This window comes from Hippocampus bargibanti, linkage group LG06, assembly GCF_051943395.1.
Source record: "Hippocampus bargibanti isolate YZ-2025 linkage group LG06, ASM5194339v1, whole genome shotgun sequence".
Lineage (NCBI taxonomy): Eukaryota > Metazoa > Chordata > Actinopteri > Syngnathiformes > Syngnathidae > Hippocampus > Hippocampus bargibanti.
Genome location: NC_142739.1, coordinates 13,826,456 through 14,041,146, shown reverse-complemented (window position 1 = coordinate 14,041,146; position 214,691 = coordinate 13,826,456). Strand labels below are relative to the sequence as shown.

The 214,691-nt window shown below is 42.4% G+C and overlaps 6 protein-coding genes and 1 long non-coding RNA gene across 15 annotated transcripts; 4 read left to right on the top strand and 3 right to left on the bottom strand.

Moving 5' to 3' along the window:
* Positions 1-14,537: 14,537 nt before the first annotated feature.
* Positions 14,538-17,038, top strand: LOC148896574 (uncharacterized). Its single transcript, XR_016115302.1, has 5 exons — positions 14,538-14,733; positions 15,465-15,540; positions 15,645-15,681; positions 16,090-16,176; positions 16,279-17,038. It is a non-coding gene; the product is annotated as an uncharacterized LOC148896574 (long non-coding RNA).
* A 9,040-nt stretch (positions 17,039-26,078) lies between these two features.
* Positions 26,079-36,148, top strand: LOC148896573 (CCN family member 3-like). The gene is made up of 5 exons (XM_088999267.1): positions 26,079-26,273; positions 26,665-26,893; positions 26,999-27,253; positions 33,721-33,935; positions 34,178-36,148. Exons 1-5 carry the CDS (start codon positions 26,223-26,225, stop codon positions 34,469-34,471), a joined length of 1,044 nt encoding a protein of 347 aa, XP_088855393.1. The 5' UTR covers positions 26,079-26,222; the 3' UTR covers positions 34,472-36,148.
* Positions 36,149-37,096: 948 nt separating this feature from the next.
* sntb1 (syntrophin, basic 1) lies at positions 37,097-83,588 on the top strand. The gene is made up of 8 exons (XM_088998124.1): positions 37,097-37,988; positions 53,662-53,911; positions 56,549-56,666; positions 56,771-56,860; positions 65,642-65,781; positions 67,899-68,095; positions 79,076-79,305; positions 82,144-83,588. The coding sequence occupies exons 1-8, from the start codon at positions 37,505-37,507 to the stop codon at positions 82,234-82,236; spliced, it is 1,602 nt and encodes a 533-aa protein (XP_088854250.1). The 5' UTR covers positions 37,097-37,504; the 3' UTR covers positions 82,237-83,588.
* Positions 83,589-110,143: 26,555 nt separating this feature from the next.
* Positions 110,144-152,216, bottom strand: mtbp (MDM2 binding protein). 2 transcript variants are annotated; one of them, XM_088998586.1, is made up of 22 exons: positions 152,071-152,216; positions 151,406-151,489; positions 148,506-148,579; positions 148,092-148,240; positions 143,362-143,420; positions 143,095-143,239; positions 142,815-142,929; positions 131,795-131,902; positions 129,451-129,545; positions 128,902-128,968; positions 128,655-128,772; positions 121,897-122,067; positions 120,440-120,550; positions 119,259-119,352; positions 118,980-119,138; positions 118,543-118,638; positions 118,162-118,422; positions 117,932-118,083; positions 113,365-113,474; positions 112,298-112,411; positions 110,624-110,689; positions 110,145-110,541 (listed from the first exon to the last, which is right to left on the bottom strand). In XM_088998586.1, the coding sequence occupies exons 1-22, from the start codon at positions 152,135-152,137 to the stop codon at positions 110,503-110,505; spliced, it is 2,454 nt and encodes an 817-aa protein (XP_088854712.1). In that variant the 5' UTR covers positions 152,138-152,216; the 3' UTR covers positions 110,145-110,502. The 2 variants fall into 2 exon arrangements, with proteins under 2 accessions (XP_088854713.1, XP_088854712.1); XM_088998587.1 differs by lacking the exon at positions 151,406-151,489 and having other exon boundaries at positions 110,144-110,541.
* A 4,524-nt stretch (positions 152,217-156,740) lies between these two features.
* On the bottom strand, positions 156,741-172,786 carry zfat (zinc finger and AT hook domain containing). Of its 5 annotated transcripts, none has more exons than XM_088998853.1 (24): positions 170,025-172,786; positions 167,720-167,878; positions 165,830-165,979; positions 165,612-165,743; positions 165,353-165,457; positions 165,134-165,274; positions 164,967-165,040; positions 163,501-163,589; positions 163,326-163,394; positions 162,709-162,857; positions 162,458-162,549; positions 161,959-162,107; positions 161,032-161,878; positions 160,812-160,929; positions 159,804-160,036; positions 159,385-159,466; positions 159,083-159,196; positions 158,595-158,768; positions 158,327-158,415; positions 157,922-158,060; positions 157,665-157,765; positions 157,388-157,475; positions 157,204-157,310; positions 156,741-157,123 (listed from the first exon to the last, which is right to left on the bottom strand). In XM_088998853.1, the coding sequence occupies exons 1-24, from the start codon at positions 170,041-170,043 to the stop codon at positions 156,935-156,937; spliced, it is 3,609 nt and encodes a 1,202-aa protein (XP_088854979.1). In that variant the 5' UTR covers positions 170,044-172,786; the 3' UTR covers positions 156,741-156,934. The 5 variants fall into 5 exon arrangements, 4 of the variants coding, with proteins under 4 accessions (XP_088854979.1, XP_088854980.1, XP_088854982.1 ...); XM_088998854.1 differs by having other exon boundaries at positions 157,683-157,765; XM_088998856.1 differs by lacking the exon at positions 170,025-172,786 and adding an exon at positions 167,951-169,999.
* Positions 172,787-178,918: 6,132 nt separating this feature from the next.
* Positions 178,919-190,776, bottom strand: LOC148896569 (protein tyrosine phosphatase type IVA 3-like). 4 transcript variants are annotated; one of them, XM_088998464.1, is made up of 9 exons: positions 190,450-190,776; positions 187,712-188,069; positions 184,037-184,452; positions 183,717-183,748; positions 182,658-182,798; positions 182,328-182,420; positions 181,883-182,013; positions 180,779-180,853; positions 178,919-180,452 (listed from the first exon to the last, which is right to left on the bottom strand). In XM_088998464.1, the coding sequence occupies exons 4-9, from the start codon at positions 183,729-183,731 to the stop codon at positions 180,332-180,334; spliced, it is 576 nt and encodes a 191-aa protein (XP_088854590.1). In that variant the 5' UTR covers positions 183,732-183,748; positions 184,037-184,452; positions 187,712-188,069; positions 190,450-190,776; the 3' UTR covers positions 178,919-180,331. The 4 variants fall into 4 exon arrangements, with proteins under 4 accessions (XP_088854590.1, XP_088854589.1, XP_088854592.1 ...); XM_088998463.1 differs by lacking the exon at positions 187,712-188,069; XM_088998466.1 differs by lacking the exons at positions 183,717-183,748; positions 187,712-188,069 and having other exon boundaries at positions 182,658-182,859; positions 190,450-190,775.
* An 18,110-nt stretch (positions 190,777-208,886) lies between these two features.
* Positions 208,887-213,460, top strand: LOC148896568 (protein NDRG1-like). Its single transcript, XM_088998506.1, has 12 exons — positions 208,887-209,028; positions 209,177-209,282; positions 209,621-209,741; positions 209,833-209,895; positions 209,986-210,046; positions 210,886-210,972; positions 211,106-211,162; positions 211,258-211,424; positions 212,289-212,388; positions 212,500-212,535; positions 212,638-212,689; positions 212,827-213,460. Exons 1-12 carry the CDS (start codon positions 208,978-208,980, stop codon positions 213,015-213,017), a joined length of 1,092 nt encoding a protein of 363 aa, XP_088854632.1. The 5' UTR covers positions 208,887-208,977; the 3' UTR covers positions 213,018-213,460.
* Positions 213,461-214,691: the final 1,231 nt, after the last annotated feature.

The following is a 214,691-nucleotide window of genomic DNA, read 5'->3' as shown; positions in this document are numbered from 1 at the left end:
CAGTTTATTTATTTAATTACAATACAATAGCACATTTATCACACATAAAATAAGGTATATTTTGTGTAGCTTTTAAGGCTTATTTAGTCGAAAATTATGTTTTATGGCAGTGGTGTCCAAACTACGGCCCGCGGGCCAACTGCGGCCTGCAATCCATTTTTAATTGGCCCTCAAGAAATTTTATAAACAGAATGGAATATGGCCCGCACTTCAAAATTTACCCGTTACTAAACATGGCAGAACCAAAGAAGGGAAAGGTAGAAGGTGAGTGCAGAAAATTTCAGACACGGTGGGAGAGTGAATATTTCTTCAAAGAATTCAAGGGAAGTGTGTCTGTTTGATCTGCACTGAAACTGTGGCAGTTACAATAGAGTATAATGTACGACAAATCTACAGTGTATATTTTGCTGCAGTAGTACTTGGTCATCAAGGTGCACAATGCAACGTTTGCATTGCTTGCTACAAGCCACTAAGCCCCTTTCATAAGTCTCACGTACAGTTTACAGTCACGGTTTAATGTAAATTTACGTTTTGTAGTGCCACATGTGTTGTTAGCTTCTTTTGAATCTTTCTTCTGGGCTGAGGTTCTGTGCATCTATTTTCGAAAATGATATGCAAATGGGGGCTGCCCGGTAGCCGAGTGGTTAGCACACCGGCTTCACAGTGCAGAGATCGCCGGTTCGCGTGCCGGTCCGGCCTCCCTGTGTGGAGTTTGCATGTTTTCCCCGGACCCACGTGGGTTTTCTCTGGGTCCTCCGGTTTCCTCACACACTCCAAAAACATGCATGGCAGGCAGATTGACCACTCCAAATTGTCCCTAGGTGTGAGTGTGAGAGTGACTGTTGTATGTCTTTGTGTGCCCTGCGATTGGCTGGCAACCAATTCAGGGTGTCCCCCGCCTCGTGCCCGAAGACAGCTGAGATAGGCTCCAGCAACCCCCGCGACCCTAATGAGGAATAAGCAGTACGGAAAATGAGATGAGATGAGAGATGAGATATGCAAATGCACGACCTTAGAACGCTTGCGAAAGTCCGGAAGAAAGAAGCAGGCTTCTGATTGGCTGCCGTGCCGAGTATGCAAATATCAACTATGTCTGTGTGCTCGGCGACGGTACACGTGTATTGTTTGCGCGTGAAGGCGAAGGCGTCAGTGGAGAGTTTGGAGAGCGCGCGGTCAGGACAAACCATCCATGATTTTGCGGAATTTAACACAAGTATGTATTATTGAGCTTGAATATTTCGTTGTGTAATAATATGTTTTGAATGTTGAAAGTAATTCAATTTTTCAATAAATGTTGATTTCTTTAACTTTGCCCCTTCAATGGAAACTTATTAAAAACAGACGCAATCTTGATAAATCACAGTGCATGTTATTTTAATCTATTTCCATTTCCTCCTCCCAGTATCTGCGAAATAGTATGTAAACGCCATATCTTGCATATTCCTTGAGACAAATTTATTAACTGATCAGGGATATTTTTCACATTTGAAAGAGAGTTAATAAATTGGGTTGTAGTGTACTTACTGTGCTATGAGGTTTGTACACACTACATTTAAAGGACGACCGGCACCATTTTTTTTGTTTCCCACTGACATCAGAAAAATGTTTTATAGCATCTAAAATACCCAAAACATATAAAACATACCCAACAATATCAAAAAGTTGTCTTGGTGCAACACACAACGATTCACCATCGCGTTATTTATGTGTTTTCCTTCTAATTTCTCCATCAACACGGATCAACACAAAGTCTTCAGACTAAACAAAGTACCGCAAAATGCATTGTGTGTCGCTTTCTCGGTCAGGGGCGGTCCAAACGTGACGTCACATGGGGATCGTCATCAACTCGAAAACAAGACTTCATGAATATTCAGCGCAAGTCTTAAAACGTAAACTATAGCTATATGCTGTGGAATCTTTGTAAAATACGCTCAGTCGAAGTCATTTGAAATGATTTTACAAATTATGGACATAACTTGTCCGGAGGCGTCGGTTGTCCTTTAATGCTTTAGGTTTAGTATTTCCGGCCCAAACACTCCCTCCAAATGCTCCTGGCCCGGCCCCTCTGTCAAATCTTAGAACCCTATGCGGCCCGCGAGTCAAAAAGTTTGCCCACCCCTGTTTTATGGGGACCTGGGAACGGATTATTATCATTTTAATGGTTTCCTATGGGAATTAATGTTTGGAAGACACACTTTTCGCCTTACACACACTTTCTGGGAACCAATTAAGTTTGTAAGCTGAGGTATCACTGTACTCTATAAATAACATTTACTTTAGTTGAGAAAAAATAACCATTAACGTTCACAGTCACACGTCAAGACAAGACTGGATTCCAATAGCGTGTTCAATTAACCTTCTATGCATGTTGTTGGAATATGGGAGGAAACTGGAGTACCCATGCAGCCACATGGGAGAACTCTGCATGGGGAAGCCGGAGCCCAGGATTGAAGCCATGACCTCTGCATTGTGATGTGAAAGTGCAAACCAGTAAAGTCTCAACATTACAAATGGCCATATTTTTCTTTTTCCTGTAGACGATCTTTATAGTCGCAACCTGTATGTTCCTTGCCAAATATTGTGCAATGTGCCGCAGCCAAAAATAAGAAGAGGATTGATTGGGATGATGAGGCTGCATCTTATTCACTTGGAATGGACCCATACATTATCTCTCAGTCTGAGAAGATTTTGCGCATTGAACAATCAATTCTAAGTGATCATCCATCATGAGTCCAACCGGCTAATTTGTTTGTCCAGAGCTCCTACTGTCCCTAAAAGGAGGTAATGGGGCGGATGTAAAACCCTGAGTGCGCTCTTTTACTCCAGAGAATGGCACCTGTGTTGTTCATATACAGCAGGGTTCGGGAACCTTTTTGACTAAGCGAGCCATAAAAGTAAAATATTTAGATGTTTTTTCAGTGAGAGTGGCACGCACACACACACACACACACACACACACACACACACACACACACACGCATGCACACGCGGCCACTTTTCAAGACAATGTCAGAATGTCTTCTCATCTTTCGGCTTGCCACAGCGAATCAGTGTCCTCCATTGATTTGCATGTCAGAATGTCTCCCATCTCATCTCATCTCATTTTCCGTACCGCTTATTCCTCATTAGGGTCGCGGGGGTTGCTGGAGCCTATCTCAGCTGTCTTCGGGCACGAGGCAGGGGACACCCTGAATTGGTTGCCAGCCAATCGCAGGGCACACAAAGACATACAACAGTCACTCTCACACTCACACCTAGGGACAATTTGGAGTGGTCAATCTGCCTGCCATGCATGTTTTTGGGAGGAAACCGGAGGACCCGGAGAAAACCCACGCGGGTCCGGGTAGAACATGCAAACTCCACACAGGGGGGTCGGACCGGGACACGAACCGGCGACCTCTGCACTGTGAAGCCGGTGTGCTAACCACTCGACTACCGGGCCGCCCTATGTCAGAATGTATAATTTAAAATAACTTTGTGACCATTAACATGAATGGTTTTCCGTTCCACATGATTGGTAAAAATACAAGGTGACTGCGAGCGAGCCTGCACATGACTCATTAGCTTCCACACTTGCTTTCTGCTGTCTCTCGCAGAAGTATATTGATGCTAAAGTTAGCATGGGGCTTGTCAAAGTGCCACTCACATTCGACTGTTTCATCGATGGTATTGTTTTGTTGCAAATTAGAATCCGAACTTTTTCCCTCCACAAAGGCGAATCTTTTGTCCATTCAACCAGAAGTGTACTATACTCGTCATTTTTTTACTTGTCGGGTTTATTTAAAAGGGGTGTTTACCTGTTTCAAATGAACGGCCAGTATCATCCAAACAAATTGCGCTTTTTGCCAACTTAAGTCAGTATCGTCCAATCAAAATTGCGCTTTCTGCCAACTGCAGTCCCAACAGGAAATGAACTGTGAAAAAGCGAGAATATGTATTTGGTTTTATCGGCGAGCCAAATGCAATCATCAAAAGAGCCATATATGGCTCGCGAGACGTAGGTTCCCGACCCTTAATATACAATATATATCGGTGTGTGTGTGCACATGCGTGGTTGAGAATACTTATCATGAGATACCCCGTTGGCTCCATTTTTCTTATCTATCGCATAGAGCTCATTTATAGTTGATTGCAGGGACATAGAGAAGTGAGGTAGATATCAGAAACAGACATTGCATATGATTGGTTTGTGTACACGTGGTGTCATATTGTCTGTGTGTGTGTGTGTGTGTGTGTGTGTGTGTGTGTGTGTGTGTGTGTGTGTGTGTGTGTGTGTGTGTGTGTGTGTGTGTGTGTGTGTGTGTGTGTGTGTGTGTGCGTGCGTGCGTGCGCGTGTGTGTGCGCGTGTGTGCATTCGAGAGGGATAAGTAGGTGCCTAACAGCTGCTCCAGAACAAACACGTTCCCATTGAGAGAGCTTCGGTTTTTGTTGGACCATAATCCTCATGTCCACTTGCTGTTCAACACGTCTAGTGGAACACAAAGAAATCCCAAAGGAAGTGGGTTGAATGCTCAGCCTCGGTCTGTCAATAGTCATAGAGATTGTTTTGATTATGCTTGTTATGATTTTGCGAAGAACCCCCCTACCCCCAAAAATGCTTCTATCTTGCCACTCTACTCACAGATCAGAGAATTTTGTCCCATCGTTGACGTTGTAAAGATCCAGTGCATGCTGTCAATTCTCTCGTTTCATCAATTTTAGAGGGATCGACAATACTCGATAAAGTCACTGTTGCGCCAAGTTTTGCCACTTGAAGAAGCGCGTGTTGTGTTCCATTGTAAATTGTATTTTTGATAAACTGTATTTGATAACTTCCCTACCCTTTTTTGAAGTACCTCTCAACAATGAGATCTCTGAGTCCCTGGAAGTCCTCCTCGGACCATGGTTTGTGCTTTGAAATGGGACTGGGGGGAATAGTGAGTGGGGATGGGGTGAGAAAGTCTACTAGATCACCAAAACGTTATTGGAGTTGCTAATTAGAGGCATTTGTGTTGTTATGTTATTTGTTATTTAGTGTTTTGGTTATTTTGCCTTTCCAGCAGCTCCTGTATTTTGTTTTTCTACTTTCATTCCTTTCATAACTTTGCTGATGTGAAATGTAAATTTCTCCACTACGATACTAATAAAGGCAAATCCAATCCAATCTAATTTTAAAAGGCAGTAGTCACGTTGCCTAGCAAAAAAACCTTCAAAGGTTTTCCTCAGTAACAAAAGTAATAATAACCATAGTAATAGGGCGGGCATGAATGGTTCTTTTTCTATGTGCAATTGGCTGACAACCAGTTCCGGGTGTCCCCGCCTAGTGCCCGAAGACAGCTGGGATAGGCTCTCGCATGCCTCACGATCGTTGTGAAAATGAGCTGATCAAATAATGGGTGAATTTATGGACAACAATCATTATAAAAATAGAGGCAGGTTGACCCGCCCCCAGTCGCACTACAATTAGGTGAAGGTAAACGTCAGATTCTAATGCTATCCAGTGTTTGTCCTGCTCCTTGTAAAGACCAGCTTTTGTCGAAGTACAGCTTAATGTCTGAAGATGTAATGAATGAGCCTGTGGAAAACATTTCTTGACAGATAGCCGACAACAAACCAAGAGAAATGCTTGTTGCTTTAGAAATAAACATCTCGAGATTTTATAACCAGTACAATACGGACTTTAAAATGACACCATGGACTCCATTTCTCCAACCTTGCAAAACGCTGCCTTCTAGTGGTGGAAATAAAATAATGCAGTGCTTTCAGAGTCATTGATTTTCTGAAAATCCTCAGTACGGACAGTATGCGCCAAAATATCAACTCTTCAATCCCATTGTGTTGTTTAAGACTACACACATTTATGATATCAGCTCCAGACTAGAAAACGAATGGGCTAAGTAACAATGTTATGCGGCGTGACAACAAGCAGGTGGAAAGAGGATAACAGTTCACTCAGCCAGATCCAGGAAGGATATTTTGAGGTTTCTTTATTTGAAGTTGCAATGGATGTAGGTTTTCGGCAGACCACGGGTAACACTGCTCTCCAGGCTGTCCTTTCTCCCTCTTTTTCTTTCCCAAAGTTTGGTTTTAAAGGTGCTTCACCTGAGCTTCTGGCCAATCAGGTCCCAGCAGCAATTGGCCATTCCCAGGTGGTTGCAATCACCTTCTCAGAGTCAATTAGTGGTCGCCCAACTCTACTGTTTTGGATGGGAAGAAATGCCCACCTTTCTCCCATCCAAACTCCAGAACACACAAAATTATTTAACATTTCTTTTGGTATCATGACAAACAACTTGTACACTGCAATGAAAGTAAATGTACTATTACGTACTCTAAGTCAGGGGTGTCAAAGTAATTTTTGCCACGTGCCACATTGTAGTTATAGTTTCCTCTCGAGGCCGTTATTAATTTGGGGAAGCCATTAGAATGTTTAGTCCCCTGCACATATTACATATAGAGCGCACAACAAATTAATGTATAACTAGTTTTGAAATCTGAAGTCCAGAATGATTGTTATTGTGGTTTACATCAAAAAAGATGAAATTTTGTTTAGGATTTTAGCAAACATCATGGAATTTCACAAGTTTGATTTGCTTTTGCGGGCCGAAAAAAAAAATGATGTGGCGGGCCGGATTTGGCCCCGGGCCTTGACTTTGACATAAGTGCTCTAACTGATTCATCAAAAAATGTCCATGTCATATTTGATTCACTTACTTTTCAAATGCACATTAAGAATATAACTTTTTTTTATCCACCTAAGCAATATTATCTTCTGGTGAAGCATAAATCATAATTCATGCACTTGGTGCATCTCAGCATGATTATTACAGCATATTGCATCCTGGTCTTCCCCTGTCCAGCGTTAAAATGCTGCAGCTAGACTCTTGACGAGGACCAGAAAATTTGATCCTATAACCCCGACATTAATGTACTGGCATTGGCTTCCTGTCCTTTTGATATGAGATCTCAACAATTTGTTACTTACCATATTTCTCTGCACTATAAGGCACACCTAAAAGACTTTAACATATTTCAAAAGCAGACCGTGCGCCTTATAATTCGGTGTGCCTTATAAAAATATGGTACTTATAAAATGCTACACGACTTCACATATTCCTAATTCATTGACTTTGTGGTACTACACACTCCGCCACAAAATCTTTGTTCACAACACGCTCATCTTTTAACCAAACTGTTTTAGAGTGTTTTCTGTAAGGGTTTCAGCACCCAGGAACACCCTCTCCAATGAAATTACAGCAGCTAACTCAGTTGAAATTGTTAAAATCCAATGCTAACATTACCACTGGGAGGCGCTGTTATGAAGATTTTTTTTCTTTCTTTGTTGACCAACTTGGCCGGTCCAGGGGGGCTCACACTTCACATGCATTTTCATCTTCCTAAATAGACTTGATGTACTTTGTTTGGTCTGAAAACTTCGTGTTGATCCGTGTTGATGGCGAAATAAGAAGGAAAACACATAAATAACGCAATGGTGAATCGTTGTGTGTTGCACCAAGACTTCTATTTGATTCTAGTTGACACAAATTCCCAGCAGACAAATCAGCCCATTTCCAACGGATCTTGGGCGCCAACGTGCATTTTCTGGGACGCTACATTGGAGTCAAGACGCCTCAAAATGCTACGGACCTGTTTGATTGATTGCAAACATTTATGCTTTCCTCTTCAGAACTATTTGAATCATATTCATAACTGGATGAGTAACAAGAAAGCATCTTCTCTGAATCTGAACTCCGTGAGACCATTGTTTTGATTCTAGAGCAGGGGTGTCAAAATCATTTCGCATCGCGGGCCACATACGGCCTAGCCCTAGGGAGATGTCAAGTGGGCCGGACCATTAAAATTATACCATACTCTGCTAAAAATAGCAAAAATATCATGTATTTCCTTTGTTTTGGTGTAAAGAAGCACAACAACATTCGGAAAATATTGACATTTCATGAAACACCTCATATTTCCTTAGACAAATGTGCAATTTACTTTTATCATTCACAAATATGCATTGCAACTGATCCCACTGATTGTACAAAGGCACAAAACTTTAATTGGTACTGAAAAATATAGTAATTCACTTTAAAATGCTATTTTAGATGCTATTACACGTTTTTCTGATGTTAGTTAGGAAACAAAAAGATGGTGTCGGTTGTCCTTTAAATCTTAAAGGACAACCAACACCACTTTTCTAAAAGCATTTCCAAAATACAAATACAGTAAAGTCTCGTTATATCGATACTCAAGGGAGTCCGAAAAAATATTGATATAACCGGGACTATCGATATATCCGATCCTGCGCCGAACTGCATTAAACAAAAGCCGCCAAAATAGATCAGCCAAGCGCCATATAAGAAACGGAGCTGGCCATTAGCTCCGTTTTTTTTTTTTGGGTGAGAGATGTTCCCCCAATGTTGCCTCAAAATGGCACATATAATTCTTTAATGATTGTAAACATGTATGCTTTAATCTTCAGAACTACAGTGTATTTGAAACATATTCATAACTGGATGTGTAACAAGAAAGCATATTATCCGAATCTGAAGCCATTGTTTGGATTCACAAGCAATGCAAGACGTCTTGGCGTGAAGTCATTTTTATTTGCATTTGAATAAAAAGTGACATCGGCTGTCCTTTAATACACAGTATGGAATGTTAATAATTTTCAAAATCATCGCGCTTCAGCAGACAAAACAAGAAACATTGTTGCAAAAAACGATTGCATTCATATACAGTACAGTGGGCATGTACATAACACAACAGGGAAACTGCAACGCTTACATCTTACTGTATTATGTATACAATTTAAAAAAGTCATCAATCTTCTTCTGCTTCCCATTTTTACCTTTTAACACAAACACTTCAATCTCGTCTGCTACACACGAGCTAGCGTCTGAAAATGAAAATGGCTCTGCTACACGGGTGCTGGGCACGTAACCAAGTCACCTGACCAAATCGACCAATGGCGCGACTGATGGCGTGACGCGTAACCAAGACACGTGACCAAGTTGACCAATGGCGCGACTGATGGCGTGACACGTGACGAAGTCACACGGCCAAGTCGACCAATAGCGCGACCGATGGTGGCTCATGTGACCAAGTCCACCAATGGCGCGACCGATGGCGGCTCACGTAACAAGACACGTGACCAAGTTGACCAATGGCGCGACGGATATATCGATATAAACAACAAAAATGGCCGGCGGGGGATCAAAAGGAGCACCGTAATAACCGGATTATTGTAATAACCGGGTATCGTACTAAACGGTACTAATTATACATAAAAAGACTAGAAATGTGCAAGGGAAATGAAAATAGTATCGTAATAAGCGATACTATCGATATAACCGATATCGATATAACGAGACTTTACTGTATCTTAAAGTTTAAGATATTTGTATTTTGGAAATTCTTTTAGATTTTATTTTTGAAACTCATTTTAGCGATTGCATATGATAGCAAGAAAAAAAAAGAAAAGTTAGGTCGAAATTGGCCTTTTGAAATAGGTGTTGCTATGTATTTAATGAATCTCAAATATATATGAACTTTACATTTTGAACTTCATTACAATATTAAAATAAATATTTATTCATTGAAATGCACTTTTATATTCTGACACTATAAAATGAAAAAGGTCACAGTGCCAAGACTCTTATAGACACACATCTCCTCTGAATTCCTTTGTTGTATCTTTTCCCTCTTTTATTTACTTTTTGTCTTTTCCTCCAAAGGTTGTTGGCTAAGTAAACAACAAATAAGACATATGCAGTAAATTGTAACCCTCAAAGTCTCGCTGTGACGCAGCTTAGGTCTGCGTTTCTGTGCCTTCTCCTAGGTGAAACCCAACACAAATGCTCTGGAAATGCCAGGGGGCTAGATGGCGTTAGGAGAAACCCGTGAGTGTCGTCAACATAAACGACAATGTATGGATCTGCCGGATTGCACGTTACCACAGTGACATCCGAGCAATGCTACGATGAGCCTGCAACTGGTCAAGTAAAGGGGAAATAGTTGTGAGTCAAAGCTATAATTTGTCACATGCGTTTTTTTTTTAATTTACAACTTTGGTGAATACTACAAACTTTTAAGGCACTTATGTAATATGGAATGCACGAACAGGAAATGAATGCAAAAACAAAAATGCAAGAACTTTACTTGATGTTTGTAAGCATTCAGCAATTTTGTACCACTTATTCCAGGTAAGGTTTGGGGGACAATAGGTTAAGCAGGGAAGCCCAGACTACCCCAACCACTTACTTTTTCAGCACTTCCTGTTTCAGCACTTCCTGGGAGATTCCAAGGTATTCCCTGGCCAGCCAGGGGTCATAGTCCTGCCAGCATGTCCTGTGTTGTCCCCATGGCCTTCTGCCAGTGGGACAAGCCCGTTTGACCTCATTTGGGAATTATCTTGGAGGCATACTGCCCAAGATGCCCAAGCTACCTGATCTGAGCCTATTCCGGATGATGCAGTTTCTCACATTATCTCTCATTTCGGAATATTATCTGGAATGCCGTCGCGACCAATGGTTCGTGAGTCAAGGTGAGGACACTAACTGAGATTAACTCGTACATTCAGCGCTTTTCCTTATGGCTCATTTATTTCTTCACCAAGACAGACCGATACAAAGTCCGTATCTAACCCCAATAACCAAGTAATGTTGCAGAGGCGTGTCAACCAGAATATCTTAAGTCTAGAGGAACTCCAGGCGGCTATCATCTGCCTACAGGGCTTTCTCACTAAGGAGCTTTTTAAAAACTTGAGGGACTCGAACCCCAGATATAGGAGAGCTGACTTCAGACTCTGCTTCTTCTAAGGAAGTTGAGGATGTTTTCGGAGTATTATGCACACCAAGTCTCAATGTCCCAAAGGAGCTCAGCAGCGCCCCATGCCCACTACACACGGTGTTGGTGGAGCACTGCTTCTTCTTCCTGAGTGGTTGGGTGGTGTACCAGAATTTCCTCAAAGCCTTCAGGAAGTCAGCTCCATCCCTTCCTCGAATTCTTCCCACACCAGTTTTTCCGGCTGAGCCAGCGAGCACCACTTCCAGTCTTGGCTCCAGAGGGGGGCCCAGGTGACCCACGTCCGGGTAAGGGAAATCGCTGCCTACTGTTTTTGTTCATCAAGAGTCGATGAGCCATGCTCTGTCTGGTCCCTCACCGCGGATTTGTGACATTTCATTTCATGTACTCACACAGATACCTTGTGGACTGTCTGTCATGTGATCCAATCCAAGATTAAATGTCAATGTTCATGGCTCTACAAGCAGCTACTGTTCATTCTCTTTCTTTGTGCCATTCTAACATTTTTTTCTTTTTAGGATGTATCCATAAATTGCGATACATTACATTTACTTTTATATGGAGTGCCCCCACATGGTAACCATATGTTGGGCAGGTCTTTCATTGGAGAAAGTGAACACAAACAGCTTCATGGCAGGGAAGCCGTCCAACCATGGCTACTGCCGGACACCCTGCACATCCTCAACAGGGTGTCCTTTCTCAGCCGCAGGGGGAAAACATGACAGATTGGTGGTTCACTTTTTCAAAGAGGGCGCTTAAATTTAAAACCTCATGGCTGACTTTGTAAATAATAAAAGAAGGAGTATATTAGGTCCAGTTATATTAGTTAGATTGTTTGGAGTCCAATTACTTGGTGAGTACAGGTCATTTACTTGTATGTTAAAAAGTAAAAAGTGCTTCAAAGCTTGGCATTTTGTTCACAATACTTCTGTGGGGTAAATTTGTATTGCCTTTTTTGAAATGTATTACCAATTTATATTTTAATATCCACATCAATAATTCGGATGCTGTTGACAAATTGTTTTATGGACCACTGGCCCAGAATTGCACATGGGAGTTTGCTGACCCGAAACTGCTTGATCCACACACAGCGACAAGATGAATGAGTAGTCATATATCACATCCTAGATTGACAAAACTATTGTCAGACAGAGTATTTTGCTTTCCTTGAGTTGTACTTAATCTTCTTTTGCTTGTCTGCCAGTTTCTCTGAGTTTGATGGACTCCTACATTTAGATCAACTGTTCACGTACATCAACAATTTCTTGCAATTCAAGTGATGACAACGTTGATCTCAGTGACATCATCCGAATGAAATGTTCTAAATCCATCAATATCTCAACAGGTTTAACACATTTGCGTGAAGGTAGATCTCGTGTTGATGTAGACCTTTTATTAAGAGAGATTCTTCCGATGTGTTGATCAGACTTTCCTTGTTGGGGTAAATTTGTATTGCCTTTTTTGAAATGTATTACCAATTTATATTTTAATATCCACATCAATAATTCGGATGCTGTTGACAAATTGTTTTATGGACCACTGGCCCAGAATTGCACATGGGAGTTTGCTGACCCGAAACTGCTTGATCCACACACAGCGACAAGATGAATGAGTAGTCATATATCACATCCTAGATTGACAAAACTATTGTCAGACAGAGTATTTTGCTTTCCTTGAGTTGTACTTAATCTTCTTTTGCTTGTCTGCCAGTTTCTCTGAGTTTGATGGACTCCTACATTTAGATCAACTGTTCACGTACATCAACAATTTCTTGCAATTCAAGTGATGACAACGTTGATCTCAGTGACATCATCCGAATGAAATGTTCTAAATCCATCAATATCTCAACAGGTTTAACACATTTGCATGAAGGTAGATCTCGTGTTGATGTAGACCTTTTATTAAGAGAGATTCTTCCGATGTGTTGATCAGACTTTCCTTGTTACTTTGGCTTACAAACTTAATTGCTTCCCAGAAAGTGTGTGTAAGGCGAAAAGTGTGTATTCCAAATTTTCCATAGGAAACAATGAAAATGCGAATAATCCGTTCCATGGTCCCATAAAACATAATTTTCTACTAAATAAGCCTTAAAACTACACAAAATATACCATATTTTATGTATAATAAATGTGCTATTGTATTGTAATTAAAGAAATGAACTGTACTATATAATGAAGTCATTTTATTTACCATTGTCCATTATCATACGCATACGCATACATACATGTCCATTCTGATACGCATACCCGTCCTTTGTAATAGAAAATGGCTGAATTTCACACAATGACCAAGTCAATTATTTTGTGATGAAATTTGGGAAAGAGACGCCCATTTCACAGCAAGATCAGAGCATTGTCATCAAATGGTGAGTATAGTTTTGCTTTTTTTGAATGTTGCTGTGCCGAAGACCATTTTGTGTTTGGGAGCCTTTTACTGAGCGTCTTCATCTTTAAATCCATAGAGTAGCTTGTACTGTAGCCACAAGGGGACATAAGTTTTATCCTAGTCATATGTCTTCTTGTGCCGGTCCCTAGCCCGGAGGCTTGTGTCAGGAAGGGCATCTGACGTAAAAGCTTGGCCAAAAAAAACGTACGAATTAAGGGAAAAGCCCAAAGAAAAGAAGTTTTATTTACCTTTGTGATGGTAGTTGTCAATGGATGACGAACAGAAACACCCTTAGCCACAGGTAGCAATGGTCGGCGTAGCGTACTGGTAGTGGGACACTAAGTCACACAAATGCACTCCTCGTATGTGTTTTTCGATGATCTCATTCTTCAGCTAGACCGTAATTTTCTTTTGTGTCTTCTTCGGCTTAACACCAGCCTGTGGTGGGGTCTTATTCGGTCTCATAATAGCAAAACTATCCGTGATAACAAATCCTTGAAGACAAACGTTGTATGCACTCAGACAAAGGGGGTGAGGAAAAGTAGGCCGGCAGTGGGGCTGTTTGGCTGGGTGGTTTGGTGTTCTTCCGCCGAAAATTAGTCCGCCAGCCATTGTGGCGCTCCTCGTGTTTCCCGAAAAATCGCTCGTATGCCAAGGTTATATTCTTGCGAATTTAACGTTCGTAAAGCGAAAAATTCATTAGCTAAAGCATTCGTAAGCCGAGGTATCACTGTACTGAGCTGGTAATCAGAGCAGTTTTCGCAAACTAGCCAATCATAGTTTGCAAAAACTCTGACATTGACGAGCACCTTCAAGAAGGTACGCCTTTTGGGTTGCCGACTCGAAATCTGATTGGTTAGAGCAGGGGTGTCAAAGTCATTTTTTGCCGCGGGCCACATTGTAGTTATGGTTTCCTCTCGAGGGCCGTTATGAATTTGGGGAAACCATTAGAATGTTTAAATCCCTTCAAATATTAGATATAGAGCACACAGCAAATTAATGAATAACTCGTTTTCAAATCTGAAGTCAAGAATAATGACTTTTATTGTGGTCGACATCCAAAAATATGAAATTTTGGCTCTGATTTTAGCAATCATCATGGAATTTAACAAGTTTGATTTGCTTATGCAGGCCAAAAAAAATGATGTGGCGGGCCAGATTTGGCCCGCGGGCCTTGACTTTGACACCCGTGGGTTAGAGCAACAGTTTGATCGACACATTTAATGCAACAGGGCCCGCAGAATTGATTGTGAAGGCATATGGGTACACTGTAAACCCGAACAGTACTACTGACTCAAAGTCATTGAGGTCAGTCAACTCAAAAGCCGATTTTTTGTTTCAAAAACGCAAACGTTTTGAGTTTTCTGAATAGTCATGCGTTTTTAATTTGCAGTAAATCAATACTTTTGAGTTCATGGCTGTCGTATACTTATATATTTTGAGTAAACGGCAGAACGCTGCGTGATGACGTCACCGCAGGCGTGGTCTCACCGGGCGCGGTCTCACCGGGGCCATTTTTACTTCTCGACGGCTGAAGCGTGCAGAGACCCACGAATTCAGGTGAGAAGACAAACAACATTATTTAATATTACGAGGACCCAGTGTATCAATGCTGTAGTCGGTGCACAGAAAAAGGATATTTTGTTGTGTCGACGGCAAAATTTGAAAGTCAGTTTGTGGAACTTGCCGCCTTTCACAAGTTAGCAAAGATGCTAGTCCGTGTTCGTGCTTGCGACTGAGGCCTTCTCATCCACTCTTTCAGCTGCGTTGTCTTGAGCCCGGGACTTCTCCTATGTTAAGCGCTGTGGCGATATATGTATGAATTTTTCTTAAACGTCTCTTGTCTGTTGAAAGACACAGAAGTGTTATTTAGAGAATAGTACCGCGCAGGTTTAGTTGGGCGGTGGCCGAGTAATATCTGTTGCAGGTTATGTTTGTGTCCGCGAAGGTCCGAGAGTAATCGTCAAATGGGTGTAAAATTAAGGTTTATATAAAAGGGTCACACGAAATCCTCCACGCCGTGGCTGCAACGCCCAGCAGGTTAATGCTTTGAGTTAACTTTGTTTGCAAACGACAGGACCGCGTGTCAGTGTCCAGCACAAGCTATAGGCTTAAGATATCTATACACGTGCAGCGGTAGTGCTGCAGTTTTAAGAATGCACTAAGTAAATATAATGATAGCCAAAAAATGTACAGTGGATTGGAATATGTACAATTGATGCAGTTTAAATGGTTATGCATGTGTAAATTAAACATGAACTTTTTTTAAAATGTATTTTGGGCATTTTAAGGATACCGAGAGAGCTGCTGGAGGCCAAGTCATCAAACTGCAAACGCCTGACTGGTTTGATTGCATCATTTAATCTGGTACATTAGATTTATTAAACTTAAAAAGTTAACATGGATAAATGTGTTTTATTAAATTAAAGGATTACATTCATTGTCATGTTTTTTTCTCTTCAACCTTTCAGCCCCCGGGTGCAAATTGAACAACACCCATTATCGAAGGTATGTTTACATTTTTATTTATGCTATATTCTTAATTACCTGATGAATATCATACTACATGTAGGTATTTTTTATATTGAACAGAATTTTACCTTTTTAACATATATTGGAGTATTTTACACCATTAGTTGAGACTTCATTGATTGTTCTTTCTTTAAAACAATCTCAAGTCTCACATTCTCCTCTGCTCTTACCAGCAACTGATGTTCATTAATCATTACAGTGATGCAGTTGTTAAATTGCAATAAGGATAGTGCGGAGGTTCCAAACTATTACGAAGGATATGCTTGGATTTGAGCTATAATAATCCGTAACTGTCTTTAATTTGGACCCACTAGAATCACACCAACTTTACTTTGCTTATCCAAACACGTACTCATTCTTGAAAAATGTTTAATGTAATTGCAGGCCTAACATGGACTGGAGATGCAAACTGTGTTCTACATCCCTGGATACTCGGGCGAAGATGACTCCGAGTTCTTCAAGACATGCAATGCATGTATTACCTGACTTAACACAAATGTCTATCTATGGCCACAATATATGCTATAACCTTTTACTTTATTCTGTATGTGTACGTTTGTGTGTATTTTGCAGTGGGAAGAGGATCCAGACATTGAAAACACTCCTGTCGCACTTCTCTCCGTAACAACTGACAACCTCACTGGTGCCATCTTGTTTAACCCCGACAGCATTTCTGTTGTGATAGAAGATGGCATTATTGTGAGATGTCTCCCCAGGTTGGCTGATGCACACCTCCTCTTGTTTGGTTTAATGTATGCATTGCATTTAGATTATCCAAGAAAATTAATCCTCACATTCACCTTCATTCAGAAAATACTGCTGTGTCTTCATGATAACAGACCACTCAAACCATGCTTGCTAAGTTTGAAAAATGCTTTGTTCCGCAATATTGAAGGCCTCCAATATTACGGAACAAAGCAACACTCGATAAGTAACTTTAGTCTTACTCTGCTTTGTATACCTGTTTGTGACTGATTTTCTATTAATACTTTGATATGTAAACTTGGATTCCACCAGAATGTCTTTTTTCGTTTCAGGAATACTGTGTTTGTTTTTAGTAAGTTTTACCTTGATTTGTACCTTATAACGAGTACATAGTACATTGAAATGTATTTGGTTGTATTTATTCAAGTATATGCTTTTCAAAGAATTTATTTTTTTAACAGAACAGCAGAGTATAATTTGTTGTTTTTTTCTGTTTTGTTGTGTTTATTTCACATCTTCTGCTCAGGGGTTTATTTGTTGTTTTGGTACGTGGACATGCTGTGCATTTTGGTACTGTTATCATTTGTTTTATCAAAGGTTGTTTTAAACCTTAATAAAAAAATGTGAACTCAAACAGACGTGAGGTGTGTTTTTGTTTTTAGACATAGAAGGCAAATGTAAGTACAGTATACATGAATATATGTTTTCATGGAACATTATAAATTTGAGTTGGTTAAGCTTAAATATGAAACCTAATTTTAATTTAAAAATTAAGTAAACATTAGAGTAAACTGAAAGTACATCTTTTAAGTTCAGACAAACTCATAAAATTTATTTACACTACTCAAACATTTTGAGTAAACTACTTGAACATTTTGAGTTAACTGTACTCAAACATTTTGAGTTAACTCTACTCAAACATTTTGAGTTAACTACTCAAAAATTTTGACGTAATCAGTTGCCATATAAATTTTGAGTACTTTCAACTTGTTGGGTTTTACAGTGTAGATTTCTGACCCTGGTAACAAATGATGGCTTAAATGTGAATTGTGGAATGCTTAAATCTGGAAACACATCTGGAAGCAGCACAACAGGGGAAAAGCAATGAAAGGAAGCTGAAAGACAATTTAGAATTTTTTCATAAGAATTCATGGGCAAACTATAATTAACATCAGTCTGTGATTCCGATATTTGAAGGCCAGCAGAGAAGGCTTTGCAGGCCTTGACGGTCCGCCACTGCTCATTTCATATGACATTTTTTTATGGTTGCAGACTGATATTGCAAACCGAGCGTTGTCATTGAAGATTGTACAGGATCAAGTATAAATGACAGAACTGTCAAGGTAGACATTGTGGTCTTCCTTTGAAAGGAGAATAATTGTCATTCCGTTCGGAATGTATATTTTAGTCTTTCACACAAAAATTTCCTGTCCCCATCAGCTTTCAATACACCCGGCGTGCCACAGAACCATTTTATTTTTTTCAAAGAGTCTGAATATATTTCCCTTTTTCATTTCACTTTGTCAGAGTCTTCCGTCCTCTTTGACAGTTCTGGTTATTGTCTGCATAAGTGTTGTGCTCACCATGTGGTGATCGAAACTATAAAAAGCAATGAAGCAGGTCGACAGGCGCAGATGGATTCATCAATGTCTCTTCACAGACAAGAAGTCAGTGCATTCAAGACATAATTTCACAACAGTCACATCCATGAAGGTGAAGGTGCACTTAAATTAGAACTGTTTGGAATCTCAATGTTATGCAGTAAGACACATGGTTGTCAGATGTTAGGTCTGCAAGCAGTTTGTACAGACAGATCTTCGAGTCGGTGAATGCATGTGCATATGTGCAGTTTTATTGCTAATCAGCTTGACAAAACAAAACCAAAAACGTATAATTTAAAAAGACAACAACAAAAAAACACAAGTACACAGTGGCGGGCCGTACATGTCACTCCAGGCCTTCAGTAGTGCTACGTCTGATTGACAATCCACAGCTTTGAGTGTGGCATGATTTACTACAGGTTCACTGAAGGGTGCCGTTAGCCAGGAAACAAATTGTGACTTGAGAAACTTAAGAAATACTGTCATTAAACTGTTCGAAGTTTTACTACGAACATGCAAATTCATGATAATCTCATAAAATTGATATATTATTTGCTTCGACGAACAGGTTTCTTCAGCCGTCATCTGTACTTCTTTGAAGGTGTCGGACTTTTCGCTTCTTATCCAAGATGCTTCTTCAGCGAACTAAAGTCTTACTGGTAGTTTTGGCCCTATATATTGTGATGTCACGAGAGGCTGTGTCCTGGAGGGCAAATACATCCCCCTAAGATGGCTCCACCCAGAGAGAGTCTTGGCCCCATCTGGTAGAAGGCAGTAATTCAAACCACAGACCTGCGGCTGATCACGGTTTTATTGGCAAGCAAGGCTCTTAAGGCAGAGAGCCTTTGAGTGTGGAAGCCGGGGAAGACAAGCTGGATTGCTGTGCTCTGTGGAGAAACTGATTGCTGCATGAAACTCATCGCCAGTTGCGACCATACGACAGACACTGGATTTGGACTGTTGCTAAAGGTGGCTAGGCTACCGAGGAAGGACATCAAGAGGGGTGAGGCCTAGAAACACTTGGAAAAGAACTCTGTCTTCAGTTTCACCTCAGAAGAGACTTTATCTTGATTTAAGTATTGGAAGAGACTATTCAAACCATTGTTGCTTGTGAATTCCCCCTGAAACCCTTCATTAAAACCTTTGTTTGTATTCAAACCTGTCGCCCATTGCACTCCTTGTCCTGTCCCGCTGAGAGCTAGCCTCTCATGATATCACAATATATATCCCTACTGTCCAGACATGGCGGTGCCAGACTCAGCTATGATAGGTCCCTGCTCTCAGGTTGGGGGGGAGCAGAGGACTACTCCCTGCGGTTCCACTGATTGCTTCTATTGTCCTGACTAACGACTGGCCTGATTGCCCTCTTTGCTGTGGTATCACCTCATCAGCATTACTAATCCTATGTTGCATAAGCAGGCTGTTGTACGAACGATCCAAATTGAACCTCACACCACCACCTCTGTGAAGGATTTAGATGTTTTATGAAAATGGCTACTTGTACTCCCCTTTCAAACCATCTATTTTCTTTCGCTAATATTTTAACCTAATTGTCGTCAAATGAGTGGTTGCTAGCTTTTAGGTGCATATGTACTGCCGATTGAGGCCCACTAGTATTATCCCTGCGATGTTGATAAAGTCTTTTTTTGAGAATTTGTTTAGTCTCACCAATGTATTGCTCTTTACAATTTTCATTCTTACAATGTATTGAACAAACTACATTACTTTGTTTTTCATTTGGCGGCCTTTCTTTTGGATGCACTAATTTTTGCCTTAAAGTGTTTATCGGTTTGAAATAAGTAGGAATTTTGTGTTGCCAAAGGACTCTTTGTAATTTTTCAGAAACTCCTGCAATGTAAGGTACTGCTACTCCTCTCCTTTTTGTATCTTCAGAATTTTTGGTTTCATTCCCTATTTTTTCCTTTTGACATTTGTTAAAAGACCATTGAGGGTACCCACAGTTTGTGAGTGCGCTCCTGATATGTTTTGACTACTTTTCTCTACCTTCGACGCTTGTTGGTATTAGTTTAGCCCTAAGCTGGAGGGTTCTGATAACTCCTAGTTTGTGTTGTAGAGGGGGGTTAGACTCGAAAAGTAAGTATTGGTCAGTGTGCGTAGCTTTCCTAAAGACTTCTGTTTTTAGCGCTCTGTCCTCCTTTATAATTACTTTACAATCCAAAAAGGCTAGTTGGTTCTCTTTCATGTCCTCACGAGTAAATTTAATGTTGATGTCTACCAAGTTGAGGTGATCTGTGAAGGATTGAATTTCTTGTTTTTTAATTATGACGAAAGTATCGTCCACATATCTAAACCAGCGTCAAGGTTTTGTCCCCGGGAAGGATGTGAGGGCCTGTTTCTCCATATCTTCCATGTACAGATTAGCCACTATGGGTGAAACTGGTGAGCCCATAGCACAACCATGAATGTGTTTGTAAAAATTCTCCTTAAATTGAAAATACATAGTATTAAGGCAGATTTCCAATAATTGGCAGATGTGGTCGGGTTTAAGTTTGGTTCTTTCATGCAGAGAAGCGTCCGCCAGCAGTCTCATCCTCACCACTGAGACTGCTGCTGGGGTTGGGACAGATGTAAAGAGAGAAGTCACATGGACCACTCCTGTACGACTGAGAGCTTACACAGACGTATATTATTTGCTATTTTTGCTAGCTTTGGAGCTGTCCAACCTTAATGATGTCCATCTATTCTTGAAAAGTTGTTCTTCAAATCGGCTTGAACAGTATATCTGCCACCAAATCCATTTCTTCTCCATTGTGAGTTGACAAAACCGCTACTAAATCAACACGTACAGTAAAGTCTCGTTATATCGATGTCGGTTATATCGATAGTACCGCTTATTACGATACTATTTTCATTTCCCTTGCACATTTCTAGTCTTTTTATGTATAATTAGTACCATTTAGTACGATACTCGGTTATTACGATAATCCGGTTATTACGGTGCTCCTTTTCATCCCCGCCGGCCATTTTTGTTGTTTATATCGATATATCCGTCGCGCCATTGGTCAACTTGGTCACGTGTCTTGTTACGTGAGCCGCCATCGGTCGCGCCATTGGTCGACTTGGTCACATGAGCCGCCATCGGTCGCGCTATTGGTCGACTTGGCCGTGTGACTTTGTCACGTGACACGCCATCGGTCGCGCCGTTGGTCAACTTGGTCTCGTGTCTTGGTTACGTGTCACGCCATCAGTCGCGCCATTGGTCGACTTGGTCAGGTGACTTGGTTACGTGCCCAGCACCCGTGTAGCAGAGCCATTTTCATTTTCAGACGCTAGCTCGTGTGTAGCAGACGAGATTGAAGTGTTTGTGTTAAAAGGTAAAAATGGGAAGCAGAAGAAGATTGATGACTTTTTTAAATTGTATACATAATACAGTAAGATGTAAGCGTTGCAGTTTCCCTGTTGTGTTATGTACATGCCCACTGTACTGTATATGAATGCAATCGTTTTTTGCAACAATGTTTCTTGTTTTGTCTGCTGAAGCGCGATGATTTTGAAAATTATTAACATTCCATACTGTGTATTAAAGGACAGCCGATGTCACTTTTTATTCAAATGCAAATAAAAATGACTTCACGCCAAGACGTCTTGCATTGCTTGTGAATCCAAACAATGGCTTCAGATTCGGATAATATGCTTTCTTGTTACACATCCAGTTATGAATATGTTTCAAATACACTGTAGTTCTGAAGATTAAAGCATACATGTTTACAATCATTAAAGAATTATATGTGCCATTTTGAGGCAACATTGGGGGAACATCTCTCACCCAAAAAAAAGGGAGCTAATGGCCAGCTCCGTTTCTTATATGGCGCTTGGCTGCCCTCTTTTGGCGGCTTTTGTTTAATGCAGTTCGGCGCAGGATCGGACATATCGATAGTCCCGGTTATATCGATACTATTTCTATGCACGCACGGAGAAAATTACATGCAAACAGGGTCGGATATATCGATAGTCCCGGTTATATCGATATTTTTTCGGACTCCCTTGAATATCGATATAACGAGACTTTACTGTAATTGTGTTTTCTTATGCAGCTCGCTACTGATAGTGTGCTGGCTCCTGGCAGTATGGGCTTATCACTCGCGGGTAGTGATACTATGATTGGCTAGTCACTAGCCAATCATAGTTTGCAAAAACTCTGACGTTGCCAGCGCTTTCAAGCAGGCCTTGGGTTGCCAACTCACACTCTGATATGTTAAAGCAGGGGTCGGGAACCTTTTTGACTAAGAGAGCCATAAAAGTAAAATATATAGAAATGTTTTTCAGTGAGAGCCACACACCCGCGCGCACGCAAACACGCACGCACGCGCGGCACTTTTCAACAAAATGTCAGAATGTATTATTTAAAATAACTTTGTGATAGTACTCACCGTTAACATGAATGATTTTCCGTTCCTCGTGATAGGTAAAAATCCAGGCAAACGATCGGAATGAAAGTCAACTTGCCGGGTCCATAGGCAAAGTTACTGCTAGCTTGCCTGCACACGGCTCATTAGCTTCCACACTTGCTATCTGCAATATACTTCTCGCAGAAGTATATTGATGCTAAACGTTAACATGGGGCTTGTTAAAATATCACTGACATTTGACTGTTTCATCGATGGTATTGTTTCATTGCAAATTAGAATCGCAAATCCTCCGATGCATTCAAGCTGGAGCGTATTCGTCTTGTTTTTTTTTTTTTTACTGTCGGAATGATTTAAAGGGGCGTTTACCTGTTTACTGACGGCCAGTATCATCCAATCAAACCTGCGCTTTCCGCCAACCTAGGTCAGTGTCATCCAATCAAAATTGCGCTTTCCGCCAACTGCAGCCCCAACAGGAAATGAACGGCAAAAAAGCGAGAATATGTATTTAGTTTTATCGGCGAGCCATATGCAATCATCAAAAGAGCCATATATGGCTCGTGAGCCATCGGTTCCCGACTACTGTGTTAAAGCAACAGTTTCAGCGACATTTTTTTATGCTCCAGAGCCTGAAGAACTGATTGTGAAGGCGTCAAGGTGGATTTCTGACAGGGGGAACAAATGATGGCTGAAATGTGATTGGTTAAATGCTTAAATACAAAACATACATCAGAATCAGAATCATCAGTATGTAGAACACACAAGGAATTTGTCTCAGGTAGAACACGCTGCACTAGTATCATCAAAAAATGGAGGCACTGTATGGTTCTCTGGAAGCAGCACAACTGGGAACAAGCAATGAAAGGAAATTGAAAGACAATTTGGAATTATTTAACAAGAATTCATGGACAAAATATAATTCACATTCGTCTGTGATTCTGATATTTTTAGGCCAGGAGAGAGGCCTTGCAGGCCCTGACGGCTCACCACTGCAAGTTCAGCAAATTGATATTCAAATTATTTATTGTCTCGGTAAAAAGATCTGAAAAGTACTTTGGAACACACGGAATGTGAACAAACAAGGCATCTGACAGCATGTGTATCAACCAAAGAGGCATTTTCAACATTTCACCTGAACCAAAATTTGATACTTGAGAGGTTTACAAATTTCAAAACACTTGCAGGTGTAGTTTTGTGGCCTGTTTGTTTTGTGGCCAGCCAACTAGTTTGCTGTCCCACACAGTCATCCGAATGACATCAAACTTCAACCTCTCCTGGGCGGTATTTTCTTGTGTGGGCCAACCGCAATAAATGTTAGGATCATTGGGGATGTGTCTTTGTTTAGAAAAGACAATGTCAAACCCCATTTCAAACTGTCAGCTAAACATTTCCTAGGACTGAACAAAGTGTATTTTGTCCAGTTGGCGTGACTGTCGTCACTGGGGCAGTATTTCCTCTCATCCTTCTCTCAATATGACATCTTTGCTTTCGTCTTTCCTCTCTCCATCTCCTTCATGTCTTCACTCCAGCTATTTCACAGATAGCATGAATGTGCGTCTGCAGACTTCCCACCTCATTCTGATATCACACGTACTGTGCCAGGCCATTCCACTGTAAATGGGCCGCAATATATTCCGTTTCTGCACAGATGCTGGCCTATTGGCTTTTGGAGGAAAATTATCACACATATTTACAGATAAAAGATCTTAAATAAAATATGCACAAGATATCATTTCCATGTACATCATTTACTGTACGTCAATGGCCCAACAGCCAGGGCATGTTTTTGATAGCTGTCTTTTCTAACCCGCCATCACTTACTCAGAAAAGAAATAAATTTGACATTTGATGATCATTTGTAAGCAGAAATATCAAAGAGCGGGAAAAAAAATCTTGAGGTGTTTCGCATCATATACTACACTTGAATTGTGTGTTTTCAAAAACAAAGTCAGGGGAACAACGCGGCACTGCTGGCAGCGCCCGTTTGTGTATGTTGAGCTTGAAGGAAACCAATGAAAGAGGCATGAGGCGGCAAAGTCCGCACACACAGGCGCAAGGTGAAGTTCAACATTCTTTTGCGCGCATGGTATGCGCGCATGGCTATTTGAGTAGAAAGCCCTCGTCCACTCACTGCCAGAATATACTGTACAGTCTACGTGGTATACTATACATTCAAAGAAACCGTCTTGAGTGGATGATCGCGTGAAATATTATCGATAAAAGGGTTGTTCGTTATGTTTCTAGGTCCCTTACTAAAAATTATTTAGCATGGGTAGGCCGTACATACCACTCACACACAGGACACAAGCCAATACTAAAACCCACGTGTTTTACATTTAAAAATCTGACTGCATCCCTCCAAGTAAAAAATATTACAAAAAGTACAGTAATAATAATAAGCTCTTCTTGTTTAACTCACAAAAATTCCCTTATTCTTCCGTAAACTTGGATTTTTAGAGGCTGTATTTCCGTTAAATAGAAGCAGGTCAACTGTACCCCAGCCATCCTGTGGAAGGACATTAATTATTCCGCTTTTGTATGTCACCGGCATGTATTTAAATGATAAGTTTATAGAAGATACATATTTTTTTCTGTCCGGTAAATAAATTGGTTATTTTCAAACTAAATGACACTGTTTAATTAAGTGGGGGAGACAGCTCGGTGCATGAGTGGTTAGCATGTCCGCCTCATGTACAAAGCTCATTTTTTTCATCTGGTACTCTGGTTTCCTCCCACATTCCAAAACCATTGATGGTAAATTAATGGAACACTCTAATTTGGGCCTAGGTGTGAGTATGAGCGTGAATGGTCTCAGTGTGCCCTGAGATTGGCTGCCAACCGGTTCAGGGTGTCCCCTGCCTACTACCTGAAATTACCTGGGATTAGGTTCCAGCATGCCCACAGACTGGTGGACAGATGGACATCAAGTAAAAGGCAGACTACAATGATGTAAAAAGGACAATGAAATGACAGTACAGCCATCATGTATGGGGGAGTCTGATCCTTGAGAACTCTGTGAATGACAAAACGGTAAAATCGTGTATAGAATCCTAAAGTGAAAGAATGTTCCCACCGATCCATGCTGTTGAACATCCAAAACATTCCGGACATATCCATTTTTTGGAAACAGTCAAGATCCCTGTGGGTATTGCGGGCTTTTCCATGTGCGCCCTCCCAAGAAGAGCCCAAAGAAAGGAGTCAAAGGCTCATCATGCCTTGTGGCAGATGGACCAAAGGGAATCCCCACATGACGACACAAACATCCACAAACTAGGAAATGGAATCTTCCAATCATTTTGTCCAAAGGGAAAAGGAAAGGAAAGGAAACTGTTTTGTTATTTTTGACTATTCGCTATCCATTGTGAGAGGAAAAGCGCACAAAATTAATGGATCTTTCCCGCCGCCACTTAAATTCATTATCTATGTCTACATTCTGTCTATTTGTTTTTAGCTAGAATGTCTTGATGAGTACGCATTAAAGTGTTCAAGTTTTCATTTGATGCAATAAATTAAAACAGTATTCCTGCTCTTATTTGGATTTTAAGGTATAAATTGTCCGTTGGGGAATCTCTTTTGGCAGAAGGTCCTCCTCAAACACTTTGGGCATGACATTCCTCGCGATTGGTCGTCATGGTGGCCACGGTACAACTCCTCTATATAAGGTCCTCCCCACCTCAATCCTGAGACACAACGACAAAGAGTGTGCAACCTTCTGCTTTGACCCAAGTTAGAGACAGGGAGTGGAGGGAAACGTCAACCCTCAATTCTCGGACTCAAGCCAGCTTCAGCATAGAAATTTTTGACACTGATTTTTGTTTTTCCCTCAGCACTGCATGCTGAAACTATGACTTCTGTGCGTCATAGAGCTCTTTTTGTCATATGCTTGACTGCTCAGGTAGGAATCACGTTTTTCAGAAAATCTTGGTATTCTTTTTTTTTTTTTTTTTAACTGTGAGCGGCCTTTAAATTTTTTTTTAAATATCACAATTATTTTGACCTGGTAAATTCTTACTGCCTTTTTTTAAATGGATTGTTTCAATAAATATGACACTTATTAACGATGTCCTTCTAATAAGCATTGCTCCCGAATGGCTAAAAGAAATGGCATGTATCATGAAGGACATTTCAACTTAAAATTACTCACCTGGCTTCCTTTACTTCACAGTTTGCAAAATTGTTCAATGTTTTACTTTGTCTTCTTCACATTGCTGACAAAATGTTCTGCATGTTACATTTGGACAATGTGTACACATTAAAAAAGCATTGCTTTTGTTTACCCCAATCAGGTGTTTACATTCGCCCGCTCGCAAGAGTGTCCACAAAGATGCCAGTGCTCGGAGGAGCCCCCAATCTGTTTTCCCGGGGTGCCCCTTATCCTGGACGACTGCGCCTGCTGCCTTGTGTGCGCTCGCCAGAGAGGTCAGGCTTGTTCTGAAACGAATCCCTGCGACTCACGGAAAGGCCTACACTGTGACTACACCATTGGAGAACAAAAAAAGACGGGCATATGCGTTGGTGAGTCAGACTGCGCGATGCGCTGTTATTGAGATTGTTATTGTTATTGTTATTGAAAATAAATACAACACGATTCCTGGTTGTGTGATGGTCTTGGCCTCCCAGCTCATGAAGGAGACATCTGTCTTCTGGATGGTGTGGTCTACCAGAACGGACAGACCTTCTTCCCCAGCTGCAAGCACCAGTGCATATGTCACCAGGGGCAGATCGGCTGCGTATCGCGCTGTAACGTTGACGTCATGCTGCCGGGACCCGACTGCCCCATGCCACGCCGGGTCCACATCCCTGGGGAATGCTGCGAGAAGTGGGTGTGCGACTCCCCGGCTGAAGCCAGTGCACTGGGAGGATTTGCTATGGCAGGTAGGAAAGCTTTTTATTCTGTGCACTCTGGAAACATCCATCCAGATGCAAAAGTTGGTCTGCCTCGACAAAGATAATACTCCTGATATCTGATTGAGAAAGTTGGAGATTTGTTTCTAAATCTGGTTTGGGACATTTTTTTTAATGAGGGATACCGTATTTTCCAGTGTGTAAGGCGCACCCAAAAGCCTTGATTTTCTTGAAAAGATGACCCTGTGCCTTATACACAGGTGCACCTTATATGTAAAGTAATATTTGGCACTGATTCATGCCAAGGGTGTGTCCACTTTGCTACGCAACATTGAAATCATACAGTATATATTAAACAAAAAAAACACAGGTGTTATTTATTTTTTTCATTTCATCAATGACGCAAGTGAACTGTGCAGATTTTTTTCCTGTGATCTTCCAGACCAAGATTATTATTATTATTTTTAGGTTTTTTTTTGCACCTAATAATAATATAATGTGGGCGGCCCGGTAGTCCGGTGGTTAGACTCTACAGTGCAGAAGTCGTAAGTTCAAATCCCTCTCCGCCCTCCCTGTGTGGAGTTGGCATGTTCTCCCCGGATTTTTTTCGAGTCCTTCAGTTTCCTCCCACATTTCAAAAATATGCATGGCAGGCTGATTGAACACTTCAAATTGTCCCTCGGTTGTTTGTCTCTGTGTGCCCTGCGATTGGCTGGCAACCAATTCATGGTGTCCCCCACCTAGTGTACGAAGACGGCTGTGATAGGCTCCAGTAGCCCTACATATGACAAGGCGCTTCGGAGCATAACGCGCACTTTCAATGAATTGCCTACCAGTATTTTAAAACTGTTTTCACGTATAAGGTGCATAGAATAGAAGCTACAATCATGGCTGCAGTACCGCTATGTATCCACTAGATGGAGGGACACTATAGAGAATTCAATAGCTTTATTTATGTAGAGCTTTCACAACAACGGCAGCTAGAACATCATGCTTTATAGAACAATTAAAATATTACACCCAAGAAATCTGAAATCAGAATATTAATCCATATACAAGTCACATTGGATTATAACATCTACTGTTGACTTTTGAGAAAATGGATATGACGATCGCTCGAGTGCTAGGAGGCAGACCTCGAGCGACGGACTCTTGGTGTTAGGGAAGGACCCGAAATACACGGCGTGACAGGCTTGGATGGATAAAGAGTCTTTACTGGACAAAGCATCAAATAATAACAAACAGGGATGAGTGAAGGAAGATAACTGAATGATAGCAGACCTGGCAACACGGAAGTGGAAACGGCAATGACCAAAAATACTCCGACGGAGACGGTAGTGAGCGCGAGACAGATATAGTCAGAAGGCACCATCAGTGAAACGACAATCAGCTGTGGGAACCCAGGTGTACGATGATTGGAGGGGCCGTCTCCCAGGATTGGCGGAGGAGGTGACAGGAGGGGCGGGGCGCGCCCCGGATGGCAACGAGATGTGACAGTGCCCCCCCCTCAAGGGACGCCTCTCGGCGGCCCCCCAGGCTTGGATGGGTGAGCCGCATGGAACGCCCGGGTGAGGGATGGGTCGAGGATCCAGGCACGTGGGACCCATTGACGTTCCTCAGGTCCATAGCCCTCCCAGTCGACCAGGTACTGCACTCCTCTGCCCCTGCGCCTGGAGTCCAGTATCTCCCGCACGGTGTAGACTGGTCCGTCGTCCAATATCCGGGGGGGAGGTGGGGGGGCGGGCGTGGGGGCTAAGGGGCTGGTCTCCACTGGCTTGAGGAGGGAAACATGAAACACGGGGTGGATCCGCATGGTGGGTGGTAGCCGGAGCCTCACCGAGACCGGGCTGAGGATGGCCTCGATGGGGAAGGGACCCGTGAAGCGTGGGCCCAGCTTGGCCGAGGACCCTGCCAGCCGAAGGTCCTTCGTGGATAGCCAGACCTCCTGCCCGACCTGGTAGCTGGGTGCTTGCCGTCGATGGCGGTCTGCCACCCGCCGGTTCCGGGATGCGGTGCGTGACAGGGCGTCCCTGGTCTCCTTCCAGACTCTGTGGGCCCGTCTGAGGTGATGATCGATAGACGGGACCTCCACCTGGCCTTCCTGTGTGGGAAATAAGGGCGGCTGATAGCCACAGGCGGACATGAATGGGGACCGACCTGTGGCTGCGGAGACCAGGGAGTTGTGGGCGTACTCCACCCAGGGTAGGTGCAGGGCCCACGACGCCGGGTTGTGGAGGCACACGCACTGGAGGGCCGCCTCCAGGTCCTGGTTCTTCCTCTCCGTCTGTCCGTTGGTCTGGGGGTGGTACCCAGACGACAGGCTCGCCGATGCCCCTAGGGACCGACAGAAACGCTTCCATACCTTGGACACGAACTGCGGTCCCCGATCCGACACGATGTTCGTCGGAATCCCGTGGAGACGGACGACATGGTTAACCAGGAGTTGAGCCGTCTCGGTGGCGGACGGCAACCTGGTTAACGGAACGAAGTGGGCCGACTTGGAGAATCGGTCCACTACGGTGAGGACGACCGTCTTGCCACGGGAGGGGGGAAGGCCTGTCACGAAGTCGACGGAGATGTGGGACCAGGGTCTGGACGGAACCGGTAGGGGCTGGAGGAGTCCGGCCGGGGGCTGGTGGGAGGCCTTTCCACGGGCGCAGGTCGGGCAGGCCTTCACGAAGAGGGTGATGTCCCTCCTAAACCCCGGCCACCAGAACCGTTGGGCGATGAGTTGGATCGTCCTGTTGACCCCCGGGTGGCAAGCTATCTTAGATGTGTGCCCCCAGATGAGCACCTCGGTGCGTAGAGGGGGGGGGACGAACAGGCGATCCTTGGGACAGCCCCTGGGGATGGTGGTGGTTCCCTGGACTTGTTGGACTTTTCTCTCAACCTCCCACCTCAGGGCGCCCAGGATGCGCTGGGCCGGCAGGATGTTGGCGGTGGTCTCCTCCCTTTCTGCCGGCTCATGTATACGGGATAGGGCGTCGGGCTTGGTGTTCTGTGACCCTGGGCAGTAGGTGAGAGAAAAGTCAAAACGGGTGAGGAAGAGTGACCATCGGGCCTGCCGTGAGTTAAGTCTCTTGGCCGACCGGATGGCCGCCAGGTTCTTGTGATCCGTGTAGACGGTGAAGGGGTGTTTAGCTCCCTCAAGCCAGTGTCTCCATTCCTGCAGGGCCAGGACGACCGCCAGCAGTTCCCGATTGCCGACGTCGTAATTGGCTTCGGCGGGGCTGAGCCGGCGGGAGAAGAAGGCGCATGGGCGTAGCTTCTGGTCGGTGGGAGAGCGCTGGGAAAGGACGGCCCCTACTCCGGACTCGGATGCGTCAACCTCGACCGTGAACGGAAGATCCGGGTCGGGATGACGCAGAACGGGGGGGTTGGTGAAGGCACGACGGAGGCGGTTGAAAGCCCCCTCAGCATCGGGAGTCCACCTGAAAGGGAGCTTGGTGGACGTGAGGTTAGTGAGGGGGAGTGCCTTCTGACTATACCCGCGAATGAAGCGGCGGTAGAAGTTGGCAAACCCCAAAAACCGCTGAAGCTGCTTGCGCGTCTTTGGGATCGGCCATTCCACCACCGCCTTGGTTTTGGCGGGGTCGGCCCTGAGCTGCCCCTGCTCCACCACAAACCCCAGGAACGACAGAGAGCGGACATGGAAGTCACACTTCTCTGCCTTCACATAGAGCCGGTTTTGCAGGAGCCGCGCCAGGACCCGTCGGACGTGTTGCCGGTGTTCTTCTGCAGAGCGAGAAAAAATAAGAATGTCATCGAGGTAAACAAAAACAAAAACATTGAGGAAGTCCCTGAGCACATCATTAATTAAATTCTGGAATACGGCAGGCGCGTTCGTGAGCCCGAACGGCATCACCAGGTATTCAAAGTGCCCTAAAGGCGTCTTGAAGGCTGTTTTCCATTCATCCCCCTCACGGATTCGGACCAAATGGTAGGCGCTGCGAAGATCTAATTTAGAAAAAATGGTGGCGGACTGAAGGGGCGCAAAGGCCGAATCCATGAGGGGGAGAGGGTATTTGTTGCGGATGGTGATGTCGTTCAGGCCCCGGTAGTCAACGCATGGGCGCAGGGATCCGTCCTTCTTGTCGATAAAGAAAAACCCTGCGCCCAGCGGGGAACGCGACGGCCGAATGAGTCCTGCCGCTAGAGAGGAGTCTATGTAAGTGCTCAGGGCTTCCCGTTCCGGTTGAGAAATATGGTAAAGTCTGGAGTCCGGTAATGGAGCCCCTGGCTGCAAGTCTATAGCACAGTCATACGGTCGGTGGGGCGGCAGGGATTGGGCGTTGTCTTTGCTGAACACCTCCCGCAGGTCGTGGTAGCAATGTGGCACGCCTTTGAGGCAGATGGCCTCGGGCGGGCCACCGCGGGAGGGGTTACGCCCTGCCGTAGCGGACCGCAGGCAGTTAGCGTAGCAGTAGGGGCTCCAGCCCTGAATGGTGGGGCCCTCCCAAGAAATGGATGGGTCATGGGCCTTGAGCCAGGGGAGACCCAAGACCAATGGCGCGTTCCGGGAGGGCATAACAAGAAATTGGCGGTGCTCCACATGGTTGCCTGCCACTCGGAGCTTAAGTGGGGCCGTGAGGTGGGTGACCCGGGCTAATAATCGGCCATCCAGGTCGACGATCTCCTTAGGGGGAAGGAGATCTAAAAGTCGGCAGCCCAGCAGGTCGGCCAGGTGGGGGTCGATAATGCACCCGTCGGCCCCCGAGTCCACTAGTGCCCGCACTCTTTGGGAGCTGGAGGGGCCAAATAGTTCACTCTCCAGCTCCAACCGTGTGACTCGTGTAGTGGACTTAGCCCCCAACGGATTCCGTTTCGGCGGGGACTTACATTGGCCGTGGGTCCTAGGCTGGGGGCCTCGGGTGCGACGAGCCCTCGGGTTGGCGCGGTCGTCTCCCCCCCCTATCACCATCGGTTCAAAGAGTCCCTCCTGGGGCTGCGCGCGGTCGCTGCCGGGTGTGGTCGACCGGGGTCGGCTTCGGGGTACCTCGGGCCGTCGGTCGCTCAGCTCCTTTCGCCGCTCTCGAAGACGCTGATCCAAGCCGATGACAATCCCGACGAGGTCGTCGAAGGTGGTGCCGGCGTCGCGGGTAGCCAACTCATCCTTTAGGTCGGAATTCAAGCCGCGACGAAACACCCCCCTCAACGCTCGGTCGCCGTAGCCGCTGCCAGCGGCCTGGATCCGGAAAGCGACGGAGTATTCTGCGGCCGAACGGGCCCCTTGGACGCAGTCGAGGATTCTCCCTTCCGCCTCGACCTCCGTCACTGGATGGTGAAACACCCGGCGAATCTCGGCTAAGAAGTCCGGATACGAGGCGCACAGCTCCGGTTGGGACTCTCGTACCGCCAGCACCCATGATTCGGCTTCACCCGCGAGCAGGCTGGTGATGAAGGCTACCTTAGCCTCATCGCTAACGTAGGCGTCAGGATGTTGTTCAAACACGAGCGCACACTGCATTAGGAATTGAGCGCAGCGCTCGGTTTCGCCTGCGTAGCGTGAGGGTTGGGGTAGCGGGGGCGTGCGCCTGCCCACGGGCGGGGGGGAAGGAACAGAGAGGGTGGCGATGCACTTTTCCATCTCCTTGAGGCGTTGAGCCAGCGAGGTAGTGGCGTGGCGCATTTCCTCAATCGCCTGGGCCAGCTGGCTCGAACGCTCCGCCTCTTGTACAAGGGCGGTAAAATACCTGTCAACGCCGGCGGGGTCCATGGGTGGTCGGAGTATTGTGTGAGGATCGCTCGAGTGCTAGGAGGCAGACCTCGAGCGACGGACTCTTGGTGTTAGGGAAGGACCCGAAATACACGGCGTGACAGGCTTGGATGGATAAAGAGTCTTTACTGGACAAAGCATCAAATAATAACAAACAGGGATGAGTGAAGGAAGATAACTGAATGATAGCAGACCTGGCAACACGGAAGTGGAAACGGCAATGACCAAAAATACTCCGACGGAGACGGTAGTGAGCGCGAGACAGATATAGTCAGAAGGCACCATCAGTGAAACGACAATCAGCTGTGGGAACCCAGGTGTACGATGATTGGAGGGGCCGTCTCCCAGGATTGGCGGAGGAGGTGACAGGAGGGGCGGGGCGCGCCCCGGATGGCAACGAGATGTGACAATGGAATGCTTTGAGATGTGCCTTATAGTGCGTAAAATACTGTACAGTTATTGGCTGGTAACCATTTTCATCTTGGATTTGATGAATGTGCCACATGCAGAGACACACAGTCATCCTCAGACTTGAAATATACACTCCTGACGTCACACCAGTGTGAGACACTCAGAGTTGAAAGGTTATTTACTTAGCTCTGACCTGTCAGGAGAAGAGGCCAGAATGATGCACAACACAGGAAAGAGAGTGTTATCACCTCAATCACAAATGTGTAGCACTCATGTGATTCTATGATTTATTTTTATTTTTTTCCTTTTTTTTAGTTGAAAGTCTAATTTGAATGTTTTTAACCTGCCTTGCTTACACGTGTTCCTGTAGCCTTTCGTCAAGAGGAAACGGTGAGCTTTGACTCCTGGGATCCCAGTTTGAACTGCATCGAGCAGACCACAGAGTGGGGGGCCTGCTCTCGGACATGCGGCATGGGGGTCTCCACCAGGGTCACCAACAAGAATCGCCGTTGTGAGCTGGTGAAGCAGAGCCGGTGGTGCATGATCAGATCCTGTCATGACCAACGGGACCAGACACAGCCAAAGGTAACCTTGAAATTGCGCTTATTTTGGGATGGGTGCCAAACAAAAACTAATAGCATAATGTATAAGATTAAAGATTACCCCATGATATTTTTTGAAAGATCTGTTGATTAAGACAAGTTTTGTGAATGTTTCAAATTGGCCTGAGGAGAACATACTGCACATGGTGTGTGGAAAATTAACTATATATTGTGGGACTTAATATAGAGCTAAAATACTGTTTGCCTTTCACATTATGACCTCAGATAAGTAGTAAATGCCAAAGAATGGTAAGGAGCGATGCAGCCGTCCAATTCTCCCAGAAGAACTGCACCAGCGTCCAGGCCTACAAACCTCGCTACTGCGGCTCCTGCACAGACGGCCGTTGCTGCACCCCACACAGAACCAAGACAGCCCTGGTTGAGGTCACGTGCGCCGGCGGTAAAACCAGCAAGAGGCCAATCATGGTGATCCTGAGTTGCGTCTGCCACAGAAACTGCCCGCGGGACAACGCAGTGTGGCAGCCTTCGGAGCTGGGCTACAGTGGGATGACGGTATAGGTCTAAGCTTTTATCATAACGGCCAATTAGTGAATTCATGATTTGGAATTCCTTTGTGTTGGACAAATTCTTGTGCAAAATTTTAAATATGAGTTGTATCAACTCTTCTTTCGTCCAAAATATGCAAGCAACAAATTTGACTCTTCTGTGTATAAACAAAAGTTAGTTTTCATTTAAAGTGAAAGCACAGGTGACATAATGAGTCTCTCCTCTTTTGGAGATCAGATTTATAATTCAAAGATTCACAATGTATCATGAGAGCATTTATGGGATAACACAAGACAGAGTCTTTGCTGTGTGAGTGTCACTTGGCAAATTGGATGGCTTCAGTTAGCCCTGCGGGCATTTTAGTGTAAAACAAAAACTGAAATCAAAATGTAAGCCCTTTCCTGAGAGTCTAAAGTGTTATGTAAAAATCTTAACCAAACATTATTACCTTATAATTCCTACAGAAGTGTTTAGTTGACAGTTTCCGAGTATGGGATGCCTTGTTGAAAATTGCTGGACCCTGCTCCGTGACCTGGCCCTAAACAAAGGGCTCAACCTTTGATCAGAGGTCATTATTGGGACTTTGTGTCATTTCTGACATCTGCCTGATTCCCCCTTTCCTCCTTGTTGTGTCTGGCTTATAACACAAGAATAGCTGCACATTTAAGTCCGCGTATTAATGACAAAGATTTTTGTTAAAACTTGCTATAACAGTTGTATTTTCTGTGTGTGTGTGTGTGTGTGTGTGTGTGTGTGTGTGTGCGTGTGTGTGTGTGTGTGTGTGTGCGTGCGTGCGTGCGTGCGTGCGTGCGTGCGTGCGTGTGTGTGTGTGTGTGTGTGTGTGTGTGTGTGTGTGTGTGTGTGTGTGTGTGTGTGTGTGTGTGCATGCGCTTCTCATGTTTGCCTCAAAATCTCATGTTTTGTTTGGTAAAAGCTTTCTAACCCCTCTCTGCTTATTGTCCATAGAGTCCTTTAAAAATAAATGTATTTTTGTATCAAATATGTTTTGTGTTTTTGCCCCTAGCTATTTTATGTGAGGGGTGGGCGGCTTAGTAGGCGAGTGTCACTTTGTCACTGCAGAGGTTATGAGTTCGAACCAATTCAAGGGTGTCCCCCGCCTAGTGTACGAAAATGGCTGGTATCGCAGCCATCTTCGGATACGATCGTGTGAAAAAAATAACAATAATAAATAAAAAAACAATCGATAATTCGTGTTCACATTAACACTAACATATTTTTCAAATAATAGACATTCTCAACCTAGTAATGTCTAAATACAGTATATGTACTGTAATAACGATAAAACTCGAGCGTATCTTTCATTTCTGTCTGCATTTTCTTCTCTGTCCAGCAGCGGACGCTAACGGTTCATTGAACGTGGTATTTCCTTCCACTACGATGCGGATTACCATGTCTATAACTATGTCCTCCTGAGCAGAAAAAGACGCTTACTTTTTGAGACCACTTTTATCCTGTCTGGAAAAAAATAAGATGGCACAAAATGTCTTGAGTTTCAATGAAAATAAGACAGAAGTGATGGTATTTGGTCACAGACACCCAATCCCATAGAATTGGCCCTCCTGGCTAATAACCTTAAACTATTAAACTTGACAGTGTGTTGAAATTGGACCGGGAAATCAACTTTATCCAGTCCTTGCTTGTTTCACTTCTAATGAAGAACTTTTATTTTAAAAAAAGTCTCCTGAACTTTTCTGTGCAGTTTTGTGCATTAATTCGGGTGCGTCAAACAGTATTTTGACTGTTCATCGGATTTAACCAACCATTTTCCGTCTTTATATTGAAAACTTTTTAAAGTCACTAAGTCCACACCATTTTCTCAAGAGAACATAAGAAACAGAACTAATTTCATTTTTTGTGACATTTATTGTGATATGGTCCCTTGAACAAAATATGTAGCAGTGGCAGCCAGCATCATATTTTTTAAGTAAGGTTAATAAGGTGACGATATATGGCACAATACCAGTGATTTTCAACCACTGTGCCGCGGCAAACTAGTGTGTCGTGAGAGACCGTCGGGTGTGCCGTGAGAAACTATCCAATGCCCCTTTTTCAAATATTTTTTTAACAAACATTTATTAATCATTTTCTGCCAATGTTACGTCATTGCCCTGTGTCCGTTCTGAAAAGACTGGGAGGGTAATTTAAGATTCGTCCGTGTGGCAACACGCCACACGCCTCTTTCCTGCGAGATGGTTCGTGGTGTGCCGCAAAAAAAATACAATGTAAAAAAAAACGTGCCCTGGTTCAAAAAAGGTTGAAAAACACTGCACTATATGGTTAATTTCGTAAGAGTAAGTATTCTATCACACCAGTAGGTGTCATAGCAACATCACTCACCTTATAGCTCCTTTTTTAGAAAGTTCCCACACACTTGCTATTGTGGTGTTCAACTGTATATGTGCATCCAATGCATAAAATCTTAATTTTTAATTGCGATGTTAATGGTGAGATTGATGATGACGACGATGGTTAAGAATGATATTTCTTTATGCCGTTCTTTCTTTCTTTCTAAATGTCAAAAAACCGGAGAGGGCGCATTCCTGGGCGCGCGCAACCGACCCCACACCTCCATCTGTGCTCGCACACGAACCCAACGGATAGACAGCAAAGGATTGTGGACTTCAATTCGACTGATTTCCGTTTTAAACCAAAATACGTAGTATATAAATTTTGAAATTATCAAATCATGGTAAATTGATAATGCCAAATCGAATGTCGTACTTTAGATAGCACGGTGGTATATACTGTAAATGTGTCGCCACATTGACGATTTTGGACAGTGCAAAGGAGAAAGCGCACATTTTGGGGATTCTTTATTCTCGTGTAGTTCCATCTGAGGTAGTATGATCGCCTGATAGCAGGGAGCAAACTCCACCCAACACACGCATACGCACGCACGCACGCACACGCACACCTCCGCAACCTGTGGCAGAGTGCTACTCGCTCAGGGTCGCGCGGAGAAAAGTTGTGCGGGTCAAAGTCCGGCACCTCTGGATCAAGCTGTTCTGAAGACATGCTTCAAACATGGCCGTAGTTCCGGCGAGAGTGCAGGAAAGTGGATTTTTGGAGGTTTTGGTGCGGGCTCGCTGGCACGAAGTTTGGGTGCACTTAAACGAGGAGGCGCTGACGTTGAGCTGCGAGGACGACGCCGTCAAGTCCAACGGAGTGGTCACCAATGGATCCTACCTCGACAACAACAATTCCAACAACGGTGCAAGGCTGCCGGACCCGCTCGCGGCTGTGCCGGAGATCATCGCCAACCGGAAACGGTGCGTTCAGGTGACCAAGCAGGACGTCGGCGGACTGGGGATCAGCATTAAAGGCGGCAGGGAGAATAAGATGCCGATCCTGATCAGCAAGATCTTCAAAGGGTTGGCTGCAGACCAGGCGCAGGCTCTGTACGTTGGAGACGCCATCCTGTCCGTGAACGGGGTCAACTTGAGGGACGCGAGCCACGACGAAGCGGTGCAAGCGCTCAAACGGGCAGGCAAGGACGTGACCCTGGAAGGTAAGCGTCAGCATCATCGTGGTGATGGGCACACTCAACGTGGATGACTTGTGACAACAATCATCACAGTTGTAGAAAACGCAAGATATTACTGGCGTGGTAGTACTTATGGGCACATTCCAGCTGTATTTGTAGACGATGGCGTGCTGTCAGGGCCAGCGAGGCTCATCTGTTGCACTACCCTCCACCATTTTCCACCTAAATTCCATTTGTCATCCATGAATGTTATTGCTTTATTCAGAATATTCTATTCTTTACACTTGGCTGTACTGTTTTGAGTCAGTACATGTAGATTGTAGATTTATTTATTTTTGTCCGATCATATTTCAGCACTCCAGACTACAATGTCATTCTAATCTGCTTCACCCTCTCGAATCAGTAGCGCTAGTTGATGTAATGATGATAACAATGGGACTGTTCCATCAACCAAAGAGATTTCAAATCCGCTCTCCTGATGCCCTTGTTGACTTTAGCAGTTTTCCATGATTAGCTGTCTAGAGGAAAAACACGTTTTACAGCCAATTTAAACAAAGTACAAACATTCATCCATCCATCCATTTTCCGTACTGCTTATTAGGGTCGCTGGAGCCTATCTCAGCTGTCTTCGGGCACGAGGCGGGGGACACCCTGAATTGGTTGCCAGCCAATTGCAGGGCATACAAAGACATAACATAGTCACTCACACCTAGGGACAATTTGGAGTGGTCAATCTGCCTGCTATGCATGTTTTTGGAGTGTGGGAGAAAACCCACGCAGGCCCGGGGAGAACATGCAAATTCCACACAGGGAGGCCGGACCGGGACACGAACCGGCGTCCTCTGCACTGTGATGCCGGTGTGCTAACCACTCGACTACCGGGTCGCCTCAGTACAAACACTATTATTATTATTATTATTAATAATAAGAATAAGAATAAGAATATTCTTCTTTTCCTTTCGGCTTTTCCCTTCAAGGGGTTGCCACAGCAAATCAGTGTCCTCCATATTTAGAGGTTTGATCCACATGTATGTTTTGGCCAAGCTTTTACCTCGGATGCCCTTCCTGACACAACCCTCTGTATTTATCCGGACTTGGGACCGGCACAAGAAGACTTATGTCCCTTTGTGGCTACAGAACAAGCAACTCACTCAGTAAAAGGCTCCCAAACACAAAATGGTCATCGGCACAGCAACATTCAAAAAAGCAAAAACTATACTCACTTATTATTATTATTACAGTAAAGTCTCGTTATATCGATATCGGTTATATCGATAGTACCGCTTATTACGATATTATTTTCGTTTCCCTTGCACATTTCTAGTCTTTTTATGTATAATTAGTACCGTTTAGTACGATACCCGGTTGTTACGATAATCCGGTTATTACGGTGCTCCTTTTCATCCCCCGCCGGCCATTTTTGTTGTTTACATCGATATATCCGTCGCGCCATTGGTCAACTTGGTCACGTGTCTTGTTACGTGAGCCGCCATCGGTCGCGCCATTGGTTCACTTGGTCACATGAGCTGCCATCGGTCGCGCTATTGGTCGACTTGGCCGTGTGACTTTGTCACGTGACACGCCATCGGTCGCGCCATTGGTCAACTTGGTCACGTGTCTTGGTTACGTGTCACGCCATCAGTCGCGCCATTGGTCGACTTGGTCAGGTGACTTGGTTACGTGCCCAGCACTCGTGTAGCAGAGCCATTTTCATTTTCAGACGCTAGCTCGTGTGTAGCAGACGAGATTGAAGTGTTTGTGTTAAAAGGTAAAAATGGGAAGCAGAAGATTGATGACTTTTTTAAATTGTATACATAATACAGTAAGATGTAAGCGTTGCAGTTTCCCTGTTGTGTTATGTACATGCCCACTGTACTGTATATGAATGCAATCGTTTTTTGCAACAATGTTTCTTGTTTTGTCTGCTGAAGCGCGATGATTTTGAAAATTATTAACATTCCATACTGTGTATTAAAGGACAGCCGATGTCACTTTTTATTCAAATGCAAATAAAAATGACTTCACGCCAAGACGTCTTGCATTGCTTGTGAATCCAAACAATGGCTTCAGATTCGGCTAATATGCTTTCTTGTTACACATCCAGTTATGAATATGTTTCAAATACACTGTAGTTCTGAAGATTAAAGCATACATGTTTACAATCATTAAAGAATTATATGTGCCATTTTGAGGCAACATTGGGGGAACATCTCCCAAAAAAAAGGGAGCTAATGGCCAGCTCCGTTTCTTATATGGCGCTTGGCTGCCCTCTTTTGGCGGCTTTTGTTTAATGCAGTTCGGCGCAGGATCGGATATATCGATAGTCCCGGTTATATCGATATTTTTTCGGACTCCCTTGAGTATCGATATAACGAGACTTTACTGTATTATATAATATAATATAATAATAATAATAGCTGTCTGATTAGTATTATTATTAGTGGTAGTATTGTTATTAATAATATTATTGTTGTTGTTACACTTTCATAAAAACATTGATAAATATTGATTATGTATTAGTACAAGTGGTGTTACATTGTATGCTTATGTAGTATTGCTGGTTTCTATTGTTAGAATGTGAGTGGTGGCAATAAAAAGTGGATGAGGGCCATATTCCAAATGCGTGGTTTGCCAATGCCTTTCCAGTCACAACTGCATTTTTTTGTTTGTTTTACGACCGATGTTACCTGTACTTGGTGGGTCCAATACGAGACAAAAAATGTTTAGACTCAAGAACTGCCCTTCAATGGTTCTTAAAATGGTTCTTAAAATACTGCTTTTCAAGTTATTAAAATTTAAAACTGGTAACCTATCAAGTTTTCAATACCTCAGACCGGGAGGACAAATTTAGTGAGGGCCCTTGCGGGTGCCCGCACCTTGTGTGAATCTCGTGAGGCATCAGCAAGAGTCATACCGGGTACGGGACGCGGGGGGGGGGGGGGGGGGGGGGGGGGGGGGGGGGGGGGGCAAGTCCCTATCAGGGGGCGATTGCCCAGGAAGAGGTGGAGGATTTCAGGAGGTTTTCAGAAATAAACACACATGTTCGGATTTGGTATCTGGCCGGAATGACATCAGCTCTGCTGATTTGGGAAAGACAATCGTTTCCTTACAGTAAATGTTCTCAGAAAAATTGATGAAAAAAAAATAACACACCGGAACAAAATAACGCAGTGATATACGTCACGGAGGCTGTGGTGTGACATCATAGGAAAAATATCTATTATTTGCCTTTCGATCTGGCACTTTACTTGACAAAAAATGTCCTCTATTTCTAGAAATACTCTTCCTTAACCAGGCCTTCTCTGAGAGACACATTTGCGTTTGAATTCCTTTTGCTGCTTTTTTCTTCCCTATGCAAGGTGCATATCTGGTGAGATTCCTGCTTTCTCGCTCACTCAAGCACACACACGAGTTCACCAACATAAACGGTTGCTTTTAGAAGAAGAAAATTGGGCTGATAGAAGATGACTCTGAAAGCAGAACAGCCTCTGCACATCCACTCAGACACAGGAAAATGTATCATGTAAGTGCCCACTTCTGAGTGTATTCCTGTTCCCATGAGGACTCTTGAATGACGAGTTTCTCCCTCACTCACTCAGTAGCGTGTGTGCAATACACTCCCGGGGCTGATCCTTCTGGAGAAAACAAGGGGAACACACTGCACAGAGGAAACGCAGAATTGATAAGAAAAATAGGCAAAGGGAGCTGAGCAGCGGAAGTGGGGAGAGCACGGAGTAGAATTGTGATTTTCATGGAGAAATGTGGAGAGGGAAAGCAAAGCCGCAGGAGAGCTAATGAGAGAGGTGAAGAGACTGATGCCAAGATGCAGAGGTAAACTTCAGGGTACATGAGTGCCAGGAGGTTGTGGTGCACTCATTTGGGAAAAGGGGTGGATGTGCAGTCAGTGATGGACCTCTGTGAACTTTGAAGGCACAGATCCATCCACCCGAGCGTGTATGTTTCATTCCCAGTGAAACGTGTGATATGTGATATTCCCAAATTTCCAGTTAGTCCTGACTGTAAGTCACTTTCTGAAACTGGAGAGAAGCAGATTGGATGGAAAGAGAGAGAGAGAGAGAGAGAGAGAGAGAGAGAGAGAGATCAAGAAGAAACTGATTGGAAAGGTGAGACATGTGTCTTGTGTACAATTTATGCAGACATACATCTCCACGGGAGCGTTTCTCTGAGTATAAATTGGCATTGACTGACACGTTGAGTAAATGAAGTGAAAGTTAACTCACATAGATATATACCATATTTTCCAGGGTATAAGGTGCACCCAAAAGCCTTGATTTTCTCCAAAACATGACCATGTGCTTTATATGCAGGTGCGACTTATATGTGAAGTAATATTGAGCCACAACAGGTCTCGCAACTACTGTCAGCAGCCACTGACTCTATTTCCCCCTGTACATGAAGTAGCGCATAATAATGCACATTATAATGTGGTGTGCCTTATATTTGGAAACTTTTAGATATTTATGTATTATATGCTGGCAACCAATTCAGGGTGCCCCCCGCCTCGTGCCCGAAGACAGCTGAGATAGGCTCCAGCAACCCCCGCGACCCTAATGAGGAATAAGCGGTACGGAAAATGAGATGAGATGAGATGAGATATTTGGAAAACCTTTGTCATTCACTGAAGCTGCGCCTTATACTCGGTGCGGCTTATGCAGTATATGAAAACGGTTTGAAAATGTATTATACACCATTTCTTTATACACCATTAATTGAAGGTGAACCTTACACTCCAGTGTGCCTTAAAATCCTTCCTAGGGGAACAAGGAGAACACACTGCACAGAGGGAACGCCAAATTGTTAAGAATAATAGGTGTGTGGGTTTGTGTGTGTGTATATATATATATATATATATATATATATATATATATAGGAGGCCAGGAAGCTTGAGGGTTCTGCTTGGGGGTCACTGCCGCGAGTGCTCCGACCACCACAGGCACGACTGTCACTTTTACCTTCCAGGCTCTCTCCAGCTCCTCTCTGAGCCCTTGGTATCTCTCGATTTTCTCATGTTCCTTCTTTCTGATGTTTCCATCACTCGGGAACGCTACATCCACGACAACGGCTTTCGTCTGCCCTTTATCTATGACCATGATATCTGGTTGGTTGGCCATTACCATCTTGTCAGTCTGTATCTGGAAGTCCCACAGGATCTTTGCTCGGTCATTCTCGACTACCCTGGGAGGTGTTTCCCATTTTGACCTTGGGGTTTCCAGACCATACTCTGCACAGATGTTTCGGTAGACTATGCCAGCCACCTGGTTATGGCGCTCCATGTAGGCTTTCCCTGCCAGCATCTTACACCCTGCAGTTATGTGTTGAATTGTCTCAGGTATATATATATATATATATATATATATATATATATATATATATATATATATATATATATATATATATATATATATATATATATATATATATATATATATATATATATATATATATATATACACACACACACATGAGTGTGTGTGTGTAGTGGGCTCAAGAATATTGTGTCAGCAAATGTTTGCGTTGGAAATATGATGCACACTATAAGGACAAATGTTTGCGGACACTCCTCATAGTTTAGCTTTAGTAAATAATGTTTTTTGAAAAGGTCCTCTGCATGTGCCCCACACGTTAAGTACATTCATAATGTCATGTTTGGATGACTTATCCCTACAGGATCATTGTGATGTCACCCCCATGAAAGACTTTTGAGATGACTGTCACGATATACAGGGTGGTGGTGTAGGTGGACCCCCAAAAAGCAGGCAGAAGGGGGGAGCAGGGTATATTTGACAAACTGTGTTAAATAAAGCCAGATGGAACAAAATCTCAAACAACAAAGTCACAAGAACAAAAAGGTCAAAAGTAGCAAACAAAACTATGACTGAAACATGACAAGATAAAACAAACATGACAGGGTGACACAAACAATGACCCGACACTGAATGATCATGCCGGGAGTCCTTGTAACTGCCATTGATTAAAACGGCCACCGCCTGTGAAACTGCAGGCTGGGCCCTACAGTGCCACTCGTTGGTCGCAAACCGAAACGTGAAAGACTGGAGCTATTTTCTTTTCTTGAAGGTGAAATGTGGCAAATCTATAAAGCAAGGGTGTCAAATTCAGAGAGCCGTTTTGACTGTAAAAATCATGTAAATCTTAAAATTTCACTGTTGCTGTCAACTGGAATTCTTGGCCCTCAAAAAAAAGGTTGGTTGCTAAACCGGGCTGCTTGTTCATGCTGCTATTTTACCTTATATTGCTATCTTGACATCACAAAAAAAGGCTTCTTCACAAAAAGCATATGACTCACATTGTCTTCCCAATTTCATTTTCAGACTTGTCGGGTTAGTGATACAAGAAATCAAACAATGAGCTCTGAAAGCAGGGTCTATTATCAAGTGGAAATGAATATTTCATTTTGGAATGACACTCTCTGTTCTGCACTAAATAAAAACAAAATGAGTTTGAAATTAGGTGTGATTATGTTAAGAAGGGGCTTTGGAATGTCTCTTTAAAGTAAAGACAAATCTCAATTGGGTTTATTCCCAAATCTATGAACATAGAGCAAGATACAGGGAGACAATTTTTAGTTTAGGGGCATCATCATGCGACGTGAAGGGTGTGAGACATATTGACAACCATTTAGGACAGGGGTAGGCAAACTTTTTGACTCGTGGGCCACATTGAGTTGAAAAATTTGACAGAGTGGCAGGACCATTTGGAGGGAGTGTTTGGGCCAGATATACTAAACCTAAAGTATTAAATGTAGTGTGTGCAAACCTCACAGCACAGTAAGAACACTACAGCCCAATGTATTAACTCTCTTTCAAGCGTGAAAAAAGGCCCTTATCAGTTAATACATTTGTCTCAAGGAATATGCAAGATATGGCATTTACATACTATTTCGTGGATACCTGGAATATGGGGCAGGTTGTCTGCCCTGCTGTCCGCTAACATTTTTGTCATGAGTTTCAGACACTGTTTTAACGATAATTTGGACAAGTTCGGCGGGCCGGAATAAAAGCCTAATGGGGCGTATGTCGGGCCGTAGATTGCCCATGTCTGATTTAGGAGGAACTTCAGTGTATCCAATGAACCAAACATGCATGTTTTTGGAATCGAGAAAAAGGTTTCTTCAGCCGTCATCTGTACTTCTTTGAAGATGTCGGACATTTCGCTGCGCATCCGAAGAGCTTCGTCAGCAAACTAAAGTTGTGCTGGTCACTCTGGCCCTACATACTGTATATCTATGTATATGTATATTCCTAATGGACAGAGGTGGTGGTTCCAGACCTCTGCTCTAATAGGTCCTTGCTCTGAGGTTGGGGGAGCAGTAGACTACTCGCTGAAGCCAATCCGATGACCTCGTTGGTCCTGTCTGATTACCTTTAATGTCCTCTCCTGACTCCGATTGCCTCATTAGCACTGGTATCACCTCATTAGCATGACTAAGCCTCCGTGGTAATGACCTAAGATGTCTATTGTAAGCACGGTCTAAATCAGGGGTCTCCAAAGTCGGTCCTCGAGCAGCTGCACAGGTATTGGTCATTGTCATCAGTGGCAGTTAAAACAACCATTCCATGTCGGGTCATTGTTTGTTTCATTATGTGGCCTTTTAAAGACTACTGTTTTAACTATCTGTCCTCTTCTATAATTACTTTGCAGTCCAAAAAGGCTAGTTGGTTCTCTTTAATGTACTCACGAATAAACACTTTTGTGTTTATGAGATAAACACAGCAGTAAAGTTATGAAAGCTTTGTTTTCAGTCATTTTTTAGTCATAGATTTCTTTGTTACTTTAGACTGTTTTTGTTCTTGTTATTTTTAGTTCCTACCAACTCTAATATGTGTCATGTATATCCTGCTCCTCCTTCCCGCCTGCTTTTTGGGGGTCCACCACCATCTCGCACCTGTGACAAGTGAACCATGCTAGGCGGTGCAGCGTATTTGATTGCACGCCCCTGGCATAGCTGGCAATTTGGTGACCAAAATAGACAATATTTTAGACCTAAAAGCAAGCCTCAGGCGTGGCACTTGGTATTATGGCACTTTTGGTGTACAATATTTAAACAAGGCACAAACACATTCTGGGCTCCAAGGATGGATGCGATCATTTATAAGTATAACGGCAGCAGGCATGGAACACTTTGAATTACTACATATATATCTATTAATTGGACGATTTATTGTAATTTTTATCTTGCACTGTCTTCCACCTGTACAAGTGTAGGAAAAAAATACCAAAACAACGTTATCCATGAACATCGAGTGCACTTTGCGCTAGACTTGTTCTCAGTATGAACAATAGGGCCACAAAGGTTAGTCACGTTTAAAGCGTGCCATGTTTTCCAAACAGCTGTCTATGGAATTCACCGTGTCTCATAAAAACTCAACAATCGGAAATTAGGGCCTCCTTGAGACTTCATTGAATCATGCCTCTTTGGTGATTGCGAACAAATTTCAGGTACATGCGGGGGTTGGTGTCTCAGAAGTCTGGATGGAAATGTCACCGAAACTTAAAAGTATGTGAGCCAGGCTTATAAGGAAATGACTTTGGCGGCGATGGGAGAATACTGGATGTGCAGCACCAAATCTCTTACCTGTGAAAACAAACACTTTCAAACAAATGCTCAAACTGCTTTTATTAAGTTAATGACTCACAAGATCTTACTGAACATCGATGTTTCAGACTCGTGACTTGTTTTGCCAATTTAAAGCTGTATTACTCCCATAATGTCGCACACTTCATTGTCTGCACATGAAGGCAGACTAAAAAAAAGCAACATAATCAAACTCTCCGTCCTGCTTGAGCAGGAAGAATATGAGTCAGTGGCCTCCAAGCTGTTTCATTTCGCCACCTAGCAAACCCAAGCCTGTCATCACCTTACAACTGATGAGGCAGTGATAGTGTTCGTGTGCATTTAGTCATTGCCACTGTCGTCTAGACCCATGTTCCAGTCTGTGTGTGTGTGTGTGTGTGTGTGTGTGTGTGTGTGTGTGTGTGTGTGTGTGTGTGTGTGTGTGTGTGTGTGTGTGTGTGTGTGTGTGTGTGTGTGTCATGTACCATCATCTGTTCGCACGCTGACATAAAGTGGATGATAACGGTAATGACAATAGTGTTGTTGTGCTGAAGATTCTCAGTGCAATTATTCATCCCCACGCTTCGTATACAGTACGCTTACACAAAACATAACAAAAGCAGAGACGCTTCCTCCAAGCTTTGTGAGAGGAAAACATCTTCCGCCTCCAGGTGTAATTATTGTTCCTCTGTCTTTTATGAGTTGACCCAATTTTCTTTCAATGGTCGCTACAAAACGTGAGGACTCATTCTTATCCTAAGGCCTTGATGCTTTGGTGGAATGAATACTCGAAGAGAAAAAGTGAAGCCAAATCCAGTGGACGATCAGTACTAATAACATGACTGACACATGAGTCCACTTGCCTCTTTGTAATGTGTTGATGTTCACAGGTCATCAGCTCACTGAGAGAATAAGCGCTGCAATTGTGGTTCAGAGAAATGTTTGATGAGTTAGGTGGTTGCCGATGGGAATGCAACAGTTGTATTACTCTTGCTTATTCCTCAGGCCTTTACACAGCGGTTCACTGAAGATGACACAATAGAGTTTTCCAGCATTGCTAGTGAGAGCTAAACATCACAATATTTTAGGGTGGATGGCCTTTCTTGATACTTGCACTATGTACAGTTTTTTATGAAACGGTTTTGCACATTTACAGTACACAGTTGACATTTTTATTTTACTATGCTTAGAATATCTTGTGTTTCTATCCTTTCACCCCCCCCCCCCTCCCCTTTCAAATTGCTGCTATGAACTGCAAATTTCCCCATTGTGGGACAAATAAAGGTTTTCTTATTCTGAGGTCCACCCCACAGTCTATTCTGCAGTTAGTGGACATAGTCATTGAAAGAAGGGAAGAATTCATGAGCATATGAACCTGTGGGGTTCAGTGCCTCCAACCAGATTAAGACCCACTGCTTTAGAGGTTCACTGACAGTTGTTCAAGTTAGCCTCCTTAGGGAGATCCACTTGGAAGCGCTTAGATTCCCGTGTGTAATCCTCTGGAGGAATCAGGAACTAGGTTAAAATAAGCACTGTCTTTTTTTTCACACGAGAACGATTTTTACTTTGGTTCATTTTTAACCCGTATAATGTAGAACAGGGGTCAGGAATCTATGGCTTGTGAGCCATATGTGTCTCTTTTGATTATTGCATCTGGCTCGTTCAAGTAATTTTCACTGCTCATTTACTGTTCAGGGCAACAATTGACTCCAGGAGCAATTTTGATTGGATGATGCTGGCCTACGTTGGCCATTTCTGCGTAATCAAATAAACACCCCCTTTTGAATCAGTCTGCATAGTTATTAGCTCAAAGCTAATCCTCTGACAAATAAACGCTACATTCACAGCAAAATACCTTGTGAGAGACAACACAAAGATATATATATATATATATATATATATATATATATATATATGTATTTATATATTTGCGTAAGAGACTTTGTCGTCATGGTAGTCATTGTCGCTGCAAATATTGTGGGTCCTAAGTCCTTAAGCTCCATCCTGCACTCCAAGATACATTTACTTCATAGAGATGACATGTCACTCTTCATTCACTCTCAGTTCTTGTGGTTGCGTGCGTGTGTGTGCGTGCGTGTGTGCGTGTGTGTGTCTGTGTGTGTGTGTGTGTGTGTGTGTGTGTGTGTGTGTGTGTGTGTGTGTGTGTGTGTGTGTGTGCGTGCATGCGTGTGTGTGTGCGTGTGTGTGTGTGTGTGTGTGCTTGCGTATGTGCTTTCATTATGTTCTTGTTCAAGGTGAAGGAAAAGTTGCATCATGTTCAAAATCAGACGTAACATTCCTTGAATTTGGGCGAATATTCGAAAAAAAGTTGTCGCGAGAGTCTCGTGAAGGCTTTGTACTGCTGTAAACATACCCAGCTTCCAGCTCAGGAAGCTTTCATTTTGCAATCACAGGAGCCTTTTCTTACTTTTCTGACTCCAGTCTGTTCTCCTTTCAACTACTACCTTACTCGTCACAGGCCTAATGTGTAGAGAGGTAGTTACTCCTACTTTATCCCCTACATGTGCTCACCAATTAAGAGTTCCATTCAGAGCATATGGAAAGTCCCCTCAACCTCCGGTGAGCATTGCCCAAAAAAATAATCAATGGGCAGGAAAACAATTTAATGAGACTGAAGCCATTGCACAACTGCCAATACTGTCAACACTCTTCAGCTTCTGAAGAAGTAAACTGTCATATTTACAAAATGTGTAATTGGTTGGGGTTGAGTAGAGTTGTTCAAGTGAAGTGTTTTTTGATGAGCAAATGGGGTTTTTAAAGGGGGCCGTGCAGCTGGTCGCTGTTGGTAGGTTGTCATTCATCAACAGAATTGTAACAGTGAGCTCGAAATGAGATGCAGAGAAGTTATAAGAGTTACAATTTGGCAGAGTTCATTTGCCCAGGCGATCTCCAGAAGCAGATGGAAAGCTAGTAAAAATTGGAGCTCGGACAACATTTGAAGGAAACTTCCTGCTGTGAAATGTCATCCAAATTTTGAACGTCAACTTTGCACAAAGCGTGATGATCACACAAGACTTTCTTTAAATCAGCATAAGAGCATCAACAATGTGTGTTTGTTTGATGATATCTGAAATCTGGACAGGATTGAAGAGAAGAAAAAGAACAGAAAGAAAACAAACAAAAAAACCCATTGTGTTCCAATTGAGTGTTAAAAACAAAAAATGAAACTTCTCACTGAAAATACGAGTCTTTAAAAAGTGTGTCACTGCTTTTCAGTGCGTCTCCATGACGAATCATTGGAATTCAAGGCCATGTTCCAAGCACGAAATATACCATGGGCAAAAACCTTTACAATGGAGCGTTGCCCACCCTAGATCCATTGGGACAAATTACTTTGTCGTCAATGTACAAGCCCTGGAAATTGCCCATGGCCAACTTCCCGTTGCATTTTGAGAATGGGTCCTTCAGTCTTTTCAATGCATTGTCTAATGATGATGATGATGATGATCATCATCATGATCTGTCCACAGTGCATTGTTCCCAATGGAAAGCACCAATAATAATAATAATACTTTTCATTTATAAGCGGCTTTCAAAACTCTCAAGGTCACTTTACAGCAGGGGTGTCAAAGTCATTTTTTGCCGCGGGCCACATTGTAGTTATGGTTTCCTCTCGAGGGCCGTTATGAATTTGGGGAACCCATTAGAATGTTTAAATCCCTTTAAATATTACATATAGAGCACACAGCAAATTAATGGATAACTCGTTTTCAAATCTGAAGTCAAGAATAATGACTTTTATTGTGGTTGACATCCAAAAATATGACATTTTGGCTCAGATTTTAGCTATCATCATGGAATTTAACAGGTTTGATTTGCTTTCGCGGGCCGAAAAAAATGATGTGGCGGGCCGGATTTGGCCCGCGGGCCTTGACTTTGACACCTGTGCTTTACAGTCACCGAATGAACTTTGAGGGGTTGTATCAGTACTCCTAAAATTCATAAATATCTTTCAACCTGGATACATTTTTATGTCCAAAAAGTTTTTGGGGCCATGTTGAAGCCCCACCCCCGCCCCAAAAGGCGAATCATTTGCAGGATATTAAGATTAATAAAATAATAAATAATAAAAGTAGCAATTCCAGGAGGGCCTAATGACCTAATTAGATGAATTGCTGATATTGTTAAAAAGTGACATTGCTAGTACTGTATTTATATGAAAGATTTACTGTATGATGGCATTTTTTTTTACAAATACTGTATATACCTACTAGTAATCGTAATCGGGTGATTAGTTTTGAAGTCTAAACAATATACTAGACCTGATTAAAATCACCCAGTGTTGATTGTAAGGCTACTTTGTATTTTCTTTTCACTGTCCTTCATTTATAGGGTCGGCGCATAGTTGGTGTAGAATTGGGATCCGTGGGAATAACACACACACACATTCCTGTTTCAATGGTTTTTGTGAGGTCCGGATAACTCCAGATAAGGAGTGACGACCACCATTGCTGATAAGTTTAGAGAAGAACTTGTGTTACATTTGAACACTAAATGTCACCCCATTTCCCACTTAAACTTCTTTAAAAACAAAGAAATAAAAAAGTGGACTTGAAACTGAAATAAGGTTTCTGAATGGGTGCATTCAAAGTCCTCACCCCTGTAGTGAATTTGGTTAAAATATCGTTTTACTTTTTGTGGTGTGAACTTTTTCCTCTCATTAACCACGCACACACACACATAAACACACACAGTGAGGAAAAAGTGTGTGTATCCAAGTAAAATGAAAATACCAAAAAAATCATTTTGGGTGAATTTGTGAGGACCTCTCTGAAACTTTAACAGATACATAACGAGAAGCCTTTATAATGAAAAACTTGAGGACCGGCCAAAAGGTCCTCACTTGTCAAAAATGTCCTCACTACGTATGGTGTAAAATGTTAGTGGTCCTCACAAGACTAGTGATACAAACACACACACACACACACACACACACACACACACACACACACACACACACACACACACACACACACACACACACACACACACACACACACACACACACACATTTACTTTGTAACCAATTTTCCCAATGAGGAAAACTCTTTCAACCTGTTTGGTGTGCATGAGATTATGTCAGATCCTTCTGGTGATTTAAAAAAAACATTTTTTTGTAATATTTGGTACCGCAGCAAACTGGGTTGGATTTGAACTGTACATTTTGGCCTCAACACAGAAAATGATCTATTTTTTTTCCTTCCTCCCCCTAAGCCGAACATTGTTGCTTGTGATTATGAATGAAGACACAGACGAGACACGGTCATCCCATCTCGGCTGGAGCAGATTACTGGAGGTCTTCATCATGTATCATCTTTGCATGTTCTTTGATGCCATGCGGTAGAAGAAACTGTCAGCCCTTATTTGGCTCGCTAATCTGATTTTGCGGATGTGACTCAGTGGGTTATTCTGGTTTTGCAAATACGGTTTTTGGAGGGCCATTGAGGGCAGTCGCTTGAAGCCCCAGTTCCATTCGCCAAAGCTTGTCTGTTCTTGTTCATAGGTTAGCGGCTAAGCTCGTTACCGTTTCACGATGCCTCTCTTGAGATACTTTATATGCTGAATCCCAAATGCCATCGGCCATCTGTTAATTATACACACTGCCTTCAGTGGAATATTCTGTTCAACATAACAAGGGAAGCATACTCAAAACATGTTTTAGTTCTTGTGGTTGCGTGCGTGTGTGTGTGCGTGCGTGCGCATGTGTGTGTGTGTGTGCGTGCGTGCGTGCGTGTGCGTGTGTGTGTGTGTGTGTGTGTGTGTGTGTGTGTGTGTGTGTGTGTGTGTGTGTGTGTGTGTGCGTGTGTGTGTGTGTGTGCATGAATGTGTGCTTTCATTATGTTCTTGTTCAAGGTGAAGGTAAAGTTGCATCATGTTCAAAATCAGATGTAACATTCCTTGAATTTGGGCGAATATTCAAAAAAAAGTTGTCGCGAGAGTCTCGTGAAGGCTTTGTACTGCTGTAAATATACCCAGCTTCCAGCTCAGGAAGCTTTCTTTTTTGCAACTTTGCAATTTTGCAGCCCGGATTTGAGATTTGCATGTCTGTGTCACTTTCGACATGTGCTGTCTGTCTTCTGCTCTTCCGGTTAACTTTGTGATAGCAAATCAATTAAAAGTGAGCATTGATTCTTTACGGAACTTGCACTGTACTGTCCTGTACTACATGTAGTTATCGTTAGATGAGGCGACCCCTTGTTCCCATTTAAAAACTCATAAAAATCTTGTTTTTTCACTTTTTAATCATTTCAACGCTTCTACAAGATATTTGAGACATTGATTTGATTGACACAATGTTTGTCGCTCACACCTCCTTGCATGCTAGAACGGAGTAGTTTTTTTACTGCCATTGGGTACATTTTTATTTACAGTTCATGCACTCATTGGGAAAATGTCATCTTTGTCAATATTGCAGCATCATTGTGATAATTACTGTTCCTTGTTGAGGCTCATGAATGAGATGGAGCATATTTTCTGCAGCCTCTTGTCTTCAGTGAGCTGCAATGGTCTTAATCAGGACAACTACAAGAAAATGGATGGATGGATGAAAGTAAGGTTGATTGGAATACATGGTGTACCCCTGCTTTTAACAGCGGATGAGGAACAAACCCAAATGTGATAAGCGCACGCGCACACACACACACACACTCACACACACAGTAGCCGAGCGGTAATGAGTAGCGACGTGTCATTTCTATGAAGTAAATGTATCTTGCAGTGCAGGAAGGAACAAAAGGTAATGGCTTGAAATAATCTCTTCATTTTTGCCATTCCCCTGACATCTTTTCCAAACATTGAATTGAAAAATATTAGAAAGACATTTCTTGATATGATGTTCTTTCATAAACACAGCTGACATTTCCTTCCAACATAAGGCGACTTTCACAATCAGTAACTTCGCTCTCTATGCGTAAAAGGTGGCAACTCAGAGTTCATTCTACATATTTACCACTTTATAAAACAATAGCGAGGCCATTGCCTTGGGAACCTAGAGTAACCACAAACCATTTCATGTACAAATGATTCGCTTTAGTCACGTTTTCAGTTGAACACTGACAGTCTTACTGTTTCTTGTCTGTCCAGTCAAGTACATGCGAGAGGCTACACCGTACGTCAAAAAGGGTTCACCCGTGTCAGAGATCGGATGGGAAACCCCCCCACCTGAGTCGCCGCGTTTCAGCGGCTCTCCTGTCATCACCTCTTCTTCTTCCACGGAGACTCAAAGCCCTCCTCCTCTTCAGCCTTCCCTGTCCCTGCAGGGCAACAGAAGATGCATTCCACTTAAAATGTGTTATGTAACCCGAGCCATGACCACAGCCGATCCAGAAACCAGGTAGTTGACTAATCTATCCTTTCTGCTCTGTGTACCATTTATTGTACCCAGTTAACTCATTCAGTGCAATTCTCAAATTTATTCAGGAATTGAAAATATGACGGAGGGTGCGATTCCCGAATTTTTTCGGGTTTAGATTTTTTCTTGTTTGGGTGCTGGTCGAGCGCTGGCCTTGGCCTTTGGGAATGTTTTTTTTTTCCTTTCCACCAGGAGGCAGCATTTCCCTTTTTTTCCATGATAGCGCTTTGTTCCAGCTTCAGCTGTAATCAACATGTATGTATTGCATTGTATTTTGGACAGCCATCCTCATTTCAAGCTCATATAACTCCAGACCCATCTCATTTAGGAATTAACTCTTTTTTTCTGATGAAAGAAGAGAGTCTAAGGTTTCTTACGTTCCATTGAATGTTTATGTCGTCCTAAAACTCAATATTATGTCGGTCCTGGGATTTGAGTAAAAATGACAAAAACCGTTGCACTGGAGTGGACACATTTTTGCATATGTGAATGAGTTAATTATGAAAAATTCTTACAATTTTGATGGAAAGTTTCCATAAGTCAACAATTTGCTTCCCTAACTTCCCATGGAAATTTACCGGGCATTTAAGACACTATTGCTCTCAGTCCCATTTGGGACCGTGATATGTCCACAGTGATATCAGATTGCAGTGCATATGATATTCAGTATGGCTGCAAAATTCTGCATGATGTACTCTTGTGGTTTAAAACAACAGGATTATGAACATCGTTAGTGAGCTGTTATATGGAGTCACTTCGTTTTCACTTGCTTTATGACAAATTACTTTATCTGTATTTCATGTTTTTTCCAAAATATATGAAAAAGATGTTCAACGTTTGGACCAGATGTCACATTCACTGTTACGGCCCAGTGAAAGCTTGATGACACTCTTAGCTGCGCTTGAGCAAAGCTCACACTTGACTTACACAGTTTGAGAGCATAATAGTGGTTGAACATTCACTCGGTTGGCATGACTCTCCACTTTACCGCTCTCTTTCTTATACAAGAATTTGGGGTCAACATCCCAACTCGTAATCTTGTTTGCCAACGTGACTACGGTATTTGTCCAGTAACAGAACTGTTGGTTTTGCAGTTTGGTGAATCAAGGACACATTGACAGAGTACATGATAACAGCAAGACACAAAATCATTGGGAATGTCACAGAAGTGCAATTGGTGAGGCACTTTGCAATTCGCAGGGGTGGGCCAAACGAGATATACAGTACCAACACACAAAAAAACTAATAAACAATGCACTGTATGTATACGAAATCCGCGTATTCATTTTATTATGGTAGTGATGTGATTATTTACTGTACAGTCAGGGATTACACATATTTTCTTTTAAAAATTAAACATAGAGAAACATATAGAGTTTGTGTGATAGATGCTGCACATGCATGTGCCTTAAAGAAACCCACCTTGACTATGTGTGACATTAGGTGTGAGAGTGTCTGGGTAAAGGCTGTGGCACATTTGAAAGCATTATAATTAGTATAACAAAGATCAGTTTCACTAAGGTGTGAACTATTTATGAATATCTATTTTTTACCTCAACCAACACCACCTGGAGTGGATGTACTATACAGTACAAGTGGTGTTCCACTTTCCGCGCCTTGCAGAGTCATGACATTCACTTGGGATTTTCCAGGTGTCCTGTGTCAGGTGTGTATGTAGAAAAGGGAAAGGAATGAAAGCCTGTTTGCGCAAACCACACGTGGTTGGGAGTAGTTCACTCCACCACCCATGGGAGCACCTCAACAGATGACTATTGAGTCAGGACGTAGTTTGGTGGTAAACACTCGCGAAAAGGAATGCGGTAGTGTTTATTCCACGGAGTGTTGAGGATAAAACTGTTCATTTCCTCCCCATTTTCTTCCATCTGACCATCTGGTCATTGTTGCTCTCGGCACAACATTTTCATAACGTTTAGTTTGGATTCCTTTCCTTTCATGGCTGGGGGTTTATTGCTCAACATACATGTTGGACTGGCATAGGTAGGGTTGTGATCTAATCAGTTTTTCTCACTTTAACTCAACAATCACACATTTTTTGCTTCATACGTTCCATGTCTTGTCTTGTCGTCAACTAGGGGCTGTGTATTGTCGTTGCACTAATCATCACTTGTACATAGAGAAATAGCTTTAATCTCCTCCGCTTCTTGAGATAATTCGTCAACAGGATTTAACGGGCATGATGTTAACATCAATCTCAAATGGCAGCGTGTTATATGATGTACCATGAAACTCGGAAACAGAATCCCTTTTTAAAATTCACATTCACTCCGCACACGATCAAAGAGCTGCTCGCTGAGGCCCAGGAGCATTCTATAGATATGTGACTATGGAGGATAGAAATATTCCCTTATGGTAAAAGGAGATTAGTTAAGGAAATTTAGAGGGAAACGCCTATTTGTTTGAAAGGGCCAGCAGAGTACGGCAACTTCACTGCCTTTTTTAACCAGTATCAGAGAAATTAAGACTGAAACTTAAAACAAGAATTTTTTGGGCCTGTGGCTTTCAGCGACAAAATAAAAAAGGGTTAGAGGACGAGAGAAAGAATCATACACTCTCTGTGATTTCACTTCCTTATCTTTTTGCTCCAATTGTTTTGTCCAGACAAGTGGAGCTGCACTCCCCCGATGCCAGGCACACCGTGGTACTGCGTTGTCCAGACCAGTCATCCGCCCTCACTTGGTTCTCTGCGATGCATGCGATCACATCCACACTGACGCAGGTCTGTTGCACAGTTGCACATTAGTCTTAGCATACCCTATGCGGTCCCTTTTCATACAACATTTGGATGTACGCAAAAGAAATAATGGCATCATCTCTTGACAGCATGCACTAGCTGAGGTGATTCATCACACAACCAGGTCAGGGGTTGCTGGCAGCAAGGAGATTCGACACCTGGGATGGCTGGCAGGCAAGGTGATGCACAAATGGGTATCCTGATTACAGTAGGAATGAAAATCATCAGTGACACCGCATTTGATGACCCAATTGCCTCATGTTGCACTCTCTCTCAGGGTTGTGTTGGAGAGTTTATGGTACAAACCTACAAGTGGGTACATGAAAATGTACACATGTGTTTTGTGTGGTGTTTGTTTTGTCTTGTTGTCTGCTCTCACGCACTGACATCATTCATTCATTCATTCATTCAATTATTGTCCGATCCGCTTTATCTTCACGCGGTGGGTGCTGGAGCCTATCCCAGCTGTCTTTGGGTAGTAGGCGGGGGGGTGGTTGCCAGCACACAGCGACAAACAACCATCCGCACACACACTCACACTGAGGGACAATTTAGTGTTCAATCAGCCTGGAATGTGGGATGGAACCGGAGTACCCACGGAGAAACGCCACACAGGCCCAGTGAAAACAAGCAAACTCCACACCGGGAGACCGGAGTGCAAACCCAAGACCTCTGCATTGTGAGGTTGATGCGCTAACCAAACATCATGTTAGAATCACTCGGAAAATCCTTGTGTGTCCAGCAAGCTTCCGGTCAGGTGAAACACATCTAAATGACTCTGCATCTATTGAATTGACAATATTCTCTGATGAAATTCTACCCATTATTCTTAATTAGTGACAAATTGTCACCATGTGACCCTTGATCCTCTAAAATCCTCTCTTATGGCTCAGAGAGATCTTCAAAAGGCAGCTTAGGATTCCCTAGCTGGGTTGCAGATCAAGTCTTTCTATGGGAATATTTAATATGGACGTGAAAGACCAAGCTACATATGGTATGGATATGGGCGCTCTGAATGTAAAGGATTAACTCTGTGGCTTGTGAAGGAAAAGCAAGAAGGGTTTCTTTGAGGGGTGGGGCATGTGCGGGTAAAGCAAATATCTCAATCATGTACCTATGCACCAGCACCAGAAATAAATTAGCATTTCGATCACACTTCCCGAATGGACCACATTTCTCTGGCATTCTGATTCGGTGATTGACTTGCGAAAGAAGGGAAAAACAAAACATGCTAGGTCTGCATACAAACGCGGTTATGCAGCTTTATGTATTCCATACATTACTGCTCAGTTTGTTGGAGTTTGTGCTTGAGCAACTTTGGTAAGAAATATTTTCGGTACTTTGCGCATTGACATTTTCAAAATCCACATTAGCTTTAGTGGATGGCTGCACAGATAAAAAGACAATTTTCCAGTGTTTAAAATTCATGAAAGAAGCACTTTTTAAAGTTTCATTGTTTGTTTGTTTTTACGTCAGATAACCAAAGAGCTATAAGAATTAAATGCATTGGGTACAAAACACATTTCCCGTGTAGGGTCACGGTGCGCTAGAGTTCATCAAAAGTGACCCTGGGCAAAAAGTAAACTACACACTGGGCTTGTCACCAATCATTCAGGACACTATGGGAGAGACAAACTTTCACTCACATTTACCTCATCAGTGGTTGCAAACCGAACCACTATCATGGGTGTCAAACTCCGGTCCTCGAGACATGATTTCCAAGTCTCCCTGTTGCGTCACACCTGATTTGGATTTTAATTGGATGTACATTTATTCATCTTCAGCGGAGAAATTGACTTTTCACAGCAGCAAAGTTATGAAACCAATAGGAAAGGAAAGAAATAGAAAAACAAAATACAGGAGCGTCATCTTGAAGTAAAAAAAAAAAACTTAAAAAATGATTTGATCATCAGCAAGTCTGCGGAAGTCTGACATTAAGCCTGTTCCCTTGCGTTGCAACAGGGAGACTTGGAAAACATGTAGGACAGAGGCCCTAGAGGAGCGGAGTTTGACACCTGTGCATTTTTGTGGAATTGACCTAATAACAAATCAAGTGAAATCTTGTCCAGCAACATCAGTGCGTGTATTGCAAAGCTCCTATCTTAAAATTTAATGGAGGGTAGGGGTGCATTTGGAGGAATTTACATGGCTCTCCATAAGCTAATATCCCAAAGTCTAGTATCTATGACCAAGAAATGATTGATTGGACAATTTACACAAGAATGGGGCACGAGTTCACCAACAACACATTCACATTAATTCATTCACTGCCATTTCCGAATTAATTTGGGAATTGATAATATGACGTAGAGTGACATTCCTGAATTTGTTCGGGTTTTTTTTTCTTGCGGTGCCGAGAGCACTGGTCAGAGCTATGGCAATGTTTTTCCCTGCCTCGGGGGGGGGGGGGCAGCATTGGCCTTTTGTACAGTCATCCCCATTTCAAGCTAAGATGACTCTCCAGACCCATATAACTTAGGTATTAACTATTTGTTTCTGATGAACGAAGGTAGTATAAGGTTTCTTACGCTGCATTCAATGTTTAGAGTTTTTAGTCCTAAAACTCAATATTCTGTGGTTCCTGGAATTTGAGTGAAAATGACAAAAATCCTGACATGGGAGTGGACACATTTTTCTCGCTGTGAATGAGTTTATATCTTGACATTCTGTTTAGCATATTTTCCACAAAGAAAGGCACTTCGGAGTGTGAGGCGAACCATCCGTGAAGGGCCTGTTTTAAAACTATTTTCATGTAAAATCATTTTCGTGCATATACAGTAAAGTCTCGTTATATCGATATTCTCGGGAGTTAGAAAAAATGTTGATATAACCATACTGTCGATATATCCGTCCTGCGCCGAACTGCATTAACAAAAGCCGCCAAAAGAGGGCATCCAAGCGCCATATAAGAAACAGAGCTGGCCATGAGCTCGCCATTTTGTACCTCTTTTTTTTGGGTGAGAGATGTTCCCTGAATGTTGCCTCAAAATGGCACATATAATTCTTTAATCGATTGCAAACATGTATGCTTTCCTCTTCAGTGCTTTCCTCTACAGTGTATTTGAATCATATTCATAACTGGATGTCAGTGACATGCGGTGAGGTTCATGGCTGGTGAGGCACTGACGTCATCATAGTCAGATTTACAAACATATGAACTCTACAGAGTAGTTTATTCACCATTTGATTGGCAACAGTTAACGTATTTTGTTTACAATTTCATGTCAGCATTCTTTATATATACAAACTGTAGTATAGAAAAAAATAATTAAAAAAAAAACGTTTTTATCGTGTTACCTTTAGTCCATGCGCCGCTCCTTCTGAAGAAAGGCATCGATAACTTCTTTGTCGAAGCCTTCCTTATCTTTCTTCAGTTTTAAAAGTCTCTCTGTCTCAACGGAGATCACTGCCAGTGAAGAAAGTCGTCCTTGATCGGTCCTGTTCCGACTGTATGTTTTCAGTCTTTTCAGTGCTGAGAATGACAATCTCGTCTACTTCTACAGCAACAAATGGGGCTGCACCGATCTCCTTTTTAATGTCATTTCTACTGAAATTAATTTGTTAAATTGTTCTGTATTCTGTTTCACAGGCCAGAATATACAGTGGATGTCCCAAAATGACTCGCTAGCCTGTCATCTTTCTCAGCGAAAGCATGTAATAGTTCAACATAGTTGTCACGATTAGCAGAGCCTTTACTTTCGTCATTTCCACGAAATGCCAGCTGTTGTTTGGCAAGGAAGCAGGTGGCATTGATGAGATCTTTTAAAATCTCCCGGTTCTCCTTTACCTTAGCATTGTGGATGCTGATGTTGAGTCTTCGCTCATGTTCGATGAGGCTCTGTTGTAAATTTTTTAGGTTGCAATATCCCATTTGAGTCCAGACATTGTCACAAGTTGAGAACAGAAGGCAGCAAAAGCAGAAAAGGCGGTTTCTTGCTGGACATCCACACAGCCAGCCTTTTCGTGTGTACCAGTCCGCCTGAAAAGAGCAAGTATTGTGTCCCGTTGTCTGAAGCAAACCTTTTAGCTCCGGTGTTGGTCTTCCTTTAATTTTTACCTCCTGCTTCGATTGAAAGTCCAGTTTAGAATATGCTTTCAATTTAGATATGTAATCCTCCATTCTGAAAGTGAGGCCAAGCAACACGAAAAAAATGACTGCAGGGTTGCACTTTACTTGCTAACTGTTTACTGTAGCTTTCTGTCTCTAATTCTATTAATCTGCAGACGTGGAGTAAGAAGTATCTCTGGAATCACAAGCGCCCCCTGCCTGTCATGAGGCGGGAGAACTGTTTGCCTCACCTACGCACAGCGTTTTGATAAAAATAAAACAAAACTGTAGTGCAGTGTTTATAATGTACAATGACTCTACATTATATACACCAGCTAAACTCAAGAAATTTAGTTCATATACTAAACGTGTTTGAACGCTTTAATAGCGATATGCAGACGGACAGCAATGCGGTCTACTGCAGAGCAAGACAGCACAGTAAGCATAGTGATTGCGCAATCCATGGTGAGGATCAGCCGGCTGGTGCCTCACTGCTCGTCTCTACTTAGTATTTGAACGGTAAATGTGAAAATTCAGCGATTTTGAAAAAAATCCGAAAACGGTGAAGTTAAATGGACAAGAACTTTAAAGTACAAATCACTAAATACATATAACTGTTTAATTTATTTTTTCATTTGATATTTCCATGACAGCTTTCCATGATGACAGGTGAGGCACTGCCTCCCCTGCCTCCACTGACTGCACGTCACTGCTGGATGTGTAACAAGAAAGCATATTATCCGAATCTGAAGCCATTGTTTGGATTCACAAGCAATGCAAGACGTCTTGGCGTGAAGTCAATTTTATTGGTGTTTTGCATTTGAATAAAAAGTGACATCGGTTGTCCTTTAATACACAGTATGGCAGGGGTCGGGAACCTTTTTGACTAAGAGAGCCATAAAAGTAAAATATTTAGAAATGTCCTTCAGCGAGAGCCACGCGCGCGCGTACACACACACGGGCGCGCGCACACACACACACACACACACACACACACACACACACACACACACACACACACACACACGGGCGCACACACACACACACACACGGGCGCACACACACACACACACACACGGGCGCGCGCGCGCACACACGCAAACACCCGCGGTCACTTTTCAACAAAATATCAGAATGGATTATTTAAACTAACTTTGGGATAGTACTCACCGTCAGAATGGATTATTTAAACTAACTTTGGGATAGTACTCACCGTTAACATGAATGTTTTTCCGTTCCTCGTGATGAGTAAAAATCCAGGCAAACGATCGGAATGAAATTCAACTTGCTGGTCGGGAGGCGGAGTTACTGCTAGCTAGCCTGCGCACGGCTCATAAGCTTCCACGCTTGCTATCTGCAATCTACTTCTCGCAGCAGTATGTTGATGCTAACGTTAACACGGGGCTTGTTAAAATGTCACTGACATTCGACTGTTTCATCGATGGTGTTGTTTCATTGCAAATTCGAATCCGAACATTTTCTCTCCTCAAAGGCTAATGAATCCTTCGGTGAATTCAAGCTGAAGTGCACTCGTGGGGCTCATTTAAAGGGGCGTTTACCTGTTTCGACTGACGGCCAGTGTCATCCAATCAAAATTGCGCTTTCCGCCAACTGCAGCCCCAACGGGAAATCAACGGCGAAAAAAACGAGAATATGTATATAGTTTTATCGGCGAGCCATATGCAATCATCAAAAGAGCCATATATGGCTCGCGAGCCATAGGTTCCCGTTCCCTGCAGTATGGAATGTATGCTAATTTTCTAAATCATCACGCTTAAGTAGACAAAACAAGAAACATTGTTGCAAAAAACGATTGCATTCATATACAGTACAGTGTGCATAACATACATAACACAACAGGGAAACAGCAACGCTTACATCTTACTGTATTATGTATGCAATTTAAAAAAGTCATCAATCTTCTTCTGCTTCCCATTTTTACCTTTTAACACAAACACTTCAATCTCGTCTGCTCCACACGAGCTAGCGTCTGAAAATGGAAATGGCTCTGCTACACGGGAGCTGGACACGTAACAAACTCACGTGACCAAGTCGACCAATGGCGAGGCCGATGGCGCGACCGATGGCGTGTATCGATGTAAATATAGCAAAATGTAAATGCAAAATGGCTGGCGGGAGATGTAACCCGATTATCGTCAAAACCACGAATCGTACTAAACGGAACTAATTATACATAAAAAGACTAGAAATGTGCACGGGAAATGAAAATAGTGTCGTAATAAGGAGTATTATCAATATAAACGATATCGATATAACGAGACTTTACTGTAGATTAGAAGCTACAATAGTGGTTGTGGTTGCATTAAGTATCCAGTGGGTGGCGCTATACTAAAGACAATACAACACAATACAGTTTTCGTAACAGCTGCAGCTTTATAGAATATTTAAAATACTATTTCTTAGAATTCTGAATGTTGATCCGTGTATAAGACGCATCAGATTATCAGGCACATTATCACCTTTTGAGAAGATTTCATGCTTTTAGGTGGGCCTTATAGTGTGGAAAATACGGTAACCCAAGCCGATGAAAAAGTTGATATTTAAAGGACAACCGACACCTCCGGACAAGTTGTGTCCATAATTTGTAAAATGACTTCAAATGACTTCTACTGAGCGCATTTTCCACCGCATATACTGTAGCTATATTTTACGTTTTAAGACTTCAGGAAGTATTGTTTTCGAGTTGATGATGATGCCTGACGTGATGTCACGTCAGGAACGCCCCTGACCGAGAAAGCGACACACAATGCATTTTGGGTACTTTGTTTGGTCTGAAAACATCGTGTTGATCCGTGTTGATGGCGAAATTACCGTATTTTCACGACCAAAGGGCGCACCGTGTGAAAAGACGCAGTCTCATTTATTTGTGCCATTTCTGTATTTAATATACACATTAGGCGCACCGGATGAAAGGACGCAAGTTTTATATACCGGTACATATCCTCTACTGCCATACGTACGTCCGCCTCACAACAACACACAGGCATACAAGTGTGCATATTTATAAAAACAGATCGGGAGCAAAACTGAGTTTGGTAGTGCTTTATTTATTAATTACAAAGTAAGAAGGGCGGCCTGGTAGTCGAGTGGTTAGCACACCGGCTTCACAGTGCAGAGGTTGTCGGTTCGCGTCCCGGTCCGGCCTCCCTGTGTGGAGTTTGCATGTTCTCCCCGGACCCACGTGGCTTTTCTCCGGGTCCTCCGGATTCCTCCCACACTCCAAAAACATGCATGGCAGTCAGATTGACCACTCCAAATTGTCCCTAGGTGTGAGTGTGAGAGTGACTGTTGCATGTCTTTGTGTGCCCTGCGATTGGCTGGCAACCAATTCAGGGTCTCCCCCGCCTCGTGTCCGAAGACAGCTGAGATAGGCTCCAGCAACCCCCGCGACCCTAATGAGGAATAAGCGGTATGGAAAATGAGAGATGAGACAAAGTAAGAACATTTTGTAATCATCACTCAATAGGCGTTGGCATGGTAAAAACAAGCACATTACCGATAACAGTCAGTAATAAAACCCATCAAAGTCGTCATCCTCTGTCTCAGAATCGAACAGCTGCGCTAAACCAACGTGGCAGGTTCGCTTTCCTCACGGTCAGTCACTTTCTGTGCTGTGCGGCGCCTCGGAAATCATGCCGGTTTTTCCGAAAACTTGAACCACCGTGCCAACAGACACGTTACCCCGAGCATCCACAATCCATTGGCGAACTGTGGTGTAACATCCATCCCTTTTCGTTTGCCTTAATAATGACGCCTGCTGGAAATGTCTCTCTAAGCAAAGTCTTTCTATTAAAAATCACCATCGGCGGGAGTTTCTCTCCGTTAGCATGGCAGCCAAGTACAACAGGAAACAAAGCCTTTTCGCCAGCTTTTCAGAATAATTCGCCAGACGTTGCTGCGCTGCCGTAGTCCTGGCCCGGATGGGAAAATGGCACAGTTTCATAAAACGCCAGCACCAAGACGGACCTCCTTGGAAAGCCTTCAGTTTAAACTGAGCTTCATAACCATGTCTCTTTGCCATTTTCCGAGTTGTTAAAACAGCAATGTTCTGCATAAAGCACATACCTGTTCTTGTATACACAAACCACGCCCACACATCCCCCCTCATGTTCTCTACCACGTCCGCCTCATGGTGGCCTCTAATACGTCCGCACTACGGGGCGCACCGCACATTTTCAAAAAAATCTGAGACGTTTATATGCGCCTTATGGTCGTGAAAATACGGTAGAAGGAAAACATAAATAACGCGACGGTGAATCGTTGTGTGTTGCACCAAGACTACCAATTGCGGTGACACCATACAAAAGTTGACACAAATTCCCAACAGACAAATCAGCCAATTTCCAACGGAGCTCGGTCGCCAACCTGTGCATTTTCTGGGCGCTACATTGGACTCCAGACGGCTCGAATTGATACGGAAGAACTTCTTTAATCGATTTCAAACATTTATGCTTGCCTCTTCAGAACTATTTGAATCATATTCATAACTGGATGAGTAGCAAGAAAGCATCTCCTCCGAATCTGAACTGAAGCCATTGTTTTGATTCTGGAGCAAGGCAAGACGTCCTGGCATGACGTCACGAACTGGGGGCGGGACTTTCTGAAAATCCTCAATTCGCAGCTCATTTTGGTGCAGTTTTAGCACACTTAAACTCATTTTTATTGGTGTTTTGCATTCGACTAAAAATAGCAGCTTGCGTGTTTTGGGTATTTTAGATGCTATAAAACGTTTTTCTGACGTCAGTTAGATGACGTCAGATGTCAGTTAGGAAACAAAAAAAATTGTGTCGGTTGTCCTTTAAGAACATGCGCTATTTACTGTTGATCCCTTCTTCAGACTGTTGGAATGTCAACACTCTCAACCGAGTTCCGTTTTTGTGTGTTTGCATAGCAAAGCGAAAGCGAGAAGCAGTGCTGGAAGCCCGTTCTAGTGGCGATGACAGAGAAAGACCTTCTGCTCTATGACAGCCTGCCTCGGAGCAAGGAGGCCTGGCACAGTCCAGCACACACTTATCCTCTTCTTGCAACACGGTGGGTCCATCCTCACAGCAATGAAACATGTTCATGAGATTCTACTGCATAAAAACTAACAGTTGTAGATTCATATTTTTATAATATTCATATATTTATAATATACAAAATTGAATGCTCAAACGATGCTTGAGTTTTTGATACATTCTGTGTATGGTATTCTTCAAACCTTGCTCCTCTTGTTTGTGTCAAACAATATATTTTTGTAATATTTAAAATGCCACATCTGTTTGGGTTGAAAATATGACCTTTAGGAATCACATTTTTGCGGGGCCAAAGAAGCTTTTTCAGGCTCTTAACATTTAGCCGTCTTCCCATGAATGTGTGTGGCATATAACAAGATGATAATGACACTTATTTATAAAGCTTTCACTTTGAGGCTCATTTTTATCTGTTGTCATATAAAATAACCTCAAGGAAGACTCTGTCAATGTCATGTAAACGAAATGTAAAAACATGTATCCCCAACTTTGTTAAAAATAAAAAAAAAGGTCCACTCACTCAGTTAACTCATTCACTGCCTCTCCCAAATTTGTTCGGGAATTAAAAATATGATGTGGAGCGCCATTCCCAAATTTGTTCTGGTTTTAGTTTTCTTGCGGCGATGCCCAGAAAGCACTGGTCAGACCTCTGGCAATGTATTTTTGTACAGCCGCCCCCACTTGCACGTCATATTAATCTGCACCCATATAATTTAAGAATTAACTCTTTTTTTTCTGATGAAAGAAGAGAGTCAAAAGTTTCTTACGATGCATTGAATGTTTATGTAGTCCTAATACTCAATACAGTGGAACCTCGGTTCTCGACCATAATTCGTTCCTGGACCTTGTTCGAAAAGCGATTTTTTTCGAACACCGAAACCACCTCTTTTCTCCTGTCACTTGCGAGTTGACAGCGGGGGGGGCTGCCTCTCCCGGCCGTTCTCCACCCGCTGTCATTCTCTAATCACGGACACGGGGCATTTATATGGTTCGCGATCACCTCGCCAATGCCGGATGATTGCCTCAACTCGCCACCATACCTGGACTCTTCCTTCGGTGCACGAGTGTATCCGGTCCGAGGTATTTTCCCAGCGTCCCGTAAATTTATGTCATCTTCCGGGATTGCGTAATTTTGCACCCTCGTGTGCCATTTGCTTTTTGGCATAGTAAGCGGGTCGGATCACCCCCTGCCTTCTTACTCGCTGTTTTCTTTTCTTTGTGAATAAACATCCTGCTTGGGTAGTACGTCTCTGCCGTCTGCTTTGGAGTCCCAAACATTCCACTAGGTTCCGACGAGTCAGCTGCCGTCACTCTCGCTCGGAACGCGACAGCTACGGATGACTCGGCTACAGGATGTTCTTTTCTCTTAAAATATCTATCCAATGACACTTGCTCTCACTCCCACGCCACATCACTAGATTTCACAGCCTCCTTATTCTTTAATATCGTACTGATCGTAGATTTCGCCAAGCTGTATTCGCTAGCCAGATCAGACACTCGCACACCTCCTTCATATTTTGCGATTATTTCTTTCTTAAATGCAATAGTTGTATGCACTACTTTTCTTTTGTCACTTTAAGCAGCACTTACTTTCTTTGGCATGATTAAGGGCTAAAAGTCTTCGTACACCTATATTAAACGCTAGAGCAAAACGCACCACGTCCGCAACCGACAACAGTTGGTCACGGAGAGAGCGATACACCCGTACGGCGCTCAGCACCCCACCCTCGCGTACGCACTCACGCGTCGTATAGGCGTTCGAACACCGATTGTTGTTCGAACGCCGAAGCAAGAATATCTCAAATATTTTGTTCGAACTCCGATTTGTTCGAACTGTGAGGCGTTCACTGTACTCTGTGGGTCCTGCAATTTCAGTGAAAATGAAAAAAACGTTTGGCCCGGGAGTGGACACATTTTTGCACGTCTGGCAGTGAATGCGTTAAGTAAGGGATGTTACAATGTCACCAGGAACATTCTAATGACTATGATCATTTGAGCTTGGAAATTCTTTTGTCACTTGACATTATTTCTAGTGAGAAATCGGACTGAAATGAGAACAACTTGTAAGTCAGCTCATGTTTGTCTTTGCAGATCATCCCACAATGTATTCAAATGTGAGTTTTTGTGTTCCTCCAGTCTGGTGCACTCTGGGCCTGACATGAGTTCTCCTTACTCGGGCACAGAGCTCTTTTTTGCCACTCGAACCGGCACTCGCCTCGGAATCGAGACGCACCTTTTCCGGGCTGAAACTAGCAAGGATTTATCCCTGTGGACTCGACAAATAGTCAACGGCTGTCACGCATCCGCCGAGATGATCAAGGAAGTCAGTACCAGTGAGTACACCTACATCATACTGACACTGACATAAATGTTGATAAAGAGTGCTACCTTGACTTGAAGCTTAGTTCATTCCATGATTAATCGCATAGCTTGCGTGATTTAACTGTAAATCAAGTCCATTTTCCGCATTGAGAATATTTCAAATGGCACAAATACAAATGATAAAACGTTACAAAATGCCTTTTGTTAAAAAATGCATTGTGCTATCAAATAGAACTCTCCATCCATCAATTTTCTGAATCGTTTATACTTACTAAAGGTGCATCTGTATATGAAAATGTTGCACGAAACGTAACTGTATTTTCAGTAAATGAAGAGAAAAATGCATGAGGCTGTCGAATGTAGATGTATGAGGATGAAATAAATCATGCTGCACAGGTCACTGTGCTAGATCTTGTGAGGCTTCTTTGGTGTACAGTGCACAGCCTGAAGTGGTGCGAGATTAAAATAACATCTTAAACCAAGCTCATGAAGCAGAATGTCAACACAAACGTCCACTGAAGGGAGAAGGGAGCCACATGGGAGACGTTTGCAGGCTATTTATAGGCAAGAGCGGCATTTTTCTGTGTTTTTGTAATTGCGTATTCACTGTCAAAGGAATTCCAACAGAACCCCCACCCCTCTCATTTTCTCTCCCTGTACAAAATGTCCTGGGAGCTACACGTCTCCCGTGGGTGACCATGACCCCCCTCAATCCATCCCCTCACCAGATCTAACTCATCACACAGTGCCAAGTTTCACTTTGGTCCCTCTTGTATCCATCCAGCAGCGAAGTCTGCCTGATGCCAACTTCACATCCCGTTACTGTCATCAATTGTCACTGCCAAGCTTTTCAACATTGTCTTTGCAGTCACTTATAAAACAGGAAGTGCAGATCATCTTTTTTGCATGGGGGAAATTGCTACAGAGCAAACAGCTGCCTATTCGAGCTTATTCAAATGGACAGATTGAAAAGCTGAATGGCTAATAGTTCATTTAGAGTGAAAGTTAAGAATTAGCAGAATTGCAGTGCAGTTGTTTCGAAAATCATTTGTGCTAGTGTCATTTTCAAGTTTAAAGAAAGCAGAAAAGGCTGCATATCTATGCATTACATTCATTACATCTCAATAATCATCGACCTCTTTAATTTCACCGTTGCTCTCATTCTTTTTAGTGTAGCAAAGGTCTCTGGTCGATGGATAGAGTTTCTTTGTTAATCTGCAACCACAATATAATGATCATGATGTCATACTGCTTTGGGTTTTCACTTTCTCTTGTGGTTGCATTGCATTGTTTTGTAGTTCCAACGTTGCCACAAAAAAAAAAAAACATCAATCCATCATCCTGAAACCCTTTTATCCTGGCGAGAGTCGCGTGTTTACTGAAGTCTGTCCCAGCTGTCTTTGAGCAGTAGATGGGGGACACCCGGAACTGGTTTCCAGATAAATGGCAACGTTGTTTAATAGACAAACCACCAGCCACGCTCACCTTGTCACCTAAGGAAAATTTAGAGTGTGCCATTAACCTGCCATTCATGTTTTTGCAATGTGGGTAAAAAAACATGCAGCCACACTGTGGGAGCCAAGAATCCAATTCATACCCTCTGCACTGCTCACCATGCTGCCCGCAATTAAAAAAATAAAAAATAGACCTTTAAATTGACTTAAATAGAAAATGTTCCTCATTTCAATCATTTGAAACACATTTATATGCTCAAAATAATTACTGGCAATTCTAAGGAAGTATTTATTCATTTTAATTATGTAATTTAGAAGGAAAAATGTTGTTTATATTCCAAAGTGCACCTGGCACATGCCACACATATTATATGTTGTGGTCCGAACACTGCACTTTGGAAATTATACAGAAACATTTTACAATTTCTTTAATGGTTGTTCCTCAACCTTTTCAAGGCACCTTCTTTGACCTTCTTATCATCATATAAATATGGGTGCTTTAATTTTGCACTACTTTGATGGATTTGATTCAAAGATACAATTGTGTGCCCACATCTGCATCAGAAATGCTAACTTTGTCAATCATTTTCATGTAACATGTTAACTTTTCATAAGTATTTTAAGATTCAGTTAAGCAATGCAAATGTGAAAAAAATAAATCACAGGAGGTGCATTGTAACAAAATGTGCTCAGGTCGCACAGGATTAGATTTTGACTCCATCAAACAAATCTTTTTGAAATTGATTCTCCCATTGATTATTCCACTGAGTCACCGGGAAATGGAGCACCACCCAACCTTCCTGTTTTTTTGTTTGTTTGTTTTTTTTTTACCTGGGGTAAATGTCCTTGAGGTCTGAACATTTTTGCACGTACCAAATACAGGGTGACCCAAAAAGATGCATACCTATGAAAATGTCAATTGTGGCTTTGATTAAAAAGCTATTCATTTCAAATTACAACCATACATTATTCAGTTTATGGAAGACAATTCACCAGAGTTTCAGCTATTTCTGTCAACTTCTAGTCAATTTATGGCTTTCCCAGGATGTGTTCCAAATGTCTGACAAAGTTGTCAATCACTTTTACACACTCCTCTTTCGGGAAAAAAACATTGCTGCAGTCAGGGACTCAGTAAGATGCATCTTTTTGGGTCACCCTCCCGAAAGAAAGAAATTAATTGACTAAAAATTGACAGAAATGGCTGAAACTCTGGTGAATGGTCTTCCACAAACTGAGTAATGTGTGGTTGTAATTTGAAATAAATAACTTTTTAATCAAAGCCACAATCGAATTTTTTATGGGTACGCATCTTTTTGGGTCACCTGTATGTAGCATTTGCCAAACTTGATATTTCAACATAATACCAACTTCAACGTAAATATTTACATTCTTTCACCATGGAAGAGTATATGTAAGCATGAAGCGTTGCCTGTTTGAAAGTGCTCTATAAATACAGTTGAGTTGTTCTTTCTTTTTTTGTTGTTGATTTATTTTCCTAATCCAGAACATAATCCAAGTTTCAACAAACCAATTGCAAAATGAGGACCAAATATTTACATTTGTAGGCATCCACGATTAGACTTTCATCCTGTTGGTCTTTGATTAGTTGTTCAATTCTTTTGGTATCTACTCCACCTGTTCGTTGAGTACAAGCCGATATAACATCTATAATTTGACCATTTGTCATCTGTACTGCATTTACCTAAACTGTAAAACCACAAAAGCAGATTTTCTCAACAGAGCAACCTGCCGAATATTAAACAAATGATGGAAACGTTTGAGATCGAGCAAGGCAGAGTTGGGGCAGCAAATCTGTTTGCTGGTATCTAAGCTATACTGATGAATTAGCCACTGATGCTTATGACAAAAAAAAATAAGGCAGTGGTAGTCAGAAACAAGTGCAGTTTGCCTCTCTTGAGTGGGCTCTCTTTTATACTCATAGTGACGTGCAAATTGCCATAGCTGAATAAAAGGGTATGATTGGCTGTGAAATGAAGTTAAGTTGTGACTACAATTCTGAGCCAATTCGTTTTGGGTGTTTTTTGAAGTGCCTTTGGGGTTTTTTGCTAGTTTGTTTGTTTGTTTTAAAGAAGAACTAAGAAAATTATGTTTTTACTCAGGCTGTTGCATGTTTAACTCATTAACTGCCAGACAATGTGCCGAAACTCCAGTGCTAGGGTTTCACTCAAATTTTAGCACCCACAGAATATTGAGTTTTAGGACTGCGTAAACATTAAAAGCAGCGTAAGAAACCTTTGACTCTCTTCTTTCATCAGAAAAAAACTGTTATTTCCTTAATTATATGGGTCTAGAGCAGACATGGGCAAACTACGGCCCGCGGGCCACATACGGCCCGTTAGGCTTTTCAATCCGGCCCGCCGAACTTGCCCAAATTATAGTACAAACAGTGTCTATTACTCATGACAAAAAGCTAGCGAACAACAGGGCAGATAACTGAAAAGTTGCCTGCCCCATTTTTCCCAACTTGAAGCAAAATGAGACCAATCCCATTAAGAAACATTGTCACAAAGTATAAAGTTTTTTTTTAAATCAAGAATGCACCAACTACAAATGCTACCTTGCTTAATTTACGGCAAATGCACATGGCTGTAAATTTTGCTACAGTAGTCGATTGTCACGGTGGTGCACAATGCAACGTTTGCATTGATTCCTACGAGCCACTAAGCCCCTTTCATAAGTCTCACGTACACTTTACAGTCACGGTTTAATGTAAATTTACATTTTGTAGCGTCACATATGTTGTTAGCTTCTTTTGAATCTTTCTTCTAGTTTGAGGTTCTGTACATCTATTTTGGAAAATGACATGCAATTGCACGACTTTGTAACGCTTGCGAAAGTCCGGAAGAAAGAAGCAGGCTTCTGATTGGCTGCCAAGCCGAGTATGCAAATTTCAACTGCAGGTAGTCTATGTTTGTGTGCTCGGCGACGGTACACGTGTATTGTGAGCGCGTGAAGGCGAGAGCGTCAGTGAGGAGTTTGTTGAGCGCGCGGTCAGGACAAACCATCTATGATTTGGCGGAATTTAACACAAGTAGGTATTATTAAGCTTGAATATTTCGTTGTGTAGTATGTTTTGAATGTTGAAAGTGATTCCATTTTTCAATAAATGTTGATTTCTTTAACTTTGCCCCTTCGATGGAAACTTAAAAACAGACGCAATCTTGATAAATCACAGTGCATATGTTATTTTAATCTATTTCCATTTCCTCCTCCAAGTATCTGCGAAATAGTCTGTAAATGCCATATCTTGCATATTCCTTGAGACAAATTTATTAACTGATCAGGGATATTTTTCACATTTGAAAGACAGTTAATAAATTGGGTTGTAGTGTTCTTACTGTGCTATGAGGTTTGTACATACTACATTTAAAGGACAACCGGCACCATTTTTTGTTTTTGTTTCCCACTGACATCAGAAAAACGTTTTATAGCATCTAAAATACCCAAATCAGGCAGGCTGATATTTTTAGTTAAATGAAAAATACCAATAAAAATGACTTCAAAATGAATCCGGAAATGGTCAGTTTCAGAAGGTCCCACCCCTCTGTTCGTGACGTCACACCAAGACGTCTTGCCTTGCTCGAGAATCAAAACAATGGCTTCAGATTCGGAGAAGATGTTTTCTTGTTCTTGTTCTTCTGAAGAGGAAAGCATAAATGTTTGCAATTGATTCTAGGAGTCCTCCCATATCAATTCGAGCCGTCAATGACAGCAATGTAGCACCCAGAAAAAGCAGAAGATGGCGCCCAAGCGCCGTTGGAAATGGGCTGATTTGTCAGCTGGGAATTTGTGTCAGCGAATATCAAATACAGTAAAGTCTCGTTATATCGATATTCAAGGGAGTCCGAAAAAATATCGATATAACCGGGACTATCGATATATCCGACCCTGTTTGCATGTAATTTTCTCCGTGCGTGCATAGAAATAGTATCGATATAACCGGGACTATCGATATATCCGATATCGATATAACGAGACTTTACTGTAGTTGTCTTGGTGCAACACACAACGATTCACCATGGCGTTATTTATGTGTTTTCCTTCTAATTTCGCCATCAACACGGATCAACACGGATTAACACAAAGTTTTCAGACCAAACAAAGTACCCAAAATGCATTGTATGTCGCTTTCTCGGTCAGGGGCGGTCCAAACGTGACGTCACATGGGGATCGTCATCAACTCGAAAACAAGACTTCATATATTCAGCGCAAGTCTTAAAACGTAAACTATAGCTATGTGCTGTAGAATCTTTGGAAAATACGCTCAGTCGAAGTCATTTGAAGTGATTTTATAAATTATGGACATAACTTGTTCGGAGTATTTCCGGCCCAAACACTCCCTCCAAATGCTCCTGGCCCGGCCCCTCTGTCAAATTTTAGAACCCAATGCGGCCCGCGAGTCAAAAAGTTTGCCCACCCCTGGTCTAGAGCATGTGTTCTTAATCTTGTTGGACGCCCCGAACCCATCAGTTTCATATGCTCATTCATCGAACCCTTCATTCAAAAAATAACAATACACTGTCTTTAAGATAAGAATCTGTTTTAAATTAGATATCAAGTAGACAGGATGAACTTAATGCAACTATTAATAAATAACACTATTTATGAAATAAATAATAACTAAATAACTCTCTGGGTTCTTCATAGAAAAAAGCTATGAAACATTAACTTTCTGTTGTGCCATGCACAATCTTAACAGATAGGCTTGTAGACACCGCTGTTTGCAGCTCTCTCTCATCAACCTCCCTGTGAAAACCACAAAGGAAGCAGGTTGACAAAGTGAACTAAGTGATACAGCACCTACAGAGCACAATACATTTCACTACCAGTATGGCTGTAAAGATGGATTTTATCCCAGTCGATTTTATTATGATTATATTTGTTTATGCTCAGAATGATTCATTCAAGTCAGAAAAGTGAGCTTGCCTATGTATGTTCATCAGTGTGAACTGTGGGTCTGCATCTGGCTGGTGAGAAGTTGAATATCAGGTTCCATTCTAGTTACAGCCAGTCTCAAGCACTGATGCAAATGTTCATCTGTCAATCTTGATCTCATCAGAGATTTCAGCAGTTTCATGCAAAAAAAGATTTTCTCGCAGATATATGTGCTGCCAAAAACTGTGGACATTTTCATTGCGTGTTTTTTGATGTTTGGATATGTGTCGTTTGGGAGGGCGGCATAGAAGTCAATGAGACTGTTGGGCTTGAATGCGTCTTTCAGAACATCACAGTTCTGTAACTCAGGTCCAACTTCTTCATGGTTTGGTACACTTGGTCAAAAATAATAATAACAAATATATTCTGCTGAGGTAGTAGTCCACTTTTCGCTTTAAGAGTTTGTCTGCTCGTATTTGGCCTTGCAAGCTATCGTACTTGTCTTTGTGACGGGATTCATAGTGTTGGTGAAGATTCTATTCTTTGACCACCGCCTCTTGACAGATGAGACAAACAGCCTTTTCTTTGCATTGAACATAAAAATAATCGTTTGTCCACTGCAGGTTAAATACCCTGAATTCTGAATCAATGTTTCTCTTACCTAACCTTTTCGCCATTATTCCGTTCTCTCTTTGACAGGAAGGTTTACAAAAGAAAACAGGTATCGGACCAAATAGAGCACAAAACTGAGCGCACCTGAATGTACGACCAGACTCCCCTCCACTTCCTCATACGTCACTTTCTTGTGTCGCTTCGCATTGTGACCGACTCCTTTAGCGTTCTATTGTGAGCAGGTGTGTTTCTATTGTTCAATCACGATTATAAACAACATACATTAATTAAAATAGGGACAGATAATGATCGAAAACCGACCTTTGACTTGTAAAAGGATTTTTTATTTTTCTGGAAGCCAAATTGGAAAAACATCTGATAGCACGTCTGGTATTGTTCAGGGGGCTGGGCCAAATGTGCTGACGGGCCGGATACGGCCCGCGGGCCGTAGTTTGGTGACGAATGGTCTAGAGCAGGGGTGTCAAAGTCATTTTTTTGCTGCGGGCCACATTGTGGTTATGGTTTCCTCTCGAGGGCCGTTATGAATTTATTTGGAGAACCCATTAGAATGTTTAAATCCCTTCAAATAACATTATAGAGCACACAGCAAATTAATGAATAACTCGTTTTCAAATCTGAAGTCAAGAATAATGACTTTTATTGTGGTTGACATCCAAAAATATGAAATTTTGGCTCAGATTTTAGCAATCATCATGGAATTTAACAAGTTTGATTTGCTTTCGCGGGCCGAAAAAAATGATGTGGCGGGCCGGATTTGGCCCGCGGGCCTTGACTTTGACACCTGTGGTCTAGAGTAATATGCGCTTGAAATGAAGATGGCTGTTCAAAATACAATGCTATACATACATATTGGTTTATATAGCGCTTTAACAACAGCTGAAGCTGGAACAAAGCGCTAACATGGAAAAAAGGGAAATGCTGCCCCGTCGTGGAAGGGAAACCCATGACCAAAGGTCTGACCGGCGCTTTATCAGCACCCCCCAAAATGGCAGCGAATAAGTTTAGAGGATGTTCCAAAACAATGACACTTTTTTATTCTGTGAAATTATTTGTTGTAAATTATTGTATAGAGTAAGTCAACAATCTGCTGTTCTGCACAAGTTAAAGAATTTCCAAATTAATCAAAATAAAAATGTAATGCACATGATTGGTGAGCAGATTAGAAGCTTTGCACCTCACTTCATGAGCTTTGACTGTCAACAAAAAACATTCTTGTCAACAAAAGATGCTTAGACAGGCTACAGGAAGAAGTAGCACACATACCTGAATGAGCACACACTTCCATGTAAATATGATGCCCCTGTACACACACACAAGCACATGCAAACACACATGTGAGTGGATACACGTCCTTTTCAAGCTATCAGTAAACAATGGCAAGATAATAACTAGCCTCTGGCTTCTGCCCCTTCTTCGCCCAAACATGCAGAGGAAATGATACCAAGAGAGGGGCTTATGCTGTTTAAAGAAAAACCTGGCCTTGAGGTTTGTGTGTGTGCGTGTGTGTGTGTGTGTGTGTGTGTGTGTGTGTGTGTGTGTGTGTGTGTGTGTGTGTGTGTGTGTGTGTGTGTGTGTGTGTGTGTGTGTGTGTGTGTGTGTGCGTGTGTGTGTGTGTGTGTGTGTGTGCGCGTGTGTTTGTGTATTTGTGTGTTTGTGTATGTTTGCGTGTGTGTCCGTGCCAGTGTGTGTGTGCGCGCCAAGACACATCAAGATTTTCCAATTATGACATGACTTCAACGTAGACTGATCACACTGAGAGGGAATGAAGCCAATGTCACAAAAGGACAACGTTGCTCGGTGTAAATTAAGAAGCTGTTAAACTTACACCAAAAAAAAGACCGCGACGCTGCAGAAAAGATGAATGATGCAAAATGGTGCGTACAGACAGCAAATGATCAGTCACCGTTCATATAACAGAGACAAATAAGCATTAAGCATATCGTCTGTGTAAGCTCTCAGTCGTACAGGAGTGGTCCATCGATGAGAAGGTTTCTTCAGCCGTCATCTGTACAAAGGTGAAGGTTTCGGACGTTTCGCCTCCTATCCAAGAGGCTTCGTCAGCGAACTAAAGTCTGACTGGTCGTATCGGCCTCATTTATATATCCCTATTTTTATAAAAGAAATATTCTTTAAATCAGCTAATTTAAAGGTGGCCTTTTCTTTTCATATCTAGGGATATATAAATGGGGCCGATACGACCAGTCAGACTTTAGTTCGCTGACGAAGCCTCTTGGATAGGAGGCGAAACGTCCGAAACCTTCACCTTTGTACAGATGACGGCTGAAGAAACCTTCTCATCGATTAAGCATATCGTATGGAGATGAGCCTGCATGATATATTACATGATACATTTCAAAAGTCGCTGTTAGCTACTGTTGCATAGCCTGAATTAGTTGCTAGCCAAGAGCAGACTAGCGGCTGTTTTTGTTCAAAACCTTTCAGAATTTCAAAAGGTGCTGTCAGTTGGAAGTACAGTACTGGATTCACAGAAATGACTATAGTAAGTCCATTTTCTCATTGCACCGTTTGCAAATGGCTGGCAACCAGTTCAGGATGGCTCCTGCCTGATGTCTGAAGACAGCGGGGATGGGGTCCAGCACAGCCTTGCAAGGATAAGGTGGTCTGAAAATTGTTCGATGGGTGCATGGGTGGACAATGTACTATGTCGTCATGTGCAAGGTGGCCCATATTTAGACATGGGTGACAAGTGACCGACCAGGAAGTAGCATGGATGCTTTTCTTACGAGTTAGTCTATTGCTGACACCATTTGTCATGATTCTCAGTTTATTGTGTAAGGTCACAGCTTTCCAAAAATGACCAAATAATGTAATTTGGAATATCTTGAATTGCATCAATCGTGTAACATGTCTCACAAAAATATTGATTTTTCATGATTGAAATTTCTGTGCATTGACATTACCCGTGTTGCTTTTCCTTCTCCACTCATTCAGTTCATTCTGTTTCATCGAAAATAATTATGGGTGGAATATATAATATGGGGCGGCTCGGTAGTCGAGTGGTTAGCACACCGGCTTCACAGTCAGAGGTCGCCGGTTCGAGGCCGGACCGGGTCCTACGGTTTCCTCCCACACTCCAAAAACATGCATGGCAGGCAGATTGACCACTCCAAATTGTCCCTAGGTGTGAGTGTGAGAGTGACTGTTGTATGTCTTTGTGTGCCCTGCGATTGGCTGGCAACCAATTCAGGGTGTCCCCCGCCTCGTGCCCGAAGACAGCTGAGATAGGCTCCAGCAACCCCCGCGACCCTAATGAGGAATAAGCGGTATGGAAAATGAGATGAGATGAGATATATAATATGTCAGAGATTTTTTTTGTAAATGTTGTACGTTTTACTATTAACAGTCAACTTTTACGATTGTATGACCATTGTTAATGTTACTTCAAAATCTGTCTGCACAGTCAAATGGATCACTCGTTTCCTCATTTTCTTTGTTGTACTTATTTTAGATATCTAGAACAAATTCTATTCATTTGATGGGGATTTTTTTTCTCATCCAAAATCCTTGAGGTGATGTTATTGGCATGTTTGTTGGTAGCCAAGGTTTCATAACTACATTAGTATTAAATGATTATTTCCCTTGGTTCGAGTTAAAAATACAATTCATTTTTGAAGGATGCCTGAAACAACTAGATGTTTTTGTGGTGAATAGTTGAATGATCAGCCTGGTTCTTCTTCAAACCACTGCAGATTGATGTCTTTGTCTGTCTCAAAGTGGGATTTTTAAAAGAGCATTGCCATTTATAAGGTTTGAGGTATACATTTTCTTAATAAGGTTTTGGTTTTGGTAAACACTTTCATCTTAATAAGGTGTGCTGGAAGAAATAACAATTCTATATGGTATTTTAAAAAACACCACATTTTATGCTTTAAATACAGTTTATTGAGATATGAACTGATCATGTTTTTTTATTTAAGCGACCACAAATTAGATGGAAGAAAAAAACTTCCTGAACAACTAATAAATTGTATGCAATGAATCTTTCAGGTTGTCTTTACCTGGGTCAAGAGTGCCGATTGGTGATCCACTACGAGCAGGGCTTCTCCGTGTTGGCTGAACCCAAACCCCGTCACAGTGAGAATGGAGACGAGGAGCGACCCCTTAGTCCGACTAAAAAGCGAGTGCTCCTGTCCTACTCTTACGAAAAGCTGAGGATGTCATCGGATGACAGCATTCGGATGCTATTCCTGGACTTTGGAGGAAAAGAGGGGGAGATTGTGAGTGCTTTCCTTTATTTTAAATAAGAAAATGTGAATGCATGAAAAGTGGATACATGTGATGATGTAAAAGTTTGACTTGTGTATGTGACCGGCATATGATGCCTTGGATGTTTTTATCGTATCCTAAAATGTCATTGAATCATCTTATTCAAGGTTACGCGACTCTGAAAGGTGGTCAAACAGAAGCTACACGTTATGCTACCCCTAATACATATTTTATTGGCCTTACCATTAAGTGGCGATAATTGGAAAATGCCCGCACAGCATCAGGGAAAAAGTCCTGAAATAAAATCAACTGCAGCCTGAGATCTTTCCCATCCTGTTGGACTTTTAATCTGATCCAATCACTGCATAACTAGTCGATATTGCTTTTTTTACGCAGCAGTCAGGACCGATTACAGTCAAACGCAACAAATCAACAGCACATGTGCGCGTGTTGGCATTTTTATCTTGGAAAACGTCACGTTTTTTTAATTCTCTGAAGAACTTTTGATAACGCTATGAATATTAATGTGTGGTTTAGTTGCAAGACTAACAGTTTGTACGAAGACAGCTGGGAAAATGCTAAACGACACTAAATTCATCACCCCCTTGGCTAATAGGAATGAACTAATGTAAATGGAGATGTTCTGTTTGTTTTTAAGATGTCTCACTCACTATTTACATCTCGGTGTAGATGAAAATTCTCTGTTGGCTATGAAGAGGGATTTCATTGTCAACACGGCTTGATAAAATTCCCAAGGCACTCGTGGTTTTGGCTGATGGCACATTAGCTCAACTTTTGAAATACAAATCCGCTGGCCCTTTTCGCTTTATCATGTGAAGTGTACAGTCATTATTTGGCACAGACACGCAATATTTCTAAATTTGTCTCCGCACTTGACTGTTTACCTTTCCCGTAGAGACAGTTGGACTGAACCAACCTAAAATAATCATCGGAAAATGAAACTGCAGTTCTGCATATGCTTGTGCTACTTTTTAAAAGATGCGGCAAAACGAGAACAAGGTTGTTTCGTGCGTCATGCATTTGTCAACTGCTAAAACTATTCTCACTAACTGGTACAAAACTATTCTCACTAACTGGTACTTACCGAGCGAGAGTACAAAACCGTCGGTATAGTAATATTCGGTAACCATCCAAAGAGTTGGGTGAAATAAAAATGAGACAAATGGAAATGGAAGCCAAAAATTTTTGACTGCACTGTCAAAATGCTGTAGGGTATCTGCAATTCCTCAACGAGTCATAAATCGCTGTGGTGTCAACGGTTACTTATCAAGATTTTTAACAATACACGGAGCGGTTTTACAGTACAGTACAGTGCTCCATAAAACACAACACTAAACAATTGTTATTAGACAGGTTTAGCACCATGAACATAAATTTACCCTTTCATGGACATTGATGTATGTTGGCAGTTTTGAAATGTTTACAAGCAGACTGAATTGTCTGTCCCCAAATAGAGATACACCTGAATCCAAAATTATTGATACCCTGGCAAATTGTGTTGAACAGAAAAAATGCACACCTGGCAAAACTCATTCACTGCCAGACGATGTGCAAAAATGTTTCCACTCCAGTGCCAGGGTTTTTGTCATTTTCACTCAAGTTGCAGGACCCACAGAATATTGAGTTTCAGGACTACATAAACATTCAATGCAGCGTTAGAACTCTTAGGCTCTCTTCATTCATCGGAAAAAAAGAGTTAATTCCCAAATTATATGGGTCTGGAGTTATTTGAGCTTAAAATGGGGGTATATAAGGAAAATGCTGGCCCTCATGGAAGGAAAAAAAAGATTGCCAGAGGTCTGACAAGTGCTTTATTGGCATCCCCGCAAGAAAAACCAAAACCCGAACAAATTCGGGAATGGCGCCCCACGTCATATTTTCAATTCCCAAATAAATTTGGGAATGGCAGTGTATGAGTTATGAGTTAATTTTTTTTGTATTTTTTTAAAGGTCCCAAACTCTTACATTCTCAATCCAATAAACAATAATCTAAATTCAAGTTTATTAAATTCATCTCGATCAGGCATGGGCATCTTAAATGTCAGAAGGGACCTCCATTTTTCGTTAAACTGTGGGGCCGCACATATCCATACGCTTCTTCATCAGATGTATGACAAAAATTCTGCATTAAAAATGGATGAAATATGTGCATCCGCAAAATACCTCCTCTTGATATATTTCAGTTTGGATAGTACCTTTTTCAAGGTATCCTTTTCACAAAAAAGGTGGTTAACGGATACAACAAAATAACTATTGTAGTGCAAAGTGCTCCCTGACAAAAAAAGACCATTCAAGGACGGCACAAAACTGCTGACCAAGTAAGCAGCATTAAATCAAGAAATCAGTTTCTTCATAAACACACTCAAAATGTCTTATTGTATATACATGTATTATTATTTTAGCAACAAGAAGCAAAAAGTTCTTTCAGTCACACATTCCCCCCAATGTGTCCGCCCCCGATTTAAAATGTTCTGATATAGATAGCCTACAATTAATACGATCCGGTTTACTGGAGAAAAGCAGTCATCATCCAAGTTTTATTGGAGGAAGCAAACAGTGTTTTAAGAGTGAATTTATAGGTAGAAGCTTCCTCACGAGCCTCAGGAAAGAAAGTGAGTCATATATCCATGAAATGACCCATTGTTCTATGAGGAAGAAAAAAAAGGAGGTTGTTCTTTTACATGTCGGCTAATTTGCGTGGCAATGGGAAATGTTGACCTTTTCCTGTCATTTCTACACTTCGTCAGGACATGCATGTTTGTTTGCCTTCCTTCGTGTTTTCGTGTTCCATGTGCAGAATGTCACTGTATCCATTGTTTTCCTTGTAGCAACTGGATCTCCACTCGTGTCCTAAGCCAATCGTCTTTATCGTCCATTCCTTCCTCTCCGCTAAGATCTCCAGGCTGGGCTTAGTGGCTTGATCGTGACCCCCGAATGGATTTCAGTTATTGTATGTCAACATCTCTGCAACCCACGTGCAACATTCAGCGCAAGGCCCCATCTGAGAGAATGGAGCCTCTCTTTGGTCAAAGTAACAGTGAAGAAGCACATTGAGGGCTCCTGGTCATTTATTAAAGAGCTGCGAAGACTGAAAACTGGCATCGGAGATCAAAAACCTGATCGGACTCAAAGCAGACGTGACGAATAACGAAGAACGATTGGGCATTAGTGACATATGGTTATTTTGGTTAATATTGTCATAAATTGACTTCATTTACTAATTTCATTTAATTTATTGATCTTTGTGAAAACTTCAGAATTTCTCTCCGTTTTCTGTTTGCAATGTTAGCATTTTTCAACAACTATACAAATCACACAAAATGTTATGAAGCTTTCGGATGAAATTTAAAAAATGAAAATGCGCTGTAACTGACAGGTGAAAGTTAATCTGAGCTTCTGTAAACTTTTGAATTCACTTGTGCTGCTATTCAATAATCATTTGCACAACTTGTTTTCTGTTTCTCAGGAGCTAAATTCACAAATGTAGCACTGTTGTAACATGTTGACACTTTGTGACACTCAAAGCTCAGTGTTCATCTGTTGCGAGATGTCTTGTCATGCCGCATATTTAAATAGCAACTGATCTTCGCAGCAAAAAAATATATATATTTGTGCGTCGAAGGATCAAACATTTCTTGTGAATTGTTTGAGAACAGCCAGTGTTGCAAAGAACACTGAAAAACTGAACAGTTGGGCATTTGCATTGAAAATTTTATACAAGGTCAAATTGAGTCAACTTTAAATTTGTATAAATAGTTGCAGATTCACTTTGGAATTTCTTCCAAAAGCCAAACACCAAACATTTTGTGAGAACTATTTTTCTACAATGAAGTCTTATGTTCGCATAATAGAAAAAACTCAGTTAAGTGAAATTATATGACATTATTGCTTTCAAAAGTTTGCATTCAAAAGCCACCTGTGCTCTATATTACAGCATAGCGACTCAAATTGTATTTTGGGAGCTCGAGTGTATCACCGAATATCGTAGCATAAATACAGCTGCCTGTTCTTTACAGCTAATCATTCCTGCATAAACACTGCTCATTTTAAAATGAGGGTGTCATTGTTTTTCGCCAGCCAAGTACAAGCACAAATATTGATGTGATTGTATTTGAGGCCTTGTGAAAAAAAAACAGCGGCACAAAAGCATAAGACGATGTCGGGTGTGACCACTTTAGTGTCATCGCTCTACTTCTCAAAAATTCCAACTGTTCATAAAAGGATACTTTTTTTTTATTCTGCTTGGAGGAATAAATACAATCCCATTCATTCAGTTCTGTATATCTCTTTTAGTCTGATCCAAAGGTCATCGTGGCTGTTTTGTCTTTGCCGGCCTTCTCACCATTTATTTTCTTGTCGTGACAGAAGGTTATCAACATTAAATTTAATTATGTATTTTGTGGTGGCCCACATTTGATATTTTTTAATTGTAACACGCTGTACTGTCTGTGTAATTCAGGATGTTAATGTGACAAAGTTCACTTACTGGCACCAAATTATCTTAGCGCGGAAACTCCAAAGTCAAACATACAATTTGAATTGGAAAAAAAAGAACATTCAGGAATACTTTGAAAACACCTTCCTATTCCCCCTCCATTATGTGATAGATATATGACTTTGGTTTATTTTCAGTGTGTTTATTATCATGATAATAATAATAATTGTAATACATTTCATTTAGACATTGTTAAACTTGTATTCATGTGTGTGGGGCAGTTGAAAACGTCTGCCCGGTGAAATAACCAAACTACAGTGGTACTGTACCTCTATTTACGAACGTCTCTCCATACAAAATGTTCAAGTTACTGGTACAAAACATCTCAAGAGGAAAATATTGCCTCTTGTTATGAAAGAAATTTCAAGATACGAAAAATAATTATACATTATGGCCTGCTACTTAATCGGTCTGACTTTCTTGGACACAAAATACTCATAGCTGCTGTATCGTTGGCTATTACCCAGTATCATCCTGGCATCCCATTGGCTATGCACCACTCGTCATTCGCGGGAGGCGTTATAATACACAAAAGTGTTCAGGAGATCGCTCACTATCCTTGAACGTTTTCATAGGACTGTTAAAAGCCAACAAAAGCAAACGTCCTTGGATCGGCTCTTTACAGAACAGCAGGCAAAAACAAAAAAACACACTTCAGAGAGAGAACATGTACAAAAGATAGCAAAAACCGATTGGACACCATTAAAAGTTAACTCATTCACTGACAGACGTTTTTGTCATTTTCACTCCAATTGCAGGACCCACAGAATATTGAGTTTTCGGACATTTAGGATGCAATGCCGCATAAGAAACCTTAGACTACCTTCTTTCATCATAAAAAAAGTTAATTCCTAAATTATATGGTTTTGGAGTTATATGAGATTGAAATTAGGGTGGCTGTCCTAAATACAATGCAATACATACATACATACATATACAGTAAAGTCTCGTTATATCGATATCGGATATATCGATAGTCCCGGTTATATCGATACTATTTCTATGCACGCACAGAGAAAATTACATGCAAACAGGGTCGGATATATCGATAGTCCCGGTTATATCGATATTTTTTCGGACTCCCTTGAATATCGATATAACGAGACTTTACTGTATATATATATATATATAATCTCATTTTCCGTACCGCTTATTCCTCATTAGGGTCGCGGGGGTTGCTGGAGCCTATCTCAGCTGTCTTCGGGCACGAGGCGGGGGACACCCTGAATTGGTTGCCAGCCAATCGCAGGGCACACAAAGACATACAACAGTCACTCTCACACTCACCCCTAGGGACAATTTGGAGTGGTCAATCTGCCTGCCATGCATGTTTTTGGAGTGTGGGAGGAAACCGGAGGACCCGGAGAAAACCCACGCGGGTCCGGGGAGAACATGCAAACTCCACACAGGGAGGCCGGACCGTGACGCGAACCGGCGACCTCTGCACCGTGAAGCCGGTGTGCTAACCACTCGACTACCCATATATATATATATATATATATACAAGCGGCTGGATAGCTCAGTTGATAATGCATCGGTTTGGCATATGGGAGACGAGGGTTCGAATCCCACTTGTGGCAGAGAAAATGAGCACAATGACATCATCCAGTGTGGGTCCTTGGGCAAGACCCTTCACGCTAATGCCTACCTCATACAATGATGAGAGACAATAAATGGAATGACATGCCGGCTCAGACGTCGCCCGGCCAAACAAGGTCTGCGTCAGGTGCTGGGGAACCAGAGCACCCTGATGAAAAATGGGCTACTGGAACAAAGCGGAGATGGACGAGATGCGATAACATGGCTCTGTTGGAATGCTACTACTCAAGCAACCCTAGTCAGAGGGGTTACATGCGGAGAATGGGGGCTGAATGGTTACTTCGAAACCCACAGTCACGGTTGACCACGAAACAACTAGTAGCTCAGTGTTCCAATATCCACAAACGGCAATTGCTATCACAACTTGAGATTGATGAGGTACAACACACCGAGGTGAAGGGCCCCAGGCTGCCACATCACAGGAAGAGGTTCAACCAGAGATTGGGAGGCAAGCCCCAATGAATAATGAGATTGGGAAGCCAGCCCCAATAAATGAAATACTGAGCGAGGCAGCAAATGACCTGAGAGATAAGATCATGGCAAGAATGAAAACTGGGCAACGAAGGCACCGATTACAATGGCTATGTGAAGTACCACCTGAAAGTCTCATGGAAACTGTGAATGCAGCACTGAGAACGATCCCGACCGGAACGATCACGGAAACCAATGAGCTGATATACACCTCAGCATCAGTGATCCTAGACATGCTTGGCTACAAGAGCAACCATGAGAGCCACGAGATTCATTACCCACCATGGAAAAGACGGTTGGAGGCCAAGATCAAGGCGGCTCGGAAAGATGTGAGTCAATTGACGGAGACCCAGAGAGGTGTGAATAAAAGGCCAATACCCAAGAGGTACATGCAGATAACCATACCTGAAGCACTCGAAACTGCCAAACAAAGGCTCCAGGCCTTGGCCAGTCGCCTAAAGAGGTACACGAAAGAGAATGAGGCCAGAAGAATAAACAGGCTGTTCGCAACACAACCTGCGAAAGTGTACGCTCAGTGGCAGGGTTCTAACAGCAGAGCAGACCCTCCAAGGCTGGAAACTGAAAGATACTGGAAAGGCATATGGGAGAAGGAGGTCGCACATAACAGCAGTGCACAATGGCTGGTGACTCTGAAAGAGGAGCACAGCAACCTCCCTGAACAGAACCCAGTTACCATCACAGCGGCAGATATTCAAGGAAGAGTCTCAGGTATGAAAAACTGGACGGCACCAGGCCCGGATATGGTCCACACCTACTGGCTAAAGAAACTCACAGCTCTCCACGAGCGCCTAGCAGCACAAATGAACCAGCTGCTGATGGATGGGACTCACCCAGGATGGCTAACCGAAGGGCGAACAATCCTGATCATGAAGGATTCCTCAAAGGGTGCAGTTCCTTCCAACTATCGGCCAATAACCTGTCTCTCCACAACATGGAAGCTCATGTCAGGCATCATTGCGGCTAAGATAAGTGGACACATGGATCAATACATGAGCAAAGCACAGAAAGGCATTAGTAGAGATACTAGAGGTGCCAAACATCAGCTGCTGGTTGACAGAACAGTCGCTCAAGACTGCAGGTCCCGACATACCAACCTGTGCACAGCCTGGATTGATTACAAGAAAGCATATGACTCGATGCCACACACATGGATCAATGAATGCTTGGAGTTGTATAAGGTCAACAGGACCCTGAGAGCCTTCGTTGCAAACTCGATGAGGATGTGGAAAACCACACTTGAAGCCAATGGCAAGCCACTAACGCAAGTGTCCATCAAATGTGGCATATACCAAGGTGATGCACTCTCCCCACTGCTGTTCTGCATAGGACTGAACCCCCTCAGCCAGATAATCGCCAAGACAGGCTATGGATACTGCCTCAGAAATGGAGCTACGATCAGTCACCTCCTCTACATGGATGACATCAAGCTGTATGCTAAGAGCGAAAGGGACATAGACTCCCTGATCCACACAACCAGGATCTACAGCAGTGATATCGGAATGTCATTCGGGCTGGAGAAATGTAGTCGGATGGTGACTAAGAGGGGCAAGGTAGTCCACACTGAAGGGGTCTCACTCACTGAAGGAACAATAGCAGACATTGAAAACAGCTACAAGTACCTCGGTATACCACAGGCCAATGGCAACCTCGAATTAGCAACAAGGAAAGCGGCTACGACCAAATACCTCCAGCGGGTGAGGCAAGTCCTCAGAAGCCAGCTCAATGGCAAGAACAAGACCCGGGCAATAAACAGCTATGCCCTGCCGGTGATCAGATACCCTGCAGGAATAATAAGGTGGCCAAAGGAAGAGATTCAGACCACGGATGTTAAGACCCGAAAACTCCTCACCATGCACGGAGGGTTCCATCCCAAGTCCAGCACCCTGAGACTGTACACAAGCCGTAAGGAAGGAGGCCGGGGACTAGTGAGTGTGAGAGCCACAGTCCAGGATGAAACATCCAAGCTCCATGAATACATCAAAGAGAAGGCTCCAACGGATGATGTACTCAGAGAATGTCTCAGTCAATGGGGAACAGAGGATGAGGTGCTGGAAGAGGGAAAATCATGGGAGGAAAAGCCCCTACACGGGATGTACCACCGAACCATAGCAGAAGTGGCTGATCTCAAGAAGTCCTATCAGTGGCTTGAGAGGGCTGGCCTAAAGGACAGCACAGAGGCACTCATCCTGGCTGCCCAAGAGCAGGCCCTGAACACCAGAGCCATAGAGGCAGGGATATACCACACCAGACAAGACCCAAGGTGTAGGTTGTGCAAAGAGGCACCTGAGACAATCCAACACGTAACTGCAGGGTGTAAGATGCTGGCAGGGAAAGCCTACATGGAGCGCCATAACCAGGTGGCTGGCATAGTCTACCGAAACATCTGTGCGGAGTATGGACTGGAAACCCCAAGGTCAAAATGGGAAACACCTCCCAAGGTGGTGGAGAATGACCGAGCAAAAATCCTGTGGGACTTCCAGATACAGACTGACAAGATGGTAATGGCCAACCAACCAGATATCGTGGTAATAGATAAAGGGGAAAGGAAAGCCGTTGTCGTGGATGTAGCGGTCCCGAGTGATGGGAACATCAGAAAGAAGGAACATGAGAAAATCGAGAAATACCAAGGGCTCAGAGAGGAGCTGGAGAGAGCCTGGAAGGTAAAGGTGACAGTCGTGCCTGTGGTGGTCGGAGCACTTGGGGCAGTGACCCCCAAACTCGACGAGTGGTTGCAACAGATCCCGGGAACAACATCGGATATCTCGGTCCAGAAAAGCGCAGTGCTGGGAACAGCACGGATACTGCGCAGAACCCTCAAGCTTCCTGGCCTCTGGTAGAGGACCCGAGCTGAAATGGGGACAGACACCACCCATGGTGGGTGAGACGAGGATTTTTTTTTTTTTTATATATACAGTAAAGTCTCGTTATATCGATATTCAAGGGAGTCCGAAAAAATATCGATATAACCGGGACTATCGATATATCCGACCCTGTTTGCATGTAATTTTCTCCGTGCGTGCATAGAAATAGTATCGATATAACCGGGACTATCGATATAACCGATATCGATATAACGAGACTTTACTGTATATGCAAAAGCATTATTGCATGGGATTTCAAGCATCTTTGCGCAAACCTTAATCACATTCTGCTATTCATACAACTAATGCTCGGTGAGGCCAACGTCTTGAATTCACCAGAATAATACTAATCAACGGCGGGATATTATAATGAAGTATTGTTTGTAGGACTTTCACAATGTGGCAATCAAGCATCAATGCAAAACACTGTGCCTTGGAAATGGATCATTTTGGGAGGAATACCTAACAGGATGAAGGCGGAGTAACGTTTGGTCTCTAATTTGTCACATTGACAGCAGTCATTTGATGTTTGAGTTTTCACGGCTTTGTTCGCTTTTGTGTGTGCACTGTTAATGTTGATTTTACATGTTTTGCGTCTTGGTCAATTGATCGTTGTCGCCACTGCGACAATTGTATAACAGCAACAAATGCCACAATCAAAATGTGGGAGGTGAGAGGTTTTATGTTGCTTTCGAATAATAACAAATCAATGTTTTTAACTCAATGGATGCACATAAAAGACATTTAAAAAGGATCATGTTTGTTTTCATTGTCCTACTTGTCTCTTTTAGGACCAATGCTTATCTGTCACTACAATTCGCCCACAGAACACTTTCAAGTTGCTTGGATTGAACCCATTCAAAGTAAAGGAAATATATTTGAGCACACAAAAAAAATGTGGTGAAGACAGTTTATGATAATGCAAAAACATACACTTAATACTTTCGGATTACTACCCTTCCATTCATCCATTATCTGAAACACCTTCATCCTCATGAGGCTCACGGGAAGGGGGGGTGCTGCAGCCTGACCCAGCTGTCTGGGTTGTAGGCAAGGGACACCCTGAACTGGTTTCCAGGACATACAAGATAAGAAAAGAAACACCTTTATTTGTCTCACAATGGAGATATTCCCAATTTACAACAGAAAAAATATGTCAGTGGAAGACAAAAAGTATCTAAATAAATCTTCTTTTCCTTTCGGCTTTTCCTTTCAAGGGGTCGCCACAGCAAATCAGTGTCCTCCATCTTCAGAGGTTTGATCCGCATGTTTGTTTTGGTCAAGCCTTTACATCGGATGCCCTTCCTGACACAACCCTCTGTATTTATCCGGGCTTGGGACCGGCACAAGAGACTTATGTCCCTTTGTGGCTACAGAACAAGCAGCTCGCATAGTAAAAGGCTCCCAAACACAAAATGGTATTCGGCACAGCAACATTCAAAAAAGCGAAAAATATAAATAGAACCATTAAATACGAACTACAGTAAAGTCTCGTTATATCGATATTCAAGGGAGTCTGAAAAAATATCGATATAACCGGGACTATCGATATATCCGACCCTGTTTGCATGTAATTTTCTCCGTGCGTGCATCGAAATAGTATCGATATAACCGGGACTATCGATATATCCGATATCGATATAACGAGACTTTATTGTATTCAAATTCACAACTACAGTACTTAGAGCACATGTGTCAAAGTCAAGACCAAATCTGCCCCCCCAAATCATTGTATAAGGCCCATGAAAGCAAATCACGTATGTCAAGTTTCATGATGCTTGCTGCAGTCTGAACCAAAATTTCAAATAGTCACATACTTTACAATAACTGTAATTATTCTTGACTTTTGTTTTTTAAAATAGTTATTCACCAATTTGTCGTGCATAATTTGTGTATGTAATTTGTAGAGGGGAATAAACATTGTTACATCTCCAAGATTCACAACACCCTTCCAGGGGAAACGAACTGTAACTAAAATGTGGCCCACAACAAACATGAGTTTGACACGCCTGACTTAGAGTGTTCCATGAAACGACAATCCTTGTCTTTCCGTCTGTGTAAGCTCTCAGTCGTACAGGAGTGGTCCATCGATGAGAAGGTTTCTTCAGCCGTCATCTGTACAAATTTGAAGGTTTACATTACTTTGAAAAACAAAGTAATGTAGTTTATTCAATACATTGTAAGAATGAAAATTGTAAAGAGCAGTACATTGGGGAGACTCAACAAATTCTCAAAAAAAGACTTTATCAACATCGCAGGGATAATACAAGTGGGCCTCAATCGGCAGTACATTTGCACCTAAAAGCTAGCAACCACTCATTTGACGACAATGAGGTTAAAATCTTAGCGAAAGAACATTGATGGTTTGAAAGGGGGGTAAAAGAAGCGATTCTTATAAAACAACAAAATCCTTCATTAAACCGGTCTGGTGGGGTGAGGTTCAATTTGGATCGTTCATACAATAGCCTGCTTAGGCAAAACGGGTTAGGCAACATTCGTAATGCTGATGAGGTGATACCGGTGGGGGTGGGGCAAATAGGCCAGTCGTTAGTCAGGAATGTAGGAACAATCAGTGGGGCCACAGGGAGTGGTCCTCTGCTCCCCCCAACCTGAGAGTAGGGACCTGGACATTAGGCATATATAAATAGGGCCGATACGACCAGTCAGACTTACGAAGCCTCTTGGATAGGAGGAAACTTCAAATTTGTACAGATGACGGCTGAAGAAACCGTCTCATCGAATCCTTGTCTTTGGAATGTAGGCGGAGAGTACCGCGAGAAAACCCATCGAAGTGCAGGGAGAACATGTATCTCCCACAGGACAGCTCAAAGAATGCAAACTCTGCACTAACTGGCTTGATAACAATTTATTTCCCAAGGGAAATGCACCTACACCAAGCCTCAAACATACAGTATTTCCTGATCACAACAAAGCTTTCAGGTGTCAGACAATTTTATTTTGGAAAGAATGACTTTAAACACTTTCCTACACATGGCTGCTTTTCTACGTCCTAAAACTCCTTTCGATCAATGCTAATTTTTGGGGGGGCTAAAAAGGCCTTACTACACATGGTTGTACTTTTGACCTAAAAATGTCTTACTGTATATGGTCCTTTTCCATGGTTTGAAAAACAGCTTACTATAGATGGTCTTTTTTTATCTTAAAAAGCCTGACGATACATGTGCATGGTCATTTTTGTTTTGAGGGGGGGTGTTAAAAACACCTTAGTCTTGGTCATTGTTTTTCTTGTGAAAAACGCCTTTCTTGACTTTAAAAACTACTTAAAAAAACAGTCTCCAATTGATCAGGTTGTAGTTTAGAAAAAAGGGTATTTTATAAAAAAATGTTCATTGTCGAGTGTCCATGACATGCCTAAATGTTCAATGGTTGAGAATCAGAATCAGAAAGGCTTGAATAGGAAATTTGCAGTCCATAGAAGCAATTTGAAACAGGGTGACTGTCACGATCTGGTTGGCGACCAACGGATAGCGCTGTGGGCCCAGCCTGCAGCTGCACAGATGTTGGTCGTTCCAATCAGTGGCAGTTAAAAGGACTCCCGGCACGACCATTCCGTGTCGGATCATTGGATGTGTTTGCTTCACCCTGTCAGGTTTGTTTCATCTTGGCAGATTTTTACTTATGGTTTTCTTTGATACTTTGTACTTTTCTGTTCGGATGACTTTGATATTTTAGATTTTGTTCCTGCTGACTTAATTTTAATACAATTTGTCGAATACAACCTGCTGCTCCCTCCTGCCTGCTTACTTGGGATCCACAACCATCACAGTCCTAGCGTTTTAACAGTAACCAAAATGGTAACTTTTCGTATCGATTGAAAATACTCCAGAGAGAAAAATGATGCACAGCCGTGTCAATCATTGGTCTGGGAACTCGACAAACATTATTCTGTGCATGCTCTTAAAAATGCTTCGCAATTTCCGGGTATCACATGATCAGCTCGCAGGTGACATCAATCATGAAATTTCCCCAATCGTGTCTTTGCCTCACACACACATTTACACAAGCACACTCAACAGGATCCCACAGGTACAACGGACGGGTCTCATTTCCATCCTGTGCCTGGAAGTGGAACGTCCATGTCGAGGCTTCGTCGCGTGATTGTGTGAAAAGGGTTACACTCGCGTCCACGACAAGTCGTGCCACATACACGTCCACATCAGGCCGAGACCTCTTTCTCGGTGGCCGTCCAGGGTGACACTCTGTGTCTGGCAGTGCACACCCATGTCCAGACTAGCCTCGTCGTGTATGTTTGAATTGAGTCACATCCACGACGAGCCATGCCACGTCCACGTCAGGCCGAGACCCCACTCACCACTGGATCACGCAGATGCTAAGGACTGGTCTCGTTTCCCCTGTGCCGGGCAGTGCAAGTCCACGTTAGGCCATGCTTCGTTGCGTGACTGTTTGAATGAGTCGCAGTCATGTCCACGACGAGCCTTGCCGCGTCCACGTCAAAAGGACTCCCGGCACGACCATTCCGTGTCGCGTCATTGGATGTGTTTGCTTCACCCTGTCAGGTTTGTTTCATCTTGGCAGATTTTTACTTATGGTTTTCTTTGATACTTTTCTGTTCGGATGACTTTGATGTTTTAGATTTTGTTCCTGCTGACTTTATTTTAATACAATTTGTACAATGCAAACTGCTGCTCCCTCCTTCCTGCCGGCTTATTTGGGATCCACAACCATTACGACCTTGCAAACCGTGACAATGAGCGGGTGAAAAGATAAAAAAACAAAGTAAAAAAAGTTAGTATGTTCGCTTCGCACCACAGTTCCTATGCGATCTCATACAAATGCTCTCTCTCTCTCTCTTGGCAGAAATCCTGCCACATTCAGGACATGTGAGGCCAGGACCGGGCTGGCGGGGTGGTACTGAAGCAGCACAAAGGTGTCTTTGCTGGTGCCACACGATCCTCCTCTGGGTGCATTTGTCTTCAAGTTGTGTCACCCCTTTGTGGCATAAGGAACGCCACAGTGGCCTGTTAGCTGCAGCAGACTCCAGATCGCTGGGCTTAATGTTGCATTTCCTTAGAGTCTGTTTAAGCTGGTCTTTGTATCGCAGCTTTGTACCACCAGGCTTCCTATTCGCTGACAAGAGTTGTCCATAAAGCACCAGTCGAGGCAAGCGGCAGCTAGGCATCCGGATGACATGTCCAACCCACCGGAGTTGCCTCTTTGCCAGTATAGCCTCGATACTGGTGGAGGCAGTGCGTTAAAGAATGTCGGTGTGTGGGACACGATCCTGCCAGGTGATGCATTGGAGGCACCTGATGTGGAATGCATCAAGGCGTCTCACATGCCGTCGATAGATTGTCCAGGCTTCTGCGCCATATAGCAGGGTGGACACACACACTGCTTGGTGGACTGTGACTTTTGTTGAAGTTTTTAAGACACATATCCAAACATCAAAAAACACGCAATGAAAATGTCCACAGTTTTTGGCAGCACGTATATCTGTGAGAAAAACTTTTTTTCACATGAAACTGCTGAAATATCTGATGAGATCAAGATTGACAGATGAACATTTGCATCAGTGCTTGAGACTGGCTGTAACTAGAATGGAACCTGATATTCAACTTCTCACCAGCCAGATGCAGACCCACAGTTCACACTGATGAACATACATAGGTAAGCACACTTTTCTGAATTGAATGAGTCATTCTGAGCATTAACAAATATAATCATAACAAAATCTACTAGTGTAAAATCCATCTTTACAGCCATACTGGTAGTGAAATGTATTGTGCTGTGTAGGTGCTGTATCACTTAGTTCACTTTCTCAACCTGCTTCCTTTGTGGTTTTCACAGGGAAGTTGATGAGAGAGAGCTGCAAACAGTGGTGTCTACAAGCCTACTGGAACCTACAAAAGGATGAAAAGTAAGGAACACAAGAACTTTAAAAGACTGCTCATATGAGTCAGAGAGATTCTGCTCTGACAACTGAGCTGAACTTTTATCTGTTAAGATTGTGCATGGCACAACAGAAAGTTAATGTTTCATGGCTTTTTTTCGATGAAGAACCCAGAGAGAGTTATTTAGTTATTATTTATTTGATAAATAGTGTTATTATCACTCGTCACTTCCGGGACGAGCGGACGCTGGCGCGCTTTGGCTGCCGCTGCTTTCCCGCGTAATGTTTTTTACCTGTTTTTTACCTTCTTTTAGCCTTTTAAACCTCTTTTTAGCTTTTTTATGGTTCACGAACCTCTGGAATTACAGTCACCAAACGAACGTTGGCTATCGATCAATCTCATGATTCCGGTCGCTTATCCGGATCACTGACGAAGCCGCGTTATCATCTCCACCCACCTGTTCCCGCTGTCGAGGACTACCTGGCCGCTGCCTCCCTCTGGGTGTTGCTGGTGAATATCATGGCGCTTCTCCATCGACCTGTTGGGCGGCTACAGTACTCGGCGGCGGAGCTGCTGAAGTTCCGCTCCCGATGGACGAGCGTGCCACCGGCGATTCTCCGGTTTCCGGAAATCGCTCGTCGCCCTTCACGGAGGTATATCCACCGCGGATCACGTCGAGGCTTTCACCTCGATGGCTCCAAGGATATCACCTCCCTGTGGTCATCCGTCCGCCAGCCGCGCATAGGGAGTAGCCGCACGATCGACCACCGTATGTTAGCCGGCCTGGCTAGGTCGGCTAATGCGCCTCGTCGTGGGGACGCCACCAGCGTCAACTTCGGCCTCCTCAACGTCCGCTCGCTTACGGGAAAGGGGTGTCTTATCCAAGACATTCTAATTGACTGTAAGCTTGACTTTTTTTGTATAACTGAGACTTGGCAAACGGCGGGAGACTTCTCCGAGCTCAATGGCGCAACTCCACCAGGCTTTGTTTACATTGCTAAGCCCCGCCTCTCAGGCCGCGGAGGTGGACTTGCGATACTTTACCGCAAGAACTGGAGAATCCTTCAAGTTTCTATCCAGGAAACCCAATCTTTTGAATGCCTTGCGTGTAAAATTTCTGGACCCTCACCCACCATCATAGCCACTGTATACCGTGCACCAAAACCACATTGTGACTTTCTAAAAGAATTCTCTGAGGTCCTCACACACCTCTCCACCCTGTCACCGGATGTAATTATTCTCGGAGACTTCAACATCCACATGGACAATTCCACTCTTCCCCTCACTAAAGACTTCACCTCCTCACTCGACAGCTTTGGTCTGCACCAATTCTCGGATTTTCCCACCCACATAAAAGGCCACACCCTGGACCTCATCTGCATGTCTGGCCTTACCCCTAAGAATTGCACAGCTGATGAAATCCCTATAACAGACCATTTCCTGGTTTCATTCAATGTTTCCATCACTCTCTCTCTCCCCAAACCACCCCGTGTCATCACATATCGCAACATCAAGGACATCAACGTTGCTACCCTTGCTGAGATGATTGCCACCCTGACTCTGGACCACAACTCTTCTCCTGATGAACTTGTCTCCCGGTACAACGCGGACCTCACGAACACCCTCAACGCCCTTGCTCCTGTAAAGTCCCGGTCTGTTCAATTTACCCGACCTGCACCCTGGTTCACCCCCCATCTCCGCTCCATCAAGACAAAGACTCGCCAACTTGAAAGACTTTACAGGAAGTCCGGGCTCACTATCCACAAGGACATGTATGCAACTCACCTTACCCTTTATAAAGACTCTATCTCACGCGCAAAATCGCTATATTACTCTGGACTCATTGATTCAAATTCTGGTAACTCACGGGCCCTCTTTTCCCTCTATCACAAAATCACACAATCTCCTATCTCTCTCCCCTCACACTTTTATTCCTCTGAGACATGCAACACTCTGCTGATGTTTTTTAGCGAAAAGATCAACAAAATCCATCAGCACCTCGGGTCATCTGTCCGCCCCCCTTCTCCCAGCCTTTCTACTCCTTCCAAACTTTTTTCCGCTTTTGCACTCCCCCATCCCTCTATAATCTCAGACATTATCACTAAATCCAAGAACTCCTCCTGTCAACTCGACCCCCTCCCCACTATCCTTATCAACTCCTGCCTACCCTCTCTTCTCCCATTTATTTCTACCATTATTCACTCCTCACTATCAACTGGAATTGTTCCTATCCCACTCAAAACCGCAGCTGTCACTCCAATCTTGAAAAAACCTGGCTCAGACCCAAACGATTTCAATAACTTACGTCCAATTTCCCACCTTCCATTCATCGCCAAAATTCTTGAAAAGACAGTTGTGTCCCAGCTTCACTCACACCTCACTCACAATAACCTCTACGAACAATTCCAGTCTGGTTTCCGCCCCCGCCACAGTACTGAATCGGCTCTCATAAAAATCACGAATGATCTTTTTATGGCAGCCGATGCCGGTTCACTCTCCATCCTCATTCTTCTCGACCTGACCTCAGCTTTTGACACCATTTCCCACCCTATCCTTCTCGACAGACTTTCCACCCTAGGCATCACCCACACCCCACTCCGCTGGTTTCATTCCTATCTCTCTGATCGCGCACAATTCATCCAAATCAACTCGTTCACCTCACGGTCCTCTCCGGTGTCCTCTGGTGTGCCTCAAGGGTCTGTCCTGGGGCCACTTCTCTTTATTATCTACCTACTTCCTCTTGGCAATATTTTCCGTAAGTTTGGCATTCACTTTCAGTGCTTCGCGGATGACACCCAACTCTACCTCTCCAGCAAACCCGACGCTTCTCTTCCACCTTCATCCCTCTCATGTTGCCTCTCAGAAATTAAATCCTGGCTTTCCCATAACTTTCTCAAGCTCAACAGTGAAAAAACTGAACTTCTTCTTGTCGGTACCAAATCCACCCTCCACAAAACTAACAGTTTCTCCCTCACCATTGACAGTTCTACCGTGTCCCCCTACCCTCAGGTCAAGAGTCTGGGTGTCATCCTCGATAGCTCACTTTCCTTTCACTCCCATATTAATAACATTACTCGGTCTGCTTATTTCCACCTCCGTAATATTAACCGTCTTCGTCCCTCGCTCACCCCTCACTCCGCTGCTATCCTCATCCACAGTCTTGTCACCTCCCGCATCGATTATTGCAACGCACTTCTCTTCGGTGTCAATCAGAAATTTCTCCATAAACTCCAACTCGTCCAAAATTCTTCAGCCCGGATCATCACTAAAACCCCCTCCTTTCACCACATCACCCCTGTACTCCAGCAACTCCACTGGCTACCGGTTAAACATCGTATCGAATTCAAAATACTTCTGTTTACTTTCAAAGCCATCCATAACCTTGCTCCTCCCTATCTTTCTGACCTGCTTCAAATCTCTGTTCCCTCTCGGTCCCTCAGATCCTCATCCTCCCTTCACCTCTATGTGCCCTCTGCCCGTCTCACCACGATGGGATGCAGAGCTTTCAGCCGCTCTGCTCCCAAACTCTGGAATTCACTCCCACCCAACATCCGTAATATTGACTCCCTCCCTATTTTCAAGGCTCATCTCAAAACCCATTTGTTTAAAATTGCTTTCAATGTCTAATTCTCTCTGCTACTTTATTATTTATCATTTTACTTATGGTTATATTGTTATGTGCTGTGTTCTATTGTTTTTATTGTAAAGTGTCCTTGGGTGTTTTGAAAGACGCTTGAAATAAAATGTATTATTATTATTATTATTATTTATTTCCTGATTTTTTATGTGAAGAACTCAGAGAGGGTTATTTAGTTCTGTTACAAACTGACACCGGCCCCCCATCACATAAGGGAAAGGTTATGTGGCCCTCACAGGAAAGAGCTTGGGGACCCCTGTTTTCGAGCGAAAAATGCCCGATTGTACAAGGTCGTCTTTTTTGGGTTGAAAAACACCTCACTCTTCAGTACATTATGTTTTTTTAGCTTTGCTTCAACAGTGATAAGTGGTGTTTCATTCTTCCCACTCAACAGAAACAATCCACGTGTCTTGAAGCGGAGAAAATGCCAGGTAATAACAAACGTAGCACGAAGCACTTTGTGCACAATTAGGACTCTGACATTGTTTAGTTCCAATTAAGGAGCCAGCTTGCACACTGCCAAACATTTATGAAGACATTTTAGTGGTTCTATTTTGTGGTGGTTCTAGATTGTTGACCACAAGATTTATGATCATGTTTTTCAACCCAATAAATTAGGCCCTGTTTCCTCTGTGGATCATAAACCATGATAGCAACATTGTTTTTTTGTGTGAGGCAGGGTTGTGTGATACACAAAGAAATTGTTGAATGCTCAAACATGCACGGTCACTGAGCTTTCCCATTGACTCAGAGAAGAACGGCCTGAGTGACACACACTGTCCACCCTTTGTTCTGATTGTCGGCTGAATGCATACGCAAATGTATGAAACAGTTCAAGACTAAAAAAATATTAAAAGCTGACCTTTTGTTTGTTACATAGAAGATAAGCAAACAAAATGTTCATACTTTCAACAGCTGATCACTATGTTTTCATTATTTTTGTTTTGTCAATGGCTGTTACATCTTCGTGTTTGTTTGTGTAAGCTCTCAGTCGTACAGAAGTGGTCCATCAATGAAAAGATTTCTTCAGCTGTCATTCATCTGCACTTTGACTGCGTCGGACGTTTCGATTCTCATCCAAGAGGCTTCGTCAGCAAACTAATATATATATATATATATATATATATATATATATATATATATATATATATATATATATATATATATATATATATATATATATATATATATATATATCGTCTCACGAGACGAGGATTTTTATATATATATATATATATATATATATATATTTAATTATTTTTTTTTATCCTCGTCTCACCCACCATGGGTGGTGTCTGACCACCATTTCAGCTCAGGTCCTCTACCAGAGGCCAGGAAGCTTGAGGGTTCTGTGCAGTATCCGTGCTGTTCCCAGCACTGCACTTTTCTGGACCGAGATATCCGATGTTGTTCCCGGGATCTGTTGCAACCACTCGTCGAGTTTGGGGGTCACTGCCCCGAGTGCTCCGACCACCACAGGCACGACTGTCACCTTTACCTTCCAGGCTCTCTCCAGCTCCTCTCTGAGCCCTTGGTATTTCTCGATTTTCTCATGTTCCTTCTTTCTGATGTTTCCATCACTCGGGACCGCTACATCCACGACAACGGCTTTCCTTTCCCCTTTATCTATGACCACGATATCTGGTTGGTTGGCCATTACCATCTTGTCGGTCTGTTACTGGAAGTCCCACAGGATCTTTGCTCGGTCATTCTCCACCACCTTGGGAGGTGTTTCTCATTTTGACCTTGGGGTTTCCAGTCCATACTCCGCACAGATGTTTCGGTAGACTATGCCAGCCACCTGGTTATGGCGCTCCATGTAGGCTTTCCCTGCCAGCATCTTACACCCTGCAGTTATGTGTTGGATTGTCTCAGGTGCCTCTTTGCACAACATACACCTTGGGTCTTGTCTGGTGTGGTATATCCCTGCCTCTATGGCTCTGGTGTTCAGGGCCTGCTCTTGGGCAGCCAGGATGAGTGCCTCTGTGCTGTCCTTTAGGCCAGCCCTCTCTAGCCACTGATAGGACTTCTTGAGATCAACCACTTCTGTTATGGTTCGGTGGTACATCCCGTGTTGGGGCTTTTCCTCCCATGATTGTCCGTCTTCCAGCACCTCATCCTCTGTTCCCCATTGTCTGAGACATTCTCTGAGTACATCATCCGTTGGAGCCTTCTCTTTGATGTATTCATGGAGCTTGGATGTTTCATCCTGGACAGTGGCTCTCACACTCACTAGTCCCCGGCCTCCTTCCTTACGGCTTGTGTACAGTCTCAGGGTGCTGGACTTGGGATGGAACCCTCCGTGCATGGTGAGGAGTTTTCGGGTCTTAACATCCGTGGTCTGAATCTCTTCCTTTGGCCACCTTATTATTCCTGCAGGGTATCTGATCACTGGCAGGGCATAGCTGTTTATTGCCCGGGTCTTGTTCTTGCCATTGAGCTGGCTTCTGAGGACTTGCCTCACCCGCTGGAGGTATTTGGTCGTAGCCGCTTTCCTTGTTGCTAGTTCGAGGTTGCCATTGGCCTGTGGTATACCGAGGTACTTGTAGCTGTTTTCAATGTCTGCTATTGTTCCTTCAGGGAGTGAGACCCCTTCAGTGTGAACTACCTTGCCCCACTTAGTCACCATCCGACTACATTTCTCCAGCCCGAATGACATTCCGATATCACTGCTGTAGATCCTGGTTGTGTGGATCAGAGAGTCTATGTCCCTTTCGCTCTTAGCATACAGCTTTATGTCATCCATGTAGAGGAGGTGACTGATCGTAGCTCCATTTCTGAGGCGGTATCCATAGCCTGTCTTGGTGATTATCTGGCTGAGGGGGTTCAGTCCTATGCAGAACAGCAGTGGGGAGAGTGCATCACCTTGGTATATGCCACGTTTGATGGACACTTGCGTTAGTGGCTTGCCATTTGCTTCAAGTGTGGTTTTCCACATCCTCATCGAGTTTGCAACGAAGGCTCTCAGGGTCCTGTTGACCTTATACAACTCCAAGCATTCAGTGATCCATGTGTGTGGCATCGAGTCATATGCTTTCTTGTAATCAATCCAGGCTGTGCACAGTTTGGTATGTCGGGACCTGCAGTCTTGAGCGACTGTTCTGTCAACCAGCAGCTGATGTTTGGCACCTCTAGTATCTCTACTAATGCCTTTCTGCGCTTTGCTCATGTATTGATCCATGTGTCCACTTATCTTCGCCGCAATGATGCCTGACATGAGCTTCTATGTTGTGGAGAGACAGGTTATTGGCCGATAGTTGGAAGGAACTGCACCCTTTGAGGAATCCTTTATGATCAGGATTGTTCGCCCTTCGGTTAGCCATCCTGGGTGAGTCCCATCCATCAGCAACTGGTTCATTTGTGCTGCTAGGCCCTCGTGGAGAGCTGTGAGTATCTTTAGCCAGTAGGTGTGGACCATATCCGGGCCTGGTGCCGTCCAGTTTTTCATACCTGAGACTCTTCCTTGTATATCTGCTGCTGTGATGGTAATTAGGTTCTGTTCAGGGAGGTTGCTGTGCTCCTCTTTCAGAGTCACCAGCCATTGTGCACTGCTGTTATGTGAGACCTCCTTCTCCCATATGCCTTTCCAGTATCTTTCAGTTTCCAGCCTTGGAGGGTCTGCTCTGCTGTTAGAACCCTGCCACTGAGCGTACACTTTCACAGGTTGTGTTGCGAACAGCCTGTTTATTCTTCTGGCCTCATTCTCTTTCGTGTACCTCTTTAGGCGACTGGACAAGGCCTGGAGCCTTTGTTTGGCAGTTTCGAGTGCTTCAGGTATGGTTATCTGCATGTACCTCTTGGGTATTGGCCTTTTATTCGCACCTCTCTGGATCTCCGTCAATTGACTCACATCTTTCCGAGCCGCCTTGATCTTGGCCTCCAACCGTCTTTTCCATGGTGGGTAATGAATCTCGTGGCTCTCGTGGTTGCTCTTGTAGCCAAGCATCTCTAGGATCACTGATGCTGAGGTGTATATCAGCTCATTGGTTTCCGTGATCGTTCCGGTCGCGATCGTTCTCAGTGCTGCATTCACAGTTTCCATGAGACTTTCAGGTGGTACTTCACATAGCCGTTGTAATCGGTGTCTTCGTTGCCCAGTTTTCATTCTTGCCATGATCTTATCTCTCAGGTGAGTTGCTGCCTCGCTCAGCATTTCATTCATTGGGGCTGGCTTCCCAATCTCATCATTCATTGGGGCTTGCCTCCCAATCTCTGGTTGAACCTCTTCCTCTGATGTGGCAGCCTGGGGCCCTTCACCTCGGAATTTGTGTTGTACCTCATCAATATAAAGTTGTGATAGCAATTGCCGTTTGTGGAGCAGTGGCTGGATAGCTCAGTTGATAAGGCATCGGTTTGGCATATGGGAGACGAGGGTTCGAATCCCACTTGTGGCAGAGAAAATGAGCACAATGACATCATCCAGTGTGGGTCCTTGGGCAAGACCCTTCACGCTAATGCCTACCTCATACAATGATGAGAGACAATAAATGGAATGACATGCCGGCTCAGACGTCGCCCGGCCGAACAAGGTCTGCGTCAGGTGCTGGGGAATCAGAGCACCCTGATGAAAACCCTGATGGGCTACTGGAACAAAGCGGAGATGGACGAGATGTGATATATATATATATATATATATATCACCACTGTCCGGGGGTGGCGTTGCCAGACCACTGCTAGGTCCCTGCCCTAGGGTTATTCCTTGAGGCTACACTGATTACCACTATTGTCCTGACTGATTATGGTCTACGACTGGCCTTATTGCCCCATTTGCACTGGGATCACCTCATCGGCATAACTAAGCCTATGTGGTAACGATCTCTGAAGTCAAAATGCACATAGTATATATGCGCCCAAAAGCTAGCAACCATTCATTTGACAACAATGAGGTTAAAACCTGAGAGAAAGAAAATAGATGGTATGAAAGGGGAGTAAAATAAGCTGTTTTCGTGAAACAGCAAAACCCTTCACGAAATCGCCATGGTGGGGTGAGGTTTAATTTGGATTGTGCTTGAGAAGTGAAACATCCGACACCTTCAAAGGAGTGCAGATGACGGCTGAAGAACCCTTTTCATCAATCTTCGTGTTTTCTTTCAAGAATGCGTGTGCACATTTTCAGCATGAAGTCTTTGATCCACTGGTGAAAAGGATACGCTGACCCACTCCTCTTTCATCTATAACTGCTTCGTACAACAAAGAGGTTACATAAAAGTGTTTAAGATTAAATAAGTGTCTGTTCTATATGTTGTGCCGGATTATTTTGTTCATTTGACTTCAAGATGGCTCCGCAAGAGTGGCTGTCTTGACAACAGCTCCTATATTTTTTTCTTCTACTTCTTGCTTTCATAACTTTGATGCTGTGAATTGTGAGAACAATAAAGGTTTTCTTATTACAATCTAAGCCACCATCATTACAACGCAGTGGCGGTCCGTGCATTTCACCCCTAGGCCTTCAGTGAAGTCCTACTTAGTCCGACTTGAACACATATCCCTCGTGATACCATAATTTATGACACAACGGCACAGTAGCACACGCACGCAGTACTGGGCGTGGCATCACCTTAATCGTCTACAACACAGGCTATTTTCCGGCGCAATTACACATCAATAAATCTGCATCAGCAATTAGAACTTGTCACTATACGTGATAATGCAAACATTTAAAAATAAAAGGAAATTTAAAATAATTTGTCCACAAAGTTTTATGAAGTCCACCAAGAATATGCAATCTTTAACAAGGTTTTACGCTAAATTACAAAATGTCAGTTTAATATATGAAAAACAACAAGACGTTCACAAAATGAACTATTTGTTGAAAATAAAAGTAAACAAATCTTTTTCATTTGTTCTTGAGAATAGGCTTACCTACATGCGGCAGCGAGTTGTCCTCTCCTTCAGCCATTGTGGGGTAAAAAGCGAGTAGATATACTTGGTTTTTCTGCTAAAGTTTCCGGGTCTGATCTGTTGTAGCTTGGTTGATTTGCATAGCGCTGCCTCCGCTGAGGGCTAAGGTGAAGTGAGTATCCAATCACAGGACACGTACATGTCATGTTCAACGCGAGGCCCTCTAGCTGGCCTTACTGTGCCAACTCGTGATCTGATTGGCTGTCGCAACTATATATCAACTACATGTGCCCGTTCATGTACAGCGCACAGACGCCCTCACTGTTGATTCTGAAGGCGTCGGTCAGATTTCATACAGCCAGGCGACACAAGTTAGCTGAATTCTGATTGGATTAAAAACTCTGACCTAAAACTACAACACTGAAAGGAGCACAACCAAATGGATATTGGATTGATTGGATTGGATTGGATTTGCCTTTATTAGTCTCGCAGTGGAGAAATTTACATTTCACAGCAGCAAAGTTATGGAAAGAAATGAAAGTAGAAAAGCAAAACACAGGAGCTGCTGGAAAGGCAGCCACTCTCGCGGCGCCGTCTTGAAGTCAAAAGACAAAAAAAAACTAAATAACAAATAACATGACAACACAAAGACACAGAGTGACATTCATTCTTAAGCACTTTCTGTACCCTCTTTGTTACATGAAGCAGTTCCAGATGAAAGAGGAGGAGAGGATCAAAGCGATATAATATAACATCAAGAAAACAGTATGTAGAATAATTATATATATATATATTTAGAAAAAATACTTTTTTAATGAAATTGACTTTTATTATAATTATGATAATGATGTCTGATTATGATAGGCCAGCAGAGAAGGCCTTGCTGGCTCTGACGGCCCACCACTGTTACAACGTCTCAGCAGGAACATGGAAAATAAAAATTTTCGATCGCTGGATGCGAGCCATCTTTATCTGTGGAAAAATTGTGAACAGAATTCCAAACAGTTCAACTGTTATTTTGTTATTCCATCGAACATGACCTCAAAAGTCTTGGGAATTATTCAGAAATGTTTTGCTGAAGTATGACGAAACTGTGCTCCTTTTGGTCAGCGGTGGTTTTCACATTGGAACTCTGCCATGGACGTCATATTTGCCCAGTCTCTTCCTCACTGTTGAGTTATGAACACTGACCTCAACTGCAAGGGTGGGAGGCCTGCATTTCTTTGAACCAAGTCCTGGATGAGTCGTCGCTGTGCTCTTCTCGTGGGGTCATTTCCGGAGGCTGGCCTCTCCTGAGGAGTCCCACAACCATTCCAAGTGTTCTCAATGTGTGAATAATGACTCTCAACGTTATTCGCTAAAGTTGAACAATTGTTTCGTGTGTGTGTGTGTGTGTGTGTGTGTGTGTGTGTGTGTGTGTGTGTGTGTGTGTGTGTGTGCGTGTGCGTGTGTGTGTGTGTGTGTGTGTGTGCGTGCGTGCGTGTAATGTTCTGGACGCCACTGCCAAGTTTTTTGCAACACCCCTGAATGCCCCGAACTTGCCTTTGCATCTCCATGTTCTTTACCGTTTCACAGTACGCAATAAATAAGTAATACGTGCAAGTGCGTGCAGTCTATTACAGTATAGGCAAAATGCATACATGTGTAACGGAGTTGTGCGCTTAGATTATTAAATTATGAAGGAAGTGACGCAACGGCGCACAGTGTGGCACTATGTCCCGCCCATAGTTTCCAGAACAATCTCGAGGAGATTCAGGGTGAGTCGCAATTTTCTGTTGGTCTTGATTAACTCGCATTTTCATGACAATATCTTATTTTGTTTCCCCTTTTGTACTGTCTAGTGTTATCTAATTAGTTCCCTTATTCATTTCGAGTCCAGATTACTTTTTGTCTCATTATTTACTTCACGTTTTGTCGAGTGGAACTTTGGAGCATATGTGCTTTTCTATCGCAGTTAATCACAAGACGAAACCCATGCGACTTCAACCATCCCTTCTGCCATACTGTGTTGCAGAAATAAATGAAATAAAAAGACACATCCACGCGTCTCGTCTTCATTAATACGGCAGCATCGTGGAGATGAAGAAGTCACTGTTGCGACACCCGTAACATTGGTGCCGTGACCCGGATCATAAGTGACTCTCCACTTCGGACCGGGACCGCGATGCTGCACAATGAAGACGCTGTGCAGTCCCATCACTCGGTGGACGGTGTGTCGACCCCCGTTTTGGAAATACATGTAGAGTGTTAATTGTCTGACCTGCTGTTTTGCAATTAGTGTTTTTTTTTTTCGCCCGTGAGTGTCCGTGGCGGGTTGAACTGCGCGCCAGCCATTACAAGCGCACCGCGTGTTCTGCCGACTCTCCGCCCATGATGCGTTCAGGGACATCTTGTAAATAACAGTGAACTTCTGTTGTATTCTGTTTTTCTGTAAATAACCACTATACGATCACACGTTGTTAATTCTGTTTTGTTATCTACAATGTTTTGCATTTGAGAACAATCTCGAGGAGATTCAGGTTAATCACAAGACGAAACCCATGCGACTTCACCCATCCCTTCTGCCATACTGTGTTGCAGAAATAAAAGAAATAAAAAGACACATCCACGCGTCTCGTCTTCATTAATACGGCAGCATCGTGGAGATGAAGACAGTCACTGTTGTGACACCTGTCACACATGCAAAGGCAAGACGAGCTGTCATACATCAGACAATACTGATGGCAAATTTGAAGCAGAGACTGAGGACTTGAATCCGTATGGACACCAAAGATGGACATGACTTGAGTTTTTGATGAGCCGTAGAGGAGTTCAACAAAGCGTCGGTCGGCAGGGGGAGGGAGATACCATTCTATAAATGACAAAAAAACTAAATTAGGCAGCTCCTTCCCACAAGCCATGCATGGACAACATTTGAAACAAGCAACATATTTGAAGAGTGAGCAATCTGAAAACACGAGTGACTAAACGGGCAATAACAACAATGGATCACATGGTTCATAAAGGAATATCTTCTTCTTTTCCTTTCGGCTTTTCCCGTCAGGAGTCGCCACAGCGAATCAGTCCTCCATCTTCAGAGGTTTGATTCGCTTGTTTGTTTTGTCCAAGCTTTTACATCGGATGCCCTTCCTGACACAACCCTCTGTATTTATCCGGGCTTGGGACCGGCACAATAAGACACTGGCTTGTGTCCCCTTGTGGCTACAGAACAACAACAAAACAACAAAATCAATGCGTTTTGGCAATGAATTATACGATTGAAATTATAACGCAGCATTTTTTTTAATCAGTCAATGTCAACTACAGTGTTAATTAAGCCCTTAGAGCAAGGGTCCCCAAACTTTTTCCTGTGAGGGCCACATAACTTTTCCCTTCTGTTATGGGGGGGAAGGGGTGTCAGCTTGTAACAGAAAAAGTGTGACGATCGTAGGGGAGCTTAAAAAAATGTTTTCCAGAAAGCCACACATAACCAAATAACCATCTCAGAGTTCTTCACATAAAAAAAATCAGGATATAAATAACACTATGTATGAGATAAATAATAACTAAATAACTCTCTGGGTTCTTCATAGAAAAAAAGCCATGGAACATTAACTTTCTGTTGTGCCATGCACAATCTTAACAGATAAAAGTTCAGCTCAGTTGTCAGAGCAGAATCTCTGACACATATGAGCAGTCTCTTAAAGTTGTTGTGTTCCTTCCTTTTCATCCTTTTGTAGGTTCCAGTAGGCTTGTAGACACCGCTGTTTGCAGCTCTCTTTCATCAACTTCCGTGTGAAAACCACAAAGGAAGCAGGTTGAGAAAATGAACTCAGTGATACAGCACCTACACAGCACAATACATTTCACTACCAGTATGGCTGTAAAGATGGATTTTATCCCAGTCGATTTTATTATGATTATATTTGTTTATGCTCAGAATGATTCATTCAAGTCAGAAAAGTGAGCTTGCCTATGTATGTTCATCAGTGCGAACTGTGGGTCTACATCTGGCTGGTGAGAAGTTGAATATCAGGTTCCATTCTAGTTTGAGCCAGTCTCAAGCACTAATGCAAATGTTCATCTGTCAATCTTGATCTCATCAGATTTCAGCAGTTTCATGCAAGAAAAGCTTTTCTAGCAGATATACGTGCTGCCAAAAACTGTGGACATTTTCATTTTTTGATGTTTGGATATGTGTCGTTTGGGAGGGCGGCGTAGAAGTCAATGAGACTCTTTCGTCTTCTGCTGCAGCTGGGCATATACATTCATCCCGATTTCTTCACCGCGTCTGGTGATTGTACTCGCCGACAGACTTACGGCATTACATATATGCATCTTTCTTCTCGGAACACAACTCCTCCGCGACAGCATCCATTCATTTCTTAGTGTCGGTGAAGATTGTATTCTTTGAGACCGCCACCGCCTCTTGACAGATGAGACAGACATCCTTTTCTTTGCCTTGAACATAAAAATAATCGTTTGTCCACAGCAGGTTAAATACCCTGCATTCTGAATAAATTTTTCTCTTGCCTAACCTTTTCGCCATTATTCCGTTCTCTCTTTGACAGGAAGGTTTACAAAAGAAAACGGGTCTGGGACCAAATAGAGCTCCAAATAGAGCTCCAAACTGAGCGCACCTGAATGTACCACCGGACTCCCCTCCACTTCATCATACGTCACTTTCTTGTGTCGCGTCGCATTGTGACAGACTCCTTTAGCGTTCTATTGTGAGCAGGCGTGTTTGTATTGTTCAATCACGATTATAAACAACATACATTGATTACATTGATTAAAATAGGAACAGATAATGATCGAAAACCGACCTTTGACTTGTAAAATGATTTTTTATTTTTCTGGAGACCAAATAGGAAAAACATCTGATAGCACCTCTGGTATTGTTCAAGGGGCCGGGCCAAATGTGCTGACGAGCCGCATACAGCCCGCGGGCCGTAGTTTGGTGACCCTGCCTTAGAGCACGAAATTTTGGACTATTTTTAAGCCCATGCAAAAGAGCTTCCAAATTGCACTGACACATTCTACCATAAAATGAAATGAGAGAAGCGCTTTAGAATGTGCACGAAGCAACCTGATTGTGCACTTTTGTGCTACACCAATTCCATATACAATTTTATTTGATTTCAAAATAAAACGTTATATATATATATATATATATATATATATATATATATATATATATATATATATATATATATATATATATATATATATATATATTGTGATGTCACGAGAGGCTGTGTCCTGAAGGGCAAATACATCCCCCTAAGATGGCTCCACCCAGAGAGAGTCTTGGCCCCACCTGGTGGAAGGCAGCAATTAAACCCACACACCTGCAGCTGATCAGGGCTTGATTGGAAAGCAGGGCTCTTAAGGCAGAGAGCCTCTGAGTGTGGAGCTTGGGGAAAGACAAGCTCGATTGCTGTGCTCTGTGGAGAAGTTGATTGCTGCGTGGAACTCCTTGCCAGTTGGGACCACACGACTGGACACTGGATTTGAACCTAGCTAAGGTGGCTAGGCTACATGACGAGGACGTCAAGAGGGGTGAGGCCTAGAGACTCTTGTAAAGAACTCCGTCTTCAGTTTTACCTCAGAAGAGACTTTATTTGAATTTAAGTAGCAGAAGAGACTTTATTTGGATTTAAGCATCAGAAGAGACTTTATTTTGATAAGTATTGGAAGAGACACTATTCAAACCTTTGTTGCTTGTGAATTCCCCCTGGAACCCTTGATTAAAACCTTTTTCTTTGCATCCAAACCTGTCGTCCATTGCACTTCTTGTCCCGTCCCGCTGAGAGCAAGCCTCTCATGATATCACAATATATATATATATACACGAAACAATAGTTCATGCATGTTTCCATTTTCCATTGGTTCTTCATGTGCGTTTCAATTGGTTGCCCTCAATGGAGAATGTATATGTGTGTGTGTGTGTGTATATATATATATATATATATATATATATATATATATATATATATATGACTTCCTGATACATCATATCCTGCCTTCCCTTACCTGATGTCGCATCTCCATTGCGTCGCACACTGTCCGCCCTCCCAGTTTTCTCTCTCTCTCTCTCTCTCTGTCTTCCTTCTTGGCCGACACCGCGATATCTCCGCTGTCTTCAAGATTAAAGTAACTTTTTGTGCAACACCTGGCTTCCTGTTGATTTAACCTTCCTCTGCCATCAAGACTCGTAGAAGCAATGAGCCAGGGAGTAACGATCAAGATAAACCCATTAATATATACTTTTTTAATAATTAAAATTTACTAAATAAAAAAGTAATTAAAATTGACCCAATAAAAATATAAAATAACAGAAAAAACATGTCAAAGTAAAACATTGAACTTTGAATGTAGGACTCAATATGTTTTTGTTAAAATCATCTTCAGTTCTTCATGGTCTTCTCAAGCACCCAGTCAATGACCTGTGATAACACAACATATGAGTTGAAGAGGATTTGAATGACTTATCGTATGAATGGAAAGTGGATGCAAGTTGATGTTAACCTGTTTTGCATTGCTGCAAGCTGCTTTCTTCATCTCATCGTGCAGACCGCGAGATGTCTTCAGGTCCTGAGAACAAACATTTCCACTCTTTGCTTTTGTCAAGCTACAGCATTTGAAGATTTGAAGTTAATGAACAAAGGTTTGAATGATCAAAGAAAAAAGAATACCATATTTTCAGCACTGTAAGATGCCTAAAAGCCTTCATTTTTTTTCAAAAGCAGATTATGCGCCTTATATGTATATGGAAAAAGTGTTAAAATGTCATTCATGGAAGGTGCGCCTTAAAATACGGTCCACCTTAAAGTCCGGAAAATATGTTACACTTGAAAAATACTGATTTTTTTAAAAGGTAGTATTTTAAAATCAATATAACTGATAGCATTCATAAATTAGAGCAGGGGTCGGGAACCTATGGCTCGCGAGCCATATATGGCTTTTTTGATGATTGCATATGGCTTGCCGATAAATATTACATATTATAATACATATTGTCGTTTTTTTCGTCATTCATTTCCCGTTGGGGCTGCAGTTGGCGGAAAGCGCCATTTTGATTGGAGGACACTGACCCAGAATGGCAGAAAGCGCCATGTTGATTGGATGATAGTGGCCGTCATGTTGAAACAGGTAAACGCCCAACTAGTGCACTTCACGCCCAACTAGTGTACTTCAGCGTGAAAGCACCGGAGCATTAGAGGAGAGAAAATGTTCTGATTCTAATTTGCAATGAAACAATACCATCGATGAAACAGTCGAATGTCAGTGACATTTTAACAAGCCCCATGTTAACGTAAGTAGATTGCAGATAGCAAGTGTGGAAGCTTATGAGCCGTGTGCAGGCTAGCTAGCAGTAACTTCTCCTCTGGACCAAACACGAGGAACGGGAAAACATCCATCTTAACGGTGAGTACTATCACAAAGTTATTTTAAATAATACATTCTGATATTTTGTTGAAAAGTGGCCGCGCGTGTGTGTGTGTGTGTGGGCGCGAGCGTTTGTATGTGCGTGCGCGTGCGTGTGGCTCTCGCTGAAAAACATTTCTAAATATTTTACTTTTATGGCTCTTAGTCAAAAAGGTTCCCGACCCCTGAATTAGAGGAACATTATGACGTTGATGCACGCTTATCAATGCTAATAGTAGGTATGCTTGTATTGTTGAAAAGATCGAGCTTCCGTCAAAATGTCAAAGTGGTTCTTTCGTTATGAATCTTTGACCAGCCAGTGTAGAGTTATTGGCTGAAAAACTTGGTATGGGATGGTGATTATGTTAATTAGACTGATGTGGTTGTAACAGTTGGGGTGCAGGTCCAGAACATCTTGTTCAGAGAAACATTTTTCAAAACTAGGCCAATGATTTACTTAATTGTTCAATTTCACACTTAAGAGGTGTCCAAGCACCCCAGAGATCAAACTACTTGTAAATAAACTTTGAAAATGCACTTTTCCATTATGCGCACTTTAAAATTGGAGCTCAAAATAAATCAAGAACACATGTTGGGAAGAAAAGCATTCCCAATTCAGTCAAACCGTTCCCGTTGAGGTTTTGTATGTCGCGCAAATTTGGAACCAAAAAAACAACATATGGTGGACATTGCAATCCTGGCGGGAGGAAGTCAACTGTCAAAGAGAGTTTGGAGTGAAGGAGTGCACAGGGCTGAGAATGTGTGGGCACCAACCTTCAGAAAGAATTTGGAGATATCAAACAGTCTCTTGCTGCAAGCCGCAAAACATTGATGCTCGGCACTGATCCCGTGCTGTTGGAGTGTTTTAACGACTACCTCCTGCAGCATCTGAGGGCAACAGAGGACACCCACGTTCTTATGGACACAATACTGAAACCTTAAGTCTACTTGTGTTAATTCCCTTATCGTCAAACGTCATCCCACTTTTTCCTTATTTTAGCAAGTCTGCCTTCTTAAAGAATGGATGTCAAAACGTCATGACTTTGAAGAAGGATGGCCTGACTATCTCTAAAACGATTGTGTGCTCTCTAAGGTAAAAGGCACACAATTTTAGTCAAAGGGTTGACAGCGCACACTCGGGAATAAAAGGAGCCACCTTCACTCTCTCGACTGTAGTGGAATAAAATGTACAAAATTACACAGAGATTACTTCAAGTCCACAAAAGAGACTGTTTTTAATCTTTGTTCTGAATGAACTGCTGTCGTTATTCCTGAATTGCGGCATCTGTTTTTGTACATGCGCAGATGCCTCAAAATTAGTATTGCTGACTGCACACATGTGACCTTAGCATAATGTTCACAGATCAGAACACATCAAGGTCGAGATTCAGCGCGCGACGTCTGCGCAGGTAATAGAGTGAATGTGTAGTCATGCGTCACTTCCACGTGTGCCTATGTAGCTTGTAAATAAGTGGTCAACACAGCAAGCGATAACATCCAAAACATACATCATGTATCAGAGAGTAAAATGGTGTTTGTTGGTAAATTGCAGTCTTGATTTTAGGCTTTTATGCATGAAAGATTTCAGGGGGTCTGCATCATGTTCTTTCCTTATTTTCTAAGAATTTTCCAGCACGCAAGTTGTTCATCTGTCCATCCATCCATGCATTTTCCAGACCACTTAATCCTCATTAGGTTTGCAGGGGTTTCTGGAGCCTATCCAACCCGTCCTCGGGCACTAGACGGGGGACACCCTGAATTGGTTGCCAGCCAATCCCAAGGCACATCCATCCATTTAAATTGTATTATTATTTTTTTTGTCGGCACACAAAAAAACTCACCCTGTTGTGTTTCTGGGAACGTGATTCCTTGGCGTTCATGTCTGCTAGGCTGTGATCAGTCTTCTGCTCCTGTGTTTTATGCTTGTCGGCTGAAGAGTGATTCAGCAAACCTAGGAAGGAATCAAAGCTAACCATGAAGTAATGTAACTGTGTCTACAGAGAGCGTTACAATGATATTCCGTGTCAAAAAACATAAAAACAAACAAAAAAGCCCCACAGTGAAAAGAACATTATCACAACATCACATACAGGTTGCGCAACAAACAACAAACTGACATCGAGCCTAATGAAGAAAAGAATATATATGGTGTCTGCCCCCCATTTTAGCTCGGGTCCTCTACCAGAGGCCAGGAAGCTTGAGGGTTCTGCGCAGTATCCGTGCTGTTCCCAGCACTGCGCATTTCTGGACCGAGATATCCGATGTTGTTCCCGGGATCTGTTGCAACCACTCGTCCAGTTTGGGGGTCACTGCCCCGAGTGCTCCGACCACCACAGGCAAGACTGTCACTTTTACCTTCCAGGCTCTCTCCAGCTCCTCTCTGAGCCCTTGGTATCTCTCGATTTTCTCATGTTCCTTCTTTCTGATGTTTCCATCACTCGGGAACGCTACATCCACGACAACGGCTTTCGTCTGCCCTTTATCTATGACCATGATATCTGGTTGGTTGGCCATTACCATCTTGTCAGTCTGTATCTGGAAGTCCCACAGGATCTTTGCTCGGTCATTCTCTACTACCTTGGGAGGTGTTTCCCATTTTGACCTTGGGGTTTCCAGTCCATACTGCGCACAGATGTTTCGGTAGACTATGCCAGCCACCTGGTTATGGCGTTCCATGTAGGCTTTCCCTGACAGCATATTACACCCTGCAGTTATGTGTTGGATTGTCTCAGGTGCTTCCTTGCACAATCTACACCTTGTGTCTTGCCTGGTGTGGTATATCCGTGCCTCTATGGCTCTGGTGTTCAGGGCCTGCTCTTGAGCAGCCAGGATGAGTGCCTCTGTGCTGTCCTTTAGGCCAGCCCTCTCTAGCCACTGATAGGACTTCTTGAGATCAGCCACTTCAGTTATGGTTCGGTGGTACATCCCGTATAGGGGCTTATCCTCCCATGATTGTCCCTCTTCCAGCACCTCATCCTCTGCTCCCCATTGTCTGAGACATTCTCTGAGTACATCATCCGTTGGAGCCTTCTCTTTGATGTATTCATGGAGCTTGGATGTTTCATCCTGGACAGTGGCTCTCACACTCACTAGTCCCTGGCCTCCTTCCTTACGGCTTGTGTACAGTCTCAGGGTGCTGGACTTGGGTGGAACCTTCCATGCATGGTGAGGAGTTTTTGGGTCTGAACATCCGTGGTCTGAATCTCTTCCTTTGGCAACCTTATTATTCCTGCAGGGTATCTGATCACTGGCAGGGCGTAGCTGTTTATTGCCCGGGATCTTATTATTGCCATTGAGCTGGCTTCGTAGGAGTTGCCTCACCCGCTGGAGGTATTTGGTCGTAGCCGCTTTCCTTGTTGCTAGTTCGAAGTTGCCATTGGCCTGTGGTATACCGAGGTACTTGTAGCTGTTTTCAATGTCTGCTATTGTTCCTTCAGGGAGTAAGACCTCTTCAGTGTGGACTACCTTGCCCCTCTTAGTCACCATCCGACTACATTTCTCCAGCCCGAATGACATCCCGATATCACTGCTGTAGATCCTGGTTGTGTGGATCAGGGAGTCTATGTCCCTTTCGCTCTTAGCATACAGCTTTATGTCATCCATGTATAGGAGGTGACTGATTGTAGCTCCATTTCTGAGGCGGTATCCATAGCCTGTCTTGGCGATTATTTGGCTGAGGGGGTTCAGTCCAATGCAGAAAAGCAGTGGTGAGAGTGCATCACCTTGGTGTGTGTGTATATATATATATATATATATATATATATATATATACAGTAAAGTCTCGTTATATCTATATCGTTTATATTGATAATACTGCTTATTACGACACATTTTCATTTCCCGTGCACATTTCTAGTCTTTTTATGTATAATTAGTTCCGTTTAGTACGATTCGTGGTTTTTACGATAATCCGGTTACTACAGTGCTCTTTTTCATCTCCCGCCGGCCATTTTGCTATGCTTATATCGACACAAAAGATATTTAAGATGAATCGATATTTGCTTAGGGGTTTCTATACAGTACCACCATTATCGAGATCTGTATCGTCTCTGTAGCGGTCGCGCCATTGGTCGACTTGGTCACGTGAGTTTGTTACGTGACCAGCTTCAGAGCCATTTTCATTTTCAGCTCGTGTGTAGCAGACGATATTGAAGCGTTTGTGTTAAAAGGTAAAAATAGGAAGCAGAAGAAGATTGATGACTTTTTAAAATTGCATACATAATACAGTAAGATGTAAGCGTTGCAGTTTCCCTGTTGTGTTATGTACATGCCCACTGTACTGTATATGAATACAATCGTTTTTTGCAACAATGTTTATTGTTTTGTCTGCTGAAGCGTGATGATTTTGAAAATTACTGTACATTCCATACTGTGTATTAAAGGACAACCGATGTCACTTTTTATTCAAATGCAAAACACCAATAAAAATGACTTCACGACAAGACGTCTTGCATTGCTTGTGAATCCAAACAATGGCTTCAGATTCGGATATGCTTTCTTGTTACACATCCAGTTATAAATATGATTCAAATACACTGTCGTTCTGAAGAGAAAAGCATACATGTTTGCAATCGATTAAAGATTTATATGTGCCATTTTGAGGCAACATTGGGGGAACATCTCTCACCGAAAAAAAAAAAAGAGGCACAAAATGGCGAGCTCATGGCCAGCTCCGTTTCTTATATGGCGCTTGGATGCCCTCTTTTGGAGGCTTTTGTTAATGCAGTTTGGCGCAGGACGGCTATATCGACAGTACGGTTATATCGACATTTTTCTAACTCCCGAGAATATCGATACGAGACTTTACTGTATATATATATACTGTGATGTCACGAGAGGCTGGGTCCTGGAGGGCAAATATATTCCAATAAGATGGCTTCACCCAGAGAGAGTTTTGGCCCCATCTGGTGGAAGGCAGCAATTCACCCCACACCTGTGGCTGATCACGGCTTGATTGGCAAGCAAGGCTTTTAAGGCAGAGAGCCTCTGAGTGTGGGAGGCCGGGGAGACAAGCTCCATTGCTGTGCTCTGTGGAGAAACTGATTGCTGCATGGAACTCATCGCCATTTGGGACCACACGACAGAACACTGGATTTGGACCCTTGCCAAAGGTGGCTAGGCTACCTGAGAAGGACATCAAGAGGGGTGAGGCCTAGAAACGCATGGAAGAGAACTCCGTCTTCAGTTTCACCTCAAAAGAGACTTTATTATGATTTAAGTATTGAAGAGACGCCATTCTTGCCTTTGTTGCTTGTGAATTCCCCCTGAAACCCTTTATTAAAACCTTTGTTTGCATTCAAACCTGTCGCCCATTGTGCTCCTTGTCCTGTCCCGCTGAGAGCTAGCCTCTCATGACATTACAATACATACACACACACAGACACACATATTGTGGTGATTGGACGAATGAAGCAAAAACAGGACACATCATTGAGATCGATAACACAGTTTGAGATTTTCCTATATTTGGCTGTGTCAGGTGTGCGCCACCTACGTGGTACCAATAAGTTTATTCAAAGGCATTTAGCTGCCGCCGCCGACTCGTCTGACTGGAATGGCTTCCAATACTGACAGCAGCTCATTGATGGACTCACCGAACTGACGGTGCCTAACGCCGCTCACAAGCACGCTATCTGACTGCAGCCCCTGATGTCACTCACAGAGCCAATATCTTCAAAGGCATACCCACTCAACCCACAAATAGAGTAACACCATTGCAGGACATACAATATAGTAATGTAAATACCACTAATGTATTTTTATGCTTTTCTATGTTTTTAAGCAACAGCAAATACAGTAATTGTGCTGGCTTCATGGAGGGTCAAAATGAATACATTTAATATTCCCGAATTTGTTTGGGTATAGGTTTTTCTTGCAAGGTAGGGTGCCGATAAAGAGCTGGTCAGACCTCTGGCAATGTTTTTGCCTCCCACGAGGCAAAAACCTTTTTTTTTTGTAAAGCTGTCCCCAATTCAGGCTCAGATAACTCCATACCGATATAAGTTAGGAATTAACTAGTTTTTCTGATGGATGAAAGAAGACAGTCTAAGGTTTCTTACGCTGCATTGAATGTTTATGTACAGTACCCCTAAAACTCAATATTCTGTGGGTTCTGCAATTTGAGCGAAATTGACAAAAACCCTGGCATTGGAATGGTCACATTTTTGCACATCGTCTGGCAGTGAAAGAGTTTATAGGGAATATTGACTGGATGTACAAAAAATGGATTACAAGCTCTGAGATTTTTGGCTGAATAAAACTGCTAAGTAGCATGGTATTAATAAAACTGACAAAAGATATTGTAACATGTCTTTTGCTGATTTCATTTCAACTTTGACAATTCTCACTTGGTCATTGCAAAATTGTGTAAAAAAAAGAAGTTGTTTGGTTAAGTTGATTGAACTTTACCAGATGATGTTCTGTGAGTAGAAGAAGAGGGAGTGGAAGAGGAGACCGACTGGGATCTGGGTGCTTGTCGTTGCGAGTTGATGTTAACGTGTGTCCCATTACCACCACTGTTCTGAGAACAGAGGGAGTCGCTGCTCTCTGACTTGGCCTGCCTATATCATTCATTTCAATTATTTCACAGTTAAAGACTGACATAGTTCAACCAACTCATGAAGCCACGCCTCTACTACCTCTTGCGGGGATAGCCGCCAACATCTGTGTCCCGGGACCTGCGTTTGAGTCGGGCAAATTCAGTGTTCTGCAGAGTCTCGCCATCGGGAATGCTTCCTGGTTCTGACATCACTGCAGGTGAAGGGGCGGGACTGGTCGCAAACGGTAGGACACACGGTTCCCTGGAGCAGGTGGTTTGCGTCTCATAGCGAATGAGACGGGACTGGAGCTGAACAAAAGCCTGGTCTTGTACCAAGGAGCGCTGGTTATCCAAGCAGAAGCTATATTAACCCAGAGAGGAAACCGGCAGACTATTAAATAAAATATAAAAAAATAAAAGTGTGCAATGAAAAGAATACAATCACTGACTCAGAAAGGAATTTGTGGTGGGAGATACTTACTCTAAGCCGTGGTAATGGGACGATGTGGCCTTTTTAAAGGACATCTTACTGACACTCCCGGGACACAAGTCCGGTGACAACTGGAACGCATTATGACTGAAGAAAAACGGCACACATAATAGAGTAGAATGAGATGGTCTGTCAGCCAAAATTAATCATGGTTCCTCCAAACGATATTCCAACAAAGGTCACATGAGTTTTACAGAGGGAGACGAATGATCTAAATAACATTCTGACCTTAACCAAGCATCTCTTAGCAATGAACTGGAGAATACAGTCATTTTGTGTTCGCCTTCTTTTCTGTCTGCCCAAAAATGCCATTCATCCATCCATCCATTTTCCGTACCGCTTATTCCTCATCATGTTTTCAATTAGTCTCCAACTGAAATGCTTTCAGAAACATTTTAAACAGTGCTCAGACACATCACTTCTCTTACCCTCTAATAAGGGCCAGATATTGCAGCTCACTGGTTGGCTTGCCATCAAGTGTGAAGTGTTTTAGAAGTTCTTTGGCATCCAGTAAGGTTGTGGACCACTTAGCACAGTCTTTTGGACCCAGCAGGTTGTCACTGGAGCCAGAACCTAAGAGGCCATCTCTAACGGGCAATAAGAATATTGATAATTGTGAAATACTTCATGTTAGATGCTGATACAGTATTTTGAATAATACACAACGCTGTGAACAGATAATTTATATGCCAAAGTGTACACTTTACCTTCCCATCTGTCGTCTTTTCTGTTGGTTCTCGATGTTTTGGAGTACACTGCTCTCGGACCAAACTGATTGAGTGTGGTACATTGTTTCTAGAACTATTATAAAAATAAAAAAATGGGACTTGGTGTAGCAAGTCCAAGTCAAACTACATTGTCTTTCAGCTTTATAGCAGTTTTTAAATTGCTGTTATGTTGTTGAGTTACACATCTTGACCTTTAGATGAGTTGAAGAACATGATGAATTCTGGAAAAACACACGTACGAGAGCTGTACATCTAAATTAATTTGGTACCAGAGGAAATCATTTTGTAAGGGCAACAAAAGACCTGTGCTGCAATAAGAAACAAACCCACAAGGCTGCCTCTACACTCAGACCCTACACAATAAGCTGCACAGTATGATGGATTGCAACTGTTATCCAAACTTTTAGCTAGTGCCCACTCAAGATGCTTAACCCAATGGCAGAAGGAACTGAAATCTCACTGCCCAAAATGTGAGTAATGCATTGATGTATGACCACAGCATTTTTTTGTGTTTGGGTGATCACACTGTTTGGGTGAACGAGAGTGCAGACGAGTTAAAAAAAATCATAAATCAAGCGCATGGGGTGGGAAATTGCGGCTCAAAAGCTAAGTGCAAATCATTCATTCATCTGCTGTGGCTCTCTGACTTCAGAAAAGAATAAAAATTGAGTAATTAATTTCACCTATTTTTTTTATCTTAATTTGTGCATTTTTATTTCACTCATCCATTTTCCAATCTGCTTATCCTCAACGAGGGTCGCGAGGGGTGCGGGAACCTATCCCAGCCGTCTTCGAGCAGTGGTCAAGGGACACCCTGAGCTGGTTGTCAGCCAAACACAGGGCACACAGAAACGAACCTTAATTATGCTCCTGTAATAAGACTACATTGCACTAACAAAGGCAACTCGGTGTGCGACAGTTTAGTGTGTCGCCCTCACAAAGCGGAGGTACGGCATTGATTCCATCCTGTGTGGAGTTTCTATAATATTATTATCATTATTAAAGCAAAATGAATACTTCATTTTTTTCATGCCACAATATATACTGTTGTGGTCACATTCATGTAATCTACTCAGGATGTACCACATTTCCACATTTCATAATCCTCTGAATCTGGTCACATTATTTCATCTCACCAGGTTTTTAAAACAAGTACTTACTGTGGTATTCTTTCATTACCAGTGCCTGGACCTGGGCCACCTTCCGCTCTCTCCTCAGGAGACCATCTACTTGGAGACAAGGCAGAGACAGGATGTCGCTTCTCGTACCTCCTGGATGGAGAAAAAGCGGGGAATGAAAAAGGCCAGATGAATGTGCATTACCAGCCCAGCTGGAAATGATCTGTGCAAAGCTTCATTGGGATAAGGTCTCATGGGATATGTGACACTAGGCTATGCCTCAAAGCAATATCAAGGACAATAAAAGCCAAAATGGCAGTAGAAGACACGTCCAAAAATCATAAGGCATGGTTTTCCATACTTGAGTGTTCGGGAAGAGGGGACCAACTATCATGTAAGCATTAAGATTAGTGGTCGTGAAAACTGTTCAGTATTTTAAAGATGTCTTCTGAAGGTTGCATAAAATGTTAACAATGGTAGGAACTGTCTTGAATATCATTTGCAGTCAAAGAGCAGTCAAGGACATACATTAAAAGAACACGGTGATGCTTGTCGGGAATGGACCAATGGACACGTTTGTGCCTGCTGAGGCTGAACGATTTTGAAAAAAACATTGAATGGTGCCTTTTTCTTTTCAATTAAGACTGCAATTTTGTTCAAGGGGTGCTCCTTATGTATTATTTCATAAACATAAGGCGGACTGGGTTATAAAGCACATGGTTAGCTTTTGAAAAAGTTGAAAGCTTTTAGGTGCACCTTTTAGTGTGGAAAATGCACTAATCTGTATTGTTCATTGCAGTTTACAATATAAGATTTATTGGGCTTTTGCAATCTGCAGTAATCAGAACTTTACAAAACACTAAGAAACAAGTGTGGCTTAAATGTCAGTGTAAGACAGTAAACCATGCATCTGAATACAAGAAAAAATGCAAACAAATCAGTAGCTACCAAACGAAGGAAATCTACCATGGCATTTTCCAACGTTATTTGAAATCGAAATGTTTTGTTTGAGCGTAAATACTGTACAATTTACAACTTCTGAATGTGTGATTCCATCCAATATTTTTTTATTTGCAGCTGCACTTGTGGATTACAAATACAAACACCAAGTTGAAACATTCGCTTCCCACGGCAATAACTCCTCCTTTTTAGATTACTCATGTATTGATTTATATATTTATTATTGTGCATGGAGTCTGATGCATTATTTATTGTTTCCAACTTAATATATTTTCTTTACTTTCATCTCTCAACTCATGATTAATGTTTGCACACAATCCCTCCACCTTGTCCTTTCACCGTGGAACTGCTGGCATTCATTATATTCCAAGTCCCAAATATTGATATGAATAATAACGCTGTTCCTTGTGATTACACTTAATTGCCTCAACATGCTTATTTTAAGGATAATTCAAAGGAAAAATAAATTGAGTAGGAACATGCTGGTATATGGAACCTCAGAGAAATACACATTCATCCAACAATATTATACATTGTACCTGATGACGACAAAAGCTTGTGTCCCAAGAATGATGCCATGGCTGGAATGCCATTAATTTGACAGTCAGAGTGCAACACCCTGACTGAGCAAACTCCATCCTCAGTGTTATGTGAACCCTGGACCAACAAGAAGTAGTAAGCACTCTCTCCTTTGAGCTCGACATCAGGTACTGCAAAATAAAATATTAGTGTCAGTGAAAACAGATACTGTCTATTCTTCTGGTTGAATCTACAATATGAAACCCACAAGGGATATCACATTGACTAAGGTTGGCATTAGGTAGCGCCGATTTGGCCTGGTGCAACATACCATTCTTGCCTATTCACTTCAATTAATGTGCCTTTAATCTGTTTCCCGTTTCCGTATGAGTTTTCATTACGCACCCCACCACCCAAGGTGCATCATCAAATTTAGGGCAAAAAAAAAAATATATAAGAATAAACGTGTTTGTTTTGAGTGTTGCAAAACGCAACTTGCATTAAATTGGTGAATTGGCTCCTATAATATAAATGTGTATATTCTTATATGATTTGTAACGGATTCTTTTATTACAGACAGTGGTGTTTTAGGTTGTTTAACCTGACATGTTTCGGTGTGTAGGAAATACACACCGAAACATGTCAGGTTAAACAACCTAAAACACCAGTCTGTAATAAAAGAATCCGTTACAAATTAGATAAGGAGACAATATGAACTTAACACAACTACTGCGCGAATTATTATTCTTATGTATGTACAGTGAGACCTCAACTTACAAACACCTCAACTTACAAACTTTTTGTCTTACAAACGTCAAATTTATGAAAATTAAACCTTATAATAAGCACTATTTTCATAATACACACCCACCACGGCTGGCGGAGTGATCTTCAGCGGAAGCACACGACCGAACAGCACCAGAGGTTAAGTTACCAACAGTCCTTATGGAAGGTGACTCTCCTTCCATAAGCCATCAACGACCATCACCAAGGTAAATAAAAGTTTATTTTACAGCACATTTTATTCCTTTAATTACAGTTGTCATGTAATGCGCCTCTCTTTCCAAACAGCAATTCCCTTTGACTTTCGACCTCCAACGCCATTCCATCAAGCCATAAATGATGATCACAAATGCAAATAAAGTGACTTTATGATACAATGCAGTGTATTTCTTTCATTACAATACAATAGCACATTTATTATACATAGAATAAGGTATGTTGTGTGTAGTTTTAAGGATTATTTAGTTGAAAAAGTATATTTTATGGAAACCCGGGAACTGATTATTCCCATTTTAATGGTTTCCTATGGGAAATATTTTTGGGAGATACACACTTTTCGCCTTAGACACTCTGTCTGGGAACCAATTAATTTAGTAAGTTGAGGTCTCACTGTATTTACATTTAACATATACAGTGAAACCTCAGCTTACGAACACCTTATCTTACGAACTTTTCGTCTTACAAACGTCAAATTTATGAAAATTAAACCTTGAAATACGCACTACTTTTCATGATACACACCCACCACGGCTGGTGGAGTAATCTTCGGCGGAAGAACACCAAAGCACACGAACTTCGCATTTGGCGGAGTGATCTTCGGCGGGAGCACACGACCGAACAGCGCTCCAGCCGGGCCACCTTTGCACAACCCCTTGAATGCACACGTTGACCGCCTCCATGGAGCTTTTTGCTGATAATTTTACTATTATGGGGCCGAAAAAAAAACCCACCACAGGCTCGTGTTCAGCCCAAGAAGACACAAAATAAAATCACAGTCGTTGAGAAGAAGGAGATAATTGAAAAACACGAACGAGGTGTGCGTTTGTGTGATTTAGTGGCCGAGCACGGCTATGCTAAGTCAACCATTGCTACCATTCTCCGGAACAGAGAAGCCATCAAAGGTGCATCTGTTGCAAAAGGTGTTTCCGTGCTCTCAAAGCGACGGTCTCGGGCAATGGAAGAAGTTGAAAAACTTCTGTTAATTTGGATTAACGAAAAGCACCTATCCGGCGACAGCGCGAGTAAAGCTATTTTATGCGAGAAAGTACAGCTAATTTACGCCGATATCGCCATGCGGCAACCTGGAAGTTCGGCACGGATTGTTGATTTTAAAGCCAGCAACGGATGGTTCGAGAACTTTAAGCGCCGTACTGGGATTCACTGAGTCAGTCGTCATGGTGAAGCAGCCAGTTCTGACCATAAAGCTGCTGAAGCCTACAAGGCGTCATTCCTCGAACTGGTGAATGAAGAAGGCTACATTCCTCAGCAGGTATTTAATGCGGATGAGACCAGACTTTCATTACTCAGGAAGAGACGTCTGTCCCTGGGCATAAACCAATGAAAGATAGGCTAACCCTCCTGTTTTGTGCTAATGCCAGTGGTGACTGTAAGATAAAACCAATGTTGGATTATCATTCAGAAACCCCAAGGGCCTTCAAAAGAAACCAGGTGGTTAAATCCAAGCTTCCTGTCATGTGGAAGTCCAACACCAAAGCTTGGTATTACTCGTCTCCTGTTTATGAACTGGATGCATGATGTTTTTGCTCTTTCAGTGAGGAAAAATCTCGAGGAGAAAGGACTCCCTGTCAAGTGTCTTCTTCTCCTTGACAATGCCCCAGCGCATCCACCAAATTTGGAGGAGGAACTTCACGGTGCTCTTAATTTCATTCAGGTAAAATTCCTCCCTCCCAACACAACCCCTCTCCTGCAGCCCATGGACCAGCAAGTGATTGCAAGCTTTAAGAAGCTTTACACAAAGACTTTATTTACCAGATGCTTTCAAGTGACAAATGAAGTATCCCTGAGGGATTATTGGAGAGACCATTTCAACGTGTTTCATTGTGTTCAGCTGGTAGAAAAGGCTTGGCAGGATGTTACCCTCCGATCATTGAAAGCAGCTTGGAAGAATTTGTGGCCCGCATGCATCCTTGAGACGGATTTTGAAACATTTGATCCGCATGACGGTGTTGTTTTGGACGAGCAGCAACAAGCCATTCAGGAGTTGTCATCTGAGGAGGAGATTGCTGCAGCATCTAGTGAGCGCATCAAAGAAATGTTGGCAAAGTGGAATGAATTGCAGGCTTTTATCGAACAGTTCCATCAAGAAAAGACTGTGGCTATGAGAGTCATCAACATGATGAACGATACTGTGATGCCTCAGTTTCGTAAGACCTTACAAGTCAGAAAGCAACAGGTGTCAATTAAGAGGTTTTAAATCAGCAAAAATGTTGAGTCTCTAAAGAAGCAAAGAGAAGCCACACCAGAGGTTAAGTTACCAACAGTCCTTGTGGAAGGTAACTCTCCTTCCATAAGCCATCAACGACCATCATAAAGGTAAATAAAACGACTTTATTTTATAGCACCGTTTATTTCTTTAATTACAGTCCTTATGGAATGTGACTTTCTTTCCAAACAGCAATTCCCTTTGACCCGGGACCTCCAACGCCATTCCATCAAACCATCAATGACCATCACAAATGTAAATAAAGTCACTTTATTATACAGTGAAGTGTATTTCTTTCATTACAATACAATAGTACATTTATTATACATAGAATAAGGTATGTTGTGTGTAGTTTTAAGGATTATTTAGTTGAAAAAGTATATTTTATGGAAACCCGGGAACTGATTATTCCCATTTTAATGGTTTCCTATGGGAAATATTTTTGGGAGATACACACTTTTCGCCTTAGACACTCTGTCTGGGAACCAATTAATTTAGTAAGTTGAGGTCTCACTGTATTTACATTTAACATATACAGTGAAACCTCAGCTTACGAACACCTTATCTTACGAACTTTTCGTCTTACAAACGTCAAATTTATGAAAATTAAACCTTGAAATACGCACTACTTTTCATGATACACACCCACCACGGCTGGTGGAGTAATCTTCGGCGGAAGAACATCAAAGCACACGAACTTCGCATTTGGCGGAGTGATCTTCGGCGGGAGCACACGACCGAACAGCGCTCCAGCCGGGCCACCTTTGCACAACCCCTTGAATGCACACGTTGACCGCCTCCATGGAGCTTTTTGCTGATAATTTTACTATTATGGGGCCGAAAAAAAAACCCACCACAGGCTCGTGTTCAGCCCAAGAAGACACAAAATAAAATCACAGTCGTTGAGAAGAAGGAGAAAATTGAAAAACACGAACGAGGTGTGCGTTTGTGTGATTTAGTGGCCGAGCACGGCTATGCTAAGTCAACCATTGCTACCATTCTCCGGAACAGAGAAGCCATCAAAGGTGCATCTGTTGCAAAAGGTGTTTCCGTGCTCTCAAAGCGACGGTCTCGGGCAATGGAAGAAGTTGAAAAACTTCTGTTAATTTGGATTAACGAAAAGCACCTATCCGGCGACAGCGCGAGTAAAGCTATTTTATGCGAGAAAGTACAGCTAATTTACGCCGATATCGCCATGCGGCAACCTGGAAGTTCGGCACGGATTGTTGATTTTAAAGCCAGCAACGGATGGTTCGAGAACTTTAAGCGCCGTACTGGGATTCACTGAGTCAGTCGTCATGGTGAAGCAGCCAGTTCTGACCATAAAGCTGCTGAAGCCTACAAGGCGTCATTCCTCGAACTGGTGAATGAAGAAGGCTACATTCCTCAGCAGGTATTTAATGCGGATGAGACCAGACTTTCATTACTCAGGAAGAGACGTCTGTCCCTGGGCATAAACCAATGAAAGATAGGCTAACCCTCCTGTTTTGTGCTAATGCCAGTGGTGACTGTAAGATAAAACCAATGTTGGATTATCATTCAGAAACCCCAAGGGCCTTCAAAAGAAACCAGGTGGTTAAATCCAAGCTTCCTGTCATGTGGAAGTCCAACACCAAAGCTTGGTATTACTCGTCTCCTGTTTATGAACTGGATGCATGATGTTTTTGCTCTTTCAGTGAGGAAAAATCTCGAGGAGAAAGGACTCCCTGTCAAGTGTCTTCTTCTCCTTGACAATGCCCCAGCGCATCCACCAAATTTGGAGGAGGAACTTCACGGTGCTCTTAATTTCATTCAGGTAAAATTCCTCCCTCCCAACACAACCCCTCTCCTGCAGCCCATGGACCAGCAAGTGATTGCAAGCTTTAAGAAGCTTTACACAAAGACTTTATTTACCAGATGCTTTCAAGTGACAAATGAAGTATCCCTGAGGGATTATTGGAGAGACCATTTCAACGTGTTTCATTGTGTTCAGCTGGTAGAAAAGGCTTGGCAGGATGTTACCCTCCGATCATTGAAAGCAGCTTGGAAGAATTTGTGGCCCGCATGCATCCTTGAGACGGATTTTGAAACATTTGATCCGCATGACGGTGTTGTTTTGGACGAGCAGCAACAAGCCATTCAGGAGTTGTCATCTGAGGAGGAGATTGCTGCAGCATCTAGTGAGCGCATCAAAGAAATGTTGGCAAAGTGGAATGAATTGCAGGCTTTTATCGAACAGTTCCATCAAGAAAAGACTGTGGCTATGAGAGTCATCAACATGATGAACGATACTGTGATGCCTCAGTTTCGTAAGACCTTACAAGTCAGAAAGCAACAGGTGTCAATTAAGAGGTTTTAAATCAGCAAAAATGTTGAGTCTCTAAAGAAGCAAAGAGAAGCCACACCAGAGGTTAAGTTACCAACAGTCCTTGTGGAAGGTAACTCTCCTTCCATAAGCCATCAACGACCATCATAAAGGTAAATAAAACGACTTTATTTTATAGCACCGTTTATTTCTTTAATTACAGTCCTTATGGAATGTGACTTTCTTTCCAAACAGCAATTCCCTTTGACCCGGGACCTCCAACGCCATTCCATCAAACCATCAATGACCATCACAAATGTAAATAAAGTCACTTTATTATACAGTGAAGTGTATTTCTTTCATTACAATACAATAGTACATTTATTATACATAGAATAAGGTATGTTGTGTGTATTTTTAAGGCGTATTTAGTTGAAAAGTATAGTTTATGGAAACCTGGAAACGGATTATTCCCATTTTAATGGTTTCCTATGGGAATTTTTTTTTGGGGATACACACTTTTTGATTTACACACTCTGTCTGGGAACCAATTAAGTTCGTAAGCTGAAGTCTCACTGTAGAGGTATTAATTTGATATCATTTGTATGCATATTTTTAAAGTGGTTACTTAAGAGCAAATGTTCGAGTGCCTAAAAATTAAGATCATATTTCAATCATATTTTTATGCATTTTATTTCATGTTTTTTTTTCAACCGCAGTGCAATTTACATAGGAATATAATCTAGTGAGACAGTCTCTTTTCATCAATGGATGCTACAGCTTCATGTTTGCTTTCAACATTTAGCGCGTAGCAGACTTGTACCATCCACTGGTTAAAAAGAGGCTTTGATCCTCTCCTCTTTCATCTGGAACTTCTTCATACAACAAAGATGGTGCAGAAAGTGCTTAAGATTACATGACTGTTGGTGTCTTTTGTGTTGTGTCACATTATTTGTTATTTAGTTTTTGTTGTTGTTTTGACTTCAAGATGGCGCCGCGAGAGTGCCTGCGTTCACAGCAGGTCCCGTATGTCTTCCTTTCCTCTTGCTTTCATCACTTTGCTGCTGTGAAATGTAAATTTTCCACCGTGAGACTAATAAAGGTGAATTCAATCCAATCCAAGTTGTATCAGTTTTGTCTTTCCAACAGGGTTTTTGACATGCAAGTCTACCTCATGCGCAGAAAGTTTTCTCATTTGTAACAATGTTACCAGTCTATTTCTTTTATTCAAGATATGCATCATTTAATTAGGGAATGAATGAACTGACTCGGCAATGACTTGGGTCTCCTGACTAGAGATTCTCTCCAGTGATGGGAGCTGATTTGGACTGCTGATGGCTGAGCCACGGAGGTGACGATGCAAGAAAGGCTGAACAAAGCTCCAACCTGAGCACATAAATATACATTTGATTGCCCCTGGCAGACAACCTCTCATTGAACAAAATGCATTTGAGTATGGCAGGTTAAAAGTTTTGCCAGATTAAAAAAATAATAATCAAGTATTCATTCTAATACCTTTCCACGCAGTGACTTGAGCTGTTCCATAAGAAGTTTAGATTTCACTGATTTACCAGACAGCACTCTAGGGTTGTTTTTCTTGTTAAAGTGCATAAAATAGAGCCAGACAAGCAAGAGAGTTCTGCAAAAGAAGTCTGTTTTATATACACAGCATATAAAACAGGCTTTAAAACAAGAGATTCCACATTTCATGCCTCATGTCCAAAATGTATCTGAATTTTATTTAGCAAAATGGGATTATATTTGGTCCATTACAAGGCAAACTCAATCTTAAAATTTTGAAGTTTGATATTTATGATGCCGATGGGCATGTGGTGGCAGCATGGCAGTGTTTTGCGTAGTTCAATCATTCCAAGTCTAATCAAAGCATTTTTTTAGCCTGGAGTCCTGGTTTGCAGGTTCTCTAACGTTTCCTCCTTTTAAAGGCTTTCTTGATTTGCATATATAGTGGACATATCTCTCCACTATGCAACTAAAACTAAGTGAAGTTGAAATTGGTAAAGCACAGTTATGAACACCAGTGGAGAACTCCAGAAGTGAGGATACAGTTCAAAGTGTGTGCTGGACATCAGAAAGCTTGGAAGATCTGACAGGGTAACCAGATGAAGGAGATCTAAAACAGAGGTGTAGTACTGGAACGCCTGGAAACATTGGAAACAAACAATATGTCTCAAACACACTTGGAAGCAAGGAATATTGAATGATTATTTGTCCAGACAGCTGATGACATTAATCCAAATGTGTCAGCCATTTATTTTTTTTCCAATGACTATAGTTGTCAATTCCACAACGAGATGTCACAATCCAATTACCCCATCCATCCATTTTCTGATCCACGGCTCATTTCAATTTAATTGAGTGGTAATGTATAGCGTCAGTTGGATTCACGCCAACAACCTTGCCCCTCACCTTTTTTTCCCAATATATCACAACGTTCGCGGGGCATGTTGGAGCATATCCCAGCTGTCGTCGGGTAGTAGGCGGGGGACACCCTGAACTGGGTGCCAGCCAACCGTAGGGCACACATAGATGAACAAACATCCCCGCTCAAACTCACACTCACACCTTGGGACAAATATCAGAGACAAATTCAAGCCCACATCAACAAGCACTGTTTTACTTTCAGTCATGTAATGTTGCGAGTGTTCTTTCTAATATGTCAAAGCTGCCAAAGGTCAACTGCGGCTTCAAACTGATGTGCCAATGCAATTATTCAAATGATCTCTTCAGAGCAAAATATATTTGTGAAAGCTGCCTTCTCAATTAAAAAAAAGGTGTATTTATTTATTTACATTTCCCCACCAAGCTGTGGCAAACATGCACGTTTCTTACCTTTGAACTTTTACGATTATATTCAACTCGTTTGTAACTATCATATATTTTGACAACACCTTTTCATTTTGCAGACCACATAGTACCATTGGAATTGTTGCAATGGATGCAGCAGCAGTAAGATTCTGCCTCATAATGATAATTTATTGGTTGATGCTGAGTATAATACTGTAATGTGATCCCTCATTTCTGCCACTGAAATTACTATAATTAAAGTGTTTGCATGTGGCTAGTAAAAGAATGGTTAGAAAATATTTATGATAAATGCCTCACTGGATGAACTTGTTTGGCTTTTGCATAGCTTATCGGAGTGTAACGGAGTGTGCATTGTCTCCTGTGGTCAAATACATTGGGGAGTGATGAGTCACGATTATAATGTCATTGCAAGCAGATAGTTTGTCCAACAGCAGTGGGACAGTTTTCCTGTCCTTCAGAATTGTATTTTATTTATTTATTTTTTTGTGCATGTGCCAAGTCAAACACAACCATCTGCCTCTCTGAGCCTTAATTTGAAATTTCCCCATTGTGGGACGATTAAAGGCCTTCTTATCTTATACTTCTCTCACTATGACTTTTAATGCACAAACACCCACTTGTGCACACTTTAATGTGTGTAGTGGACCCCATAGTAACCATAACTTTGTATGCACAGTGCACACCTCTTGGTTTTATTGTTATGGCTATTAATCTACATCGGAAAGCTCATTATAATTCAGCTCTCTACCAAATGTTATTAAAGACCTTGTCTCACATCGAGTGTTCTCTCTAAATCAATTCACAGCTTTCACCCTGTGTACTACACACCTTTTAAACAAACACTGGAGACTTGCGTCACAAATTAACACAGCACTATCATTACTTGCTTGAACAGTGGGCAGTTGGCTTTAACACTTAGAGGGCATGAAGCAGCAGAGATGTCATCTGTTTTAACAATCTGGTTAACAGGTTTCTGCAATACTAACAACGCATGAAATAATGAAATGGAAAATTATTTTAAATGCTCTTTGAGGTCAAATTGTTTTGCGTGAAGACAAAAAAAAAATCATTTTCCATAGGAATGACTCAAACTGACGCTCGCTAACCACTGGCCCTTTGAAAAGTTCTGGCAGAAGATTGTTTATATTCAGTCATCATTTGCCATCTTGCTCTCCCCCGACACACTATTTATGTTTGGATTGTCTTATGAATAGAACTGGTCTTTAATAGAAAACAATAACTTACATTCTGGGACTATATTATTTATACCTTAATTAACCATTTAGACCAGTGGTTCTTAATCTTGTTGGAGGCACCGAACCCCACCCGTTTCATATGCTCATTCATCGAACCCTTCTTTCAATGACCGTGACCACTAACTGCGGGATGGACTTCTGCGGTGGAGGATCCACCGAACCCCTGAGACAGACTCACCAAACCCCGAGTGTTCGATCGAAATCATGCACAATGGGGCTTATTTTCAGAATTTTGTTGACAAAGGTGCTTTTGCCTTTAAAGTACAATCAAGTTCACAACAAGAGTGAATAAAGCTTCAAAAGAAAGTTATGTTGAAAGAAATTACCTCAGTTTCTGGTTTGGCGTCTGCAGTGAAGTATGGCTTTTCCATGAGACCGGGTTTATAATCAGGAATGCAGAGAGAAAAGCCATTGAAACAAAGTTCTGACGCATGCTGAATGGAACAAACAATAAAATATCAGAAAATGACAGATATATTTGCAGCAGCGGCAAGTGATCAATTCAATATTTCTCAGGCTGAACTGGGTATAGAAAGTATAAAAGTCAAACTGTCTTGATGGAATGGACCCAATTTTGTTTCTTCTGTTTTTGTTTCTTCCAAGGAACAAACAGCAGCGTCAGATTCAGGCCATATAAATGGCTGTCATGGGAAGTGATGAAAAAAAAGAGATACAAAGTTTGATATGAACCAAAAAAAATTGTGAATATCACTGGTCTTCTTTTCGTTTCGGCTTTTCCCTTCAGGGAAATCAATGTCCCCCATCCATCCCGGTTTTGTGCATCCTCTTCTCTCACACCAGCTACCTTCATGTCCTCTTTGACCACATCCATAAACCTCCTCTTCGGTCTTCCTCTCGGTCTACTGCCTGGCAGTTCAAGGCTCAGCATCCTTCTCCCGATATAGTCACTCTCTCTCCTCTGGACATGTCTAAGCCATCTCAGTCTGGCCTCTCTGACTTTCTCTCCAAAGCCTCTAATATGAGTTGTCCCTCTAATGTACTCATTCCTGATCCTATCCAACCTGGTCACTCCCAAAGAAAACCTCAACATCTTCAGCTCTGCTACCTCCAGCTCTGCTTCCTGTCTTTTCTTCAGTGGCACTGTCTCCAGTCCAAACATCATGGCTGGTCTCACCACTGTTTTATACACTTTTCCTTTCATCCTAGCGGAAACCCTCCTATCACACATCACAACTGTCTTACAGTCATAATACATATCTTGCACCGCTCTGACATACTTTTTTGTCACTCCAGACTTTCTCATGCAACACCACAGCTCTTCTCTGGGCACCCTGTCATACGCTTTCTCCAGATCTACAAAGACACAATGCAATTCCTTCTGACCTTCTTTGTACTTCTCTATCAGCAATCTTAAAGCAAACACTGCATCTGCCATACTCTTTTTTTGGCATGAAGCCATACTGCTGCTCACAAATGTTCACTTCTGCTCTTAGTCTTGCTTCAACTACTCTTTCCCAGAGTTTCATTGTATGGCTCATCAACTTTATTCCTCTGTAGTTAGTACAACTCTGCACATCTCCTTTGTTCTTAAAAATGGGCACAAGTACACTTAATCTCCATTCTTCAGGCATCTGTTCACCATCTAAGATCTTGTTGAATAACCCAGTCGGGAACACCGTCGCCGCCTCTCCAAGACACTTCCATACCTCGATTGGTAAATCATCAGGCCCGAGTGCCTTTCCCCCCCTTCATCCTCTTCAGCGCCCTCCTCACTTCAACCTTGCTAATGTTTGCTACGTCTTGGTCCACAACAGTCACATCTTCTACTCTTTGTTCCTTCTCATTTTCCTCATTCATCAATTCTTCAATGTACTCTTTCCATCTTGTCATCACACAATTGGCACCTGTTAATACATTGCCATCTCTATCCTTAATCACCCGAACGTGCTGCAGGCCCTTACCATGAATATCATTGGTGTTGGACAGAATTAGGGTACTATACCTACAAAGTCATCCATTTTCAGAAAACCATACAAACGTGACCTTTCTTTAACAATGAACACTGCTTTGTCAAAAGAGAAAACAATTTTAAACACTGTAGATCAAGGGCGTCATACTCATTTTTTTGCCGCGGGTCACGTTGTAGTTACGGTTTCCGCTCGAGGGTCGTTATGAACTGTCAACTGTCAACTGCATACTGTGCAAATGTAAATGTGCAAAACCGTTTCATAAAAAACTGTACACAGTGCAAGTATCAAGAAAGGCATATTGAAATATTGCAGCAACCCATTTATACAAGTGTCCAGTTTCTGTTTTTGTTTTTTTCACATGTGATCATTGAGAATTGCAAAAGCCTGACAGTCTGACGAGCAGCGGTACCTCTCCTTCTTGCAGCGCGGGTGTAATAGCCTCTGGCTAAAGGAGCTACCCAGTGCTGTAGAGGTGGGCAGGAGGGGGTGGGAGGGGCTGTCCATCATAGCTTTTAGTTTAGCTAGCGTGCGTCTGTTGCCCACCTCCTCCAGAGGGTCCACCGAGCAGCCCAGGACAGAACTGGCTCTCTTGACAAGGCGCTCCAGTCTTTCTCTGTCCCGGGTGGTGATGCTGCATGACCAGCAGACAATTCCATAGTGGATGGCTGAAGCCACCACAGAGTCATAAAAAGTCTTTAGGAGTGACCCCTGAACTCCAAAAGATCTCTGTTTCCTAAGTAGGAAGAGGCGACTCTGTCCCTTTTTGATTAGGGCATCCGTGTTTGTAGTCCAGTCCAGTTTATTGTTGAGAGTAACACCCAGGTACTTGTAGGAGGTCACCCTCATAATGTCCGAACCCTGGATGTTCAACGGTGCAGGTGAGGATTGTTTCCTGCAGAAATCCACTACCAGCTTCTTGGTTTTCCCGGTGTTGATCTGGAGGTGATTCTGCTGACACTAGTCCACAAAGTCCTTTGTCAGTCCCCAAGTACTCCCTATCGTCTCCCTCTGTAATGAGGCCGACAATAGCTGAGTCGTCAGAGAACTTCTTAAGGTGGCAGGTTGGGGTGTTGTAGTTGAAGTCCGAGGTGTAGAGGGTGAACAGGAATGGAGCCAGGATTGTCCCCTGCGGTGCTCCGGTGCTGCAGAGAAGCCTGTCCGACTCACAGTTCTTCACCCTTACATACTGTGGCCTGTTTGTGAGGTAATCTGTAATCCAGGATGTAAGGTGACGATCGACTCCGGCATGCCGCAGCTCGTCCCCCAGTAGATTTGGCTGGATGGTGTTGAAGGCACTGGAGAAATCAAAGAATGTGATCCTCACCGTGCTCCCAGCATTCTCCAGGTGGAGCAACGCCAAGTGGGGGACGTAGATGATGGCATCTTCCACACCAATGCTGGGCTGGGAGGCAAACTGTAGCGGGTCCAGCGATGAGCTTGCCAACGGTCGCAGGTGGGTGAGGACGAGTCTCTCCAGCATCTTCATCAGGTGAGACGTCAGCGCCACATGACATCCGTGGACATATACAGTAAAGTTATATCGATATTGTTATATCGATATCGTTTATATTGATAATACTGCTTATTACGACACTATTTTCATTTCCCGTGCACATTTCTAGTCTTTTTATGTATAATTAGTTCAGTTTAGTACGATTCGTGGTTTTTACGATAATCCGGTTACTACGGTGCTCTTTTTCATCTCCCACCGGCCATTTTGCTATGTTTGTATCGATACAAAAGGTGAATCGATATTTGCTTAGGGGTTTCTACACAGTACCACCATTATCGAAATCTGTATCGGCCGCGCCGTTGGTCGACTTGGTCACGCGACTTGGTCACGGAAGGAAATACAAGGCAATCGTGGCTGTTGAGGAGAATCCAACCCGAAATTAAAGCCAAGTATGCCCCACAAGATTCCCACAATGACGATGGTGACGAGGATGAAGAACCAACAAAAACAAGCGTTGCAAGGTGTTACGGACGTACAATCTTACTTAGAATCCAGATAAATGCATCAAGTTTTTTAGAAATGTTAATCAAGATTAAATTGTTTGTGTTAAAAGGTGAAAATGGGAAGCAGTACAAGATTGAAGATTTTTTTAAATTGCAAAATAAGATGTAAGCGTTGCAGTTTCCCTGTTGCAGTGTTATGTACATGTACACTGTACTGTACTGTATATGAATGCAATCGTTTTTTGCAACAATGTTTATTGTTTTGTATGCTGAAGCGTGATGATTTTGAAAATTAGTGTACATGCCACTGTATTAAAGATCCCCCAGTCACATAACCAGCTTCCGTGTTTCTGTCACAATAAAAAAAAAAAATCGTAGCAGAGCTCACGTCTTTCATTACTGCTGCAATAGGTTTCTTCAGCCGTCATCTGTACAAAAGTGAAGGTTTCGGACGTTTAGTTGCCTTTAGTTCGCTGACGAAGCCTCTTGGATAGGAGGCGAAACGTCCGAAACCTTCACTTTTGTACAGATGACGGCTGAAGAAACCTTCTCATCGATGGACCACTCCTGTACGACTGAGAGCTTACACAGACGTACTGCTGCAATAGTGTCTGAAACCTTCTTCTCCACCATGCCCCTTAGCATGGGAAATGATGTGCACAGTCGCTGCGATAGCGGGTCGGTCTTTTTAATAACAAAACGTAGCAGTTATCACATACAGATCCAAACAGGAGCTGCAGTTACGCCACAGCTCAGCCATTCTATTCAGACACTCTCTCGAACCCCGTTGTCGGGTCCTCCCAAGCCCCAGTCGCACCAACCACGGAGGACGTCGTACTTAAGGCCCCCGCCGAAGACCCCCGGCGTCTGTAATTCCCCTTCCAAATGGCGGTCGCCGTCGGAGTCGTCGAGGAAGGCGCCCGTTAGGCGGCTGGAGTTGGACGGCAAGTTGATTAGTCCGTCCAGTTCCCTTGCTATACGGGCGTTAGTGGACTCGGGGGCTGACGGGTGCTTTATTGACGCTCAACTGGTGTCTTCATTGGGCTGCGGCATTGAGAAGCTAACGATACCCAAGGAGATTCTCGACTTGGATGGCCGTTTATTAACCAGCGTTACCGCTCCTCTTAAACTCCGGCTGTCGGGCAACCACGTCGAGCATCGTTGTTTCCTTCTCATGCCCTCCCACGCCGCACCGCTCGTTCTGGGCCTGCCCTGGCTCAGCACCCCTTTCTATCTCTTGGGAGGGTCCCAACATACAAGGCTGGAGTCCCCACGGTTACGCGCACTGTCTTCGGTCGGCCACAGCAGCGTGCAACCTCTCCCGCGGCGACCCGCCCGGGGGGATTTGTCTCGAGGGCGTGCCACGATGTTACCATGACCTGCGGGAGGCTATCAGTAAAGACCGCGCGCAATCCCTGCCCCCTCACCGACCGTATGACTGTGCCATAGACCGGGCTGCAGGTCTATGGCACAGTCATACGGTGGTGCTCCACTGCCGGAATCTCGACTATATCGCGTCTCTCACTCGGAACAAGAGGCCCTGCGCACATACATTGACACCTCCCTCGAGGCGGGAGTTATCCGACCCTCGCGTTCTCCGCTCGGTGCGGGGTTCTTTTTCATCAAAAAGAAGGACAAGAGCCTGCGCCCGTGTGTCGATTACCGGGGTCTGAACAACATCACCATCGTTAACAAGTACCCGCTCCCTCTCATGGATTCGGTCTTCACCAACCCGCCAGTATTGCGCCATCCTGACCCGGATCACGCGTTCTCTGTCGAGGTTGACGCCTCGGACTCCGGGGTGGGGGGCGGTATTATCTCAGCGCTCCCCAGTTGACCAGAAGCTCCACCCATGTGCCTTCTGCTCCAGTCGTCTCAGCCCCGCGGACGTCAACTGCGATGTGGGAAACCAGGAACAGCTGGCAGTCATCCTGGTTCTGCAGGAGAGGAGACACGGGTTCGAGGGGGCGAAACATCCCTTCACGGTGTTCACCGACCACAGGAACCTGGTAGCCATCCGGTCCGCCAAGAGACTGAATTCGTGCCAGGCTTGGTGGGCACTGTTCCTGACCCGTTTCAATTTCACCCTCACCTCCTGCTCCGGTTCTCAAAACACCAAACCGGACGCCCTGTCACGCATCCATTAGCCGGCAGAGAGGGTGGAGGTCACTACCAGCATCCTGCCCGCGCAATACATCCTGGGCGTTTTGAGGTGGGAGGTGGAGAAGAAGGTTCAGGAGGCGTAAGGTGGTAACAAGGCTCCGAGGGGATGTCCGGTGGATCGACTCCCCAGTGTCGCGGGCCCTCCACGCATAACACCCTGGTCTCAGCCACAGGTCGGTCTCCTTTCATGTCTGCCTGTGGTTATCAGCCTCCGCTATTCCCCACCCAGGAGGACCAGGTGGAGGTCCCGTCCATTCAACATCACCTCAGACGGGCCCATTGGGTGTGGAGGGAGACCAGAGCCGCCCTGTCGCACATGACATCCCGGAACCAGCGCATAGCGAATCGTCGTCGCCAGGCACTGGACTACTAGGTCGGGCAGGAGGTGTGGCTGTTCACGAGGGATCTCCGGCAGGCCGGGACGTCGGCCAAATTGGTCCTGCGGTTCGCTGGTCTCTTTCCCATCGAGGCCATCCTCAGCTCAGTCTCGATCAGGCTCCGGCTGCCCCCCCACGATGAAAGTCCACCCGGTATTCCACGTTTCCCTCCTCAAGCCTGTGGCAAGCAGCTCCTTAGCCCCGGCACCCGTCCCCCACCCCCTCCGCGAACGGTGGACGTGACCCTGTATACACCGTGTGGAAGATATTGGACTCGGGGCGCATGGGCAGGGGCTTGCAGTATCTGGTCGACTGGGAGTGTTACGGGCCGGAAGAACGTCAGTGGGTCCCCCGCTCCTGGTTCCTCGACCCATCACTTACCCGAGCATTCCCCTCGGCTCATCCGTCCAAACCGGGTGGGCCGCCAGGGGGCGTCCGTTGAGGGGGGGGGGGCATTGTCACATCCTGATTCGCGTCAGGTGCGCGCCCCTCCCCTCCGTTTTCCTCCGGCTCGCACACCTGATTTCCATTCACTAATGTGCCTCCTGGCAATAAAAGTCACCCGGTCAATCTCGGTATTCGCCGGTGTATTCCCCGTTGTGACTTATCACCTCTATCGTACACCAGGTTGGTCTCGCTTGGTATTTGCTGCCCCGTTTTGTGTTGTTCTTTTTTGTTCCCCCCTGCATGTCTCAGTAAAGCCTCTTTGAACCCATTACTGTCTCCATTGTGTATTTTGGATCCAGCTCCCTTTTGTCCGACGAGGGCGTGACATTTATGCTGGCTTTCCTCTGCTCTTTATCTATGATCACGATATCTGTTTGGTAATGGCAAACCAACTCGACATATATATAAAATATTAAATCACGCATGGTTGCGAATTTCCCCATTGAGGGATTATTAAATACATTCAGATACTGATTCTAGTAGTTACAACAGCAGTGCATCATGAATAAAATGTCTAAAACAGGTGTCGGGAACCGATGGCTCGCGAGCCACATATGGCTCTTTTGATGATTGCATCTGGCTCGCCGATAAAACTGTTCATTTCCTGTTTGGGTGGTAGTTGGCAGAAAGCACAATTTTGAGTGGAAAATACTGACCTATGGCCGTTGATGTCGAAACAGGTAAACACCCCCTTTGAAATACGCCTGACGAGTAAAAAAAAAAAAAAAGTATCGACACTTCAGGCTGAATGGACGAAAGCATTCGCCTTTGTGGAGAGAAAATGTTCTGCCGTGATTCTAATTTGCAATGAAACAATACCATGAATAAAACAGTTCAATATCAGTGGTACTTTGACAAGCCCCATGCTAACGTTAGCATCAATATACATCGGTGAGAGACAGCAGAAAGCTAGCGTGCAAGCTAACTAGAAGTGTGCAGGCGAGCTGGCAGTAGCTTCGCCGATGGACCCGGCAAGTTAACTTTCATTCCGATCGTTTGGCTGGATTTTTTTTACCAATCACGAGGAACGGAAAACTTCATATTATCACAAAATTATTTTAAATAATATATTCTGATAGTTTGTGAAAATCACGTACGTCCGTGTTTGTGCGTGTGTGTGTGTGTGTGTGTGTGTGTGTGTGTGTGTGTGTGTGTGTGTGTGTGTGTGTGTGTGTGTGTGTGTGTGTGTGCTTGCGTGAAAAACATTGAAAAACATTTCTAAATATTTTACTTTTATGGCTCTCTTAGGCAAAAAGTTTCCCGACCCCTGGTCTAAAAGAACAAAATGTTGGGCCAAGGAAACATCTTTCAAGAGATTTAACATTGTACTGGATGGTAGGTGAGAATATGTTTGGTCATATACAAGAAGACCTCAGTTTCACTATGCCGCTACATTTTCATTGTGGCCGAGATTTGCGTGCGGACACCAAAGTCCCTTTATTGTGATATTAACCAATTTAGCTGATAACAAAAACTGAAAATAAAACAAAACACACACACACACACACACGCTTATAGTGCAAATACACATGCAACGCAGCACAAGGATCTGTTTGCTGGATTTTGCGCTTCTGGGAATTCCTTCATTCTATGCACTCCTGCTGAGCAGCTTTCTCTACCTGCCAGCCTAAGGCTGCTCACATCTCCTAGCAGAAGCTTATTGGGGAGAGGTCAATGACAAGCTGTGTGCTTGCGAGATTCATGTTATTTAAGGCGTAAACTATAAACGTTATGAGGATGAAATATAACAGAAGGCCATCAATAATACGACTTTTGTAAACTCCACACAGAAAGACCGTAAACCTGAATCGAACTCTGCACATCTGCACAGCGAGACGGGCGTGCTAGCCAGTTGATACCATGCTGCCCTTACTTATTTATTCCATGACAAATGAGCTATATCAGGGGTGGGCAAACTTTTTGACTCGCGGGCCGCATTGGGTTCTAAAATTTGACAGAGGGGCCGGGCCAGGAGCATTTGGAGGGAGTGTTTGGGCCGGAAATACTCCGAACAAGTTATGTCCATAATTTATAAAATCACTTCAAATGACTTCGACTGAGCGTATTTTACAAAGATTCCACAGCATATAGCTATAGTTTACGTTTTAAGACTTGCGCTGAATATATGAAGTCTTGTTTTCGAGTTGATGACGATCCCCATGTGACGTCACGTTTGGACCGCCCCTGACCGAGAAAGCGACATACAATGCATTTTGGGTACTTTGTTTGGTCTGAAAACTTCGTGTTAATCCGTGTTGATCCGTGTTGATGGCGAAATTAGAAGGAAAACACATAAATAACGCCATGGTGAATCGTTGTGTGTTGCACCAAGACAACTACAGTAAAGTCTCGTTATATCGATATCGGATATATCGATAGTCCCGGTTATATCGATACTATTTCTATGCACGCACGGAGAAAATTACATGCAAACAGGGTCGGATATATCTATAGTCCCGGTTATATCGATATTTTTTCGGACTCCCTTGAATATCGATATAACGAGACTTTACTGTATTTGATATTCGCTGACACAAATTCCCAGCTGACAAAACAGCCCATTTCCAACGGCGCTTGGGCGCCATCTTCTGCTTTTTCTGGGTGCTACATTGCTGTCATTGACGGCTCGAATTGATATGGGAGGACTCCTAGAATCAATTGCAAACATTTATGCTTTCCTCTTCAGAAGAACAAGAACAAGAAAACATCTTCTCCGAATCTGAAGCCATTGTTTTGATTCTCGAGCAAGGCAAGACGTCTTGGCGTGACGTCACGAAAAGAGGGGTGGGACCTTCTGAAACTGACCATTTCCGGATTCATTTTGAAGTCATTTTTATTGGTGTTTTTCATTTAACTAAAAATATCAGCCTGCCTGATTTGGGTATTTTAGATGCTATAAAACGTTTTTCTGATGTCAGTGGGAAACAAAAACAAAAAATGGTGCCGGTTGTCCTTTAAATGTAGTATGTACAAACCTCATAGCACAGTAAGAACACTACAACCCAATTTATTAACTGTCTTTCAAATGTGAAAAATATCCCTGATCAGTTAATAAATTTGTCTCAAGGAATATGCAAGATATGGCATTTACAGACTATTTCGCAGATACTTGGAGGAGGAAATGGAAATAGATTAAAATAGCATATGCACTGTGATTTATCAAGATTGCGTCTGTTTTTAAGTTTCCATCGAAGGGGCAAAGTTAAAGAAATCAACATTTATTGAAAAATTGAATCACTTTCAACATTCAAAACATATTACACAACGAAATATTCAAGCTCAATAATACCTACTTGTGTTAAATTCCGCCAAATCATAGATGGTTTGTCCTGACCGCGCGCTCAACAAACTCCTCACTGACGCTCTCGCCTTCACGCGCTAACATTACACGTGTACCGTCGCCGAGCACACAAACATAGACTACCTGCAGTTGAAATTTGCATACTCGGCTCGGCAGCCAATCAGAAGCCTGCTTCTTTCTTCCGGACTTTCGCAAGCGTTACAAAGTCGTGCAATTGCATGTCATTTTCCAAAATAGATGCACAGAACCTCAAACTAGAAGAAAGATTCAAAAGAAGCTAACAACATATGTGACGCTACAAAATGTAAATTTACATTAAACCGTGACTGTAAAGTGTACGTGAGACTTATGAAAGGGGCTTAGTGGCTCGTAGGAATCAATGCAAACGTTGCATTGTGCACCACCGTGACAATCGACTACTGTAGCAAAATTTACAGCCATGCGCATTTGCCGTAAATTAAGCAAGGTAGCATTTGAAGTTGGTGCATTCTTGATTTAAAAAAAACTTTATACTTTGTGACAATGTTTCTTAATGGGATTGGTCTCATCTTGCTTCAAGTTGGGAAAAATGGGGCAGGCAACTTTTCAGGTATCTGCCCTGTTGTTCGCTAGCTTTTTGTCATGAGTAATAGACACTGTTTGTACTATAATTTGGGCAAGTTCGGCGGGCCGGATTGAAAAGCCTAACGGGCCGTATGTGGCCCGCGGGCCGTAGTTTGCCCATGTCTGAGCTATATTCAATGCATGTCATTATAATACTATAACACACCAGAGATGCCATCAAACCTATGTTGGCTTGTTGAGCTGAACTGTCCAGTGTGTATAGCAGGAAGACCACAAAGTACTGACCAGTTGGGTCAGTGAGTTTAAAAAGATGCAACTCTCTCATGCTGTCCAGTGATAACTCATTCAGGATCACACACTGCATGCAAACAGAACTGGTAACAACAAGATGTTTTTTTTACATCTTATCTTATTTGCTATGCAGCACTGTCTATGTGACTACTGAAGATACTCTAGTAATGTCCAGGAAATATTTTTCATCCATGAACATGCTGAGGCCAAATAATGATGAGGGTGGGAAAAAATACATGAGAAAATTGGGCAAAAAGAATTTGAAACTGCGTGTAATTTAAAACACACATGCACACACACAGACTTCCAGAATTACCTTCTTCTCTCTAACCACCAAGCCCCCTCTCCAAAATTCACTGGGATTGATACAGCCGGTTAACTCAGTACATTCCAAGAGACCAGCACTCAGGTATGATGCAGTTTTTTGCCACCTGAGACAAAGATTGTGTGATTAAGACTCACTTTATGCGGTAAAATCGAAGATTTGAGTCCATGTAATCAAATTTTCAAGTTCAAAAGCAGATATTGTAACACGTGAAACTGAGCATGCCTCTACCCCCCCCTATCAGTGGAAAGATAGAAACACATATTCATACTTTGCCGTATGCTTAGTGATGACAGTTATCTTGGCAGAGTGCCAAGAGCTCATGTGTCGAAGGGCTCCCAGCAATGGTAGGAGGATTTTTAATGCAGGACACTCCTCAATACAGCCAAACACCAGCACATCTAACAATGCTTTACCTATGGGCAGTGATAAAGCAGAATGAAATTCATGATTCATTTACATATTTGACAGCACAAAAGGACCTATAGAAGGACAGATACCTGATTTTTTTTGTTTAGAATGGACTGATTAACTCTACCTGGAGGTGGAAGTTTGTCTGATAATGCATGCACTCCTTCGGCAGCCTCCTCGAGCAACCTATTAAAGAACCAACCAGATAAGTTTTTTTATGATGATTTTGTTTCTCATAATACAGTAAAGTCTCGTTATATCGATATCGGATATATCGATAGTCCCGGTTATATCGATACTATTTCTATGCACGCAGGGAGAAAATTACATGCAAACAGGGTCGGATATATCGATAGTCCCGGTTATATCGATATTTTTCGGACTCCCTTGAATATCGATATAACGAGACTTTACTGTATATATACAGTGGTACCTCGGTTCTCGACCATAATTCGTTCCGCGACCCTGTTCGAAAAGCGAATTTTTTCGAAACCACCTCTTTGCTCCTGTCACTTGCGAGTTCACAGCGGGGGAGGGGGGGGGGCTGCCTCTCCCGGCCGTTCTCCAATTGTCAATTCTCTAATCACGGACACGGGGCATTTATACGGTTCGCGATCACCTCGCCAATGCCGGATGATTGACTCAACTCGCCACCGTACCTGGACTCTTCCTTCGATGCGCGAGTGTATCCGGTCCGAGGTATTTTCCCGGCATCCCGTAAATGTATGTCATCTTCCGGGATTGCGTCATTTTGCACCCTCGTGTGCCATTTGCTTTTTGGCGTAGTAAGCGGGTAACAAATCGCTACGAGCCACGTTGACTCCACTTTCTCAGCGGGTTTCAAAACTATGAAGTACACTTTTGAGTCAGGGTGTAGTCCGAAGCATGCTTCTGATTGGCTGCCGGTGCCGAGTATGCAAATTGCCAAACGAACGTTCGTTTGGCAATTTGCGAGAGGATTTAACAAACATTATGTGTCATAATTTTTCGCGTCTTCGAACGTTCGTTTGGCAATTTGCATACTCGGCATCGGCGGCCAATCAGAAGCCTACTTCGGACTACACCCTGACTCAAAAGTGTACTTCAGAGTTTTAAAACCCGCTGAGAAAGTGGAGTCCTCGTAGTGTTAAGCAGGCAACACAATGCAAATGTTGCACGCCCGCACGCGACAACAGTTGGTCACGGAGAGAGCGATACACCCGTGCGCCGCTCAGATCACCCTTGCGTACGCAGTCACGCGTCGTGTTGGCGTTCGTACACCGATTGATGTTTGAACACCAAAGCAAGAATATCTCGAATATTTTGTTCGAACACCGATTTGTTCGAACAGTAAGGCGGATTTGTTCGAACAGTGAGGCGTTCGAGAACCGAGGTACCATATACAGTAAAGTCTCGTTATATCGATATCGGATATATCGATAGTCCCGGTTATATCGATACTATTTCTATGCACGCACGGAGAAAATTACATGCAAACAGGGTCGGATATATCGATAGTCCCGGTTATATCGATATTTTTTCGGACTCCCTTGAATATCGATATAACGAGACTTTACTGTATATATATACACACAGTAAAGTCTCGTTATATCGATATTCTCGGGAGTTAGAAAAAATGTCGATATAACCGTATATATATATATAAAACCGTATATATATATATATATATATATATATATATATATATATATATATATATATATATATATATATATATATATATATATATATATATATATATCGAAAATCACTGTACATATCACCAAAAACTGACCCTTTGAAAAACAAAGGGAAAAAAAAGAACAACAAAAATGCAAATATGCCGAATAACAGTTGCCTTAAATGACAACCGACACCACTTGTTTGTTTCCTGACATTAGAAAAATGTTTTATAGCATCTAAAATACCCAAAACACGTAGGATGATATCATCTCATCTCATTTTCCGTACCGCTTATTCCTCATTAGGGTCGCGGGGGTTGCTGGAGCCTATCTCAGCTGTCTTCGGGCACAAGGCGGGGGACACCCTGAATTGGTTGCCAGCCAATCGCAGGGCACACAAAGACATACAACAGTCACTCTCACACTCACACCTAGGGACAATTTGGAGTGGTCAATCTGCCTGCCATGCATGTTTTTGGAGTGTGTGAGGAAACCGGAGGACCCAGAGAAAACCCACGCGGGTCCGGGGAGAACATGCAAACTCCACACAGGGAGGCCGGACCGGGATGCGAACCGGCGACCTCTGCACTGTGAAGCCGGTGTGCTAACATTTTTGGTCAAATGCAAAACACCAAAAAAAAAAAAAAAAGACTTATTCTTTTCCTTTCGGCTTTTCCCTTCAAGGGGTCGCCACAGCAAATCAGTGTCCTCCATCTTTAGAGGTTTGATCCGCATGTTTTTTTTTGGCCAAGCTTTTACGTCGGATGCCCTTCCTTACACAACCCTCTGTATTTATCCGGGCTTGGGACCGGCACAAGAAGACTTATGTCCCTTTGTGGCTACAGAACAAGCAACTCGCTCAGTAAAAGACTCCCAAACACAAAATGGTCATCGTCACAGCAACATTGAAGCAGCAAAAACTATACTTACCATTTGATGACAATGGTCTGATCGTACCGTAAAATAGGCATCTCTTTCTCTACATTCCATAACAAACAGAACTTCAAAGTCCTTGAAGATGCTTTATCTTCCAGTCACAGGATATATGTCTAAATGAACATCTCAAAGTGTTCAAAAACAACTTCAAATTGAACCTGGAAGTGGCCAGTTACAGAAGGTCCCGCCCCCTTGTTCGTGATGTCATGCCAATACGTCTTGCCTTGCTCGAGAATCAAAGCAATGGCTTCAGATTCGGAGAAGATGCTTTCTTGTTACTCTTCCAGTTATGAATATGATTCAAATAGTTCTTTAGAGGAAAGCATAAATGTTTGCAATCGATTAAAGAAGTTATTCCCTGTCATTTTGAGGCAACTGGACAGAAATGTAGCACCCAGAAAATGCAGAAGATGGCGCCAAAGCTCCGTTGGAAATGGGCTGATTTGTTTGTGTCAGCGAATATCAAATAGTTGTCTTGGTGCAACACACAACGATTCACCATCGCGTTATTTATGTGCTTTCCTTCCAATTTTGCCACGGATCAACACAAAGTTTTCCGACCAAAGATTCGCAAAATGTATTGTGTGTCCTTTTCTCGGTCAGGGGCGTTCCTTCCGTGACGTAAGGACTCGTCACCAATTCAAAAACAGGACTTCCGGAATATTCAACGCGAGTCTTAAAATGTACAATAAAGCTAGATGCAGTGGAATCTTTGTAAAATACGCTCAGTAGAAGTCATTTGAAGCGCTTTTACAAATTATGGACACAATTTGTCTCCGGAGGCGTCGCTTGTCCTTTAAAGAGGATGTCGCCAAGACCAAACATGACAAAAGATATGTTACTTGGCTAAGTTGAATAGACACATCTTATACCACTGTCATGCATATTAGCATATTTGACAATAAAGCTGACTTTGACAAAGCAAGAATAGTTGCCGAGACATCACTCACGCCACAATCGTCTGTGTAAATGCGGGCATGTAAAAGTTGCCTGGGGGTTTAATATGTTTATATTCATAACATTCAGTTGCAGTCGAATTTCTCTTACCGTCTGTGTTAAGCACAATCCACACATGGCACATTCAAGGGATATTTGTTTGACACAAACTATCCTATTTCAAATAAGATTTTTTTCCTCATTCTGACTGTAATCGTAGCTGGATATGGTCGACTTTTTGGCCATTGCACATTGAACTTTGCTGATATATCTGACTGAGCAAGGAGAACTTTGTGTAGACTCCCTTACTTGACTGTTCGGGATTTTGTTGAAGATTTGACTTCTCTTAAAGACTTTCGTCACACTTTGGAATGTTAAATATCACTGAAAAGATTGCCACTGCGGTGAATGAAGATTTTATTACGGTGACGGTTTTGTGCCACAATCAGATTACTTCATTGAAACACTGTCCATTATTTACACTGTCTAACAAAGACAATGAGAAATATATGGTTGTAGATGACTATGTGAGCCTTTGGAGAACAGTATTTGATGCACATATGTGCAATTCATCAATACAGTGGTACCGTGGTTCTCGAACGCCTCACAGTTCGAACAAATCGGAGTTCGAACAAAATATTTGAGACATTCTTGCTTCGTAGTTCGAACACCAATACAACGCGTGAGTGCGTACGCGAGGTAGGGGTGCTGAGCGGCGTACGGGTGTATCGCTTTTATAACACAATACATGTATTGTGCATTGTGACAATTATTTCAGAAGAGCCTCAGATCACCTATATAACTGTAGAGAATGTTAGAATTAGTTAGATACACATGCTAAAAACATTCTATGTTATTTCATTTCCATTTGTTCTTATCAATTAGTAAGTCCATATATGTATGTAGTTTAGTTTTCTGTATATGTTATTATTGTACTCATCTTGTACTTAGTATAGAAATCTAGCTATCATGTTTGGATTTGGATTGGATTTGCCTTTATTAATCTCGCAGTGGAGAAATTTACATTCAGTTTCAGTCTAATAATAAATATTCATGTTTGTATCTAGCAGATGATTTTCCAAAGTGACATCCCTCCTGTTGTTTATAAATGTTTGAGACGCGCGCTTGAGCGCTCTTGCCTCTCTTGCCTCTCTGTCCCTTGGCCTAGCTTCTCCCCTGGAGAACATCCTCTAGCTGCCTGATAATAAATATTCCTTTTTTTGTTTATCACCTTGCTTCCTGTTGATTTAATATTTAGACCATACAAATGGAGAGCTGAACCAGGAAGGACAACAGTTAATGCAACAGAGAAAAACTAACTTACTCAGTTAGAGTCGCTTCGTCACACTTTTGAATCGATCCCTCTTGAAGATTAAGGGAATCAACACACAGACCCAAAGCAGTATGGTTCTCCTCTGCATTGTCCACTCTCGGGTGGACTGCACCCACCTCTTCCCAGTCTGAGCTGCAAAACTAAAAACACATGTATGCACATGTTTATTTTCATCTTTTATTCAATAAAATTATCTCAATTGGTTTTCGGTTTGTTACATTATTCTGATTTCATTTATGAATTTTGGGCATTTATACCACTATCGTGAGAGTCGGGTTGTGTTGGATGAAGCAATTAGATTCTTTTTTCTTCTGTGCGTAGGGAACTGCATTTCTTGCATCACAAAATAAAGCATGTCCGAAAAGCAACCGTGTGTTTTGAGGCACTCCAAGTCCAAATTTCTACCTGTATTTCGCCATGGCAAGCCTGAACAGCAAAGTACCACCTCTGAAATGAAGGGCTTCCATTGAGAGAACACGCTACAAAGAGAAGGAAGTTAGTTTTACTGCTACAATGTTTCCAGTAATACAGTGATACCTCGGTTCTCGACCATAATCCGTTCCAGAACCCTGTTCAAAAAGCTATTTGTTCGAACACGAAACCATTTTTCCCATGACAAATAATGTAAATCGTTTTAATCTGTTCCAACACCCTGAATGTTTACCTTTTGAGTACAGTATTTTATACATTATTTTATGTATGAAATTGCACATTAAAATGCTGACCAACACATAAAAAGCAATATATATCTCAGAAAATGTTAAGCAAAATGGCAAAGACACAAATAACATAAACATAAATGTAACACAGGCTAATTGCACATTCGTAAAGAAAAGAATTATGAATAGGATTTTTTTACCTTTGTGGTGGTCAGCAGAAGGCGCAGGTGGACGGAGGAAGGAAATTTATTGTTTGGAAGGAGAGTCCCTTTCCATAAAAACTTCGGGGAGCTCTTCTGTCTGAGGGGTGCTCACACGTTCAAATTTCTTTGCTCCGGATGACTCGGCTACGGGATGTTCTTTTCTCTTAAAAGATCTATCCAATGACACTTGCTCTCACTCCCATAGCTACATCACTAGATTTCACAGCCTCCTTATTCTTTAATATCGTACTGATCGTAGATTTCGCCATGCTGTATTCCCTACCAGGGGTGCTCAATACGTCGATCGTGATCGACCAATCGATCTCCATGGTACTATTGGTAGATCGCAAGACAAGGTGATGTGACATTGTCAGGAACTGACGCTTAACTAATCAAGTGGAGTTCTTTTGAAAAAAACTCAACGTCAGCTAATCAGCCATCCCTTTATTTTATTGATACACCGGAGAACCAATCAAATGACATCTCATTGAGAGACTCACTGCGAGCTCAAACAACGCCCCTTCGTTGCAAAGTGAACAAGGATGTTGTTAGTTACATCCAATTTTTTCGCTCGGTTTTTCCCCTTAAAAGTGGAAGAGCTGGACCAAGTAAGAAGAAAAAACGTATCACTTTCATACGGAATGAGAGGATGACTTTTTTTCACTATGACATTTTCAAGTGCGGTTGTCTCGTCTGCCAGTTATCAGAGTGAACTCAGGTAATGGCAAACAATTGACAGAATTATGTTGTGTTGTGCAACATATGCAGATATACATCAACATATATTGCAATAATCTTCACAATATTTCTCAATAAATATAATGAGTAGATCATTTTGACTTGGTCATTTCAAAAGTAGCTGCCTTGCTGAAAAAAGTGTGAGCACCCCTGCCCTAGCCAGATCAGACACTCACACACCTTCATATTTTGCTATTATTTCTTTCTTAAATGCAATAGTTGTACTCACTACTTTTCTTTTTTTTCACTTGTAGAAGCACTTACTTTCTTTGGAGGCATGATTAGGGGCTAAAACTCTTCGTACACCTATATTAAACGTGAGAGCAAAACGCAGCACGTCCGCAAGCGACAACAGTTGGTCACGAAGTGAGCGATACACCCGTATGTCGCTCAGCATCCCACCCGAGCGTACGCAGTTACGCGTCGTACCGGCGTTCGAAATCCGATTGTTGTTCGAACTACGAAGCAAGAATTTCTCGAATATTTTGTTCGGACTCCGATTTGTTCAAACTGTGAGTCGTTCGAAAACCGAGGTTCCACTGTAATACTTTTTTTTTCATTGAGACCTCTGATGGATGATGGATGGATGCATAGATGGATGCATGGATGGATGGATGGATGGATGGATGGATGGATAGGGTGGATCGTGTGGATCGGGTGGATCGTGTGGGTGGATGGACGGATGGATGGATGGATGGATAGGGTGGATTGTGTGGATCGTGTGGATCGGGTGGATCGTGTGGGTGGGTGGATGGATGGATGGATGGATGGATGGATGGATGGATGGATGGATGGATGGATGGATGGATGGATGGATGGATGGATGGATGGATGGATGGATGGATCGTGTGGGTCGATAGGGTGGATCGTGTGGGTCAGGGGTCGGGAACCGATGGCTCGCGAGCCATATATGGCTCTTTTGATGAATGCATATGGCTCGCCGATAAATATTACATATTATAATACATATTGTTGTTTTTTTCGTCGTTCATTTCCCGTTGGGGCTGCAGTTGGCGGAAAGCGCCATTTTGATTGGATGACACTGACCTAGAATGGCCGAAAGCGCCATGTTGATTGGATGATAGTGGCCGTCATGTTGAAACAGGTAAACGCCCAACTAGTGCACTTCACGCCCAACTAGTGCACTTCAGCGTGAAAGCACCGGAGCATTAGAGGAGAGAAAATGTTCTGATTCTAATTTGCAATGAAACAATACCATCGATGAAACAGTCGAATGTCAGTGACATTTTAACAAGCCCCATGTTAACGTAGTAGATTGCAGATAGCAAGTGTGGAAGCTTATGAGCCGTGTGCAGGCTAGCTAGCAGTAACTTCGCCTCTGGACCGGCAAATTGAATTTCATTCCGATCGTTTTCCTGGATTTTTACCAAACACGAGAAACGGAAAACCATCCATGTTAACGGTGAGTACTATCACAAAGTTATTTTAAATAATACATTCTGATATTTTGTTGAGAAGTGGCCGCGCGCACGTGTGCGTGCGCGCGCACGCGAGCGTTTGTATGTGCGCGCGCGCGTGCGTGTGGCTCTCGCTGAAAAACATTTCTAAATATTTTACTTTTATGGCTCTCTTCGTCAAAAAGGTTCCCGAACCCTGGTGTGGGTGGATAGGGGGTGGATCGTGTGGGTGGATGGACGGACGGACGGATGGATGGATGGACGGATGGATGGATGGAAAAACGCACGTGGGAGTACAGAGATTCCTCTGGTGGTTTCTTGTAAGGAAAATGCCACAATTTGTTCATAAATCTGCTTCAATTGGTCCAGGCCTGTGCAAGACAACATTAAATGTAAACTTTCAATCACAATAATCAGTCACACTATTTGGTACACATGCGAAATCTAAGACCAAGGGTGTGTTTGAAAATGTACTTTATAAAAGTTAGTCCAGTACCATCACAAACTAAACCCAGTGACAAAAATAGTAATAAATGTGAAATATACATAACACTGTGACGTGTAGGTCAGAGCTGTCCGGTGCTATCTTGAATATAAACACTACTCTTGGCATTACTGTATATCAAATTGTCTAAGAGTACGTAATGATTTGGGCAGTTTGTGAATTGTTCTGGAAGCTCTTGAATGTTCGCAACAACAACAATAATCAAGTTAAACTGCAAATAGTGTTAAGTGAGTGAACAAAACAGACAATTTACAATTAGCTTGGGAATGATTCGCACGTAATGGGCGTGTTTGTACTGTCTTTTAAAAGTGACTCGTTATGTATTGTTAAATGTAAATCTTCCTTTCGTCTTGAAAAGACACATTCATTATCTAACGAAACCCACCGTGACCAAAGGGTAAGTTAGTAAACGCTGATAGCTCGGTAATTCACGAAGTCAAAACTTACATTTGCATTCCAGGGTTTCTTCGCTATCAGCCTGACAGACGGATAAAACAAGTACATATCTGTCCATGTCGTATTATCTTGCGAATAATACGATTAAAACCAGCTTGTTTAAAACTGATGACAACTACCTTCGCCCATTTGTCAAATTTCCCACCAAGTACACTTCTTCGCTTTCATATGTTTGCAATTATATGCAAGAAAAATATACAAACGCCACCGACTGGACAGAAATGCAATTGAGTACGTATTCTTCTTTTTCTTTCGGCTTTTCCCTTCAAGGGGTCGCCACAGCAAATCAGTGTCGTCCATCTTTGGAGGTTTGATCCGCATGTTTGTTTTGGCCAAGCTTTTACGTCGGATGCCCTTCCTGACACAAACCTCTGTATTTATCCGGGCTTGGGACCGGCACAAGAAGACATATGTCCCTTTGTGGCTACAGAACAAGCAACTCGCTCAGTAAAAGGCTCCTAAACACAAAATGGTAATTGGCACAGTAACGTTCAAAAAAGCAAAAACTATACTCACCATTTGATTAGAATGCTCTGCCCAATTGAGTACGTATTAATGATTATAATTAATTTTACTCAACTTTTTAAGCTTCCCTTAACTTTGCACTTGCAAGTTACGGTTTTACATTTAATTCATCTCCTTTTCCAGTGTTTTCCCATAATTAAGTGGATCTGAACATTTTCTTGCCCAAACTAAGTTCATGTTACAGTATTTAGTTAGGTTTCGAACGATTCCACTAATTTGTGTAGAAGGTGCATTTCAATGAATACTGTTGTGTGAAAATGTCATTTGTTTCATTAGTTCAAAAAATAATTTATTACATACATCAGGTGGTCACAAACCTGATGTATATAATTAATTATTTTTTGAACTGATGAATTAATTACATACATCAGGTGCTCACAAACCCTCTCCATGAGTCGTCATCTTACCGTGGTGGAGGGGTTTGTGTGTCCCAATGATCCTAGGAGCTAGGTTGTCTGGGGTTTTATGCCCCTGGTAGGGTCACCCATGGCAAACAGGTCCTGGGTGAGGGACCAGACAAAGTATGACTCAGAAGACCCCAGATGAAGAAAAAAAACAAATGGATTTGTTTTTTTTGGAATGTTGACAATGGCTTACATTTGTTTGTATTGATAATTATCTGTTCACTAATTCTTGAGATCATAAATATGATCAGTGTCTTTACATGAATAAATATAATACATGATCAATAATATCATGATTAAAGTTTAATCTTAAAGTTTATAAGCAAACAAACATATATCTCTCTCTGTGTCTTTGTGTTGTCATGTTATTTGTTATTTGTTATTTCGTGTTTTTTTGTTCTTTTGACTTCAAGACGGCGCCACGAGAGTGGCTGCCTTTCCAGCAGCTCCTGTGTTTTGCTTTTCTACTTTCATTTCTTTCATCACTTTGCTGCTGTGAAATGTAAATTTCTCCACTGCGAGACTAATAAAGGCAAATCCAAATCCAATCACCATTTCAATAAATTTGATTACATAAGCAGTGATTCTTTGAAAGAACATAGATAGTAATTTGGCTTCTGGGGTGTTTTGTTGTGTTTATCTGTACGTATACCAGTTTTTTAATCGAACCACCGAGATAGAGAACTACCCTGTAATTTATTGACCGTAATTTAACACCGAACTCTGAGGACATGCTCCACGCTGTACTATCATCCTCAACGCTGTACTATCGTCAAGGGACAGCTAAAAAATGTGAAGTTCTGCATTGGTGATGACCCAATACCAACGGTGTCTGAGGAACCGGTCAAAAGCCTGGGCAGGTGGTACAATGCAAGCCTCAGAGACAAAGATCAAGTGCAGCATCTCAAGCAGGACATTACCAATAGTCTGGAAAACATCAACAAGACTGAGCTGCCAGGAAAGCTCTGGTGTCTGCAGTTTGGACTTCTCCCTCGGGTAATGTGGCCACTCACAGTCTATGAGGCCCCACTCTCAACTGTGGAGAAGATGGAGCGAACCATCACTAGATATGTGAAACGCTGGCTTGGTGTTCCACGCTGTCTGTCTAACATCGGCCTTTATGGCAAAGGGGTCCTTGAGCTTCCAATTACAAGCCTCACCGAAGAGTACAAGTGCGCTAAAGTGAGACTTCAGATGACCCTCACAGACTCCAGAGACCGGAAGATCAGTCAAGCTGCACCCCCCTATCAACGGGACGGAAATGGACGCCATCCATTGCAGTGTAGCAGGCCACAGCAGCCCTAAGGCACAGCGACATTGTGGGACACGTTCAGCTCGGAAGAGGGGGGTTTGGCCTTACAAACAAACCTTCTTGGCGTAAGGCTTCAACATCGGAAAGAAGGAAAATGGTGATAGCAGAGGTGCGTCGCCAAGAGGAAGCTGAAAGAACTGTACGGGCTGTCTCTCTTGCCAAGCAGGGACAATGGATGAGGTGGGAAGGCCTGGAGAAGAGAAGGCTCAGCTGGAAGGATCTCTGGGAAATGGAGGCAAGCAACATCAGCTTCATCATCAGAGCTATCAATGACGTGCTCCCATCTCCAAAAAACCTCCACCAATGGTATGGCGAAGATCCAACCTGTGACCTCTGTCGAACGCCAGGAACTCTCAAACACATCCTGACCGGTTGTAAGACCAGCCTCACACAAGGCCGCTACACCTGGAGGCACAACCAGGTCCTAAAGAGTTTGGCAGTTGTCCTTGAGAGCAAGAGGAATACCATCAACTCCTTGCCAATGCGAGCCACCACGTCCAGCACAGCACCATTGACCTTCATCCGAGAGGGACAGGAAAAGCCCAACCATCCTACTGCCAAACCAGAAGTTGGACAGCTATCCGGGGCCCGCGATTGGGAGATGCGGGTAGACATTGGCCAGCAATTGGTTTTCCCAGCGGAGATTGCAGCCACCACCCTCAGACCAGACTTGGTGCTCTGGTCCTCGTCACCCAAGGCTGTCTACATCGCAGAACTCACAGTCCCGTGGGAAAACTCTGTTGAAGAGGCCTATGAGCGCAAGAAGCTGCGCTACACAGAACTCGCAGTGGATTCGCAACAGTGGGGATGGAAAACCAAGGTATATCCAATTGAAGTTGGATGCAGAGGGTTTGTGGCTTCCTCCACCATCAGGCTGCTAAAAGACCTGGGTATCCATGGACAGGCTCTGCGGCACACAGTTAGGTCATTCTCTGAAGCGGCAGAAAGAAGCAGCCACTGGCTCTGGGTGAAGAGGAAGGACCCTTGTTGGGCTCATAGGTCAGCAACCTAAGACCCCCCCCCCCTACCAGCTTCTGAACATCTGATTGGGCATGGGACACAAGCGCAGGCGTGATCAACCTGTCGCTGGCCACCATCGATGAGGGTGTCTAGTAATTAAAAGGCCGAAACACCCAATGATTCTTTGGCACACTACTGACGATGTGTCCCAAATTCAAAACCTCCCATCCCTGAGGCACAGCTCCAACATCACGTGCAGTGGTTCATGATTCTCTTCTCTCTCTCTCTCTCTAGCTCTCTCTCTCTATCTACCTATCTCTCTCTCTATTTCTTTATCTCTCTCTCTCTCTCTATATATATATATCTCTATCTCTCTATCCATCTCTTCTCTATCTAGGTCTATATCTATCTATCTCTATCTATGTCTATATCTATCTCTCTATCTATCTCTATCTATGTCTATCTGTCTATCTAGTCTAACTTTCTATCTGTCTGTCTTGTCTATCTGTCTATCTAGTCAACTGTCTATCTCGTCTATCTAGCCTATCTCTAAATCTCTCTCTACCTCTACCTTCTCTATCTCTACCTCTAAATCTCTATATCTATCTCCCTCTATCTCTACCCCTCTACCTCTCTCTACCTCTAAATCTCTATCTCTACATCTCTAGATCTCTATCTATCTGTCTTTCTCTCTCTATCTATCTTTACATCTCTCTCTATATCTCTCTCACTACTGACGATGGCACACTAAAGATGATGTGTGTCATCTACGATGTCCCAAATTCACAACCTCCCATCCCTGAGGCACAGCTCCCACACCACTCTCAACATCAAGGCTAATCTCATGTGAGGACCATCCATTGGCACAAATGGACAGAATAACATCACGTCCAGTGTTTCATGATTCTGAACTCTATTTTTTGTTCTTTCTCATTTTTTTCTGCAAGACCTCACTTCAACCCTTTCTTCTTGTTTGTTTTTGCATTACTACCACACGTCACTTTACATACGTCACTACCTCACTTTACATACGTCACTACCTCACTTTACATACGTCACTACCTCACTTTACATACAACACTACTTCACTTTACATTCAGAAATTACATGTATAGTCTGTTGTCAATTGTATGTCTTTTTTAGCCACGTTAGCAAATATTAGTGTCTTTCATGCTGGGTCCGAGAGGACATTAATTTCATCTGTGCTGTATGTCATGCATATTAGCATATTTGACAATAAAGCTGACTTTGACTTGAGATGCACCTGATTATTCCATCTTGCAAAATCCCCCCAAAAATTGTGACGTCTTTATGAAATGCCCAACTCGACAGAAATGATTCAGTCTGTAAAGTAGTACATAAACAGCTGGTGTTGTACCTTTCCTAAATATCTGTACCCAAGAAGAGCAATTCTGTTTCACTTAGTGAATAAAAACACTTCACATGCCAACAAGTATAAGCCAGGATTTTTTATGCATTGTGTAAGTAAAAGAATATATATATATTAGTGTTTCACACAAAATGATAAATTATTAACCTGTGGAAAAATTCATACGATACAGCTTATAGGTATTTTGTAAATGTGTAATACCAAAATATGTGAGGTTATGGATAACTTAAAGATATTTGAGTCTATTATGATATGTAACCATTCTTAGTTGAATTCCACAGTCTGTTCCTCGACATAGACAATAAAGTGGTGAGTGTTGTCATCTTGAGTGAGGACTGTCAGGGCCTCCAGTTCATGTCCTTCCTCCACCACCATCACCTGCTCGCCAGAAAGAGACCCATTTGCGTTTACAACCATCAGCTGGTGGTTGCCGATGTCCTCCTCATTCACCACCTGCAAATGCCACCATGACTCCAAATTAAAATCACCTTTTCAAAGTCGTGACATCCTGAGTCACACAGAGTAGTGTTTACCTGTTCAACCAAAGCAACAGTGCCAGGAGCCATGGCGACCATAGATGTGATGGGGTCGTGGGTTTCTGAACTTAACTCAACAATTTGCTGGAGAATACGACCAGTCCCTGTCAAGACATAATCAAGAACAACAACTGTTACATGCGATTGATTTCTTATTTTGCTTGTGGGATACTTTCATTACCATTCTCTTGTAGGGCAGTTACATGTTCTTCTCTCAATGCCTCTTCTTGCACCAAAGGGACATATTGGCTTTCCACTGTCTCCTCCACCTGAATATGGATTTACACAAAGAACATATATAGCACCAACTGAATAAATAAACCTGTGACACTGAAAGTTGTGTGAAATATGTTGGTTCCTATTTTCGTTATATGATGCCTAAACCAGTTAAGAGTTCTCAGCATAATGAAATGCAGGACTACTTAACAACGTGTGCATTATCATATCTAAGTTTGTACCTCCCAGGTGCATTTCACCTCTTTTGAACCATGCTTCTTCATGTGTCGATTCAGCTCCCATTTGGTGCCATAAACAAAATTACATTCAGGGCATTTGAGGCCTGAACATGAACAAAGACAAAATAAAGTACATTCATTCATTCTCAGAAGATTAGAGAATGCTTGGTCATCCATCACATGGCACATTTATCCCGAGAGTCCATTAATAAAAAAAAATGACAGTCACTGGTAGTAAAGCCATATACTTAAATTCAAACCTTGTTCTGAAGAATAATCTGCCTCTGAGAGACCTTCTCTAATATTTTGATATTCCTGGTCTGGGTGTTTAGTCTTGTAGTGTCGTTTTAGGGGACCGGTTGTGTTGCAAGAGTAGAGGCAGTGAGCACATTGAAATGGCTAAAAACAAGCAAAGGAAGTTAGGCAGGCAGCATTGTACATGAAATCTGTCTCATGCAAGGATGGACAAACCACAGAAAGCTTATATACTGTATATACATATATATAAGCTTTCTGTGTATTTTTTTTTTATCACTGATTAATAAGGCATGAGTTTTAATATACGGGGTACGTGGATTTTTTTTGATGTTTTGATCCAGGTATTTTGTGATAGTAGTTTGTGTGAGCATGTTGACAGAGCAATGTTTACTGGGAACAATTCTGACCTTAAATTTTGCATGCTGCTCCATGTGTCTGACCAAAGGAGCCTTGAAAACAGAACTGAAGTCACACTCTGAGCACTTGAACTGCTTTGCTTGATTAAAAAAAAAAATAGGGGGACAATATGCAAAGGATTTATTCATATGTATTGTATTGTATCCAAAAGTGATACATGATGAGTAAAATCAAAAATATAAATAATATAAAGTGTAAGTCAATAAAGAAAACAATGCAAAGTCAGGTCAAAGATCAGCACCGTTAAAGAGGATGTACCTTGGTCAGTGTGGCCCAGTCTATGGCTCTTCAACGACATTTTCGATTTAAATGTTTTACCGCAAAGTTCACAGATATGACATCTTTCCTTGTTATGCCGGTTCATGTGATTTTTCAAGTTATTCTTGTTGCGGCTTGCATAGTTACAAATATTGCAGACAAATGGTTTCACACCTGCAAAGGAAATTACATGAAAATTTACAACAGTGTGAACGCAAAATCAAACAAATCAAGTCAATTTGCAAGGGTTTGTCTCCGCTGCTCCAGATTACAACCATAACGACAATAATAAAATCTACATAAACTGTGTGTTTTTGAAACAATAGATATTTAAGAAACTAAGCATTAACTTTGTAATTAGAGAATTATTGTATTTAACCACACAAAAGTGTTTGAGGAGAATATGGTGACTGTTTCATCGATGTTAGACTACCTTAATTTATCATAAATCAATCAGTACAATTGTCAAAGGTAGCGAGACATCTTACCTTGGTGGGCCCAGATGTGCTGCTGAAATTCACTGCTGTTCTTGGGATAGTAAGAGTCGCAATATGGACACTTTTCTGCTCGCTTTACCATCTGCCCTTTAACTGGCAATGTCTCTATTCAACACACAATTAAACACGACACGTCAAGTCCCAGCAGCTTTGGCAAGTCTACAGATGTTACAGCACAGTACAGAAGTGACAACCTAATTGAATTCTAATGACATTTCACTACGAGCATAATTTCTTTTAACTTTATAGTCCAGATATGGTTTCGGTCTCTATGTTACTATACTGTCTTTTACCAGGGTGGAATATTCGGATGTGTCGTGGAATTCTGTGCTCTGGATAGCTTTGATGGCAGATTGGACACGGTGCAGTCTTCCTCTGCAATCAAGGCAATAACAATGACATTTAATATCAACGTAAATAAATAAATACTTAAAGACAATGGGACATTAAATATCAAGAATTTAAAATGACAAACAAGGCTTTATTTGGATTTCAAATACTCAATTAAAGTTACTTTCTATTCTGTTGTCCCCTTATTTAAATGCGTGTCCCAAATTTGCAGAACCCACTGCACGCAAACATACAAATGAATAACTTTTTTTAAAATTTATCAGAGCCGTACATGTAAATGAGTGGCAAATATCAAGCAGTCTTGGGATGTGGGATCTATAGGCAAAATGTAAGTAGATCTAGGTTGTTATAGATCTTTTACCTCTTCTTGATGAGTCCTCTGATGGGTTTGTAGTTTGTATTTGTCGGGTGTGGTGTATTTGCATCCAGGACTCGAACAGGATAGCAGCAAGCCACCGTGCTTCTGAATCAGGTGCCTTTTTAAAGAGCTTTTGGTGATGGACGAGTAATTACACTTTGAGCAATAGTTCATGTGCTCCTTAGTGTGTGTGCGTACATGGGCATTATAGTGGACTTTGTACCAAAACAGTTTTCCTAAAGGAAACACAAATGAAAATGTGACCATTAGAACAATGCACTTCAATTCCAAGAGCTGCATCATACAATAATTGATAAATTCACAAAGACAATTCGAAATATACGGTTGTAGATGACGATGTGCAGCATCCGACATTAGGATTCCTTTCATATACCAATACGCAAGTGGAAAATAAACCTTTTAATCCTGTGACCTGGAAAAAAGTGACTCAAACATTGGACAAATTCAATAATTTACACTCATGTGACAATAAGCAAGCTAAATTGACTAGCACACTTATGAAGCAAGAAAAAACTGCATTGCTTTGTTTTGGCACATTGTGCTTCTTTTTCGCACTTTGTGACACATTGTCGTTGTGAAACCTAATCAGAAGCATTTTAATTCAACAATTGGTTGGGAAGTAACAATTACATTAATTACACTGGTTAAGATTTTTTTTTAAATCAGAGGTGCAAGTAAACAGTAAACTTTTCATGATGACTTTTGTTTTTGGTGCTCAGTCCAAATTGCACTTATTTTTTTCTCTCCCACATTCACAATAACAACAATAATAATAATAATATACTATTACTACCTCCACCAGATATATAATGAGAATAAAAAAATTAATGATATGTAAGACAATAATATATGTAGTAATTTTTATAAATCTATGTTCAGTTTGCCAATAGGTGCAATTTTCTCACGTCATAGCAATGAATTATGATATATGATAAAATCCGCAACCTTTCATTGGTCAAAGCGGAAAAAAAAATGTCTGCCTCATCTCACCGCAGTATTGGCACTCCATGTCTCCATACATTTTCCGAAGCCGATGGAAAGTCTCCATGTCAAGAAGAGTCTTCGGCAGCGATGACAACACTTGCTGAAATGCACTGAGTTGAAAGTCCTGTAAGATATAAGCAAGGTAATGAGTAGACATAATGTATTCCATGAATTGTAAGTCATATAGAAAATATTATCTTAAAAAAAACATGGAATAGAAATATACCCTCTCTGACTGTGTTCTTTGGATGAGGTTTTCCTCTGATGGCGCTGAAGGCAAATAAGTGTTTGGGCTAAGATTGGTGGTCACTTGAGTGTTCACAGCGCACACGTTATCATCAGTCGCCTGAACGTCTGGATTCATGGCCATGTCTTCTGAGGTAGGCGTGTGTCCTTGCTTATCGTTATCGACAGAGTTGCCTATGTGTGTTGTTGAGGGCTCAACACACACATCCATCTGTATCTCATGAATGGTTTTGCTTTGCAGTCTTTGAGCACATGTTTCACTTGTCCACCCTGCTTGCACATTTTCATCCTGAGAGTCGATGTCCTTGTTTTCTTGCTTTGGATCTTGGAGTGCTGCCACTTTCTGTGACTCACCATTGCCATCCCGCCACTCAACATCTTTGCTAGCTTTTATCAGCTCTTCACTGCGATCATCTCCTGCCTCTGTGCTTACTTCTAAGTTTAAAATTCTCTCTTGGCCCTCGCTTTCTTCATTTACTAACAGCATTTCCCTCACATTCATCAGGCAGAAGCTGTTTTTAATACATTCTGTGAATGCCTGCTCTTGCTCCAGCTCAGGGTGAGCCTCTGTGAGGTGATTCTTGAGTCTCTGACTGCTGACAAACTTCCTATCACACATGCAGCACACGTACAAAAAAGGATGCTTCTTGACATGAGCGGCGAGGGTGGCAATGCTGGTTCTGGCATGGTCACAGAGCAAGCAGGCGAAGGGACGCTGCGGCCCATGAACCAGTAAGTGGCGCTCACGCTCCGTCTGGTTCTTAAAGCAGCGGCTGCAGGTGGGACAATGGTAGAGGAGTTGTCTGAGACCCTGACGTGTCTTCAACCTGTACAAATCGATTAAACAGGTTAGCTGTGGGTATAATAAATAAATATTGTCAAATGTTTACATGGTGTATGTAAACACCTAAGTTGTTGGTAACTCTTGTAGATGAGCTGGTCGCTCAAATCATGACTCTTTTCTATATGTTTGATCAAATTCTTCACATCGGAGTACTTCTTTTGACAGAAGCTGCAATGCTGTTTCAGCTTCAAATGAACTCTTTCAATGTGGACCTAAAAGATATAAAAACAAAAGAGGTACATTTGTACGCGCATATGTGATATCTAGAAAAACATCGGAAACAAAATTTCCAAATCTGCTGACACTGATGCACAACAGAACAGTGCTTTATGTGGACTACATGTACAGTATATCTTAATCCATGTTGTGCGGCACTAAATAAATTACAGTACTTCAGTTTATTTACCCAAAGTTGAAATATATTCTATTTTGAAAAGTCACAGAACTCACTCCATTACATTCTGTCTGTGATTGACCATTGAAACAGGTGAGAAGAATATGCTAAACATTATTGCTTGTGAAAAATGTCCCCAGTGAAACGATCACAAATATTATCTCAGACCTTGAGGTGCCCTGGATTGAGGCATTTGAAGGGGCACTGTTGGCAACTGAATTTCTCTCCTGTGTGTTTCCTCAGGTGTACATTCAAGTTAGCTTAACACAAAACAAGAATAGAAATTGATCAGTTAACTGTTTTTTCCAATTAAAATTGGGAATTCAAGACATCAATTGATTTTTCTGCACGGAACCTATGCACTAAGGTTGGGTGAAGGAGAAAGCGCTCCTCTTTTGGAAAAAGAAAGGTTGATTTACCTTTAATGGCAGATGCATAGTCACAGTGTGGACACCGGAATGGTTTCTCTTGGGTGTGTGTCCTGAGGTGGGACATCAGCGAGTGTCGAAACTTAAAGATTTTATTACAGATCTCACAGCCAAAGACCTTCAATTGGCTTGGAAGTAAACTGATGACAGAGAAACATATCATGTTGATCAATGATATCACCAATGAAATAGATATATGACCATGTCTCCATTTTATGATTAGTACTGTAAATATGTGTATAATAAAAGACAGTGAGTTGAGCTCAATCAATGACCAAACCCATATTCATGTGAAATGAAATCCCACTCCATGATTAATGCACACTTGATTCAAAAGATCATGTCATCAGCAAGCTCTGCTGAAGCCTGAAATTGAACCTGTTCATTTGAATCAGGTGTGTTGCAACAAGGAGAGTTGGGAAAAAATGCACGACAGCCACCCTCCAGAACCTGAGTTTGACACCCCTGCATTTAGTCGTTCATTCAAGAGTAATTAAAAATCATGTCTCGAAACATTTCCATGAATCATAAGAGCAGCCAGGTAGATCTCAAAATTAAGTAACGGATGCTAAAGTACACATTCAAATAAATAAAGAGGTTCACAATACTTGGGAAGATCTTGCTTGACGGAATATTCCTGGAAGCCTTTTGCAGGTGTCGGTTCTAAATTGTCAGAACTGCAGTAAGAATAGACGAGAAAATGTCAAATGCTGCTTTTCTTTCATGCAAAGAATAAAAAGAAACACAACCTGACTCTGGCAGATGTCGTGCGTGATTCAGTACCTTGGGTTGTGTTCTGCTTTGGGGTCTTCAACATTGGCTGCAGATGGACTTCCAATGTCTGCTGGTTCGCCTTGAGAGACTGCTGTGACCTGAATATTCACAAAATAATTAATGTGCATATTTAGATGAGGCGTACGTATTATTATTTAGTAGTAGTAGTAGTAGTAGTAGTAGTAGAAGTAGTAGTAGTAGTAGTAGTAGTAGTAGTAGAAGGAGTAGTAGTAGTAGTCGTAGTTGTTGTAGTAGTCATTGTTTAATATTTACTAATACAATTATATTTCCATTAAGACACACTGCAGGTTTAGATTTTTTCCCATTTGGGATTTGAAATAGTTATGTAAGGTTATGTTACTAATGGAAAAAAAGCTAGTAAAAGGAAAAATATAGTTTCACTTGTCAGGAGTCGCATGAGTTATACAGTCGTATGACTCGTGGAAGGGCATATATCCCCGTGTACTAGGGGATGGTCAGTAGTAGTAGTGATGTGCCCGACTGTGCTGAGGCGTGCGTCGAGTAAAACAGGAAAAAAAAAATCCCTGAATCGCACCTCGAGATGTATGTTGATGACGCGAGTGACCACGCCCAAAGCCTCGGAACGCACATTGCTACGTCCAAAGCCTCGCGAGACTAGCTTCCTAGGTTGTCATCAACTCATAGTATCGCAGGTCATTCGAAATAAAATGGTGTAACGAGACGACAATCAGCTGACACTGACACACCAAACTCGCATCTTCAATCAGATTGGTTCTGCAATGGTGGAACCGTCCACAACGAAAAAGAAGCTCACATCCCCTGTCTGGGATTATTTTGAGCAGATCTCTCATTAAAATGTACAAATTGTCATAACCAGTGCTAATATACACAATGTGCCCTTGCTTTAATGTCTTTGTTCTCCTTGCTGATATTTCAAAAGGCGAAGTGTAAATTTTGTTCGAAAGAACTTGCGTAAAAACAGAACACAATTTCCTCAACAAAAATGAAAGAGAGTTGTGTCTTGTTCCTTGTTTATGTGTCAATGTTTAAAATAAAGTCATTATTCCTTCAAGTAAGACACTCACATTCATTCACATCACAAGTCCATGCAATTTTTACACAAGAGGGCTAACAAAGAAAGAAAAATAGTTTTCATGATTCTCAGTTTTATCTCAGAATTCTGACTTTCACCTGAAAATTCTGACTTTAAAGTGAGGATTGACACGTTAAAGTCTGAATTCTTAGATAAAAGTGAGAATTATGCATACTTGATTTTTTTTTTGTTGGCCCCACCAAATCCATGGTATAAATTTAATCACTCCCTTTGTCATGACAGTTATTTTCTACATGATGGCGCAATAGAATAAATGAAGCCTCATGATGCTTTGGCCCAGGAGTAAACCATTTAGATGGAAAGCCTCATTGCTTCGTGATGCTTCATTTTACCATCACTAATGGTCAGTAACTTGCGCTCAGTAAACAAACAGACTCACCTGAGACTCACCCTGAATGTTGACATGGTCTGAACCTGAAATGGTGTTCTCTACTGGAATCATTTTTATAACACCTATATAAAGTATGAAGAGTTTATATTAAATTATATGTCTACTCTCACCCACTCTGCTAGAAATAAAACAGAATTTGACAACACGAAACGGACCTGGCAGTGACTTTTCTTCAGTGACTAAAACATCAATGACAGTTTTTTTGCTTCCTGATCCAAGACCATCTTCTTTGGAGGTGAGGCTTTCACCATCAGAAAGCATTTGATTTTTCTTCTTGTGTTGAAAATGTATCATTCCTAAAAGCAGAGCAAAAGACAAGGCGATGACTTATGTGACTATAATCTGGGAAATACTATTCCTGAAGGACTGTTTACCCTTTCTTCTCTTCATCCATAATCTTTTTGGAGTTTGTTGTTTTTGTTTATCTGGGCAAAGAGGGTCCAAATTTTCAGAATCCTCGGGACCTCTGCGAATGCCATCTGAAAGGCATGCAAATTATATGTTTTCCTTTAGGGAAGCTATGAATTAGTTCTCTGTATGATTGGCTTAGCCACCCAATATTGAATGCTACTTAGCCATGTGACATTTTAGGTTTTTACATTATGCTGTTGTATATAGTTTTTTTCTCATTACCTGTGTCATGGTCCTCATTTTCCTCTTCCTCATACTGCGCTTTCAGGCAGATGTGCTTGACGATCTGCCGCCTGTTGCTGAAACAACGATGGCAGTCCTTGCATTTCAGCCCCGATACTCTGCTTTCATCACCTAGCAGAAATATAAAAACACTGGCAGGTGGCATACATTTTGAAAAGCAAATTATTTTCTATGCCATCTATCATTTCATGCTTTACAATTTTGGTCTATTTCCTCTTTCTGCCCTTCTTGTCTTTGGGCTTTGTCTTCTGGAGGCAGCATGGAGTCTTCTATGTCATCCCTTCGACCTGTGAGCGCTTTGTTTGTGGAGCCTTTCGGTCGTCCTCGTTTTCGCTTTACTGAGCCCTCTGTGAGAAACACACAGTTGAAGCCAAAATTAGTAATGGTCAACTTTTTTAATGGGTACTTTTTTAACTTGAAATCACACAAAGAGGTGGCAAAAGACTGTTGGGTAGATGTTGAAAGATTTGGGATTGGATTGGATTAGATTTAAATAGTCGCGCAGTGGAGAAATTTACATTTCCCAGCAGCAAAGTGATAAATGTAAGAGGAAAGCAAAGGAAGAAGTAGAAAAACAAAATACACTCTCACGCCGCCATCTTGAAGTAAAAAAAAAAGTGAAATAACAAATAATGTTATTCTTATTGTTATTATTTATTGTCAATGTTAATTCTTGTCATTGAAGTAGTAGTAGTATTTTGTTCCCGTGTTCACAGTCTGTAATACTGGGGAGCCATAATTTATCTGATGTTCTAAATCAGGGGTCGGGAACCTATAGCTCGCGAGCCATATATGGCTCTTTTGATGATTGCATATGGCTCGCTGATAAATATTACATATTATAATACATATTGTCGTTTTTTTCGTCGTTCATTTCCAGTTGGGGCTGCAGTTGGCGGAAAGCGCAATTTTGATTGGATGACACTGACCTACAATGGCCGAAAGCGCCATGTTGATTGGATGATAGTGGCCATCATGTTGAAATAGGTAAACGCCCCTTTAAATGAGCCCAACTTGTGGACTTCAGCGCGAATGCACCGGAGCATTAGAGGAGAGAAAATGTTCTGATTCTAATTTGCAATGAAACAATACCATCGATGAAACAGTTGACATTCAGTGACATTTTAACAAGACCCATGTTAACGTTAGCATCAACATACTTCTTCGAGAAGTAGATTGCAGATAGCAAGTGTGGAAGCTTATGAGCCGTGTGCAGGCTAGCTAGCAGTAACTTCGCCTCTGGACCGGCAAATTGAATTTCATTCCGATCGCTTTCCTGGATTTTTACCAAACACGAGGAACGGAAAACCATCCATGTTAACGGTGAGTACTATCACAAAGTTATTTTAAATAATACATTCTGATATTCTGTTGAAAAGTAGCCGCGCGTGTGTGTGCGCGCGCACGCGAGCGTTTGTATGTGCGCGCGCGCGTGCATGTGGCTCTCGCTGAAAAACATTTCTAAATATTTTACTTTTATGGCTCTCTTAGTCAAAAAGGTTCCCGACCCCTGTTCTAAATTGTGGATTTGAATGTTCTAGATTATGGTAGAATTTATTGGGAGCGATGTAAGATACACAACCAAAGCATTTTCTCAATACTGGTCTTGCATTATTAAAACGTAGGAAAAAAAGACAAACATGCAAAGACTTTTCATGAAAATCCCTAACACAAACTCTTAAAGTCATTTATGTTGTTCTTTTAGCTCCAGCCATCATAAAAGAAAGCAAATTTGTCTTGATGCCTTTATGGCTTGGCAACAAATTTACTGGGTTTGACAGGGGTGTGAACAATTTTAATATTATGAATAACAGTTGAAACTTGTTTGATCTTTTGACTTTAATACATTATACCCTGCAGACAAAGTAACTAAGACACTCATAATACAAAGCACAAACGTTGTACAAATATGGGGACCAAAATAGAAATTTGTGTTCATTCATTTCATTTGGTCTTTTCGTCATTGTTTTCAGAGTCAAATTAAAAGGGAGTTTAGCTGGAATAATTTTAGTTTAGTATTTGTTCCTCGGGAAAAGGTCAGTGTTTTATGATTGTGAATGAGGAAGCCCAGATAATCTTGATCTGACCTTCAAAAGTCTCCAAGGGCACTCCTGCAAGGGGCTTTAGTGCAACAATGATGTCTTCATAAGGCTCCTGAAGCGGATGGAATTGGGTGCAATGGTCCAGTAGCAGTGAGTGTTTGGGAGAGAACTGGTTGCAGAGCCGACACATGAACACAGAACCAGCTGGGGAGACAGAAAAAGCAGAATTAGATGGATACATTGTGGATTGACTTTGCATCAATGAATTATCTATACCACTGATTATTATTTGTGTCGCAGGAGGTGTTGGAACCTATCCCGGCTGAAATTGGGAAAGAGAAGGAAAATAATGAGGAGTCTTCCATTAACCTACCACGCATGTTATTCGAATGTGGGAGAAAATCCAGACGGTAGGGAGAGGAAAAAACACACTGGGGAAATGTTCAAGATAGAGATGATATTCAAACCCAACCGGTAAAGATTAGTGATATTGAAATATGTCTGTTATTTGGTAGAATTTCCAGACCACACAATTCGTGGCAAAAACTCTTGTGTTCATCCATCCATTTTCCGGACCAATTCATCCTCATTAGAATCGTGAGGGTTGCTGGAGCCTATCCCAACAGTCTTCAGGAACCAGGCGGGGGACACCGTGAATTGGTTGCCAGCCAATCGCAGGGCACACAGAGACAATCAATCATTCGCTCTCACACCTAGGGACAAATTGGAGTGTTTTTGAAATGTGGGGGGAAACCAGAGGACCCGGAGAAAACCCATGCGGGCCAGGGGGAGAACACGCAAACTCCACACAGGTAGGTCGGACCAGGTCTTGAACTCACGACCTCTGCACTGTGAAGCCGGCACGCTAAACACTCGACCACTGGGTCACCCAAAACTCGAGTAATATCATGGAAATGGTTTTATTGTTATAAAACAATGACTCCACAGACCAAACAACAAATAATGTGCGGGCTGCATATTAAATACAGTAATGTAGCCATTGAGGAAGGAGCACACACGACTGAATGTGGAGACGTGTTGCTTCCAACGGCTAACAAGTGGCTCTGATCTGAACATTGGAAAATGCAGTAAAATAGTCTTATAATAACCACACCCCTTGCTGTACACCTGCTGGGTGAGATACATGGTCTTAGTGCCCGTAAAGAGTTTGATGGTTCTCTTTATTTGTAAGTAGGTTCGTTGTCAGATCTCCCAGGCAGGTGATGCGCAGAGCTTGATCGCAGCGTGGAGTTGAGCAAGTCGCGCTGTGATGTCCGTGCCTTTGCGGGGCTTTACAAGTCTCTTTGAGTTTGTGAGTCCGAGATGAGTCTGAGATGATTCTGCCCAATCTCTCTGTCCCGCGACAGCTCCTTTTATACAATTTTCAAGCGTGTGCTATGCGTCAGGGTGAGACGCACATCAAGGAGTTCAAGGAAATGAAAGACATGAAAGGGTTGAAAGGCGCACTTCCAAATCATACACACGTGTGACGCCACACCCGCACAGTAAGCACAATTTCATTTAGATTTGGATTGTTGAAAAACATTTCAAACTATGTTGCTTGTCTAAATGAAGAAATGTGTTTTCGTGTGAATTTGTGTCTCAATCTTCCCGCAAATTGGTAAAAAAAAATAATAGATGAAATGGTTTCATGTGTGTTTTGTTAGTGAACCCACATGTTTCGTTTAGTTAGAATTTCGATTCAGCAGCTATCACCACTCGCCATTCCTTTAAAATGACATTAAGTGTTGGTGTTTATATAAACTGATGTCCAAGTTTTATCCAGAAGGACATTTCCCTAGCGCACAGGACATGTTTATCTCCATTGAAATTGCATGTATAGTTTAAATGTTTTTGTGACAGTTTTAGTGCGCTTGAAAGCCAAGGAGCGTTGCTCCATTCATACTGCGGGATTGTGGCGTCACAGGTGCGCACCGTCGCGGGACAGGATAATCATTAGCAGACAGCGCGCACAAGTCAGTGTTATATTCAAGCAAGTAACTACTGTCTACCGTGAGACGTAATAGCATGCCAGTTAGTTTAACCTTCTTGTAACTCCAAAACTCAAAATGACATGTCGATCCCTGCTAGTAAAATGTTGACTCTCCTCTGCAATCAAGTAATAATCAGTTATAATGGCTATAACGCGTCGTCCCACGACGACAGTCATGCTGTCTCAAAAATTACAAACTAAACGAGCTATTCGCGCAGTAAACGCGTATGATATGGGTGATAAATGGGCAGGTCATCCTAAATTTCTTGTGCACCGAAAAAAACTCGTCAAATTCGTTTACGTTGAATCGGCCTAACAGTGAGCACCGACTAACATATTCGACGAAAGCAAACGTACCTGTTTGTTGCCCGTCCATCTTCTTTCACGTCTTGAAAGAAAATATGCAGCAATTTATTAATCAGTATAACTTAGAAACAAAGTTTATATTGCCCCAAAAATATTATTTAGTGTCTTAGTTGTACTTCGAATATAATATATTTCTGACGAATGTGTGAAACATGTCCTCCTTTGCAGCGGAAGAGAATTTGGTTTGTGGATCCGACATCCGATAGCGCCTCCTTTTTAGAGGAGGACTATACTGCAATTTGGTGCAACTGAATGTGCAACCTGTTTTATTCAGCTTTGCTCACGCTTTCATCAGAAATCACAAAATTCAAAATCTCAAGTGTAGCAAATAATAATAAATAATTAGGATTACAGCGCGTTTTCTGTGTTTTTTGTCTTTTCCCCGTCTTGAGTGGTAAATTATCGAATTACAATACTGTACTGAATTTTAATAGATGCCAGCTGTCGTAATTTGTTATGATCACGTGATCGGCCGCTAACTTCCGGTAGGCAGAAAGCCTACTAACACAACCGTTGTTAGCTATCATTGTTTTGTGCGTTTCATTTTCGGTTTAGATTCATGAAAGTCTTCGGTTGTATTAAACTTCAGCCATGTTAACTCCTGATAATTCAAAGAAAAGGTATCAGTGAGCACAGCGTCGGGAAGATGCCAGCAGGGATCCAGCAACGAACAACGCTGCCCCAATTCTCCTGGGACTATGTCACTGTACCACTAACATTGATCAAGAAGAAGCGTGTTAAAAATTAAAAAAAGATTCTAATTACAGCTGTGCTGTGCTCTTTCAAATTTGCATCCCAAGTTGGTTTAATGACTTACCACAACTGACATAGTATTTTCCCTTTCAAATTGTAATGATTAAATATGATTCAAAATGTACAACAGACACTACAACTTTGTCTTCAAAAATAAAACAAAAAAAAACAATACGGCGACGGTTCAACGTTATAATAAAACACTAGATACACGTGTCCACTTTCTACGTATTCATAAGCTTTGAGGGACTCATATGCCTTCACACTATCGTGAGTGAACTGTCCGGGAGTATCGACGAGGTAAAAATAAATATCGGTGAAAGTAATGTCTGGCCACAATGATGGATCGGCAACCCATTCATTCTTCAAATTGAAAGGATCCGGCAAGTTACAAGTACCGTCACAATATCCCAGCTTCTCAAAGTGTCGCCCTTGGACTTCTAACGGTAGCTTTCGCGCATAATCGGAGCATTGTACAGATTTCACACTACAGTAATTCGCTTTGTCCATACTCGCCATTGTTGCTTTTGCCTACCAGACAAAAATCACGTGATTCGTGACGTCACCTCCGTAAACAACTGGCATCTCCTTATAGGAGTATAGTACATTACTGTCAATCCATCAATTCAGTATCGTTAAACATCACTCCGGTGGTGGATGTTCTACTTACTCTTTTTGTCTATGTGGAGAATGCAAATGTAATGAGATTGTTCAATCTCACAAATGTTTGGGATCGGACTGGCAGTTGCATGTGCACTATTTCCGCTCCAATATTTCATTATGGAGCTGTTTTGAGTTCAGAAGTTAAAAAAACTATATATTTTCATATTTACATTTAGTCCACGCCTTTCAGGCATTTTTATCAGACACACGAGAACAAGTAGTCTGTGAATTAAAGCAAACTATTACTACTACTGATCAAAACAATGATAATAATCATAAATTCATGAAAAAATATGCAAACGGGTAACAAAAATCAGATGTTGCTTTCAAATTGTACTTCAATAGAATTAATGCGTTTGAAAAAAAACCTACCAGTAAGTGGGAGACTTGAAAAGATTGAAAATAATTTGGCAAGCAGGATATGTTCAAACAATAAGTGTACTCTAATTAGCATCACAGACTCATATTAATGGTGACAAGTTGTCCCTGTGCTGTTAGGTGACATGATGTGTAAACACACTAAACATGGACCAGATGAAGCAAAGGAAAGCAGTGCTTCGAGAGATTAGAAAGAAAATTATAGGCAAACACATTAATGGTACAAAGTAAACGATACAACATCACCCCCAAGCAGCTTGCTTGGGAGTGATGTTGAGCTTAATGAAGCTGCACATATTATTCAGAAATTTAAGGTCATCAGGACTGGAGCCAAACTCCCTGGAAGAGGCTACAGGAGGAAAATCGATGACATATTGAAAAGAATACAAATGGCGAAAAAAAGACCCCAGAACAATTCACAAAGAAATGACAGTAAAGGTGAACTCTAAGGTCAAGGTACACCAGCGTCACAGTACAGCACCTGTCATTTCTGAGCCAAGGTGAAATTTGCAGGTGATGGCCAAGGAGAAAAAAAGCTGTTGAAAATGAACAATCAAAACAACAATAACAACAATTGCAGGTTGACAAACAAACCACAAAACCTCTGGGACAAACAAAACTAGAACTTTTTGCCAAGGCACTACAGCTGTGTGTCCAAGACTCCTAAATGAGACAAACCAACAAAAGAACAGTGTGGCTGTTGTAAAACATGCAGACCACTTTGTTCATGTTCTGGGGCTGATCTTCGCAATCTGCACTTGGTGTCTTGAATCTGTGCAGGGTGCAATGACATCTCAAGACGATGAAGGTAGTCTCGAGAGACACGTCATGCCCAGAGTCAGAAATTGTAGTCTCGGTCGCAGGTCTTGCAAAAGGATTACGACACAAAATGTAGCTTCAAAAACAATCAAGAGCAAAACATTGGACAATTCTGAACTGGTTGTGTTGCTCTCCACTATAGTAAGGGAGATACGGTGTTGTGGGATCCAGAAAAAAAACACAAGACAAGCAATGTGATACGTCTTGACTCAACAGTGGTTTACTTCGAATGCCCCGATCTAATGCAAACGTACGCGCACAACAATTTCCGGTCCAACGATCTAAATCGGTCCGACACGAAACATGAACCGAAGCAGGCGTTCCATGTTTAAATAAACATTTTCGATATATATCATTTGTAAACCAATAGAACTACGCAAATGTAACCAAAATAGGAAATACGATAATTTACAACCTGTCACATACTCCCCCTCAAAATAGATGTTGTCCCCAACATATGTACTAGTAAATACATAAATACGCTGGACGACGTGCCCAAAACAATGACGCACGGTATTATGAACTGCATCCAAATATGAACTATAATAATGAACAGTTTACAGACTGGAACTCTTTTCATACATTCTGTTTACATTATAACAATCAACAATTCACAGACTGGAACTCTTTTCATACATTCCGTTTTACTTATACAGGGCTCATCGGGGTCTTCTTGTTTCCATCTCACTGTTCTATTAAACCGAAGTGTCGATTAACCATTTCTGTAGTATTTCGTGGCATAATAGGGGTGTGCGCCATACATCCAAGGCATTGTCTGTTCACCATGATATGGTACTGTCCCTACATGGTAGCAAGATGGCGAACCAAGGCGATCATACGTGAATACCTTGGGTCTCCTGTGTTCTCGTCGTGGCCGTTGATTTCCCCCAATATCAGGATTACTGGGGGGTGGCTGGGGAAAAGGGGGACACACTGTCACAGGTGGATCATTTTCCGGACCAATGTTGCCCTCCTGAGATTGGTCAACTTCCGCAGCTCCCGGCTCCGTCCCCGGCAGTTCATTCCCCAGTTGATTGTCATCATGGTGGGTTGTCTCCACAAAGCTCACGTCCCGCGGTTCTGGTGAGTCTGGTCGGGTGCTCTGGCGATGCAACACTGGATAATACTCATCCTCCTCATCATCCTCTTCCGGATCCATTTCCGGCATCTTGTTCGGTCGTTGCCGAGTGGACTTTTCCTTGGACTGGGACTGTAGTGAAGTCTCTAATGGCAAATGATCACATGGCAGCAAGAGATTGCGGTGGAGTATCCTAGATCTGCCCTTCCCCCTCTCAGGTTTCAGCTCATAAACTGGAATGTCTTGGCTGACTTGACGAACCACTGTATGAACAACATCCTCCCAGTGGTTTCTCAGTTTGCCTGAACCTCCACGTGGGGTTAAGTTTCGAACCAGAACACGATCACCGGGCAACAGGGTAGAATACTTTAGTTTACTGTCATATAGTCTCTTACTCCTGGCAGCAGCTTTGTTGTTATTTTCTTGCGTGATCGCATACGCTTCCTCCATGCCCTGTTTCCACTTCTTCACATAGTCCTTCTGGTTGGTTTCACCCTGGTTCGAGTCTGGATTCAAACTAAACAACATATCAACTGGCAAACGTGGTGAACGTCCATAAAGTAAGTAAAAAGGTGAGAACCCTGTCACCTCACTTTTGGTACAGTTGTAAGCATAAACGAGTTTGTTTAGTGAGTCTTTCCAGTTACTCTTTTGTTTCTCTGTCAGTGTCTTTAACATCTGGATCAGTGTTCGATTAAATCGTTCAACTTGTCCATTTCCCTGTGGATGGTAGGGGGTTGTCCTTGAACCCGCAACCCCACAATATTCCTTCAGTTGAGCAAAAAGTTGATTTTCAAATTCACCACCCTGATCATGGTGAATTCGAAGGGGGAACCCAAACTTTAAAGCATAGTCATTAAAGATTTTGTCTGCCGCTGTTTTGCCAGCTTTGGACGTTGTAGCATAAACTTGAGCGAAACGTGTAAAATGGTCTACTAGCACAAGCACGTATTCATAACCACCCTTACATTTGTCAAGATGCAAAAAGTCAACGGAGACAAGTTCAAAAGGCTGAGTAGTCACAATATTAGTAAGAGGGGCTCTGGTCTCACGGTTGGGCTTTTTGTGTTTTAGGCACACACACTCTCTCAGTACATAGTCCTCTATTTCTTTTTGCATAAAGGGCCAGTAAAAACGATCCCTTACAAGGGAAAGAGTCCTTTCTACACCATGGTGGCCCATTTCATCATGCAGCTCTTTTAACACTGTCACCTTGTGTTTTTCAGGAAGCAGTAGTTGGGTTCTGTTTGCCGTTTTTCTGTACAAAACACCTCTGTCATTAAAGTGTAGCTTGTCCCATTCCCTCACAAGACAAACAACTTGAGGACAATGCTTTCTTAGTTCAGTACCTAGCGGTTTCGTCTCCGCCAGTTTGTATCTAATAATATGTCCTATAATGGGGTCAGTCTCTTGATCTAGCTTGATCTGTCCAACAGTCAATGGGGCTATCGGTGTGTTTAGTGACACCTCGGCACACATAGCTGAGATTCCCATAGACCAAGCTGCACTAGACTCGTTCTGTTGGTCAACCGCTTGTACGGCAGCACTCACAGCATCATACGACATTTCTTTTGTACATCCTTCCATATATGTTACCATATCAAGGGGCATCCTAGATAAACTGTCTGCATCAACATTTTCCTTACCGGGACGATATTTAACAGTAAAATTAAAATCAGAAAGTTCTGCGACCCACCTGCACCCAGTTGCATTTAACTTAGCAGTCGACAGTACATACGTGAGTGGATTATTGTCACTATACACAGTGAAGAATGGTGCATAGTACAAATAATCACGAAACTTGTCTGTGATCGCCCACTTAAGCGCCAAAAATTCCAACTTGCCCGAGTGTAAATTATAATTCTTCTCAGCTGCAGTTAATGTCCGAGAGCCATAGGCTATCACGCGAAGTTTGCCATTTTGTCTTTGGTACAACACAGCACCTAAACCCCGGTTAGAGGCATCTGTATGCAAAATGAAAGGATGCGCGAAGTCAGGAAAACCTAAAACTGGTGGTTGAACTAAACAGTCTATTAGCTGCTCTAACACTGACTGATGCTCATCACCCCACTCAATACGTGTGTTGGAAGACACACTGTTATGTCTCACTTTCCATTTTTGTCTTTGATGCTGCTGAGTCTCAACATTCAGAGGGGCTTTAAGCAAAGCATACAAGGGACTAGCGATACAAGAGAAATCTTTGATGTATTGCCTATAATAGCTTAATAGTCCCAAAATGGCTCGAAGCTCACCGACAGTGCCTGGCTGCTTGTTTTTCAGGGCACGCACTGCTGCTGTATCTGCCGGGTCCATTCTGCTCCCCTCAGCAGAGACAATCCTGCCGAGGTACCTCACTTCCGGCTTAAAGAGGTCACACTTTCGGGCTTTGAGTTTTATTCCATTTTCCCTGAGACGTCGCAACACTCGTCTGACGTCCTCAACGTGGTTGTCAAATGTCCCGCTGAAAACAAGAATGTCATCAAGATAGGGGACACATATTTCGTCCCGTAACCCCTCCAGACATTGTTCCATACACCGCTGGAACGCTGCTGGTGCATTCATGAGTCCAAACGGAATTCGAATCCATTCATAAAGGCCCCAAGGGGTCACGAAGGCAGTCAGGTGTCGGCTCCCTTTGGACATGAACCCCTGGTGGTATGCTTTGCCTTGGTCCAGCAGCGAGAAGATGGTGTTACCCCCAAGGCTATCCACCACGTCCTGTACCCGTGGGATGGGGTGCCGGTCAGGGTGTGTTTTCCGGTTCAGCTCTCTGTAATCAATACATAAGCGCAGTGTACCATCTTTTTTCCTGACACAGACGACAGGGGATGAGTAGGAGGAAGTGGACTTTTCCACCCACCCCTGCGCTATCAAGTCCTGTAAATAGTCTTTCACCTCTCTGTACATTGGCTTTGGGACAGACATATATGTCTTTGAAACAGGCTCAGTGTCTTTCAACAAAATGTCCATTTGTAGGTTTTCCACACACCCTATGTCGTCGTCCGATTTTGAAAATGATGCCGATTCCTCTCTCAACATCTGCTGAACGGTCTTTCTTTTATCTTCGTCCAAATGAGAAAGGTCAATTGGGGGGTCCCACTGCTCACTGAGAGCGATGGTGGTATTCTGGACATGGACCTCATTGACAACCACTGAAGGAAGGTCCCTTTTAAATATGTTAAGTGGGTAGACAGACCCTACCGACTGCACTGTACCAATAATAGCCTTTACTGGAAACCTAATATCATGATTAGTAGGGTTCTGGACACTAACAACTATCCTAGGGATGGAACCTGCCTTAACTGAGACCAACGAGTCACAAAGCTCGAGGCCATCTGGCCACTGTGGGTTTTCACTTGGCTCAAAAACCAATGTAACATCTTCCTTAAAGGGCTTAGCCTGTACTTTGCATGGAATAATAAGTGAGCTATGCCTGGCTATAGTGAATCTCTCATTTGTTGTTTTTACACGGTACTCATGTGCTTGTCCCAGACTAACTGCTTTTATGAAAGTGGCAGCTTTATTGCGCTTAAGGTGGGGAAAAGCTAGTCTAACCGATTTCAAGAGCTTTTCTGTATCCCGTTTGTGACTCATTAGAGAGGCTATCTAACACAAGACGCTCAATGACATTAAACCCTATGATAGGACACTGTTGCTGGTCACCTTTTAGTACTAATACTGGTACAAGTAGCCCTGGATCATTAGCACCAAGTTTAAATGATATCTCAAGCCATCCTACATAAGGCATATCCGTTCCATTAGCTGCCACAATATTGAGAGTGTTATCAGGGTCAATAAGTTCATTCACATTTTTCAATGACACGTCAGGTAAGTTTGTTTGTTTCCATAACTCATCTACAGCACACACCTGGGACCCCGAGTCCCAGAGTGCTTCAACCCTTTTGTTACCCAAAAAGCACCGAATAAGACATTTCTTTCCCACTAACTCCCTGACCGAAGGTAATTTGCCACACTGGTTCTTATCTGTACGCTCGACAAATGACTGCTTATGTCTCTTCTGAACGGGGCCACGTGTGTGGGGCTTACATTCCATTTTCATAGCACCACTGTAACACTGGGACCTATCTGTCTCTGTGGTCACACCATGTCCCACTGGAGTAACCCTTTCTAGTTTAAAGCATGGTTCCTAGCTGAGTTCTGTGCTTTGCAGCCTGCTCTGAAATGTTCACTACTTCCACATTTAAAACAGTGCTGACAATATTCTTCACCTGTCTGAATACAAGAATAACACCTGGGCTGAGGGCGACGGGGCATGTAGTACTGCGGAGGGGCGAACCGCTGCTGGAACTGTGCTGCCCCCCTCATCGGCCTGGGCCCTGGTGCTGGGTGGTACTGCTGAAGAGCTGATGGGGAGTGCTGGGTGTAGTAGTGCCTGGCTGGTGGATCTACCTGATATTGTGAAGGTGGAGTGAATCGATGATCTCATCCCCCTGGTAGCCTTTACTGAGCCCCCTTTCTATCTGTCTGACCAAATTAGGAAATGTGAGTTTATCTTTTTGTCCGAGTTCACCTATTTGTCCAGATATTTTGAAATCTTTGCGCCAGGGGGCAGTGTCTGGGGGCACTATGCTTCTCTTTCGCACTGCATCCCGACCTTTTTCACTTGGTTTGGCTATTCCTGGTTCAAAATCTTTTATACTTTCAATCAAGTCCTTTATACGTAGCAAATCTGACATTCCTCCATCTTCTAGCTCTAATTCAGCTCTTTCAATGTAGGTTGACACAATATTAATTAGTTGGCCTCGAGTCTTTCCTGTAAGTTGCTCTCTTTCCAGTCCAGATATTTGGATTTCAGCACATAACTCTGACAACTGTTGAAAATTCAGTCCAAATAACTTGCCTTTGATGTCCAACTGTAATTCCTCTAACGCCATTTTCGAGAGGGTAGACGCAGTTCAGCTGGCCGGATTCACTTCAAAGTCTTCCAGTGCCCTCTAGTGGTGGCTGTACGCACAGAGATGCAACTAGAGCACATGTAGAAACAAACCAGTAAACGGCGACGCCACTCCGACTGGGTTGATTGGGGATATTCGGCGCGAGCTTCTACCCACGGCGAGTAGACAACACTCGAACGCAAATATCCCAGCGGTGCCTCCAAAATGTTGCGCTCTCCACTATAGTAAGGGAGATACGGTGTTGTGGGATCCAGAAAAAAAACACAAGACAAGCAATGTGATACGTCTTGACTCAACAGTGGTTTACTTCGAATGCCCCGATCTAATGCAAACGTACGCGCACAACAATTTCCGGTCCAACGATCTAAATCGGTCCGACACGAAACATGAACCGAAGCAGGCGTTCCATGTTTAAATAAACATTTTCGATATATATCATTTGTAAACCAATAGAACTACGCGAATGTAACCAAAATAGGAAATACGATAATTTACAACCTGTCACAGTTGCTATGTGTCTTGATCAAAATTCATCGGAACAGCTGTGACAGGAAATGAAACATGCCACCTGGAGAGATCAGGTTTCAATCCTGGGACAACTGGAGCAGTTTGAGCAGGAAGAGTGGGCCAAAATGCCTTGTGAGTGGCAAACATTTCTTAGAAAGTTCAAAAAAATGTTAATTGCATTCACTGCCTCAAATATGTATGCAATGAAACAACTCAAAATGTACCATAATTTTTGTCATGGCCTGGTTCGTGAGTTTGTTGTTGTTTTATAAGATTCCGCAATTTAAAAGCCAGAGGCGGGACTTTTGTCTGTACTGACAGAAAGCCCGTCAGTCCATCAATGACAGATGTCCATTTTAATGACTGTTGATGAATGAAGGACAAAGCAGTGAAGAAAACCCATTCAAAATAACACGACGGTCTGGGCGACTCATCATTATAGTTTTGTTTGGCCTGAAAAAATGATGGATGTCCCAAGTTAATTTTGATTTATTATGACTATTATAATTTTCTCTTTTAGTCTCATTTTCGGTCACTCACGGATGTCTACATGTATGGTTGTTGTTGACATATTGTTTATACCTAAACCTTCGCTATAAAACCGATCAGTTGTAGATGGAGGACAAAATGCACGCTCTGAAATGTAAACAATCAATCATTGGCTGTTAGTTGTGAAAACGAGAGAAGGCTTTATGGGTACCAATTTGCTTACAGCATTAAGATTTTCATTTGAAATACATCTTGTACATGATGAGCCCTTCAGGTATTCTTTTTTTCTCTCAATTGTTTTAAGTTAGACAACTTTGGGGCATTTAATAATAATAAAAAATAGATCTCTATAAATTATAGGGAATATCTGTACAACAACTACAATCTTCTTCAAATCACAAACTGCAAGATTAACCCACACTTTCTTCAGTGAACACCATTGTCTGTTACCAAGCAACCTCACCAAGCCTCAACAATCAGATTTGCCCACTTTTTCCATTCCCTCATCGCTGGTTGAGCTACCAAAGCAAACATCCAAAATGTAATACTCTTTTTATAGACCCAACGTACAGTAATTACAGGGAAAAGAGTGGATTATAGTGAATGTAAGGTAACAAAAAGCATTACTTCCTAGGCAAGGCCTCTAAAGAGTATAACAATCTTCTTTTGCCCCCAAATTGTGACTGACTATGTCTTCACATAATGCAACATTTCTTGTTCTTGTGGGTATGAGAATCTTTAAAGCGAAGTCGTTGCTTGGATCGATACTTCTCCAGGTAAGTTAGTTGTTTACTGTTGATGGCTCCACGTCGCTTCCTTTAACAAAAAAAAAAAAAAAAAAAAAAAGTTGAGATGGGAATTTAGTGATTTCAGATAAATTATAATTCCGGATGTAGGCATTATTTTGAAAGTTTTCAAATGTATTTACAGAGTAAAAAAATGAAGAATAGTTTTGTGCTTCGTTTAAACAAAAAAACTGCTTATTAGTAATGTTCTTACATCCCCAAAGAGCATGAGGTCCAGGTAGCCTCAATATTCTGACTGCAGATTTGAGGTTATAAACAAGTTGTTGTGATTGATCCCTATCACATTATTTCTCGGATCTAATTACTTAATTAAAAATATAGTTGGAATGTACTAACTGTCGGATAAGTTGAATAGCATCTTCATACTTCATTCCACTCTCAATCAAAGCCAGTGCAACCAGCACGGGAGCCCTGTACGGACATATAGACAAAAGCACAATTATAATACGTTTATATGATAAATAAACATTCTTTGTCAATGTCTAAGAACAGTGACACTTTGAACTCAAAGCCCATCCTCACATTTATGTTGTGCTCGTAGACCATTTTACACATTTTTTCTCAAGTTTATGCTACAATGTCCAAATCTGGCAAAACAGCGGCAGACAAAATCTTTAATGACTATGCCTTAAAGTTTGGGTTTCCCCTTTGGCTTCACCGTGACCAGGGTGGTGAATTCGAAAATCAACTTTTTGCAACAACTAAACTAAAGGAATACTGTGGGGTTGCAGGTTCAAGGACAACTCCCTACCACCCACAGGGAAATGGACAGGTTGAACGATTTAATCGAACACTGATCCAGATGTTAAAGACACTGACAGAGAAAAAAAGAGTAACTGGAAAGACTCACTAAACAATTTAGTTTATGCTTACAACTGTACCAAAAGTGAGGTGGCAGGGTTTTCACCTTTTTAGCTGTAAACTGTTGATTATTATAACTTAAACAGAATGGATGAAAAGAGTTCCAGTCTGTAAACAGTTCATTACTATAGTTTATATTTTGATGCAGTTTATAATACTGTGCGTAATTGTTTTGGGTATGTCGCCCAGCGCATTTATGTATTTACTAGTACATATGTTGGGGACAACATCTATTTTGAGGGGGAGTATGTGACATGTTTATTTAAACAAGGAACGCCTGCTTTGTTTAGTGTTTCGTGTCGGACCGATTTAAATTGTTGGACAGGAAGTTGTTGTGCGCACACGTTGGCATTCGAAGTAAACCACGGTTGAGTCAAGACGTACACCACCGTTTGTCTTGTGTTTTTTTTTTTCTGAATCCCACAACACCGTATCTCCCTTACCATAGTGGAGAGCGCGACATTTACAGTAAATTAAATTAATTTGTAGCAACATTTAGAAATGTCTGACAGTAATGTTGTAATCATATGTGTGCATTAGGTACTGTTCAAACTGAGTCTCATTTGAGGTCTAGCTCACCTTCCGAGGCCTGCCACACAGTGAACAGCCACACAGCACCCAGGTTCCTCCTGAAACTTCTTCTTGAGTAAACTCACCCAGTCATCAACTAGTATACTGGGGGGTGGGGCACCATCATCAAATGGCCAGTCCTAAATGAGAAGCAGTGAGAAACCTTCATATACTCGTACCAGTATACAGTATGTGTCCATGCCAATACTTAAAACTTGATTGCGATGACTTGTTTTCATGGGGACATTTTTGACTTGTGCATTCTTTATGTATTCGTTTATTTTTGATGACAACATCATATTGGCACAGACTGAAAAAGGGAGCACTGCCAGCAGTATGTGAAAGTGAATCAGTGAGAGGTGTACACTAGTCAGCAAGCGTGGGAGATGAAATTTTCTGATGTACCTAAAATATTGTGACTGGTGTATATGTGTTTACACAGGTTTGTCCTCACCACCACGGTAATGCCATCTTTCTCCAGTGGTGTTTTGTCATATGTAATGTCACACACTCGAACCACTGTTGTGACTCCGAATCGTTTTAGGTCCTGGAACACAATGATAGATCAATTTAGTCTTGCAACTTTATTTCCTCAGTAATATAGGAAAAAAAATCTTTGGATTTACTTAAATCACATACGTTTGTCGCACGTGATTATTATGTGTTAAACCGATATATATCGTCTGATCATGAGGGAGGAATTGCATCACTTGACCACTTTTTAACCATATGCAACAAAAAATATGTTGCCGTTTTTGGCATTGTTTGAAACAAAGAATGTTACCTCCGTGAAAGAGCCCAGGGTGCTGTCTGTTGGATTGTGTGTGATAAGAAAACGCATGTGGTTGTGGCACAGTTCCACAGGAGCTGGACGGTTCATGATGACCTGTTTGACTTTTTGCCCACAGTTGTCCAGGGAAGAGTTCTAACCATACATATCAAGTGAGATATAATTGAAGGCTGTCAGTGTCAGAAAGATTCCAGGACTGCTGTCACAAAAGAAATTTCAAGTACAAACAACACATTATTATTCAAGTGAAAGAATCATCCTACTATGTGTGTGTGTGTGTGTGTGTGTGTATGTGTGTGCGTGCGTGCGTCTGTCCGTGCATTGAGTTTTGGTTTTGCTGGCAATTAATCCCTATTTGAATCCTGTGACAAAGTCCACTATAATAGAAAAGCTCAACCAAACTGGGGAAAATTCCACTGTTGGACCTATAATGTAATGTCCTGCAGATGTTAACTATCATAGAATGATGTTTTTTTGGGTGGGGCGATTATTTCCGATAATGGCATTATATTTGTTCTCTCCCCCTCTCCCCCCTCCCTCCCTCCCCCTTGGAGGCCCCACTTGTTACCCCATTTTTTATGTGGGTATTGGACAGTGGTTATTGTTGCTGGCGGCGATGCCACTGTAGATGACTATGAAGCCTGATTCTTGAGCCACAGATCCTGCCGCATTCAGGACATGTGAGGCCCGGACCAGGCTGCCGGCCCTGTACTGGAGCAGCACAAAGGTGTCTGCTGGTGCCGCACGATCCTCCTCTGGGTGCGTTTGTCTTCAAGGTGCGTCACCCCTTCGTGGCATAAGGAACGCTAGAGTGGCCTGTTAGCTGCAGCAGACTCCAGATCGCTGGACTTGATGTTGCAGTTCTTTAGAGTCTGTTTAAGCTGGTCTTTGTATCGCAGCTTTGGACCACCAGGCTTCCTATTCGCTGACAGCGAAATTTATTCTACCTTTATTTAGGTCAAGCACAGTGGAACTTCCACTTAAATTTGAAACATGCAGAATTTTTAAGAAAAACGAAAAATGTGAAATGTGACAATACCAACCGAGTGTTACCTTGTACGGTGTCATACTGTCTAATCATGTTCCTGTATGCAAATAAGGGACATGAGATAACAAGAATGTGTTAACAGTTTGGAATGCAATTTAAAATGCCGCAATCACAGACGGAGGCCTTGCATGCCCCAACGTGTTTGCAGTAACTATTTTAGTTAGAGTGCTGATAAACAGACGGATGACATTGAAAGTTACATTGATCAACAAACAATTCACTTTGTTTCCAAACAATGAAATCAAGAATATAGCGTAGTGTTAAAAATGGTGCATACAGTAGTTATTTTTAAAAATGTGAACATCACATTGATGAAACCTCTTACCTTTATTTTCAGCTGTATTGCTGCTGAGACTTCAATGGGTGGTTGAATCGTTGGACGGTTGGGTGGATGTAAATGTTGAAATTTAAGAAAGATAATTTCCAAATGGAGGACAATATTTTACCCCATCAGTTTTACGTCGCCCACTAGGCAACAATGTGTTTTAAGATCACAAAACTGATATCAGTTCTTTGCAGTCCCTTATGCTCTGCAAGTGAAGGTCTTCCGGTCCTTCTCCACTTAAACTTGGAGGCCCCACTTGTTACCCCATCAGATGGCTTGTTTTTCCAGGCACAATTTTTTTTCAGACTTCACGGTCCCTCAACTGCATGGCTCAAATACATCATTGGTTGGGTCTACATGTGTTGGGCGTGGCAGTAGTCACCACTTTGGCGCACAAACGCCATCAACCAGTGGTTCTGTTGAGACAAAAATTAACAAAACATAACTGCAAAATTTGACAATGTCACTCCCACATACAAATCTTTCGTCACAAATAGGACAGTTATGGTCGAAATATTAATTTAGTAAGGACACTACATTATCGGATAAATTTGTGGCAATGTGATTGAATGTGAATCTCTTCCCTGATTCACGTGTGCAAGGACTCAACCAAACAGCCAGGGAAAGTCGAAAGGGTAATCTGAGTAATCTGTGATCACCTCTGGCAAACACACACACACACAAACACAAGTAGGGACAAGCACCCTGTCACATGGCAAATTACTCACATATTACTCAATAGACGACAGTGTCTGTTCCACAGCAGTGTCATCTATTCTAGGTTGTTGACCATCTATATTTAGTTATTATCCAGTGATTATTTCCTGTCAGTGTAGTTTACACTCACAGGCCATGAAGGACTCCTCATATTGTATCACACAATGTAATAATAACAACTTAAAATGTGTTTCAATAATTCTACGTTTTGATTGCTACTTTCAGAGAGAGATGAAGTGAACATTTGAAACAGTTCTGATAGGCCTGTATCGCACAAATGTTTCTAAAAAGAATGCGTATGTGAAATTGGGAGTCACAGTTTGGAATTGAAGCGGATTACGTGGAACAGGAGATGTGAGCCAATCCTTTTTGTCAATGGATGCTATAACTCTGTGGTTGCTTTGAATATTTAGCTTGTAGCTGACTTGTGCACATTTGCAGCATGACGTCCCTGATCCACTGGTAAAAAGGACACTTATCCTCTCCTTTCATCTATAACCGCGTCAGACAACAAAGAGGGCGCAGAAAAGTGCTTCAGATTGAATGACATTTGTCTGTCGTGTTGTGTCATATTATATTATTTTGTTCTTTGCAGTTTTTACTTCAATATGGCGCCGCGAGAGTGGCTGCCTTTCCATACTTTATATACATATTTTATACTGTATTATCTTTTTCTACTTCATAATATTCACAAGTTTCAAAACAACATCCCCATAAAATAAATGAGAACATTCACTGGTGAAACAAGATGTATATTAAACATTGAGTGTAATCTGTATTCCTGGATAAATTGATCAAAATACATGGTCGACTCTTCATTTGGTGAATCAGTTTTGGGGGTTCGACAGCCTCTACCATAAAATTCGAATAAGAAAGCCTTTAGTATGTAAATGTTCTACGACTTCTTTTTTCTTTCCTTTTCCTTTCATATCTTTGCTGCAGTGAATTGGGAATTTCTCTAATGTGAGACAAATATATGATATATCATACACTCAAACTATCTTCTTCTTTTCCTTTCGGCTTTTGCCTTCACATACACACATACTATATATAAATATATCAAAGTATATATATATATGCTTCGGACTATACCCTGACTCAAAAGTGTACTTCAGAGTTTTGAAAGCCACTGAGAAAGTGGAGTCCTCGTAGTGTTAAGCAGGCAACACAACGCAAACGTTGCATATATATATATATATATATATATATATATATATATATATATATATATATATATATATATATATATATATATATATATATAACGAACGTTCGAAGACGCGAAAAATTATGACACACAATGTTTGTTAAATCCTCTCGCAAATTGCCAAACGAACGTTCGTTTGGCAATTTGCATACTCTGCACCGACAGCCAATCAGAAGCATGCTTCGGACTACATCTTGACTCAAAAGTGTACTTCAGAGTTTTGAAACCCGCTGAGAAAGTGGAGTCAACGTGGCTCGTAGCGATTTGTTACCCACTTACTACGCCAAAAAGCAAATGGCACACGAGGGTGCAAAATGACGCAATCCCGGAAGATGACATAAATTTACGGGAAGCAGGGAAAATATCTCGGACCGGATACACTCGCGCATCGAAGGAAGAGTCCAGGTAGGGTGGCGAGTTGAGTCAATCATCCGGCATTGGCGAGGTGATCGCGAACCGTATAAATGCCCCGTGTCCGTGATTATAGAATTGACAGCAGGTAGAGAACGGCCGGGAGAGGCAGCTCCGCCCTCCCTCCCCCGCTGTCAACTCGCAAGTGACAGGAGCAAAGAGGTGGTTTCGGTGTTCGAAAAAAAAAAAAAAAAAAAAAAAAAATCGCTTTTCGAACAGGGTCCTGGAACGAATTATGGTCGAGAACCGAGGTACCACTGTATATATATCTATGACCACGATATCTTTTGTGTGTGTGTGTATATATATATATATATATACACACACATATATATATATACAGTAAAGTCTCGTTATATCGATATCGGATATATCGATAGTCCCGGTTATATCGATACTATTTCTATGCACGCACGGAGAAAATTACATGCAAACAGGGTCGGATATATCGATAGTCCCGGTTATAGCGATATTTTTTCAGACTCCCTTGAATATCGATATAACGAGACTTTACTGTATATAGTGGGACCTTGGCTTACGAACTTAATTGGTTCCCAGACAGAGTGTATAAGGTGAAAAGTGTGTATCCCAAAAATTAATTTCGCATAGGAAACCATTAAAATGAGAATAATCTGTTCCCAGGTCCCCATAAAACATAATTTTCTACTTTCAAATTTTCTAAGCCTTAAAATTACACAAAATATACCTTATTGTATGTATAATAAATGAGCTATAGTATTATGATTAAAGAAACTCGTCGCCTCGACGCGGCAAAATTGGCAATGGCGAAAGGGGAGTTCGCGACGATGGAGCGCTAGGGCATCGTGAGGCGTTCCAACAGCCCATGGTCCTCACCATTACACATGGTGCCCAAAAGTGATGATTCTTGGCTTCTATAACCACACATGACTGTTACCCCATTCCGCACATCCAAGACTTTTCCGCACGTTTGGCCGGCGCCTTGATTTTTTCTAAAGTTGATTTAGTTCGCGGTTATCACCAGGTGCCGGTACGGGCAGAGGATGTGCCGAAAACTGCGGTGATAACCCCATTTGGCTTTTTTGAATTTCTCCGCATGCCTTTTGGACTGAAGGGGGCAGCACAGACATTTCAAAGACTGATGGACTCAGTCTTGCGAGGCCTCGATTTTGTATTTGTCTATCTTGATGACATCCTTGTGTCCAGCCCTTCACCGGAGGAACACCTGTCGCACTTAACGAATGTTTTCAAGCGTCTTGATTCGCACGGCCTTATCGTTAAGCCTGTGAAGTGCCAATTTGGTCTGTCCGAGATCAATTTTTTGGGGCACCGCATTTCTCCACAGGGTGCCATCTCCTTACCTGCCAAAGTGCAGACAGTTGTGGATTTCCCCCGCTCGGCCACAGTTAAGGCTCTGCAGGAGTTTTTGGGCATGGTTAATTTTTACAACCGGTTCCTCCCTCACGCAGCCGACTGCTACAACCCCTCTACGGCGCCTTGAGAAAAAAGAAGGCTAATGACCCCGTCGAGTGGCCCCCGTAACGAGCACAGTCCTTTCAACGAGCCAAGGAAGCTCTCGCGGGTGCAACTCTTCTGGTCCACCCGATCTCAACCGCACAGGTGGCCTTGACTACTGATGCGTCTGATGTTGCCATAGGGGCTGTGGTCGAGCAGCTTGTGGAAAACGAATGGCAGCCCCTTGCATTTTTCAGTCGGAATCTGCAAGATAACGAACGCAAATATAGTGTTTTCGACAGAGAGTTGTTATCACTCTATCTTGCAACGCGCCATTTTCGTTTCCTCCTCGAGGTGCGCCGGTTCACCGCATATGTGCATCACAAACCAATAACATTCGCCATGTCGAAGGTTACTGAACCGTGGTCGGCCCGACAGCAACGACATTTAGCAGCCATTTCAGAATTTACGACAAACATTCGGCACTTGGCCGGCAAATGTAACCCTGTGGCCGATTGCTTGTCACACGCAATAGTGTGTCCGGTCCAGCTCGGGGTGGATTTTTCAGAGATGGCCACCGCCCAATCTGAGGATCCGGACATCCACGAACTCAAGACAGCAGGCACGGCTCTGAAGCTTGATGAGGTGGCACTGTGTGAAGGGGGTCCCGCTCTCGATGTGTCTACGGGTCGCACTCGTCACGTGGTTCCGCTGGAGTGGCATAGGCGAATTTTTGATTCTATTCATTCCCTCTCACATCCTGGCGTCAGGGCTACTACTTGGGACCAAGTTTGTCTGGCCTGGGTTACGAAAGGACGTCAGGAAGTGGGCAGCTGCATGCGTGGCATGTCAGCACGCCAAAGTCCACAGGCACACCCAGGCAAATCTTTTCCGATTCCGGCCAGGAGATTTGACCACGTCCATGTGGGATGGAGGGTCGGGCCCCGCCCTCCTTCGCAGGGTTGCACACATCTCCTCACTATGGTCGATCGGACCACTAGGTAGCCGGAAACAGTCCCCCTGTTCTCCACGACCTCGGCAGAGATAGCCCGCGCATTTCTGTCGTCCTGGGTCGCACGTTTCTGGATTGCACCTCCTGGATCTGAAGTCGGGGAAGGCGACGCAGGAAAAAACGAGCCGGACGCGCTCAGAAGAGCTGGTAGGAGGTGAGCCGCTCTGGGAAGTGCACACGTCTGCCGCTCCGGGTCGTTCGGCCACACCGAGAGGAAAGGCACGAAGAAGGTCGATCACCGGACATGGGGGGGCGTTGTTGGTGGGGTGGCCGATGTCGATGTTCGGGAACACGGCAACATGTGCTCTACGACTGCCGGTTTGAGTCGGTCGATGGAGACTATCCTCGCGGCCGTTGATTTGAATCCGGAACGTCTTCTCACCGCGGGAGAGGATGGGATACGGGCGATCGTAAGGGGGCTGGAGGGGCTTGCGCACCCGATCACACCGCAGGAAGGCATGCGTACATGTTAGGAGTGCTGGATCCACGTGCGTCGGTTGGTGCGATGTTCGCGGCGGCCGGGGCCGCAGAGCCAGCGCAAACTGCCGCAGGCGGGTGAGAAGATCATTGACGTCGACAGTCGTAGGGTCGGTCGGGTTGAGCAGCTCACCAGGCAGGCGTAAACTGGCGCCGTATACCAGCTCCGCTGGAGTCAAGTTGATGTCGGGCTTTAGCGTGGAGCGGATGTCCAGCAACACCAGAGGCAGGTTAAGATCAAAGCCACGGTGCGCACCGGTGATGCCACACACCTTCTTTCACCACTGCGTCCCCAAAATATTTGTTCCGTCTGCTCTTAGGTCAGCCCGGTTTGTCTTTGTGCGTCACAATGCCCACCGCTCTCCCCTCCGGCCGCCGTACGATGGCCCATTTAGAGTGCTCGAACACGTTGAAAAGAGTTTTGTGCTCGATATGGGTTGGTGAAGGGACAGCAATAGACAGACTCAAACTGGCTCATTTAGTTGCAGGCGAGGACGTTTGCTGGCCCAGGGCCCAGGTCCCTACGTCGCGGGGTGTAGTTCCCCCACTCAGGTCTCACCCGGATCACCTTCCCGAATGACTTCACCTTCACCACCGAACGACGAACTGCATAGTCGTTGTGGCAGGCTGGTCAAGCCCCCTGCAAATTTTCACCTTAACCTTCCTTCTGAGTGTGGGGGGGGGGGGGGGGGGGGGCTGTGTGGCGGGCACTACGACCAGGCATCTCACCCAGCAGGTGCACGGGAGGGGGCGGGTTTATTTCATCTCATTTTCCATACTGTTGCTGGAGCCTATCTCAGCATTCAGGGACACCCTGAATTGGTTGCCAGCCAATCGCAGGGGCGGGTTTATGTTAGATATATTTCACTGCATTTTCTTTTTGAGATAGATCCACTTGTTAGCCGTTGGAATAAACACGTCTCCACATTCAGTCGTGTGTACTCTTTCCTCAACGGCTACAACGCTACAATATCGCAGACGTTGCGGCTCGTCTGTTCGTAAAACCCCTTTGACACCGAATACACACGGGCGTACAGTATTTATATCCACGTGCATGCGTGACGCATTAGCTTCGAGATGGCAACAACCTGCAAAGTTAAGTATCCGTCTCGGGAGGTCAGCGACAACAGAGTATCTGGTGAGAATTTCCCTTACCGCTTTAATTGCTCCGTGTCATCTCACCCGAGAGACGTTACACGCGTGGTTCTCGCTACAACGTCCAGCAGAAAACGGTGGTGGTCTTAGCAGTTTTGTTCAACCACCTGTAGCTCCTTCCAGAATGACGCTGAGCTGCCTCTGCCTCCCCGAGAAAAGAAGCGAAACGCGCCGCACAACTCCAACGTGCTAGCTTGGCAGTATGTAGTATAGTAAGCGAGGATATACGGTGAGCCGGTGTAATCAGGCTGAGCAGCCATCTGACCCTGACAGTCCTGTCACCGCCAGAACACTCGACAGTTAATGCTCTTAGAGGGAGAAGAGGCTCACTCCTCCCCTCGCCGCCTCCTCCCCATCCACTTCGCCCCTTTCTTCCCTCCCTTTCATTTCCTTTCCGTTCCTTCCCTTCCCTTCTCTTCTCTTCCACCTTGCAGGTACTGTACTTGGTTAGCCATTCTGACAATAGTGTGGTTCCGTATTCCAAAAAGAACCGTTGATTAATAAATGCTAACTAATAATTCTTCAACAGTTGGAAGTAATCTGCAGAAAATATACAATGAAAATAAACCTTGCTCTCCTAGGTTGTGCCTCCTCAGGTTTTGTTCCTCCTTCTAAAAATAGACAGCACTTCGAGCTGCCAGACAGGTTAGACAAGTCAAACCTTTGAATGCACTATTTGGCATTAACTATCACCAGAGAAGGGTTGCTTGTTGTTTTTGTTATTTTCTGCAACCTTGCTGTTGTTTAAAACTGTTTCTCACAGACACAAAGAGCAGAAAACCCCTTCCATTGATATTTTTATGAAGCTTTCAAAAAACATCTGTTTTGGGAGGCAGTTTGGCAAGACGTGATGGATTTTGTCACTTAAAAAAAGAAATTAGGGTGTATTTTAACAAGTACCAGCCGTGCATCTGATACACGTGCCTCAATAGGAATGTATCCAACTTAATCCACGCCTTCACTCATTCAGTGTCAGGCATTTTCAGACCCGCTTTTACCCTAACGTGAAAAAGGAATGAATGTCTGGATTCTTTAAAGACATAAGACTATGTCACTGGGATGGATTGGAATGTGCATTATGCAGTATGTGACAGCAGCACATGACACAATAAAGGCTTGGCATCATGACATAAAATCAATGTTAGTTGTATGGGAAATTTGTACCTGGTGTGCCCCTCTCTGGGAGATGTGACAAGAGGTAATTGAGTGGGAGTGGGTTTGGTAGTTCCAAATATTGATCTAATATGATGTGAAAAATAAACACCATATTCGTAAATGCGGATTAATAAAGAATTTAATGTGTGAAGATTCCTGCAGATGTGTTTTGCAATAGCATCATCAAGTGCTCGCTTCTAATACAGTGAGACCTCAAATTACGAACTTAATTGGTTCCCAGACAGAGTGTGTAAGGCAAAGAGTGTGTATCTAAAAAAATAATTACCATAGGAAACCATTAAAATGGGAATACTCCGTTCCCGGGTTTCCATAAAATATACTTAAATATACAACTAAATAAGCCTTAAAACTACACACAACATACCTTATTCTATGTATAATAAATGTGCTATTGTATTGAAATGAAAGAAATACACTGCATTGTATCATAAAGTCACTTTATTTACTTTAGTTCGCTGACGAAGCCTCTTGGATAGGTCAAGGCGAAACGTCCGAAACCTTCACTTTTGTACAGATGACGGCTGAAGAAACCTTCTCATCGATGGACCACTCCTGTACGACTGAGAGCTTACACAGACGGACTGTTGGTAACTTAACCTCTGGTGTGGCTTCTCTTCTTTTTTCTTTGGAGACTCCTCATCATTTTTGCTGATTAAAAACCTCTTAATTGACACCTGTTGCTTTCTGACTTGTAAGGTCTTACGAAGCTGAGGCATCATATTATTGTTCATCATGTTGATGATTGTCATAGCCAGTCTTTTCTGAATGGAACTGTTCGGTAAAAGCCTGCACTTCATTCCACTCTTCCAACATTGCCTTTATGAGCTCACTTGATGCTGCAACCATCTCCTTCTCAGATGTTCTGTTACTGGCTTTAAAATCCTCAATAAGCGCCGAACTTCCAGGTTGGCGCATGGCGATATCGGCGTGAAATAGCCGTGCTTTCTCGCATAAAATAGCTTTACTTACGCTTTCGCCGGATAGGTGCTTTTCGTTAATCCAAATTAACAGAAGTTTTTCAACTTCTTCGATTGCCCAAGACCGTCGCTTTGAGAGCACGGAAACACCTTTTGCAACAGATGCACCTTTGATGGCTTCTCTGTTCCGGATTATGGTAGCAATGGTTGACTTAGCCGTGCTCGGTCCCTAAATCACACAAATGAACACCTCGTTCGTGTTTTTCAATTATCTCCTTCTTCTCAGTGACTTTGTGTCTTCTTAGGCTGAACATGTGCCTGTGGTGGGTTTTTTTCGGTCCCATCATAGTAAAATTATCAGCAAAAAGCTCCAAGTAGGCGATCGACGTGTGGGGGTGTGGAAAGTAGCGCCGGCTGGAGCGCTGTTCGGTCGTGTGCTTCCGCCAAAGATCACTCCGCTAGATCCGAAGGTCGTGTGCTTGATGGACCAGCCGTGGTGGGTGTGTAATATGAAAATAGTGCTTATTATAAGTTTTAATTTTCATAAATCTGACGTTCGTAAGCTGAAAAGTTCGTAATATAAGGCGTTCGTTAATTGAGGTCTCACTGTACTTTAAATTACATTGGCCTGTATATCTGAAAGCAGATTATACTGGCATTACAGCACATATAGGTTGCAATCTGATTGAGAGAAAAACTCTTCTGTACTCGACTGAAGCCATCTTCAGCCCCAAGATTTTTATTGGGTTGTAGATGTCATCGATGAAAAGGTTTCTTCAGCCGTCATCTGTACTTCTTTGAAGGTTTCGGACGTTTCGCTTCTTATCCAAGAAACTTCGTCAGCAGTTTAGGCCCTATATATATATATATATATATATATATATATATATATATATATATATATATATATATATATATATATATATATATATATATATATATATATCCCTACTGTCCAGACATGGTGGTGCCAGACTCTGCTATGATAGGTCCCTGCTCTCGGGTTGGGGGGAGCAGAGGACTACTCCCTGCCACTCCATTGATTGTTCCTATTGTCCTGACTAACGACTGGCCTGAATGCCCCACTTCCATCGGTATCACCTCATCAGTATTCCTAATCCTATTTTGCCTAAGTAGGCTGTTGTAAGAACGATCCAAATTGAACCTCACCCCACCAAACCCGTTTAATGAAGGATTTAGTTGTTTTATGAAAATTGATTCTTTTTGAGGCCCACTAGTATTATCCCTGCGATTTTGATAGTCTTTTTTTGAGAATGTGTTTAGTCTCCCCAATGTACTGCTCTGTAGAATTTTTGGTTTCTTTCCCCATTATTTCTAACTGACATTTGGAAGACCGAAGAGGAGGTTTATGGATGTGGTCAAAGAGGACATGAAGGTAGTTGATACCCTCATCGGTTGCCACCCAATCACAGGGTACACAGATACGAACAACCATCTGTGCTCACCTCACCTCAGGACAATTTAAGGTTCAATCAGCGTGCCATGCATGTTTTCACAATGTAGGAGGACACCATAGTACCCGGAGAAAATCCACGCAGATTTAGATGGAAATTCCACACAGGGAGGTCGGAGCAGGGTTGAAACTAGGACCTCTGCACTGTGAGGTTGACATGCTATTAACTAAATACGCTACACAAAGATACATTCGGGGTCTCTGGTGTGTGTTTATTTGTTTGCTTGTTTTTTTACTTGGTTGGGGTATGTACATTATATCAGGCCGGAGACACAAGACTGACACAAGCACAACCTTTTTAAAGCGGCCCAGACTGGGGCCTCTCTTTACTATCAATCACTTGGAGTGGAGGTTAAAGTGACTGATCTAGCACATGAACTACTTTAAAAAAAAGCATGAAAAATAACCACATTGCTTGGACATGTGGCATTTTGTTGCATTTCTAATGTGAAATCCAACAACTTAACATAAAGAATGGATAAAGGTAGTAACAAGTAGGGAGACACATTTTTCTTCCAGTGCTTTACTGGCCAAGGTTTATCGATGAAAAGGTTTCTTCAGCCGTCATCTGTACTTCTTTGAAAGAGGCTTTCAAAGAAGTACAGATGATGGCTGAAGAAACCTTTTCATCGATGGACCACTCCTGTACGACTGAGAGCTTACACAGACGTATGGCCAAGGTTTACTTTCCACAGCTAAGACGTATGGACAATGTCTTATTACTAAGAAATTGTCACAGTCATGTTTATTTGTGGTCAGCACATACCCATGGATCCATCCATCCAACAATTTTCTGGAACCTTTATCCTCACAAGGATCATGGGCGAGCTGAATCCTATTTCACTTTGGACAGTGATGTATAGACTTTGAAATCCACTATACTTTATATAAAATATTTCTTCTCTATGAATCTCTGAAGAGGGAAGTCAGGTGGTGCATCAGAATCTGCATTTAGGCCCCCCCTGTTCGGAATTGGTATACAATTGCCCATTCCAGAAACAAACATGTAGGTGAACGAGATGGAATGGTTAACATGACAATAACATCCTTGCTGAAACAAGCTGTTTGGGGCACATCGAGGAGAGCATGACAGTTTTTCCACAACAGTTTTAGGGTGTATTACAACAATTAAAGGCATATCAAGGGCATATTTGTGAAATTCAGCCATTCATCCATTATCCGTACCGCTTATTCCTCAGTAGGGTCATGGGGGTGCCTATCCCAGCCATCTTCGGGCACTAGGCGGGGGACTCCCTGAATTGGTTGCGAGCGAAATCGCAAGGCACACAGGGACAAACAACCATTCACTCTCACACCTAGGGACAATTTTGAGTGTTCAATTAGCCTGCCATGCATGTTTTTGGAATGTGGGAGGAAACCGGAGGACCCGGAGAAATATTCTTTCAAAGAAGTACAGATGACGGCTAAAGAAACCTTTTCATCGGTGCTAACCACTCGACTACCGGGCTGCTAAAGTGTTTCAAAGTCAGAAATGTATTAAATAAATAAATATTTATGCACCTGTTCATTTCCGTGGGCACAGTTACAAAACAATCACAGTATGTAACTCAAAATGTCACGGTTTGCCAGGTGGTTATTGTGGTGGATCCCAAAGTAAGCAGGCAGGAGGGAGCAGCAGGTTGTATTTGACAAATTGTATTAAAATAAAGTCAACAGGAACAAAATCTAAAACATTAAAGTCATTCAAACAGAAAAATACAAAGTATCTGCCAAGATGAAACAAACCTGACAGGGTGCAGAAAACACATTCAATGACTCGACACGGAATGGCCGTGCCGGGAGTCCTTTTAACTGCCACTGATGACGACGACCAACACCTGTGCAACTGAGGGCGGGAACGTGAGCGATATCCGTTGGTCGCCAACCAGATCGTGACACAAACAGTTTACAGTTCTCATGTTGACAATCGATGAAAAGGTTTCTTCAGCCGTCATCAGTACTTCTTTGAAGGTGTCGGACGTTACGCTTCTTATCCAAGAAACTTATTCAGCAAACTAAAGTCTTACTGGTAGTTTAGGCCCGATATATATATCCCTACTGTCCAGACATGGCGGTGCCGAACTCTGCTATGATAGGTCCCTGCTCTCAGGTTGGGGGGAGCAGAGGACTACTCCCTGCAGCTGCTCCACTGATAGTTCCTGTCGTTCTGACTAACGACTGGCCTGATTGCCCCACTTCGACCGGTATCACCTCATCATTATTACTAATCCTATGTTGCCTAAGCAGGCTACGGTATGAACGATCCAAATTGAACCTCACCCCACTAAACCGGTTTAATAAAGAATTTAGTTGTTTTATGAAAAGCTCATCTTTTACTCCCCTTTCAAACCATCTATGTTCTTTCGCTAAGATTTTAACCTCATTGTCGTCAAATGAGTGGTTGCTAGATTTTAGGTGCATATGTACTGCCGATTGAGGCCCACTAGTATCATCCCTGCGATGTTCATAAAATATTTTTTTGAGAATTTGTTTAGTCTCCCCAATGTACTGCTCTTTACAATTTTCATTCTTTTAATGTATTGAATAAACTACATTACTTTGTTTTTCATTTGGCAGCCTATCTTTTGGATGCACTAATTTTTGCCTTAAAGTGTTTATAGGTTTGAAATAAGTAGGAATTTTGTGTTGCCAAAGGACTCTTTGTAGTTATTCAGAAACTCCTGCAATGTAAGGTACTGCCACTCTTCTCCTTTTTGTATCTTCAGAATGTTTGGTTTCATTCCCTATTCTTTCTTTCTGACATTTGTTAAATGACCACTGAGGGTACCCACAGTTTGTGAGTGCTCTCCTGATATGTTTTGAGTCGTTTTCTCTACCTTCAACGCTTGTTGGTATTAGTTTAGCCCTATGCTGGAGGGTTCTGATAACTCCTAGTTTGTGGTGTAAAGGGTGGTTAGAATCGAAAAGTAAGTATTGGTCAGTGTGCGTAGCCTTCCTAAAGACTTCTGTTTTTAGCGCTCTGTCCTCTTTTATAATTACTTTACAATCCAAAAAGGCTAGTTTGTTCTTTTTAATGTCCTCACAAGTAAATTTAATGTTGATGTCTACCAAGTTGAGGTGATCTGTGAAGGATTGAATTTCATGTTTTTTAATTATGAAAAAAGTATCGTCCACATATCTAAACCAGTGTCTATGTTTTGTCCCCGGGAAGGATGTGAGGGCCTGTTTCTCCATCTCTTCCATGTACAGATTAACCACTATGGGTGAAACTGGTGAGCCCATAGCACAACCATGAATTTGTTTGTAAAATTTCTCCCTAAATTGAAAATATGTAGTATTAAGGCAGATTTCCAATAATTGGCAGATGTGGTCCGGTTTAAGTTTGGTTCTTTCATGCAGAGAAACGTCCGCCAGCAGTCTCGTCCTCACCACTGAGACTGCTGCTGGGGTTGGGACAGATGTAAAGAGAGAAGTCACATTGTAAGATGCCAATGTGTCATCAGGTTCCAATATGAGGTCTTTGATCCTCTCTACAAACCCTGTGGTTAAACAGTTTGATGGTTCTCTTTATTTGTAAGTAGGTTCGTTGTCAGATCTCCCACGCAGGTGACGGGCAGAGCTTGATCGTGGCGTGGAGTCGAGCCGGGCGTGCCTGTGCGGGTCTTTGCAAGTCTCTACCATTTTCAAGCGTGTGATATGCGTCAGGGTGAGACACACATCAAGGAGATCAAGGAATTGAAAGACATTAAAGCTGCGGTGCGCACCGGTGACGCCACAGGGCTCCCCTCCTGGATCCGAAGTCGGTGAAAGCGATGAAGGAAAAAGCGACACGGAGAGGCCAGGCACGATGACGAGGCCAGGCACGATGACGGTCGAACACCGGGCATGGCAGGTGTCGGTGGGGAGGTTGCCGAGGAAGTTTCGGTGGTGCCTGAAGTCGTTGTACGGGAGCACACGCAACGTGTGCTCTACGACTGCCAGTTGGAGTCGATCAATGGAAACTCTCTTCGCGGCCATCGAGTCGATTCCGGAAGGTCTTCTCACCGCGGAGTCTTCACCTGGGGTCGGTCGAGTCGGGGAATCGATGAGGGAGTGTGAGGACGAAGGAGCGTGGGGTTGGTCATGCTGCCGGGCACAGACAGGCCGGTCATCGGCGACGGTGGCGTTGATCGCGCTGCCATGGCGCTCTGCAGGACGCTGAGGAAGCACGCTGACGTCGGTGGCCGTGTCGGCCATGAAGCGTCTTCCCGAAGTCCGATCGTGGGCATAAGCGATGTCCGACGATGTCCGATCGTGGACATAAACGATGCAGCTAGTTGCAGAGTCGCCAGGCGAATTGGACGATGTTGGCCATCAGGGTGCGGCAGGTTTCACGGTGGGGTCGGGGCGCCCACGGGTGGTGGCGGCCCATCGGTAGCTCGACTCGAGGGGTCTTGCTGTGAAGATGCCGGCTTCATGGGCGGCTGGGAAATCTGGTTCTTTCCATTTGGAGAGTTGATTGGGCTGAGGAGGACGGAAAAAAATGCTCCTGGCTGGCTCGCCAATAAAGAGTTTGATGGTTCTCTTTATTTGTAAGTAGGTTCGTTGTCAGATCTCCCAGGCAGGTGACGCCCAGAGCTTGATCGTGGCGTGGAGTCGAGCAAGTCGTGCCGTGACGTCCGTCCGACGCCCAGCTTGAGCCGGGCGTGCCTGTGCGGGTCTTTGCAAGTCTCTTTGAGTCTGTGAGTCCGAGATGAGTCTGATACTCTCTGTCCCACGACAGCTGCTTTTATACCATTTTCAAGCGTGTGTTATGCGTCAGGGTGAGACGCACATCAAGGAGATCAAGGAATTGAAAGACATTAAAGCTGCGGTGCGCACCGGTGACGCCACATGGTGTTCTCTATGTGATATTCTGCGTTACCAACCAACGGAGCTAAGATAGTCTTGAAATATTTGGCTACATTGTATGTAGAGCGTCACATTGTACATACATACATTGTACATACATTGTACAACATACATTGTATGTTGGCGGCGCGTGAGCACGCAGCGCCTCCCTTCTCCCGGCAAATTGGCGTTTTCATGTTTATTATGTTTGTTAAAGTCATTACAAGTGCCTTGCATGCTGGGTCAGAGAGGACAGTAAATTCATCTGTGCTGTACGTCATGCATATTAGCATATTTGAGAATGAAGCTGACTTTGACTTTGACTTAGAGGAGTCAATGCTACAAACAATGGGTCTGAGGGGGAACCCTTCTTTATTTTTGACAGGCTATAGATAAATGACGTGGCCTCTCCCGGGTATAATCTAAAATACATCTGATTGTCTATATGTTTTCCTTTCTCTAACTTTTGGAGACAGTCTATCATTTCTTGTATCTATTGGAAGGGTCCCTTTTTAGTTGCTCATAAGTGTAAGAATCACTGATTAACCTATTTATATTGTCTTCATAATCCGATGTGTTGAGAAGCACTGTACACATACCCTTGGCTGCTGGCAAAATAGTAATATTTTCATCTTTTTGTTGAGTAGTTAGCGCCTTTCTCACTCACTAATGTTATGTTGGACGGAGGGGGTTTGGCACTTCTAAGAAGGGCTGATATTTTAATGCGTAGATCATCTGCCTCTGCATACGAAAGTTTTATATTTTTAATTGCCGATTCAGTAGCTGTGATGTAGCATTGTCATCAAATGGTGAGTATAGTTTTTGCTTTTTTGAATGTTGCTGTGCCGATTACCATTTTGTGTTTGGGAGCCTTTTACTGAGCGAGTTGCTTGTTCTGTAGCCACAAAGGGACATATGTCTTCTTGTGCCGGTCCCAAGCCCGGATAAATACAGAGGGTTGTGTCAGGAAGGGCACCCGACGTAAAAGCTTGGCCAAAACAAACATGCGGATCAAACCTCTAAAGATGGAGGACACTGATTTGCTGTGGCGACCCCTTGAAGGGAAAAGCCGAAAGGAAAAGAAGAAGAGTCTATTGTAGGTATAGTTTTAGGAGTTACTGAGAAATTTAAACCTTTGGTTAGTACCGCCTTTTCTGTCTCTGAGAGATCTCTGACAAATTTTTGACAATGTAACTAATTCAACTTTTAATTTTGAGATTTTCATTGAGTAACATTTTACTTATTTGTCTTAAATCATTGTTTACAGATATATTGGACATGGGTTTTTTAAAAAGTCGTAATATTAGTATCAGAATCGAGGTAAATTAATCCCGTATCTCATAGGAGGTTTATGGGTTTGAAAATTTTCGTGATCTGCAATGATCTGTGATCAACATTGAGATGACTAATTTGCCACAAACCAAATCAAAACAGTCCATAACACTTCAGGGAATTTGATCCTCCGCGAGAGTGCCGTCAATGTTGATGCCTCAAACAGCACAGCTGTCTTGAAAATGGTGGTCACAATGTTCGCAGGAAATATGAGCTGAGATCCTGTAGGTCAAATCTCAGCTGGCAGTCTTGTGATTTTCGAATAGCCAAAATGACACTTGGGTGGTGCCTCTGTCACTTCCAACGTATGAAGGCCACAGGCTTCATTTGACACATAAACCGCTCAAGCCTGTTGGTCTGGCACCTCTACCAAGGTTATGCTTGTGTTGGTTTATTACCTCTTCCAAAACATGTCACTTTTTTCTTTTTGTCTGTTCTTTTGTTCACATGGTGAATGTCACAAAACATGTTTCAGAAGTTTGATCAGCCATGTGAAGGAAGATTTAAGGCACTGACATCCAAGTCGTATTTACACATTTACATATATTGTCATATTTTCCATTAAGCTAGCAGTACTGTACAACATTCAAGAGCAACTTTAATGAAAAAAGTTAAGTGTAATTTACTATTTTAAGTTTGATTCTGATTGAGAAAATAAAACAGTATAAATTCAACACACCATTTTCTTCAGTGTAAGATGTAAAAACGTGTTGTATTTTGAACATGCATATAATGCTTTTGCTACAAATGATTAATTCCAAATAAATACATTTCAATTATCTTATCGTTGCAGCCCCGATTTTTTAGGTATTTTCACTCTCAAGGTAGAACAAATTTGTGAGAATGTGATTTATTATTCCATGTTCTGTCTTAACTATGCAGCTATATTAAAAAAACATACTGAGTTCGTAAATAGCCAGCCATTACAATTCTATCAATTCAATGTGGGTGGGATCCCAGCGGACAAGCTGACTGTTGGCGATTTAATCTTCTTTACCTTTCGGCTTTTCCCTTCAAGGGGTCGCCACAGCGAATCAGTAACCTCCATCTTCAGAGGTGTGATACGCATGTTTGTTTTGGCCAAGCTTTTACGACGGATGCCCTTCCTGACATTTAATATGAAATGCTAATTGGCCTTTTTTTTATAATACAATGCCAGCTCACCAGTGTAAGCGGCTATTTGGATGCCTTGCAGAATATCACTTGATGGCTGGCTAGCAATGTAGGGAGCGTGTGTATGCTGTGACCTGCAATAGGTAACATAAATCATCCTTAGTTTGGGGATATTTATCACAGTAAAATGTGCTTATCCGTTAAAGATGTAAAAAAGTACAGTTTTTGTCATAAAATGTCATTTTAAACATAAAATACAATACATATTCATTTATGTAGCGCTTTTACAACAGCTGAAGCTGTAACAAACCACTTAACATGGACGACTATCATATATAGGAAATAAAGCAGTCACATGACATGACTCACAGTCTGGGCTTACAACAATTACAGTAGTGGAAATTGTTATGTGTATATTATAAAATGTTAAAACACGCGAAGAGAATATGAACTATAATTATCGTTTAAGAAATGTGACTGCCACAATGGAGTTGTCACGGTTTGCAAGGTGGTGATGGCGGGTGTGGATCCCAAAAAGCAGGCAGTAGTGAGCAGGAGGTTGTTTGACAAATTGTATTAAAATAAAGGTCAGCAGGAACAAAATGTAAAACATCAAAATCATCTGAACAGAAAAAATACAAAGTATCAAAAGAAGACCAAAAGTAAAAGTCTGCCAAGGTTAAACAAACACATGCACAGCATACACAATGCATGCAACAAACACTGAACCGACACCGGATGATCGTGCCGGGAGTCCTTTTAAGTGTCACTGATTAAAACGACCAGCACCTGCGAGGCTGCAGGCGGGACCGACAGCCCCACCCGTTGGTCGCCAACCAGATCATGACGGGAGTGGAGTCAACACAACAACAGTTTTTTTGTAGTGTCACGTTTTGTTCTTGTGCTTATTAAAGGTTGTGAATGACTGTGTGGTAATTGCTGAAACAACCAAGCTGAGCGGTCCAAAGTCTATTTTCACTATTTACAGGAAGCAATTTTGAATCGTCAAATAAAGTTGAATTGTTATCAAGACGGACTAACAGGAATAAACAGACGATACGCCCTGTGTACAGCATGAAATGAGTTGAGCTTTATGTACACCAAAACAAAATAAACAACATAGGGGAAATTCCACACTTAATAAAAAGGTTGTTTTGGTGTACTGAATTTTGATGTACTTAATTACTTAATTTGAAATTATCCATCGTAATGTAGACATAAAATATGGTAATCTGATGTAAATTTGCCTTTTGTTGCCCACAAAAATAAACCAATAATATGTGTTAGTTTAACCCAGATAAATCATGCGCAACCGAAAACCAGGTCCTTTTTTTCAGTGCAAGTGGACAATAATAATACCAGCACCCCCTCCCAGAACAAGTAATAGTACAGTAATAACGCATTAGATCGTGAATCTGTCACGTGAGGAGTGGGATTAGGACCCAGCAGCTGACAAGCCACATGAGCTCACAAGTAAATCTTTTTTGATGACAATACAAAGTAACGACAGAGTGGTACAGTGTATTTATATGTTCTTTACTCTTTTGATTGTCTATATAATATAATATAATATAATATAATATAATATAATATAATATAATATAATATAATATATTATAATATAATATAATATAATATATTCATATAATATAATATAATATAATATAATATAATATAATATAATATAATATAATATAATTAATATCATGTCATATCTTTTCAGTTATAATACAATACAGTATAATATCACATCATATTATATCATATATTATATCATATCAAACAATATAATATAAGACATTTATTTTATATAGCGTTTTCACAACATATGCAGCTGTAACAAGGCATTTTACATCACACTTGACACAAAATAAGAAAATAATATGACATACTCGGGTTTAAACAGAATCACTCAGGTGCCAGCTGGTTTTAATAGCCCACGTAATTTGATAGATACAAAGGGTTACATGAGTACGGCCGGTGAGTATTATTTATTGCAGGGTTTCCCAGCATGGTCCTGAGTGCTCTCCAGGCAACAAAAACTAAATGTGAAGGTGAAGGGTCCAATGAGGATGGCCTCCATGAAGGAAATGATTACTGGTCATAGCATTATTATATAACAGGGCAGCATGTAAATCAGTCCAGTTGTATTGAACTGAAGTCTAAGACATCCATTCATTTTATATACCGCTTATCCTTATTCGGGTTGCACGCGTCTTGTAGTCTATTCTAGTTGACAAAGGGCTAAGAGCAGTGGTTCTTAAAGTACCGTTCAACCTGTTCATGGGCACATTCATTGAACCCTTCATTGTTGAAAAATTAAAATGTGATTCAAATTCAAGACATTAAAATATGTGTTTATTAAAAACAGAAAAAAGTCAACATAATTAATACTATATGTATTAGGTAGGTGGCCCGGTAGTCGAGTGGTTAGCACACCGGCTTCACAGTGCAGAGGTCGCCGGTTCGGTCCGGCCTCCCTGTGTGGAGTTTGCATGTTCGCCCCGGGCCCGCGTGGGTTTTCTCCGGGTCCTCCGGTTTCCTCCCACACTCCAAAAACATGCATGGCAGGCAGATTGACCACTCCAAATTGTCCCTAGGTGTGAGTGTGAAAGTGACTGTTGTACGTCTTTGTGTGCCCTGCGATCGGCTGGCAACCAATTCAGGGTGTCCCCCGCCTCGTGTCCGAAGACAGCTGAGATAGGCTCCAGCACCCCCCGCGACCCTAATGAGGAATAAGCGGTACGGAAAATGGATGGATGTATTAGGTATATATTTTTAAATTGTGCACAAAATGAAACAGCTAGTGCTGTCATAACTCATTGACACCTTGAGTCAGGGTTGTATTATCCTATTAACCTACTGACATGCTGTCAGGCTTCTGAATAAACATGCAAAAACCTGGACTCGCCCCACCCTTCCATTGTAAATAGCACAGCCACCCTATGGTGCGTATATGATTGGATTGGATTTGCCTTTATTAGTCTCGCAGTGGAGAAATTTACATTTCACAGCAGCAAAGTTATGAAAGAAATGAAAGTAGAAAAGCAAAACACAGGAGCTGCTGGGAAGGCAGCCATTCTCGCAGCGCCGTCTTGAAGTCAAAAGAACAAAAAAACTACATAACAAATAACATGACAACACAAAGACATAGAGAGACATTCATTCTTAAGCACTTTCTGTACCCTCTTTGTTACATAAAGCAGTTCCAGATGAAAGAGGAGAGGATTAAAGCGTCTATGATGTTGCATAGGTCATAATCTCAATTGTATATTGTATACTTTTGCACTGTGGACAGTTCTTTTCTGAAACATAATTGTGCAGGCAATACTTTTTTTTCTTCTTTTTTTCCAAATATAATACGTATATAAATATATAAATGTTTTCCAAATGTAAGGCACATCACATTATACGGCACTACAGTAGAGGCTGGGGTCACGCAAGACTTTTTCTACAGGGGGAAATGGAGTCGGTGGATGATGGCAGTAGTTGCGAGACCTGTTGTGGCTCAATATTACTTCACATTTAATGCACACCTGTGTATAAGGCACATGGCCATGTTTTGGAGAAAATCAAAGCTTTTGGGTGTGCCTTATACACCGGAAAATACGGTAAGTAGTTCTCTCCTTAACCTGACAATAACACCACAAATCCTTACTTGCACTCATACTATAAAAGGAAACTTGGAAACTCTGGTGGGCTTTTGGTTGTAGACGTGCGCATAAGCGAATATGCACTCACACATTGCCACGCTCATAAAACTTGAACACATCATGTAGACTCCTTTACACAAAATATCATGATGCAATACACGCAGTTATACAAAAAATAAGAAATAAAGCACGTCCGCACAGTCAAGCGTGTCGCAAGGAGCGGCAGCTGCTGTGTTATATTTAGAATGTTTTGAAAGCTGTGAGTCAGAGATTGAGACTTCACCTGCACACAAAGTACTTACCATGGCAGCCTATTGTCAGCATGGCAAAGAAAGTACATGTTGAGAAAAAGAGAAACACAGGGAAGTTTTATCTGATCTGTGTGCAACGGAGTTGTGCACGAAGATTATTAAATTATGACGGAAGTGACGCAACGGCGCACAGTGTGGCACGAAGTCCCGCCCATAGTTTTCAGAACTACTTGGACGAGATTTATGGTGAGTCGCATTTCTCCGATGGTCTGGATTAACTTGCATTTTCATGACAATATCTTATTTTCTTTCCCCTTTTGTACTGTCTAGTCTAGTGTTATCTAATTAGTTCCTTGATTCCTTTCAAGTCCAGATTACTTTTTGTGTCATTATTTAATTCAAGTTTTGTCGAGTGGTACTTTGAAGCACATGTGCTTCATAGTGCTTTTCTGCTGCGCAGTTAATCACAAAACAAAACCCATGCGACTTCCCCCATCCCTTCTGCCATAATGTGTTGCAGGTAATGATTGTTTCATTTCATTTTTATTGTACAATATCTCGTTTCTTGAGTCGTGTTTCATTTGGCCGTGGCGTGTTGAACTGTGCCGCCATTATCCTGCGCACCGCGTGTTTGCGCGACATCATGTAAATAACCATGAACTTGTGTTGTATTCTAATTTTCTGTAAATAACCACTATACGATCACACGTTGTTCATTCTGTTTTGTTATCTACAATGTTTTGCATATTGCGAACTACTTGGACGAGACTGGTCGAGTTAATCACAAGACGAAACCCATGCGACTTCACCCATCCCTTCTGCCATACTGTGTTGCACCAATAAAAGAAATAAAAATACACATCTACGCATCTGGTATTTTTAAGACGGCAGCGACGTGGAGCTCAAGACAGTCACTGTTGTGACCCCCGTCACATGTGGACAATAAAAAAAAAATCATGAAACAGTTTGTGATGGAGCTTGCGAAAGAGACCATCTCACTGTCCAAATCAGGAGTGGGCAACTCAGTCCCTTGCGGGCTGCTATCTTGCATAATTGACAGCTCGACAGAAGCCAGCCCTGTGAACGACGAGGAAAGACAACACGAGACAACCGTGTTAATCAGCTTCACACAACGGCATTTATGACCATTTACTCATCAAAACATCAATTCAGCAATTTCAATATCAGAATACATTCATGTGTAGATCTATACATTCAACATCTATACATTGTATATATCCTCCACATTCGCACATGCTTATGCACGTCTGCCCGCTCGTGTGTGTTGTACTGGGAACTACAATTGACATCCAAAAATCCAAATTCATCAAAGCCACAAAATATTCATCAAAGCCACAAAACAAGGTTTCATATCTAGCATCGCCCAATAAGTCCCCAATTACTTTAACATCTTGAGAATGTCTAACACTTATTATTTTGAATACCTGTGAACGACGAGGAAAGACGACACGAGACAATCAGCTTCACACAACGGCATTTATGACAACTGCGCATGCGTGATCTGAGCCGACATCGCCTTCCTCTGTTCCATTCACAGGCGCGTAGCGCCCTCTCCTGACTTGGTAGTCTAATCGACTAACATACAATAACAGAGGTCGTTTCTAACCCCCTACAGTTGCATTTTGTAATTGAAAGGAAGTACCTCACCTCTCACTCAACTAATAACAACAATGATGATATATGTACACAACATTCCTGCAGAATAAGATCATTTTCATTCTTGCGGTTAGACTTTAAGTTAGTCTTTTCAGTGAGTCATATATGCACACCACCAAATTCCAGGCTGTCCTCAGTTGAACAGGTAAAGTCAGGTGGGTCACACGTAAATTTAAGTGAAATGGTTCGCAGTAATAAAAGAAAATGTAGGACAGCCATCATATAATTAGGCCAGAAGGTCAGTGTTTCATTAGAGTTCCAAAGATGATGAATAGGCTTCAGGCTGACGTGACGCTGAATGCGACCCATCTGCTGCTTTCTACTTTCAGCCATGTCTAAAGGGATTACCTGTTCTGTCTGCACTGTTCTCGGCTTTGTAAATAAATCTTGAAGACGGAACAAGTCTGCTTCTGTCTCCATTCAACCAGATGTTACTGTTTCTACTGTTTACGCATTAGAATTTATCCTCCAAACCAAAAAAAGGGTTCCAACAACAATGATGCGGAGAAATGCGAAATTTCATGTTGCATATTCACATCATTAGTTTTGACTGTCTTCTGTTATCTTTCATGAATGTGTCAACATGACAGAAATGTTTGACAAATGTTCCCTCAGGTATTAGCACTTCATTTATGTAACACATAAAATACATCTTTGGTTTATGCTTAGGAGTCACCCATTTTTTGAATAAATGTTCAATTGTCTATTAGCGATCTATTGGCTGGCTAGCTAGCTTTATATCTATTTCAGTTACTTCTGGAGTTGAGGGAACGCTGGCGCGTGTGGCTACCGCTGCTCACCCGCAGAAAAAGCTTTCTGTGACTGTAAAGTGACCTTGAGAGATTTGAAAAGCGCTTATAAATGAAATGTATTATTATTATTAAAACTAAAATATCCAGTGCACCCTAAAAAGGAAGTACCAGTACCTGTTTTGTTGTGCTGTGCAGTTTTAGTGTTCACAATGTTACATATTTGACAATGCTGCTATTTATCTCACTCTGGGTGTTTTTCTTGGAGAGTGGCTATATTGGATCAGTGCAAGAATTTAAGGCAAATCTACATTGAATTGGCCCTGAATTGATCATTTCATATCCAAGAGTTTCTAACGCAAGTCCTTTCATCCAGAATTAACGAAATTGACTAATTTAAAAGTTTTGTAGAAAAACTAAAAAGAAGCTTGGTTAGTACAGCATTATGTTTTTTTTCTTTCGGTGCAGCAGCCACATGCAAATACTTTAAATACAGTCTGTTTGGCTTGTGACATTGTACACTTGAATTTCATCTGTGTGCACATATACTTGTGTGAAGACATGATCATGTTTTAGATAAAGCGCAGCGAAGTACATTAGTAAATTGGAGTTAAGTGTCAAGGACAAGTAAGCAGAATTCTGTGGACAGGTGGCACACTTTGGATTAGGAAATTGACATGCCACTTCATGGCTTGGTGAAAGGTGTTGTGGCTGACGCATGCACTTTGTTTATTGTGCTACCACAGCTATTTACAGAATACTTGGAAATGTATATTCAAATTGCAACACCCTGTTTGATCTTACTTTTTAAAATGTTTACCACTTGAGTTTTGATTATTTAAAAAAAAGTACACAACCTGTGATGATTTTTTAAAAATATTCCTAGTCCCCTTTGAACAGGTCAACTATGCTTAATGATGAAGCATTGGTGTGCTTTCTTTAATCTATTTTTTTATGTTTTATTATATTCTTTTTGTGTTTCTGTCTAAAGAGTAACCAGTCACATGTAGATTTGCTGTTTTGATCTATGCGTCATCAAATACATTATCAGACTGGAGTTTAACGTCGCGTCTCTGTGATCTTTGGTAATTCTTGATGTCGAAATCCTGTGCTGGTTTAGTGGGATTGACACAGTCTCAGGTGAGATTAAAACAAAGGCCAGTTAGCAACATGTAAACCAGCTAGGACATGAAGCTTTCACAGCAGATCAGTGCTGGAGTGTATATAAAGCAGCTCAAGCAAATTGTCTGCCACACATCCTGCAGGAGTTGCTGCGTAATAATTCACAGGACTGCTCGGAATCCTTAGCAAGTTTTCTTTGTGTCTGTAATTTTGGCCTTTGGTGCAGCAGGAGCCATGGTTCTGGAAGAGGATGAGAGTGATTCTGTCTTTGAGCCTCACATCATTGTGAGTATTATGACACAGAAATCAACTATTTTACACAATTGTTTGGTTTGAATGTTGCACTTGGATTTCAATTCGTTTTAGTTTTTGGCCACTACCAATCATCCTCAAGCCAATGTATCTAAGTGTGAATTATTTTGTCTTTATTTAGGAGGAGCATGTTGACACTCAGTATGGAAAGGTCCACTGCATCATGACGGGGACGCCGAAAGCAAATCGTCCTGTCATTTTGACCTATCATGACGTTGGACTGAATCGTACGTACTATTGAAGCTCTTTATCCACCAGAAATCAATGGTAGTCACGTGGAACTGTTGTTTCAACTGAAATTCAATGTGACCATGATTTCGTCAATGAATTGATTCCTTACATCAGAAACTTTAATGGCTTTGCCAAATGCTCACAAAACATTTAAAAACACACATCCTTTATTAGGAATTGTCTTGTGGGAAAATATTTATGGGAATCAGAAAGCCTTTAAGAGTACCACAATGGGGAATTTACACAATTGCAATTTATTTATATTAATGTATTAAGTTCAATAATGTTGAACAGAACATTGTCTGAATATATCTAGTTTTTTCACTTTCTACAGACAAGTCATGTTTTGAGACTCTGTTTACACACGAGGACATGCAAGAAATCCTCAGACATTTTCCTGTCTGTCATGTTGAAGCGCCAGGGCAACACGAATCGGCCAAAAATTTCCATACATCGTGAGTAGTCTGTATAATGCATGCATTTATTCAGACTGTACTTCAACTGTGTGGTAATATCATTCTTAAATGTTGACATCTGACTTTGAAGGTATTCCTATCCGACCATAGACCAACTGTCCGAAGCACTGCTTGCTGTGCTCAAACACTACAGGTGAGACAGTTTTGATAATCCTGAAATTTCACCACGATAATCTCCAAGTAATGCGACAGATCATGACTTTAATCTGAATGCGATTTACAGGTTGCACAGTGTGATTGGACTGGGAGTTGGAGCAGGCGCCTCAATTTTAGCTAATTTTGCGGTGAGTCCACGTTTTTTTCTTTTAATCCCGTTTGTGAGATTATTGTTGCTCCAAGTGAAAATATTCATACCTGTAATGTAATAGACATTTACTATTCCAACAGAACAAAAGACCCTCTCGTAAAATAAATAGACTGCATAATACTTCTACCTTTTACTATGATAAATGCATTGTGGCAGATGATGTTAATTTACTGTGTCATGTATGTGTTGACTGAATCAAATGTGACTAGGATTACTAATTCAGTGTTTGAAATAGCGTCTGCCCGGTGGCCCGGGCCATACAACTTTTACGTCGGGCATACAACTTTCAAAACATCTCGGCCCAGATGGCCGAAAAACTTCTTCAAGACAAAAGAAGCGATTTTTTTTTCAAATCAAACGTTTGTTTTATTAAATATAGCAAAAAAAAAAAAAAAAAAAAAAAAAAAAAAAAAAAAACGCTACAAGCCACGCGGACTCGTTTTCTCAGCAGCTTTCAAAACGCTCAAGTGCACTTTTCAGTCAGGGTGTAGTCCGAAGCACGAAACAGGCTTCTGATTGCCTGCCGGTGCCGCGTATGCAAATCGCAAAACGAATATTCGTTTATCAATTTGCATACTCGGCACCGGCAGCCAATCAGAAGCCTGCTTCGGACTACACTCCGACTGAAAAATGTAGTACTTGACAGTTTTGAAAGGCGCTGAGAAAGAGGAGTCCACGTAGCTTTGAGCAGATAACACAACGCGAACATTGAATTGTGAACCCTTTATGGCCGGGCCAGCACTGCCCGGGTGTCCACTAACTTTGTCATGAGTTTCAGACACTGACTAATTGTGTGTATTCTGTTGCTGCGTATAGCTGAATCACCCTGATCAGGTGGATGGATTGGTTCTGATCAACATCAACCCAAATGCTGAAGGATTAATAGATACTGTCACAAACAAGGTCAGCAATCAGTGTGTGTGTGTGTGTGTGTGTGTGTGATTACTCTTTTTGCCAAACTTGAAATGATTGATAATGAAATGTACGCTTCTTACCTGTATGTGAACATATGTTTATTTGTCCCTCTACGCTACAGATTAGTGAATGGACCCACACTCTCCCTGACACAATTATCACACACTTATTCGGAAAGGTAAATTACCATGACCATAACAAGAAAATATTAGCTGATCATTGGATACCGTATTAATTGCTTATCTTGTTCTTCCTTCCACAACTGACTTTTAGGAAGAGATCCAGTCCAACCATGACCTCATAGCTACATACCGCCACAAAATCAGCACAACCATGAACCAGCACAACGTGGGCCAGTTCTTCCGCGCTTACAACAGTCGCAGTGCTCTCGAGGTGGAGAGGCCTGTTCCTGGAGGAAATGTTAATGTCAGGACCTTCAAGTAAGAACCACCATCTGACTCAGTTGTGAACAAAAGTCCCAAGTTTGAATGAAATGATGAGTAGTCTAGATTATATGATGAGTAGTCTAGACTCCATTTTCAATTACTCCACTGTCAATAAATGTCCCCATTGTGGGACTATGCAAGGCATCCATCCATCCATCCATCCATCCATCCATCCATCCATCCATCCATCCATTTTCCAGACCGCTTAATCCTCATTAGGGTCACAGGGTTTGGATGGGGGTGGGTGGTTGCTGAAGCGTATCCTCGCCGTCTCCAGGCACCAAGCGGGGGACATCTGAATTGGTTGCCAGCCAATTGCAGTATTCAAGGCTTTCTTCTTCTTATTATTATTATTATTATTATTATTATTATTATGAACACTATTGTATGGCGGGATGTAGTCCAAGTGTGTGCGGGTGTATAGAAAGTATGATTTTTTTTTTGCACACATAGTGCAACACTGTTCTTTTTCTTGAATGTCCAGGACCTTTTTTCTCCAAAAGGAGACAATAAAGGCGAATCTGAATCTGAAAGGCGAATCAACCATCAGTACATAACAGAAATTTAGAAGTTCTTCAATGCCAACCTCATCAAACTGCGCCTTTACGAACCTTGCTTCTTGTGCACTGAGGCACAAGGATGCTGAAACAGAAACGGCAGTCCCCAAACTAGGAAGCCTCGCATGTCCCAAACAGCTTAGTGTGCTGAAGAATTTATATTCAGGGGCCTGAGGGATCGAGCCTTGTGGGCTTGTCCATGTCGTGTCTGGATGTGTTAAGGATTTAGTTGGGGAAAGCTTGTTGTCAGGCACAATTGAACATTCGACTAACCACTTCTCCATTTATAAATTAATCGCAGATGCTCCACATTGTTGGTTGTAGGCGATAGCTCTCCATTTGTGGAGGTTGTGGTTGACTGCAACTCCAAGCTGAACCCAACAAAGACCACACTGCTTAAGGTAACCATGGACAATATAAAATATGTGTTCTTAATCATCTTATATTGTTCGGTAACTTAACAAACTGTACTTTTTTGTGTGAGCAAAGCTTTTTTTACTTTGACCTTCTAGATGGCGGACTGTGGAGGACTTCCTCAAGTGGTTCAGGTATGACAGTCTGTGATGGACAATTGAAGTAAACCAACACTCCAAGCTGAAAATATTGTATTTATAATAATAACAATCATTATTATTTTGGTCCCATAACAGCCAGCCAAGGTGATTGAAGCCCTCAAATATTTTATCCAAGGCCTTGGATACTGTAAGTGACAACAAATTCACCTGACTTAAATTCATAGGCTTCGGTTCCTGTTTTCTTCACTTTGAATTGATATTCATATATATGAAGCCCCTTGAAATTCATACTGAGTACTGTATACCAAATTCCTCTCTCTATAGTATCCAGTGCCAGTATGACCAGACTTCGGTCACGGACAACATCTAGCTCCAGTGTTTCATCCCTGGAGAACTGTCGGAGCCGGGCACATGAGAAGCGAGGACGCTCCCATACTGATGTCTCCATGGAGAGCATCTCTCACAACAACATGAACCGTATCATTTCCCAATCCACACATGAAGTGGCATGCTAGAGCACTTGATGCATGGATACACCCAGCTTGCCCCTGCATCTTGTTTTTGCTGATCTTTGCAACTACTTAGGGTCAAAGTCAAAACTAAATGTGACTACAAATATGTTTTTTAGACTCATATTTCCGACACTTCTCCTGTCATGTAGCTTAAAATTTGGTTTTCTATTTAGAGACATTGTCTTCGTCTTACCACTGCCACTAATTGCACAAACATGTAATGTATGATGAATAATAATATCCATGTATTTTTTATGTAGTAATTCATGTTTGTAATTATTTTACACATTACTGACTGAAAGAGATCAAATCAGTTCATATGACCAGGTGTTACAGTATGTGCCACTTTACTTAGCAGTGACATACAGTAATGTGATCATTTTTATAAACTATTTTGTCAAAGCAAATCATATAATATATTAATAAATTATTATCCCATGCTGATCCCCCGTGCTCCAAGGGCTGTTATTTTATTTTCCCTTTATTGCATCAGATGAAGAAAGCTGTAAGTCTCCAGTCCAGTTGATTAATTCTATTGGTTGAAATTGGTGATGATGGAGGTGCAGTGACTCCTTCTGCTGTAACTTGTTGTTTTAAACATTGTGAACATAAAATTAACAAGTGATATACTGTATTGTAGAGAATAAAATGTTCTCCCCAAATAAACATTGTAGTGTCCCTTTTGGTCAGTAGATGGTGCTCCGTGCTCACAGTCTCTTCATCCATCCATTTTCAATTCGCCTCATTCACTCGTGGGTCGCGGCTGCCTTGGAGCGTTTCCCAGCTGTCGAGTGCCATTAAGCGGGGTACACCCTGAACCGGTTGCCAGCCAATCATTGGGCACTCATTGACAAAAGGCCACTAAGACTCACAATCACACCGAAGGGACAATTTACAGTGTTCCATTAACCTGGCATGCATGGTTTTGGAATGTGGGGAGGAAACCCAGAGATAACCCATTCAGGCACAACGAGAAGTCGGAATAGAACCCTACATCTCTGCACTGAGAAGCGGACGTGAAAAACAGTCGAGTCGCATGCATTCCGGTCATGGAAAGCATCAACATGACTACCATTCACCTGTCTTAGTATTGTGGATGTTTATGGGTTCGTCTGAAGCCTTGACCCTTGACAGATGGTCTGCATTAAAAAGTTACAATTTAGAAGAGATTTTTTTTGTTTCTTTATAATAGCAGTCCACACGTAAGCATGGATGCACACACAGTTTTAACAATTTTGAACGGCTTCGATCTTGTAACGATTTGTGTGGGGATATTATTCCTTTTTTTTGCATTGAGACATGCATATCACATTGCAAACATCATGCAAACAGTATCTAACACTCTCCTACTCGGCATGGTGTGTGTGTCGGTGAATGTAAGTACTTCCTGCATGAATGAATGAATGTACTGTATGTGCAGAAAGACTCTTATGAAGAGGTATGAATGCACTGAGTGCTGAGTTGATGAAAATGGATGGTACAAATTGAAAACATGAGCTGTCTGTTGACAATCACGTCTATTTATGTGAAGGGTCTGGATTACAATCATAGTCTTTGCTTTCTGATGTTCTGATGAATAATGTATGAACGGAATCTCTTAAGGATTTATTAAAAGTCATCTGCCGGTAGTCCAGTGAATCCTTGTTACTGTGAGTAGTAGAATAAGTCTAATTCACA

Coding starts and splice junctions, on each gene's coding strand:
- LOC148896573 (XM_088999267.1), top strand. CDS start 26,223: ATGACTTCTGTGCGTCATAGAGCTCTTTTTGTCATATGCTTGACTGCT. Junction 26,894..26,998: donor AAAGACGGGCATATGCGTTG/GTGAGTCAGACT, acceptor TTGGCCTCCCAG/CTCATGAAGGAGACATCTGT. Junction 33,936..34,177: donor GGGACCAGACACAGCCAAAG/GTAACCTTGAAA, acceptor TTATGACCTCAG/ATAAGTAGTAAATGCCAAAG.
- sntb1 (XM_088998124.1), top strand. CDS start 37,505: ATGGCCGTAGTTCCGGCGAGAGTGCAGGAAAGTGGATTTTTGGAGGTT. Junction 56,667..56,770: donor TCACATCCACACTGACGCAG/GTCTGTTGCACA, acceptor ATCTCTTGACAG/CATGCACTAGCTGAGGTGAT. Junction 65,782..67,898: donor TATCCTCTTCTTGCAACACG/GTGGGTCCATCC, acceptor GTGTTCCTCCAG/TCTGGTGCACTCTGGGCCTG.
- mtbp (XM_088998586.1), bottom strand. CDS start 152,137: ATGGACAGATATGTACTTGTTTTATCCGTCTGTCAGGCTGATAGCGAA. Junction 151,490..152,070: donor AGAAACCCTGGAATGCAAAT/GTAAGTTTTGAC, acceptor TGTCTTGCACAG/GCCTGGACCAATTGAAGCAG. Junction 119,353..120,439: donor GGTAATGAAAGAATACCACA/GTAAGTACTTGT, acceptor TTTTTATAATAG/TTCTAGAAACAATGTACCAC.
- zfat (XM_088998853.1), bottom strand. Junction 158,769..159,082: donor GCACATCTGGGCCCACCAAG/GTAAGATGTCTC, acceptor TTTCCTTTGCAG/GTGTGAAACCATTTGTCTGC. Junction 157,476..157,664: donor AGGTGAAATGCACCTGGGAG/GTACAAACTTAG, acceptor ATCCATATTCAG/GTGGAGGAGACAGTGGAAAG.
- LOC148896569 (XM_088998464.1), bottom strand. Junction 182,421..182,657: donor CCCTGGGCTCTTTCACGGAG/GTAACATTCTTT, acceptor ATTGTGTTCCAG/GACCTAAAACGATTCGGAGT. Junction 180,854..181,882: donor TGTGTGGCAGGCCTCGGAAG/GTGAGCTAGACC, acceptor ATGTCCGTACAG/GGCTCCCGTGCTGGTTGCAC.
- LOC148896568 (XM_088998506.1), top strand. CDS start 208,978: ATGGTTCTGGAAGAGGATGAGAGTGATTCTGTCTTTGAGCCTCACATC. Junction 209,283..209,620: donor TCATGACGTTGGACTGAATC/GTACGTACTATT, acceptor CACTTTCTACAG/ACAAGTCATGTTTTGAGACT. Junction 212,389..212,499: donor CAAAGACCACACTGCTTAAG/GTAACCATGGAC, acceptor TTGACCTTCTAG/ATGGCGGACTGTGGAGGACT.